The sequence below is a fragment of the Xenopus laevis genome, chromosome 5S (assembly GCF_017654675.1).
Source record: "Xenopus laevis strain J_2021 chromosome 5S, Xenopus_laevis_v10.1, whole genome shotgun sequence".
In the NCBI taxonomy this organism is placed as follows: domain Eukaryota; kingdom Metazoa; phylum Chordata; class Amphibia; order Anura; family Pipidae; genus Xenopus; species Xenopus laevis.
In genome coordinates this window covers 52,092,817-52,312,586 of record NC_054380.1, presented here as the reverse complement: position 1 = coordinate 52,312,586, position 219,770 = coordinate 52,092,817, and the positions used below count along the sequence as shown (strand labels likewise).

The 219,770-nt window shown below is 39.7% G+C and overlaps 1 protein-coding gene and 2 long non-coding RNA genes across 11 annotated transcripts; 1 reads left to right on the top strand and 2 right to left on the bottom strand.

Annotated features, from left to right (window-relative positions):
- Positions 1 to 11,345: 11,345 nt before the first annotated feature.
- On the bottom strand, positions 11,346 to 125,376 carry LOC108717901 (centromere protein J). Of its 5 annotated transcripts, XM_041564546.1 has the most exons (21): positions 113,724 to 114,173; positions 111,850 to 111,977; positions 106,279 to 106,375; positions 103,455 to 103,685; positions 100,187 to 100,301; positions 99,033 to 99,135; positions 96,318 to 97,599; positions 95,162 to 95,219; positions 94,076 to 94,241; positions 92,515 to 92,703; positions 91,794 to 91,895; positions 90,390 to 90,539; positions 68,309 to 68,458; positions 63,522 to 63,618; positions 40,067 to 40,170; positions 39,833 to 39,979; positions 23,173 to 23,280; positions 22,090 to 22,230; positions 18,748 to 18,832; positions 17,083 to 17,203; positions 11,346 to 12,325 (listed from the first exon to the last, which is right to left on the bottom strand). In XM_041564546.1, exons 2-21 carry the CDS (start codon positions 111,958 to 111,960, stop codon positions 12,136 to 12,138), a joined length of 3,747 nt encoding a protein of 1,248 aa, XP_041420480.1. In that variant the 5' UTR covers positions 111,961 to 111,977; positions 113,724 to 114,173; the 3' UTR covers positions 11,346 to 12,135. The 5 variants fall into 5 exon arrangements, with proteins under 5 accessions (XP_041420480.1, XP_041420481.1, XP_018120835.1 ...); XM_041564547.1 differs by lacking the exons at positions 111,850 to 111,977; positions 113,724 to 114,173 and adding an exon at positions 124,594 to 125,376; XM_018265346.2 differs by lacking the exon at positions 113,724 to 114,173 and having other exon boundaries at positions 111,850 to 112,308.
- Positions 125,377 to 139,043: 13,667 nt separating this feature from the next.
- On the bottom strand, positions 139,044 to 147,106 carry LOC108717900. The gene is made up of 3 exons (XR_001935923.2): positions 147,063 to 147,106; positions 140,324 to 140,447; positions 139,044 to 139,117 (listed from the first exon to the last, which is right to left on the bottom strand). It is a non-coding gene; the product is annotated as an uncharacterized LOC108717900 (long non-coding RNA).
- A 25,499-nt stretch (positions 147,107 to 172,605) lies between these two features.
- Positions 172,606 to 217,976, top strand: LOC108717899. 5 transcript variants are annotated; one of them, XR_001935920.2, is made up of 5 exons: positions 172,606 to 172,827; positions 193,304 to 193,565; positions 196,848 to 197,268; positions 214,007 to 214,359; positions 215,372 to 217,976. It is a non-coding gene; the product is annotated as an uncharacterized LOC108717899 (long non-coding RNA). The 5 variants fall into 5 exon arrangements; XR_001935919.2 differs by having other exon boundaries at positions 172,610 to 172,827; positions 214,007 to 214,208; XR_005961559.1 differs by having other exon boundaries at positions 172,614 to 172,827; positions 196,848 to 196,943; positions 214,007 to 214,208.
- Positions 217,977 to 219,770: the final 1,794 nt, after the last annotated feature.

The following is a 219,770-nucleotide window of genomic DNA, read 5'->3' as shown; positions in this document are numbered from 1 at the left end:
CGTTCTGTGGCATGGAGGTCTCCCATGTCCTTTGCTTCTTACAGTGCTTTCTGCCACCACATCAGTACCTTAAATGCCACCTCTTTTGGTGGTCTGCTAAATGGGCAGCTGCATCCGGCTCCTCCTCCCAGTCCCCGTTACCCTATGCATATCCCAGGGGCCTCCGCACCTTGCGTGTGGTCATCATCCTTTGCCTCTGTCCACCTGGACTACCCCCATGGCGACATTAATAAACATAATTATGCTTGTTGTAATCAAGGCTTTACAAAGAAGGAGACTTAGGCCTGCTGCTGTTCATCGTCCCCTGGACGAAAGATTTGCTTATTAAATTGAATCAACAAACAACCGTAAATCCTGGGACGCTATTATGTAGCATTGATATCCAAAGCCTATTCACTTCTATCCCTCAAGATGAGGGGATTAAGTGTATTGAAGAGGCTTTGTTAGATACAAATATTCCCAATGCATTAATATATTTTATTCTTGATTGCCTTGAAATAGTGCTCAAAAAGAACTATTTCAAACATGAGGATACCTTCTACTGGCAAATACAGGGGACCTCAATGGGTTCGGCGGTCGCGCCGTCGTTTGCAAATCTTTTTGTTTTTGAACTTGAGAAGAAACTTTTTCTTAGAGAACCCTATTTGGGCTACATTAAACATTACTATCGCTATGTGGATGATATTTTGATCTTTTAGGAAGGGCCTTTATGTAAATTTGAGGAAATGGTGAAAACCGCAAATGAATTACACCAAACAGTTAAATTCACTTCAAAATCTTCTGATACCCAAATTAATTTCCTGGACATCAACATACGATTGGAGAATAACAAAATATGTACCAACTTATATCGTAAGTTGATGGACAGGAATAATCTTTTACACAAAAAAAGCTTCCATAATCCACTAACGATAGAAGCAATCCCTAAAGGCCAGTACATGAGAGCTAGAAAGATAGCCTCAACAGATTTGGCGTATGAGGAAGCTGCCAAAGATTTAACAGAAAGATTTATGGATAGAGGGTATCCCAGAGGGAAATTAATTGCAGTGCAGAACGAAGTTCAGAAATTAATTTGTCAAGATCTTTTGAATCCCAAACAGAAAATAAGAGAGAACGAGAGACTTACCTCCATTAGTAAATATGACCAACGGAGTAAAAACATAGAGAAAATAGTTAAAAAATATTGGCCAATTTTACAGCTTGATAACACGTATGGCTCAATTTTTGTAAAAGCACCACGCTTTGCCTATAAAAGAGGCAAGACTATACGTGATATACTCTGCCCTATTAACAACCAGGGCGATAAGAGGGGACCGTTCCATGGTACACCAAAACTAGGCACCTTCCCATGCCTGAGTTGTAATTGCTGCAATTCAATCATAAAAGGGGATAACATAAATCACCCCATAACAGGTAAAGAAATTAAACTTAATTGTTTTGCCACATGTACTACTACCTACGTGGTATACGTTTTGAGATGCCCATGTGGGATGCTCTACGTGGGCAAAACGATAAGACCTGTTAATGTTAGAATTAAGGAGCATAAAAACGCCATTAGGAACTTCAAGGTTGACACCTATAGTGACAATCCCGTGTCCAGACATTTTGATGCTGCAAAACATAACGTTTGCCAAATGAAGTGGAAGATACTTGAGGTTACACCTAAGCAAGATAGGGGGGGGGGGTGATAGAAACACCTTACTCCTACAGAGAGAAGCTAGTTGGATTAGACGTTTAGAGAGCACCTACCCCAAAGGGATGAACGAACAGTTAAATTTAACATGCTTCCTCTAATTTATACTGCGCAATTATAATTTAATGTGTTTCCTTTTCAGGAGGTATTAATAGCCAAATAGTCTCAGTTTACGATGTCCGTAAGACTATCGCCGGTGGTGAGTCTAATAAATATAGAATTTATAGTACGTCTTATAGTCTAAGTTCAAATATTTAAGTAAGAAATTATTGTTAACTCCCCTAGAAGTGAGAATGTAAAGGGGATATATGAAGTTGATAAAATGGTAACATTGTATAAATTATGTTAAAATTGTTACGATAACTATGTTAGGAACATGTATCAAGTTGTAGTTGGATAGGCTTAACGAGCAGTTTCCTTTTTGTTCAGGCTAGGTTAATGTATGCAGTGTCGTTTTATTTGGACTTAACACGGAGCACAATGATTCACAGACAAGATTGAGGACTATTCTTGTAATGCATTTTATTCACATAAGAAATATTTTAAGGCATGGACACTTTTTATAGGGAGTTGAAGAATGTATGTATTTATTGATCACATATGGAATGTATAACATATCTTGTTTAAGTAATTTAATATTTATTCTTGTATAAAGTAATTTGTATTTATGCTATTAATGGAAACAACAATTTAAAAGCATTTGTCGATGTATGTACCCAGAATGCACTTCAGAGGTGAAAGGTTAATGAAAGTTTAAATACTTCCCTTGTGTTTGGTTTTGCACACTTGATAAAGGGCCAATGCCCGAAACATGTTTTGGAGCATTTTTCCCCAATAAAAGCACTTTGCAGTCATAGCTACTGCCTTGGATTTGTCCTGCTTTCTATTATAATACTGACTGTATCAATTTGGGTGTGGACACAGGACACCTTGCCGGAGAATCCACCTACATACAGTATACTAAAGGTGAGCTACAGCCTATTTATAATTGATTCATTGTCCCCTCCCCTTCCTTTGTGTACATAGTGGATTAAATAGTGGATAACAGATGACATCATTATGTTCTACAGAGCTTATCTGCTGTGACCTGAGCCTTTTCTCCTTTGAATGACTGCCCCCATGGCTACACAGCATCTTATATATGATCAATAGTAGTGTTTCTGAAGCAAACACAGCAGTTTTACCAGTGTATGGCAACACTGCATTATATTTTTTTTACTTTGAAACACTTTAATTTTTTGATGTCACTGTTCCTTTAATTCATAGGAGCATCTATCCAATATAGCACACCATTTATTGCAGAAGTCCACGTTATTCCTGCCAATGGTCGGTATATTATTCACACAAAATCCTTGTGGGATTCTCTTTACCCTATGATATTCAGAGAGTGAGACCCCATGCAGGTGTAAATCGGTTTCCTTCTTGCGTAACTGTAATAATTCATGAAATACCTCCTTTGCTCTCAACTCACCAAATTTATCCTGGATGGTTTCAGTAAATAAGATTGTGTCCACTTCATCTGTTGTGTACGGTTTATACATTATGCCATCCTGTGACATGTTCCTTTTATAATTGATGTAATCAGCCATAAAAACTATTTATCAAAAAAGGCAGGTGCTCACCAAAGTATCATAAATAAAATCTGATGACTTCACATTGAGATACAATTATAAACAATTATATTATAAATTAAATTAACAATAGTTAGTTTGGAACTTTTTTCAAGATCATCAAATCCTGTAAATAAAAGAACCAAACTGAGGCAAAATGTGTTCTTGTTCAAAAAAAGACATGAACAGATACGCAAAAGATGGAGCTTTAATGTGATAAAAAATTACATTATTTTTTCAACATATATTTTTTTCAGTAGCTAAGCATTTTTACAAAAATCTTTTTTCATTCCTGTAGCATGGATCCACACCATTCCCTTGTTTTTGGGACTTACAATTAGAGTCCAACTGAGATATATGTATTTCCTGTAATATACGATTTGACGCCTGATAACGATTAGACATCTACATTATATGCACCTTTTGTACCGGTATTTGTTGTGATGTATGTAACTCCATATGTTCTATGTATGTAATTAATGTGATTTCGTTGTATAAACACATTAACTTTACAGTGATGTGAAATATGCTATATAAATAAATGTTAATAATAATAATAATAATAATAAATGAGAACGTACTCCCTGCTCTCAAAACACACCACACTCCTCTATGATGTAGTTTTGACCTCTACACGAAGTTGCATACTATATACTTGTTTCTTTTGAAAAGCTTGACATTTCGTTATAATGTTTTTTCTTTGATACATTCTGCCTGTTTCTTTAATTGAGTCTTTATACTAATACTGATTGACACATCTGCTTTATGTATTTGTGTTACGAATGTAACAGTTTGTCCTCTCAATTGATTGATGATACAGCTACATATTGGTGTATCCAGTCTACACATATGTAGTACAACTACATGGGCTGTACATATACCAAATAGATTAAACACACATATTGATATTGTGACAGTAGCGCATTTTGCTTTTATTCAAGGTTTATTGGCTATAATGACACACACACACGATCGAAAATTCTGGAAAATATTTTTAAAGTGGTTGTGCACCTTTGACTTAACATTTAGTTTGATATCGAGAGTGATATTCTGAGACAATTTGCAGTTGTTTTTCATGTTTTATTATTTATTGTTTTTGAGTTATTTAGCTTTTTATTCAGCGGCTCTCCAGTTTGCAGTTTCAGCAGTCTGCTTGTCAGGGTCTTTGAATTTACCTTTGTAGCCTGACAGAGCATTTGCTTTTTAGATGACCCCCATTTGAAATCTGGAAAGAATCAGAAGTAAAAGGCTAATAATTAAAAAATTATGAAAAAAATAATGAACATCAATTAAAAATTTTATTTTATAATTGGCCATTCTATAACATACTAAAAGTGATCTTGAAGGTTATCGACTACTTGACATGCACTGTGATACCTCAATTTTAGATCTCCTTATTATAAGTTTGTTCAGCATTTTCTTGTGGCCCCAATAAATTATAATGACATTAATCTATAATCTATAGTGTAACATTAATGCTACAGTTTCTACTGTATCTCCAATCATCCTACACTTATTCTGCTTGACTCTTCTCCTTTCAGTGGAAGCAACCCTGTCACATCTTAACTTATCTGTTATTCAGAGGGTTTTTTAACAGTGCAAGATTCTGTAACTTAGAAGGATTCTGTCATTTTTATTTCTTTTTTTTTTTAATTTTTCTGTCATTTTTATTTCTAAATTACAGTTTATACTGCAAATAATTCACCTATAATATACATTTCCATTCCTGGACCAACAAGTGTATTTTTTTTCAGTTCTAATATTGGTGTGTAGGTGCATCTCAAGTCATTTTGCCTGGTCAGTAGAATAATTATTGTTTATATATTTTATATCTTTTATATATCTGGAATGGTCTATTTCCTATGACGGACGAATGCTTAGTGTCAGAGGGTTGATATCTATTACCCCCGCCCTCTATGACGCCATAACGATATAGGGCAAAAGGCAGGATGGACTATAAGGGCTAACGGTCAACTGTGGACAATGGTCACTCATATAACTTATACTAGGCCATACAAATAAATGATGGCCTAGTATAAGTTAGAGTGTCAGCATAGTGTCAGCATGTCTCCTATGCCCTTTTGCAGAAGTGTTGCTCAATAGCTGGCTGTACCACAATGGCTATGTTTAGCCAACAGATGTTTACGAGGCCGTGGACAGTTGGAACCAGAAAACTCTTATGATGCAAAACTGCACATCTTACAGGAATGTATAAATATATATGTCAGTAAGTCTCCTCGCCAGACCATGTGTGGTATTTCCTTGTACCCCTTGTCACAATTACTGTAAATGCCTTCTGAAAGCTATATAACGCTTGGACCAAGAGGTGTGTCTTTGGTAAATCCTTGGGTGACATTCTGTGTGGGTCATAACTGTTGAGCTGCATGCTAAGGATCAATTGCAAACTCACTGAACAGTTATGTCCCATGTGGCCCCTCTTAAAGTTACTGACTAACTAAGAGTTAGACAGATGAAAAGCAGGAAGTTGGGTTCTGTTCTGTTATACAACCATTCACTCCAGCATTTATAGATTACATTTTTGGATAACTATATTATAAACATTTTTTATTTTTGTACATACTAAATATTTAACCAGTATTTATTTTCATACTGAACTGTTTCTTTAAGGCCTTGGCTGGTGGACTATTGATATATGATCAGGCTTGGTGTTCTTGGTGACACTGCACCTGCATTTCATAGAAGCTCTCTCTGCATATAATTTAATTTTGGGTGCTTAAACCCTTATTATATAATGTATATGGAGGTGCCAGTAGCCACTGCATCTCACTGCATATACAGGTATGGGACTTATATTATACAGAATGATTGGAACCTGGGGGTTTCCAGATAAGGGGTCTTTACGTTATTTGAATCTTGATACCTTAAGTCGGCTAAAGAATCAAAATCAAAATCAGACACCTGACTCCTGCATAAAGACAGAATGAAGAAAGACAAATTCTAAGGGGGGAGAGTGATGAATAACTTGACACTCTACAAAATTTTGAATTTATTATATATAGAAAATGTCTTATTTCAGTCAGATAAAGCTATTTTTTATTAGTTTGCAATAGTTCCTCTTTAATTTAAGCTTAAACAACTGATTACTGATTACTGATTAAAGAGCAGAAGCAAATGAATTGTTCTTGAACGGGACACTTTGAGATTGAGATATGTTATTATTGTGTGTCTGAGTTTACTGGATAACTAGCGTCTGCAAGTTTGATTGCATACCTATATAAAAATTATTATAAATATGTATTTGTTAAGAGTTATAAAAATAACTAGACACAAAGGCATAAATACTTATGTTCCACATATTTATATAATATATACACCTGGAACACAAATTAGTTGGTAATGCATTATAACATCACCTAGAAACTCTGTATGAAATACAAATGATATCAAAATATAGGTTTATATAATATATTTATCCATCATATAATAATATTCGCTAAGCAAAACCATCCACTAAAAAAACAAGATGAAAAAAACATATAATAGATAAAAAAAATCAAAACAAATGGTTCAATATTAAAGGACAAGGAAATCATAAACAAGACAATTGCTTATGCTTTTGGACCCATTTTAAATAGCCCAGATGCACTAACCAAACACTCAAAAAAATAGTACATTCTTCCAGTAGCACTGCGGCAGGTGCACAATTCCCCAAGACTTGGCTGAAGTTACACTTGCCCACTGAGTGCTTCTGGAGCAAGACCAAGACTGCATTGCATGTGCAAAAAAGATGCAAAGATTCTGGAATCTCCTGCTCGCTCCTGCAGACATGCGCAGGCAGAATAAGTTGACGCATTAGATGTTGTCAGTGGTAGCGACTCAGGAGTCCAAGCTTTGAAGACAGAGTGAACCTTGGAGGATTGCTGCAGGTAAAGTTAGGGGTTTTGGACAAAATCAATAAATGTAAAAACCATGTATTTAAAAGTATTTCTTAATTAAAATGAAACTGGCAAAAAACAATTCCATCTTTAATTATTCAGTTTCATTGTTTTCTTCCCATACAAGTCTTAACGGGGTAGTTCATCTTTAAATTAACTTTTAGTATGATGTAGAGTAGTAGAGTAATATTGTGAGACAATCTGCAATTGGTCTTCATTTTTACATTTTCATGGTTTTCAGTTATTTAGAATTTTGTTTAGCAGCTGGTTTTCCAGTTTGGGCTTCCAGCAGCTGTCTGGTTGCTAGGGTCTTATTTTCCCTCACAACCAGCGAGGCTAAAATAAGTATAGGAGGGGGGCTGAATTGAAAGATAAGCAAAAAAGTAACAAAAATATTAAAATTGTAGCCTCAGACAGCAGTCATTTTTTTGGCTGCCAGGGTCTGTGGCCCCACATAGGAGCTGAAACAAAATAGACATGGAAGGCAAATAATTCAAAAACCATAGAATATAACCAAAAATAAATAATGAATACCAACTGCAAAGTTGCTAGGAACAGACCACTCCATAACACATCAATAGTGAACTTAAAGTTGAACCGCCCCTTTAAATGTCAACTATGTACATTTGTATCTACCACCCAATGTAAATATACTGTACAAATATGTATCAATAATATCCTCAGCTCCATCTGCATCTTACAGGTTTGGCAAACCCCAATATGGTAATGTCAGTGCTCAAACACCAAAACACAAGCAAAATAAGATGAAAAAGAAAAGAGAATAAATAATCAAATTCCCATCATTGTTGAAGGCTAGGATTACAGTGCTACTGGTGCGTATTTAACTCCTGTTTTAATTCCAAGTTGTCACTTTATATTGTTAATGTTATTGTGCACATAATGAAATACATTTGTATTTAGCATTTTTCTTTTTAGGTACAAGCCCAGTGTGTCACAAATTGCCTCTTTTTTAATCTACCATATAGCTACTACTTTTTGAAAATACAAATATGCTTACCACCAATTATTCTGCAGTTTATTCCCTAGATGCTGTAGGTAGTATAGATTTACTGTGTAGCAGTATCAGTGCTGAGATGAACCTATACCATATGCCAGAGTTGCCCAGGCATAAATGATTTTGGGGTCTACTTTTAGTGAAATTCTCACATCTGTGATTACCTCCTTGAGTGTTACATGTTTGTGTTTGTTTCATTACACTAAAAAGCACATATTGTATTTAAACAAACCAACGCTAAGTTATTTTATTTAAAAATTGAATAAGGTAAGCAGGACCGCTTTAATAAGCGGGCAAAAGGGGCATCTGCCCAGGGCCCACTTATTTTGGGGGCCCACACTGACTTGCAAAGGTTTTCTTTTTTTACAATTTTTTTTATTGCTGATAAAGTAAGGTACCTGGTATCAGTGCCGGCCAACCAATTGCACCGATAGGGCCCAATTGTGCCCCGCGCTACAGGGGGTCCGGCACAGTCGCGCTACTTTAAAACTACTCTATCACCCCACAGTCCCACCCAAGCCTTCTGCCTATGCTCATTGGTGGGCTACAGCTGCTAATCAACTCAGGTAGCTCACTGATAGGCTGAGGTCTCTGTCATTTAACTGTGGTGATTGCCTAAACTGACAGCCAACCATTAACTGCAGACTGTGGGTGGGAGCAAATTCAATAGGCTCCCCAGCAGGTCCCGCCCCTGTTCTTCCTTATCATAGAGTCTGCGTAGTGGAAGTCGGCACATCTGTGAGAGAGGGAGTGGTTGCTGAGGACTGAGACCTTTCCATCCAGGCAAGCAGTAGGGCAGGACAGAGCATGATGCACCAAAGGACAGAAGTGGAGAGGACAGGAGGCACCTAGCATTAAAACCAATTGCCTGCATTGCACAAGCCTGCCCTGATCTGGGTCCCTGGTCGGAGGAGCTGAGCCCAGAGATAGAACTAGACTCTGTTATACACAGTATTCACTGGTTGCCCTGGAGCTGGGGACTGGAAGAACAGACAAAGGCCACTACCCTGATGGGCAGCAAGTGGTGAAGAGTCCAGGAAAGGCAAAGCAAAACAGATTAGGGAGCTTCCAGCCACCTTGCCAGAGCCTGCCTGGCTACTGGGACCCAGGCCCTCCTGTCTAAGTAAACCTAAATTATCCTATACAGCTTGTAATAATGCCTTCAGAATGTATAAATGTATAATGTGTCTAGCGTGACTGCATATCATCAGTTATTGTGTCTGTGTCTGTACTGTTATAATTGTGATTAATTTTTGAGGTTATCAGTTTGTTTTCATGGTACCTGGCCTGTTTCAACAAGGCTGCTGTTTTTTTTGTTTATTTTATTCACCATATAAATATGTTTTTAGCCAAATGGAGGGTTACTGTAATGCTTACCCATCCTACAGTTATCTTACTGGTATGCCAAGGGTTATGATTTGCTCAAAATTAATTTTTACAGTGAATTTACTGGCCTATTAAAGGAGTTGATCAATGAATGGACACGCACTTCTGCAGCCAGATGGTGAGGTAAAATTGAAGCTTTATTCCATGTTGCTAAAAGTTAAACATCCTAACGCTTTTCGTATACAACTATACGTAATCATAGGTACTACCAACTACCGGACTTGGTGAGTGCGTTATCGGCTGACTTCATGTTAAAATTGCCCGTTCGAATTGATAAATTCAAAGGTGTCGGCCTGGGGTTTCACTTCTCTTATCAGGTGAGCTGTAGTTCCACATTGACTTTTGTCGCTAATTTTAGAGTACAGAAATTTATGGCTCTATGCTTTTAATCAGTTTAATGAGTTTTATGAGTGATTAGAGCTGGCTATACTTCTTTTTATTGTTCATATTAAAGGAGTTGTCCACCTTTTGAGTTAACTTTTAGTATGATGTAGAGAGGGATAATCGGAGACAATTTGCAATTGGTATTTATTTTTTATTATTTGTGGCCTTTGAGTTTTTTTTCAGCAGCTCTCCAGATTTGAATATGAGACTGGAATATGTATAGGAGAAGCCTAAGTAGAAAGAGGAGTAATTAAAAGTAGCAATAACAATACATTTGTAGCCTTACAGAGCATTTGTTTTTTTAGATTGGTTCAGTGACACCCATTTGAAAGCAGCAAAGAGTCAGAAGAAAAACGCAAATAATTATATATAATATATAATAAAAAACTATAAATAAAATAAATAATGAAGACCAATAGGAAAGTTGCTTAGAATTAACAATTCTATAATGTACTAAAAGTTTACTTAAGCCTTCTGCTTTGGTGCTATGTTGGACTTTTTTGGTCTATTTTCTGGTTATTCATATTCCTCATCTGTTGTTTTTGGTTAAACTACAGTATAAATCTAAGATGAGTGAATCAATAGACTTGTATTTTGGTGGGTTTAGTTCAGCAGCTATGCTAATACAGATTGGTCATTACTGCTAAATCATTATCATGCCAGCTTCACTTTATTATGTACACTCCTAAAAGGCAGTAGTACACTTCCAGCTTTTATTAAATATTAATCATTTATACTTTACTACCCATGATTTGGTTACTGCAGTACTGATTATGAGGCCTGTATGATTCTAGCAAATGCTAGATGGGCTGCTGTAAGATGCCATAGACATTCACTCTTTATTGGGTCTGTGGGGGGCTGTCTGGGCCTCTGTGTACCTGAGGGATCATTGCCTGCTGATTATCCATTCTATGATTTTACTGGCAAGTCTGATGTAGTTTCTATTAGCCATTTTTAAAGTGATTTTATAAGCCTCATAGTCTCATTTTAAAATTAATTTACTGCCATGTGTGAGGGTTATTCCAATGCTAGTTCATTCTTTATTGATCTTACTGGCATGTCAAGGGCTATGCAGTGTTCATAATTCATTTGTTCCAATTATTTGCTTGTAGAGTAAAGGGGTGGTTCACCTGCAAGTTAACTTCTAATATAATATCTTATAGAATGGCCTATTCTAAGCAAATTTTTAATTGGTCTTCGTTTATTTTTTTATATCTTTTAAATGATTTGCTTTTACCTTCTGACTCTTTCCAGGTTTCAAATGTGGGTCACTGACCGCCATCTAAGAACAAATGCTTTGCAAGGCTACACATTTATTGTTATTGCTACTTTTTATTACTCATTTTTCTATTCAGGTCCTCTCCTATTCATATTCCAGTCTCTTATTCAAAGCAATGCATTGTTGCTAGGGTAATGTGGACCCTAGCAACCAGATAGGTGTTAAAATTTCAAACTGGAGAGCTGCTGAATAAAAAGCCATGTTTTAGTGATCTTACTTGCTTGGCCCGGATCAGTGAAGTGCTCATTGCCCATTTCTACATTGATTATACTGGCAAAGCTAGGGTTAATATGCTAATTATCCATTTTTTAAAGTAGAAGTAGTATACTGTCAGATCTGTGGTTAATATTCTGATTATCCATTACTGGCATGACTGAATAAAGTTTTGTTAAAATGGTTGTGGTATTTAGGAGGTGTGGCCAAACAGTGGGTGTGGCTACACAAAAAATTTTGACACGCTGCACGCGTCAGGGTCCTGGGGTCCCACCGCTTACCTCTTTGCCCCTGGCCCATCAAGGCCTTAAAACGACCCTGAAGGTAAGGACCCAGAATTGTGATCCAATTGAATAATTAGAGATAATGCTGGTCTTCTGATCTACTGATAAATTGGATTCTACATATTTGACTCCCAAGGCTTTTACTGTGTAGGAAGGAATAGTGTGATTTTAAACAAAACATATGATGCCCCTTTCTTTTATTCTGTTTATACATGATCAGGGCCTGTCACTGAAGAATTGCAGAAGTAAACTAAATATGGTAACGACTTGCATTCTACAGATGAGAATGCAATGTATATACACTATATTTATAATTTTAGGGGAAATGTTTAAAAGATACCCCACATGTTTTGGTTTACCCAACTACAATAAACATTATTTCTTATCAAGAATAATATTTCCTTGTTGGTCTTTTATCCGAATGCGTCCTGAGGAATATTTTGTCTCTTGGCGACCATTTGAATACACAGTTTTAACAGTCCCATCTAGATATTCTCTTCTTTTAAACTGAGCAGTGTGAATCTCTTTCTGTCCATTTTGAAATATGACAGTTTTCATTCCATTCCTGCATTAAAACAAACAGATCATGCATAAAATTATTGGACTTAAAAGATACTTTAAAAGTCAAGATAAAGAAATAAGTATAGAAAGACATACCTCCCAACATTTAGGAAATAGAAAGAGGGACACATTTTTTGGCCATGCCCATTTTTTTGGATAGACCTCCTAATTACCATGTCCATTTTACCCTGATGGGCAGCAAGTGGTGAAGAGTCCAGGAACAGCAAAGCTGAACAGATTAGGGAGCTTCCAGCCACCTTGCCAGAGCCTGCCTGACTACTGGGACCCAGGCCCTCCTGTCTAAGTAAACCTTAATTATGCTATACAACTTGTAATAATGCCTTCTGTATAAATGTATAATGTGTCTAGTGTGACTGCAGATCATGTTTTTAGCCAAATGGAGGGTTACTGTAATGCTTACCCATTCTACACTGGTATGCCAAGGGTTATTTTTACAGTGAATTTACTGGTCTATTAAAGGAGTTGATCAATGAATGGACATACACTCCTGCAGCCAGCCGGTGAGGTAAAATTGAAGCTTTATTCCATATTACTAAAAATTACACGTCCTAACGCTTTTCGTAAACAACGATACGTAATCATAGGTACTACCAACTACCGGACTTGGTGAGTGCGTTATCGGCTGACTTCATGTAAAAATTGCCCGTTCGAATTGATAAATCCAAAGGTGTCGGGCCTGGGGTTACCAATGATACGTAATCATAGGTACATATGATTGCGTATTGTTGGATACGAAACGCGTTAGGAGATAGTCTATCTCCTTCGATAGCGAAGTTACGCCCGTGTTAGTCACTTCGCACTTTAGTAAATTTGCCCCCTAGAGTCTCTGTGCACAAACGCGCACTTCCGGTATCCAGGCCCCTCTGACACTGGCGTTTGGAGGTAAGGTATTCTGTCGTTATTCCTGTGGCCGCTTCATATCTGTTTTCAGCATCTAATCCTCTTCTTCCTGATGTTTACAAAGAATTTGCAGATGTGTTTGAAAAGAAAAATGCAGAAGGGTTACCACCACATCGTCCCTACGATTGTCCAATTGATTTAGTCCCTGGTTCCATCCCACCTAGGGGGAAGAACATATCCGTTATCCGTACCGAAGACCCGAGCCGTGAAAGCCATGAAAGAATATGTTCTGGAGAATCTGTCTAAACGCCTTATCAGGAAATCTACGTCTCCAGCCAGGGCTGGTTTCTTTTTTGTCCAGAAGAAAGATGGAACTCTTAGACCACACTTAGACTACAGAGCCTTGAACAAGATTACGTTAAAGAACCGATACCCTTTGCCTTTGATACCTGAATTATTTAACCGATTAAGGGGAGCCTTAGTCTTCACCAAGTTGAACTTTTGAGGTGCGTATAACCTCATTCGTATTTGTCAGGGGGATGAGTGGAAGATGGCCTTCAACATCCGGGATGGCCATTATGAATATTTGGTCATGCACTTCGGCTTGTGCAACACCCCCTCTGTTTTCCAAGACTTCATAAACGATGTTCTTCATGATTTTCTGCAGTCATGTGTCATTGTCTATTTGAATGATATCTTAGTTTTCTCCTCCTCAATGTCTGATCATCTTCTCCAAGTGAAACAAGTTCCACTCAAGTTAAGGGAGAACTGTCTTTATGCCAAGCTTGAGAAATGCGAATTTCATAAGATCACAATTTCATTTCTCCTTCTGGGTATGAGATTGATCCTGCAAAGGTCTCAGCTGTCCTAGACTAGCCAATTCCTATGGGTTTGAAAGCCATTCAGCTCTTCCTAGGATTTGCCAATTTCTATCGTAAATTCATAAAGAAATTTTCTCAGATTTTGGCCCCCATTATGGCTCTCACGAAAAAAAACCTTTAAGGGCTTCCTGGACTAATCAAGCACAAGAGGCTTTCTCTACACTCAAGGAGCTTTTTAGCTCGGCACCCACTTTACTGATTTTTTCAGATTCTTCCAATTTTTAATGCCCTCCTGAATGTCCTTCTGGGAGGATTTTTGTACCTCAGCAAAGGATTGCCCAAGTTCTTGAATGGGCTCATTCTTCGAAGATTTCTGGTCATCCAGGCATCAAGAAGACCCACGAGTTTGTTTTCAAGGTATTGTTGGTGGCCTTCACTTGCTAAAAATGTTAAGCTCTTTGTCTCGGCCTGCACTGTCTGTGCACAACAGAAGACTCCTCGCTCTTTATCATGTGGTCTTCTCTAACCCTTACCCATTCCCACTCAACCCTGGCAAGATATTGCTATGGACTTTATTGTGGATCTGCCTAGATCTTTGGATATGACTACCATTCTAGTGGTAGTAGACAGATTTTTCAAAATGGCTCATTTTGTTCCCTCAAAGAAGCTTCCTCTGCTGCTGCCGGCCTAGCCCAAATTTTCATTAAAGAGATCGCATGGTGTTCCTCAATCTATTGTGTTCGATCGTGGGGTGCAGTTTGTATCCAGATTCTGGCAGGCTTTCTCGAGACATTTGGGCATCAAATTGAACTTTTCTTCAGCCTATCATCCTCAGAGTAATGATCAGACTGAGAGGACCAATCAGATCCTGGAGCATTTCCTATGATGTTTTATTTCCCAAACCCAAGACAATTGGGTTGAACCTCTTCCTTGGGCTTAGTTTGCTCACAATAACTTACAACACAACTCGCTGGGATCTTCTCCGTTTTTTATTGTATTCGGCTACAATCCTTCTGCCTTTCTGTCTGAGGTCTACAAGACTGGAATTCAAGCAGCAGATGCTATTGTCCGTGATTTCAAAGCTATTTGGTCCAAAGCCCACCAATCTCTACTAAAAGCTTCCTCGTCTCAGAAGATTGCGGCAGATAAATACCGTCGCACTAATCCTCCCTACCAAGTTGGAGATTTTGTCTGGCTTTCCATAAAGCACATCAAACTTCCTCTACCCTCTCCCAAGTTTGGACCTTGGTATGTGGGACTTCCAAGATTAAGGAGGTGATTGATCCTGTGTCTTTTCGTCTAAAACTTCGTTCCACCTTGAATATCTCCAATTCTTTTCATGTTTCCTTACTCAAGCCTTTTGTTAGAAACAAGTTTTCAGTCGATCAACCTCCCCCTGCTCCCATCATTCTTCATGATCACCAAGAGTTTGAAGTGCAAGAGATTCTGGATTCCAGGAAGGTGAGAGGCAAGATCCAATATTTGGTCCATTGGAGGTGTTTTGGACCTGAAGAGAGATCTTGGGTAAGAGCGGCTGACACTCATGCCCCTCTTCTGATCCGGGTCTTTCACAAGACAAGTTTTGGGAGTCCCCGGAGAATACTCCTGAAGGGGGGTACTGTAAGATGCGCAGGGAGATTGCAGCGATCTCTTACCTTCCGGTGCGCTGGTGTGCACTTCCGGCATCCAGGCCCCACAGACGCTGCCGTTTGGCTGGCGAGTGTCTTGATGCCTGCATCGTGACGCCCAGCATCATGACATCATCAGCTGGCATGGAATTTGAATTTTGACGCCAAGAAACTCCTTAAAGGCCCAGTCTCCATTTTGGAAGTTGCCAAGCTGGTTCCAGTTTTTGCTGTTCCTGCCAAAGTGTTTTGTTTGTGTTTTCAATTCCTGGTTTTGACTACTGCCCGACCCTTGACTACAATTCCTGCTGCCTGCATTGAACGCTTCGCCTGACTCCAACTACGACTTGTCTGAATCCTTGCCGGTACCTCGCTTTCAGACTTGTTATGCATTTCCTAGTTGGCTTCCGCAGCAGAAAACCCGGGGCCCCTAAAGGGCGTCAGTGAACACTGGAAACCCCAGGGTCCGCCTGTGCATCCACATGGAACTATCGCTGAACAAGGTTCTTGGTAACGTGGTATATATGCCCATTCGTCATGTATTATTATATAAGTTATCTATTGGCTAAGTATTAATTTATTCATTAAATGTGTACAATTGGCAGTATTCTGAAACACTGCAGTAGCAATATGTATTTTGTCTTTATTGCTTTGCACTTTTAAAGTTCTGGAGCTCTGCTGTTTTTAGACTGTCATCTTGTTGTTAACTTCCTACTAACTAGTGATTTGAATGACAGACTGGAGAGTGAACAGAAAAGATCATTGGCAAAAATAATAAATATGCATGTGCACATGTGAAATCATTAACAAATGTCATCTGTTACTGTGTCATTAAAAAACTTAGCAGTAACCTAGAAGCGAGGCCTATGTGGATGTAGCCTAGGGGCCCACATTAGTCCACCACTGCATTTATAGACATGATAAAAAAACAGGCTGATTAGTAATTAATTCAGATTATAATTACATGGTAGCTCAGAAACCAGTGCAATTAGAATCGGAATTTAGAAATCAGCGGTTTAGTATTAGATAATTAAATCATAAGAATTAAATAGGACAGGCAATCCTTATTTATGATTTGTGAAAACCCCTAACCTTTTCTTCTCAACAGCTGCACTGAGCATGAGAGTGTTAAAGACACTCTTAAGAAAATCCAAGATTGTAACCCCTGTTGTACAACTTCAAAAACCTGAATCATTATCATGTCACAGAAATGATGAATCTTAGGCTGGTGCAGTAGGCTCAATATATAAAACCCTGTATTCCTTTCCTTCCCATATTAGTTTTTATGGTTTAGTTCTCCTTTAAATCTGGTTCCTATTCCATCATGTTAACAATTTAATAATTCATCTGAATAAAAATATAAAAAAATTATGTTTTAATAATTAAGTACGGTAAGTATCACTTAATATAAGCAATTAATGATGCAAATTCATATTTTAAAATAAGTAACTAACGTGTCTAATTTTACTATTGTTCCATCCGGAAAAGTTGTTTCCTCACGTCCATCCTTGTGAAGAAGTTTTATAGTTCGATCTGGAAATATTATTTCTTTCACACCTTCAGGATGGTGTTTTTCTTTATAAAATAGAAAACAGAAAAATTATTAAATCTGAAAGTGGATTTTTTTATTGAATATTATTTTATTTTTTTTGCTAATCTGACCTGTTCTTCATGTAAAATAATAAATAAATAATAATAAATAAACCCCTTAGTTTAACCCCTTAGCAAGATTTTTAATTTTTTTAAGTGAAGATGCCTCATTGCTTGGTGAAAATATCTGTCTTGCTTATCATTAGCAGGCATTGGTAGAAAGTGGACCCCAGAGTCCTACCACATACGGTATATACTATAGAATAGATGCAAAAAATAATGCAAAAGGCCCCAAAAAGAGATACTTGCCAAGCAACAGCTGGCTAGTTTCTATAGAAGTCAATGAGAATTGTCTCAAGAAACTTTATTTTTTTTCAGCCTCATTAAAAAAGGAATGGCGCAATTAGATTTTTGCTAGCACATGAGTTTTTTCTGTGACAAAATACAAATATTCATTTCTTAATTTTAAAAGCCTGTTTGGGAAAAATTATGTTTTTGAGGTTAGTGTTGTAACTAGATGTTACTGGGCTCCACAGCAAATTATTTTTAGAGCCCCCAATATAGCCAGAGGTTGGCCATTTTTACCAATATATCTTGAAATTGCTCATTAAAGGAACAGTTCAGTGTAAAAATAACAACTGGGTAAATATGCTGTGCAAAATAAAAAATGTTTTTAATATAGTTAGTTAGCCAAAAACTTAATTTATAAAGGCTGGAGTGAGCAGATGTCTAACATAACAGAACAGAACACAACTTCCTGCTTTTCAGCTCTCTAACTCTGAATTAGTCAGGAACTTTAAGGGGGGCCAGTTGGGACATAACTGTTCAGTGAGTTTGCAATTGATCCTTAGCCTCAGCACAGATTCAAAAGCAACAGTTATGACCCATGTATCCCCCCAAGTCACTGATTGGTTACTTTCCTTAAAGATTGATTGTGCTGAAAAGAACAATGGCATGCTGTTGATTGATGTGTGGTGTAGCAAGACCTTCATGTTTAGTCAGGTTATCCTATCAGGAAATGTTACATAAAGTGTATGTGTTTGTGCATTAGCGACCAACATAGATGGAGAACAGCTATTGCAATGTAACTCTGCACTACCAAGCATATAACAGGTTAAATACTGCTGCTAATTCAATGACTCCTGTGTATTCATACAGGTTTGGGATCCATTATCCAGAAACCCATTATCCAGGAAGCTCTGAATTACGGAATGGCCATCTCCTATAGACTCCGTTTTATCCAAATAATCCAAATTTTTAAAAATGATTTCCTTTTACTCTGTAATAATAAAACAGTACCTCATGCTTAATCCAAACCAAGATATAATGAATCCTTATTGGAAGCAAAACCAGTCTATTGGGTTAATTTTATGTTTAAATGATTTTCTATTAGACTTAAGGTAGGAAGATCCAAATTATGGAAAGATTAATTATCCAGAAAAACCCTAGGTCCCGCATAAGGTCCTGGATAACAGATCCCATACCTGTAGTTCCCTAGTACACAAATTTAAGTAATACAGTAAACATACCTATTTGTTTATTAGGGAATTGCAGTACTTCCAAGCCGTTTGGGTACGATGAATGAGTTGTCTTTGCCTCTGCATAATAATACATCTAAATATATAAATATAGTTAAATTCATTTGTTTATATTAAGTGATGCCTAAAAGTTAATGTCATCAATAAATAATCATGTAAAACATCTGGTCCTCAAAGCACATCAAACTGCACGGACCTGATCCTGATTGGTTAGTGCACTGAAAACATCAGCAGACAAGAAAATCTTAAAAACACATTAACAATATTCACAGCGCCACCTTGTGACCATTTCAGTATAGCATACAAAGTTTAAGCATGAAAGCTGTTGCATATATTCCAACACATATATATAAGGGGGGATGGACCAAATTCATAGGTTTTGTATTCAGCCAAGTACCATATCTCCACAAAACAGGCGCTCTGCAACCCAGCTTGAGAGGGCAGCGAACACAGACTAGGAGTAAGCAGAAGAAACTTAATAGGTAACTGCCAAGCGCCCCATTATCTTAGAGCCCTAGGCAGGTGCCTCTTCTGCCTACCCTAGTTCTGGCTGCCTAGGGTGCAAAGATGGGGGCACTGGGCAGGTACCTGTTAAAGGGTCTTCCGCCTACTCTGCATACTAGTTCGAGTTTGCTGGCCTCTGTCGCTCTCCCCTCCACTGTCCGCTCCTTTCCCCCCCTTTCGCTCTCCCCTCCCTGTCACTCTCCCCTCAGCTACTGCACATGTTTGTGAACTTTGCGGCTGGCTGTCCATGTTGACTAGAGCGTCCGATCGGCTTGGCCCAGCCGTGCGAGCAAATACTGAAATGAATCTGAGCCCAGAATGGTATATTGATATCTAGCGAACCTTGGATTTTCTAAATATGTAATAACACCAATCTACCCAAACAGTAACATTGCTCCACTCATATACAAAAAATATTTGCATGTAACTTAAAAAACTCTTGGAGTCATGGTTAAACAAAATACTGTGTTTAGCACCAAAATAAAAGTGAGTCAGTGCAATAACAATTATCCCTGCAGAGTATCTGCAAATGTTTCACAGAACTGCTGCTTGTAATTTCGGAAAGATGAAGAGTCATTTGTGAATGCAAATAGCATATTTTAATTGACAATTGGCAGTGTTTATTTCATAGCATAATAATGGCTGTGGTCCAAGTTTCTCCTTGCAAAATTGTGTCCAGAGGATCAAAACAACGCATCTGTGCGAGTAAATTGAGAGCTAATTGTGCCTAAAAATGTCATAGTGTGGATGGTGGACTTACAGAGTATGTTGTTAAAACAAAAGTAGTTTTGGTACAAGTTTGGTGGTCTATTGAAGCAGCCCACTGAGGGGACCCTGGAATTACCAGTTACCACTGAAAAATGTTGGCAAAACAATATGCGAAAAGGTGAAAAATGTGTGAAACACATTGAAGTCAATAGACGTCAACATTTTTTTTCCACACAACAATTTTTTATGTGTGCAACATTTTCTCACTCTAAATGCATTCAAGTTAATGGGCATTTTTCTTGTGGCAAATTTTTTGTCTCTGCAACAATTTTGTTTTTGCAACAAGGGGTAGTCAAAAAAACTAAATCATAAAAATAAAGTTAAAACCAATATAAAAAATGCCTTCTAACTAAGCAGCACATCTGGAGGCTGTCAAAAGATTATATGAACAGCTCTCAGGGCATAGGGGAAGTAAATGATGTTTTATTTAGTATAAATTCCCTTTAATAAACGTCATCAATATGTGCAACAATTGGTCATAGTTTAGCTCAGGTGCAGTTGCACTTTCATAAATAATCTCTATTTATTATGGAGCACATTGCAGTGACCCCAATATTGCAGTTTCTCTGTTTTCCATGATATAAAAGGTTTTATGGATTTATTTTGGTTTTTTTTGGATTATTTTTAATAAATTGCACAGGGTCAGTTCGCTGCCCCTGACCCCATGTCAAGTGCAAAATACTGGACTCTTTTATATAGTCCAGTAGACCCAAAGGTTAAAACAGAGCTTGTCACAGTTTGATGGACTGAAATTCCAAAGTGGTTTACTGTGGAATTTTTAGAGGCATATTTATCAATAGCTGAACTCACACTTTTACACATTGATAAACACCCCTTAAAATCTCTGTTTTACCTCAGTGTCTCATCTTCCATCACACTTCATACTGTATCCCAAAAAGAAGGATTTGTGTTCAATGTACAAAAAAGCAGCAGTTTGCACCTTGCCACTCCCCTGTATATACTTTTTTACACAGATTATTTTAAGGCTAGTGCCACAAGGGAACACAGTATAAATGCAGGAGCTGCAGCCATTCTGCTCCATAGGGCACATTTACTAAAGGGCGAATTGAGGCTTTTTAGCAAAAAATATACCAAAATGACAATTCACAACACCATGTTTACTAAAAAGCGAGTTAGAAAATCCAATAGCGAAAAAGCTTAGCACAAAAGAAGTTTCGCAATGTTACACCAGGCAAATTTCCACCAAGGCGAACGATCATTAATCCGCAAATTTATCAAAGCGTGAACTTTCACTAGTAAAAGTACTCGAAAGTAAGCCTGACAAAGTTGTCACAAAATAAAGTCTGACATAGTTGCACAAAGTATGGCAAAGATTTTCCAAGCTTAAACTCAGATGTAAGTAAATATACCCCCATGTGGTATTGGCTGATTCTCAGCCTACATTTAAATCCAAATATGTATTTTCCTTCACTGTTAAAGGAAAACTATACCCCCAAAATGAACACTTAAGCAACAGATAGTTCATATCATATTAAGTGGCATATTAAAGAATCTTACCAAACTGGAATATATATTTAAGTAAATATTGCCCTTTTACATCTCTTGCCTTGAGCCACCATTTTGTGATGGTCTGTGTGCTGCCTCAGAGATCACCTGACCAGAAATACTTCAACTCTAACTACAACAGTAAGAAGTGTGGAAGCAAAAGACACAACTCTGTCGGTTAATTGGCTCATGTGATCTAACATGTATGGTTTGTTGGTATGTTTGTGAGTACAGTGAATCCTACGATCCAAGGGGGCGGCCCTTATTTTTTTAAATGGCAATTTTCTATTTATGATTACCCAATGGCACATACTACTAGAAAAATATATTATTATGAAAATGGTTTATTTACATGAAGCAGGATTTTACATATGAGCTGTTTTATGCGATATCTTTTTATAGAGACCTACATTGTTTGGGGGGTATAGTTTTCCTTTAACTATTTTAGGAGTAAATAACTTCACTGTATTAAAGAGAACCACAGTGACCAACATTAACATCCCAGGAAAAGATCCCCACTTTAAGTAGCACCAAAACAATTAATAAATTACGTACTACACTTTGATCTGGCATCATTTTCTTAATATCGCCATTAAAGAACATCACTGTTATAGATTTTCCATCAGCACTAATTTCCTTTTTAGTTCCATTGGAAAAACTGATGATTGTGCGTCCATCTGATAGCAACTGCTCCACCTAGAAGTACAAGTTGAACTACAAATTTAGTACAAGTTGAAAACAAAGTAAATGTAAAACTGAAATTCACTATACAGGAAAGTATAGTAAACAAATAAAAACACATCCTCACCTGTGGTGGAATGATGCAAAAGAAAAGCATATTAATTAAATATTTGTAATCTGATATTCATGTGTACAATGCAACTACGTATTACACAGTTACAAACAGTTACATATATACACAGTTACAAACTGGAGCAACAAGGGACCTCGAGAGTACTTGATATCAAAGCCCCACCAATCACTAGCAAATCCTGAAATATTTTCTTCTTTCTGAGAAACAGTGTTTTAATTTCTGCTCACATTTTACTGCTTAATATAGGGAAGTAGGCCTCAAAACAACTTGCCTGCTAGACTAGACAAGGATTCAGCAAAATTGACTGAAACTGCTTTTACTTGCAAATATACTATAGGGTTGCCATATTACCCCTTTAAAAGTAGGACACTCGGGCAGATTTATCAAGGAAAAATTAAAATATTTGAATTTCGAGTTTATTAGGAGTCGTTTAATGGACTTTTGAAAAACAAATTATTAGATTCAGGACTAAAGCTACGTGGCAAACTATGTTTTTTCTTGTGTTCTGTTTGTTGCATTGTGTTGCATTGCTAGTACAAGCTGAGTGAGGGCACAGAGAAATGCAGTGGATTATATGGCTGCCACCTTTTTCTGAAAAAAAACGTCCTAATAAATATATATTATTATTTACATTAAAGCCTGGCAATAACTGTATCCCTCTAGCTGTCATAGGTAGTAGAATATACAGAGGTGGAAGTACCTAATTGCCAATTGTTTCTAGGTTCTCTAATGTTCTATATTCACTATTCAAATAGTGGCTACCATGGCTGGTGGTCAAAAGTTCAACAATAAATAAGGATTATTTACATTTACAAGGTCCTCACCTTCCCATCAGGATACTGGGTTTCTTCCTGGATACTCTCATCTTCGCTACTTTTGATTTCCATGTGTATGGATGACTTTCTGGATAATATGGACCGTGGTACTGAGCTCTATACAAACATCAGAATGTAAATAAAATATCATGAAATAAATTTTAGCACAATGCAGAACTAGGTATAATTGGCTGTACAAATTAAACAGAACAAGGCTCAAATTATGCTTTTTCTCCACAGGCATAAAAATGCTAGCATAGAGTACAAATCCTGCCTGATGACATTGCAGGGTTTGCAGTAAAATGACTTGTGTATTTATATAGGGGTCCATAGGGTTCATTTCCCCTGTGTTTTGGGAATCCCCTACTGTGGTTAGCTAGTGGAGATGTGCCTGATTTAGAAATGTGCGCTCCCTCTTTTGCCTTCCACTTCAGACGAGAGCTTATGCAACTGGGATTTTGGAGGCAAGGGCCCAGTAAAGGAAAGGCCCCAAGGGTGACGAGGCCCTTGATGAACTCAGGATACAGGAACTCTAAGCTTGTGGAGTTCAACTGCCCACATGAAGCAGAGAAAGTAAGAGAGCAGCAGAGAACGTAAGAGGGCTGCCTGGTATTGCCAACAGAAGGTAAAAGGGGCTGCTATGTGCTCATGCTTCAGATAAGCATTGGAGCTTCAGCCGTAAAGAAAGAGCCTTTGCATGCTCAGCTTGGATGCATGGAGCTTGGCTGGATCATGAGAGATTTCTGCGGACTGAGGACAGGTCTTGTCTGTGTGCTTGCCACGTTGGAGCAACTGTCTTGTACAAAGGGAGAGGTACTTTGGGGCAGGGAACATTACCTGGAAAACTTAAAGAGCTCTTCAGGAAGGGACTGTTATGTGGCTGTATTTGTCCACCAGGAGTGGAGTGTGGGACTGTGTCCTGGTAACAACTGTGTCAGGGTTGGCTTTACCATAACAGGTTCCCCAGGGCAGGGGTAAATTGTTTTAATTACATTTTGCCTTTTTCCAAATATATAAAATGTTTCCTGTTATTGCACTTGTGTGGTTTATTTGTCCTAGCAGGAATTCCCCTGAGGTGTAATTCCACTAGGTGGAGGCACTGCATAAAAAAATCCCAGTTCCCAGTAACTTTCACATAGCAAAGGGAATTCAGGCCCTGGATGATCAAAAGTATTTGGCAATGTAAGAGTGTTTACATCCTATTCTAGAGGGTGGTTGAGAAAAGGATTACATGTATGTTGTAACTGATTGATTGGCTGTACGCACAGTGCAGTTTTTGTGCACAGTGACAGGTGGTTACCCTTAAATAACACCTATCATAGAACAACCATTGCCCTCACCTGCGGTGTGGACTACCATGTTGGGGTGAATGCATATGCATAATGAATGAGTTCCCCCGCTTGCTTATTGTACACATGCATGTGACAAATAATTGGGGGACGTGTTGACTGATTCCACATCATGATAAGGTTGCCTTTATTATAATCACATATATCATATCTAATATACTGTTGTGTAGTATTACTTTAAGTAAAATATTTCTATCCAACAGAAACCATATTACATGTCATCATGACATGATCTTTGGAAAGTACCATACATTCCATATCTACTTGAACAAACATTGCTTGTTTAATTAAGCCTCTGCTCAAGGATGGTCTTATTATACAGGACTAGGTGAACGCTCAATCCATACCTACTGTTATTGAAACTGAATATTTTACAACTCCGATCTCCTTTATAAACAAGCTCTCCATCTGGAGCACCCCCTCCCTCCCAGAAACTAAAGGTGGACTCAGTTAGGGCAAGGCCAGACGTGGCGTTTTTACACTGCGTTTTTAAAAAAGCTCCCACACTGGATGGGAAGGGGAGTTACAGAACAAGAGACCAAATGACCAAGGCTGAAAACAGGAGGGTGGGGTTCACTCAGTAGGTGGGGGTTCGCTCAATCCAGCAGGCAGCATTGGACTAGTACCCCCATCCCCAGCCACAAAGCACCCTCTGGCCCCCCCAGATGCAACCCCCCTCCCATCCAAGTTACTACCCTCCCTTGATCCGCTGCGCTTACCTATATTCTTCAATGCAGTGAACAGGCCAGGGAGAGGTTGGGCAGTAATGGTGGCCCATGCCCCACCAGTCTAGTCCAGCCCTGAGCTACCAATGCTTGATGGGGGTACGGGACGACAGGAAAGAACAGGACTTTAGTCCATAGGTCTGTCAGGGAGCCCAGAATACAGCATTTGGGAGGGGCAGGCCCGGGCCTAGGGCAGCAAGTAGGGTTGCCACCTGGCCTGTATTTTAGTGGCCTGACCAGTAAAAATTATGGTTGATTCCAAATTTATTAGGGATAAAAGATAAATAAAAAAGATAAATATATAGGAAGGCCAATATTTTTTTCCAGAAAAGGTGGCAACCCTAGCAGCAAAAAATTAGGGACAGCATGCCACCCAGCCATTTTCTGGGGCTCCCCATCGCTCTGGTGCAGGCACTTGTGGGGAGGGGGTATGTGGCTGGGCACTAGGACCGTGTGGCTTAGGGGCGCCCGCCCACGAAATCCGGACTTGGGGGATGGACAGGAGTTGTGTACATGGGTGTGAGAAGGAAGCTTAGGAAGCCACTGAACTAGTTATAGCTGCCTTTGCCAGTGATAATAATGCAGTACAACGGAATAGCAGAAAGAAAATAGGATTTGAGTAGAGAATGAGTGAGAGGAAAAAGGTGAAGACTAGTAGATACAAGAAAATGAATGTAGGCACAGGAGACGATGAGTGAAACAAAATGCAATACCAAGGACTAAGAATAGTGAGAATAAGCAAATGAAAGAATAGTGGAGATGGGTAGAAAAAGGGAAAGGTTTACAAAATAAAATAGAACTGCGACACTGGCCAGAACCCCAAACAGCAGAAATGTCATGATGGGGCGTCTCCTACTGCCCCCCACTGCTGTCTCCACTCTCCCTGCTGCAAGGACGTACGTGCTGGCAGGCAAATGCTCAGGCTGCCAAGAATGTACCATGTACTAAATACTCAGAAGGGGTTTTTACAGGTAGAGCTGTGAAGATGTGGAATTCTCTCCCTGAATCAGTGGTATAGGCTGATACATTAGATAACTTTAAGAAGGGTTGGATGGCTTTTTAGCAAGTGAGGGAACTGGAACAATTGGTCAGCACTCACCCAAACCACAAATTTGTCAAGCAGGTGCACGTGCAAGGTAGTCCACTCCAACCGGATAAGCAATTGCTTAAACTACAAAAATTTAAACATATTCCATCGCATGCGATCTTGGTCACGTTCGATGTGGAGAGCCTCTACACCTCCATCCCTTATGATGGGGGTCTGGAGGCTGTCCGCATCGGACTGACGGAGGATCCTACCATGGATGGATCACAAAAAAAGTTTATCATGCAATGTCTGGAATTGGTCCTTTATAATAATTATTTTATGTTCCAGAACAGTTTCTACATACAGAAAAGGGGTACAGCAATGGGTTCAAATGTGGCCCCGTCATATGCGAACATTTTCATGAATGAATTTGAACAAAAATTTATATATTCTAATATATTATTCAAGCCACATTGTGTTGCGTGGTTTCGTTTCATCGATGACGTGTTCGCTATATGGACGGGGCCACCATGGACCCTTAATTCTTTCCATCAAGAGATCAATGCTGCTTTACCCTTCATAAAGTTCACCTTGCATTCTGATAGTGAACAGATTGCGTTTTTGGATACTTCTATTATCAAGAAGGGTGGTATTTTGATTACATATCTGTTTCGCAAATCCTCAGATAGAAACACTCTGCTCCATTATAATTCATTCCATCCTATCCAAACCAAAAAATCGTTACCCAAATCACAATTTGTCCGTGTCAAGCGGATTGTGACAGAGGGTAGTTTGCAACAGGAAAGATTGGATGAAATGGAAAATAATTTTTTGCAGAGAGGTTATCCCCCAGGTCTCCTTAAAAAGCAACGTGAAGGGATGGAGGACTTACACGCAAGTCTCCAATCCCCTTTGTTTCTAAATTTAATACAGTGAGTCAGGAAGTCGCTAAGATCATACAAAAACATTGGGGTATATTAAGAGATGGGGTCCCTGAGGTAGAATTTTCCAAAACATGCCACTCATGTCATACAAAAGGAACAACACCATTGGATCCACACTGGTCAAATCAGATTTGGGAGGAAATTTAAGGGAAGAACGGGTCTTACGCCCTAGAAACAATGGCACTTTCCCTTGCCTGTCGTGCAATTTTTGCTCTAATGTTCTTAAAGGCGATGTTGTATATCATCCACGGAAGGGCACTCCGATAAAAATAAATGGTTTCTATACATGCAATACTACATTCGTAGTCTATGTGATCAAATGCCCATGTGGCCGACTATATGTGGGGCAGACAACCCGTGCCATCAAAGATAGAATACGTGAGCACAAATCTGCAGTGAAACTTAAAAAATTAGATCAGGCGGTATCTAGTCATTTTGCTGAAAAGGGTCATGGGGTCCAGCAATTAAAGTTTCAAGTAATTGAAAATATTCCAAAACTTCATCGCGGTGGTGACTGTGTCAAAATGTAATCAAAAAAGGAAGCTAAATGGATACGTCGCTTAAAAACACTGGAGCCCCATGGCCTTAACCGCGAATATGACTTGCATCCCATATACCGATAGAATTTTAATGGTTGTTTTTAATATTATTATGATCAGACAATTTTTTACAAACATTGGTCATTTTTATTGTTTTGCAGATACTGTACCATGAGATTCAAACCTTTACCTTGATGAATACAATTACCAGGAAATAAGTGGATACTTTACTTATATATTACAATGTATCTGCCAATGTTGCCTTTATGTATTTTCTTTGTATCAATTAATTCTTATTGCTCACCTATAGATGGCGATCTAATGAGTGAGTATAAAACTTTGTAACCAGCAGTAGTTCATTAACTTGACAAATGGCCCTATAGGCCTGAAACGTTGTTCGTTTGAGATCCAAGACAGAAAATCCAATAAAGGCTTTTTAAGATTATACACAATTTGGATGGTGCTGTGATTTCGTTTAGCAAGTGAGGGAATACAGGGTTATGGAAGATGGCTCATAGTACAAGTTGATCCAGGGACTAGTCCAATTTTGGAGTCAGGAAGGAATTTTTTCTCCCTATGAGGCAAATTGGAGAGGTTTCAGTTGTTTTTTTTTTTTTTTGCCTTCCTCTGGATCAACTGGCAGTTACACGGATTAAAAAAAGTTAAAAGGTTGAACTTGATGGACATGTGTCTTTTTTCAACCTAACTTACTATGTTACTATGTTACGTTCCTGTGCAGCCAAGCTGTTCTCTCTGCATCAGCGGCTTTTGTCGCCTCCACAGAGAGTGTGGAGGAATTTTACATTTTGGGCCCTCTATATGTCACATGCTTAGGTAGGCCTATACATATTGGGTGTTAAACTGTTTAGTGTACTCCTGCCACTCATATTTAGGGCGTTTTACATTGGTACCTAATGATGTATGGGAGATATGATGCTTAAGATTGGAAATTATGAGGTAATTTTTCAAAAAAATTCACCAAGTTCTATAAAAAACTATAACTTTAGGAAGGAATTGTAACTTGGTAGTTTGGTGTAAATAGATATATTTATCCATTTTTGATTCTCCAGAATCTGCTCTTTCTAATAATGGCTAGTTTTCTAGGATAAACCTACTATTAGTGGAATGTTTGGCCATGAAATCAGAAGTATGTCGTTTTGTGGAGTGGTGCTTTGAAATTAGGTAGTGTACTGCCTTGAGATATTGACCTATACAAGTTAAAAATCTCCATAAAACTATATATATTTGGCATTGCAATGTTCAGGAGACATAGAACTTTCCAAATTTGCTGTGTTCTCATACATAATCTTTCTGATCTATGTGATTGTACTATGTGAAACATGATTTTTTTTCATTTTATAAGACACCTTAAAGCCTATATCTTTAACAGAAAAAATACACAAAAATTCGAACATATTTTGAAAGCTCAGGTTGTACAATATATTGTCTTCCTGGGTAAACTAAAAGACCCCCCCAGGAAAGGCCCTTAAAGTGAAAAAGTTCAAAATATCTAAAAACTACTTAGCAGTAGATGTTCGCATTTAGGACAAAATAGCTGGCAGGGTGTGATAAAAATACCTTGTCCTGGTGGTCTAGTGGGGAGACGGCAGGGACGCCTGCAGCCCCCTCGACGGGGACGCCCGTCACGCCGCGCTGCTCCTGTGCCGGCTCCTTAGTGCGAGCGCGCATGCGCACTTCTGATTTAAAGGCGCATGCGCACTGACGTAATGACGTCAGCGCGAGAGGCGCCAAATTCAAAAAGTAATTAAAGGGCATTCCTACAGTTTGTCATTGCCCATGATAGTATTTTGTTCCTGGTGCTTCTGAGCTTTGTGCTATATTCTGAACCTGTTTGATTCCTGTTTTGACCCCTGCCTGGCTATTTGACTATTCTGACTTCTGGATTCTGACCCTTGCCTGATTACTGACTACCGCTTCTGATTAACCCTCTGATTGACTCCCTGGTTTGACCTTTGCCTGTTTGATAACGTTTACTCTCTGCCTGCCTCGACCCGGCCTGATCTGACTACTCCTTTGCCTAAACGCCTTGTACTGTCCAAAGACTTTGCTTTACTGTCGTGCCCCTCTGCCTATCCAGAACCCTCATCTTGCACCTCTCGTTTAAGTCCAGGTGGCATCCAAGTAAGCCAAGGGCTCCTCCCGAGGCCCAAAGGCGGTCACACTACTCGTGAAGCACGAGCCGAGACCAGGGTGCCTGGTGTTTGTTCTGGTGTTGGGTGCCGACCGTGACACAGGGAAGTGGGTAATCGTGCTGTCAGATCAGTTAATTTGATTTGCACACTTTTATTTGATTTTCGTAATTTTATCACACTTTTAGACCAGAATTGTTGTTCACTGCATGCTTCTTGGCACACTTTGCAGTTTGGAGTAGTAAGACATGTATTTCTGTTGGATTCTTCTGAATGTGCACTTACCAAAAAGCCCTTTCTTTCTGGGTTAGGGGATTTTACAATATATAATGCTCATATACAGTAGAAGGCTTTGTTCACATGAGGTGAGCTGACAACTATGAAAATTTATGTTTACTGGGCATCAAACCACTGGTGTACATATTTAGGATGTTTTGTCTTTGTATGTAAGAAATAATTGCAATCATTTTAGGCAATTTTGGAAAGTGTAATAAAAACGGCTAAATTTAGCAAAGCTTTTCAGTTTGGTCATTTGGAGTAGAAAAATATCGCTTCATTTTCCGAAGTTGCCTCACGAGGAAACTTTGGGTGACTTCGGAAAACGGAGCACCACAAATTGCCATGCCACAGGCAATTTTTCATTCTAGCAGGTGGAAGACAGGAGGAAGCAGTTCGGGGAGATTAGTCGCCCCCAAAGAACAGGCGATTAGTCACCGGGTGACTAAATCTCCCCGAATCTCCAAGTGTGACCTTACCCTTAGGAGAACTGTGAGTTTCCATCTAACAGTACACTACTTTGATAGATAGAAAGTTATTATCCTTCTGTCCTCTTTCTTATCTCTAACTGTGGTAACAATTACTATATGTTTAGAATAAGATTGTTTGTGGAACGTGAGAAATTGAGAGTACAATGTACAGATGTATAGAGGAATTTGCTGTTGCCCAGGAAAACACGACCTAGCACCGTTCCAAGAGGGGACAATGTTCCAGCAAAGGCATTGGGAATGTTGAGTAAATTGGTTGGCCAACCACGTGCAGCAATAGAGTGGATGGAGCAGAATCATGGGAATTGGGTAATGGTGCCCTTTAAAGACATCTGTAAGAAAGCAGGATTACCAGAGACAGGCAGATTAGATAGGGACCTTTGGGAGACTCTAATCAGGCATATTAGATAGGGACCTTTGGGAAACTCTAATCAGCACCCATGATCAGTGGCTCAAGAAAAGGGGTTTATAAAGACATGGTTAACTGAGACTTGAAAGAAACCTAACAGAATTGTAGAATGCTTTTATAACATCACATATAGATATGCAAGTAAAGGGAAGCTTCCTGCCTCCTGGCCAGATGAAAGCATACTAGATGATCCAGATGATCCTGATAACGGGATTGCTCTGCCCACTTTGTTTTCTACCTTAGAAGGAGATAAACAACAGATGACCACCCTAAGAGGTGACGAGCAACCAAAACCTCAAGAAGAGATCCAAATAGATATGATAAGACATGAGATTAAGGGGTATTTAGAAAAATATGATAGTCTAAAGAGATATTTTACAAGGTGGACAGCAAAATACGATGCAGCCAATAGAAAAGTGAAGAATCTATGACTGGGAAAATTATGACTAGTACAAGGGGGTCAAAAGAATTTCAGAAATTGTATTACATTTATAAAAAGATGTTAAAACAAGTAAAATGATTTGAGGAGGAAGCAGAAGCCACTCTGCCCGCACCAACACAAGCACATATAATATCTCTTTTTCCCTCAATAATAATATAGGAAAAGGGATACTGCCTTCTACTCCTCCCATGGACATTGTAAGAGCTTATCCATTACGAATACAAGTTGCATTTGAAGGAGAAAACACAACACCTAAATATAGTGTAGTGGGAGAGCCATTAATTCAAGCCTTAGAACAACATTGGTTGGTGGACAAATTAAAGGGGATCTATCGTGAAAATCAAATTCTCCTAATGGATAGTGGAGATGGAAATATTAAAATCTTCAAATATATTTCTTTATCAGAAATGCTTACTTTTTTTGTAAAATGAAATATTATTACATGCAATGAGGGCTCTTTCTCCGACAGACAGTTCAAGCTACTGCTGAATGGGAGTGGCTTCTCACTAGCTATGATGTCACTTAGCAACTAGCAAAGTCCCACCCTCCTCCATGCTGAATAGCATCCACACACCAACTGTTACTCTGGAATCTCCTTGTGAGAAAAGTAAGGCTGTCAGGTCTGCACATTCTCCCAGTCAAGTACAGACAGAGAGACTGGTAAATATTGTACTGAGAAAAATATATAAAAATATAGTGCTGTATTGGCAGGAGAGCAGGAAAAATTGGGCAGGAGGGAATAGAAAATTGGGCAAGTGTACAGTGAAAATTGGGCAGGAGGGCAAAAAATGCAGCCGTATCAAGGACCACATCTGTTTGTTGATTCAGTCTTCGCACTGATCTCCTGCATTGTTGGGCCCTAGGGCACATGAAGGGATCAGCCCTATATTGCCCACTCAAGGTGGGCATATCAGGGCAAGATCCGCTTGCTTGGCAACCTCTCCAAACAAGCACAGCTGCATATGTATGACCACTTTTACTCTAATGGTGTTGCTTGCTCCTTTGAAGACCCATACCCCAAGTGTGCATCTAGGTCTATGCAATAAAATTAGCAGTAGTATGTGCTACCTGAAGTTCTGGTAAACACTACTTAACACTGACTTAACTTGTGTGTAATGGGTGTGTGTAATGTGTGTAACCTGCAGTTTTGGATTGCCCTACAACTACTGGGAATATCTTCCTTTCACAGAGACTGTTATCCCACTGTTACTATAGGCACCATCTCTCCCTACTATACCTGCTATCTCACAGTCACACTCCCTTCCCAGAGACTATTATCCCACTGTTACTATAGGCACCATCTCTCCCTACTATACCTGCTATTCCACAGTCACACTCCCTTCCCTGAGGCTATTATCCCATTGTTACTACAGTCACACTCCATTCCCAGAGACTATTATCCCACTGTTACTATAGGCACCATCTCTCCCTACTATACCTGCTATCCCACAGTCACACACCCTTCCCAGAGACTATTATCCCACTGTTACTATAGGCACCATCTCTCCCTACTATACCTGCTATTCCACAGTCACACTCCCTTCCCTGAGGCTAATATCCCACTGTTACTATAGGCACCATCTCTCCCTACTATACCTGCTATCCCATAGTCACACTCCCTTCCCAGAGACTATTATCCCACTGTTAATATAGGCACCATCTCACCCTACTATACCTGCTATCCCACAGTCACACTCTGTTCCCAGACACTATTATCCCACTGTTACTATAGGCACCATCTCTCCCTACTATACCTGCTATCCCACAGTCACACACCCTTCCCAGAGACTATTATCCCACTGTTACTATAGGCACCATCTCTCCCTACTATACCTGCTATTCCACAGTCACACTCCCTTCCCTGAGGCTAATATCCCACTGTTACTATAGGCACCATCTCTCCCTACTATACCTGCTATCCCATAGTCACACTCCCTTCCCAGAGACTATTATCCAACTGTTACTATAGGCACTATCTCTTCCTACTATACCCGCTATCCCACAGTCACACTCCCTTCCCTGAGGCTATTATCCCACTGCAAATATAGGCACCATCTCTCCCTACTATACCTATACGTGGCATGATAATGCCAGCCCACCCAGGGTCTCCGCAAAGCTAGAATTTTGCTCCCAGTTAAGTGGGTTTCCTGAAATAGAGCTATGTCAATATTCTTGCGTTTAACCAGATCCATAACCAGCCTTCGTTTGATAGGGTGGTTAAGGCCCCTGACATTCCAACTCATAATTTTCAGCATCATGGAGGTCTGTGGTTCAATGGTGACCGTACATGCATATACCAATAGCCAACAATATTACCTGTTGTAAGCATTCTGAACCTAATACTTAGCATCCTAGCAACAAACAGTTTAAACTTCCCCTGACCCTGCCCTCCCCTTCTACCTATCTCCCAAACATTAGGCAGAACTGTACCCATAACACAAAAATTGGTTACACTGGGGTGACCAGTGCAGTAACTCCTGAGGAGCTGTAAACAATAGCACAAGTTGCTGAGCACCACGTGGCACCCTCCTTCCGTAGCCCATGTCAAAGTCCTGAGTGAAAAAAATAAACTAGGGTGGAGCCCCCACACAAACCAGGTCACACAGGTAGAGTTAAGGTAATATCCATAGCCGGTTCCAAAAGCAGAATGTCAGTATAAGCTTAAAAAAAAAAAATAAAAAAATAAAAAAAATAAACAGAGAAAAACCGTCCTTCCCCAGGGGAATCAACATTGGCAGCATATAACAACAGTACTCACGGGGAGGGATGCAGAAAGACCCGGTGCGGCAGGGAAAGAAAATCGGTAACTGCTAAAGTTAATGGGCAGCTTACTGGGGAGCTGGTTGCACGCTGTCATCCCGTTGCCGTCTGCCATCCAGCCAAGAGGATAGCTCTGCAGGTGAAACAAAAAAGAGTGTAGCGCCGTCGGCAATAACCCGCATCCTCGCAGGGTAAAGCATGGCGTATTGGAGGCCTAGCGCCCTCATGCGCTTCTTGCAATCCAGGAATTGGGCCCGATGCTTCTGCACTTCTGCGGAGAAGTCCGCATAGATGGATATTCGGCCAGCTTGGAATGGGATTTCGCCTTTCTGCCTTGCGAGCACCAAAATCTTGTCACGATCCCGTGCGTTCAAAAGCCTGGCAATCAGCGGCCTCGGGGGGGCCCCTGGCGGCCCGCGCCTCGTGGGGACCCTATGGGCCCTTTCGATGGCAAAAGGTAGTGGAGAGTGATTGCCTGCCGAACAGCTCCGTCAACCAGGCCTCAAGAAATTGCTCCGTGTTGTCCCCTTCTGCGTTTTCAGGGAAACCTACGAATCTGAGGTTGTTCCGACGGAGCCTATTTTCCAGGTCGTCGGCCTTTTGGTGAGCCTGCTGCATCGCATGTTGCAGTTGTTGCATACGATCAGGTAAGGGAAGGCAGGCGTCCTCCAACTCACTAATCCTATGTTCAGCAGCCGTCGCCCGCTCTCTGATCTTCTGCATATCATGCTTGATTATAGACAAGTCCACCTTTATTTCCTCTGTTTTCGAGGTAATAAGTGCCGCGCAGGTATCTTTGGTGGATCGAATCTCCATCAGAAGATCAGCAAGGGTAGGCTCCGGTACTTCAGAGTGCGAAGCTGGATCATCAGCGCGTGGAGAGCTGGGCCCTGAGGATGAGGCGCCATCTTGGGTTGCCTTTCCTTCCCGGGCAAATTTTCCCAGCTTGGCAGCGGCCTCCGAGGCACGCTTTTGCGCCCGATTTTGCCCCATCAGCTGTCTAGGTGGTAACTGCTCCCAGTCGTTCTCCACTGTACCAGCAAAGATACCCTCCACACAGTAAAATCAGGATGATGTAGGACTTCAGGCTACGGAGCTCAGTGCAAGTGCGTCTGTTCACATCTAGCTGGTAGCCACGCCCCCTGATTAATAGTAGAATTAACTTGGCTGGGTTTTGTTGGAAGTTGAAATGTCTGTTCAGTAGCAGAATTGCTGTGTCCTTGTTTTGTTAAATGATGTGACCCTAGAGGCCCAGTGTTGGAGCTTGTAGAGGACCAATTCTCAACTATTTTTGAAAGGTTCAAAATGCTGTCAGCTAATAGCTTCACATTAATACCCCTAGGATCCATTCTGGAGAGCATGTGCTAGAAAATGTCCCTCCCTACTATACCTGCTATTCCACAGTCACACTCCCGTCCCAGAGACTAATATCCACTGTTACTATAGGCACCATCTATCCCAACTATACCTGCTATTCCACAGTAACACTCCCTTCCCAGAGACTATTATCCACTGTTACTATAGGCACTATTTCTTCTTACTAACAATCAGATTGCCGAAATTGCAAACTGGAGAACTGCTGAATAAAAAACTAAATAACTCAAAACCCACAATTAATAAAAAAAAATTAAAACTAGTTGCAAATTGTCTCAAAATATCACTCTCTATATCATACTAAAAGTTAACCCAAAGGAAACAACCCCTTTAATCCTTATTAGAGGAAAAACAATCCTATTGGATGTATTCAATGTTTAAAATAATTTTGAGTTGATTTAATGTATGGAGATCTAAATTACGGAAAGATCCCTTATCCGGAAAACCCCAGGTCCAAAGTATTCTGGAACCTCAGACGGCAGCGCTAGAGAGGATTCCAGGGGTGGAAAAAAGCCGCTCCTGCACCTTTCTGTTTTTTAAACCAAAAATTCGGCTGTACTATTGCGAGAGAGCGCAATAGTGTTCCTGCCTCTCCTCCCGACAGGTAAGTCGGCGAGGGGGGGGGCGGCATTGCAGGAGCCACCTCAGGCGGCTCCTTCGTCAGAAACGGCGCTGCTTAAGTCTACTAGAAGATCATGTAACATAAACTCAACAGGCTGGTTTTGCTTCCAATAAGGATTAATTATATCTTAGTTTGGATCTAGTACAAGATACTGTTTTGTTTATACAGAGCAATAGCAAAAAAAATTGAGTCTAAAAGAGTCTATGGGAGACTTCCTTTCTGCAATTCGGAGGTTTTTTTTTAATAACAGGATCCCATACCTGTACTATCTCAATGTATACTGGTCCCTTTGGCAGCAAAATGGCATTTGTGTGTTTTGTTGTGCTGATTCATTTGTTTTGCATATTGTATTTTAGAGGATACATCACTCTTGCATTGGGCTTTTACAACACAGAAACTGAAATCTGGGACACCCATTGTCATTAAGTTTATTTAGTAAATTTAAGCCTCCACTTGCTCCCTTTTAGATGCCACATAGTACTATTCCCACTGATCTCTTTATACTAAGTGCCTCAGAGGTCTCTGTCCTAGTTAAATAACAATTCTAATTACAGATTTATGTGCAAAGAGATGGACTGCTCTGGGAAAAGCCAGACATGTGGGTGCCATACTCTTAGGGACCAAATTATTAACCCTTTGTAGTTTTTAGAACAATTTGAATGATTGGAATAATTTGTTCCAGCGCTGAACATATTTGTAACTTTCCTTACAATTTTTCTCCCCTGCTGCATATTAGTTTGTATGTGAGTAGTGAGACATGTGGGTATTAGATAAGCAACAAAATCAAACTGGCACAGCACATTCACGTGTCTCACTACTCACATACAAACTAATATGCAGCAGGGGAGAAAAATTGTAAGGAAAGTTACCAGTCCACCTGTATTTCCACATGCTTAGTGAGGGGGAGCTGTAGAGGAAGAGCAGCTTTCTGTGAACGAGAACGGAGCTTTTAAACTTATCAAACTACGGATGCTGCTTTCAGATGGGGGTGCTGGCTGCAGGGGGGGACTGGCTCAGGGGGGGGGGGAGAGAAGGAGTTTCTTCATTAATCTATAAGGGAACGGAACGAAGGAGCCTTTGAAGAAACTGAGCTATGGATCTTTACACAGCACTGACTGACAGCAGGAACAGCCAATGAGAGAGAGGACAGAGCTGTTAGGCAAATAAACCCGACCCAACCTCAGAGCTAGCCAGAGGCAGGTAGGATAGAAGCAGCTAGAGATAGATTCACTATAATGACTATACATTTTTTAATACATTATATTTAGACATTTTAATAACTTGATGCAATGATTCTTTTTACAAATTTTTAATTTTGCGATAGTTCCCCTTTAAATAAAACTTGGGCACGTGCCACCAGCCTCAAACAGACGGGTGATGAAGGGTCTGAAAAAAAAAATAAAGGGTGAACAATCTTCCTGCCAAAAAAAACACCATGGATTCTGTGGCAGGGGAAGAGTCAACCTAGGAAACAAGTCAACCTGTGTCCACTTAGTGGTGGCTAACCTGTGTAGCAACCAACCAAGCCCCCCCCCCCCCGAGGCAATTGTCTCTCTCTGGCTTCTAGAGGCACCATATGCTACTTTGAAATGTCTAGGGGATATAGGGGTGACCTAGATTGTAGTAAAAGCTGATCAAGTGTCAACCCAATTATTGAATAACAAAAAGGTAATTTGGGGGGGGCTAGGTTTTCCTTTACAAAAAAATGAAGGAAACTAAACCAATATCTGTAAGAGTGGGTGGGAAATTAGAACTTGTAACATCATTGTTGGTTTCTGATACTGTACATGTAAATCTATTGGGGGCAGATATATTATCACAAATACATGCATGTATAGAATTCACTGAAGATGAAGTTAACCTCACAAGCCCCCTAGCTTATAATGTTCTTAATGCTGTTGCTGCTGTTTTGTTAATGATAGTTTCCAAGCAGACAACTGAGGATATTGAAAATGAACTAAAAGAGGTGCCTGAGTCCCTGTGGGCAAAAGGTAAATATGATGAAGGAATATTGTCTGTTCCTCCGGTGCACATAAAACAAAAGGAGGAAATCATATTGCCCAAATTACCCCAATACCCTCTAAGTGCACAGCAAATTGAAGGAATAAAAGTACAAAGTGAGGAATATGAAAAAGTTTGGGTGCTCATAAAAAATAGGGTCACCAGTTAATTGTCAATTGGTCCCTCATTCTATAATAGAAATCTTAAATTGCGTACAGACTAAACATCTTTTAGCAGCAAGACTAACAAAGTATGAAGTAGCTTTACTAACAGCATCAAATCTAATGATCAAAAGATGTAATGTCCTCAACTCTGCCTGAAAATACCTAAAAATGGGGGGGATGATGTTGATGTACATTTGAAATGATGCAAAGTGAGGTATAAGGATTTGATAATGTAAAGGATGAACTTTTGTTAAATCCTGATCTTGAATTGTTTGTTGATGGATCTCGCTAATCAGTATTGAGCAGTTACATTCATTCACATTAGCAAAAAAACAAGGGTACCCAAAATTTTGCACAGCCAGTTTTTCACATTTGATTTAATTTCATGCAACTGAATACTGCTTCACTTAAAATCTTTGTTCAGAAAACACCCCAGTATTTTGATGTTCCTGGTAAATAAAACACCTACCACTGTTATCTTTTTTGTTGAAAGTGGAGTAAATATTATGCAAGCTGAGAGGAGTTCCCAAACTTTTTCGTATGACTGTAGTTCAGCAGAGTCTACCTCCACACATGTCAGCTCAAGAATCTGAGCTACACGCACTCATCACAGCATGCATTACCACATGTTTGTGTGATTATGATGATGATGATTTTAAAGGAACACTATTTATTGATAATTCAAAATCTGTGATAGATGTGAACCATTCCTATTTCACACTTCAATTTAATGGGGTTTTTTTTGTTATGGGTGTGACCAAAAGGGGGAATGATAGGTTGCCTTTATTATAAACACATATATCATATCTATTATACTGTTGTGTAGTATTACTTTGGATAAAATCTTTCTATCCAGCAGAAACCACATTACATGGCATCATGACATGATCTTAGGAAAGTACCATCCATTCTAAATCTACTTGAACAAACAATGCTTGTTTAATAAAACATCTGCTCAGGGATGGTCTTTTTATACAGGACTAGGTCAATCCATACCTACTGTTATTGAAACTGAATATTCTCTTCTAATTGGTTCTTGTGGGAAACCACCCTAACCCATCTTAAAGTGTAATCATTAACTAGTTATGTAAGTTTTTGGTCCATAAATAAAGGATCTGTTCATTTATATGGTAGAACAGAATAAAGAGATACTCTAGTGTTTGCATCTGTTCTCTTGCATGCAATGCTTATCTTTCTGCAGCTGACAATCCCTTTGTACTCAAAGATTTGACCCTAACAATCACACACATGTGAGGTCCCAGGGTCTGTCCATTCTATAATTATGTTATAGAAGGGACAGACCCTGGAGACAACTTCAGCTGGGATTCATTAGGAATCATTTTAGCAAAATTAAATTATGCTCAACTACAATGATATAATGAGAACAATCATAGCATACCTTTACTTCTGAGCACAGGGTATAGTCCACAGGAGTTTTCCTTCCATTAGGGGTCACGCTGTGCTTTTGTGTTTTGTTTGTGTTAACCCCTTCTTTTTCCCAAGACTGCTGCACTTGCATCTTTCTTATTTCTGAAGTTTTACTTTCCTATGGGACATGTTTATGAAATGTAATGATGCATAAAATACTTGCAATGTAGGTACCAGTGGGAAGACAATACTAAGCTACAAATACCTGGTTTTCCAAGTCTCTGTTTTGTGATGAGTGCAGTAACTCTTGATTATTTACAGAAATAACTGGATTGTCATCTGAGCTACCAGAATAAGATGATGATCTTCCTAAAATAAATGAATAAAATAATCACATTAATGGAGTTGACAGTTAACATATTAAATGTCAAGTATTTTGTAAAAACTTGAGCTTTAATTAGTAAATATTTATAACAGATAATTTAAGAATAAATCTGAAGTGCAGCTATAGCAGGACTAGCCCTTCAATGACAATTATTCGGTGGGGCTGGACATGACCCAACTGTCTTAGTGCATTCGGTACAAATGACAAAATAAATGGTAGTTAGAAGACCTTAAAGAGTGATTTCAGGGATCTCGGTTCTAAGATCAAGGCAAGGTCTTTCAATGTAATTTTTTCTGAAATTTAATAAAATGTTAGGAAGACATCAGAAGCTTAGGGAGTTAAATGCATGGATCAAGTCTTGGTCTAAGAAGGAAGGGGTTGGGTTCCTAGAGCACTGGGCTGAATTTTCCTTGGGGTACAACCTATACAGTCATGTCAGTTTGCACCTCAATGGAAGGGGGTCCATTGTGCTAGGGGAAAGAATGGCTAAGTGGTTGGAGGAGTGTTTAAACTAGGCAAGGGGGGTGGGTGAGATAAAGAATTATGGGGAAGCTGGGGTAGATGGGGCAGTGGGATTAGTAAGGGGTCATGGGGGAGGAGTGAGGGGGTCATACAGTTTACCAGCTAAGCAGGCCCCTCTGTTACAAAGAAAACAGAATAATACTAACTTAACATATAATTCTACACTAAGTAATGCAAATTTCAAAGTAAAAGTAGTAACTGTATGCTGGCAAATGCACAGAGTTTGTCAGGTAAAATGGGAGACCTAGAATTAATTGCATGCTCTAAAAATGATGATATAATTGGTATCACTGAGACCTGTGGGATGAAACATGTTACTGGACTGTGAATTTAAATGGTTACACCATTTTTAGGAGGGACAGAGGGATTAAAAAGTGTGGAGGAGTGTGTTTGTATGTTAATCCTGAATTAAAGCCATGCACTGAAGAAATAACCATTGCTGGCACTGGTTAGGGAGTGGAATCTCTGGGTAGTGATTTTGACTGGGCAAAAGGTTAGAAAGTGAATTATCATTGGTGTATGCTATAAACCACCTCGAATAAGTGACTAGTATGAAGCCCATCTACTCTTGCAGATAAACGCGGCTTCACAGCTGGGTCCAGTTGTTGCTATGGGTGACTTCAATTATCCAGACATTGACTGGGGTAATGGGGTTGCCAAGACAGAAAAATCTAGTAGGTTTGTAAATATGCTGAATGACAACTTTTTATTCCAGCTCATTGAAGAACCTACTAGGAATAACTCTCTTTTGGACCTTGTACTAAATAATAATACTGAACTCTAGCATTTGTGTGGGGGAGCATTTAGGGAATAGTGATCATAACATGGTCTCCTTTGAGATTCTGTTGCAGAAGCAATTCTATAAGGGAGTAACTAAAACACTAAGTTTAAGACATGCAAACTTTGACAGTATAAGGGCATCTCTGCAACATATTAAAGGGAATCTGTCGTCATTTTAAACGTTTTGCATTTTTATAAAAAACACACATCCATAAACACTGTCTGGCAAATAAAATGTTAATCCACAAATCCATGCATAAGTTATTTTAGTTTGTATTTTGTCATGGAGGCTTCCATTTCTTTACACATTAATCCTGGGCTGCTCTAACAGCAGGCACAGCATTACCTGTGTGCTTGGAGGCAGCCACTCTGTAATGAAAAGCCAGGTCGCACTACGACATGAGAATCTAGCTGTACACTCCCCCTCCCCTCTCTGCCCATGTGTGTGATGTTTGGAGGAGAGAGGTCACATGGTTTGCAGGGAAGCAATTACTTTCGCTCTACAGCTGCACTAGCAGCCCCTCCTCCCACAGACACTATAAAAGCTCCTGCTGTTCTGTAAGTTTGTTCTCTGCTTTCCTTTGGAGGGGGGAACTTTCTCTCCTTGCTGCCTTCTTAGTTTGTTTTACTGGATACTAGATGAGGTATAGAGAATTTTACTTACCTACTTGACGTAAATTCCTTTTCTTCTAGTCCCGACATGTCAGTACACATGGGGCATTGCCCCTCCCAGACCTGGAGGTAGGACCTATAACATAGCCAATCAAAATGAATCATGACCTATAAGACCACATGACTTCCTCCTCACCACAGTTATACTTTTGCCATAGCAGTACAGTAACCAAAATAAATAATTGGGATGGGAAACCCTGTACTGACATGTCGGGACTAGAAGAAAAGGAATTTACGTCAAGTAGGTAAGTAAAATTCTCTATTTCTTCTACGTCCCTCCATGTCAGTACACATGGGATCTACCAAGCCATGCACCGAAAACAAGGGGTGGGAATAACCAACATAATGCAAAAACCAAACTGATGCTAAGGAGGCCCTGAGAAAAGGCCAGCATCACATCCATCCAACAGGGGAGCTGATAAAATGTATATCTCCTGAAAAGGGTAGATAAAAGGCACAAGAACAACATGTCCTAGGACATGGTAAACGATTAACAAGAGCTACAAAATCAACCACAAAATTACAGAGACCGGTACTTGAGGATCAAGCATTGCAGATTAAGAATAAACATATTCTGTTTAAAAAGGTTCCCTCAGTGACTAGAGGGATACCTGCAATATGGTTATCTGACAAAACCCCACCTGGGGAAGAACAAAAATCCTGCAACTGTTAAAACAAAAAAGGTGCCTTAGGACAAAACCAGAATGATGGCAATAGCCATCTCAGAACTAAAACACCCTAGAAACCACCAGGAAATCAATCAGATCAGAAACTAAACACAACTTGAATGCATCTATCACCAGTGCTGGAGAAATACACGATCCTCAGCAATAGCAAGTGGCCCTAAAAAGACTTGGCCCACATTAGCCTGGTCCTGCATCTTAATGGAAGCAGCTCAAACCAGTGCTGACCGGAGTCACCTCTACACCAGAGATCAGTCCAAGATCCACTAACTCCATGCTAATAATACCTAATGAAGACTTAACTAAATGAACACCCAACTCTGGGTTATCATAAATCATGCTGGTACAGCCCAGTAGCTCCACCAACCACCAAATCTAAACTGGGTATACAACAGCACAAGGATAAGCTGCTGAACCAACCAATGTGACTTAAGCCATCTACCAGTAAGCTATGCTGTTGCCCCAGCCAACTGCTACACAAGCAAGCAATGGGACCCAAGCCAATTACAGTTCTAGAAAACACCCACAAAAGCCGAGGCCACTACAGCTCAAGCTGCACAATGCTACTGAACCAAACCTGTGACCATACATAGAAGCTACTGAACCAGCCAACAGCTGGGATCACAATCCAAAATCAGGCATGCCAGAACCTTATAGCCTACAAAAACTGGTACCAACCAGCAATGATGCACAATCCACTGGCAGAGAGCCAGCCACCATACATGCAACCAGTGGTGGACCAGCCAGCTATTATGTATTCCAACATAGATGTGCAAGGCCATTGTCACACTAGCAGGCCAAGATGCCCGTCAGCTGAAGTGTTTGCAAAAAACCAGAGTGGAATTCGAATACACAAGCAATAGTAAATAAGACAGCTATTGTGAATGCCACCCTTAGGGACAAGGTAACCAACTGCACTGGCACCTGACACAAAAGTCAATTTCCAAACATGCAACAACGGAGCACGTCAGTTGTTGAACTTGCAAAACCCTGGTCCACAAGCCAGCCTTATTGATAATAAGCAGTGGCATACAAGACCAAAAACAATGCATGTAAGGCAGAAGAAAAGGTTAGCTGTAAGCCAACATATGACCAACATCAGCTGCTGAATACTAATCAGCAACAAAATTAGCTATGGGCTGTGAAACTCAGAGCAAACACCAGCTGATGGTACAACCCATGCTAGATCCAACCAAATAGTCAATTATGCCTACTGCTGGTGTAACCAGAACCATACCTGCCAGGATTGCAGACAAGACAATACCAATGGCTGTTGTCCTGCCAAAGATTTCCGCAAGGCAAACAGACATGCCCACCAAGAGCCACAGCAAGAATAGTAACCATGCCTATCAGCCGCCACAGCCTGGCTGGTGACCTATGCACCATAGGTCACAGCCAAGACTGGCAGCCACAAGCCCACAAGGACTATAATAAAAACTAGTGGCCACCTTAGCCAGGGGCCATGAAGTTAAGGGCCATGAAAACAGGCCCGCAGCCATAATAACCCAGGTAAAAGGACAACCAAACAAATGTGCCAAGGGTAAAAGACCACATGAGCCAAAGGCTCATGCAACAGGCCAGCAGAACAAGGGCCCTTGTAAAAGGCCAGCAGACCCAGGAGCCGAGGACCATGGTAAAAAGCCATGGACCAAAACAAGGACTCTAACCCAAGCCAAGGGCCATATTGAAAGCCAGAGGCCACACAAACCCAGCTCCCTGGCGAGATGCCCGAGGCCACACAAAGTGCCATAGACTACAAGCTGGCTTCAAGCATGTTAAGGTGCCAATAGACATAACAGTAAGTGCCCTTTAATCTACCAACAATTAAAGAAAGGAAACCTACAGTCACAAAAACTCAGTAGATGTAGTATAACTACAAAAAGACACCATATAACTCGGAACACTGCCTGTTAAGTGTGGAAACATCATAGGAAAAAATGGGGCACAATGCTGCTAGAGCAGAACAAACCCCTAGCCAGTCCTGGAAATACCAGGTGTAATAAGAGCACACTTGCCTACCGTGTCTGCGCAGAGAACTCGGGCTCACAAACCTAAGACCTCAGATGACAACTATACAAGAAGTCAGAGGAATACAGGCACCTAACCAGATAATATGCGCTAGACAGTAGGAATAATCCAGACAGATCCTTGGTGGCAGACTGCTTCTAAGGAGCAGACTCAGGGGCGTAACTAAAGAGGAAGCAGACCCTGCGGCTGCAGGTGGGCCCAAAAGGTATAGGGACCCATGAGGCCCAAATAAAGAGCAATTTCAATACCTATTGGTAAAAAAGCACAACCTCTGGATATGTTAGGGGCCCTAAAATGAATTTGCTGTGGGGCCCAATGACATCAGGTTACAGCACTGAGCAGACTCAATGTAAGGAAGGAAGGGGCTACCATACTGCTTCAGCAGTGCAAGCCTCCAGCCAACCCTGCAAGCACCCAGTGTAATAAAAGGCAAATATAACCTCTGTGTCTGCACAGAGGACAATAGAAACAACAGTAGCAAACTGAGGAGTATCTGCACATTACCTGACAGCATTGAAAAGTCAGCAGGTTGGAAACTTCAGCTAGAATTTGGATAGGTTTCAGCGGAGGGACATAATTAGCTTATTAAAATGCAGACTTAGTACCTTGTGTAACTGCATTTTGCACAGAGGACTCCAGCTCACAACATACGACTTCATATAATAAAAGAAGGAACACAGGCAGCTTACCAGATAGCTCAGACTTGTCAGCAGGAATATCCAGTCCAGTGGAACACTGCTTATTAAGAGCAGACTCATAAGAAAGGAAGGAGGTGCCATACTGCTTGAGCACATGAGCCAATATAACCACTGTGTCAGCCAAGAGGATGCAGGTTCACCCATACAAAACTTAAAATATTAAACAGCAATAGCAAAGGGGCCAAAGGAACACCTGCACCTTACCAGATAGTGACTAGTTAGCTTGATGGAAACTCCAGCCAAAGCCCTGATAGCTTTCAGCTGAGGGACATATTAAGCATATTAACATGCAGACTTCCCAGTGAAATTAATGTTTCAAATACACAATGGATACTGAAAAATCAAAATCTCTGGATTCAGGTACCACACTGCTTAGGCAGAGGGATTCACCAGCCAGTACTTAAAGTGTAGCAAGAGCCAATACTGTATTTTGCACAGAGGACGCCAGCTCACAACATAAGACTTCAGATAATACAAGAAGTCAGGGGAACACAGGCACCTTACCAGATAGCTCAGGCTTGTCAGCAGGAATATCCAGGTGGAACACTGCTTGTTAAGAGCAGACTCATAAGAAGGAAGGAGGTGCCATATTGCTTGATCAGTGCAACCTCTAGCCCTTCCTGGAGGTGCCTTAGTAACATGAGCCAATATAATTTCTGTGTCTGCACAGAGGATGCAGGTTCACTCATACAAGGCTTAAAATATTAAACAGCAATAGCAACGGGGCGAAGGCACACCTGCACCTTATCAGAGTGGCTAATTAGCTGGATGGAAACTACAGCCAAAGCCCCAATAGCTCTCAGCTGAGGGACATAATTAGCTAATTAGCATGCAGACTTCCCAGTGCACTACACACAGTAGATAATGAAGAATCATACTCACCAGCTTCAGGCTGTTATAACTAGCCCATATGCATACCCACGGCCCTTTTGCAGAAGTTCTGTAGAGTTCTGTAAAGTCTCACATAACTCAAAAGAAAAGGGGAGTCCAAAAAGCTCACAGGTAACAATGTGGGAAGCCCACACCTGTGTCTGTTCCCAAAAAAACACTAGATTGAATCTTGTGCCTCGCTGGGCATATAGGGGGGCTGTTTTAGCACAGGGCTAGGACCATGGGTATGCCCACACCTGCACTTCTTCCCAATAAGCGATAATTTACAGATTATGCGTCTTGAGGCATCAGGTAAATTCTTCTCCATTACCTGGGAATCATCCCTCTGTGTCCACACAGAGGTAAAAAAATAAGCAAAAATAAATAAATAAATAAAAATACAGAAGAAAAAACAAAAGGCTCACAGGTAATAATGTCGGAAGCCCACAACTGTGTCTCTTCCCAAAAAGCACTAGATTGAATCTTGTGCCTCGCTGGGCATATAGCAGGGGGGCTATTTTAGCACAGGGCTAGGACCATGGATATGCCCACACCTGCATTTCTTCCCAATAAGCGATAATTTACAGATTATGCGTCTTGAGGCATCAGGTAAAATCTTCTCCATTACCTGGGAATCATCCCTCTGTGTCTACACAGAAGTAAAAAATAAATAAATAAATAAATAAATAAATAAACAAAAGAAAATACAAAAGAAAAACAAAAACTGTGTTTGATTTCTCTCAAAATTCAAAAAAAATAAAAAGTGAGGAGGGAGATCCTACCTCCCTGTCCAGTAGGACAAAAAATAACTGTGGTGAGGAGGAAGTCATGTGGTCTTATAGGTCATGATTCATTTTGATTGGCTATGTTATAGGTCCTACCTCCAGGTCTGGGAGGGGCAATGCCCCATGTGTACTGACATGGAGGGACGTAGAAGAAAAAGGAGCTGTGAGTTCCCTCTGCTATCCACCACACACAGACCTTGCTCCTTTCCTGCCTGCAATACTTTCATTAACTACTTACTGCCTCCTTTCTCCTGAGCTATTTTAACCCTTCCTCGACTTCCTCCTAAGTTTTCCTGGTTTTCAAGTATGTCCTCCTTATTTTATCCTTTTTTTCTATTCCCTGTCATCAGTCCTGGGAGTGTACTCCTGTGTTTCTGCCATTCATTTTTGTATTAACAAATATAATAAACTATCTATATAAAATATTTTTTACAGTGCCCAAATATGGGATGACTTTGACGTAGTTGGCCAGCTTAAATATATTGCAATATATGGACAAACAATCCCTGTTTTGTTTAAAGGGTAAGGCATTTTTCAGTAGCAGTATGCACAAAATGTCGCTGTCTTAAATATATTGATAATGGGTTGAGTGCAGAGGACTCTTGTATTTGACTATATGTATTTTGTGGTCACAGCCTCATTGCACCCCCACCTAATGGTTTTAAAAAATAGTGGTGAGCACAACTTTCCCTTGTTTGTTATAGTTATACAGGAGCAGTGACCAGCTCCATGTTGTAGCTCCCACCCTTCCCAGCTATAGTCAGGTGATCCCACTGGTGTCTAATAAAAGGGCAGCCAAGTATGGGGGTTTACTTTGAAAGCAGCAAGTAAGTTGCAGGTAAAACCTAGTCCCTTTGTAAAATGTATAATGAAGCAATAGAATTCTTAATGAATCAGATAAAATTGACCATAGTACTGACCAGATATGGGATGACTTTGACGTAGTTGGCCAGCTTAAATATATTGCAATATATGGACAAACAATCCCTGTTTTGTTTAAAGGGTAAGGCATTTTTCAGTAGCAGTATGCACAAAATGTCGCTGTCTTAAATATATTGATAATGGGTTGAGTGCAGAGGACTCTTGTATTTGACTATATGTATTTTGTGGTCACAGCCTCATTGCACCCCCACCTAATGGTTTTAAAAAATAGTGGTGAGCACAACTTTCCCTTGTTTGTTATAGTTATACAGGAGCAGTGACCAGCTCCATGTTGTAGCTCCCACCCTTCCCAGCTATAGTCAGGTGATCCCACTGGTGTCTAATAAAAGGGCAGCCAAGTATGGGGGTTTACTTTGAAAGCAGCAAGTAAGTTGCAGGTAAAACCTAGTCCCTTTGTAAAATGTATAATGAAGCAATAGAGTTCTTAATGAATCAGATAAAATTGAGCATAGGACTGGCCAGATATGGGATGACTTTGACGTAGTTGGCCAGCTTAAATATATTGCAATATATGGACAAACAATCCCTGTTTTGTTTAAGGGGTAAGGCATTTTTCAGTAGCAGTATGCACAAAATGTCGCTGTCTTAAATATATTGATAATGGGTTGAGTGCAGAGGACTCTTGTATATATATATATTAATATATATATATATCTATTTATCTATTTTTGAAACGTAAGTGGGGGCAGTGATCACAGGACTATCTTATTTCAGTCCTTCTGAAGTGGTGTCAGTGGGACTTTATCTTGATACCTGCCTATTGTTCAATTGACAGGCTCAGCAGACAAGGCTCTATTTACATTACAGCAGCTTGTAGGAGGGAGGGGTAATGACATCACTTCAACTTGCAGTGCAGCAGTAAAGTGTGACTGAAGTTTATCAGAGCACAAGTCACATGACCTGAGGGCAGCTGGGAAATGTCAAAATGTCTAGCCCCATAGCAAATTTTAAATCCATTTCTTGTTTTGAAAAACGGATTTCAATGCAGGATTCTGCTGTAGTAGCACTATTAACTGATACATTTTGTAAAAAACATGTTTTTCCATGACAGTATCCCTTTAAGTAGGAAATGCTTTTCACAGGATTAAATACAGAACAAAAATGGGAAGTCTTTAAAATGCTGCTTAATAAATATACATGTCAGTATATTCCCCTTGTAAGCAAGGAACGTCGTTGCAAAGCAAAACCTTTTAGATAATAGAATAGAAGTGTTGGTGTTGAGGTGGGTAAGAAAAGGCGTGCTTTTAAGGCGTTCAAGTTAGCTGGGACAGCTGAATCATTTATAAGTTGCCAGGAGGTCAATAAATCGTGCAAGCAAGCTAAAATTGATATGAAAAAGGAAATTGCAGCAAGCAGTAAAAATAATCCAAAATTATTTTTTAAATATGTTAATAGTAAAAAAGATTAAGCAGGAAGGGGTGGGACCCTTACTATCAGAGGGGGGTCAGCTGGTTGATGAAAACAAAATAAAGGAAAGATTCTGAACATATATTTTTTGTCTGTCTACACAAATGAGGAACCAGTTAATGAAGGTTTCCTTCATAATAGTCCCAATTCTAGTAATACAACTAATGATGCATGGTTCACACATGAGGAAATTCAAAAGATACAGATGGTATTCATCCCATGGTACCAAGCGAGCTTAGCTCTGTGATAGCCAAACCTCTTTACTTAATTTTTCAGGATTCTTTGAGGTCTGGCCTAGTACCGAGAGACTGGCGAATTGCTAATGTGGTGCCGCTATTGAAAAAGGGATCCCATTCTCAGCCACAAAGCTATAGGGTTAAATGCATAATAGATCTTGCCAGACTAACTTAATTTCTCTGAGAAAGTAAGTAGGGACCTCAATTTTGGGATGGCAGTGGATGTGATTTACCCAGAGTATACTAAAGCATTTGATACAGTGCCACACAGAAGGTTACTGGTTAAATTAAGGAATGTTGGCCTGGAACATAGGGGTATATTTATCAAAGAGTGAAGTTAATAGTGAAGTTCCGCCACTAGAGTGAAATTCCGCCACTTTCCATTAATTTCTATGGGATTTTTAAAGGTGTATTTATCAAAGGGTGAACTTTCACTTTCACCCATTGATAAATATGCCTTTCAAAATCCCATAAAAATGAATTGTGAGCTGCGGAATTTCACTCTTTGATAAATTTACCCCATAGTATTTGTACCTGGATACAAAACTGGCTAAAAGATAGACTACAAAGAGTGGTGGTAAATGGAACATTTTCTAATTGGACCAGTGTTGTAAGTGGAGTACCACAGGGCTCTGTACTAGGTCCCTTGCTTTTCAATTTGTGTATTAATGACCTAGAGATGCGCATTGAAAGTAATGTTTCTATTTTTGCAGATGATACTAAATTGTGCAGAACTATAGGTTTCATGCAGGATGCTGCCACTTGCAGAGTGGTTTGTCAAAGTTGGAAAACTAGGCAGCAAACTGGAAAATGAGGTTCAATGTTGATGAATACAAGGTTACAGTGTAGGACTGGGGCACCTGGGGCCCACCAGAGAACCTGATCTGAAGGGCCCCCCAATTTACATACAAAAGCCCACAAGGGAAAATAAAGGCAATGCATACCAAGTAAACATTTTCATTTGTATACTATTAAATAACATTAAGTTGCAATAACTATTAAATAAGCTTAATAACAAAAAAGCAACAATATTAGAAAGATGTTAAATCATGGCACATACAGTATAATTGTTAATCACTTAACTTTTACTCATCTATAAAAAAAAACACAAATTAAATTAAATATTTGCAGTGTCCCTTTCAATGTTATTAATATGTATGTATTTACTGTAGATAATTTGTAAGATCACTAGGGCAGGGACTGATGGGAATGTGAAGGGGTAAGGAAAGCAGACGGGGTAAGGAAAGCAGTAGGTAAACATTATCTTAGCTATATGTCTAAATATATAGCTATATACACAATTACACACAGTTTATAAAAACCAGTACTTCATTCCATTTAGTCAACTTGTTATTTATTAATAAACTAAAAATTCAGTGAACATTTAATTTGTTTAATCAATTTTTAATTCATTGTAAGCACACCAGTCACAGTAAAATAACTTATAACTCAACCAGGGGCAGAGAGATTGAGAGATGCAGCAACTACAAAGGAGCATGGAAACAGGCAGTAAAAGTAGAGCAGCAAACTTAAAGGGGCAAACAGTCTAAGAGTCCTCAGGGGTAAAATTACATTTTGGTGCTGGATTGTTTGCCTTCCCCCAGGATCACTTGCTCTGACAGCAGCACCCCTCCGGATCCTTTGCACAGACAGCACATCCCCAATTCCTCCCCCTCCCCTAGGATAATTTGCTCACCAGCAGTGTAGCAGAGGAGCCGGGCAGATCGAATGTATATGCTTAGAAGGAACACAGTGCGAGCATGCAGCCCCAACCGGCCCAGAAGATCAATCAGCACAGGCAGCCACTCTCTGTAAGCCGCAGACACTCCCTTCTCAACTCTTTGGCAAAACTAATATAAATGTAAGTTATACACTAAATGGCAGTATGTTGGGAGTTTCCTTAAATGAGAAGGATCTTGGGTTTTTGTAGATAAGTTGTCTAATTCTGGGCAGTGTCATTCTGTGGCTACTAAAGCAAATAAAGTTCTGTCTTGCATAAAAAAGTGCATTAACTCAAGGGATGAAAACATAATTATGCCTCTTTATAGGTCCCTGGTGAGGCCTCATCTGGAGTATGCAGTGCAGTTTTGGACTCCAGTCCTTAAAGGGATACTGTCGTGGGAAAACATGTTTTTTACAAAATGCATCAGTTAATAGTGCTACTCCAGCAGAATCCTGCATTGAAATCCGTTTTTCAAAAGAGCAAACTGATTTTTTTATATTTAATTTTGAAATTTGCTATGGGGCTAGACATTTTGACATTTTCCCAGCAGCCCCCAGTCATGTGACTTGTGCTCTGATAAACTTCAGGCACACTTTACTGCTGCACTGCAAGTTGGAGTGATATCACCCCCTCCCTCCTACCAGCTGATGTAATGTAAACAGAGCCTTGTTTGCTTAGCCTGTCAATTGAACAATAGGCAGGTATCAAGATAACAGCTTTCACTGACAGCTCTTCAGAAGGATTCTGCTGATTGGACTGAGAGGAGCTCTGTAGCTGCCTGCTGTTACCAGTGCTTTGCTTTGACTAAAACAAGGCTGCAGACTGAGTTATACAGGGAACTCTGAGTATCACTCGTGTTTTATAAGGGATAATGTACCCCTTCTGTAAATGATAAGGATATTAGAAGTCACTGAGGGGTTGTTCTGTGACCATATAAAGGCACAAGGCTGCAGACTGAGTTATACAGGGAACTCTGAGTATCACTCGTGTTTTATAAGGGATAATGTACCCCCTACTGTAAATGATAAGGATATTAGAAGTCACTGAGGGGTTGTTCTGTGACCATATAAAGGCACAAGGCTGCAGGCTGAGTTATACAGGGAACTCTGAGTATCACTCATGTATTATAAGGGATAATGTACCCCCTACTGTAAATGATAAGGATATTAGAAGTCACTGAGGGGTTGTTCTGTGACCTTATAAAGACTGATGATAGGGAACAGAACAATGAAAAAATAAGGACATACTTGAGAAGCAGGGGGGAAACGATAAAGTCTAGGAAGGGTTAAATAGTTCAGGGCTACTTTGTATAGTTCATAAATGGAGAGGGATGGCAGTAGGTAATTAATCAAAACATAAACATTGCAGGCACAGTGAGGTCTGTGTGGGGGTGGGAAAGCAGAGGGAACACGGTCACAGCTCTATCACCTTATCTTGTAACCAGCCTCAAATAAACAAATGAAGGCAGCAATGAGTAAAAGTTCCCCCCTCCCAACTCTGCAAACGTTACTTCAATGGAATGCAGAGCTGTAAATTTACCGGAGGACAGGAGCTGTTATAGCCACTTGTGTGAGAAGGGCTGCTCGTGGACGCTGGAGAGCAGACAGGAAGTGTGAAAGTAAAAGCAGTAGCTGCTCTGCAGACCATGTGACCGCTCTCCTGGTGACATAACACGAATGAGCAGAGAGGGGAGGGGAGTACACAGAAGGGGAGGGGGAGTACACAGAAGGATCTCATGTCGTAGCGCGACTTGGCTTTTCAACAGAGGCTGGCTGCCTCCAAGCACACAGGTAATGCCGTGCCTGCTGTAAGTGCAGCGCTTGATGAATGTATAATGAGCAAATATGGAAGCCCCCATGACACAATAAAAACTGTAATAACTTGTGTATGAATTTGTGAATTAACATTTTAGTTGCCAGACAGTGTTTAGTGAGGTGTACTTTTTATAAAAAGGCAAAAAAAAAAAAAAGTTTAAAATGATGACAGATTCCCTTTAAGAGGGATATAAATGAGCTGGAGAGAGTGCAGAGACGTGCAGCTAAACTAGTTAGAGGGATGGAAGACTTAAATTATGAGGGTAGACTGTCAAGGTTGGGCTTGTTTTCTCTGGAAAAAAGCGAGGGGAAATTATTACGCTTTACAAGTACATTATAGACAAATAGCAGGGGACCTTTTACCCCATCACCGTACCAGAGGCCACCCCTTCAGATTAGAAGAAAAGAACTTTCCTTTGAAGCAACGTAGGTGGTTCTTTACAGTGAGGTCAGTGAGGTTGTGGAATGCACTGCCAGGTGATGTTGTGATGGCTGATTCTGTTAATGTCTTTAAGAGTGGCTTGGATGATTTCTTGGAAAGACATAATATCAAAGGCTATTGTGATACTAAATTATATAGTTAGTATAGATATGGGTAAATATAATTTATGTGAAAGTAGGGAGGGGTGTGTGTATGGATGCTGGGTTTTCATTTGGAGGGGTTGAACTTGATGGACTTTGTCTTTTTTCAACCCGATTTAACTATGTGACTATGTACAGGTAACTATGTTTCTGCCAACTTCCCCACCTGTGGCTACTGCAAAGTCCAGAACCTGCATTGCAGTATTATTGGCAGGTTTAAGCTTTTAATTTACATGAAGGTAATTTTTTTGGTTCTATTCAGATAGGCACTGTAATCAATATAGAACATTTGTATTTGTGTCTGAAAATAATAGATATTGTTTGAAGTAGAGAACTGTCCCAGTTTAATTTGTTTTATATACACCAAATAAAAATGCATATGGTTTTAATGTTACTTATATATATGATTGCCTAATATTTAAATACAATGGCAATGGCAAAAGCTCCTTGGAAAAACATTTGCTCAGGCATACCAGGTAAAGAGTGGGGACTAGGGCGGACAATAATTTTACATTTGGATAGGTTTAGTTTGGCTTTGCCTTTTCAAAAAGAGTCCAACCACCATTTTAAAGTATAAGATTATTGTCCTTTCAGCTGGGAATTAGTGGCCTCCCTAAATCTAACCGTCCTACCCTGAACACTATTATACTGTATTCTAAAGCAAATATTGTTACAAATGTAAGAATCTTCCTACAAAGGATCACACATTGAGTATACAGCAGAACTTCCAAATAAAATTAACAAATTAAACAAGGATCTCAACCCAAAAAATGTTTTTTTACTTTCTATAATGAAAGAACATGTTCTTCTCAGCAACTTTTAATATACATTATTTAAAGGAGAACTAAAGTTAAAATACAAATAAAACTCAAAGTATTGGTCAATATGTTCTCTGCTTACCAGAAACTTTTCATTGTGAAATAGTTTAGAAATCAAATTCCAAATTATTGCCAAGTACAAGTAGATTGAAAGTATATAACATCCGCCTTTTAATAAAAATCCCCATCTCAGGGCGTACACATGCGCACAACCATTCCAAGAGCCCTGGGCATGCGCAATTAAATTGAATGCATTCCCTGCGCAATGAAGACATTAAAGTCACATGACACCCAAACGTCATCACTTTAAGTGCCAGCAGAAATAAAAATTTTGATTATGCAAAATGCCAGACATTTTTTAAACATTTTGTGCTCTCTCCACCAGCTCTAGTGGAGAGAGGAAATGATCAATCCCTTAGCCAGGAAGAACTCATGTATGAGGGGAACATCAAAGAGGAGGTTGACATAGGAGTGGCAAATCCTTCTACCCCAATCATCCCTGCTGAGGAACTCAAAAAGTTTCTTCAGTGCACCCTTGGTGTTAAATTAGAGAAGAAGCTGCATATGGCGCTGGAGAGGTGGCATGATTTGCCTTTAGTTATCAAATCTGTTAGACAATACATTAAGGTCATAAAAGAGGCCACGAACTATGGAACAGCGGAATATCTCAGTATAATGAAGTTTCACAAAAATGTTTGTTTACCTTGATGAGGGCTAAAGCACTTCCTAAAACTCAGTAAATGGCTGTCTGAACCCTTTCCGAATGTTTCAGGTACTCTCCTTTCTTTGTCAAGGAGGGTACTCTGTGAGTTTCCTCCAAGAGACCCATACCTCTCCAGAGCTTGAAGCAACCTGGCATCTGGAGTGGAAGGACAGGGTCTCTTTTAATCACCGTCACTTGGACGTCATGTTGGGTGGTGACCCTTTTCTCATAATCCTTCCAGCCAGAGGTGCTGAGTGTCAACTCTGTCGTCTCTGGCTGTCTATTACATATTCGGGTCCAGGAGTCAAGTAGAACATGTTATCAAATAAATGTGTATGCCCCTACTACTGGACCAGAGAGGGCACTCTTCTTTGAAAGTTTGTCAGCCTATATGGAGACCATTGACAAGAAAAGGGACTCCTCTGAGTCAGTTTTGTGAGAACTAACTAACTAACTTTGCTCATTTCTCCTTGGTTGACATCTTGAGAGAACAGAACCCAGAGATGGATGCATTCACCTATGTCAGGGCGAGAGATGGTCATGTTTCTCAATCCCGGATTTATAAGATATATATGTCTAACCATCTCATGTCACAAGCCCAGTCAAGCACCATTAGATTGGCACCATTCTCAGACCACAATTGTGTATTCCTGAGAATGTCAGTATTCTGACCGTAGAGTTCTTCTGGGATACTCTGGGCCTGATTTTCATAGGGTCCTAACTGAAGCCCTAAGAAGGGGGATCTCCTCCTTATTAAGAACTGGAGACCAGTCTCACTGCTCAGCACAGACTATAAAATAGTGCCAAAGTTATCTCACTCAGGCTCAAATCTGTGCTGGCAAAGGTGATTCATCCTGAACAGTCCTATACAGTTCCCAGTCGTACAATTTTTGATACTGTTTTTCTGATCCGAGACTTACTACATTTTGCGAGAAGGACTGGTCTATCTCTTGCTTTTCTTTCTTTCTGGATCAAGAGAAGGTATTTGATAGGGTGGATAACCAATATCGTATAGGCATTCTGTAGGCCTATAGCTTTGGCCCACAGTTTGTGGTCTACCTGAAAACAATGTATGCATCTGCAGAGTGTTTAGTTGAAATCAACTGGTCTCTGACTGCACCTCTGGCCTTTGGATGAGGAGTTCGGCAAGGATGCCCCTTGTCAGGACAACTGTATGCGCTGGCCATTGAGCCCTTCCTGTATTTCCTAAGGAAAAGGCTCACGGGACTGGTACTCAAAGAACCCGACATGAGGGTGGTTCTCTCAGCCTATGCTGATGATGTAATTCTTTTGGCCCAGTACCTATTTGATCTTGAGCGGGCACAAGAGTGTCAAGAGGTCTATGCTTCCTCATCTGCCCAGATCAACTGGTCCAAGAGCTCAGGCCTACTGGAGGGTTCTCTACAGGTAGATATCCTGCCTCCTGCTTTTCTTGATATCTCATGGGAGAGTAACATCATTAAATATTTCGGGGTCTACCTATCAGCTGAGGAGAATCCTGTCTCTCAGAATTTCATTGAACTTGTTCTAACCCACCTGGGAATGTGGAAGGGTTTTGATAAAGTACTTTCTATGAGGGGGAGGGCTTTGGTGATCAATCAGCTGGTGGCCTCTCAGCTCTGGTACCGGCTGATTTGTCTTAGCCCAACCCAAGAATTCATTGCTAAGATCCAGAGAAGGTTACTGGAGTTTCTCTGGATAGGAAAGCACTGGGTTTCTGCAGGTGTTTCAAGCCTCCCGTTGAGAGAGGGAGGGCAGGGACTCGTGTGCATACGTTCTCAAGTGCACACCTTCCGTCTCCAGCAAATACAGATACTTGTATGCAGATCCTTCTCCACGGTGGTGTACCCTAGCATCAATTTTTTATCGGCAGGTACGCAATATGGGGTATGACCGGCAATTGTTTATCATTGGACCTGAAGGTTTCCTAAGAAGCCTTTCAACCCTGCCGGCTTACTACCAAGACACTCTAAAGACCTGGAGCATGGTCTCCGTGTTAAGGCAAGGAGCCATTCAAGGGGAAGACATTCTAAATGAGCCCATACTTTACAATCCATCTTTTAAGACTAGGATGTTAAAATCCATCAGCATCCGCCATCGCCTTTGCCAGGCTCGGTTAACCAGAGTTGGGGATCTCCTGGATTTTGAGAAATCCAATTGGGTGGACTCTAAGGCAGTTATGCAACGCATGGGATTCCTCACCACTAGGGTTCCACATCATCTGCTCAAGGAAATCAAGGACACAATCTCTGCTGAGTCTCACACCTTCATTGATGGGGTTTTACATGCAGGAGAGCCATGTCCTCCTTGGAACTCCTCACCTCCAAACATAATAATAGCAACCAAAACCAGTCAATCCCCTCAAGCACCTCCTTCCCCCAACTTGAGCCAGTGGTAGAATTTTCCATTGACACACTTTCATGATATAACAAGAAAGCTGTACTCTCTAATGCTTCACACTGTACACTTCCTTGCCCTTCCTTGTGCTTAATGAGTGTGAAAGACCTCAGTGGCGAGCTCTTTATTAGAGATTGGTGCCTAGACCCACTGGAGACTTGAGTTGGAAAGTGCTTCATGGTGCCTTGAGCCCAGGAGAGTATTTAGGTAATTTTACAGACTCCCCAGCTGCTTGTTCATTCTGTGGCAAAGGAGAGTATTGTGTTTCATGCTTATTTTACATGTGCCAGACTGCAACCTCTATTGGCTCTTTTGAGGAAGCTTTACCTGCAGTTCTGGTTACACTTTTCCCCTCATATTTATATTTTTGGATGCCCAGCATCCCAGGATAATCAAGAGAAAGACTTTCTCTCCAACTTGCTCCTGGCTTTAGCCAAATTAGCCATTCATAAATCTAGAAAGCAATGTTTGGAAGGTAGGAATCCTCTGCCAGTGGAGTCTTGTTCCGGGTGCGTTCCCACATTCGAACAGAGTACACCCAAGCAGTGCTTACTGGTCAGTTGAAAGAATTTGCTGACCAATGGGCAATTTCACAAAATTGTCGGTTTTGGTGAAATATCCGAAAATTGCTTCAACTTTCCAGCATCATATCGCCCATGTATCATTATGTACCAAGAAAAAGTACCCTAAATATGATTGCCAGGGGTCCTCCAAACAGTTTGGTGCCCATTGTTCATCGGTTTACCAAAGTACCTGGCATTTAGAGGCCCCAAAATGAAGTTAGCACATACAAATACTCCTGTGGGTAACTTCAGCTAATGAAAAATCAACACATTAACTGCATTTTTGTGTGTTAAAAACACAGATTCACCCCCCAAAACCATATATTTTTGGAAAGTACACATTCTACCAAATCTGAAATGGTTACCCATGCCTTTCTGCTCCAAACTACTGAGTCACAAGGCTTTCCAAAATTTGGCGGTTTTGGTGAAATACCTGAAAATTGCCTCAAAGCTTCAACTTTCCAGCATCGTATTGTCCAGGTATCATTACCAGCATAAAGCATCCTAAATATGAACACTCTACTTAACAGTTTGATGCCCAATATGCATAGATTTACCAAACTAGGTGGCATACAGAGAGCGCCAAGTTCAAATCGTGCATATGAATTTTCACGTATGACACTCTGGCTACAACAATATAAGCACCTGGTATGCGTTTTATGTGCCATGAGACCCCCTAATAGTAAGGAGACCCCAGAAAACCATATGTTTTCTGAAAGTACATTCAGATCAATCTAAAGCAGGTAATTACATCTTTCTACTGCAAACTACCAAACCACAAAGCTATGCTAAACATAACACTTTTTTTTTTTTTCAAATTTCTGAAAAGAGTCACAAAGCTTGCATTTTACCCCATTATATAACCCACATTTTGTAATGTACCAGGAAAAGGCATACTAATTATGAACACCAGTTTAAAGCCTGATAAGAAAAGATTTACCAAACTAGGTGTCATACAGAGACCCTGAAATGAAAATAATACATATGAATTTTCGCATTCACACTCTGACTGCTACAATACAAGCACCCGTATGTGTATTATGCACCATAAGACCCCCTTACAGTATGGAGACCCTAGTAAATCATATATTTTTCGAAATTACACATTCTTACAAATCCAATACAAATATTATAGGATCCCTTATCCAGAAACCCGATATCGAGAATGCTCCGAATTATGGAATGGCTATCTCCCATAGACTACATTTTATCCAAATAATCCAAATTTTTAAAAATGATTTCCTTTTTCTCTGTAATAATAAAACAGTAGCTTGTACTTGATCCCAACTAAGATATAATTAATCCTTATTAGAAGCAAAACCAGCCTATTGGGTTTATTTAATGTTTAAATTAATTTCTAGTAGACTTAAGGCATGAAGACCCAAATTACGGAAAACCCCAGATCCCGAGCATTCTGGATAACAGGTCCCATACCTGTATGGGTAAATATGTGTTTCTACTGCAAACTGCTAAACTGTAAAGCAATGCTGAACATAATGGTTTTTATCACATTTCTGAAAATCGTCACAAAGCTTTAATTTTACCCCATTGTATGGCCCACATTTCATAATGTATCGGCATAAAACATCCTAAATATAAAAGCCAGGGGTCTACTGAACACTTTGATGCCCAATATGCATAGATATAACAAACTATGTGGCGCACAGAGACACCTAAATGGATATATATTAGATAAAATTTACAAGGCAAAACAAAATAAGAGAGAAAAGTGTGAAATGCAAATAAATAAAATCCAATAAAAAAATCCAATAAAACCACAAAAATCAATCCTTTTTTTTTCCAGACTAGTGTAATAAGCCATCAGAATCACAGTTTGAATCTTGGCAAAATAGGTTTTACAGACAGAAAAAAGCAAGCAACACCTATGCAGAGCTGAAAATGCAATAAAATGGCTAAAAATGCACCAAAATCCCCAAAATTGCAATATAATCACCGAAATTAACATAACAAAAACAGTATTGTGCAGTACGGATAGCGAATACGCTATTCGCAATGGCAATAAAACATTTTTTTCAGCCAAAAATACAACAATGAGAAAAAACCCATAAAACAGCATATGTGTGTGTTTGCAATTGGTAAATTGCGTGTTATGTGTGTGTATGTGCATGACCAAGTGTGTGTGTGATCCCCCCAATCCCCAAAAATGTATATGTAAGTGTGTGTAAGTATTTGTGTGCAATAATGTAATAAGTGTGTGTTTTTGTGTGTGTTAGTGTTACACTAACCTGGGAAAAGGCTGTAGATCGCTGAAAAATGGTACCACGAAGAGATCAGCCGACTTTCAGCTGAATCCTGCGCAAGCGGGGGGGGGCGGCGCTGTGAGGAGGAGAAGCACATGCAGCAGCAGGACACGTAGGATTCACGTGCCTACTGCTGCCTTAGGGCCCCGGGGTGATTGCGCCTCAGGGGCCACTCGAACCACCATTCTGCTCATTGCCTAGGGGCAGGGGATTTGAAGAGGAGTGGAGCCTCCGCTCCTAAGGGCTATTCCACACGGGGAGATAGCCACGCATTTGCGGTCGCGGCGACAAAGCGCCGCGCCAGTCGCCGCGACCGGCGCAGGCGACAGTTTTGTATGGGCGCCTATGTAAAAACGCCTGTGCTAACCACACGAGGCGATGCGCTTTTCAACAGTCGCCTGAAAAAGCCTGGCGAGGCATTTTCAGGCGACTGTTGAAAAGCGCATCGCCTCGTGTGGTTAGCACAGGCGTTTTTACATAGGCGCCCATACAAAACTGTCGCCTGCGCCGGTCGGCGCGACTGGCGCGACTGGCGCGGCGCTTTGTCGCCGCGACCGCAAACGCGTGGCTATCTCCCCGTGTGGACTAGCCCTAAACCTAAAAGTGCTGCAAAACGTAGCATATACATTCTGTGGCATTTAAAGTGATTTTTCCACAGAGTAGATAACTTTGTGCTTGTAATACCGTTGGTTAAACACACAAATAAATGCGATACTGATTACAGACCCCAGTTAGATAAAACATGCAGCCTTTCCTCCCCTGTTCGCAACACTATCTAGTAAGCAGAGCGATAAAGCTTCTGTTACCATAGAGACGCAATGCTGTACTAAACTCCCGCTCCACTAACAAGTTATAAGTGTTGTGAACCGGGGAGTAAGGGGGAAGAAAGGCTGTGTGTTTTGTCTGACTGAGGTCTGTAATCAGTATTGCATGTATTCATGTGTTTAACCAATGATTTTTCAAGCACAAGGAAGTCAGTGGGGATCTAAGTTTAATGGGGAAATGACGTAGAGACTTAAGAACATGGCGTCTGCTAAGTTATTGAAATGTAGATAAGTTTGGAACGCAGAGCTTTTAAAAGGCACGGAGAAAAAAATCTAACCCAGTGTTTCAGGACAGGGGGTAATTGCCAACATTTCGGGATAGTTTTGTAATTTTGCCTTTCCTTATCCTTTAAAATGCTTTTATCGGTTCTAAAGTATTTTGAAAAAATATAATTGTATTCAAAGCAATATTCATTTACCTCATTCTGTTCTCTGATTTTGACTTTTAATCCAATGCAGCAGAATTCAGCTCACCTCCAAGCCTGCTCATCAGCTGTTTTTACTTATTTTTAAGTAGTAACATACTGATTCAGAAAATATTTTGCATGTCAACAGGTAAACACAATAAATGTTCTCCTCTTGTACTAATGAAAAGAGCTATAGGGTTTTTTTCTGAAAGTTATACTTAGGGATCAACAATGCTGAGTATTACTTTTAATATCATGGAAAGTGTATTTGTATAACTAAATCAATTAAATAACTATGACTGTCCCTCCAGTTCTTACATTTTAAATGGCAAGTAGAGCACACAATAAAAACAGAAAACATAATTCTAAACACCTTTCTAATATACATTCATTAAAATTGCTCAGTGCCTTTAAAACACTTGCTATTGAAAGCAACAAGTTTTAGTTCCCCAGCAAAGACAGGTCTATTAATCAGCTGCCTTGTCTTACATTGTTTCTACAGTCTGTGCCATCAGGGCAGAGAATTGAAAGGGGCAGACAAGCACTGCTTTCAATAGCAGTACATATACAAATAACTTAAAAAAACATACAACATTTGTAATTAATGTATATAGCAAGGTTGCTTAGAATTATTTTTGGGTTTACATTCTCTTTAAGGTATGCTATCAGCTCAATGGCTTTCGGTACCCCAGATTAAATAGAAAATATCAATGTGAAGCTATTAGTTATCAAAATGGTTATTGCCTATTGCAAGACAAAGTACATTGTGGAAAAAAAAAACCTTTATCCAAGTTAAGTAATAAAAGAAACCTTTGGATGGAAACCCACTTCTTTATATGTCCAAAATGGACAACCCACTAAACTATATCCATATTTAAATGGGACAGTTATAAATGCATCTTCTGTCTCTTCACATAAAAAAATTGATCCTAGAGGGGAAACCATATTGATTGGTAGAATTAACTGTTGGTGCATATTTTTATATCATATATATGGCCCTATTTTAAACACAATTTTGTTTAACAATGAGAGCAGTGCACTTAGATACTGCTGCTTATACATTTATTTTATCAAACAAAAATCAACATTCAAACATCAATATTCAAAACGTAGTTTCATCCTTATTAGATGTCAATAGACATAAACAAACAATGTGTTATGTATTTAAACTTGTAATGAAAACTAATGCTCATTTAGACCTTGTACTTATTACAGGTATGGGATCTGTTATCCGGAAAGCTCCGAATTACAGAAAGGCCTTCTCCCATAGACTCCATTTTATCAAATAATTTCATTTTAGTCTGTAATAATAAAACAGTATCTTGTACTTGATCCAAAATGAGATATAATTTGGTGATCCCCAACCAGTGGCTCGTGAGCAATTTGTTGCTCACCAATTCCTTGGATGTTGCTCCAGTGGCCTCCTTATTGGAAGCAAAACCAGCATTTTGGGTTTATTTAATGTTTAAATGATTTTCTAGTAGACTCAAGGTATGAATATCCAAATTATGGAAAGATCCATTATCTGGAAAAACCCCAGGTCCTGAGAATTCTGGATAACAGGTCCTATACCTAAACTAAATCACAATGTAAGAATTGCAGATAGGAATTTTCTCTTACCTTTAATATGAGAAGGTGTTTTGGATTCCTTAAATACAGTGAGATGTGAGACAGGAATTGGTGATTTCCTATGTGCAACAGCAGACAATGCTGTAACCTGGAGCAAAGGGAAGTATAAATTTAGCCGAATATGGGCTATGCATTCTTAGGCCTGTGGAGCACACACTATTCTTAGCAAACCATTACAAATTATCTAGCTATGGCAGAGAATGCTTTGGGTAACCCAGACAATGCTAAGAAACATATGAAGTGCACATTTCTAAGTGATGTCCCATTGTCACTTGCTGTTATTTACCATAGGAAGAGTCTATACTTTACTATGGAAAGTGGTGACAGATGACATTGCAGTTCTCTGCATATCTCTAACAAATCAGGATTTAGGGCACAAGCCATTTCTGCAGAATTAATTAACGTGATGCACTGGCTCCATTTTTGTAGGACAAATAAGGGCTCATGTTTTTAATGTCCCCTCATTCTCAATAAATACATGAGCATGGCACTCTATATTTACACCAATACCTGCAGTCATAACATTGTTGTTGTTTCTTGCAGAATTAAAAGTGGTTCCACACCTTTCCTTTTTGCAGTCCTCAAAACTTTTAATTTCCCTCCGTCCTTTTCACAAGTCATCTCTGCGCTTTACTGCCGTCCTAGAGCAAGAGTCAACTACATGGGTTTCAGTTCCACGGAGTTCCCTATACTGAGAGGTACTAGACAGGGATGTCCCCTGTCTCCCCTGCTGTTCGCCTTAGCGATCGAGCCGCTGGCACAAGCCATTAGAGCTAATACTAAAATTTCGGGGGTGTCAGTGGGGGAGACTGAATATAAATGTGCCCTATATGCCGATGATATTATTTTGACCCTGACCAAGCCCATGACTTCCCTACCTTTTCTGTATGACACGCTCTCCACATATGCTAAATTGTCCGGCCTAGTGGTGAACTCCTCTAAGTCGGAGGCACTGAACATTTGCCTTCCAGAACATCACAGGAAGCTTCTGGAAATAAACTTTGAATTCCACTGGAGGCCGAAAACCATTAAATATTTAGGGACACTGATATCTTCCCATTATTCTACTCTGGCCTCAGACAATTATACTAAACTTGGTCATAAAGTCTTAGCCATGATAACATCCTGGGGTAAACTTAACCTGTCCTGGTTGGGGAGGGTTACGGCCTTGAAAATGTCTGCTCTTCCACTTTTGTTGTATGCTTTCCGCACTCTGCCTACCTACCCTCCAAGGGGTTTGCTGGACACTCTACAGAAGGCTTTTACTAGGTTTGTTTGGAACGGTAGGAGGGCCAGATTGAACTTCTCTACAGCTTGCCGCAGTCGTTACAAAGGGGGCCTTGGTATCCCGAACTTGAAATGTTACTTTTTTGCTGCTCAATTGTCTCAAATAGTCTCCTGGCATCAGCCTTGCGATGCCCCGTTGTGGGTTAACATTGAACAACATTCTCTCCAGGACGTTTCCCTTCGGAATATACTGTGGATTACAAATTTTCCTACTAAAGCCATGAATAACCCTATAGTGGCGCATTCTCTGACAGTGTGGGCCCGCACAAAAGACACCTTTGGCCTATTCTCTCCTCATAAACCGGCTACCTCTTTCCTCAACAATGTTGACTTCCCCCCCGGTAAGTCATCTAAGGCTTTCGCCTGGTGGGAACAGTCTCTCCTGTCGACTATCTACTCCCTCACACGCTCTAACAAGATACTATCGTTTTCCCAGCTCCAGGAACAATACAAGGCCCCCCAGGGGGAATGGTTAAGATACCAGCAGATCGTGCACTTTATAAAATCTCACAAAGGGGGTACTACTTTCCCCCCTCCGACTGCTTTTGAAAATCTTTGCCTGCATCTCGTCTCCACCAAAGGAGCGTTGTCATATATATATGGTCATCTGATCCATATCACCCCTATCAAGTCATTGAAGTTCGTCCAATATTGGGAGAGGGATCTCAGGCAATGTCTTGATGAAGATACTTGGTCTGACATTTTTACAAATACCATTAAGTGCTCTGTCAACGTTCTCATACAGGAGACCTCCCAGAAAGTGCTGCACCAATGGTACCTGGTTCCAGAGAAGGTTGCCAGATGGTATCCTGCTTCCTCCACTCTTTGCTTCAGAGCTTGTAACCAGTCCGGCTCTTTCCTTCACACGTGGTGGAACTGCCCTGTGGCAGTCCGCTTTTGGATTCGGGTCTATACTCTTATTACTAGTGTCACGGGACTCACTCTCCCTAAAAACCCGGCTGAAGCCCTGCTAAACAAACATGTCCCTGGTGGCAATAAATACTCCAGGCGCATGATCACATATATCTTTTCTGCAGCTAAGCAGACAATAGCGAAAGCCTGGAAAACCAACACCTTGGACATACGTGAGGTCAAAAAGCGGCTCGACAATTTGCTGATAATGGAACGGCTTACGAGCATTGAGTCTGGCCAATCCAAGGCCTTTAACAAAACCTGGTCCCTCTGGCTCTCCTACCGACAAATTTCTCAGGGGTTGTTAACCTAGTCAAACTGTTGCTGGGAGTGCGGTTACGCTGAACAATCCTAACCTACAGCTCTTCTGCTATACTTGTTATAACTTGCATTCATGTTCCCCCTTTTTTTCCCTTTATTTTTATTCCCTTCCCCCTTTTGGTTGACAATTTGCTGGATATGTTTTCTTGTTTGCCATATGTATGCATCCGTACTATCTATGCCAATGATAACTGTGTCCCGGGGTGTTCCCGGTTTGCACACGTGTATGATGTCAACTTTTCATTTGAAAATAAAAATACATAAATATAAAAAGTGGTTCCACAGTGTTATTACTGTTCAAAATTATTGATCAAACAATGATACAAATGGAAAATAACTGTTTTACAGACAAAAAACAGTAATGGACAGCAATAAAAAAATTGCTCTTGATGTCACACAAATCAATAAAATGAAAAAAAAAAGGTGTGATTAAAGACCAACATATCTAATGAACTAGTTGCACCTTGCAAATACAATTTTTAGGGTGAAAACAAGATGCCGAGCTGTTTGTATAAAAGCCATTTCACTGCAATATATTTTGCAAACTTAAAGGAGAATTCAACCCGAACCCTCCGATGCCTGAATCTACACCGAGGGGTAAGTAAAATGTTAGGGGCATTTGTCTGGGGCAACACTTAGGCTGGGGGGGGAGAGGGAGGTCTATGTAGGGTAGGGGTTTTTTAAAGTTACAGTTGAATTCTCCTTTAAAATACATAGCTTTATGTACAACTTTTTCTCAACCTTGAAAGAGTTTCCAAAGGCAACCACAGTACGATATTGGTTGTGCATATGGCTATGGGTTAACAATTTTGTAAAAATATATCCGTGTTGGTAGCTGAAACATTTTACATTTAGGGTTACAGCTATCTGTCTTCACATTCTGAAAATATTAACCTGACTCATCTGATATAAAACTGTTACTTTTTTTATACTTTAGATGTTATTCTAAAGTAATACTGTTTGAAAATGATATGGTCACTGTCATATTGTACTTATGTATAGCAAAAACAAAATCATATTTCTCTGCCCCGTGGAGCTTGCTTAGATTGTAGGCTCCACAGGTCAAGGATCTCCTTCTTCTTGTTTCTGACACGTAACGCTTAACATTTAGGGGCAGATTTATCAAGGGTCGAATTTCAAATTTGAAAAACTTCAAAATTCGAATTTAAAAAGACCAACCAAAATCAAAGGTTTTTTTGGGTGAATAGGTCTGTTTTCGATCAAATAGGTCTATTTTCGATCGAATGGGAATTGTACAAATTGAATTAATAGCGCATTTGAATCGTACAATTCGATGTTTTTGCTCAAAAAAAACTTAGATTTTTCAAAGTCCACCAATTGGAGGTCCCCCATAGGCTAAAACAGCAATTCGGCAGGTTTTAGATGGCGAATGGTTGAACTGAAATTTTTAAAGAGAGAATACATGATAAATTTTGAAATTCGAATTTCTGAATCTTTTTGAAATTCAAATTGAATTTGGACTATTCCCTAGTCAAAGTACACAAAAATTAGCTTGAAATTCGAATGTTTTTCATTCGAGTTTGTACTTCGACCTTTGATGGGGCAGATTTATCAAGGGTCGAAGTGAAAATTCGAATGTTGAATTCGAATTCTTGTATTTTTTTGTGAAATTTGACTAGGGAATAGTTAAAATTTGATTTGAATTCAAATTAGATTTTTGAAATTTATCATGTACTTTTTGACTATTCCCCACCTTAAACCTTGCTGTTTTAGCCTATGGGGGACGTCCTGTGATCGATTTGGAGTTATTTGCAGCTTTCCTAACAATCAAGGTTTTTTTGGAGAAAAACTCGAATCAAATTCTATTCAAATTCTATTCGAAATCGATTAAAGATTGCGGGTCAATACCATTCACCCGAATTAGAAAAATTTGATTTTTTTAAAAAAAATTCTGATTGGTAGTTTTTTCTGAATTTCGAGTTTATGGGTGTTTTTACAAACTCCCATGAACTCAAAATTTGACCCTTGATAAATCTGGCCCTTAATATTTAACATAACTGTACTTTGTATTTATTATTGTAATTACCCCTGTTTGTTCTATTCATTTATTGTTCCGCTGTACAGTACTACGTACATAAGTGGCACCATACTAATAAAATGATTCATACATACATACATATTTTGGTTTAAAGTTGAATAGAATATCTGTAAATGTTCAATGTTACATAGTGTATATCTTGTATATTAGCAAAAGCTAATTAATTATGCACAGTTAAAAAGACAAGAATATTTCTAACCTTATTGGGTTCAAATGGAGTTATTCTGCCACGAATTGGTGTCTTCCTGCCTGTAGCTGTTCCACTTCTGCTTTGTAAACTGCCAGATGATGCATCTCCATTTGTTCCTGTTTGTTTTATTAAATCATGTCTCTCTATGAGGTTGTTAATCTAGGGCAATACATTATCATCATAATTATTATTTACTTGAATAGCAACAACATATTATTAAATACTTAGGGGCACATTTACCAACAATCATACTGTGATTTTTTTCCACAAATCTCCTATTTTTCTAAAAAGTTCTAAAAATTGGAGATTTATCAAGTCATAAACCACAAAAGCCTTTCATGCGTGAATGTTAAGAGGTTTTCAGATTTTTGTTGATATGAATAGTCTGAAAAACTCAAATTTTTAGAGCCATTCATAGTAGTCAGGTTTTTTTTTGGATCGATAAGCACTTTTTTTCATTTGTACTTTTTTAAATTGGAACTTATAATAAATTCAGTAACAGTAGTGGTTTTAAAGTTTGTGAGTTTAGTCGTGGTTTAATAAGAAGCATTTTAAAAAAATAACTTTCTGAAAATCACAACCTGTGTTTTTGTTGCTGTAAGACCCCCTAACCGTAATATGACACCAGAACATCATTTACCTTTCTAAGTAACTTTCTACCACAAGGGTCAAAATTACTAACAATCAATTTGCAATGTTTTCCAAAACTTCACCAATTAAAAGTTGTTGAGATCCTATAGAAGTCAATGGAGCTGCTCTGATCTTATTGGACTGCTTTTAATTAATTCTGACTTTTAGAGGTTTTCTGATTTTATTTTTGCTAGGAATACAGGTTTTCGAAGCATTCATATTTTTTAGTGCATTGTTCAGCTCTTTTTATATTCAGATCTTTTGAAAACTCCAATGACATTCATGGTTTTCGAATTTGTTCGTATTGTTGTGGTTTCAATAGCCTCTAAACCCTATAAAATTCGACTTTCAATAAGTAAGCCTCCACGTTTCACAGGTGTTGTAATATACACACTTACACCTAAATACAATTAATACATACTGTATTATTTGAACAGGATAATATCTAATGTGCCTATGTATTGCAAATACACCAATAGCTAAAAGATGTACTGCTCACAAAACACTGAACCACCCAAAAATTCATTACATTCTTAGTGTTTAGAACCTTTTCTGGTTAGCAGGTAACTTATGTTTTTAATATGTTCCCTCATACTCAATGAATGCATGGGCATGGTACTCTTTATTTACAACAATACCGGCAGTTATAACATTGTGTTTCTCACATTATATTTTACAATGCAGAATTAAAAGTGATTCCACAGTGCTATTACTGTTCAAAATAATTGATCAAACAGCGATACTGCAAAATTTAATTTTTAAAGACAGTAATGAACAGCAACAAGAGATTGCTATTAATGTCACACAAATCAATAAAATGAAAAAAGGTGTGATCAAATTTACTAGTTGCACCATGCAAATACAGTTTTTAGGGTATAAACAAGATGCTGTTGTAAGAAATGTACCTGTCCCTGGTGGTCTAGCGGGGCAGTGGGGATGCCAGCAGCCAGATCCGGACTGGCAATCTGTGGGTTCTGGCAAATGCCAGAGGGGCTGCTATAAGGTGCCATAGAAATTCAGTATTTAGTGGGCTAGTGGGAGCTGTTTGGGCCTCAGTGTGGGATGATTGGGCCTCTGTACCTGAAATGCCAGGGCCTATTTTAATTCTCAGTCCAGACCTGCCAGCAGCCTTGAATCTGGCATGCTGATGTGGGGTTTCACAGCTGTGATGTGTGTGTGTGTGTATAAAAACCGCAGCACTGCAATATATTTTGCAAACTTAAAATTCATAGCTTTATGTACAACTTTTTCTTAAAGAGTTCCCAAAGGTGACCAAAACGTGATATTGGTTGTGCATACAGCTATTGGTTAACAATTTTGTAAAATGTATCCCTGTATTGATGGCTGAATCATTTTACATTTAGAGGCAGATTTATCAAGGGTCGAATTTCGAGGGTTAAAAAAAACCTCGAATTCGACCTTCGAAGTAAAAAATCCTCCGAATTCGAATATCGAATTCAAAGGATTTTAGCGCAAAAGGTTCGACAGAATGATTTAATAAAAAACGTTCGATCAAACGATGGAATAGTTCGAATCGAACGATTTTAAGCGATCGATCGAATGATTTTTATTCGATCATAAAAAGTTCCCAAAACCTATCTACAATGCCCCCATAGGTTAACATTCAATTTGGTAGCTTTTATTTGGCAAAGTATTGAGTCGAAGAATTTTTTAAAGAGACAGTACTTTGATTATCGAATGGTCGAACGATTTTTACTTTCAAATTGTTTCGAATCATTCGATTCAATGGAATTCGATCGAATTTGACCAATTCGATGGTTGAAGTTCCCAAAAAATTACTTCGAAATTCGAATATTTTTGGATTCAAACTATTCACTCGAGCTTAGTAAATCTGCTCCTTAGGGTTATAGCTATATGTCTTCACAGTCTGAAAATATGAATCTGACTTATCTGATATTAAACTCTTACTTTTTTATACTTTAGATATTATTCAGTAACACTGTTTGACAAAGACATGTTCAAATTGGTCGCTGTCATATTTATTGTACTAAAAAAATACAAAGCTATACAATGTAATGCAGTGTTATGAGAAAATTCCAACCTGGAGGCACGGGGTGGCTATCCATGGTCTGCAAGGCTCACAGCACCAAGTACTGCCAGGAAACAGGGATATACTCTGCATAGTATAAGCACTAGTGGAAGGTACATGGTCATTTCTACACCCAAATCACACAGATGTCCTGCTATGACCTGATTGATCATCCTAGAATCTTTTCAAAAGTGAGGTTCTGTTATTTGCCATTTCACTAATAAATAGCAATTTATTTTAAGTTTGTAAGAATGCAGCCTGTAAGAATTAAGCCTTAATGTATTCACAATAAATGTAATCTACAAAAATAAAAGTAATCAACAAAAGTAGAACATTTTGTAACATCAGTTTTGACTAGATGCTTATTAAGTTGGTTGCCTAGATGTGGAAATACGTAGCAGGAACAGGGGGTTATCTTGGAAAGGGAAAATACTGTTGCCAACAACACAAGCAATGGGACCTTACTACATTTTCGTGTGAAAGCTGTATTTAAACTTTATGGTGTAAGAATATTTTATTTGAACTTTGCCATTACTTATGGGGTGCCGTTTGTCCCAAATACATTCTGTATACAAAACTATCCCTAATACACAGAATGAATGTCTCTCATGTTATATAAGTATTTGTGACCAAACACAGATAAAAAAATATACAAAAGACTTATTTCTATTAAAGAATGAAAACAAAATCTGGTTAGTGCACAAAGGATGTCATTATATCACAAACTCCATTCTGTACAGTTTAACAAGCAATCTGTCTCACAAATGTATAACCTCCATGTAACGGACACACTTATGTGCAGAGTTACTTACTGAATGAATTATGTAAAAACAAAGTTGGACATAATATATAATAGTGTAACTAACTAGTGCTTGTCAAGCTAGATTTGACTGACAAAATATATATCTGTGACAGAAAGCAAGATTTTATAGTACAGGATTCATTCTTTCCATAAAATGACAGTTTTGTTTCACAAAACAGATAAAATAACCATTCTGTGAAGCAACACTGTCAGTCACATTCCTGAACCAATAAGAACAAAGCTTATTGCCATATACAAACAAGATGAGAAGTGGCCAGCTCTGCTCCACATGGCTAAGGCAAAGTATCTGACCTGCTATAGAGGGCGCCCTCAGGGGTGCTTCGCCAATGAGGCGAGTTGAGGCTGTCGCCTCAGACGGCAGTGCCCCACTAGGTACCAGGGGCAGCAAAAATGCTGCTCCTGGTAATTTAAGAGCGAATTTCTGGGGGAGGGGGGGCAGCAGCAACTGCTGCTGCCTCAGGCTGCGGAGGGGCCAGGATCGCCCCTGGGCGCCCTCTAATGTTCCCTGTGCTGCATAGTAATAAATATGAACAAACCTTTCCTAAAAGAGCTGCTGTTAAACACTACAGGTTCATAAATGGAAGTTTTTACAAATGGCTGAGAAATATAATGCTGCACTTACTGTATAATGATTGTAGAAAAAGAAAAGTATGCAAAACATAAATATGATCATTTTAGGTGATATGGCTATTCTTATTGTAGTAATCTGCTTGTGTGGCCATTTTGGTTAAGGGCATTCCTGCTGTTTGCCATTATCTTATGATTTACTCCTATTCCTCTTCCTGTCTAAGCTGAGAGCAATAATGGGACAGGCCACACCCACCTGCCATCTTCTATTAAATGTACCAGAAGTTACTGTGCTTGTCTGGCTGCTATGCCTGACTCTCAGAGTCAGTTATAAGTTTTGTATATGATAGTTAGACTCCAATGTCTCCTCCTAGCTGTAATCTTGCACCAATTAGCTTGTAGTAGTCTCTTAATAATGTGCTTAGCTATAGTTCAACTACTACATAATAGATTTAGGCAGAGACTTGGGACTGATCATGTGCATCACACATTGTGTATAGTATGATGTGTAGGTTATATGAGCAGCCACTCCTGAGTACTGTGTGTAAACAAAAGACTTCAGGACTTCAACTTCACCCGGCTCTTTGAAAAATGCAGCACTTCTGGGCCCCCCTTCAGGGCCGGAACACTTTTCCCCCCCTGCTGGCGGCCCTGGACATGCATGTGACATGGGCGCAGTTGTGCTCTCTGCTCTAGTGTTGTGCCCCCCTCGACCCACTCTGATGTGAAAGGGTTAAGCACTGGGCAGGTAAGGGGACGGCATCATTAGAGTCTTTTGTTATAAATAAATATAAAGCATTGTATAGCTTGTTGCTTCTATATAAATAGATTATGATCCCCTAAAATTGCCCCTGCCTAAATGACCCCCTTTTGTTTACACACAGTACTCAGGAGTGGCTGCTCATATAACCTACACGTCATACTATACAGAATGCGTGGTCATACCTCCCAACATTTTGGAAGTAAAAAGAGGGACAAAAAATTTTTTGTCATGTAGCGCGGTGATTTTTTTGACCACACCCATTTTTGTGGCCACACCCCGTAATTACCATGTTCATTTTACAAAGTTTGGCAGGTTATAAAAGTTTGAAAATATTTCTCCTTATCTAAACTGTTAAAATTACTTATTTTCTTATCTCAAAATTGTTACAAAGTATCTTAGTTGCACCTGTTAGAAGTACTGGCCTCTCCGCCAAAAGCCAATTAAATTAGAAATTTTGGACACAATAAAGATCTTTACACTTTGAATTGGTGCCTGCTGGAAGTCTGCGTTCATTGAGTGCCTGCTCCTTTTTACATTTCGGTTTGTCCGCCCCCTATGCTGAGGGCTCAGGGCAGTGCACCTGGGCCACTTCCCTTACGTGGTGAGTAATTTACCACATTGAAGTACCCATACTACAGATGACTTCTTGTAAGTTAGAAATTTTGTTTCTTTTTCTGGCTGTTCAGTGCAGAGAAAAGAGGGACATTACAGTACAAATGAGGGACTGCAGGCTGTGCTGTTAAAAGAGGGGCTGTCCCTCCAAAAAAAGGGACAGTTGGGAGGTATGCACTGTGCACATGATCAGTCCCAAGTCTCTGGCTAAAGATATTATGTAGTAGTTGAACCATACCTACTAACATTTTGGAAATAAAAAAAAGAGAGACAAAAAATTTTTTTGCATGTAGTGCAGCAATTTTTTTGACCACACCCATTTTGTGGCCACACCCCCTAATTACCATGTTAATTTTACAAAGTTTGGCAGGTTATAAAAATTTGAAAATATTTCTCCTTATCTAAACTGTTAAAATTACTTATTTTCTTATCTCAAAATTGTTATAAAGCATCTTAGTTGCACCTGTTAGCTGTACTGGCCTCTCTGCCAAAAGCCAATTAAGTTAGAAACTTTTTTTCTTTTTCTGGCTGTTCAATGCAGAGAAAAGAGGGACTTTCCAGTACAAATGAGGGACCTCAAGTTGAGCTTTCAAAAGAGGGACTTTCCCTCTGAAAAAGGAACAGTTGGGAGGTATGTGTGCACATGATCAGTCCCACGTCTCTGGCTAAAGCTATTATGTAGTAGTTGAACTATAGCTAAGCACATTATTAAGAGACTACTACAAGCTAATTGGTGCAAGATTACAGCTAGGAGGAGACATTGGAGTCTACCTATCATATACAAAACTTATAGCTGTCTCTGAGAGTCAGGCAAAGCAGCCAGACAAGCACAGTAACTTCTGGTACATTTAATAGAAGATTGCAGGTGGGTGTGGCCTGTCCCATTATTGCTCTCAGCTTAGACAGGAAGAGGAACAGGAGTGAGTCATTAGATAATGGCTAAACAGCAGGAATGCCCTTAACCAAAATGGCCACACAAGCAGGTTACTACAATAAGAATAGCCATATCACCTAAAATGATCATATTTATGTTTTGCATACTTTTCTTTTTTTACAATCATTATGAGTGCAGCATTATATTTCTCAGCCATTTGTAAGAACTTCCATTTATGAACCTGTAGTGTTTAACAGCAGCTCTTTTAGGAAAGGTTTGTTCATGTTTATTACTATGCAGCACAGGGGACATTAGAGGGCGCCCTCTATAGCAGGTCAGATACTTTGCCTTAGCCTTGTGGAGCAGAGCTGGCCACTTCTCATCTTGTTTGTATATGGCAATAAGCTTTGTTCTTATTGGTTCAGGAATGTGACTGACAGTGTTGCTTCACAGAATGGTTATTTTATCTGTTTTGTGAAACAAAACTGTCATTTTATGGAAAGAATGAATCCTGTACTTTAAAATCTTGCTTTCTGTCACAGATATCTATTTTGTCTGTCAAATCTAGCTTGACAAGCACTAGTTAGTTACACTATTATATATTATGTCCAACTTTATTTTTACATAATTCATTCTGTAAGTAACTCTGCACATAAGTGTGTCCGTTACATGGAGGTTATACATTTGTGAGACAGATTGCTTGTTAAACTGTACAGAATGGAGTTTGTGATATAATGACATCCTTTTGTGCACTAACCAGATTTTGTTTTCATTCTTTAATAGAAATAAGTCTTTTGTATATTTTTTTATCTGTGTATAGTCACAAATACTTATATAACATGAGAGACATTCATTCTGTGTATTAGGGATAGTTTTGTATACAGAATGTATTTGGGACAAACGGCACCCCATAATTACTTTGCATTTTGTTGTGGAGTTTTTTCCATACTAATGTTTTTTTTCGATCTTAAATTTTGATGGCCATACCAAATTTCTACAGCCAGCTCATGCATAGCAAAAACAAAATCATATTTCTCTGCCCCATGGAGCTTGCTTAGATTGTAAGCTCCACAGGTCTAGGATTTACTTCTTCTTGTTTCTGTCACTTAGGGGCATATTTATCAAGGCTCGAATTTAGAATTTGAAAAACTTTGTATTTAAAAAGACCAACCGAAATTAAGTCGAAGTTTTTTTGGCAGAATAGGTCCATTTTTGATCGAATAGGTCCGTCTTTGGCCGAATTTGAATCGTACTAAACAAATTAATAGCGCAAATGACTCCAGATAGGTTCTAGGAGGTCCCCCATAGGCTAAAACAGCAATTCAGCAGGTTTTAGATGGCGAATGGTCAGAGTCTAATTTTTAAAGAGACAGTACATGATCAATTTCGATATTCTAATTTTAGAATCTTCCATCAGTGTTGCCACTCTTTGAATGGTGGAGGGGATACTTTCTTCCAATGTCTTGGAATAAGGGATCTGGCTATGTTTAATAAGTGCAAGGTAAGTGTATCCACCATTGCCCTGTTTTATACTCAACACAATTAATGGTATATCATTCTCCTTAATTACAGTGTGTGTAATTTCAGCAATTGCTTGTGTTATCTTACTCCAGTATTCCTTCAAAATATCACATTTGTACCATATGTGTGCTTGTGTACCTATATCTTCATTGCATCTCCAACATCTATCTGAACTATTTGGAAATATTTTTTTTAGTTTAGCTGGAGTGTGATGCCATCTGGTAGCTAATTTATAGTTCATCTCTCTTATTCTCGCTGCTCTAGATGATTTATGGGTTGTAATTAGAATTTTGTCCCATATTAAGGGTGTAATAGTAATGTTGAGATCTCTTTTCCATTTCTTATGTGCTACATTATTGGGGAGAGAAATATTAGACACTAATATGTTATATATTGTTGAAGTTGCTTTATTTACATTATCCTTTTGATCTGATAACTTTTCCCATTCTGTAAGTAATCTATTCCAATCTGTTGCTTTATCTTTATGGATAAAGTGATGTAACTGGCGATACTTCCACATATCCCTAGGCCTAGGATGACATCCCCAATTCTTTTGTATCTTCTAAGGAGATTACTTTGTTGTTAATAATACAATCACTAATTCTTGTAGGCCTTCCATCTAGTTCTTGCCACTTGGTAACTGCACCAGATTCTAAACAAAGGGTTGTTCAAAAGTGGTTGTAGTATAAACTAGTATACATTTCTCTATTAGTATAATAGTATAAATTTCTCTATTACTGTACCACATTTTATTGGTAGGTCCTATTAAAGGATGTTCTCTAATTTAATTTTTGTTCTCTTTTAGCCAAATACATTAATGATATAATTTTATATATATTATCTTTGCCTTCTCTTTTAGGTACAAAGCCTGTTTGGTCCTCATTAATTAGATCTGGTAAATATTTTTTTAATCTGCTACCATTTTGGCATATATTTTTTGGCATAAAATATTTTTTTAATCTGCTACCATTTTGGCATATATTTTTATATGTTTATTAGAGAAATTGGCCTATAACTTGCACATAATTGAGGATCTTTACAGGGTTTTGGTATGATAGTAATGTGTGCTTCTTTTGCTTGCTTGTGAAAACCACATATTTGATCTATAGAATTAAAGTAGGAGCTTAGTAAAGAAACTAATAATTTATATGCTTTATAGTATAGGGCACTTTACCCATCAGGTCTATGAATTTTTCATGCCCCTAATGAATCTATAGTATTCCCTATTTCTTGTATTGTAAATGATGAATCCAGGATATCCCTTTCATTTACTGATAGGGGAGTCAACTGTGCCTGTGTTATAAACTGTTCGATTTCATCTAACTTTTCCTTTTGCGGTTTAGTTGTAAAAGTTGGTAATATTGTTGAAATATTTATACTATATTGTGTGTATCGTAAAGTGTCCCCTGATCACTGTCTTTTATCAAAGTTATATGAGTGGCCTGATTCATTTTTTTTTAATCTTTTAGCAATATGTTTATTGCATTTGTCACCAAGTTTGTAGAACTTTTGTTTACTATTCATATATGCCTTACATGTGCATTGATCCAATATAGCTTTCAGCTGCAATCTTTTGTTTTCTAATTGTATTGTTTTATCTTCGGTTATGTTTACTTTATGGGGCAGATTTATCAAGGGTCGAATTTCGAGGGTTAATAAACCCTCGAATTTGACCCTCGAAGTTAAATCCTTTGAATTTGAATATCGAATTTGAAGGATTTAGCGCAAATGCTTCGACCGAACAATCAAATAGAACGATAAAATCCTTTGAATCTAACGATTCGAACAATTTTAACCCTTTCACTGCCAGCCAATTTGGCCAAGTTGGAACTTCTATTGCCAGACCGTTTTTGAACATTTTTTGCTCTTTCAATTTAGGGGACTTTCCTGGGGGAGTCTTTTAGTTTACCCATGAAAACAAGATATTGTTTTTTTCAGGACAACCTAAGCTTTCAAAATATGCTAGAATTTAGTTGTCATTCCAGTCCTGTAAAAAGATATGGGCTTCTAAGTGTATAAAAAACAAAAAACAAAAACAGTTTCACATGATAAAAACGCATATATCAGAAGCATAATTTATTTTATGCATGAGAACATGGCAGATTTGGAAAGTTCTGTGTCTCCCGAACAAGTCAATACCAAATATATATAATTTTATGGAGATTTCTCACTTCGATAGATCAAAAACTCCGAAGCAGTAAACTACCAAATTTCCAAAGCACCGCTCCACAAAACTGCATACATCTGATTTCAAGGCCAAACATTCCACTAACAGTAGGTTTACCCTAAAAAACGACCCCTTATTGGAAAGAACAGATTCTAACGAGTTCAAAATGGGTAAATATATATTTGTACTCCAAACTACCAAGTTGCAATTCTTTCCTAAAGTAAGCAGTTTTTATAAAAATGTGTTACATTTTTTAAAAATTACCTCAAAGTGTCCAGTCTACAGCATGGTATCTCCCACATATCATTATATACCAAGATACAACACCCCAAATGTATGTTCACCCCAGAAAACCATATACTTTTGGAAAGTACACATTCTGACGAATCTAAAATGGGTATGCATGTCTTTCTACTCAAAAGTACCAAACCGCAAAGCTTTCCTACATTTCGCAATTTTTATTACATTACCGAAAATCACCTCAATATTGCAACTCTGAAGCATCGTTTATCCCACATATCATATACCAAGATAAAACACCCCAAATATGAAAGCCCAGGGTCCGCTGAACAGTTTGATGCCCAATATGCATAGTTTCACCTAAATATGTGGCGTATAGGGGCCCCAGAACGAAGACACCCCATACGAGTTATCAGTTCTGGAATTCCAAATACTGCAAAATGTTTGTTCACCCCAGAAAACCATATGTTTTTGGAAAGTACACATTCTGACAAATCTAATATGGGTATGCACATCTTTCTACTCCAAAGTACCAAACCGTAAAGCTTTCCTACATTTTGCAGTTTTTATGACATTACAGAAAATCAACTCGATATTGCAACTCTGAAGCATCGTATCTCCCACATATCATTATATACCAAGATAAAATATCCTAAATATGAAAGCCCAGGGTCCACTGAACAGTTTGATGCCCAATATGGATAGGTATACCTAAGTATGTGGCGTATAGGGGGCCCAGAACGAAGACACCCCATATGAGTTATAAGTTCTGGAATTCCAAATAGTGCAAAATCAGCACATTTACATCATTTTTGAAGGGGCAAAAGTACAAAAATGTATGTTCACCCCAGAAAACCATATGTTTTTGGAAAGTACACATTCTGACAAATCTAATATGGTTATGCACATCTGTCTACTCCAAAGTACCAAGCCGCAAAGCTTTCCTACATTTTGCAATTTTTATGACATTGCCGAAAATCAACTCGATATTGCAAATCTGAAGCGTCGTATCTCACACATATCATTATATACCAAGATAAAATACCCTAAATATGAAAGTCCGGGGTCCGCTGAACAGTTTGATGCCCAATATGCATAGGTGCACCTAAATATATGGAGTATAGGGGCCCCAGAACGAAGACACCCCATACGAGTTATCAGTTCTGGAATTCCAAATACTGCAGAAGCCACAAAAAAGAAAGCTCTCTGTTTGATTTCAAATTAAGTAGAGAAATCCCTGTCTAAGGCAGGATTTTTTGTTCTCATTTGGTGTGTGAAGGTGTTAGCCACTTGGTGTGTGAATTTTGGGGAGTTTTGAGTTGATTTACTTTATTTAAAATCGAATTCTATTTTGACCCAGAAGGTGAGTGATTGCTAGCCCAGTTCCCTTCACTTCCTGTGGGCTACAAACTCACTGACAGATCCCCTACCCCTCCCCCACACCCAGGGCCGCTTCTGCCATGAGGCAAGGTAAGCCCTTGCCTCAGGCGGCAGCGAGCGGCCGATTACAAGGGGCGGCAAAAAGCCGCCTCTTGTAACTTTAAGAGCCGGACTTTCCTGGTTTTAACCCGGAAATTCGGCTCCGCTAGTGCAAAGAGCGCTCTAGCGCTCAATGCACTAGTGATACTGCCCCCTGAAACCTGCTCCGACGCTAATTTTTAAGCGCGGAGCGGGAGAGGAGGGGGACGGCATCTGGGCTGCTGCCTCAGACGGCAGCAGCCCCAGAATCGGCGCTGCCCACACCTGGGTGTCAGTTTCACTTGTTTTTTGTATTTAGTTTCAGCTGAAATGTATCACTATTTGCACAGATTGTGTGTGTGCTTTTATTTTTATCCTTGTTTTGTAAGGAGAGAAAGCAGGCACCTGCTCACATTAACCCTCTCCCTGCTAAAGCTTCTCATTGTTGCATTTACTTTTGTTTTTTTTGTTTTTGCCAAAAACCAACTTAACCCTGTTATGAGCAATCCTAAGGGTATGGGGGTGCTGGTGGTTGTAACACCTCTCATGGTGGAAGCAGAGAGTAGTATTTCCTCTTCAAATGAAAAGAAAAAGAAGAGGAAATTAAAATCCAACAGGCTGATACCTGAGGAATGGGTTTCAGTGGTCAATGATGGAGCACCCCCATCCAAGGGCAAAAAGGGCAGCAAAATATCTGCTCCTCATGTGGTGATATTGTCTAGTCCAACTGTTGGATGCAATCAACTGGTGCCAGACCATGCACCTATAGACTCAGTTGGGGAAGAGGAGATAAATGGTCTGGAGAAATTTGAACAGGGGATTATGGGTATCCCCACAGAGTCAGGGGTGATGCATCTGTCTCCAACAGGGGATCTTCCCCTGGAGTATAAAGGGACAGCTAATGAAACCCCTGCAGAGTGGGCCGTAAGTTTTCCTGAGGTGCTGAGCTTTGGGAACTACAACCAACCTCAGTGTTTAGTGCCTCAGGGTATTTCACTCCAAGAAATGGAGAATATTGGGACAACCCCCATACAGGACCCTGCAGACAATGCTGTGAGGGAGGATAATGAGGCCGGAGTTGTAAATATGGACGATAGCCAGACAGACTCGGTAAGGTCTACTGTGCATGTTAAGATCTCTTCTCCATTCTCTTCCACTGATCCCAATTTTATTGCTATTCAGGAGGCACAGGAGGCAGAGGTTGCCCATCGAGCCTCTAAAGCTCCTGTTGATAAGGAGCCAATTCCATCTGCTACCCCTGAGCCAAACACCTCCAAAGGTGTTCCAAATAAAATCCAAGTATTATCTGAGCCGTTGCAGGGTCTCCAGATAGCAGGTGCTTCTGATCCTTCTCCTGCAACTTCTTGTGTAGATATTATCAAAGCTCCAGTGGAGAGGGGGAATTATCAATCCCTTAGCCAAGAAGAGTTCATGGATGAGGGGGACATCGAAGAGGAGGTTGACACAGTTGTGACAAATCCTTCTACCCCAATGATCCCAGCTGAGGAACTCAAGATGTTTCTTGAGAGCACCCTTGGTGTTAAATTGGAGAAGAAGCTACATATGGCTCTAGAGAAGTGGCATGATTTGACTTTGGTGATCAGTTCTGTGAGACAATACATCAAGGTCATAGAAGAGGCCAAAAACTATGGAACTACAGAATATCTCCGTAGTGTTAAGTTCCACAAAAAGTGTTTGTCTCACCAGACCTCTAAAGCATTTACTTACACACAATAATGGCTCTAAGTATAAGCACTCTTAATACAAATGGCTGTCAGGAGCCTTTTAGAATGTTTCAAGTACTCTCCTTTCTACGCAAAGGAGGGTACTCCTTCAAGAGACCCATATCACTCAGGAGCTTGAAGTGACCTGGCATCTGGAATGGAAGGGCAGAGTCTTTTTTAATCACCTCACATGGACGTCATGTGGGGTGGTGACCTTGTTCTCAGAATCCTTCCAGCCAGAGGTACTGAGTGTTAATTCTTTCATCCCAGGCCGTCTGTTACATCTCCGGGTCCGGGAGTCTAGTGGAACATAGAATCTGATAAACTTGTGTGCCCCAACTACTGGACCAGAGAGAAAGTGTTTTTTTGAAAATTTATCAGCCTATATGGAGACAATCGACTCAGATGAAGCCGTGATTATAGGGGGTGATTTCAATTACACCCTTGAGGCTCGGGACCGAAATGTTCCCCAGAAAAGGGATTCATCTGAGTCAGCTTTGCGGGAACTCATTGCCCGTTTCTCCTTGGTAGACATCTGGAGAGAACAACACCCAGAAACCGATGCTTTCACCTATGTTAGGGTGAGGGATGGCCGTGTGTCTCAGTCCCGGATTGATAGGCTTTATATATCAAGCCATATTATGCCACGAGTTTGGTCCAGTAATATTAGCTTGGCACCTTTCTCGGACCACAATTGTGCTTCTTTGATAGTGGCAGTTGCACCATCTCTGCCCAAAGCAGCCTATTGGCACTTTAATAACAGCTTATTAAAGGATGAAGGGTTTGCAAAGGCAGTTCGGGAAATGTGGACAGACTGGAAGGGTTATCAGGATGAATTTGCCACACTGAGTCAATGGTGGGATGTAGGCAAGGTTCACCTAAAGCTCTTGTGTCAAGAGTATACAAAATGTTTGTGCAGACAGAAAAACGCAGAGATTGAGGCTCTGAATAGGGAGGTGCTTGATCTTGAGCAAAGGCTGTCAGGCTCTGAAGACCAAGCCATACAGTGTGAATATGTAGAAAAGAAAGAGACTCTGCGTAACATGGAACAGCGACAGGCTCGTGGTGCTTATGTGCGAAGCCGCATGCAGTTACTCTGTGATATGGATCGTGGCTCGCGTTTCTTCTATGCTCTGGAGAAGAAGAAGGGGAACCGAAAACAAATCACATGTCTTCTTGCAGAGGATTGCACCCCCCTTGAAGATGCGGAGGCTATCCGGGACAGAGCCCGGTCCTTCTATCAGAACCTTTTTTCTCCGGATCCCATCTCTCCGGATGCCTGCAGGGAGTTATGGAATGGGCTTCCGGTGGTCAGCGAGGGTAGAAGAGAGAGGTTGGAAAAACCAATCACTCTGAATGAACTCTCTCAAGCACTCCACTTAATGCCCCATAGTAAATCTCCAAGGCTGGATGGATTGACTGTAGAGTTCTTCCAGTTCTTCTGGGATACTCTGGGAAATGATTTCCATAGGGTTCTAAATGAGGCCCTCAAGACCGGTGAGATGCCACTTTCGTGTCGTCGAGCAGTGTTATCACTGCTACCTAAGAATGGGGATCTCCGCCTTATTAAGAATTGGCGACCGGTCTCATTGCTCAGCACAGACTATAAAATTATAGCCAAAGCTATATCACTCAGGCTCAAGTCTGTGCTGGCAGAGGTGGTTCATCCTGACCAGTCCTATACAGTCTCCGGCCGGACAATTTTTGACAATGTCTTTCTGGTTCGGGATTTACTACATTTTGCCCGGAAGGCTGGTCTATCTCTCGCTTTTCTCTCCCTGGATCAAGAGAAGGCATTTGACAGAGTAGATCACCAATATCTTTTAGGCACTCTGCAAGCCTATAGCTTTCTCCCACAGTTCGTGAACTATCTGAAAACACTGTACACCTCTGCAGAGTGTCTAGTTAAAATCAACTGGTCTCTGACTGCACCTCTTGCCTTCAAACGAGGAGTTCGACAAGGATGCCCTTTGTCGGGACAGCTGTATGCACTGGCCATTGAGCCTTTCCTATGTCTACTAAGGAAGAGGCTTACAGGACTGGTGCTCAGGGAACCTGACATGAGGGTAGTTCTATCAGCATATGCTGATGATGTCATCCTTTTGGCCCAGGACCTAGTTGATCTTGAGCAAGCACAAGAATGCCAAGAGGTTTACGCTGCTGCCTCATCAGCTCGGATCAACTGGACCAAGAGCTCAGGCCTTCTGGAAGGTCCTTTACATGTAGATTCTTTGCCTTCTGCTTTTCGCGACATCTCGTGGGAGACTAAAGTCATCAAATATTTAGGTGTCTATCTGTCAGCTGAAGAGCGTCCTGCTACACAAAATTTCATTGAACTTGAGGAGCATGTTCTTACCCGCCTGGGAAAGTGGAAGGGTCTTGCTAAAATGCTTTCTATGATGGGGAGGGCTTTGGTGATTAACCAGCTGGTGGCCTCTCAACTCTGGTATAGGCTGACATGTCTTAGCCCAACCCAAGAATTCATTGCTAAAATCCAGAGAAGGTTGCTGGACTTTCTCTGGATGGGAAAGCACTGGGTCTCTGCAGGTGTTTCAAGCCTACCCTTGAGAGAGGGAGGTCAGGGAGTTGTATGCATACGCTCTCAAGTACATACTTTCCGTCTCCAACAGATACAGAGATACTTGTATGCAGATCCTTCTCCATAGCATACAGCTTTTATCATCAGGTACGCAACATGGGGTATGACCAGAGTTGGGGATTTCCTGGATTTTGAGAGGTCAGATTGGGTGGAAGCTCGGGCAGTTATGCCACGCATGGGGTACCTTACCACATCGTCTGCTCCAGGAGATCAAGAATAACCTCTCTCCTGAATCTCACACATTTATTGATGGGGTTTTACGTGGTGGAAAACCACATCCACCTTGGAACTCTCCACCTCCAGCCATAAAAATAGCACCCAAGACCCGTCAATCCCCTGATACACCTCCTTCCCCCAACTTGAGCCAGTTGGAGAATTTTACCTCGACGTGCTTTTTTGACATGACAAACGCTATTGTACTCCCTCATGCTCCACACTGTACACTTTCTTGCTCTTGTCTCCCGCTATGATACCATCTGGAGGCGGGTGTTTAATGAGGGTGAGAAACCCCAGTGGTGAGCCCTTTATTCCAGCCTGGTGCCCAGACCCACTGGAGACTTGAGTTGGAGAGTGCTCCATGGTGCTTTGAGCACAGGAGAGTACCTGGTCCATTTTACAGACTCCACAGCTGCTTGCCCATTCTGTGGCAAAAGGGAGTCTGTGTTTCATGCTTATTTTTCGTGTGCCAGACTGCAACCTCTTTTGGCTCTTTTGAGGAAACCTGCAGTTCTGGTTACATTTTTCCCCTCACGTTTTTATTTTTGGACGCCCAGTATCCCGGGACAATCGAGAGAAAGACCTTCTCTTCAACTTGCTCCTAGCTTTAGCCAAACTAGCCATTCATAAGTCTAGAATGCAATGTTTGGAGGGTGGGAATCCTCTACCGGTAGAGGCTTTGTTCCGGGTGCTGGTGCGTTCCCGCATCCGAGCAGAGTACACCCAGGCAGTGTTTACTGGCCGGTTGAGTGAATTTGCTGACCAGTGGGCAATAGATGGGTTGCTTTGCTCAGTATCCCCAGATTTGGTTTCTGTTAAGACAACTCTCACACTTCATATTTAAGTGCACTTTAATTTAAGTGACAGATCTATTATATTCAACATCTCCTTTGAGGTGTAATTCATTTTGGTGAGCAATCACTCACCTGTAATTTGAATAATATTCCAAATACTGCAAAATCACCACATATACAGCATTTTGCGACAGGCAAAGGTACAAAAAACTAGGTTCACCCCAGAAAACCATATATTTTTGGAAAGTACACCTTCTGCCGAATAAAAATTTGCTAAAACTGTCTTTCTACTCCAAACGTACATACTGCAAAGCAACGCTAAAGGCAGTGGTTTTTATGATATTTCAAAAAAATATTGCAGTTGGTCGCATTTACCTCACCCAATTTCTTGCATACAATTGGAAAACACCCTAAATATTGACGCCAAGGGTCTACTGAACAATTTGATGCCCAATATGCATAAATATACCAAAGCAGGTGGGCATGTGCGGACCCCAAATGAAAACAGTGCATAAGAATTTTCTCAGTTGTCAATTCGCCTTCTGTGAACATAGCACCCTGACTGCATATAATGTGCCGTAAGACCCCCTAACAGTACAAAGACCCTCCAAAACCATATATTTTTGGAAAGTATACATTCTGCTGAATAAAAATTTGCTACAACTGTCTTTCTACTCCAAATGTACATACTGCAAAGCAACGCCAAAGGCAGCGGTTTTTATGACATTTCTGAAAATCGCCTAAAAATATTGCAGTTGGTCGCATATATCTCACCCAATTTCTTACATACAATTAGAAAACACCATAAATATTGACACTAAGGGTCTACTGAACAGTTTGATGCCCAATATGCATAGATAAACCAAAGCAGGTGGGCACGTGCGGACCCCAAATAAAAACAGTGCATAAGAATTTTCTCGGCTGTCAATTCGCCTCCTGTGAACATAGCACTCTGACTGAATATAATGTGCCGTAAGACCCCCTAACAGTACAAAGACCCCCCCCAAAACCATATATTTTTGGAAAGTATACCTTGCGCCGAATAAAAATTTGCTAAAACTATATTTCTGCTCCAAATGTACATACTGCAAAGCAACGCTAAAGGCAGTGGTTTTTATGATATTTCTGAAAATCGCCTAAAAATATTGCAGTTGGTCGCATTTATCTCACCCAATTTCTTACATACAATTAGAAAACACCCTAAATATTGATGCCAAGGGTCTACTGAACTGTTTGATGCCCAATATGCATAAATATATAGCACTCTGACTGCCGTAAGACCACCTAACAGTACAAAGACCCCCCCAAAACCATCTATTTTTGGAAAGTACACATTCTGATGAACACAGAATTGCTAAAAATGTGTTTCTACCCCAAATTATCAAAGTGTAAATGATGCTAAAAAATTACATAAGGAAAAACAATGCAAGCATAAAACTGCAATAAAAATCACAAAAAAGCAAATACAATTAGGAAAATCAACGAAATAACGAAATAACTGATCTGACAGTGTGGTTAGAGGTCAGAAAGCTTGATCCAGTAGTCATGCTGTGAAATCTAAAGTTTTTAGGGAAATAACATAAGGGAAACTTAGAAAATGAACTAAAAAAAAAAAAAGTGAAAAAAACCCCCTATAAGTGTGTGTTTGTGTATGCATGGATGTACAGCTCTAAAAAGTGTATAAATATGTGCATATATGTATTTGAGTATGTAAATATGTGCAAAAGTTTGAAAAATCCAAAAAATCAGAAAATCGAAAAAAAAAAAACCTACTTTTACTAGTATGTGTACTGTGTATATGTAAATGCCTGTAAATACCTGTAAATAAGTAAAAAAAAAAAAGGGGCACTTACCAGCTCTAGATGAAGAGGGGTCCTTTTCAGTGCTGTAGGGTTGAGAAACTGAGTCACTGTACCAGGAAGTGCGTGGGCGGAGCTGGCGCATGTGAGCTGCTGGTGCTGCGACAAGGAAGCTGTTGAAGCTGTTGCTGCGTCTCTCTGCGACCCTGGAGTGGAGGATCGCTGATCTTTTTGAGGTAAGCTTGTTGCCTAGGGGGTTCTGCTGCTAGCTGCTCCTCTCTGCACGATGATTTTGCAGTGTGTGCAGAGAGAGGTCTGTTTTAGTAAAGAACGTAGCTCCTACGTTCTTGGCACTTAAAGCCTTTTTTTCAAAAGAACGTAGGAGCTATGTTCTTGGCAGTTAAAAGGTTAAGCAATCGATCAAAGGATTTTTATTCGATCAAAAAAAGCTTAGAAAAGTGCTGGGGAAGGTCCCCATAGGCTAACATTACACCTCGGTAGGTGATCTTTTGTTTTGTTTTGTTTTTATGAAGTAATAAATTGTTAAATCTCCATGTGAATTCTCTCTCAATTATTTGAGGCAGATCTATCTTGAGGGTAAGAGGAGAGTGGTCCAAAAGCAATCCCTTACCTATATTAGCTTTGGTTGCCAAATGCAGGACTACACTTGATGAGTTTTTGAGAAGCGAGTATAGTCCTTCTCCTTAGGGTATAAGACTCTACAAGTATCCACCAAGTGCATCTCTGCCAATTTTTGTTTTATCTTTTTTAGTCCTTTAAAGGAAATATGGCTTTTACTCTTAGAATAATAAATCGATGGATTTAATATCAGATTAAGTTCTCCTCCCAAAATAACTAGGCCTTCCTTAAAATTACCCAATTCATCTAGAAACGTAGATAGATATTTCACTTGTGCTTGGTTTGGCACATAAACATTAGGGGGCCCATTTACTTAGCTCGAGTGAAGGATTAGAAGAAAAAATACTTTGAATTTCGAATCGTCAAATATGGCTACTTCGACCATCGAATAGGCAACTTCGACTATGACTTCGAATTGAACGATTGAAAGTAAAAATCGTTCGACCATTCGATAGTCGAAGTACTGTCTCTTTAAAAAATACTTTGACCCCCTAGTTCGCCACCAAAAACCTACCGAGGCCAATGTTAGCCTACGGGGAAGGTCCCCATAGGCTTCCTAACAATTTTCTGATCGAAGGAAAAACCTTCGATCGATGGATTAAAATCCTTTGAATCGTTCGATCGTAGGAATAGCGCTTAATCCTTCGACTTCGATATTCGAAGTCGAAGGATTTCAATTCGGCAGTCGAATATCGAGGGTTAATTTTTTTTTTAAGCCCCTATATTTCCCTTTATTATAACATATCTACCTTCCTTGTCTATTTTATTGTACCTCAAGAGGTAGATCTTTATGAATCAATGTCATTACTCCTGTTGCTTTCTTCTGTGGGTTATTGCTATAGGTATAGTATGTCTGGGAATATTGTTTGTCCACGTTTTTTGGACTATGGCCTTCTTTAAAATGTGTTTCTTGCAGCAAAACTATACTAGCCTGCAACTTCTTACAGGTATGTAAAATTTGACTCCTTTTTACAGGTTTAATAAAGGTTTTATCAGGTTTAATAAGTTCTGAAAAATTCATGATTTTTTAAAAGTCTGATTTTATATAAAAAAGATCACGAATTTTCCGTGATTTTTGCATTCGGAGTTTAGTAAATAACCCCCTTAGTGTCTAGACTGCATCACCCCCTCATTCGCTCTAAATCCCTTTCTTTAGTTATGTTTAAATCTAAATGAAATTGTAAGTATAACTGGAGTTAAATATATGAGAGAGTGAAAATGTCTAATTGAGTTAATTTATACCTATATATAAGAGTAAACATATTTTTACATATGTATTTTAATTACTATTAAGTGAAAATATATGTGTTGGTGAGTGAGATTACATGTATTAGTGTAGATTTATAAATTAAGTGAATGAGTGCGTGGATTAATTAGTAAAAATTATTATGTTTGTGTGATTTTATATAAGTGAATAGGGTGATAAATATCTATGTGCTTGTACTTATAGGTGATTAGGTATACATATAAGTGTATTATATTAAACATGTACATACACAAATTACTTCTGTTGGTGAAATTATGTATATAAGTGAGTGTGATTGTATTTATAAATAAGGTTGTGCATATTCTTAAATAGATTTGTGCAAAAAAGTGATTCGGTTGTGAATACAAATAAGTGAGGTTATTCATATGTGAATTGGCATTATATGCATATGTGTATACTATTACAGATGTCTGTGGAATTAATTACTTCTTTAAGTAAGAGAGGTACCATGTCTAAATGGATAAGATTTTCAGTGGGAGACTGTCACTAGCTTTTGTTGGACATTACTTTCATCGATTGCTGCCAGGGACAGAACATCGGCTGATCTGTTCGATGATTCGTACAATTGGATCTTTGCGTCTATGGCCAGCTTAACACCATTTAATAATAAATGTTTACAAAAAATGAATTTCTTGTGTTTTTGTGGTGGTAAGACCCCCTAACAGTAATATGACACCAGAAAACCATATACCTTTCTAAGTAACTTTTTCTAAGAGTTCTTAACACTAGTGATGGGCGAATTTATTCGCCAGGCGCGAATTCGCGGCGAATTTGCGCGATTCACGCCGAGCGAATAAATTCGCAAAACGCCCGCGAAAATTCGCGGTAAAAATTCGCCGGCGTCAAAAAATTTTTTTTCGAAAAACGGACGCCGGCGCCAAAAACGGCGCCGGCGCCAAAAACGGGCGCCGGCGCCGGAAAAACGGGCGCCGGCGTCAAAAACGGGCGCCGGCGTCGAAAACGAGACGCCGGCGCCGTTTCGCGAATTTTTCGCCGTTTCGCGAATTTCGCGCGAAATTCGCGAATTTTTCGGCGAAGCGAAACGGCGCAAATTCGCCCATCACTACTTAACACTTAATCTTTAACATTACTGTACTTTGTATTTATTTGTATTTATTATTGTAATTACCCCATTTGTTTGATTAATTTATTGTTCTACAGTACAGTACTGTGTACATAAGTAGCCCCATATAAATAAAATTATTCATATATACATGCATACATATTTTGGTTTAAAGTTGAATAGAATATCTGTAAATGTTCCATAATACACAGTGTATATCCTGTATATTAGCAAAAGCTAATTAATTATGCACAGTTGAAAAAAACAACAAGAACATTTCCAACCTTATTGGGTTCAAATGGAGTTATTCGGCCTCGAACTGGTGTCTTCTTGCTTGTAGGAGTTCCACTTCTGCTTTGGAAACTGCCAGATGATGCATCTCCATTTGTTCCTGTTTGTTTTATTAGATCAGGTCTCTCTATGAGGTTGTTAACCTAGGTCAATACATTATCATCATAATCATTATTTACTTGAATAACAACAACATATTATTAAATAGTTAGGGGCACATTTACAGAATGTTAGAGGTTTGCAGATTTCTTTTGCTATGTATAGTCTGAAAAACTTGAATTTATGGAACATTTCAAGGTATTCACATTTTTTTGGATCGTTCAGCACTTATAATGATAATGATGGTCATGGTTTCAAAAACCTCCGAAACCATTGGTCTCAAGAGCCCAAAACAGCAGTTTAAATCTGTTTTTGTTTGCTTTTAAGGTTTTCACCAGAGTACACACAGAAGTGATTTGCCACCCCTGCCCCCCTGAGGTGGACAGCTTTTTGCCACCCCTGGTAACTTGTGGGCTGCTGTTGACTGAAGGTATATTTGATAGTTTCACTCCAGCTCTGCTAATCTGTTGTTTCATTTGTCAGGCCCAACAGATGCTGCTTTCTGTAGCAATTAAACTTACAAATAACTTTAAATAGATTCAAATTATTTAATTTAATTTATATTGGAAAGTTGTTTAAAAACACCAGTTTTTGGATGGTATAAATTAGACTAAAGCTGGCCATAGACACAAAGAGTTTCGAGTTTGTTAGCTTGTTGTGGTTTCAAAAGCCTCTAAAATTACTAAAATTCGACTTTCAATAAGTAAGCATCCACATGTCACAGGTTTTGTTGATATACACACTTACTCCCAAATGCAAATAATACATACAGTATTATTTGAGCAGGAAAATATCTAATGTACCTATGTATGGTAAATACACCAATGGCTAAAAAAAGTACTGCTGACAAAACACTGAACCACCCAAAAAACGTATTAAATTCTTAGTACTTAGAACATGCTTGCGAGGCAAAGTATTAAAAGAACTGATTTATAAGCTTTTCAAGGAAGGATATGCAACAATATTATCGCAACATCGGCACAAACATTAAAGATGAAAATAAGAATGAAAAACAAGGTTTAACAAAAATTAGGACAATAGAAAAAAGTAGTAGATGGCTTTTGCATATTTGGATCAGTTATTAAGAATAACAAATATAGCAGCCAGTAAGTACCATGAAGAATGGCACGTAATAGAATAAGGATGAAAAACCTACAAAATATCTTCAGATGTTAATGTGTAAATATAATAAAAAATTAATTCATAAACAGAATTTACAGTTCAAATATTTTGTAAAAATTTCAGTATGCTTTAGCAGTGTTTTCAGATTGCCTCCCGTAAGATGTGTCATACAGCACCTTTCTCTCTACTGGAGTACTGCTTCGACTTTTATGTTCATTTTGTCCCAATCTCTGGTCAGTCATGGAAGACAATGTGCCTCTCATAATAGCTTGTGAAACCTACGAATATGGAAGACAGTGAGTAAAAAAATTGTACAGCACTACAAAAATTATATTTGAATATTGTGAGATTAAACATGATGTATAATATAATAATATATAATTTTGAAAGAGAACAAGCCACAGTAAACTTAATTAATAAACTAAACTAAAGGAAACGTGGAGGCTTATTTATTAGAGGCGGTTACAGGGGTTTTTGAAACCATGACTAAACTCACAAATTCTAAAACCACTACTGTCATTATTAAATGTATTAAAAGTTCTGATTAAAAAAGTACAAACAAAAAAAAAAAGAGCTGAACAATGCTGTAAAAAATATGAATACTTAGAAAAATTTGAGTTTTTTGGACAATTTCTAGCAGAGAAAAATTTGTGGCACAAATATATATGAAAGTAAGCTTATAATAGAGACGGTGCAACTCAATTTATTATTGAGTTTATTATAGTGCTGCATTATCATGGTGCTTTTTTATCAAGTGATTGTCAACTGTGGCATGTACTTGAGGGCTACAGCTGACAATTGCATGTGCTACTATTATATATTGCTTATCAGTGCAGCAATTTCTATGAAACAATATAAAGTAAGTACAAATAACTGACACAACTAAAACTTTCTTACCAAAGATTCAGATTTGTAGTTCTGCATCTCCCCAAACTGATTATCAGCAGCTCTGAGTTCTTTGCGCAATTCCTGGTTCTCCCTTGTCAATGCTTCCATCTGAGTTTTTAGTTGGTTTTGTGCAGCAGACCAATGGGATTCATTCCTATGAAATTCTCCTTGTAGCTCTGAAATCTGCCGCTTTAGCATCTGCTTGCAAACAACATAACAAAGCATAAAGGTAAAGCTTCCGCACTTTGAATTAAAGCAAGGGTTTCCCTGCAAATTAAGTCTTGTGTGCCAGTATCTTTGTTCTTTTGTCCAATCCGGAGGTTGCGGTATCCTCCATTACCGAGCAACAAGCTGCTATCTCAAGGGGTTGCCGTGGGTGTGCGTCTGCTTTATCCTCTTCCAGATATTAAAGAATCTTACCAAACTGGAATATATATTTAAGTAAATATTGTCCTTTTACATTAAGCCTCCATTTTGTGATGGTCTGTGTGCTCTCTCAGATATCACCTGACCAGAAATACTGCAGCTCTAACTGTAACAGGAAGTGTTGAAGCAAAAGATAGAACTTTGTCCTATACTTGGGTCATGTGACATAACATGTATGGTTTGTTTGTGTGCATTGAGAATTGTAGGATCCCAAATGTCAGTTTTTCTATTTAGGATTACTAAATGGCACATACTACTAAAAAGGTGTGTTATTATGAAAATGGTTTTACATATGGGCTGTTTTATGCAATATATTTTTATAGAGAAAAACACTGTTCGAGGGAATAGTTTTCCTTTAATTTCACCCCAAAACAAGTTTATGACTAAAAATTAAATGAAACATATTTTTAACATTGTAAAATACAGTATACTAGTGTACACTAAGGGGCAGATTTATCAAGGGTCGAAGTGAATTCAAGGGAATTTTCGAAGTAAAAATAATTTTTTGGATCGACCATCGAATAGGATACTACGACTTTGAATTTACTTCGAATTGATTCAAAGTAAAATCGTTCGAATATTCGACCATTCATAATCGAAGTACTGTCTCTTTAAAAAAACTTTGACTTCAATACTTCACCAAATTAAACCTGCTGAAGTGCTATGTTAGCTTATGGGGACCTTCATACAGCATTTTTTTACAGCAAAGTTTTTTGAAGTCGAAGTAAAATCGTTCGATCGTACGTTAAAATTGTTCGAACCATTTGATTCGAAGTATTTAATGGTTCGATCAAACGATTTTACTTTGACCGCAGAATACACAAATTCGCTGAAAAAAGTTTGAATTCGATATTCAAATTCAAAGTATTTTAATTCGATGGTCGAATTTTGAAGTATTTTTTACTTCGAAATTCGACCCTTGATAAATCTGCCCCTAATTGAAACAAAGATGTGTGCACCATTTAGTTCTTTCCCAGATGAAAGCATTTGTTTCACAATTGCTCATTTTGGAGTGCAACAATAGTACACTGCTTGAGGGGAAAACAGCTGTTAGGATAAGCTTGATGTTGGAAAAATGTAATCGGTTAGACCCCATCACCATAATCATTTTGTCTCATAGAATACTTTCATATTACCACAGTACCTGAATTTCTTCATTTTGTTCACTTTCCTTAATAGACTTTGCTAGAGAAGCTTGTTTTTCTAAGTCTTCTTTCTCTTGTTGGAGTTTTTTCATTTCTTCCATTTTAAGGTCCTCTAACCTTTTCAGTTCTTCAGCCTTCACTTTCTCAAAGTGTTCAATTTGTTGTCTGTAAGATTTTTTTAAAAATTGTTATTAGCATTTAAATGATGACATTTGGAAAACAAGTAGCCAGTGCAACAATTGCAAATCCTCTCTTGCAGGCCACTTTCCACTGGTAAACCATGAAGGTTAGTTGGAATAGCACCACAGGTTAATTTCATTTAAAATGCCTATTGCACACTTAGGACATTACAACTTTAATACCCTAAGGGGCAGATTTATTAAGGGTCAAATTGAAAATCAAATTCAAATTCGAATTTTCAAATATTTTTATGGTCAAAACTGTTGAATTCAACTTGGGAGTTATTCAAATTTGATTTGATTCATATTTGATTCGAGTTTAAAAAAATCTAATTTGATTTTTGAGACTTATCATACTTTGGCCCTTTATGATCTCTAATTCAACTATTCGCCAAATTGCTGTTTAAGTCAATGTGAGATGTCCATGGAGTTGTTTGCATTCAAGTTTTTTTCAGACAGAAAACTCGAATTGAGTTTTTAACATTGAATTCAATTCGAATTTGATTCGAGTTTAAATCTAATAACCTAGAATCTAGACAAAGCAGCATATAACAAATGGCACATATACTGTATGAAGGGGGCATATACATATGCAAACCATTATTTTGTGGGTTTTTTCATTCTAGCCCTATGCAGAGATTTGCACAATTTTGACAATTGTCTGTTGACCAAAATGAAATCCACTGGAATTCCTTTTACTATGACAGTAAAACATTAACATGTGTAAACAATTGCTTGTGAGTGTGCAGAATATAACTTTGAACAGCTACAATGTGTTTTGGAAGATGAACTTACTCTGGATGCTTAAAATAATATATAGTGGTGTTTTGTTTCAAAAGGACAGCTTCTCAATACATTTTTCATTTTACTATACAATTACAAAATGTATTTGAGATACAAATTTACCTTAGAAAAGCCATTGCTTTTTCTTGTTCTTCTTTCATCTTTGTTAGAAGAGGGTTATCTGCAAATAAAAACACCAGGCTGGCTTATTCCTTCTAAGCAAATACTTGCTTTAGAGTATACTTGCTTTTAGAGTAATTAAGAAAATAATGAAGAAAAGCACTAGCAATGTGTCGCCATACAATTTAGTGAGCTGAATTCTCCTTTAATTACTTTTGATCAGGCAAGTGCACTGGTACAGTTTAGCATCTATTTAAGTAAATAAGCCACACTACTGTGAAGTTCAGGAAAATATGCTCACTGAATACTGCACGATAACTAAAAGAACTGAACCTTAAAGGGGATATCAACCCAAAAGTGAGAATTTGCCATAAGAAAGAGTATTCAAATTAAAACAACTTTTCAATATAACCCATAAGGCAACTGCATACCATTAAGAGTATAATAGTAATTTTAAACATTACCTTGATCCCAGGCTCAATCTATCTGTGACACTCTAACAATGCATCTAAAATAATTTTTTAACCTTTCGCATGCAGCCAGATTTAATATCCCATAATCCTGTTTTCCATATAATATATATGGAATATATATATATATATATATATATAATTTATGGTAGAGAATGCCTCTTTTGCAGCCATGTGGGTATGCTTTTCTTGCAGATGATGATTTTACTGTATGCAAAGCAAACACATATAGCACTGACTGTGTGAATAGTGAATGTAGTACAATATAATTAGCCCTACTCACAGGAAGTGGGATTGTGCTGGTCACTTGTGCCTTGTTCCCAATCTGCCAAAAACCTGCCCCTTTGGTGGGAGGGCACATCCTACCCATTTCATTGCTTCCAGAGCCCTCTCATGCCTGTAACCCCATGATGACAGTCCTGTCTGTAACTGTGGAATGGCACTAATAAAATCTCAGTTTATGAACGTCATCTCTCTTGGATAAAATATTCCTTACCATCTCACTAGCCAGATTTCTCCCAGACTTGTGGTCAAACAAAAAAATAAGCCTTAAAGACTAGCCGAGCAAAGGCAAAATAGTGGATAACTGCAAAATAAATTTGAATTTTTTTCAAATACAATGCTATTCATTTAAAAAAAATCATCCATATGCTTGCTGATTTTTTTTTGGACAAAAAATTGGTGCTTACCTATAAGCAATTCACTTGTTTTTTTAAATGGACCCACATATTCTGGTATTTCAGCCTTCATTTTAAATGCAGGAAAAAGATTTGTTACAAGATCATATGTAGATGGCTTGAATGTTTGTTCTGATTGCTTTGTGCTAGCATCACATTCTTCTTTTTTATTCAATTCCTTGTCTTGCTTTATCATTCGTGACTGACGAAAATAAGCTTTTCGAAATGATAAGAAAGCTTTGTTCCCCCTTCTTCTAAAAGTTTCATTATAGTGCTCACTACCACTTGAGCTTTCTGATGGATTCTGATGGGTTAAAAAGTTCATTTGTGGCAAATGTAATTTCTTATCTTCTTCACCACTGGGTTCATCACTGGCATAATCAGGATCAGATAAATCTAAATGGCAGTCACCCTGGTTTACTTTCTGGGGTATATCATGAGTCAGGAGTTTGTAACAATGTGATTTTGGGTCATCATCGCTATTTGATTCCACACTGTCTGTTTCACTAAGTGGTTTGATATGTTTTAGCTGTACTGTACCAACAGAACATTTATGTCCATGCATTATGCCTCCAAGTGGATCTGCTGGCACAATTTTATCATTCACTTTTTTGAACCCAGTTTTACCAGAAGAATCTCTTGTATTAGCAGAGCAAGTGTTGTATTCGGTTATGGTACCAAGAACAGAATCCTTTAAAAGTTCTGCAGATGATTCATTTTGTAGAGTAGAATTTGGTTTACTATTCCATCTTTGATTTTCTTCTTGTTCTTTTTCTGCTTTGATAACCTCATCCTTTGCAACAGATGTGGGAACCACATGTTGTACAGCTATGGAATTTTTGTAAGCATTACTTGGTTCAAGCAGTGATAATGCAGTCTCTGTTTTGCTAAGCATGGATTTGCAGTAGCTAGAAAATTGTAACTCCATTTCACTGGAGACTCTAGAAGTTTGATGCAAAATATCAGGTGAAAATTCTTGCTCTTCTGTCAAACATTTGTCTTTTTTTTGCAAGCAGTGCATTATATCAGAAGTAACAGGTTCAGAAAATGATTTAGCAGTAATTTCCTCAGTTGCCTGCTTATTTTTGCTAGGATTTCTGTTATTGAGTTCACCATGGATACCTGGCAGAGAATTAAGGTGTTTACTGTCAAAGCTTTCTCTTCTTGATATATTTGGTAATGAGTTTTTCCTTTGTTCTTTGGCCATATTGATGGGGTTTTTTTCAAATCTGTTTATTCCTTCTCCACGCTTTAGAAAGGATTTCCTGGATGAAGTTTTGCTTTCAAGTGTATTCTAGAATTAAATATAACTCTGAGAAAGTTTGTTTTGAAGAATTAAGAGATGCAAATTGTAAGTAAAGTAAGTAAAGTTTGAAATTAAAATTAATACAATTTTAAATGATTTAAGCAAACAAGTATTGCCTGTTTACAAAGCATGCAAAATGCTGATAATCTATCTATATTGTAAAGGAAATTGCCTATATTATCTGTAATGAATTATCAGTACTTTACCATGTATTTCTGGTATGTTTATTTGACTCATTTGGCCAAAAGAAAATTCTATGGCTAATAATGGTAACCTGCTCTGGATTGTAAAACAAATGTACATTTTAATTTTCATTTTAAAACTCTGGTAAAATAGTCTTGATTGATTGAGAAGTGCTTCCTGAATGAGCACTAAGGGGGCGATTTTACTATTATAAAAATTCAGACAGTTGCATTAATAATATTTATTAAAACTAGGACTGATTTAGTAATATATCTTAAATTGCACCAGTGTGCTTAACAAATGCAACCAATCAGCAAGTAGTTTCCATTAGTCTACTGAATGTTTTTAAACCAATGACTCAATGGATTGCTATGGAAATCTGCACTGATTTAGTGCCTCTGTTAATATAGTAGCTATACAGGTATAGGATCCCTTATCTGGAAACCCGATATCCAGAATGCTCCGAATTACGGAATGGCTGTCTCCCATAGACTCCATTTTATCCAAATAATCCAAATTTTTAAAAATGATTTCCTTTTTCTCTGTAGTAATAAAACAGTAGCTTGTACTTGATCCCAACTAAGATATAATCAATCCTTATTGGAGGCAAAACCAGCCTACTGGGTTTATTTAATGTTTAGATTAATTTCTAGTAGACTTAAGGCATGAAGACCCAAATTACGGAAAGATCCGTTATCCAGAAAACCCCAGGTCCCGAGCATTCTGGATAACGGGTCCCATACCTGTACTGTCTTTTAAAGCAATTACAGGCATTTGTAAACTTAAACAAGGAGAGAGAGGTTAAATAAAAACATCTCACTAAACTAGTATTAAGTATAAAGAAAATATAAAGTATATACAGTATGGGATCTGTATTCTGGATCCCCGTTATCTAGAAAGCTCTGAATTATGGTTCTCTCCCATTTTATCCAAATGATACAAATTTCTTATTTCTCTGTAAAAACAAAACTTAACTTTGTATGTACCTAGCTAAGAAATATTTAATCCTTATTGGAGGCAAAACCAGACTATTGGGTTTATTAAAAGTTTAAATGATTTTTTAGTAGATTTTTAAGTATGGAGATCCAAATTACATAAAGATCTTTTAAAAAAAACCCAGGTTTCAAGCATTCTGGGTAACATGTATGGATTTTGTGAATCTTTATCAATTGCAAAATTAAAGTAAATATAAGAACTTGACATCTCTTTTAAAAGTAGAAGAAATTTGGATTTTGTACCTCTGTATTTTGTTTCTTGTGGGAAAATTCAGAATCAACTTTTAGCTGCTCTTCGATGAATTCTTCAAAGGTTTTTTGTTTAACAATTGCAGGTCTAAGGGGTCTTAAATAATAAATTAAAAAAAAATGTTTCTTCTATAATTTAAATTCAAATATATATAAAAGATCATATTCGAAAAGATTGAATACTAATCCAATTCAGCCATCTTACCACCCCGCAATCTAGTATGTCCAAATGTTTCTCACAAAACACAATGTTATGTCTCTGAATATATAGATCAATTAAATGTTGTCATCAGAAATTTAAAAATCACCTTATTTGCACAAATTGAAACTTAAAATGTACTTTGACTATGGATACCTCTCTAACACTGCAAGTTTACACTGAGACTGTCATCCACTAGCATCTTGTACAACACATTACATATTTAAGATCACATAGATTAGCTTAACTGTATAGATGAAGAAATATAAATAAATAATGCTAAAACATATGAAAGGGGAAGGAGCAAAGAATATGAAATGGAATGTGTACAGAAAGAGGCACACAAAGAGAAAAGGAAAGAGTGCAAAGAAAAGGGTGAGTTGAACATTACTATGATTAACAGAATGGAAGACGATGGTGCTACTTGAAACAGGAAATGAACCAAAGAAAAAGTCAATGGAACAAAGATATATAAAATATTAATGAACTAAACATAAAATAGAAAAACAAAGAAATGTAAAAATAAAAGCCAATTTGCTTGAAAATATGAATAAAAACACCCAGTATTGATTTCTTATGAATTTCTCCATATAAAAATTATCCATTCAAATTTGTTTTACACAAATTTCGCACAATAGTAATTCCTCCCACTACCCCTTTTTTTACACCCTTTTCCAGTACCAACAAAATATTGTTCTAACAATGTTTACTAATTTCTGTGGTTGAGGGAGGAAAATGTGATTGCAGAAAAAAGTACACAATTTTTTCCCGCTATCCTGTTTTTTTTCCATCGAGCACTAATGATGTTCTAATTTGTGAAGGGATGTCAATTTTAAGTGCTTTACAGGCCAATTGTGATTTTTTGTTGCCATGGGTTAAGATTTAAATCTGTGCACTCATTGGAGAGATGATATTTTAGCTTTATTGTTTCAAACAAAAATAAACTTACCTCTCTTCATGATTTTTAGTTTTCAGCCTAATTCCAAAAGGGGAAAGAGGTGTCTGTGTAGAAGGTTCTTCATTCTTTTCTTCTTTAACTGGATAAAGGGTTTTAGAAACTTTATCTATCCAGTAAATAAATAAAAAAACATAAATAATTTAAGTCAATAATACTTTTCCGCTTCAGATTCTGGGCAAGTATTTCTCCGAAGGGCAGGTCTACCAGATTTGTAAACACCAGTATTATAACTAGAAATAAATACAAAGCATTGTTACATTGAACAAATGTAGGAATACTGTGTAGCCATTAGTTATGCCATTTGAAACCAAAACATGTAAACTGCTTTACTTACAAGTAAAAAGAGGTAATCCTATGGTTTACAGTAGAGTTAGCACACCTCAATGGGCATATTTATTAAAAATCACGTTTTGCTTGATTCAGTGCATGTTCAAATCCTCCCCATCTCTCTGTATGCGTGGCTGTTATTTATTTATACCTTCTGAATATAGTCAACCAAAATCTGTCTCTTTCTATACAGTATCTAGTAGAATTAAGTCTAAAGCAACTAGGCTTCTGAGGTTTTTTTTAATCTGATCCAGGTTCATTAACCCTGTCAATTCTAGTGTAATTATTTAACTTTTTCCTTTACTGATCATGTGCAAAACTGCCAAAACCAGTTTCTTTCTTTCACAAGCAACAGCTGTAACATTCATCTATGCCCTTATGCTATACCGGCTAGACTACTGCAACTTGCTAGTAACTGGCCACCCTAATTCTTACCTCTATCCACTTATCTTAAATTCTGCTGCCAGGTTTGTCTCACCTAATCTTAAATTCTGCTGCCAGGAATAGGCCTCACCACTTGAAATTGTGAAGGCTATGGAAAGCCTTTCAAATTAAACTTAAAGAAAAATGTTCATTTGTTTTGACATTTCCATTTGAAGATTTAACATTTATGGGATGAAGCTGAAAAAAAGGTACTGGAATTTTTTTAAAGAAAGTGTTGTATAATATTTTTAGTGGAAGCAAGAAATAAAGATTTGGGAAAGTGTGCTTATTTTTTTGATGTTACGTCTAGGAATGCATGATTATTACAAGGTAACTGAAACTACTGCCGTCTACGAAAGAGGCAGTAGTTGAAGGCTTCACACACCTGCCTGCGTCACCCACCGCAGTTGCTGCAAATTAATTCAGTCAGACACAACACCCATTGAAAATTGCAATTATACTGGAATCATGCATTTCAAAGACGATTTTTTCCTTTTCCCTAAGGGTTTGGGTTCTTGCTCCTTACACTCTTTGCATTGGCTTTTCATAAGGGACATTTCCAAATGGCAGTGCTACTATGGACTCCAGATTTTTTAACTTCACTATGTACATTTTTGTGGAAATGAAAAGAGTTGCAAACGCCATTTTGTGGGCCTGTGGGACTACAGTTTTGTGAAGAATAAGGCTAGGGTCACACGGGACTGAAATCAGATAGTTGAAATACTCTGACTGATTTTAGCCCCTACTGCAGGCAGTAGCCCTCGTTCAGAAGTGTTGAATCAACTTTTGCTCTAAATGCGTTGGGCTCACTTTTCATTTTTGTAATTTTTGTTTTTCTTTTTTGCTCTTCTGTAATAAATATATGATTTCATTTTTCTAAATTGAGTTGAAATACTCTGACTGATTTTAGCCCCTACTGCAGGCAGTAGCCCTCGTTCAGAAGTGTTGAATCAACTTTTGGTCTAAATGCGTTGGGCTCACTTTTCATTTTTGTAATTTTTGTTTTTCTTTTTTGCTCTTCTGTAATAAATATATGATTTAATTTTTCTAAATTGAGTGTGCAATCCTTCCCAGATTTTCTATGTGTGCGTTTTGGAGACCAACATAGGTAGTCTCCCTTTGGATTAGCACCTCCTATATTATATATTTTTAAGGGTGTGCACGCTCTTCTCTAATTTTTAGCTATTTTATACTGTCAATGACACTTCTTAGAACCAGGGGGCCACTACAGCGTTTTAGGGGTCACTGGTTGTTGCATTCAGAGAAGGCACCTAGGAGGAAGACTGGGACACAACAGGACAAACAGGTTTGAGAACAGGAACATTTTACTGAAGCACACACGCAAGCAAGACATGCAAGTCTGAAGCTAGACACTGTTATACATTTGGTATACAGGCAGATAAAGGATGATCAAGCTCAAATCCAAGTCCAGAGTCAGAAACAGGCCATCAAATAGAGGTCAAATACAATATAAAACAAGCACCTACCACAAGCTCAGATAAGCGCAGGAAAAGAGTAGTACAGTTGGACACCATCACTTTGTACTAGGGACACCTTTAAAACGAATGTACTGTATGATTGTGGCACTATGCATTTTTTCCAAAAAGTTAGCAATTCAATTCACATGGGGGGGTCGTAACCTATTTCTTGTGCTTTAAAAGACAAGGAAAGTCTCAGATACTGGGATGGTAATTTGTTAGGCAACTCCCAGTGACTTTAATAAATTACCTAATAAACTGGCCATACAATTGAAGATCCACTCGTTTGGCAAGGTCACCAAATGAGCAGATCTTTCCCTAATATTCCCACCTTGAGGTAGATGATTTTGGGCCCAATGATCAGATCACAAGGACAGGAATACAGGAGGTTGGTCTATTGATGCAGCCCTCACTCTAGCTGGATTTTTAAACTTTTCTGATCAATATCTGTCTGATTTTTGGGCAGATATTGTTCAGAAAAGCCCTGCAGAGGGACCCATACAGGGGCTAGTAAACTCCAGACTATTGGCAGCTTTTATCAGCCCATATATGGCCACCTTTATATCACGCTTCATCTTGTGTAGTGAGTGATTAAATTCACTCAAATGTGCCTTTACTTGTTCTTTATTAGCACAATATGCAATTTGGATGTTCAGCATTTCTACATAAAACCTAACTGTTATCCGGAAACCCATTATCCAGAAAGCTCAGAATTAAAGAAAGGCCGTCTTCCATAGACTCCATTTGATCCAAAATTTAAAAAATTATTACCTTTTTCTATGTAATGATAAAAAAGTACTTTGTACATGAGCCAAACTTTGCCAGTGCAGGGCCACACTACATTATATTGTCTTTGCTTTCAAACACTTTCATTTTTCATTGTTACTGTTCCTTTAATGATTACTTGATTTTCTAGTAGACTTAAGGTATGAAGATCCGAATCTGCAAAACTCCAGGCCCTGAGCATTCTGAATAACAGGTCCTATATGTATAAGATATCATGATTTTATTTTTACTGAATTTATACTCACCAGAATTCAATGTTTGTGTATAACTGCTTGCCAAGTCAGTAACTGTGGATGCAAAATCAGTATTTTTCTCCTCAATAAGTTTTTCTAATACAGGGCCAGTTTGGGAACATTCTTGATTCAGAAACTTTACAGAATTTTTTGCAGATATTTCTTCACCAACTGGATGCTTTGGCACATTGTTTGACATCAGCGTAAGTAGTGGGGAGGTCGATTGAGGTAGAAAATTTAAACCTGAAAAAAATTTTTAAAAAAAATATTTGCCAATGTTTACAGGATTCCAAATGTGAGTGTATCCATTACGTTAATACTTACTAGTCTATTAAAGCCGGTGGTCGTTTTTCTACCACTGCCCTCTAGTGTTGAATTATTTAATTTATTTTTCAAATGCACACATTTACCATGCTTATAGTTATTTTGGCACTTTTTAAAATGTTCATCAGTCAAACAACTAGAATAGGATATGTCACCTTTTCAACTCTGGTCTTCACTGCTATAGGGCTGTAGTGGTATTGAACTGGTACAGAATCCAAAAACATTAATAAGGTTATATAATAAAACACAAACTTTGTCCTGGTGCTGTAATCATAGCAACCATTAGCAGGTAGCATTTACATCTGATTAAAAGCAAATATCTTATTGGTTGCTATTGCTCCTGGACAAAGCTAATGTATTTTATTACATATGGGGTATGGGGCCTCATTTATTAATGCCCTTAATGCAAGTGCTAGAGATCAAATATTTTTTCAGAATCTCAGTTGATTACATCCACTGCCACCCCAATGTCTATGCTTCTCCTCAAACTAACTGGCCTATTGTCTTCAGGCTGAAAACTGAATTCCTTGATCAATTATGACACCACCACTAAGGTTTTTGCCAATATGTTAGCACCATGCAAGACTTCAATATGCAAAATTAAGTATAGCAATCACAAAGTTAAGCTCTTAAAATCCATGTATGAATAGCATCTGGTCCTGGATCTTTGTTAACCTTTGCATGTTCTGGTCAAAGTAGTTATATTATTAGAATTGAACATGCATATGTGTGTATCCAGTTGTTTGGTCCATTTTTGTACAATGTAATTCATGGGCAAAAACCACCCATTTGCTTTGAAAAATAAAGGGAATTTGTAATAATCAAGACTAATGAAATATTTGCAAGTTTGGATGGATATCTAGATTTCTTCTTTTATTAATGCCTTTTGGTGGTTTCTACCTGGTTGCACCCTGAACCACATATGTAGGTGTTATGTGGACTAAAAGCAATTTTACTACAGTAGTAAATCAGATGGATGATACAATGATGTATGATATAGGTTAATAGTTAAAAGTTAATAAAGGTTGGCTAGCAGTTGTACATTGATAAGTGAGGCATATACCTTTTTAATTCATAAATTTTACTTTATAATTATTAGATGTAGTCATTCACAATGTTATGATTTAAGTTACAGCTCCTGAACACAATTTTTCTATTTTCCTAAATTCGTGTATTCCAAAAACATATATAAAATAAAAGAAAAACTTTTTAAAAACTGCACATTTTATTCTGCTGTTTACTTTGTGGTTTTGTATTTTCTTGTATGAGTAATGTATGCTTAGTAAAAATGCAGATGTCTAGGAAGCTTACATTCCACGTCACACCAAAAGGCAAAATATTGACATCAAAGTGATCTCTTTAACTGGCAGTTCAACTGTTTGTGTGCTAGAGCAACCAAAAATCTCATTACTTAATGTGAGAATCCTTCTCAACAAAATCTGAACAAAGGGCTAGGTGGGTCTATTATTAGTTATCTGATCAGTTGGGAGGTTAGCTGTGGGGACAGTTGATGAAAACTTGCATACAAAAAAAGTGGCTACTGGATTCTAGTGTGTGGGGCATATTCACTTTAAGACAACATTAGCTGGACAAACTGGTGTGAAGCTGGGAGAGGGAGCCATCAAATGACCCTGATAGAAGTGACAATGGGCCTGCTAGAAAGAGAGAGCCAATTGCTAATACTCTCTCTCTCTCTCTCTCTTACTCTGATGGTAACAATAATGTAAACTATATAAATAATCTGCTAATGTATATACTGTAAAAATTGTATAAGTTTCATCATTTTGTATTGTAACAATTTATTCAACATTTATTTACTTATGAGTGTGTATTCTTTTGCAGTCATTCAAGCAAAGTATATACAGTAGAGTAGGGCTGTCCAACTGGCGGTCTGCGGCCCATGACCACCCCCCTTGTGTGGCCCTCACATGAAAGTCTGCCTGCTGTGTCTGCTTACCATATGTAAACTTTAAAAGGTTTCACTACAGAGATTAACTGGCCCCTGCATTGTTTAAACCTCAAATTCAAATGTAAACCCCTCTATTGTTCACACATGTGGCTGCCCCCAAGACTATGCAGCAGTTTATTTATATAAAGTACTCTTTCTGAAGCATACATGCCAGTTTTAGCTGTGCAGGGCAACAATGCATCATATTTTAATCACTTAAAAACACCTTTATTTGTTGGTGTTACTGTCCCTTTAATGATAGTCCCTTTAGTGGTTTTTAACTGACTGTGGGAAAATTTGGGGACCATAACTGCACTTTCAACAGAGTGCTGTACATAAGCCATATTCAAATGTATATTTATAAAAATAAGATGGATGTCATCATAGATGGCAGGCCAAAAGACTTGTTCTTTATTTCATCTTTGTTAAACAGAGGTTGTGGCTGACAAAGGCACATTTTTCACATTTTAGATTTGAAAACAAATAACTTGCTAAGACTTCCATGTTAAATAGAAAATGCTTGCTCAATTCAATTAACAGCAAAACAAGTGACATGTTTAGTACCTGGATGTATAAGTTTTATAAATTTTTGTTGCTCTTTTACTAAAATTTGCAGCTGTTCCATCTGTTGCATCATCAGCTGATCTTGCTGGGCCATGCTCTGAAATAAATACATAGAGTCATGATTTTATTCTACTGTATTAAATACATTCTGTTCCTAAAAATATATTTTTATATCTTGTATGCCTCTGCCAGAAGATATAGGGGCCAATGTAAGATTGCTTATGCCTTTCAGCACATCTTAAAGGAAATCCAGTGTGAGTATACTACATGTGGGGTTTTGTGCCGAAAAAAAACCTCCTTAGTCATTTTTCCCAAAAGGGCTTTTAGAAATATGAAAAGATTTGGCACCTAAAAGCTTACATTTTAATCATGCTTTTTCCAGTAAATGTACTGTATAATTTATAATGAAACATATTCTATTATCAACATAATTTGGATATCACAATCATTACCCACAGCATTTTACAGAGTAATGGATACAAAAATAAGACAATGGGGCCGATTCCCAAAATGTCGAAAAAGCAAGTGTTATTTTTAACATGCCTCAAAAATGGCATCACTATTTTTAGAATTAACAATCAATTCACTAAACATTCACTTAAGAAGCAATTGTTTTTTTGTTTATTTTCAGTGAATTGCATGCAGTATTTTATAGCATGCATTATTTTGTATGTTATTTTAAGCCATTTGATATTGTCACACTTTATTAGTGCAATCTATAGCACCTACGACATTCTGGATGCCATTGACAGAGTAGAAGTCTCTTTTTACAGTATTCTAGCTCCTCATAAAGGCCTTTAATTGCTGCACTATAGCTCCTCACTATATCGTCCTGCATTAATCGATCTGATGTTGTTTAATAACGCCTACTTCCGGGAGGTGTTAAATTTCACAGTAATTATCACACTATTTTATGCTTTTATCACTTAAAAGATGTTTGTGAATTATGCTTTAGGATTAATTCAATTCAATAAATATCGCAATGCAATATTTATACCGCTTTGCAGTAATGCAGAATTAAGCTTGCGATATGTCTATTAGCACATAATAAAAAAAAATACTTTGATGAAATGTTTTTTAAGGCGCAAAACTGTGTGTTACGGAATAACGACCTTTTGTGAATCGGCCCCATAATTGTTTACATATACAAACAAAGTAGATGCACAATTGCAATTGCATTTGCATATTACAATTATGGTCAACAACAGACCATACAACAGGAGACTGCAATGATTGTGCATTTTTCTGTCAAGCATCTGTACATATGTGATTCAGTCTCTGGCTGATGGCAGGTTTATGCATGTGTTGTATTTTGCTTGCATCATTATTCTCACTATATTTTCCCCATAGTCACCACTGAAGACCACATATTTTTGGAAAGCATACATTCTGACAAATCCAAAATGGACAAATATGTCTTTCTACTACAAACTACCACACTGCAAAGCTATTCTAGTTTTAATTACATTTCTGGTGTGCATATGTGCAGAACATTTCAGTGATGTAAGTGGATCGAAGTGAGTATGTGAGCATTATTTCTGTTGCTACAGGCTAATGACACACATGGAGATTCGGGGAGATTAGTCGCCCAGCGACAAATCGCCTCTTCTTCGGGCGACTAATCTCCCCGAAAAGCCTTACCGCTGGCTAGAATGTAAAACGCCTGCTGGATTGCACTCGGAGCTCTTCGTTTTCCAAAGTCGTCTGAAGTTTCCTTCTGAAAATGAAGCTTGAGTGGCAGTGAGTGGCCAGTTACTAGGGGCCTTATGTTGCCTCATGGCACAAGCGGCCCTGGATATACCACATGTTCTGGCTGTATGGACTTCATAATGAATATGAAGTTTATATTGATGGTGGTATGGTAAAATTTATAGTTACATAATTAAGTTGGGTTGAAAAAAGTCCATCAAGTTTAACCCCTCCAAATGAAACCCAGTTTCCATGCATACTCACACTCACATTGGCACCTCCATACCCTCACATAAACTGCACTTACCAATATCTATACTAATTTTAAATTTTAGTATTACAATAGTTTATAATATTTTTCTTGTCGAAGAAATTATCCAAGAAACTGTTAGATCAGTCAGCCATCACCACATCATCAGGCAGACTGAATCCCAAAACTGTACTCCATACTCGAGGTGATGCCTTACTGAGGACCTATAAATTATGTTTCCATCCCTTGCAAAAATACCCTTTTTTATCCAAGATAGTACTTTATTAGCTTTATTAGCCACAGAATGACACTGCCTGGAATTAGATAACATATTATCTTCAAAAAAAACCCTAGATCCTTCTCAATTAAGAAAACCCTCAGCACATTGCCATTTATTGTATAACTGGCATTTATATTTCTTCTGCATAACCTGGCATTTATCACCATTGAACCAAATTTTCCATTTCGCTGCCTAGTTTTCCAATTTAGTCAATTCACTCTGCAAAGTGGCAGCATCCTGCATGGGATTTCTGCACAATTTAGTATCATCAGAAAAACTAGGAACAGTACTTTCAATACCCACCTCCAGGACATTAATAAACAAATTGAAACTCAAAGGACCAAGTACTGACCCCTGTGGTACTCCACTCACAACACTGTCTGATAATAAAATGTTCCATTTACCACCAATCTATCATTGAGCCAGTTCTCTATCCAAATACAAATACTATGGGGCAAATTTACTAAAGCGCGAAGTGGCTAACGCTAGCGCAAATTCGCCAGTGAGACATAATTTCATTACTTCGCCTATTTACTAACAGGTGCTGGCATAAATTTGCTAGCGAAGTAGACCTACTCTAGCGCTATTTCGCACCCTTACGCCAGGCGAAGTTGCGCTATGGCGAAGGGACGTAACTACGCTAATTTGCACATTTTACTGAACGTTACCTCTTGCGCCATACCTGCCTTCCCCACCTCAGACCAGTCGAAGTGCAATAGAGTAGATAGGAATTGCTTTAAAAAAAAGTTGACCCAAAAAATGCTGCCGTCTTTTCCTTTTTTAAGGGTGATAGGCTGAAAAAGATCCCCCTACATTTCTTCTAACATATGGCACCTAAACTATACAGTGGGCACATGTATAGGGCAAAATAACAACTCTATTTTATTATATGAAGCTTTCCCAGGCTTGTGTAGTGTAATGTATTTGCTGCTACATATACTTCCATAGTACTTTAACTTGGCGCCATATGCAAATTAGGCATCGCTAGAGTAACTTTGCTTTGTTTGATGAATTAACGCTAGCGCAACTTCGCTACCTTTCTATCCAGAAAGCTCTGAATTACAGAAAGGCCATCTCCCATAGACTCCATTTCATCCAAAGAATCCACATTTTTAAAAATGATTTCCTTTTTCTCTGTAGTAATAAAACATTATATTGTACTTGATCCAAACTAAAATATAATTAATCCTTATTGGAAGCAGAACCAGCCTATTGGGGGTATTCAATGTTTACATGATTTTCTAGTAGAATTAAGAAATGAAGATCCAAATTACAGAAAGATCTGTTATACAGAAAGTCCCAGGTCCCGAGAATTCTGGATAACAGGTCCCATGCCTGTACTAGAATTGGGACTATTAAGAAGGAAACCTTGATTAGCTGGTTCCTGTAAGGAACACTTACCCTGGTGGTCTAGTGGCTGGCAGGTATGCCCTCCCCGCCTCCAGCGGGGACTCCCGCCCTTTCCTCAAGCGCCGGTTCCTCTATGGTGCACGTGGCCGCTCGCTTCTGGTTTTATAGCATCACATCATTGCGCTTGGCGCAAAATTCTAATTTATTTAAACGGGCTTTAGGCTAGAATTCGTTGCCTATTGTAGGTCTAACTTGATTAGTTCTTGGGTGCTTATTCTTTGTGAATCCTATTGTGTATTCTGGTATTGACCCTTGCCTTACTATCCTGAGAACTCTGCCAGTACCGACCCGGCCTGTCTGACCTCTATCCAACCGCACCGGTTTTGTTTGGCGACAACGTTCTTTGCTTACAAGGAGAATATACAGACGTATATTTATAAAGCAGCATTTCAAAGACATCCCTAGATCCCATAGATTTTTGAAAGAGCTGAAATAAAAATTCAGCATATTAACAAACCTAGTGCTAGCTTTTTCTGACTTGGCAACCCCATTACCCCAGTCAATGTTTAAATAACTGAAGTCATCCATGATAATAACTTGGCCTAGTTGTCAAGTTGTGTCTATTTGTAAAAGTAGTTGGGCTTTATTCTCATCAATTATACAATGTGGTTTGTAGCATACACCACAGTCTTCTGCCCATTGTAATCCCGCTGTCCCTCCTAAAAAGGGTGTAACCATTTAAATTCACAGCCCAGTCACATGTTTCATCCCAGCAGGTCTCAGTGTTACCTATTATATCATAATTTTTAGAGCATGCCATTAACTCTAGCCCAATGCTTTAGGAACTCAAATCCTTCCTTCCAACACCAAGACTTAAGCCAAGCATTTAGTTGCATAAACTCCTGCTGTCTTCCTAAACTTGGGCACAAGCAAACTTTCAAAAAAGTTGACATTGGTAGACCTTTCCTTTACTGTATCTTAGAACCTAGATCCTTAAACTCATTCTTTAAGGTCTTCCATCTATCATTAATTTTGTTGTTAGTACTGATATGTACTAAGACAGCTGGGTCATGCCCAGCCCCACCCAATATTTTGTCTACCACATGCTTAACCCTAGCACCAGGGAGACAGCAAACTTTTTGGTTGTAGCAATCTGTACAACAGATTACCCTATCCACTTTTCTAATAATTGAATCACCTATAACCAAAATCTTTTTACAGGGTCGGACTCCGGCCCCCTACTAAGACGCGTCGGCTCAGTGAGTGAGCTGTTCAGCGTGCATGCGCAACATCGCAAAATATCAAAATATCTGGAGAAGGGTTCTGGCCCGGCGTGGGCCCACGAGGGTCGGGGCCTACCGGGTTTTTTCCCGGTGTCCCGCCAGGCCAGTCCGACACTGTCTTTTTAGGCCTGGCTCGGCTCTGCTCTCCTCCCCTCCCCACCACTACTGGGGAAACTGGTCTCCTGGCTGTTTGAGAAATCAGCCACATCTAGAACTGCCAATCCAGAGTTCCCACTTCCATCTTCTTTACACAATCTGGCAAATCTGTTGGGCTGCATGAACCCAGGAGCAGCCTACCTTTTTCTTATGCCCACACTAGATATTTTAACTATTACCCAACTAACCGCCTCATCCTCCTGCTGCTGTTCTCCTCCCTCCAAGTTATCTAACCCCACTACATCTTGCTTAGTGGGTAAGAGACCCCTTTCAAGATCGTCAACCAAAATTTTTTGCTCTAGGGCAATTTGCCACAGTTTGGAACTCTTGCTCCAAATCTGCAAACATATGACCAGAAGATTCTTATTTAGGATTTTTAGGCTGGTAAGTTAGGATATGTGGGTCATATAATGGCATAAAATGAAAAAATTGAGTAAAACATTTTTAGTTTTAGAATTTTTTTACCCATTTTGGAGAAAATTAAATGATTTACCATTATTAAACAATAAAAAAAAATAAAAGTTGCAAAGATATAATATACACTGTTATTCTATATTACTCACTTGCTGCTTTGGCATGTAGAAAAGATTGTCTTGACTCTGTGTTAAAAGGGGCAACGTATTGACATTCTCTTTGGTGTCTATAGGTGGCGGACTTCCAAACTGTTTTCCCATTTTGTTTGACAGAATTGCTGAAAGGTTTGAAAAATTATTTTCCATCGGGTCATTATTTCTCCCATCATTCTTCTCTAATGAATAAAAATATGGTCTATTCTCATGTACAGTGCTCTGGTTGTTATTATATAACAAGAGATTTTCTGGATGAGTCTGAATGTTTTGTGTTTGCAGCTCTGGAAAATCAGCAGCAGCCATATTCAGTACTTTAATGCTTTTAGATTCTTTATCCATGCTTTGAGTCTAAGGCTTCATATTGATATCATGAAGGGTGATATCATTGGAGCTTTTACTGTGGTGTCTTGTCAAAGATATTTAAAAACTCATCATTCAGTGCCTACCAAGGAACAAAAACAAAATGTGAAACATCACCAAAATAATCATTCTGGAAGCACTTGCTTGCTACTACTGCTTGTGCTAGGTGACAGCCTGCTTGGATTTCCTATCATCAAGACAGTGCAGATTCAGGACCCACCAGCAGGGCTATTGAACGTCTCTCATGGTGGGAGGTGCAGGCCCGGCTGGTAGCAGATTTCTATACTGCTTCTCTGTAGGTAGAGACAGTATAATATTCAGTGGTGGCTATAATGACATAGTGCTGATCTCCAGTCTTCACTGAGAAACGGCAGAGCATAGTGGCAATCTCTTATGGAATTCTGACTTTAAATATTGCCTTGGGGTTAAGCTGGCAATGTCCTACTTATTTAATGTGAATAAATGCTGTGGTAATTTTAGCACATTTCTGGCTTCCAGACTTTCAGGTACTAAGGTACATAAGTTACTAAGGTATATAACAATGAGATTTACTGGGATGGTAGTTCCCTTGTTATGACACACGGTCACTAATACAGCGCTGACTAACGAAGTGTACGAGATTGTGCACGTCGGAACTTAATCCAGGATAATACATTTTTGCAAGTGCTCAGTACAGTGGTTGTCATCAGATTACCCTATTTTTATTATGTCCTGTCCTGTGGAACTAGAAGCATGAAAAAGCTGTTAAAGTGATAAAGTTCTGATAAAGTAAACTTATTAATTGAAGGGCTTAGAATGGATTTTCTTATTCTGTCCCTTATAGGACTTAACCCTATTGCATTTCATGACTGCAATAAAATAAACTATGAGGACTCACAGGAGTCTCATGCACTTCCATGCATTCATACTGTAGTTTTGCATTAAAAATTGTACTGAGTACACCCACACAGAGGCTGCAGTAAGGGCTCGTCCAGACAAGCACTTAAACCTGCACCCCCACCCCGCGTTCCGTTTTAAAGTGTTCTGCTGCAGGGGAGCACCAGAAGGAATGCAGAATATTATTTTAAAGGGGTTCATACTCACACAGGTAAGGTGTAAGCGTTTCACCTGTGTTTGTTGCTTACATGTGCCTGTGACAGTATGTGCCTATTACAGGGGTAGTTCACCTTTAAGACATTCTTTTTGCAGTCAGTACTACAGTGGGGTACATCCAATTATGTAGACATATACAAAGATTCTAGGTAAAGTTAATTTTTTCTGAAAATATGCATCTGTACAATTGCCAATATAAAAAATAAATCTGTTCTAAATATCAACCAATCTATTGCTTGCAATTCATATCACACATTCACATTGTATATGTTTTCTCTTTTTAATGCAACCTGTTTCCATATGCATACTTATACTATGAAGATTGGACCCTCAAAGAGACATTAAAATCAGATATTAACAGTCACTGCAATATAACATAACTTAAATCAAAAACTTGTATACATCTTTGTAGTTACCTGTATTATGAAATACTGTCCGTTTGTGCAGCCAGCTCCCAGCAGTTAGAGCCGTTGTGTAGCTACAGTAACTGTAAACAGAGCAAGGAGCTACACGGGGCAAGGCCGGCTCAGGGATTGTCACAAAGTGTATAATTAACTATACTGAAACCTGATCACAGATTTCATTTCTAACCAATACAACTGTGTTAACTGCCCTGCCACCAAACTGCTCATTCCCAAATCAGTTCTGGGGGAGTAGGAGGATTTGAATTATAATTGTTATTTGTAATGAATTCAAATGACAATGCAACACGTGGGGTGAAATTCAAAGTGAATCTTGATACAATCACATACAATACAGTTATTTGTTTTAGTCAACACTGTCAGTCAGTTGTCACCGCAGTTTCATTCGGTTGCGGGGAACCAAGGCAATTCATCACAAATTTGTGTCTGGCGAATTTATTCGCCCATCACTAATGTACAGTACGAATCCCTGTCTGTGCCAGGTTTCTTAATCACTGGATCATTGACTGAATGTAAAATTGTAAATGTTTAACATTAATTGGTCCCATTCAGACATTCCTGCATTCTCAGGATTGTACAGTGGCGTAAATACCGGGGGAGCAGGGGGTGCGATTGGGCCAGGGCCCGCACCCCCTCAGGGCCCCCCGGCAGCTCGAGCGGCACTGCACACACGCAGAAAACAGAGTACGGGGGTGGCAGCACGTCCTGCGCCAGGGCCCGCCCCCCTCTAGTTACGTTACTGGGATTGTACTCTGGGCCAAAAAGGTAAAATGCTATAATCACATTATCATTGTGACTATAAAAATGTTTTTAATCTTTAAAGGGGTGTTTCACCTTTAAGTTAATTCAGCTTTTTTTTTGTATTTAATTATTTGCCTTCCTCTTCTGCAGCTTACCAGACTTACCAAAAATTGTTGTTATTACTACTACTTTCTATTCCTTAATTTTCTATTCAGTCCCTCTCTTATTCATATTCTAATTTCTCATGCAAACCATTGTCTGGCTGCAAAGGTAAACAAGATCCTAGCAACCGGATAGCTGTCCGAAATTCCAAACTGGAGAGCTTCTGAACACAAAACAAAATAACGGTATAACCACAAAAAATAAAACATTAAAACCAATTAAAAATTGTCTCTTGTCTCATACCTATGCCATACTAAAAGTTAATTTAAAGGTGAAAAGGCTTTTAACTTCTAGAAGAGCATATTTAGCCATATATATTTATTCTGCTAGTTTAATGATGTTTTCAATGCTAGACTACATTCCCCAGAGTCCTTTGTTAAAAATTCAACATCTATCACTGGTGTTTCAAATGTATTTTTACTTTTTAACCTCTAGACTCTAGAGGGTATTTAGCCAAATATATATTTTTTGCTATTTTAATGATGTATTCACTGCTAAACTACATTTCCCAGAATCCTTTGTTGTAAATTAACATCTATCACTGGTGTGATGTTGTCTACATCCATAAAAATATTGTTAGCATTCTGTTTCATGGCAAATATTACATAAATATTGATTTATGAGAAATTGTATATTGCTATATTTAAGAAACAACTATTTCTTATTTAACCCTAACATAAATATCGGAGTCAAAACATGAAATAGGAGGGTGATTTAGACAAGCTGTTTGTTGACTGTGAGATCTACTGATCTGCTGCTAAAGGTCTTCTGGTAGATCCTGATTTACTTTTTGGATGCCCCTTCTCTAGAGGGTATTTAGGTCAATATATTTTTTTTCTACTAGTTTAATGTTCTATTTAAAGCTAAACTACATTTCCCAGCATCTATCTCTGTTTTTCAAATGTGTTTTTACTCTGTAATCTCTAGAGGGTATTTAGGCAAAAATATTTTTTGCCTGCTGGTGTAATGCTGAAGCTATCACTAAACTATATTTTACAGCATCCTTTCTTGTAAATTAACCTCTATCACTGGTGTTTCAAATGTATTTTTACTTATTAAAGGAGAACTGAACCATAAAAATGAATGTCTGAAAATGCTAAATTGTATATACTTAACTTATTGCAGCAGCCTTACATTGCAGCTTTTCAATAACAGCAATGATCCAGGAGTTCAAACTTGTCACAGGGGGTCACCATCTTGGAAAGTGTCTGTGACTCTGAGCAGCTGTTGAGAAGCTGAGCTTAGGGGTTGTTACAAATTATCAAGCAGAAAATTTGTGTTGTCTGTAATAAGGTTTTAAGTTTAGTTCTCAGTTACAGCAATGAGTTTAGTTTAGTCTAGTTTGGTTCTCTATTAACCTTTAGAGGTTATTTAGCTAAATATATATATTTTTTGCTACTTTCATAATGTATTCACTGCTAAACTACATTTCCCAGCATCTTCCTTTGTAAATTAACTCCCGCTCTGCTGGCTGTGGAGGGAGGTAGGATTTATATACTATGGGGCAAATTCATTAAGCAGCGAAAATGCGCTAGCGATGCCTTCGCCGCACTTCGCCATTCGTAGTTTCGCCAGTGCTACGCAAATTCACAAAAATGCGAAGTTGCGCTCAGAAAGGCGAACGGTAGCGAAGTTGCGCTAGCGTTAATTCGTCAAGCAAAGCGAAGTTACGATACCGATGCCTAATTTGCATACGGTGCCAAGTTAAAGTACAATGGACCTATGTGTAGCACCAAATACATTACACTACACAAGCTGGGAAAGCTTCATAAAATAAAATAGAGTTGTTATTTTGCCCTATGCATGTGCCCACTGTATAGTTTAGGTGCCATATGTTAGTTAATGTAGGGGGGAAGGAGGGTACCCCCAAAAAAATGTACGATCTTTTTAAGCCTATCACCCTTAAAAAAGGAGAAGACGCCAGCGTTTTTTGGGACTTAGAAAAAATGTAAACTTTTTTTGAAGCAATCTCTATCTACTTTATTGCACTTCGCCTGGTCTGAGGTGGCGAAGGCAAGTCTGGCGCAAGAGGTAATGTTCAGTAAAATCCGCAAGTTAGTGAATTAGCGTAGTTACGTCCCTTCGCCATATCGCAACTTCACCTGGCTTAAGGATGGAAGTAGCGCTAGAGTAGGTCCACTTCGCTAGCGAATTTACGCCAGTGCCCGTAAGTAAATCGGCTAAGTAACAAAATGACGTCACGCTGGCGAATTTGCGCTAGCGTTAGCCACTTTGCGCTTTAGTGAATTTGCCCCTGAATAGGAAGTCAACCTGCTTCCTCTATAGTTACACCACTGTTGCTAAACTCCAATTCCCAGCCTCCAGAGCAGGGGTCCCCAACCTTTAACCATGAGCCACATGCAAACATGAAAAGAGTTGTGGAGCTTCACATGCATGAAAAAAGTCCCTGGGGATGTCAAATAAGGGCTGTGGCTATTTGGTGGCTCCTATGTAAGTTTGCCAGTACACCTGTTTTTATGCAACCAAACTTTATGCCTCCAACCCTGGAATTCAAAAATAAGCATCTGCTTTGAGGCCACTCGAAGCAACATCCACGGGGTTGGTGCGGGCATTTTTTTCACAGCTCCTACATATCCTACAGAGCAGGGATTTCCAACTTTAGGTCCAAGTGTTTTTTCAAGAATTGTTTTATGACACCCAGCATTCTCAGGATTTAATGCTTATTTTGGAGAGTGGTAGACATAATTATTATACTGTATATTTACAATGTTGTAAATGATATGATGGTTTTAATGCTTTTTGATTGACCTATGACAAATAATGAGACAGCTGTCTTATAATTATATTTATTTTATGTGTTTAATTCACTTGTTTTCACATGGAGTGTTATTATTTGTTCACTATAATTGATGTTGTCACTTTCGTTCATTCCCGTCATCAGGGGTTAAAAAGGTCACAGATTGTCTGTAGATTCACTTTGAAAAAGTTCAGATTGCTGGCCAAAATGTCAGGTCTTCCCTCAATTTAAAAAAAAAACCCATTTAATTGACGTTTAAGTGTGAGTGCAAGACTTCTTGTCTTGGGGTTGGTAGGACGTACAGACATCCAAACAATGTAAGTAAAAGCACACAGACACAATAGGTGAGGTGGTGTAAAGGCCGCAGCTTGCTTTATTTGAAATTAAAGTCCCAATTGAAGCTTGGTACAAACCATTTTGAAATATTCACAAAATAATACCTGGCCAGCCTCTGCTAACCTTAGCGGGCTGCCTTACCAAATGTATCAAAATAAGCTCTGCCGTGTACCAGGCCAGATATACTGAAAATACATTTAACTTGAATTTTCTCTCTTAAGCTGTCATTTTTTTATTATATATTAACATATATATAGTTAAACAATTAAATAACTGAAAGGGTGGGACAATCGTGCAGCAATACTCATCCTGGCTCGCTGACAGGAAAAAATGGGTAAGCCTGCTGCGAAGCCAGCATTTAACCCGTCGGATGCCGCGCTACTGCTGACCCACCAATGGGAACGGCTCCCTGACCCCCACACCTGTGCTTAATCTCCCTAATTGCCGCTCTAAATACACTCCCTGCTCCTTACTTGGGGTTGGTAGGACGTACAGACATCCAAACAATGTAAGTAAAAGCACACAAAAAACATACATTTAACTTGAATTTTCTCCACGCCGAGCCCCCTAAAAGTAAATAAAAGGCCCTTTTAGTGGGGCATGGCCTCCTCCCACCTGAATAATGCTCTCTCCAAAGAGAGCCAATGCAAGCCAATGTAAGCCAATGTTAAATATATCAAGTCCAATTTCGGACAAATGTATACCATTGTAATAGTACAGGCCTGCACCAACTCCCTCAAGGTCAGTGTGTCTATAACTCAACATATTCACTGACTTGGTGAATTTTGCTATGGAAAAACTTTCTTTTTGCACTTCTCCAAGCATTTCAACCCCCAGTTGGCCGTCCATATCCACCTGGAAACAACTTCGGACCAGATGAATACGACTTCTGGCCATAAAACATGAAAGTATGATAAATCCCTTCTGATCATTCTAATAATAGTAATACAAAAAGAAAAAGAAATTAACCCTTAAGTTTGCACCACCCCATCATGGAATCCGATGACTCAAAGAACAAAATTAAATAAAACTTAACTTTTAATAATGAATAAAGTAAAAACGTAGGTCCAGAAGTGCATTTAAAATGAAGTTAGGGACAGGGAGACAAAGAACCCAAATTGAATCAGGCAACAAATGCACAGCGTGGGGTAAACATTGGGCTATCAATGGGTAACTAGCCAACATGCCAGACTTGGCATACGGATGTAAGTGAGTCTCAATTGGTCTCAATTAATTAGCCATATACTAGGTTAAACCTTCCACGATAGCTTTCAGGCCTTGGTATTTCTACCACCCCTTCACCCTCAGGCGCACCCTCCCATTTCCATAGAGGGAAAAAAAATATATACCAAAAAACCCCGAATTGAATCGGGCAATAAATGCAAAACCTGCCAACCTTGGCGTACGGGTGCTAGTAAGTAGCAGATCTCAAATGGTTAGTCGTGGACTAAGCTATAAACTCTCAACGGTCGCTTTCAAGCCTAGATATTTCCACCACCCCTTCACCCTCAGGCGCACCCTCCCATTGCCGTAGTGAGCAACCTGAATTCTTGTATTTTAAATGGGTTTCGCATAGGAGTTTAAATTCTATCCCAACCAAAAGAGGCTCCATCGATTGCCCACCCCTTCACCCACAGAGCTTCCCACCCGTTTCTGCTGTGAAGCAATAGCCTTAAATAATTTTTGATTCGGTCCCCCTGCCTAACAAATCTAAAATGCGCCTGACGCGCGTTTCACCCGCATATCGCAGGCTTTGTCAAAGGCATCCCGTTGCCGAAGGCTCACTCCTATAAGTAGACAAGTGAAGAGCCGTTACCATTTGAAACGGCCAATCCTGGAGTGATACATCATAAAGGGGCGGATTCAAGGTGTCCATGATTCAATCCAGACGGATTGACACATTATGCAGCTGTCAGAGTCTGCCTGTCATCGGCACAGCTATGCGGCTACTCTCGCACTGTACGAACAATCAAGCTGCCGCATCCCCTATCATTGCGCAATCAATGTGAATTAATGAGCAGTATTGTTACAGTTGCTAGTACTAACTAATGTAGGACACATGAAACCACCCCTATTCATAAATATGTGCTGCTCGTTAGCGTATCCAGCACTTGTATGGTAAACCTTCATGCAGTGACAAACTAGACATGTGTGTAAATAAAACCCTTTACAGTGTTAAAGATTGAACAATTTGGAGCAATATTGGACACTAAATAGGACACAAGGTATCAATTTTAATTATCTGCATGGCAGATGTTAGCATTTCTAGTGGATACTGTAACATTATATTTGTACCAGATAGAGCTAATTGATACAGGTAAAGTAGTGGATACTTCCTATCGCCTTATCTATAGGGAAATGATGGAATTGTCACAAATAGAACAGAATTATAAAGAAGGGGAAGTGATGGATATTTCCTATCCCCTTACCCTAGGGGGAATGACAGATCAGATGAATATATTCATTGTAATGCTCTCATTAAGTCCCATTGGACCCAATGCATTCATTCTAAAGATCCATTCACTTTCCCTAGATAGCAGTGCTGTCTCAATATCACCACCTCTAATCCCAAGGGAAACTTTATGGTTGGGATAGAATTTAAACTCCTATGCGAAACCCATTTAAAATACAAGAATTCAGGTTGCTCACTACGGCAATGGGAGGGTGCGCCTGAGGGTGAAGGGGTGGTGGAAATATCTAGGCTTGAAAGCGACCGTTGAGAGTTTATAGCTTAGTCCACGACTAACCATTTGAGATCTGCTACTTACTAGCACCCGTACGCCAAGGTTGGCAGGTTTTGTATATAATGCCCGATTCAATTCGGGGTTTTTTAGTATATATTTTTTTTCCCTCTACGGAAATGAGAGGGTGCGTCTGAGGGTGAAGGGGTGGTAGAAATACCAAGGCCTGAAAGCTATCGTGGAAGGTTTAACCTAGTATATGGCTAATTAATTAAGACCAATTGAGACTCACTAGCATCCGTATGCCAAGTCTGGCAGGTCGGGTGGTTACCCATTGATAGCCCAATATTTACCCCACGCTGTGCATTTGTTGCCTGATTCCATTTGGGTTCTCCCTGTCCCTAACTTTATTTTAAATGCACTTCTGGACCTACGTTTTTACTTTATTCATTATTAAAAGTTAAGTTTTATTTAATTTTGTTCTTTGAGTCATCGGATTCCATGATGGGGTGGTGCAACCTTAAGGGTTAATTTCTTTTTCTTTTTGTATTACTATTTATCCCCATAACCCTGCACACCATCTATCTGCTTCTCTCAAATTTAGGGGTGGTGCTCTCTTACTCAGGCCTGCTTATATTACAATCATTCTAATAATATCAATTGAAGTACTTTTTCCTATATCATTACCCCCAACATGAAGCAACACAATATTGGGCAAACCCCACTCCCAATGCATCTGGGCTATGAATTCCTTAAACCACCTCATGCCTGAAATTCCCTTTCATATAATCCTGACTTTGTCTTTATTAAAATCTAAGTTGAGTCCGTATGGTCTAACTCTGGCTCTCTTCTCCGCCCATAAGATATAGGAGTCTACTATAATCAAAATGGTCTTCAAGACAGGATCTGTGTAGAAAAAGATTAATTAGTTTAATTAATTGACATAAGCCAGTCGAACATAAGACCGGAAACGGTGCAAATGCCAGCGAGCCAATTTCTTTATCTGCTCATAACTAAAACCCAATAATGACGCATGGGTTGCTGCTCCTATCCTAAAGGAGTGGGAGCTGAAATGGCCATCCTGGATTCCCAATAGCTCAACACATTTTCCAAACACTCTATTAAATTTAAATCTTGTTACAGGGGTGCCATTTGTGTGAACGAAAAAACTGTGACTCAAATTTTGGTCTAATCTCTTAAAAATTATGATAGTTCTGTACTGGACACAAACTTGTGTTCTGTATGGGGCCCAACCAAAATATATTTCCTTTTGCTGCTTGGTCAGTCTTGGATTTCCTGAGGATAATTTTTAGCCTATGCTTGAAAAGTGTAACGTCATTATTGTGAAGGCCGTCATTTGCTGACTTGTTTGTAGCGACAACCTCACTAATCCTGAATGCACCAAAATATGTAAATGAGATTAAACATCGGAACAATTTTACTTCATAGTCGTTAAAACAGACCAATTGCAAGCAATCTAGTAACTTTTTGAGGATGTTTAGTGTTATGGGTTTCCTTTGATCTCTGGATAATTTTTTCCTTGCCATCCCCTTCAGTCATTGTTTAATCAACTGTGCTTTAGTAATATCTTCCTGGTTATTTATTTCAGGAAAAATGCAATACCCATCAGTTTTCTTTAAATGTTAGACACTGTTTGACCTGCATTGAATAGTTTTAACACAAACTGTGTCAATCCTGACAATGCCTCTGTCCCCGATAGCAGGATAGCCTGAAATTGCTCCCACTCTCTCCATGCAGCATTATAAGACGCCCATGTTTTTTCAGCTACTGAATTGCGCACCAAGTCCATCACTCCGTCTAGATGATGTCCCAGATGTGTTTCGGGCAGGGTGTATTCATTGGGTCTGCTTGCTCCTCTAACTCCCAAAATAACTCTATCTGGAATCTGGAGAGAGCATCGGCAGTCCTGTATATATAACCAGGCAAATTCTTTGCCGTGAACCAAATATTCAGTTTTAGGGTTTTTAAAACAAAATGTTTTAACAGCTTCCATACGGGAGGAGAATTAGAAGTGAGATTATTAATTACATAGACTACACCTTCATTGTTGCAATTAAAGATGATTCTTTTGTTCGCTAATTTATTCCCCCATAATTCTAACGAAACCAATATAGGGAAAAATTCCAAAAAAACTAAATTTTTTAGTAAGTCTGTTCCTTGCCACTGTTGAGTCCACTTCTCCGCACTCCAATTAATCTGGAGAAAAGCTCCATAACCGCATGAAGCGGCTACATCAGTGAATAACGAATGGTTTCGTTATCTGTGAATTCTGATTGCCAAATGGACCTCCCATTATAAGTAAGTAAGAAATCATACCAAATAGCTAAGTCCTGCTTTATTGACTTAGGAATTCTTAAATGCCATTTAGGGTTTTTAACTCCTGAAGTTAAGGCGGCTACAATTCGACTAAAAACCCAACCTGCTGGGATCACTTTTGTGGCAAAATTTAAATGGCCAACTAAAGTTTGGAGTTGTCTCAGATTTTCTTGCAGTGTAATCCAAACTGAACCAGCTCCTTGAGTTTTTTGAGTTTTTCTTCCAGTAATCTGAATTCCATCTTTAAGGTGTCAATTTCGATGCCTAAAAATTTAATTATATTACAGGGAGAGAAAGTTTTCCCCTCTGCTAATGGAATGTCAAATTTTTTCTAAATGAAATGTTCCAGGTTAGAAGTACAAATATTTGAATTGGCCAGGCCTACAAATAAGAAATCATCTAGGTAGTGGAGAAATAGTTTAGAGCCCAATTCAGCCATGACTACCCATTCTAAAAAGGTTGAAAACAATTCAAAATAGAAACAGGAGAGGGCACAACCCATAGGGAGGCATTTATCAAAGTAAAATTGGCCATCAAAATGAAAACCTAATAATTTGAAGCAGTTTGGATGAATGGGTAATAATCTGAATGCTGACTGTATGTCGCTTTTTGCCAACAAAGCCCCTCTTCCACATTGGTTCAGTAATGTCGGCGCCCAGTCAAAAGATGCTTATTTCACTGAACATAAGTCTGGGTCAATTCCATCATTTATAGAATCCTCCCTTGGAAAAGAAAGATGGTGGATTAGTCTAAATTGCCCTATTTCTATTTTAGGGACTAGCCCCAAAGGTGACACCCTAAAGCCCTCCATGGGTAAGGTTTCAAATGTGCCTTCTACTCTCCCTAGGCAAATTTCCTTCTGTATTTTTTCCCTCACCGTATTGGGATCAGAATTGACTGACTTAAAATTATCAAAAATAGGCTGAGTATTTACATTGGGTGAATGTGGGATCCAAAATCCCTCTGAAAATCCAAAATTAATTAATGCTGCCATCTCCTGGTTTCGGTACAGCTTTAAATAGGGCTGCATGTTTTGCAGGTTCACTGAGGTACTCGCCCTTTGCCATTTGCTCTTTTCCAGGTCCTCGAGCTTGGGAATTAGGAATACATTTTTTGAGGCAACAAAAAGCAGGGTGGTTGCCTCCACAACCAGAGCACTCATGCTTGTAACAGCAATTTGCTTGCCACTTACAGACTGACCCATTCAATGCCCACCATGTATTGGGCTTTGTAGGCAGTTGCTTTTGCGTATTAACGAGACTGGGATTTTGCACTCTGTAATCCATCATTCCTAGCCACAAATTAATGTCTTTTGTACCCCACTCTAAATCCCTGTGCAATGACATCTTTTGCCTGAATTTTTCCTCATAAATAAACCAACCTATTGCGCCAAAGCTTTTATGCTTCAAGCACTATATCAATATGTTTAAATAATTGCGGAGCTAGATCAGGCTGTTTTGATGATAACAAGTTACCAAAAATGCAGAAGGCCTGTAGCCAGTTTGAAAATGTTCTGGCTACTGGTCTTCTCCTCCTCTGAGTCACCTTTTTGCTTAGTAAATTCTTTAGCTGCTGGCAGGAGGGATAACATATCCACATATTCACCCCTATATTTTTTTTCATTTACAGCCACAGGTAAGTGAAGACCTAGTGCTGTTCCTTGACAAGTAATTATGTCCTTATGGCATGCTTTTGGTATTCCTGCAGTTAAATGACATTTTTGTGTGCCAGGGGTTGTACCTAACATAGCCTTTATCACATAGCCTTTATCACATTCCTAGGTCAGCATGAATGTCCTCCTGAACATTGTGACTAGGATTAGTAACATATGAATAAAATAAATCATTACCCGCAGTGGATGTGCTTGGACCAGCTATCTCAATGGAATCCGTATTTGAAGCAGCCAGGGAAGCTGGTGGTTACATTGCTGTCAATTGAAGAGTATTAGCAGGTCTCTCAGACTCTAACTTCCTTTCCTTAGCCTTTTTCACTGCTTGCTTTGCTTTAACTGAAGTAACTGAACGCTTAGCCACTTTCTTCACTTTCCTCCCCCTGTTAGGTGCTGGGCCAGCAGCCTCCTCAGAAGGCGTGTCCGAAATTGGAGCCATTAGCTGTGATAGTTGTTTAAGCTCTTTCTGACCCGCCTCCCTCTGCAGCCATTCGCTCACTTCTCTCAGTGAGAATTTTCCTCTTGCCATGCTGACGCAGCTCATAAACAGGACAGTCGTGCAGCACTACTCACCCTGGCTCGCTGACAGGAAAAAAGGGGTAAGCCTGCTGCAAAGCCAGCATTTAACCCCTCGTTTGCCACGCTGCTGCTGACCCACTAATGGGAACGGCTCCCTAACCCCCCACACCTGTGCTTAATCCCCCTAATTGCCGCTAACATTACCCCCATTAAGTCGCATGGGAAGGATACACTCCCTGCTCCTTACTTTTTTGTTTTTTTGTTCTTGCACTCCAGCATTGATAACCTATACTAGATGTGAGTGCTGGTTTCCTTACGGTGTATATATGTATATATATATTATTCGTCGAGCTGGAGCACTCATGTAAAGGAAGACAGCTGCCTGGGTTCAGGTTAATGATATTATGTAAATCAAACTACTGGAAAAACCGCACTCACAGGACTTGTAAGGTGCAAAACAAAAAGAGTAATAATCTTTTTGTTTTGCACCTTACAAGTCCTGTGAGTGCGGTTTGACATGTGTATGTGTATATATATATATATATATATATATATACCTCCCAAGTAGAAGCCGCAAGGTCTTATAAATGTATAGTTGAAATACACTAACGTTTCGACTCCTAACTACCCCTAAATACACAGTAAATTGCGCGAAATTCAAAATCCCCGTCCCCCAATGACGTGTCTCACAACCAACCCATTAATTGGATGCTCACACTGTCGTATATTGTATACAGTTCGTTACATTGATCAACTAACTGATCTCTTTTCAACTAAAAGCATTTTTTGTTCCTAATTCAAATCCATATTAATCTTTTTGACCCACCTATCAGGGCTTCACCTTACAGGGCAAAGCGGCACTGCCTCAATCGTGGATACACACACTGCCCCTGAATCAAAAACCCTTCCATCCCTGTCGGCACCGCGGTCACCCTGCCAAAAGGAAGCTGACCTTTGTGCAATATAGAAAAAATTAAATACCGTAGTGAATCAGTCTAGTGGGTAGTATAGGGGTAGTTTGGAATGGTGTATGTAACTTTGACAAAAGCTGGGATACAGCCGAAAAGTTAGTGTATTTCTAATATAGCGACTATACATTTATAAGACCTGTGAGTGCGGCTTCTACTTGGGAGGATTGTACACATTATCGATGACACGCACCCAGGCAACTAAAGACCTTTAAACGTGAGTGCTGTGAATTTTGGGATTTTTATATATATACATCTGTACAAAAGTAGAGTGGAGCACTTAATCCGTCCGCGACTTAGTCCACTTACATGGACAATATATATATATATATATATATATATATATATATATAGATATATATATATATATATATATATTCCACGAAAAAGCCAGCACGATAAAATGGTATAAATTGCCTGGGTGCAGGATCCAAATTATTTTGATATACAACCAACAGAAGAGATCCGCATTCACAGGTCTTAGATAAAAAGTAAAAAGTTTTATTGCAAAGATGTAAGCCTAACGTTTCGGCCTCCGACGAGGCCTTTCTCAAAGTAACAAAATGTTTGTGAGAATGCTTTAAATACAAGAATTGGCGGGAAACCAGACAAATAGGATATGACGTATTGACAACATCACCCAAACCCAACTGTTAATTAAGTATCGTTAATAACATACAGAAAAATGTTTTAAAAATGCATAGCACGTATGTAGCTTCTGTTAATTATCTCTAAATATAAACAATGTAATTCTTGCTAAAATCACAGTCTTCGATAACAAAGTTTTAAGGTATCACTTTGTTGACACTTATCACATCCTTATCACAGTGTTAAACTTTGTTGCAAAGACATATATCAATTGAGCTTAGTTGACAAGCCTGCTCTGGAGATCTATCCTTCGTATATGTAAATTAGTACTTGACTACTACCCACCAATGTGTAACTACAAACCCCTGCAAATGTTCATAAGATAACTACATCAACACCATCCAAATATATGTGGGGTCGCCAAACCCCCTTATAAACCCTACTGTAGTGTGTCTGTTATACACTCTTCAAGTTTTAACCCCATGTGGCAGTAACAGTCTATTAAGGCCATTTCTCTAACCGGACAAACACCGTCACCTTCCTGCTTGTACAGGTGTCTGTAACTGCACAGCTGATGTGTGTGTGTGTGAATTAAATGTGTATCATGTATGTGTAGCGAACCCCTTTAGCAGTGCAACAAATTCATATCATGAATTACTTATATCGTTATATCACCAATTTGGTGATTTGACAATTATAGTGTCAAAAAAATCTTTAATTACTCTTCTATGAAATTCAACCCGATAAAACCATGTGAATTTAAGTAATAAATGCTGGCGTGATACTCATATGCCCCTAGTGGTAAAAATTACTTTGCACATTAATATAAGCGTGTAGATCAACCCCTCAAATTTATACCACATAAATAAAAAACGAAAACCAAAAAATAACATTAAAATATGTAAAAAAAAAAATTTTTAAATGTCTACTAAGTCCCAATATCATACATGGTGTGCAGTTCAAGTCGCTATCCGGGAGTGGTGGCATCCGCCCATCTACTTCCATCCACCACGAGTGTTAGTTAGCGGTGTAGGAAAAGAAACATCCATAGATTTGAACCGCTGCAAACTACGGTCAGCAAAGTAGTTGGAGAGGGTGCATTTGAATCCCTGCAGTTTTCTTAGATGTTGGTAACACAATTGTATGGTGCTCCCCTCCACCGGAATCAGATGCTGCAAAGAGACATATCCACCGTCCAAAGGCCAACACGGCGCACAGAATCATGCCGCGAGACACAGGAGTGTGCCGTATAGGAACGTGCACCACATCGGTCCAACCTCTCCCCATGGGTGCGCGGAGCAATGCAGGAGTGAGTATGCACGGTATACATAGATCATCGGCAAAAGGCAGATACATAGTGGCTAAACACCCCCGACTCACATGGGTTCAGTATCGTATCTCTGGCCACCGGATAATATCACATCTTGTCGAGACATTGACAAGCACCCATACACAGACACCCGTCCATTCGGGTCAAATGTGCCTTTCCATCTTTATCGGGTTTTTTGGTGGGCCGCTCCGTCCGTCTATTCCTTATCATTGGGGGTACTTTATAGATGGAATCCAATCCAATCGCCAGACTTTCGGGCATTTTACTAGATTATGGATTGGTAGTCTCCACTCCAGGCTATTACACGCCCCTGGGGGATGTGTCGACAACGTCAGCCAGTATCTTGTTTGCCAATGGCAATCTTGAATTAAGCATCCTATAAATTACGGAGTTTGTTGTGTTTACATATTTTAATGTTATTTTTTGGTTTTCTTTTTTTTATTTATGTGGTATAAATTTGAGGGGTTGATCTACACGCTTATATTAATGTGCAAAGTAATTTTTACCACTAGGGGCATATGAGTATCACGCCAGCATTTATTACTTAAATTCACATGGTTTTATGGGGTCGAATTTCATAGAAGAGTAATTAAAGATTTTTTTGACACTATAATTAGGGTGATATAACGATATAAGTAATTCATCATATGAATTTGTTGCACTGCTAAAGGGGTTCGCTCATGGCCGCCATCAGGGGGGCACAGGGGGTACTACTGTACCGGGCCCGGACCTGAAGGGGGGCCCGCAGAATCGTCCACTGAAAAATTTTCAGGGGGGGAGAACAGACGCTCCAGCTGCGTGCGCTCTCTCTCCTAAGGAAGAAATGCAGACTCGCCTCTACTCACTGATTTACGAGGCTGCAGTGACAGCTCTGTCCGTGCTTCAAATACTTGTTGAGTTGCAAACTCCCTCCTCGCTCGATCCTCCCTCCTCAGCTCAGCCCCTCCCCTCTTAGCCCTCCTCCGTGCTCAAGGCTGACACGAAAACCCGAGCTCACAAGCTGAACACAGAGCACGGAGGAGGGTTAAGAGGGGAGGGGCTGAGCTGAGGAGGGAGGGGCTGAGGGCTAAGGAGGAAGGATCGAGCGAGGGGGTTGTTTGCAACGCAACAAATTTTTGCAGCATGGACGGAGCTGTCACTGCAGCCTCTTAAATCAGTGAGAAGAGGCGAGTCTGTATTTCTTCCTTAGGAGAGAGTGCAGCAGCCGGGGCGTCTGTTCTCCCAATGTCCCAAAATGGATCCCAGGGTCTCCCCCACTCATCCCTCCTCCTTCCTCTCTCTGCCTCACACACTCAAGGCGCATCCAGGGGGAGAAAGTGCCCCCCTTTTGCCCCTATGTACAGGGCCGGACTGGGGGGACCACCGGGACTGCCATCCAGGGCCCCCCCGCCGGCCGTCCAGGCCCCCCCCTCTCCACCCTTCCTCCCCATCTAACCTATTGCAGTGCCCAGGGTTGGACTGCTGGGCCTGGGGCCCAACAGGACTGCCGTCCAGGGCCCCCCCCACCCCTCCTCACCTATTGCAGGGCCATCGGGCACACAAACGCTGACATCGCTGCCCAGCACACCGCGCATCACTGTGCATGCGCGCACGTTGCCGCACGTCAGGAAATTTTTATTTTCAAACTGGGATTGGGAGAAGGGGATCTGGCCCGACGGGGGCCCATGAGGGTTGGGGCCCACCAGGTTTTTTTCATGGTGTCCCGCCGGGCCAGTCTGACCCTGCCTATGTGTGGATGCCCACTGGAGCCCAGCTATGCTGCCCTTTTTGAAATAGCAAGGCCCCCCTTGACCACAGTGAAGCCGCGCCACCTCTTCCATCTGAAAAGCCGAATAGCTGAAGTCCTGAAATTGGCGAAAAGACCCAAAGTCCTGAAGCGGCGAAAAGACCCGAAGTCACGAAAGAAGGTGTAGTTGAAGTCCTGAAGCCACGAGTTCAAATCCCCTGCCCGCCAATGTATTATTGTAATACTCTATAGGCCCCTGCCACCAATGGTTTTTTTTTAAATTTTCTCTGGGGCCCCAATTTTTTTTACTTGTAAGGAGAGGCCCTGGCGCCAATGTTTTTTTAAAAATATTCTCTGGAGCACCAATTTTTTTTTTTTACTTTTATGGGGGCCCAATGTTTTTTTTAAAAAAAACTTTTATGGGGGCCCTGGCACCAATTTATTTAACTTATAGGGGGGCCCTGGTCACCAATTATTTATTTTAACTTGTAGGGGGGCCCTGACCACCAATTTTTTTTTTTTAAAAAAAAACTTTTTTGGGGGCCCTGGTGCCACAGTTTTTTTAACTTATAAAAAGGGGCCCTGACCATCAATAGCTTTTTATAACTTGTGTGTGTGGGGGGGGGTCACCTTTTTTAGTGCTGATGTCTGGGTGGTGAAGTGGGCGGGATCTGGGGTGGGCGGGGTCCAGGGGGCCCCGAAAATTTTGTTGTACGGGGCCCCGTGATTTCTAATGGCGGCCCTGGGTTCGCTACACATACATGATACACATTTAATTCGCACACACACATCAGCTGTGCAGTTACAGACACCCGTACCAGCAGGAAGGTGTCGGTGTTTGTCCGGTTAGAGAAATGGCCTTAACAGACTGTTACTGCCACATGGGGTTAAAACTTGAAGAGTGTATAACAGACACACTACAGTAGGGTTTATAAGGGGGTTTGGCGACCCCTCATATATTTGGATGGTGTTGATGTAGTTATCTTATGAACATTTGCGGGGGTTTGTAGATACACATTGGTGTATTGATATATGTCTTTGCAACAAAGTTTAACACTGTGATAAGGATGTGATAAGTGTCAACAAAGTGATACATTGAAACATTGTTATCGAAGACTGATTTTAGCAAGAATTACATTGTTTATATTTAGAGATAATTAACAGAAGCTACATATGTGCTATGCATTTTTTAAACATTTTCTGTATGTTATTAACGATACTTAATTAACAGTTGGGTTTGGGTGATGTTGTCAATAGGTCATATCCTATTTGTCTGGTTTCCCGCCAATTCTTGTATTTAAGGCATTCTCACAAACATTTTGTTACTTTGAGAAAGGCCTTGAGGAGGCCGAAACGTTAGGCTTACATCTTTGCAATAAAACTTTTTATTTTTTATCTAAGACCTGTGAGTGCGGATCTCTTCTGTTGGTTGTATATCAAAATAATTTGGCAATTTTATACCATTTATCGTGAGTGCTGGCTTTTTCGCGGACTGTTATTGGAATAATTGCAGCCGTGCACCCGTGACTCGTTGAACACAACAAACTCCGTAACTTATAGAATGCTTAATTCAAGATTGGCATTGGCAAACAAGATACTGGCTGACGTTGTTGACACATCCCCCAGGGGCCTGTAATAGCCTGGTGTGGAGACTACCAATCCATAATCTAGTGAGATGGCCAAAAGTCTGGCGATTGGATTGGATTCAATCTATAAACTACCCCCAATGATGAGGAATAGACGGACGGAGCGGCCCACCAAAAAACCCGATAAAGATGGAACGGCACATTTGACCCGAATGGACGGGTGTCTGTGTATGGGTGCTTGTGATGTCTCGACAAGATGTGATATTATCCGGTGGCCAGAGATTTGATACTGAACCCATGTGAATCGGGGGTGTTTAGCCACTATGTATCTGCCTTTTGCCGATGATCTATGTATACTGTGCATACTCACTCCTGCATTGCTCTGCGCACCCATGTGGAGCGGTTGGACCGATGCGGTGCACGTTCCTATACGGCACACTCCTGTGTCTCGCGGCATGATTCTGTGCACCGTGGTGGCCTTTGGACGGTGGATATGTCTCTTTGCAGAATCTGATTCCTGTGGAGGTGAGCACCATACAGTTGTGTTACCAACATCTAAGAAAACTACAGGGATTCAAATGCACCCTCTCCAACTACTTTGCTGACCGTAGTTTGCACGTTCTATACGGTACACTCCACTACACTGCACGTTCCTATACGGCACTTTCCAGGAGAAACGATACAACCGATCAGAGATAGAATAAGTCAATTTAAATCTACCATCAGAAAGGAAGTGGTTAAATTACCAGTCCCTGCTCATTTCAAATTGGCAAGACATACTGCTGCATCCCTCAGATTTCTGGTGTTGGAGTCTGTTGCCCCCCCCCCCCATGACAGGGGGGCAACAGACTCCTACAACTCCAAAAGAAGGAGGAATTTTGGATACATACTCTACAGACGCTGCATCCGAAAGGACTCAATAGAGAATATGATCTTTATGCTTTTATTTAATGATTTTGGAGTAAGACTGAACTAATGTATTAGAGTAGACACAAGTTACGAAATTACTAATATTATGTGATACCTATATAGTATGATAATACGATAGGAGTGAAACTATGGAACTAATACTAATACTAATGTATGAATAAAAATTGATACCTTGTAAGGAATAGGTGTGTCTATGTTATGGGACATGTTAAATAGGATGTGATGTCATTGTGAGAATCAATGCTTGACAAAGGGGCGGGAGCTCCGAAACGTTGCATGTTTGCATGATTACCTGAATTCTGGTAAAATTTAATTTTTCTTCACCTTGAATTGGTCTGGACTTTTTTGTTGTATATATATATATATATATATATATATATATATATATATATATATATATATATATATATATATATATATATATATATATATAGCACGATGGATCAGCAAAAAGGTCCGCAGGTGGGACTTGAAATAAACACTATTACTTCACATTCAAAACAGTGAGTGCTGATCCATCGTGCTACATACATGCTTTTTTTTGATCGTGCACTGCTGGACACATCTGTTCGAGTGCTGGTACTGTGGGATTATATATATATATATATATATATATATATATATATATATATATATATATATATATATATATATATATATATATTGTAACCGTTTGAGGTAACAGGGTCGTCGTCTCCTGGGGGTAGAGGTGTGCATAGCAGTATTGGAGTCCACGCAAAACAACACAAAACTGGCTGGTAATGTGCAACTGTCCGCAACCAGTTTTATTTGTCTGGTTGGCAGGAAGACATGAATCAAAACAAACAAAAACGAAAATAAAACCTTGCCTGTCTGGCACTAACTAAACAATTAGCTCCTAACTAACTAGATGAGGATCTAACATCCAGCACCTAACAGAAAACAGTATTTGTGGCACAGCACGTACTCACATGAATCTGGCCTGCACTGCCTGCTCTTTTTCCCAGGATTGAGAGAGACACACAATCCCTTCCCTACTTAAGGAGAGAAAACACCTGTTCCTCTCTCAGGTGTTGGGCAAACCCGGACAGTCCATCTGGAATCGGTATCCAGCCCGACACTCAACACAATAAACCTGGTCCTTTTTCCGGCTATTACAGCTAGCCACAGAGCCGTGAAAAAATGCACATTTACCTGGTTGCTTAAAAACAGTATGACAGAAATCTGGATGATACATACACCCCTTCAACCAATTTCCCAGCATTTCTGTTACAATATATATATATATTATATATACAATATCAATAATCACAAACCGCACTCCAAGGACTTCAAATAAACACAAAAAAAAGTTTATTTCAACGTTTCAGCTCCTCTACTCGAGCCGTCTTCAGGAAGTGCAAACTCCATTACAGTGATGCCTTTTTAAAGTGAAAAAATGGCTCCATCATCAGTGTGAGACCATCACAGGTGAGTGTGACATCATTAGTGTAAGACCATCACAGGTGAGTGTGACATCATCAGTGTGAGACCATCACCCCTACTATACTATGAACCTTGGAATGCTATTCTATCCAGTGTGTTTAAATAAAGAAAATCTAGTAACCACTGTTACTCCAAACTGTGCCTGTGTGCTCTCAGTAAGTGGCTCTCCCATCCCGTGCATATCACTGTGAGGTTAAAAGCCAAAGTATAATTGGCGCTGTCACCCCAGTCGCTACCAGAGTGACATTAAAAGATCACTTACCCCAGGAGGTCGGAGTGTAGGGCTTTACATCTTATTGTCATCCCCTTTGCCAGTGGCCCAACACAGTGTAGATCACTGGTATCCCCTTCTTTCACTCGCAACTCCCCCGCAAACCCCGCTCATCAGTCATCAGTAGCGTAGGTTCTTGTATTACGTGTGATGACTTTTTTTGAATAACATTTTGCAGAAGAAAATTCCATGTACAGCGACCAACAACCTGAATTGACAATATCCTCTGATGATGGAAGACACACAACTCAGCTTTGAAGTAGAAACCACAGGGGAACATACGTTTACCACTGAAGACGCTGAAAGGATCCTGTCTGCAGACCTCCCCACTACCTCTACGACTGGTAGGACCCCTCGGGACCTTTATCATAACTTGCTGAACTTAAAAAAAAGGGAGATAGACTTATTACTGCATGGTACATATCTATCCAATTACCATAGGAATAAAATCATTCCCAGAGGTTTTAGGGCAAGGAATGTCCCCACTTTAGGGAGGTCGAACCCCGAATTTTGTAGTAAGTGGTGTAAAATACTCAATACATGTTCATATGACCTATTACTATTAGTAGTAGAACATGTGGGTAAAGACCTAAAACAGACCCAGGGGGAGATTAATGAATTTGAGGCAACACATTTAACCCAACTGACACAGGATAAGACTGTTGATTGGATTAGAAATATAGAATCTAACGTGAACAAACATGAATTAACTTTTTAAGGAGAGGAAATTACAAACGGTGAAAGAGGATTACAAAGAAAAAAGAGTGTACAGGTGGCTACTAGGCCTTTCTGATAGGAAAACAAGAAGAACGAGCCATAGATACAAACCTCTGTCCCTAACTACGGTGGATAGCTCAGGTGAGTCCACAGATTCAGATTCAGGTAACCAGGCACATGCTTTTTTAGGGAACACCCCCCCCATTCCGGAAGCCCCTTTAGCGGGTGGAGAAAGAACACTAGGAGGGCAGGGAAGAAAAATCACAGAGAAACCCCCAAGGAGGGGGAGGAGCAGGACATAGTGGTGAACCTGTCTAACCATACACTGACCATGGGGGAGTTAAGAGTATTGAATAGAGGGTTAAAATTTGTCCCCACAAACCACTTCGTACCATTTGATGCATACAAAGATATACATAGATTCAAACGACAACTAAAGTTGAACGATCATTTTAAGGACAAAGCCTCGATGGTGCCAATTCCCTTCAAGGCCAAAAGTACATTTGAACCACAGAACACGGCCCCCTCTATCTCCACCTTCACTCTATTATTGGGTAAAGATATATCTAAGATGAAGGACAACGCTAAGAAAACCTTCCCTAACTTGACGGCATTAGAACGTGAAGGGATCTCTACCCTAAAAACAGACAGGGACATCATAATCAGGCAGGCAGATAAAGGGGGGGCCATAGTGATATTGAATAAGCGATACTATATAGAAGAAATAGAGGGACAACTGGCAGACACCAATACTTACAGGAGACTAAGAGGCAACCCCACAAAGGATTACAAAGGATTACTTGACACACAGTTGAGAGCGGCCCTAATGGCAGGTTGGATCGACGAAAATACGAACCATTTTCTCACCACTGACTATCCCAAAACTCAGTTTCTATACACATTACCAAAAATCCATAAGTCCCTGACTGCATCCCCTGGACGTCATATCATCTCAGCCATAGATTCCCTATTCCAACTGGTGGCAATATACACTGATTCGTTCCTGCAACCCATAGTAAAGAATATGGAGTCATATGTTAAAGACACTAAACACTTGCTTTTACTATTGAAAGATCTGGTGGTTCCTACTGACAGTTTACTAGTCACTTTGGATGTGGCAAGTCTGTACACGGTTATCCCACACGAGATGGGCCTACAGGTTTACAAGGATGCATTGATTAAAACACACAAGGGACACCCACCCATAGAATTTTTGATATCTTTGCTTGACTTGATTCTCTCCCATAACTACTTTACCTTTAAAGATGAGTTCTTCTTACAAGTGGCAGGGACAGCTATGGGGTTGAATTTGGCACCTTCGTTCGCCAATTTGTTCATGCAGCACTATGAATTGAGCCACCTACCACCCAGGGGCTCTGATAAGATAATTTTCTATAAAAGATATATCGATGATTTACTGGTCGTCTGGGGAGGAACAGAAAGTGAGTTGATTGATTTTCATCATGAGTTAAACCTGCTAGAATCTCCCATTAGACTAACTATGTCCTATGACAGGCTAAAGATCAATTATCTGGATCTAACAATTTTCAAAAATGGGGACAAATTAGGTACCACTCTTTACAAAAAACCTACTGATAAAAACAGCGTGATACATGCGCATTCACACCATCCAACACATATGTCCCGGGGGGTCCTTTAACTCAGAAAGAACGAGGGCTGAACTGCAACTTTCCAACCTGGCAGAACAATTCGCCAGAAGGGGGTATCCAAAAGATCTAATTACAGATCAACTACAGAGAGCGAAGCGGATGACCCAAGATTTGTTACTGAAGGAAGATTCCTGCGATCAGAGGGCCCCTCCTAGGTCAGATTAGGTCAATCTTTGTAAGATTAGGTCAATTGTTGTAACAGAGTGGACCAATAACAGTATTGACCTAAAGAAGGCACTTAAAAATCGATGGGAGATCATTACTGCAGATCAGAACTTACCTTTCCGGGATAAAAAAAACCCTTGTGGCATTCAGAAGAGGACAGAACCTGAGTGACATGCTAGTGGTAAAGAACCTGACAGACTCAAAAAACGACGTGGCTGGAAAGGCCCTTAAAGAAAGGGTGCTTCAAATGTATGGGATGTATGACTTGCAGTCATGCCCGGATTTGTGGAATGGCCGACTAGGCCCGGGCCTAGGGTGGCAGGATTTTAGGGGGAGGCATGCTGCCCAACCACACCCACATTGGTTCAAAAACACTGGGAATGCGCTGGAGATACAATAATTTTTTAAATTTCCCATGCGCCAATCCCCATTGATGAAAATTTCCTTGAATAAAGGAGAGGGGACAGGGGCGATGAACAGCAGTGGGCCTAGGGGCACCCATTATGTAAATCCGGCCCTGCTTGCAGTGGGATGTCTCAAGGTACCTTCTTCACACACAGACAGGGAGAAAATTCGAGATTGGCCATAGAGTCACTTGCACAAGTGAATATGTTGTCTATATGGCATGGTGCCCCTGTGGTTTACATTATGTGGGAAAAGCAACTACCATGTATAGGGAGAGAATGAATAACAACAGGAGCGCCATCAGGAGTGCCCTATCCACGGGGAAAACAGACCAACCAGTGGTGAGGCACTGGTTACAGCATAAGCACACCTTACCCCAGTTTCGACACATGATAATAGACCATATACCCACTCTGAAAAGAGGGGGCGACAGGGGTCTAGCACTGCTACAAAGAGAATCCTGCTGGATCTATAAACTGGAGATTGACACCGAAAGGTTTGAATGAGACATTACCGATGTCTCCCTTCTATTGAGGAATGGGAGGGGGTTGGACTGCACTATGACAGATATCTATATGAGAGAGTGGATTATTGACCCCTGTGCCTATAGTCTATAAGCCCAATATGGTCTTTTTCTCTTTTTTGCATTTTTGTATTTCTTTCAGTCTTTCATTTTTCCAATGTGCTTTTCTTATTATTTTTTCAAATTTTTTTATGGTTTTTCTTTATTTGTTCATTCATTACGTTTGATCGTTGGACCTTCTGACAGTGAAACTGCTTTTGACTTTTCGTTTTTTTGGCGACTACATTTTTTTCGACTTCTTTTGTATATTTTTTATACATTTATAATCTTGCTCTATATGCTCCCCTTTGGGTGATACGAGATGGACTTAACACGGATTGGGACTGTATGGGGCTCAAGATACCCATCTACTTCAAGACAAGACTGAGTTGATATGTTTTTTCACAAAGGACGCTAGTTATTTATCCAGTTGCTATGAATGCATATGCTAGCAACACTGTAACACTGCTGTACTTTCTTTTTGGCTTGTTTCCAGGACCGATCAGTATCCCAGGGGTGAGTAGAAGGGCTTGTGAAGGTATGGGTCCCAAGACAGGAGAGCACTCCGGTGTGCTGTTTAACCCGATATGAGGAAGCGGTATCCCTTGAGAAGCCCCCACTAATGCCAACCAAAGCTCATACAGTCTGGTAAGTGTGACAATGAAGGCAAATGAATGTGGGAGAGCGAACCAGTACAACACTATGCCCCGTGAATATGTTCATAAGCAAAACTCCCTAAGACGTAAGGGATGGCCACCGGAACAATCACCCGATGGGCACCCTATGGTCAGGAGAAGAGATTATGGCGACAAGGGGAAGGTGTATAGAGTACTGTCTCACCGCTCACTGCAAGGAGGTGGGCGTGATCCTCCCACAGCAAGCTTCGCAGGTTACCATGACAACAGTAGGCGTGTTCTCCTACGCTACTGATGACTGATGAGTGGGGTTTGCGGGGGGAGTTGCGAGTGAAAGAAGGGGATACCAGTGATCTACACCATGTTGGGCCACTGGCAAAGGGGATGACAAAAAGATGTAAAGCCCTACACTCCGACCTCCTGGGGTAAGTGATCTTTTAATTTCAGTGGTTACTAGATTTTCTTCATTTAAACACACTGGATAGAATAGCATTCCAAGGTTCATTAGTATAGTAGGGGTGATGGTCTCACACTGATGATGTCACACTCACCTGTGATGGTCTCACACTAATGATGTCACACTCACCTGTGATGGTCTCACACTGATGATGTCACACTCACCTGTTTGGAGCCATTTTTTCACTTTAAAAAGGCATCACTGTAATGGAGTTTACACTTCCTGAAGACGGCTCGAGTAGAGGAGCTGAAACGTTGAAATAAACTTTTTTTTGTGTTTATTTGAAGTCCTTGGAGTGCGGTTTGTGATTATTGATATTGTATGACATTTTTGAACCTGCACCTAGGCATTGATGTTTTTGTGGTTTGAGTGCACTCATTTTGGAGAAACTATATATTTATACACATACATACAAATAACAAACAAGGAAAAGTTGTGCTCACCACTCATTTTTAAAAACATTAAGTGGGGGTACAATGAGGTTGTAACCACAAAATTCACATAGACAAATACAAGAGGTCCTCTGCATTCAACCCATTATCATATTAAAGGAGAATTCAACCCTTTAAGAAAAAAACCCATACCCCCCACCCCACGGAGACCCCCCAGCCTACCTTTCCCCTCCCCCCCGGGAAATGCCCCTACTTTATACTTACCCCTTGGTGCAGATTCTGGCATCGGAGTTCCACGCAGCTCGTGCGCACATTTGGACTATGGGGAAGCAGAACACAGTCAGAGATATGGGCCCAGATAAGGGAAGGTGACCGATAGGTACATGCCTGGTGCCCTCCCAGCTTTGCCATAGGCACGTGCCTCTTCTGCTTATCCCTAGTTCCGGCCTTGGTGTGTGTCATCCAGCAGATAGACACGGAATAACTTGATTTACTGTATAATGCAGGGGTCCCCAACCTTTTGTACCATGAGCCACATTCAAGTGTTGGGGAGCAACACAAGCATGAAAAAGTACCTGGGGTGCCAAATAAGAACTGTGGTTGGCTGTTTGGTAGCCTCTATGTGGAGTGGCAGCTTACGGAAGGCTCTACTTGGCAGTATACTTAAGATTTTATGCAATTAAAACTTGCTTCCAAGTCTGGAATTCAAACATAAGCATCTGTATTGAGGCCACTGAGAGCAACATGTTGCTCACAAGCCACTGGTTGAGAATCACTGGTATAATGATTTTCAGGTTGGCATGATGTACCCAATACACTAATTCAAACAGGGCACTATTTACCAGTTCTTTTTTAAATAAAAATCATAACTCGGGTTCATATTTTTAGAACACATCTAAAGCCAAACTAGTGGATCTATGCTGATATAGCTACCCAGGTTTTGGGCTAAATCAGGTTGATAAGAGGACTGGATCATAACAAGGGCCTATGCAGACCTGTCTGGAAAGTACTGCATTGATGATCCTTGCTCAATGGAATTTCTAAACCTGGCTGATAAGATACCTAAACAAGGTACCAATGCACTGGGTTTTTCCAGGTGGTAAAATATCTTTGTTTACAGGTTATTTTATGAGTGCAGTGGGGCAGTATACAAAAGATTTAGATCTGTATGTCTATGCTCCCAATTTTGTTTATTCAGAAAGACTGTGGTTGCAGTGTATGGAAGACCAATTAATCTAATCTTGAGTTGGACAGCAATATGAAAATACAGGTGTTAATATTAACAAGTAATATTGCAAATTGTGTAAAACTTCATCTGCATGAAGCAATATCAATAAAATTATCTATGGACTCCAAGCCTGTTCTAGTCCTGTTTGAAACCCCTAGCAGTCTTGTTAAAATTGACTTAATTTGTAATTATCTGTATCTCTATACTAAACAGGGCTGGAACTAGGGAAAGGCAAAAGCATGTGCTTAGGGCACAATAATGATGGGGTGCTAGGCACATACCTCTTCTTTTGCCTACCTGTTCCAGGCACTTGTTCCGTCCACTGCCACTGGTCACCACTGCTCATCTGTGCACGCTCCTACACCCCTGCGTCCTCACCTCTGTGCGTCCTTGGAGTTTGTTCATGCTTCCCCCTAGCATTCTAGGGGAGTGCAGACAGCTTGTCAGATGACTCCAAACACTGGATTCAAGCCACGGTATACTTGCAAGCATCATGATATGGGGAATGTTTCTCATATTATGGTGTTGGGCCTATTTATTGCATACCAGGGATCCAGGGATCAGTTTCTTTACATTAAAATACTTGAAAAGATCAAGTTGCCTTATGCGGAAGAGGAAATGCCTTTGAAATGGATGTTTCAACAAGACAACAACCCCAAACAAGCAAGGTTTCATACCAACAATGTATGCTATCATGCAGCAAAAAAATAGAAGCTGAACCCTAACGATAACTTTCAAAGCATGTTTCAGCTCTGCTCAACCCCATATTGTTACATTTATTGCAAAATATTCAACAGGCCTCTCAAAAGAATTCAGTAACATTTTAATACTTTAAATTTTATTTTTTTCCAACATGGAGAACTATTAAATTTCACCTACAATTTTTTGGCTCTTTATAAACAAAAGACCAGGAAAATATGTGCATCAAAGTAGAAAGTGCTAATTTAATTTCTTAATCTATTAAGTCTATTATATCCTGTTTTGGTTCAAAAGTATCTTTGTAAGATGCACCGAATCCAGGATTCGGTTCGGGATTCGGCCAGGATTCAGCCTTTTTCAGCAGGATTCGGATTCGGTCGAATCCTTCTGTCTGGCCGAACCGAATCCTAATCCTAATTTGTATATGCAAATTAGGGTCGGAGAGGGAAATCACGTGACTTTTTGTCACAAAACAAGGAAGTAAACATTTTTTCCCCTTCCCACCCCTAATTTGCATATGCAAATTAGGATTCGGATTTGGCTCAGTATTCGGCCGAATCCTTCGTGAAGGATTCGTGGGTTCGGCCGAATCTAAAATAGTGGATTTGGTGCATCCCTAGTAGAAAGTCCATCATGAGAGGAGCTGTTTGAAATCAATGATGCAAACATTTGTGAATGCATCTTGACAAATATCTACAGTATACCTGATAAAGAGGGTGCAATTTTTTTAGCATACTGTATGTTTTTTTTTATTTAAAAAGAAAATACTAAATAAATTACAATCTGAGTTATAGTACCTCCTATAATTATGTGAATCTTATGGAAGGTTAACATGATCAGTGCCATGAGCTTAACTCAAAACATTCATACAAAGTTCTGGAAATATGTCCAATACAGATAACCAAAATAAACATTTCAAAATGTCATGTATCTCTTCTATGAAACATCTTCCAAATAGTCTGCCACATCACTGGTTTGTGAAATGGTGCGATCCAATGTAAGGTCTTTAAAGGGGACGTATAGCATAAATTTTCACAATGCATCAAACCATTTCAAATAATGTAAAATAGAAGAGAGTGTTTTTATTTTAATACCTTTTTCATCAAAAAACATCTGTATTTGCTTGAAAACTGTTCTCAGCCCTTCCTGTCTCAGACTCTTCAGTATCTGAGCTGCAGCCCACGGCTCTTTCTGTATAAGCTATAGAGCAACAGCCAATGAGGAAGGAGTGGGTGTGTCTGTGATGTCTCTCTCAGTCCTTCTCTGCAGACTTCTGTTAACCCTTACTGCTGGTTTTCCCTTCCCTGCTCCTTTCTCTCCCTCTGTCCTATTTATTTAACACCCTCTCTGCCCTGTTTGTTTTCCTCCCCCTCCCTTCACTGCTTGTTCCTTTGTCTTGCCCTGCAATAATTGTGGAAAAGAAAGAAAAACAAACTTCTGTATAAATAATACTAATCTGCTGCTAAAAGTATTTTATTCTTTTCTGGGGACAATGTGTATGAGCAGTTAGTGTAAGTACCATAGTCATTTTCTACCCAGTATTTTGTTGTATACAAACAGCAATCAACATCTTATGGGTTTTCCTTTGTAACTCCCTGCATCTGTTATTATATGTCAGCTGGTTGATGAAAACAAAATAAAAGCGCAGATTCTGAACTCATATTTTTCATCTGTCTACACAAATGAGGAACCAGTAAGTGAAGGTTTCCTTCTTAACAGTCCCAATTCTAGTAATACAACTAATGATGCATGGTTCACACATAAAGAAATTCAAAAGAGGCTTGAACATGTTAAGATTAACAAAGGTCCAGGGCCAGATGGTATTCATCCCAGGGTAATTAGCGAGCTTAGCTCTGTGATTGCCAAACCTCTTTACTTAATTTTTCAGGATTCATTGAGATCTGGCATAGTGCCGAGAGACTGGCGAATTGCTAATATGGTGCCTCTATTCAAAAAAGGATCCCGTTCTCAGCCTCAAAACTATAGGCCAGTTAGTCTGACGTCAGTGGTAGGAAAGCTTTTTGAAGGGTTAATAAAGGATAAGATACTGGACTTCATAGCAAATCATAATAATATGAGTTTGTGCCAGCATGGTTTTATGCGTAATAGATCTTGCCAGACTAACTTAATTTCTTTTTATGAGAATGTAAGTAGAGACCTCGATTCTGGGATGGCAGTGGATGTGATTTATTAGACTTTGCTAAAGCATTTGATACAGTGCCACACAAAAGGTTACTGGTTAAATTAAGGAATGTTGGCCTGAAACATAGTATTTGTACCTGGATAGAGAACTGGCTAAAAGATAGACTACAAAGAGTGGTGGTAAATGGAACATTTTCTAATTGGACCAGTGTTGTTAGTGGAGTACCGCAGGGCTCTGTACTAGGTCCCTTGCTTTTCAACTTGTTTATTAATGACCTGGAGGTGGGCATTGAAAGTACTGTTTCTATTTTTGCAGATGATACTAAATTGTGCAGAACTATAGGTTCCATGCAGGATGCTGCCACTTTGCAAAGTGATTTGTCTAAACTGGAAAACTGGGCAGCAAACTGGAAAATGAGGTTCAATGTTGATAAATGCAAGGTTATGCACTTTGGCAAAAATAATATAAATGCAAGTTATACACTAAATGGCAGTGTGTTGGGAGTTTCCTTAAATGAAAAGGATCTAGGGGTCTTTGTAGATAACACGTTGTCTAATTCTGGGCAGTGTCATTCTGTGGCTACTAAAGCAAATAAAGTTCTGTCTTGCATAAAAAAGGGCATTAACTCATGGGATGAAAACATAATTATGCCTCTTTATAGGTCCCTGGTAAGGCCTCATCTGGAGTATGCAGTTCAGTTTTGGACTCCAGTCCTTAAGAGGGATATAAATGAGCTGGAGAGAGTGCAGAGACGTGCAACTAAATTGGTTAGAGGGACGGAAGACTTAAATTATGAGGGTAGACTGTCAAAGTTGGGGTTGTTTTCTCTGGAAAAAAGGCGCTTGCGAGGGGACATGATTACACTTTACAAGTACATTAGAGGACATTATAGACAAACGGCAGGGGACCTTTTTACCCATAAAGAGGATCACCATACCAGAGGCCACCCCTTTAGACTAGAAGAAAAGAACTTTCATTTGAAGCAACGTAGAGGGGTCTTCACAGTCAGGACAGTGAGGTTGTGATGGCTGATTTAGTTAATGCCTTTAAGAATGGCTTGGATGATTTTTTGGACAGACATAATATCAAAGGCTATTGTGATACTAAACTCTATAGTTAGTATAGGTATGGGTATATAGAATTTAAATTAAAAGTAGGGAGGGGTGTGTGTATGGATGCTGGGTTTTCATTTGGAGGGGTTGAACTTGATGGACTTTGTCTTTTTTCAACCCAATTTAACTATTTAACTATGTAACTATGTTATACAATTCCATCAGCTGCATTTATTCCCTTGCAACTCCCTGCACCTCCCTATAAATTGTTCCATAACAGCTGCATTTCCCAATGCAACTCCCTGCACCTGATTATAAACTGTTCCACAACAGCTGCATTTTACCCTGCAACTCCCTGCACCTGATTATAAATTGTTCCACAACAGCTGCATTTCCCCTTGCAACTCCCTGCACCTGGTCGTAAATTGTTCCAGAACAGCTGCATTTTACCTTGCAACTCCCTGCACCTGGTCATAAATTGTTCCAATACAGCTGCATTTTACCTTGCAACTCCCTGCACCAGATTAGAAATTGTTCCAGAAAAGCTGCACTTCCCCTTGCAACTCCCTGCACCTGGTCATAAATTGTTCCAGAACAGCTGCATTTCCCCTTGCAACTCCCTGCACCTGGTCATAAATTGTTCCACAAAAGCTGCATTCCCCTTGCAACTCCCTGCACCTGGTCATAATTTGTTCCAGAACAGCTGTATTTTACCTTGCAACTCCCTGCACCTGGTCATAAATTGTTCCAATACAGCTGCATTTTACCTTGCAACTCCCTGCACCTGGTTATAAATTGTTCCACAACAGCTGCATTCCCCTTGCAGCTCCCTGCACCTGGTCATAATTTGTTCCAGAACAGCTGCATTTTACCTTGCAACTCCCTGCACCTGGTCATAAATTGTTACAATACAGCTGCATTTTACCGTGCAACTCCCTGCACCTGATTATAAACTGTTCCACAACAGCTGCATTTCCCCTTGCAACACCCTGCACCTGGTCATAAATTGTTCCAGAACAGCTGCATTTTACCCTGCAACTCCCTGCACCTGATTATAAACTGTTCCACAACAGCTGCATTCCCCTTGCAGCTCCCTGCACCTGGTCATAATTTGTTCCAGAACAGCTGCATTTTACCTTGCAACTCCCTGCACCTGGTCATAAATTGTTACAATACAGCTGCATTTTACCGTGCAACTCCCTGCACCTGATTATAAACTGTTCCACAACAGCTGCATTTTCCCTTGCAACACCCTGCACCTGGTCATAAATTGTTCCAGAACAGCTGCATTTTACCCTGCAACTCCCTGCACCTGATTATAAACTGTTCCACAACAGCTGCATTTCCCCTTGCAACTCCGTGCACCTGGTCATAAATTGTTCCAGAACAGCTGCATTTCCCCTTGCAACTCCCTGCACCTGGTTATAAATTGTTCCACAACAGCTGCATTCCCCTTGCAGCTCCCTGCACCTGGTCATAATTTGTTCCAGAACAGCTGCATTTTACCTTGCAACTCCCTGCACCTGGTCATAAATTGTTCCAATACAGCTGTATTTTACCCTGCAACTCCCTGCACCTGATTATAAACTGTTCCAGAACAGCTGCATTTCCCCTTGCAACTCCCTGCACCCGGTCATAAATTGTTCCAGAACAGCTGCATCTCCCCTTGCAACTCCCTGCACCTGGTCATAAACTGTTCCACAACAGCTGCATTCCCCTTGCAACTCCCTGCACCTGATCATAAACTGTTCCACAACAGCTGCATTCCCATTGCAACTCCCTGCACCTGGTTATAAATTGTTCCACAACAGCTGCATTCCCCTTGCAGCTCCCTGCACCTGGTCATAATTTGTTCCACAACAGCTGCATTTCCTCTTGCAACTCCCTGCACCTGGTCATAAATTGTTCCAATACAGCTGCATTTTACCCTGCAACTCCCTGCACCTGATTATAAACTGTTCCACAACAGCTGCATTTCCCCTTGCAACTCCCTGCACCTGGTCATAAATTGTTCCAGAACAGCTGCATTTTACCCTGCAACTCCCTGCACCTGATTATAAATTGTTGATGTACACTGTTTGTATAAGTTTTATAATGTAATAAATGTAAAGTCAGGGAGTTGCACAGTGTATAACAATATATTATGGACTATAGATTATGTTGATGCCTATTTGCTGTGGAACATAGGACAATACTGTTGTACTTTAAATAAAAGAAAATACTATTACTATTACATTACTATTACAGTTTGTATTAACCTTCACATCTATTGATTAATGTTGAGCATTTCAGGGATGTTGTTATAAGTGAATGATCAGGCAGCAGCATAAGACAGTTATGTGCAGGCTGGGACACACAGGACAGAGGGTGGGAGGGGAGGGGTTTGGCTGCTATAGCTCAGGAGTTCAGCCTGTCAGTCTGTGCTGTGACCACTTCCTGTGAGAGAAGTTTCAGCCTAGCTTCTGACCTGAGAGGTTCTCTCTGCAGCTCTGATATAATGACAGTTCTAGGAGGTAAAATGCTTTCAAAACGTTTTTCTTTCTGCATCATTACATGTTCTGAGGAAGGATGTGTAATATATCTGAATATGAAGGTTATATGAAATGTCCCCTTTAAGCTAAAAACATAAATTACCAAATTAGTCTTGTATTGCTTGGTAATAAACAAAGAAAAACAGGTGATGTGAGATTAAATAGTTTTTAACGCATGATTGTTTTGTAGTGACCCATTAATCTGAGACCACAGTTTGCCAAATTGAGGTGCAGTGCAGCGTATATTCATTCTATAAAAAATAGTAGGAAGTGAGGAAGAAACTACTTTTTATTTTTTATGTGCTCTAAGAACCAAAAGTAGAATTTGATTTCTATTCTGATTTCTGTTTTAATATGGTCATGAAACTCCTCGGTAACTTCTAATATCCTTATATTTTACAAGAGGGGGACCTTTATTCAATATATATATATATATATAAAATTCACTGACAAAGGTGCACACCGGGATTTTTTCGGTTTAAAACTCCATATTTATTAAATAAGTTTAAAACAGGAACTGGCCAACGTTTCAGTCTTTTTCTAAGACCTTTATCAAGACCCTGTTCACATTAAAACATCAGTGTTTAAATACCTAAAAATATGACACTCACCCCTTTGTGCACGCCCACATAATCATGTGAAAAAGGAAACACCTGCACCAAAAGAGCAGAAAAAATAAGAACATTGTGGCAAGTATGTACAGATTATATAGACACTCCAGTATATGCAGAGAATAGATACATTAAGGATATAAAATTTGCAACATTGTATTCAAACAGTTAGCGTTGCTCAAGGAAACATAGATAAGAGCAATACTCATTTAAGCCTAAAGGAGCTAAAGTGTTCAATTTACGTATCCAAAAAGCTTCCCGTTGAATTAATATTTTGGACCTTTCACCCCCATGTTTCAGGGGCAGGATATGGTCTATAGCTATGTACTTAAAAGTGTTTTTTTCCAAAAAATGTTTTGCAACAGGTTTATTAGTTGCCCCATCTCTAAACGCTGTACTGATGGCAGACCGATGCCCATCCATCCGTAATCGTAGGGTCTGGTCTGTCTTCCCCACATAAGCAAGACCACAGGGACAGGTGATTAAATAAACCACATGCGTGGTAGTGCAAGTAATATGATGTCTAATGGAAAGGCGCTTGCCTGTTTGAGGATGAAGAAAAGATGTGCCTGGAGACATATATCTGCAGAAGTACAGCACTGACAGCGAAAGCAGCCGAGCTTTAATTCACGTAGCCAGCCACTAGGGTTCTTTGTATAGCAATCAATTGGTTCACTCTTAACAAGCAGATCCCTAAGGTTCATGCCTCTTTTATAGCACATCATTGGGGGGCCAGAGGTCAACTTACATAGGTCAGAATCTGCCTCTATAATTTTCCAATGGTCCCTCACCCCCCAAGTTTCCTAGCATAACTATCCAGAGCTTTGACTAATATGTTGGCGCTATATAAATACATGTTAATAATAATAATAATAATAATAATATGGCTTTCTTTAAAAGAAAAAAAAAGTTTCCTCAATTAAAGCTATTGATGAAATCAAATGTGTCCAAGATAAGGAATGTACTTGTGTCTCACATTCTGCAGGTTGCCCTTGAACAGATTCTTTACAGTTACTAATAGTTTTCTACCTTTAAAGACTATGGGTTGTTAAGTGGCAGTAAAGCATCCATGTTAGAGGAGATTGATTGCAAAAATGAAAAAAATAAATATGAAGATTAGGAAATAAGGAACTTTTTAACCAAGATAATCTTTAGTATCCCCTCTCAGTAATGTCTCTCTTCATTCTCTCTTCATGCGGGAGTCTGAGTTTGATTAAAAGCTCCAATACACAATTGATGTGTGCTTTCTTTGCCTAGATAATGTATTAGATGGAGTTACATATCTTTCAGTTAGTTGTTAATCAAGATCTGACTCTGATATCTGCATGAAGAGAGAATGAAGATTTTTTAATTAATGAAATTCTTAATTGTGGTAATGTCAGGTGGTCCATCTTTGATCACCATGGTTGTCTGGCTTTATTGCATGTACCATAGACATTGTGTCTTCTTGGTGGTTTATTATACGGAGATACACAAAAAGATGTACTCATTTGCTGAGATTAAACTAGGATTCAGTTAGTCGAATCTCACTGATTTAATAATGAGGCCTTAGTTCAATGCTTAGATAATATCAAGGGTTTACAGTTATGTACATAAATATTCAGACAGAGACAACTTTTTCTAATTTTGGTTCTGTACATTACCCCAATGAATTTTAAATTAAACAACTCAGATGCGGTTGAACTTTTTGTGTTAAAAAAGGCTTTAGTTCCTCACATTTTTATGCAAACTTTTTGTTCAACCCACTGAATTAAAGTTGAAAGTCTGCTGTTCAACTGCATTTGAGTTGTTTCAATTAAAATTCATTGTGGTAATATAGAGAACCAAAATCAGAAAACAGTTGTCTCTGTCCAAATATTTATGTACCTAACTGTATGTAGACCTGTGGTGAGAGGACAGCAGCAGCTGCTGTCTAGGTCTGTGAGAATTTTTTTTTTTTTTTATAAAAATCCTATTTGTTGTCCTCATGAGTAAATATACAGGTGCAAATTGCCTCTTTAAAAATGTAAGTACAGTTCATAATTGTACCCCACTAATGATATTTAGAATGTTAGAATATAGTTAGATTCTCTCATAATGCAGGTAAGAAAGTAGATAAGTAGAAATTAAACTTACTGTCAGATTCTTTGGTATTAAATGCTCCAAAGCGGGAACCTGTTTCCATTTTTAATGGAGGCAAGGATGCAAGAGCAGGAATACTTACATCATGTTTTGGTGGCTTATTTTTACTAATAAATATCATCAAAAAGCAGGAAATGATTATGATAAATGGGCACAAATTGCTCTGTAAGCAACATAAAAGCAGCTTATGGACACCAGATAAAACACTGGTATGGTGACAGGGATACCGATGGCAAGCTAAGAGATAAAAGTCTCTCACCTTTCCATTGAATTTGACTTGACTCCTGTTTTTAATGAAACATCTGCTCCTTCAGCACTTTGTCCCACGTCAATGGATCAGCATTAGAGGAAAGAGGATAAAAATGACAGTTTCACCAGTAAAAAGAAGAAAACAAATGTTTTGGTTTACTTTTTACTAATGCTATTTTTTGCTCTTAAAGGACAAGGAAAGGCAAAAAAATAAAATCCCATTTTTACTTTCTTTAATGAAAAAGAAACCTATCTCCAATATACTTTAATTAAAAAATGTGTACCATTTTTATAAGAAACCTGACTGTATGCAGTGAAATTCTACCTTCATTTACTGCTATGGATAGGAATTGTCAGATGGTCCCTAACTGCTAAGCAGGGAAACAATCATACTTATGAACAGCAGGGGGAGCCCCCACCTTACTTCCCAGCCATGCAGAACTCAAGCAGCTTTGTTTATGACGATCCCTAAGCAACCCAGATCACACTGAGCATGTGCAGGGTCAGGGTCAGGCAAAGATGTTTAACAAAGTTACAAGATGACAGCCCCCTGTGGCCAACTTTGAAAGCATAAATCATTTGTTTGATTAGGCTTTGTGGTGCAGTAAGTTCATGCTTATGTTTAGTATACAAAATACAGCATTTCTAGCCTTATTCTATTTTAGACTTTCCTTGTCCTTTAAAGGGGTTGTTCACCATCCAAATACTTTTTTTAGTTCAGTTGTTTTCAGATTGTTCATAATAAAGATTGTTTTAAATTACTTTCCATTTTTTGAAGTGTACAGTAATGGAAGGAACAGTAATGTTCCTGTTCCTGTTGTTTCGGGCTGGCAGCTCAGTGATCTACGAGCTCTGAATTTATACAATTTGCAACATTTAATGGACACATTTCTGCATCTGTGGAATATTAGCAACTACCGAATCTGCAGTTTATTGGCCCGTGTAAGAGACCCTCAGACGGGCTTTCCCGATCGATATCTGGCTGTCAATTGGGCAGGGTTAAAAATCCCGCCGGATCAGGGCCGCATCTGTTTGTAGATGCTTTCCCATGATTTGACTGCCCGTTATGATCCAATCGTTGGGCCCACGATTGGATCAGCCCGATATCACCCACCTCAATGTGGGCATATCGGGGAGAGATCCGCTCGTTTGGCGTTGTATGGCCACCTTTAATGAAACTCAGGGATTCCAAAGATAACAAATGTATCAGTTAAATTTATCAATTTAGAACACGTTACAGAGCCGGTACACTCCCAAACCCCCCCCCCCCCTCCAAACAGCTTTAGAAAGGCAAAAGAAGATGAGCTTTGAACTTAATAACAGAAAAAAGAAAATAACTGGAAAAAAAGTTGAAAGGTGACAAACCCCTTTTAAGGTTAACAGAGGTGGCTTTTTGGAGCCCCTGGTAACATGATGCACATTGTTGCATGTGTCAAGGTTCTCCCTTTGCATCTTGGTGATCTCTACCAAGCACCTTGCTGAAAAACTACATGGAGCACAAAACAGATATTGAAGATATGTGACCATAAAGTCTATATAATTCAGCTAGACTCAGCAAGTCATTATTATGGAGGCCTGAGTCACTGAATTTCACATGTAGAAGGGCAGCCAGATAAAATTACTATTGCAGCCATCACAGCTGTTATAGATTATTAAAGAGGATGTTTACCTTCAAACACTTTTTTCAGTTGTTGTTTTCAGATAGTTCACCAGAAATAATGACTTTTTCTAATTACTTGCTATTTTCCATTTGTGACCATTTTTCTAATACTGATGTGCAAAGTTTCATTTTTCGCCTTCTAAATCAGCTCTGGGAGGGGGGGTCGCCGACTCTTAAACTGTTTTAAATTGATTCATTTAGTTGACATTTGTTATCTTTAGCCATGTTGAGCAGAATCCCTGAGTTTCATTAAAGGGGTTGTTCACCTTTTTTTTTTTTTTAACTCAGGCAATTTTATTAAAAAGTCAGCACATATAAGTCACAGCAATTAACGCACGCAGCATGTTACAATGAATAAACAACGATTTACAAAAAGTAGAGGCAGAGTGTACATACAGTATACAGAGATCATATCCATTCATAATTGACATAAAGTGCAATACCATTTGGCTTATTTATCCAGTACAGAAAAAGATTTGACCTTTCCCATAATAAAACAATGTTACATGTGTATACAAACTGACTAATCCGACCATTGGCCCCAAATTTTTTGGAATTTTTATTAGAACCTCTAGACTTATATATTAGATTTTCTAATGCATTTAAATGATTGACCTCAGAAAGCCATTGCGCATAGGTGGGAGGTAACTGATCCTTCCATTTCTTGGTTATTAACTTTTTCCCCAATAAATAAACATTCACTAGCCAACATGCATTGGTATTGAGTTTAGTGCTCTTTTAATCCGATATACAGCAAGCAAGCTCGGAACGTACAAGGAATTTCTCCCTCCAAAACTGAGTCTAATTTATGATTTTGGTCCAGTACAGAGTTAAAGCAGAACACTCCCAAACCATGTGAAGCAAGGTGGCATTCTCAACGTGTCACCTGTGGCATTCAGATGAGGTCCCTGGGAAAATTTTATGTAATTTAGCAGGTGTATAATATGCCATATGCACAAAAAATATTTGTAACATCCTGTCTCTATAGTTAAGAGAGGGGGATTCCAGAAGCTCATCCCATTCATCATCATCTATGGGCCCCAACTCCCCTTCCCATTTTTCTCTCAGTTTTTCCAGCGGCTTGTTAAATAGTCTGTCGTGTAAAGCAGCATACAAACTTGTAATTAAGCCCTTGGAGGAGCCTACCATAATACTATCCAACATCGAATGCTGCGATAATTGGATAGCCGCCCTACTGTTCTGTGCTGACAGAGATCTTTGTACTTGTCTATATTGGAGCTATTGATTGTTGGGGAGAGAAAAATCTTGCCTAAGATTGGCGAAGCTAACCATTTCACCCTGCTTCCAGACATCTCCAATTGTGCAAATATTAAAATTTTCCCACTTCAGATTTTTCCTTAATCGCACAATACCATGAAACCAGCGATTGCACCAAAGTGGGGTTTGAGGAGGATAATAAATTGAAAAATCTGAACTGCTTTAAGCCAAATTTTGCGGGCATGTTGAATAACAATGTTGTGATATGCCAATTTAGTGTTTTTTTTTTAACAAGTAACCAATGCAAAGGGGTAAGGGGAGTGCCTATTAATTGCTGCTGTAGTAAAAACAGCGCTTGGTGGTTCGAATCTTTCACACGGAGTTTAAGTGGCTCAATTGTGCCGCAACATAATACAAATATATATTTGGGAGGGCAACTCCACCTTTTTCTTTATCCCCAGTTAGGTTTGAGAGACCAATTCTACGTCTGGAGGTAGCCCAGATCAATTGCCTGATAAGGGATTCAGTTTTATTAAAGAAGCTTTTAGGTATTATATATGAAGCAATATATATAATAATTTGGGAAGAAGGATCATCTTCAGTAGTTGAATACGTCCCATAGGGCGCCCAGTACCAGTGATTCCCATGCTTTAATCTTGTTTAGTATAGTCTCACACAGTGGAAACATGTTTGTTATATAGTAATCAGTCAATGGTAACTTAATCACCACCCCTAAGTATGTAAACTGTTGAACCACTGGGAAAGGGAGGGCACTTGGACAGTCCTGACTTGGGAACAGGTCAACTGGGAAAATAACTGATTTAGTTGGAATTGTAACCAAGCCTGAGATGTGGGCAAAAGTAGTTGTCAAGACAAACATGGCCTGTGGGGAACGGTCCCAGTCACCCAAATATATTAGGGTGACTGGTCTGCGTATAATTGTATGCGTTCTTCCTGCTGCCCAATCTGCCACCCGCGGATTGTAGGGCGCAATCTAATTCAATGGGCAAAGGGGTCCATAGCCAATGCAAAAAGGAGCGGCGAAAGAGGGCAGTCCTGGCTTGTGCCGCGCTTCAAGAAAAAGGGAGTGGATTGGGTTCCATTTACTATTATGGATGCCTTGGGTGAAAGATATAGGAGCTTAATCCAGTTTGTGTACAATGCACCAAAATTAAATTGTTTAAGTACAGCCCAGAGATATGGCCACTCCACTGTGTCAAACGCTTTAGTTATATCAAGTGCCGCAACTGATCTCTGTCCCTTGTTATCGTGAGAAATAGCTAAGTTTAGATACAGCCGCCTAAGGTTCAAAACAGTCGATTTGCCAGGCATAAAGCCAGATTGATCATCTGCAATAATTACATTTAAGGTTTTGTTCATTTTAGTAGAGAGAATCTTAGCCAAAAATTTTATATCAGCCGAAAGCAGTGAAATAGAGAAATAAGCATCCATCTGCACTGGATTTTTTCCAGGTTTATGGAGCAGTACTATAGATGCTTCATACATAGAAGCTGGGAGAGTACCTTCTTTCTGTGCTTGCTGTATAGTCTTAAGGAAATGAGGAGCTATCACTTTTATAACGTTTATAAAAATCGATTGGAAGACCAGGTCCTGGTGTTTTTTTTAGTAGGAAATGAATCTATGGCTTCTAGTACCTCTGATAAGGTGATATCAGTGTCTAACTGCGCCTTGTAGTCCTGCGGAAATCCAGGCAATTCCAGAGCCCCTATATATTCAGCTATTTCCTCATCTGTAACCATTTTTTGGATTGGTAAAGCTGAGTGTAGTAGTCAGTTAAACTAGCCGCAATACATTCAGGACTTGTGTGCCGCAGGCCTGAGGAGTCAATAATTTCAGTAATCACAGGGGGGGGGATGATTCTTAGCTATATATGCCAAAAGTTTCCCAGCATGTTCCCCACGCTCATAATAAGCTGCTTTAGAGAAAAGTATTTTCCTACTAGCTTTAGTGTGTTGGTATTTAGCATAGTTTTGCTGTGCCGTCTGGAAACTACATAAATTTGGAGGGCATGGATCTTGTATGGCCATAGAATCGGCTTCCTGTACCATCTTTGCCAAGGCAACTTCCTCCCTAGCAGAATTACGTTTTACTGCTATAATTTCTGAGTTAAAAGTACCCCAAATATAAGCCTTGAAGGCATCCCAAACCAAGAGGGGACTGGCAGTGCCATTATTATCTGAAAAAAATTCCGTTATTTTAGTTGCTATCGGTTCATCCATGTCTAAGATATCGAGCCACACTGGGTTTAAAGACCAGTGCCTATGATTTTGGGTTCTTGGTTGGTCCCATTTGGTCACTAAGGGAGCATGGTCGGAAATTCCCTTTGGTAAGTATTCTGAGGAGCTAAGGCCGACCAGGAGAGTATTGGACACAAACATCAAATCAATATGGGAAAGGGAAAGATGGGAAGTAGAGAAACATGGATACTGTAAATCCTGAGGATGCAAATATCTCCAAGCTTCTGTAAGGCCCATTACAGTTGTTAAAGCCAACAAGTTTGTAAGGGGGGGAACTGAACTGTGTTGACCTCTACTGACCCTATCTAAATATGGATTACCTCCTGCAGGGTTTCCACAATTTAACCCGACAGCTGGAGAATACGCAAGCTTCACAGCAGCGACCTGTTCCTGTTTCCACTCCCTTTCCTCCTCCTGTGGGTTCAACTAGACCCCATGAACCCAAAATTGTGTTCCCCGAAAGGTTCAGTGGGGATCGCACTAAATTTTTTGTCTTTAAAGAGGCATGTAAGCTGTACCTTAGTTTCTTTCCTCATTCTTTTCAATCTGATGAGGAAAAAGTAAGGTTCATAATGACCCTGCTTTTGGATGACCCCCAAATTTGGGCCCTCAGGCTGCCTTCCTCAGACCCTGCTCGTTATTCCCTAGACTCTTTCTTTAACAGCATGGCCATTCTTTACGATGACCCGGATCGTGCATCATCTGCCGATACCGCGGTTCGTAAGTTGCTCCAAGGGAAAAGGGATGCGGAGGTGTACTGCACCGAATTCCGCCGGTGGGCAGTCGAAACTGGGTGGAATGATTTGACTCTAAGGAGTCAATTCCGTTTGGGGTTATCTGATTCTGTAAAAGATAGTTTGGTTAATTATCCCCTACCTTCTAACCTGGACGATCTCATGTCCCTCGCCATCCAGGTAGATAGAAGGCAAAGGGAGAGAAGGGGTGAGAGGAGTACAAACTTCTCTGGGGTTACTAATATAAGATTTAATGCGGTGACCAATGTAAAATCTCCTAACCCCTCTGTGCCTCTACCTCAGGAGGAGCCTATGCAGTTAGGCATGTCACATCTAACTCCTGAGGAAAAGGCACGCAGGCGTACCCTGGGTCTTTGCATGTACTGTGGTGAAAAGGGGCATTTTCTGAACCAATGTTCTAAGAGGCCGGGAATCTCCGAAGCCTAAATGGAGAAGGGGAGCTCCATTTGGGTGCAGGAGTTTCCTCTTCCCAGTCTGCCTCCAAGATTTTGATTCCGGTTAAATTAACCTGGCCTACGGGCTCTGTCAAGGTGTCTGCATTTGTGGATTCTGGGGCGGAGGGAAACTTTCTGGATGCTGCTTTTGCAGCCAAATACAAAATTCCCTTGGTTTCTCTAACTACCCCCATGAGAATATGGGCAGTGGATAAAAGACCTTTAGGGTCAGGTGTGGTTTCAAAACAAACTGTTTTTCTTTCTATGTGTACTGACAATCTGCACTGTGAGGAGATAGCTTTATATCTCATTGAGGGTGCTTCCTCTGCCCTAATTTTAGGATTACCATGGCTCCAGAGGCATAACCCTCTGATTGACTGGGTCTCAAAGGGGGTTGTTCAATGGGGTCCCAAGTGTGGTGGGGTTTGCTTTCCTTCAGTAGTGGCAACTACTTCTCTTGAAGGGTTACCTGCCGCATACGCAGAGTATGCTGATGTATTTTAAAAAAAAGCTGCTGAAACTCTACCCCCACACCGGCAGTATGACTGCCCAATTGACCTTATTCCTGGTTCCACTCCTCCTCGTGGTAGAACCTACCCTCTTTCTTTGCCCGAAGCCCAGGCAATGAAGGAGTATATAAGGGAAAACCTAGAAAGGGGTTTCATCAGACCTTCTAGTTCCCCTGCGGGGGCAGGCTTCTTTTTCGTTGGGAAAAAAGATGGTGGTCTTCGCCCCTTATTGATTATAGGGGGCTCAATAAGATTACCATAAAAATCGCTATCCTCTCCCTCTAATTTCTGAACTTTTTGATCAGGTTAAAAATGCAAAAGTCTTTACCAAGCTTGATCTTAGGGGGGCTTATAACTTGATTCTAATCAGGGAGGGTGATGAGTGGAAGACTGCATTTAACACCAGGGATGGCCACTACGAGTATTTTGTTATGCCTTTTGGTCTCTGTAATGCCCCCGCAGTGTTTCAGGTGTTTGTCAATGACATCTTCCGGGATCTGCTGGGGATCTTCGTAGTGGTCTACCTAGACGATATTCTTATTTTTTCCTCCAACATGAAGGAACATCAAAATCATGTTTGTGAAGTCTTACTAAGGCTAAGGGGAAATAATCTTTATGCGAAACTAGAGAAATGTACTTTTGGGGTTTCTTCTGTTCAGTTTTTGGGGTTTAACATTTCCAGCAAGGGTCTAGAAATGGATCCAGGCAAGGTGAGAGCAGTCCTGGATTGGACCCAACCCCTTTCGTTACGTGCAACCCAAAGATTTCTTGGTTTTGCTAATTATTATCGGCAGTTTATCAAAAAATGTTCCCTCTTTGTGGCCCCCATCACTAATCTGACTAAAAAGGGCGCTGACCCCAGCATGTGGCCTCCTGAGGCCGTTCAAGCGTTTGATTTCCTAAAAAAGGAATTCAGTTCAGCCCCCATTCTCAGATACCCCGATATTGCACTACCTTTTATTGTGGAGGTTGATGCCTCTGAGGCGGGAGCTGGGGCAGTCCTTTCTCAAAGGCATCCGACTACCAACAAGTTGCATCCCTGTGCTTTCTTCTCCTGGATTTTTTCCAGGTTTATGGAGCAGTACTATAGATGCTTCATACATAGAAGCTGGGAGAGTACCTTCTTTCTGTGCTTTCTGTATGGTCTTAAGGAAATGAGGAGCTATCACTTTTATAACGTTTATTAAATCGATTGGAAGACCATCAGGTCCTGGTGTTTTTTTTAGTAGGAAATGAATCTATGGCTTCTAGTACTTCTGATAAGGTGATATCAGTGTCTAACTGCGCCTTGTAGTCCTGCGGAAATCCAGGCAAGTCCAGAGCCCCTATACATTCAGCTATTTCCTCATCTGTAACCGTTGTTTTGGATTGGTAAAGCTGAGTGTAGTAGTCAGTTAAACTAGCCGCAATACATTCAGGACTTGTGTGCCGCAGGCCTGAGGAGTCAATAATTTCAGTAATCACAGGGGGGGGAATGATTCTTAGCTATATATGCCAAAAGTTTCCCAGCATGTTCCCCATGCTCATAATAAGCTGCTTTAGAGAAAAGTAATTTCCTACTAGCTTTAGTGTGTTGGTATTTAGCATAGTTTTGCTGTGCCGTCTGGAGACTACTTAAATTTGGAGGGCATGGATCTTGTATGGCCATAGAATCGGCTTCCTGTACCATCTTTGCCAAGGCAACTTCCTCCCTAGCAGAATTACGTTTTACTGCTATAATTTCTGAGTTAAAAGTACCCCGAATATAAGCCTTGAAAGCATCCCAAACCACCAGGGGACTGGCAGTGCCATTATTATCTGAAAATAATTCCGTTATTTTAGTTGCTATAGGTTCATCCATGTCTAAGATATCGAGCCACACTGGGTTTAAAGACCAGTGCCTATGATTTTGGGTTCTTGGTTGGTCCCATTTGGTCACTAAGGGAGCATGGTCGGAAATTCCCTTTGGTAAGTATTCTGAGGAGCTAAGGCCGACCAGGAGAGTATTGGACACAAACATCAAATCAATATGGGAAAGGGAAAGATGGGGAGTAGAGAAACATGTATACTGTAAATCCTGAGGATGCAAATATCTCCAACCTTCTGTAAGGCCCATTACAGTTGTTAAAGCCAACAAGTTAGTAAGGGGGGGAACTGAACTGTGTTGACCTCTACTGACCCTATCTAAATATGGATTAAGTGTTGAGTTGAAATCACCAGCACATATAACTTGTGCCTGGGGGTGAAGTACAATAAATTCTAACAGTTTTTTAATACAGTTATCTGAATATGGGGGGGGGGGGATATAGACATTGGCCAAAATTGTCTCAAAAAGTTGCATTAAGTAAGCAATGAACAGATACAAATTTGCCATTAGGATCTGTTTTACTCGCTAGAGGTTGGAAAGTTACAATTTTCCTGACTAGTATTGAGGTGCCTGCAGTATAGGTAGAGAAGGCTGAGCGAAAACTCCAACCCACCCATGGCTTACACAGAGTTAGTAATTTACCCCCTACTAAATGCGTTTCTTGAATAAACCCTACATCAGTGTGTTGTTTTTGACATAATCCAGAACCAACCTTCTTTTGATAGTATTCTTCATTCCCCTTACATTCCAACTTAGAATAGAGAATCCCATGGCTTGTATTTAACCTTAACAGCAATAGCACTATGCAATAAGTAAATCGCCTTTAGAGCATGACTTGAGTTTTCCATATGCCTGAAAAAATTCAACAGTGAATAAACAAAAACATTTTACCCACCAGATAAGCACATCTTCACACTTTATGAATACAGAAGGACATATATTATTAGATTGCCATCTTTCCTTTCCCTCCTGTTCCAACTTCCCAAAAATCTGGAAGCAGAATTAGCCCAAACTTCAAACCAATAAACTAAGTTGTGCTCTTGTGTCAGCAAGGTGGGGTGCGGGTAATTAGAGTTCCAACTTGGCCCAGAGGGCCTTTGTTGAGAGATGTTCAAAGTAATTAAAATAAAAAATTCAGAGTTACTCCGGGGCTGCGGACCACTTGAAGCAATGGTGTAAGCATAATGTATTGAGTAGATAGAAGAATCCCGCCAGCTACAGTTTCAAGATGAGCATGACTAATTGTGGGGCTGCACACTGAGTTGACTGACCCGCTCTGGAATCTGGAGCCATTGTGACAACACAGCAACTTGACACAGAGCCCTTGGCTTCCCACTATAGTCTGTCACAAAACAGGGCAGCACACCAATACAGCAAAACCAAGCACAGTTATGAAACATTGTAGAATCCAGAGCAGAGAAATAAGATTAGTGTGGTTGTAACAGTGCCAGTAGACTACCATCCACAGTAGAGAACAACAAAATATATAACTTATCCTAACAATTTGTAATCCAACTGGAATAGCGCCGTCACAAGGTTTAAGTGTTGGGACTTGTATGCGCTGAGTGAAATGACTGTAAAATGAGGAGAATCAAGGGATGAACGTAGTGTAGACATAACTGTGAATGTTAACTGCCATCCACATAAGAAGCCAGCATTGAACGTGAAACAGTTTAACATAGCAAAATCCAGCATGAGTCGCACCATCATGGGGTTAATTACATTGAGCCTTGTAGGCTTTAAGCCAAGTGTCAGCTTCTTGAGGAGAAGGGGCAGTGGAGGCTAATGAGGGAGGAAGGTTTGTGACAGTCAAGAGGGGAAGTAGGGGACATAAGAGTAGGGGGGCTGGTCCACAGTTTGTCCAAAACAGCAAATTCGCCGTTTTGGCTGAAAATGCTGGGGAGGAAAACTCTGAACTGGCGTGTATGGAGCAGGCTGACTCTCGGAGCACCCCGGTAGGCAGTGGCTCTAATACGGGTGGTGGGGGGAGTGCAAGGAAGGAAAGGCAGGTTCTAGTTATAGGGGATTCAATTATTAGAAAGGTGGATAGGGTAATCTGTCGCAAGGCCCCTACATGTCGAACAGTCTGCTGCTTGCCTGGTGCTAGGGTTCGGCATGTGGTGGAACGAGTGGACAGATTACTGGGTGGGGCTGGGGAAGACCCAGCGGCCTTGGTACACATAGGTACCAATGACAAAGTTAGAGGAGGTGGTGAAGTCCTCAAAAATGATTTTAAAAAACTAGGTGCAAAGCTGAGGGCGAGGACTTCCAAGGTAATTTTCTCAGAGATATTACCTGAGCCACGAACAACACTAAGGAGACAGCGGGAGCGTAGGGAGATTAATGTGTGGCTGAAAGATTGGTGTAGGGAGGAGGGTTTTGGGTTTTTGGAGAACTGGGCTAATTTTTCAGTCGGCTACAGGCTCTTTGCTAGGGATGGGCTGCACCTCAATGATGATGGGGCAGCTGTTTTGGGAGAGAAGATGGCTAGAGGGCTGGAGGAGATTTTAAACTAGGTGTGGGGGGGAGGGTTCAGTAAAAGATTCAGTGGAAGACAGGTTAGATGAGATAGTGGGCAAAGAAAGGGAAAATGGGGGAGGAGATTTGGCTGGGGATACTGCTAAGGATAGGGAGGACCACATGTCATATGTTCAATATGGTACCAGTATTAAATGTATGTTTACAAATGCAAGAAGTCTGACTGGTAAAATGGGAGAGCTGGAGCTGCTGGTGTTGGAAGGAAAATATGATGTGATTGGTGTGTCCGAAACATGGCTGAATGAGTCGCATGACTGGGCAGTAAATATCAGTGGCTATACTTTGTTTCGGAGGGATAGAGGCAATAGAAAAGGAGGAGGGGTATGTCTGTATGTTAGGCAGGATTTAAAAGCTCATATAAAGGAGGAGGTTATGTTAGAAAATGAGGGGGCAGAAGTCGTATGGGTGGAGTTCTTCACCAATTGTAAAGAATCCAGCAAATTAATCGTAGGAGTATGCTATAGACCCCCTAATGTAAGTGAGGAGGAAGAGACAAAGCTCCTAATGCAAATAGAAAAGGCTGCTAGTTTAGGTAAAGTAATGATAATGGGGGATTTTAATTACCCAGATATTGACTGGAGCAACGGTACTGCTAGATCAGTTAATGGGAACAAGTTTATAAACTTATTGCACGACAATTTTTTAGCACAGGTTGTTGAGGAGCCTACCAGAAAAAATGCTATTCTTGATTTAGTGATCTCAAATGACCCAGAACTTATAGCAAATGTGCAAGTCATTGAACCCCTGGGAAATAGTGACCATAATGTTATATCTTTTAATGTCTGGTGCAAAAAACAAAAATATACTGGGGCAACAAAAACCATGAATTTTGGAAAAGCTAATTTTAGTGCCTTGAGGGCTGCCCTACAGAGTATTGATTGGGGCATTAGGTTTTCAGCTAAAAACACAGAACAGAAATGGTTATCCTTTAAAATGATATTACATCATTACTGTTCTCAATTTATTCCCTTAAAGGCTAAACGTAGAAGCTCTAAGAATCATCCTGTGTGGCTTAATACAGATCTGTAGGGACAGAAGCTTCATTTAATGAATATAAACACTTTAATAAATGTTGTAAATCAGCAATCCGGAAGGCTAAGAAAAGAAATGAAGAGTTAATTGTGGTGGAGGTGAAAACTAACTCTAAAAAGTTTTTTAAATATATTAATAGTAAAAAGATGCAGGTTGAGAGTGTTGCTCCATTAAATAATGGTACCAGTATGGTTGTAACAGATACAGATAAGGCAAATGTGTTAAATCAGTTCTTTTCTTCAGTGTATACAATAGAGGAGTCTGGGTTCACAGGCTCACTTAATAACTGCACGAATGGTTCAGCTCAATCTAGTCAGTGGCTGACTCAGGATATGATTCAAAAAGCTTTAATACAAATTAATGTAAACAAGGCTCCAGGGCCTGATGGCATACACCCCCGGGTTCTAAGAGAGCTTAGTTCCGTTTTAGACCAGCCCTTATTTCTGATTTTCTCAGATTCACTGTCATCTGGTATGGTGCCTATGGATTGGAGAAAAGCTGATGTTATTCCAATATTTAAAAAGGGATTACGATCTCAGCCTGGCAATTATAGGCCAGTAAGCTTGACATCTGTGGTGGGCAAATTATTTGAAGGCCTGTTAAGGGATCACATTCAAAATTTTGTCCTAATGAATGGCATTATGAGCAACAATCAGCATGGCTTTATGAAGGATAGGTCATGTCAGACGAATTTGATTGCATTTTATGATGTGGTAAGTAAGATTCTGGACAGTGGGGGGGCAGTAGATGTGATCTATTTGGATTTTGCCAAAGCGTTTGATACTGTGCCCCACAAACGACTGCTTTCTAAACTAAGGTCTGTTGGGCTTAATGAAGTCGTTTACACGTGGATAGGAAACTGGCTACAGGATCGGGTACAGAGGGTGGTTGTTAATGGGACATTCTCTACTTGGAGTAAGGTCCTTAGTGGGGTCCCCCAGGGCTCAGTATTGGTTCCACTTTTATTTAACTTGTTCATTAATGACTTAGGGGAGGGTGTTGTAAGTAATGTATCAGTGTTTGCAGATGACACAAAATTATCCAGCCCAATTAATTCCATCCAGGATATGGCATCCTTGCAACATGATCTTGACAAACTGGCAATCTGGGCAGCTAAGTGGCAAATGAGATTCAATGTTGATAAATGTAAAGTCATGCACCTGGAATGTAAAAATATCCAAGCCACTTTTACCCTTAATGTGACTGCACTAGGCAAATCCATTATGGAAAAGGACCTTGGAGTCCTTGTAGATGATAAACTTGGCTGTAGCATGCAATGCCAGTCGGCAGCATCAAGGGCAAATAAGGTATTGAGCTGTATTAAAAGGGGCATAGAGTCACGGGAGGAGGGGGTCATTCTTCCACTGTATAGAGCACTTGTAAGGCCCCATCTGGAATATGCCGTACAGTTTTGGTCTCCATCACTCAAACAGGACATTATTGTATTAGAGAGGGTACAGAGAAGGGCAACTAAGCTGGTAAAAGGTATTGAAAATCTTAGCTATGAGGAAAGACTGGCCAAATTGGGGATGTTCACGCTGAAGAAGAGGCGCTTAAGGGGTGATATGATAACTATGTATTATATATATATATATAAATACATAAGGGGATCATATAATAATCTCTCTCATGCTTTATTTACCAGTAGGTCTTTCCAGCTGACACGAGGTCACACATTCCGATTAGAAGAAAAGAGGTTCCGCCTAAATATTCGGAAGGGGTTTTTTACAGTGAGAGCTGTGAAGATGTGGAATTCTCTCCCTGAATCAGTTGTACACGCTGATACATTAGATAGCTTTAAGAAGGGGTTGGATAGCTTTTTAGCAAGTAAGGGAATACAGGGTTATGGGTAATAGCTCATAGTCCAAGTTGATCCAGGGACTAGTCCAATTGCCATTTTGAAATCAGGAAGGAATTTTTCCCCCTCTAAGGCAAATTGGAGAGGCTTCAGATGGGTTTTTTTGCCTTCCTCTGGATCAACTGGCAGATAGGTAGTAAAAAAAAAAAAAAAAAGTTGAACTCGATGGACATGTATCTTTTTTCAACCTTACTTACTATGTTACTATGTTACATTCAGGAGGATGTTCCAAGTTGTAGAATTCAGACAACTAGAGGGAATTGCGAGTTTAACAGCCAATAGTTCACGGTTGCCCACATCATCATTTTTTTCAGCTGGAGAAAGTCTATGAGAAAAATATGCACACAGATGGAGGTTGCATTGGAACTTCGCCCGTTGAGACAGAACAGCACCAAACACCACCTTGGAAGCATCAACCTCCAGGATTGAGCAGGATCTGGATGAAAAAGAATTGGAGCAAAACTAAATAACTGTTTGAGTGTAGAGAAAGCCTCCTGTGCTTGAGGGGTCCATGAAGATTTAAAAGATTTCTTTGTGAGAGCTGTAATGGGAGCCATGGTCTGGGAAAAGTTTTTTATGAACTTAAGATAGAAATGGGCAAATCCCAAGAAGCGTTATATGGCTTTCAGACCTGTAGGAATTGGCCAGTCTAGTACAGCAGAGACTTTAGCAGGATCCATCTCAAAACCAGAGGGAGAAATAATGTAACCCAAAAACAAAATCATAGTCGTGTGGATCTCACATTTCTCAAGCTTGGCAAGAGAGACAATTCTCTCTTAACTTGAGTAAAACTTGCGTTACTTGGGAAAGATGATCAGACAGTGAGGATGAGTAAACCAGGATGTCGTCCAAATATACAATAACACAATTCTGTAGAAACTCACGAAGGACATCATTGATGAAGTCTTGAAAAACTGCGGTGGCATTGCATAAGCCGAAAGGCATGACCAAATATTCATAATGGCCATCCCAGGTATTGAAGACCCCTGATAGATATGAATAAGGTTGTAAGCCTCTCATAGGTCTAACTTGGTAAAAACTGTGGCTCCCCTTAATCTATTGAAGAATTCTGCGATTAGTGGTAGAGAATAACAGTTCTTTATCGTTATCTTGTTGAAAGCACGATAATCAATGCATGGTCTAAGACTGCCATCTTTTTTCTAAACAAAAAAGAAACCAGCTCCGGATGGAGAAGTAGATTTTCTTATGAAGCCTTTGGACAGATTCTCCAGAATATATTCTTTCATGGCTTGGGTCTCAGGCATGGATAAAGGATGTTCTTACCGTACGAAGAATAGAGCCGGAAATTAACTCAATGGGACAGTGTGGAGGTAGGATTTCGGAATTTCTTTTCTTAAAAACATCAGATAATTCCTTGTAAACATCAGGAAGGAGAGAAGTGGATGCTGAGAGCAAAGAGGAAGCATACAATGGAATAACAGAGAAAAAAATACAGTTTGAACGGCAGAACAGACTCCAAGCCGTGAGTTCCCCAGTAGACCAATCAATATATGGATTATGTAGTCTGAGCCAGGGGAAGCCCAAAATTATGGGGGTTTGGGGAAATTGAATAATAAGGAAGGAGATCTCCTCTTTGTGAAGACTGCCAATACGAGTTAGAAATGGCGAAGTAGCAGAGGTAAGGACTCCTGGAGAAATTGGCCTGCCATCCACTGCACGGGCAGAAAGAGGAATCTCAAGAAGAACTGCACTCAAGCCAAAAGACTTGGCAAAGGACTTTGTCAATAAAATTTCCTGCCGCTCCAGAATATACAAAAGCTTGAAAGGAAAACGTTCCAGACAGGGTAGAGAGGGAAGCAGGGAGAAACATGTGAGAGCTGAAGTTGACTGGGAGTGCAGAAATCTTGCCTAGGGGAGACTCCCCCCTCACACCTAGGATGGGCGTTTCCCTGATGCTGAGGTCTGGTTGGACAGAATCTAATGAGGTGCCCGGCAAGGCCACAATACATACGGAGTCTAGCAGTTCTCCTACGCGTTCTCTCCTCAGCTGTTAAATGTGTAGCTCCAATCTGCATAAGTCTGTCCTGTACCAGCAGAGAAGGAGTAACAGGAGCGGGGAATTCAGTCCCAAGAAGAGTTGAGGTAGCAGGCTTGCAGGTTGGAAACTTAAGGGAGGATTTTTCCCTCATTCTGGAATCTATCTTGATAATGAAGATAACTAGTTCTTCAAATGCAGTAGGAAGATCTCGAGTAATCAGCTAATCCACTCCAGAAATCTGATACAATGGTCTCGTTATTCCAGGACACTTCAGAAGCCAGAGTCCGGAAGTTAAAGGGCATGAAAGGGAAAAAAAATAAAATCCCATTTTTACTTTCTTTAATGAAAAAGAAACCTATCTCCAAAATACTTTAATTAAAAAATGTGTACCATTTTTATAAGAAACCTGACAGTATGCAGTTAAAATCTCTCTTCATTTACTGCTGTGGATAGGAATTGTCAGACAGTTCCTAACTGCTCTGCAGGGAAACAATCAGACTTATGAACAGCAGGGGGAGCCCCTGCCTTACTTCCCAGCCATGCAGAACTCAAGCAGCTTTGTTTGTTTCCCTGTAGAGCAGTCAGCAATTGTGTAGAAATTTGTATTGGATTTTATTTTTACCTTTACAACCCTTTACTGTTTCCAACTCCAGCTGCAGGGACAAAGTTCATGGAGCCAGATTAAAACAGATAAACTGGGATTCTATTTGGAGGATTATTTTGCTGCAGCCACTGGTTCTGCCGAGTTGCAGAATGTTTGTATTAAACAATACAAAAACTATAAAATCCACATTAGATTACATGACAACACAGGACCCAGTGCAGTCTTGCTGTATCAGCTTCTGGCAGATATTACTTGACTTGTGCTGTTTTGATCATTCATCACGATCCCTAAGCGGCCCAGACTACACTGAGCATGTGTCTTGGTCTTGCAAAGATGTTTAACAAAGTTGCAAGATGGTGAGCCCTTGTGGCCAACTTTGAAAACATACATCATTTGTTTTATTAGGCTTGTGTTGCAGTTCATGTTTATGTTTAGTATACAAAATACAGCATTTCTAGACTTATTCTATTTTATACTTTACTTCCCCTTTAATGGCATATTCGGAGCCTGAACTGGATCCTTGACATATTCTCATGAGCCTATAAGAGACATTCAATTTATGACCAGGAGCTTCAAAAATCTGGCGAAACGTGGACAGAAAGGCAGTAATTCATGCACCAAGGGGTCATCTCTTTCCAGTAAAGGAGAAGCCCAAGCAAGAGCTTTTCCCTGAAGAAGGACAATAATATATGCAACTTTAGCTCTTTCTGTTGCAAAATGTTCAGGAGCCACTTCAAACTGGATTTTGCATTGTGTCAAAAACCCACGGCAGGCATCCAGATCACCACCATAACAAACTGGGGCTGGAATCTTGGGAACTGTAGGATGTGCAGCCTGTGAGGACTGTACAGAGGAGGATTGATGACCAGTGGTCCCAGAAATTTGAAGGGCCTCCAGGCAAGCCATAATATGCTGTAAAGCTTGAGAAAGATGAGCTTGCTTAGCCTCTTGTCTATCAAGGCGTTTCATCATCACATCGCAGTAGCCTTCCAAAGAAGAGGATGCAGCAGCATGGGAAGGTTCCATTATGGCCCAAGCTAACTGTAATGTACTCGTCAATCTGGAACCTTGAAGGCAGCTGGTACTCTCAGATGCACAAGAGACCTCTGTGGATTCAGGTGTCCACCGACGCCCTTTAGAGGCCCTGGGCTTTCTGCTGCTGAACCAACAAGGAATTTTTTGGTAGCAAGAGAGTCATCATCATCATCATCATTTATTTATATAGCGCTGTCAAGATACGCAGTGCTTTCAGAGAGTCCATAAAAAGGTACCGGCAAGGTTCAGACAAATCGTAGTCACAAAACAGACAAATGGGTTGAGGCAGGCGGCAGGAATCGAAGTCAAACAGGCAGAAGTAAAAAAAACCAAGTCAAATAGTATATAATGCTTCAGCAGGATCTATGAACAGAAGCCAGCTTGGGCATTGTTAAAATGGAGAAGGGCATTTTTAAAGGAGAATTGGTGCCAAAGTTCGAATCTCGCGCTGAAAAATGACGTCACGACACTCAGCATCAAAACGCGAGTGTCACGATGCATTGCGGCAAACAGGCCGACTTGCGCACGGCCGATGCGCGTTACATCACCAGGAGCACACGCCTGCACCCCAGTTTTTTGAGGAGAGATGTGTCGGCAGGTAAGGGAAAGGGGCAATGTCCCGATGCATCTTACAGAACCACTGAACCACTGATGACACCAAAACTGCCTACTCTACCATGGAGTTAATAAGAAACGGACCTCTTTTCCTTACCAGGGCAAGATTACTTAGTAATAGTCGATTACTATTCAGACTTTTGCAAGATAGATGCAATATCTGATACCACCTCCAAAACAATCATTGAATCCTGTAAAGTGCACGTTAGTCGACTTGAATACCTGACACTGTTATCACAGACAACAGACCACAATTTCTCAGCTCAGAATTCACAAATTTTTCTGGAAATTGGGAATTTGAACACCATCATCGCCCTATCACAGTCAGCTCAATGGCAAATCTGCTGTGTGAATAGATGATACCAGCAGAAGTCCTGTACAAAGAATTATGTCACGAAGAACAAGAACTCTCCTTCCTACTGCTCAGAAGCTGCTGTTTCCAAAGGTGATAGAAGGGATAGTTGATCAGCTTGCAGAGAAGTGCCGGAAGGCAAAAGCATATTATGATAGAGGAGCCAAAGAACTCCCAGAACTAGACATTGGCCAAACAATGCATATATAACCTTGTCCTACATCAGTAGATGGAAGGTGGCGCAAAGGTATTTGTTTGGAGAAAGTTGCTTCACATTCATATATAGTGGAGGCTGATGGTCACTTGTACAGGAGAAATAGGAAATTTCTCAGGAGCACCAATGAAACAAGTGAGGCTAACACCAGTAAGGAGACAGCAACCGAGTACTTGGAGGGCATTCCAAATAAGACATCACCTATTAACCCAGAGGTGGAAGCAAATGTAGAGAATAATGATACTACAGCTTTGCACTCAAGTAATCAGAACACCTGCAAGATACAAACACTATGGGGCTCATTTATAAACACTGGGCAAATTTGCACCTGGGCAGTAACCCATAGCAACCAATCAGTGATTAGCTTTTTTCAGCCAGCTGTAGGTTGAACACTGGAAGCAATCATATGGTTGCTATGGGTTACTGCCCAGGTGCAAATTTGCCCAGTGTTTATAAATAACCCCCTTTGTTCTTAAAAAAATGGACAATGCTCCAATGTTTAAATAATGCATACTGAATATTGCTTAACATGTACTGCCATCTACTGTTGTGATGAGCACTACAGTCACTAAGGTTTGTAACATTGTCAGTGTGTGTGTGTTAATAGAGTTCGTTGTTACAAGATACAAGGCCTCATGAAACATGTAATGATACAGAAAAGAAAACATTTTAAAGCATTTTACCTTCTCAAAATGTCATTATATCAGAGATGCAGACAGATCCACCAAGATACAAACACTGCTGGACAATGCTCCAATGTTTAAATAATGCATACTGAATTTTGTTTGTTATTATAAAAAAAAGAAAGGGAGATGTTTATACATAATGTTTTGAAATCCTATACATAAAAACATCTATGATTAGTAAAACTGGAACAGCTAGGGTTGATGATTTTTTTTTTGCGAACTGTGAATGTGATTATGGATGTTAGTGGACATCAATGTTGCCACTGATCTGGGTAGGTAGCCAATAACAAGAGGGGGCAGATGGCGATTAGCACAGGAGGGCAAGCAGTGACATGAACGAGTGGGTGGGTCAAGTGGTGATATGGGTGGGTAGGTGGGGCAACAGCAGGTGGGCAGGGCAAGCAGCGACACGGTTGGGTGGGCAGTGCGAGAGGTCACTTTCATCACTAGCAGTGCCTCCCACGTCTGCCTGCCCCTCCTAACTTAGATGACGCGCCATGGTGTCTAAATGGGAAACTGCCAACGGCTCCGTGGAGGGGTCCAGAAGAGATTGAGACCCTGAGATTGAGATAAGCAGAAGGGGCAGAAAAAGACAGTTTGGAGGGTTTTTTAGACATTTTGTACTCTTTCACTTTAAAGGCCTTTCCTGGGGAGGGGGGTCTTTTAGTTTACCCAGGAAAACAATATATTGTTTTTTTCAGGACAACCTGAGCTTTCAAAATATGCAAGAATTGTGGTGTAATTCTACTTCTGTAAAAATATATAGGCTTCTAAGTGACTAATAAATTGAAAATCATGTTTTACAAAGAACAATCACATATATCAGAAACATAATTTATTTTATTTAGGAGAACACAGCCAATTTGGAAAGGTCTATGTCTCCTGAACGTGGCAATACCAAATATATACTGTATATTTTTATGGAGATTTTACCAAATTTTACCAAATTTCCAAAGCACCACTCCACAAAACAGCATACTTCTCATTTCAAGGCCAAAGATTCCACTAATAGTGGGTTTACCCTAGAAAACTACCCATTATTAGAAAGAACAGATTCTGGAGAATCAACAATGGGTAAATATATCTATGTACTTCAAACTTTTATAGAAACTGGTGAATTTTTTGGAAAATTACCTCAAAGCCTCCAATCTACAGCATCATATCACACATACCACACATCATTAGTGACACCCTAAATATGATTAGAAAGGAGACCACTGAACAGTTTGATGCCCAATATGTATAGGTTCACCAAAGTATGTGGAATATAGGGCCCCCAAAATGTAGACACCCCATTTGAGCTAACAGTTGTGTAATTCCAGATACTGCAAAATCAACACATTTACATAGTTTGGGGGGGGCAAAGGTAGAAAAAAGTACGTTCATCCCAGAAAACCATATTTTTTCAGAAAGTACACATTCCCGCCAATCCAAATTGGGTAGGCATGTCTTTCTACTTCAAAGCACCAAGCCACAAACCCTTTTTTGGTGACATTTCCAAAATCACCTCAAAATTTACAACCTGCAGCATTGTATTTCCTATATACTTTTAGTATCAAGACAAATCACCCCAAATATGAAAGCCTGGGGTCCTCTAAACAGTTTTATGTCTAATATGTATAGGTTTACCAAAGCACATGGCATATAGAGGCCCCAAAATGAAGACCCCCCATATGGTCTGTCATTTCAGGATCTACAAATCCAACACATTCACATAGTTTGGGGGGGCAAAAGTAGAAAAAGTATGTTTACCCCAGAAAACCATATATTTTTAGAAAGTACACATTCCCCCTGAATTCAAATTAGGTATGCATGTCTTTCTACTCCAAAGCACCAAGCCACAAACCTTTCCTAAATTTGGGATAAAGGCAGCAGTTTTTACATTTCTGAAAATCTCCTAAAAATATTGCAATTGGCCACATTTATCTCAGCCAATTTCTAACATAAAATTGGAAAACACCCTAAATATTGATGCCAAGGGTCTACTGAACAGTTTCATGCCCAATATGTATACGTATAAAGAAAAATCACCCTAAATATGGACGTCAGAGGTCTACTGAATAGTTTGCTGTACACATTCTGATGAATCATAAATAGGTAATTATGTCTTTCTACTCCAAACTACCATACTGCAAAGCTACGCTAAATGCAGCGTTTTTATGATATTTCTGAAAATCCCCTAAAAATATTGCAATTGGCCGCTTTTATCTCAACTAATTTTTTACATACATTTGTAAAACACCATAAATATTGATGCTAAGGGTCTACTGAACAGTTTGATAAATATACTGTAATGTGTATGTAAGTATATGTAAGTGTGTAAAAAAATGTGCACTTACTGTTTTTGGAGCAGGAGGATCGCTGCCATCACTGGAGGGGTCCTGGACATCCATCAAGCAGAGTTGTTGCACAGCAGGAAGTGAGTGGGCGGCTGTGCAGGGAGGAGGAGGTAAGGTAAGTAGCAGAAGCACCATTTATGGTGTGTCTGCTACTTTGAAGTCAGACCTGCGATGATCGCATTGCAGATCTGACTTGACAGCCCCCCAGCCTCGTTGCCCAGGGGGCTGTCATCCCTCCTGACTCTCTACGGAGGCAGCAAAAGCCACTGATGCAGAGAAAAGGGCTCAGTTGCAGAAAACATACGGTGTACATGCTTTGCAGTCTGAGCCCTGAACCGCCAGCATGTTCACGGCAATATATATAAATAAGTGTGCAAAAGGGAGCAAGTGTGCAAAATAAAAAATTAAAAAATACCAATCTTTATTAAAATGTGTGTGTAAGTATATAAATATACTGTTAGTGTATGTAAGTGTGTAAAAAAAGTGCACTTACTGTTTTTGGAGCAGGAGGATTGCTGCCCTCACTGGGGGCTCAGCTGCATTATTTTTTTGTTCTTTTTCTATGTTCTTTTAGCAGTTCCATAGTTAACAATTGTTCTCAAGGTGGAGGAAATTTTCTACACACAGGGGCAGATTTATCAAGGGTCTAATTTCGAAGTGTAAAATACTTCAAAATTCGACCATCGAACTGAAATACTTCGACTTCGAATATCGAAGTCGAAGTATTTTTCACCGAATTTGGACATCCTGCGATCGAAGAAAAATCGTTCGATCGAACGCTTAAATTGTTCAAATCTAACGATTCGAATGATTTTAGAGTACGATCGAACAATTTTACTTCGATGTGTAAAGACTTAGAAAATGGTTGTAGAAGGTCCCCATAGGCTAACATAGCACTTCGGCAGGTTTAATTTGGCGAAGTATTTAAGTTGAAGTTTTTTTAAAGAGACAGTACTTCGATTATCGAATGGTCGAATATTCAAACTATTTTTACTTAGAATCTAATTCAAAGTAAATTCAAAGTGGTAGTATCCTATTGTAAGAAATTGCCATCTTGATTTTGTTACTTAATATGAAAGCTGTTGTTCAGGGAACTTACATGAAGCCCTGATTATCATAACAAAGGTTTTCCTGTGACTACTAAGGCCTATGTCTGCTGTGGGACGATAAAACTGATTTTGTATGCGAGTAAACTTGCTCAACAGGATGTAGGCAAGTTGGGGGTTTATCACATCATCTTGGCAGTTTGGAGGGTTTCTGTGGGGGCAGGTAAGAAACCAGGATAAAAGAACGCTGGACAAATGTGAAGGGAGCTGGGCAGCTGAGAGGAGGCAGCTAGAGAGCGGGAGAAGCCAGAGGAGCCTGGGACAAGAGAACATGTGAGGAATGAAGACCAGAGGGGAAGACAGAGATGAAGCTGAACTCTATTCCCCTGCCTTTTTGGTAACAACTATGTAGACTTGTGTAATGTGTAACTGTAAATATTTTAATTTTTGTTTAGTCTAAGTGTAATCATTTATGTAGAACAATCAATTGTTTTATTTTACAGTATATCACTTTATTATACTCTCACTGGTGTGGATTCATGGGGGTTATTTATAAACACTGGGCAAATTTGCACCTGGGCAGTAACCCATAGCAACCAATCAGTGATTAGCTTTTTTTAGCCAGCTGTAGGGTGAACACTGAAAGCAATAATCTGATTGGTTGCTATGGGTTACTGCCCAGGTGCAAATTTGCCCAGTGTTTATAAATAACCCCCTTGTCTGCTTGCTCAAAAGAACCAGAAACCCTAGTAAGTCAGTTGAGGTATATTATTAATAATGCTATAATATAATATATAAACTTACACTATTCGATAGTCGAAGTATCCAAAAAATTACTCTGAATTTTGATTTTTTTTTACTTCGAAAATTCCCTCTAATTCACTTCGACCCTTGATAAATCTGCCCCACAATGTTGGCCGGACCCTCCATTTGATAATGGCCAAACCACCCTTGTTTTTGGGGAATTGCAGGGTTATGAGAGGTAATTCTCCTTTCCAGAGCATGTGCTTGGCCATTTTACAGTATGTTATGGGCAAAAGTATTGCCTACATTTCCTTTAAAGGAGCAGTTCAGTGTAAAAATAAAAACTGTGTAAATAGATAACGTATGCGTTTTGCACCCTTTCAGGGCATTTAGTCATGGGTTCTTGACTAAGTGCCCTGAAAGGGTGTGAAATGCGTAGGGTGGATGGAAATGCAGATACATATTTTTAACTTTCTATAAATTAATTTTTAATTGAACGTCGTCCCTGTCTTTTCTACACACAAATTAAGCAGCAGGTGACAGAAATGTATTATTATATATTAATGACATTATCCAATTTGTTTGTGTTGTCTTGAAGATATAAGGACATTTTATATAAAGATCCTTCCATCCTTTCTGATTAAAAAAAAAAAATCTTAAAAATGTATTTCACACCATATATACCACAATGGAATATATCATAAACATGCTGAAGGTAACTACTCTGTAGGGGCCATTTGCAAGAACAAAAGGAAAAACAATTTTAATAGATCATCAGTTGTGGTAAAATAACATCTAGTGCTCTGTAATAAAATTAAATTATCACATGAAAAGATAAAAACAATTTTTAAATAAAATGGAAGAAATCAAATTGCTATCATGTTATGGCAGAAAAAAACTGACAATGTACTGATTCACCTACAACCCTGCACATTTCTTCAACTACTGACACTCTTAGCTCCACTCCAAACATCCTAAAGCTACATTTGACTTCTGAGAGGGTGCCCGGAGTTTCCAGGAGTGCAAGGAGGGAATAACAACAAGATGAAATTATAATAGAAAGTATAACTCTTCTCATTTTTTGTTGGAATACAATTTTAAATTATGAACCACTATATTTAATGTAGGTATGGGAACTGGGGTTTTCCAGATACTGAATCTTTCTGTAATTTGGACCGTCATGCCTTAAGACTACTTGATAATAATGTAAACATTAAATAAACTCACTAGTCCTGTTTTGCTTCCAATGAGGATTGATGATATCTTAGTTTGGATCAACTGCAAGGGACTTACCACAGGTATAGAATCCGTTATCCGGAAACCCATTATCCAGAAAGCTCCGAATAACGGAAAGGCCATCTCCCTTAGGGGCAAATTCACTAAATGTGAAGCGCCTAACGCTAGCGTTAATTCGCCAGTGTATCGCATTTTCGTTTATTCGCCGATTCACTGGGGCAAATTCATTAAAGGACGAAGCGCCTTACGCTAGCGTTAATTCACTAGCGTAGTGCATTTTCGTTAATTCGCCGATTCACTAACGGACGCTGGTGTAAATTTGCTAGTGTTACTCCGCACCCTTACGCCTGGCGAATTTGCGCAACGGACGTAACTACGCAAATTCACTGACACGCAAATTTTTCTGAATGCTACCTTTTACGCCAGACTTCCTTCGCCACCTCAGACCAGGCGAAGTGCAATCCAGTAGATAGGGATTGCTTCAAAAAAAGTTAAAAATTTTTCTAAGTCCCAAAAAACGCTGGCGTTTTTTCTTTTTTTATGGGTGATAGGCTGAGATAGATCAAAAAAATTTTTGGGGCTACCCTCCTTCCCCCCTACATTTCCTAACTCATGGCACCCTAACTATAAAGTGGGCACATGTATAGGGCAAAATAAAAAATGCATTTGCTGCTTTGAAGGTTTCCCAGGCTTGTGTAGTGCTGCTACATATACCTCCATTGTAACTTCAATTTGGCGCCGTATGCAAATAAGCGTCGCTAGCATAATTTCGCTTTGCTTGTTGAATTAACGCTAGCGCAACTTCGCAACCTTATGCTTCCCCTGAGCGCAACTTTGGATTTTAGTGAATTTGCGTAGCGCTGGCGAAAATACGCCTGGTGAAGTGTGGCGAAGCGGACGCTGGGGCAACTACGAAGCTTAGTGAATTTGCCCCTTAGACTCCATTTTATCCAAAAAATCTATAAAAATTATTTCCTTTTTCTCTGTAATAATAAAACAGTTATTAATAATAAAACAAAAAATGAAAAAAGGGGTTCCCATTATACAAACACATATATCAGAAACATATTTTATGTTTATGATAACACAGCAGATTTGGAAAGTTCTATGTCTCCTGAATGCACCAATAACAAATATATATAGTTTTATGGAGATTTCTCACTTGCATAGATCAAAAACTCCAAGCAGTACACTACCAAATTTCCAAAGCACTGCTCCACAAAAAAGCATACTTCTGATTTCAAACCCAAACATTCCACTAACAGTAGTTTTACCCTAGAAATCGACACATTATTAGAAAGAACAGATTCTGGTGATTCCAAAATGGGTAAATATGGCTATGTACTCTAAACTACAAAGTTGCAATTCTTTGCTAACATTATCATTTTTATAAAAAATCGAGAATCTTTTTCAAAAGGACCTCAAAGCTTCCATGTCTACAGAATCTTATCTCCCACATAACATTACCTACCAAGGTAAAACACCATGAATATAAATGCCAGGAGTCCACTGAACAGTTTGATGCACAATGTGTATTGGTTTACCTAAGTATGTGGAATAAAGACACCCCATACAAGCTATCAGTTCTGTAACTCCCCATACTGCAAAATCAACACATTTACAGCATTTTATGAGGGACAAAGCTACGAAAAGTACGTTCACCCCAGTAAACCATGGGGCATATTTACTAAAGGGTGAAGTGACTAATGCTATGGCATCCTTTCAGTACCTCGCCAATTTACTAACGAGCGCAGGCATAACTTCGCTAGTGAAAGAGACTGCCGCTGGCGCTCATCCGCACTCAAACGCCAGGCGAAGTTGTGCCCTGGCGAAGGGATGTAACTGCGCAAATTCACATTCAAGATGCGGATTTTACTGAACGTTACCTCTTAGAGTAAATAGGACTTCCTAAAAATTTAGTTGAAAATTTTTCTAAGTCCCAAAAAACGCTAGCGTCTTTTCCTTTTTTCAGGGTTATAGGGTGCAAAAGAGTGTAATTTTTTTGGGGGGGTAACCGGCTTCCCCCCTACATTTCCTAACATATGGCACATAAACTATACACTGGGCTCATGTGTAGGGCATTATAACAACTCTATAACAACAGCTTCCCTGGGCTTTTGTGATGTAATGTATTTGCTGCAACATCTACGTCCATTCAACTTTACCTTCCCGCCGTATGCAAATTAGCCAACGCTAGCTCAACTTCGCTCTGCTTGCCGAATTAATGCTAGCGCAACTTCAGCAGCGTTCGGCGCCCTGGACGCAACCTTGCATCTTAGTGAATTAGCGTTGTCTGAGTGAATTTTCGCCTGGTGAAGTGTTGCGCTGCCTGCAAAGCTGTCGCTGGAGAATTTTCGCCGCTTAGTAAATTTGCCCCCATATAGTTTTGGAAAGTACACATTCCCTCAAATCCAAATTGATTATGCATGTCTTTCTGCTCCAAAGTACCAAATCACAAAGCTTTCCTAAATTTGGCAATTGTGGTGATAATTCAGAAAAACATTAGGTACCAATGTAAAACATCCTAAATATGAACGCCAGGAGTCCACTGAACAGTTTGATGTCAAATATGTATTGGTTTACCTAAGCATTGCTACAACAAGCAGAGAAACTTTACCCACCAGTGTGTGAGATGTGCTGGATCGATCGACAGAGACTAGAGAGAGTGTGAAAATGGCCCTACCAGTGTTGAGGAGAAAACAGCAACCGCAAATGCCACCGATGTTTCAGTGCCGCACGACAGAGGGTTCACGGCTCTGCTAGTTCACAAAGTGCAGTACACGCTTCTGCGCTAGCGATGCAGCCCCTGTTGACCCGCTCCGACGCTAAACTTTTAAGCGTGGAGCGGGAGAGGGGGGCGGCATCACTCCTTAGGCCGTCCACAAGATCACAACTCCCCAAGAGACATTATATTAAAGCTGCACTATATTGAAACTTGAGATATAGCCCTGCAAGCGGGTCGTACTATGAGGGATAAGCTCCCTCATCAAATGCAATTATATGCAGATCTAGCACCAGCTACCCTCCAAAAACGGAGGATGATGAAACCAGCTTATAAACCAGAGGGTGAAATATAAATGGGGATTTCCATTTTCACTGCAATTTTCATGTATGCACTCCTAATGCGGGCCTTGCCCTTTTGGGAACACTTCAATTTGTGAGAAAAACCTTAAGACCCCATCGCGACCAGACCCAGATTGGATACAAGCCAACTCCCCCAAGCAGTAAAGAGGACTAGCTATCCAGGCTTAGGAATTGGCACGGTTTCAAGATTGTGATTCACCATTGTGCTTTGTAAATTTCCTGGATGAAATTCAGCATATTGGGACAGTAATTATATATATATATATATATAATACACAAAAGCCATGAATATCTTGTAAATTATATTCTTATAAACGGTGAGTTCTGATGTCATCAGTTATAAACGGTGAGTTCTGATGTCATTTCTGTCACATGACTCACTGAAACGTGTGTATTATAATAAATAAAGTACCCCCAGTTGCAAAATATGAGGATGTTATAAGTTACCTCGGAGTTCCATGACCTTTATAAAAACACTCGGCGTTCGGCCATCGTTTTTATATGGTCATGGAACTCCTTGGTAACTTATAATATCCTTATATTTTACAAGAGGGGGTACTTTATTCACTATATATATATCATATATAATTTTTTTTTTTTTTCATTTTAGAGGTTAGCCTTTACCTTCAGGAAACAGTTTTAAAAGCAATATATATTGTGATTAAAATATAAACCATTCCCAAGTATAATTTCCTATTGGACTAGCTTCAATTGCATTTTTTTTGAAAATGAAGAGTTTGACATGCAGTATATTTAACTGTTTGAATGTCTATTAAGGTTATCTCTCACAATGTGAGAGACGCAGGATAGCATTTCAGTTGTATGATCGACTATCCCCTGATATAATCTGTCTTCAGAAAACACATTTTATAAAAAATTGGTACCCTCGATTTTTTCATAAAAAGTACTCTATCCATTTTCTGTCTTCTGCAGTAAGTAAACATAAGGGGTGTGACGATATTCTTTAATAACAATTTTCCGTTTGTAGTTACCAAAACCACCATTGATGATAATGGTCATTATATTATGATACAACTTTATATGACCAGACATATACTATAATGTCAACGTATGTACCAGTTGATTCACTTTTATTGCTTTTTGAATGATTAAACACTTACCTTATCCCTCTCCCGATTGAGTGATTTGGGCGGGTGACTTTAATCTTTTAATTATGCACTTGATAGGTCAACACTCACTGCACCCTCTCAGTATAAAAAAATAACACAGAGACTTAACCAAGGTCTTCAAAATTATAATTTATTGGACACATGGAGAGAAATAAATGGAAATAAAAGCAACTATACTTTTTATTCTCACCCCACAATAGTTATTCTAGCATTTACTATATTTTAGTTAACTCTATTAATACTAGTGCACTTAGAGAATCAAAACATATACAATGTGCCTGGTCTGATCACGACTTAGTGATGTCGGTATTAGAGCTACAATCTCTTTCAACAATACGTCCACCTTGGAGGTTGAATGAGAGTCTGCTAGCTGACCCCAAATGTACTAATTTAATTACACAAGAATCTGAAGTATTTTTCAGTGAAAATTGTAAATCTGACACATGCATGTATATGGGTAACATACAAGGCTTTTATTAGGGGGTGTTTAATTACATATGCCTCTAGAAAGAAAAAAGAAAGATTACAGACACAGTTAAAGATAGAGGCAGAACTCTTATCCTTGGAACAGATAAACAGACTCCATCCGTCAGTACACAATAGAAAACTTATCGAGGAAACAAGACAAAAGCTGAAGGCATGTCAAATTGAAAAGTCTGAAAAAGCAAATCGAGGAACTAAGTTTACATTTTATCGTTATGCTAATAAACCAGATAAAATGTTGGCAAATCTGTTAAAAGCAGGCCAGGGTAGAAAACTAGTTTATAAGATTCGTCTGGCAGATGGGCAAATGTCATCTAATCCTGACAAAATTGCTAAAATATTTACAGATTATTATCAGCAAATCAATTCTACAAAAGGGAAAGGAAAACTCAGATGATCGATAAATACCTAAAGAAATATGCTCCAGCCCCACTTACCCAGGATATGAAGCATATTTTAAATTCAGAGATTACGGGTTTAGAAATAAAAAATGCTATTAAAATCCTGAAGAAAGGGAAGGCATCTGGACCCATTGGTTTTTCTTCATTCGATTTTAGGAAATTTCAAGAACAAATAATTCCACATTTATGTAAACTTTATCAACATATATGCGAGGGGAAAGCCATCCCGGCAGAAATGAATGAAGCTAGGATATCAGTCATACGGAAATCTCGTTTGATACAATGGACCGGCAGTACCTATTCGGGATTTTAGAATCGCTAGATTGCGGCCCTAAGGTTATAAATACACTATAACACACCAATAGCTCGGTTGAATCTACCTTCTACTACTACTTTGAACCCTATTACTATTCAACGAGGGACTAGGCAGGGGTGTCCACTTTCAGCTTTGTTTGCTCTTGCAATGGAGCCCCTGGCAAGAGCTATTAGAAGTAATGTAGATATTAAAGGCATTATTATCAAGGAGAAAGAATATAAACTTTCCCTATTTGCGGACGATTTGTTAGTATACTTAACTAACCCTCTCATATCATTGTCAAATTTGCTAAACATGCGTACAACTTTTGCAAAAATATCTGGGTTAAAGAATAACCAGATAAATCTGAAATGCTACCATGCAATATTCCTAGACATGTAACTAAACGGATAGAACTTAATTTTGGATTTAAAATACAAACTGAATGTCTACGATACTTGGGTGTGAATGTTTCAACTAATCTTTCCCTATATATATGGCCAACTTTCCTCCGATGTTTAAATCTTTAATACAGAATCTGTTGCAATGGGGTTTGTCCCAAATACATTCTGCACATTCTATAATACACAGAATGAATGTCTCTCATGGTATATAAATATTTGTGACCATACACAGATAAAAAAAATATACAAAATACGTATTTCTATTAAAGAATGAGAACAAAATCTGGTTAGTGCACAAAAGGATGTCATTATATTACAAACTCCATTCTGTACATTTTAACAAGCAATCTGTCGCTCAAATGTATAACCTCCATGTAATGGACGCACTTATGTGCAAAGTTACTTACAGAATGAATTATGTAAAAAAAAAACTCAGACATAATATATAATAGTGTAACTAACTAGTGCATGTCAAGCTAGATTTGAATGACAAAATATATATTTGTGACAGAAAGCAAAATTGTATAGTACAGGATTCATTCTTTCCACAAAATGAAAATTTTGTTTCACAAAACAGATAAAATAACCATTCTGTAAATCAATACTGTCAGTCACATTCCTGAACCAATAAGAACAAAGCTTATTGCCATATAACAAACACGATGAGAAGTTGCCAGCTCTACTCCACATGGCTGCATCATCCCTAAGGCATAGTATCTGGCCTGTTATAGAGGGCGCCCTCTAATGTCCCCTGTGCTGCATAGTAATAATTGGAAGTTCTTACAAATGGCTGAGAAATATAATGCTGCACTTAAAATGATTGTAGTGAAAGAAAAGTATGCAAAACATAAATATGATCATTTTAGGTGATATATATTCTTATTGTAGTAACCTGCTTGTGTGGCCATTTTGGTTAAGGGCATTCCTGCTGTTTTGCCATTGTCTTATGATTCACTCCTGTTCCTGTTTTCCTCTTCCTGTCTAAGCTGAGAGTAATATTGGGACAGGCCACACCTACCTGCCATGTTGTAATAAATGTACCAGAAGTTCCTGTGCTTGTCTGGCTGCTGTGCCTGAACTAACACAGCAGAATCATTTAATCCACTACCAGCCAGTTTATCACAATTATATCTTGCAGCCTAACCCATCACAGGCCTAATATCCCGCCAATAACATCTGACAAACTCTCAGGGGCATATTTATCAAGGGTCGAATTTTGAATTTGAAAAACTTCGAAATTCAAATTCAAAAAGACCAACTGAAATTAAGTCTTTTTTTTGGACAAATAGGTCAGTTTTCAATCAAATAGGTCCGTATTTGAGAGAATTCGAGTTGTATGAATCAAATCAATAAGGCATTCGATCTAATTCGATTCAAAGTTTTTCCTAAAATAAAAGATTTTTCAAAGTCCACTGATTGACTCCAAATAGGTTCTACGAGGTCCCCCATAGGCTGAAACAGCAATTCGGCAGATTTTAGATGGGCGAATGGTCAAAGTCGAATTTTTAAAGAGACAGTACATGATAAATTGCGATAATCGAATTTTCACATTTTTTTCAAATTCAAATCGAATTCGGACTATTCCCTAGCCGAAGTACACAAAAATAGTTCGAAACTCAAATTTTTTTCATTCGAAAATTCACCTCGACCCTTGATAAATCTGCCCCTCAGAGTCAGTAATAAGCTTTGTATATGATTGTTAGACTCCAATGTCTCCTCCTAGCTGTAATATTGCACCTGTTAGGTTTTAGCAGTCTCTTTATAATGTGCTTAGCTATAGTTCAATTACTACATAATAGGTTTAGCCAGAGATGTGGGACTGATCTATGGTTGCCACCTGTCCAGAGTTCACCCGGACAGCCCGGTTTTTGGAAGGGCTGCCCGGGTTTCCAAATTAGGAAATCCAAACAGGACATTGAAGTATAATGACAATCGCTGATTGCTATATAATCAGTCCCACCCCTGATCTCACCTGCACTGCCCCCTACATCACTAGCCCACCCCATGTCCATTTTTGCTGAAAAAAAAGTGGCAACTGTAGACTGGAAATATGCACACATATTCTGTATAGTATAATGAGTGGGTCTTATGAGATGTCTCTAGTTAGCTGTAGTTCTTCATAATAGTTTTAGACACAGATGTGGGACTGATCATGTGCACACATATTCTGTATAGTATGATGTGTAGGTCTTATAAGCAGCCACTCATAATACATATATAATATTTTCCTTAGTGTGAGTTCACATTTTTGCAACAAAACTGTGCTGCTGAACTCCATCCGCCAGTGGGTCACTCAGCTGCTTTACTGAGCCACATATGCCAGATTAATCCAATGGGAAACATTCACACATGGGTAGTCTCTGCTCACTCACAAACTGTTACATTGCTTTTGACAAAGCTGCCATAGTGATGAAATTGAAGTTATGTCAATGGGGACACACACAGTCTGTATAGTATGAGTAGGATTATAAGCAGTTTCTTGGCAGTTTCCACTTCATCACTATGGCAGCTTTGTCAAAAGCAGTGTAACAGTTTGTGAGTGAGCAGAGACTACTCATGAGTGAAGTTTTCCCATATGGATTAATCTAGTAAAACAGCTGAATGACCGACTGGCGGATGGAGTTCAGCAGCACAGTCTTGTTGAAAAATTCTGAAATTCTGAAGTAAAATACTGTTTTTCTAATTATATTATTGTATGACATGCACCTGGATTGCTGCTGGGCAAGGAACTCCACAGTTCAGATTTGACAGTATTAATTATACAATATCCCTAAATAGTGATGGACAAATCTGTGCCTTGAAATTCTCAAAACAGCAAAAATTTGCAAAATGCAATGGGCGTCAAAATAATTCTGACCCGTGTCAATTTTGACGCGAGCTACTACGTACAACTATTTGGTCCAAATGCATTAAAGTCAATGGGCGTCTGAATAATTTTAATGTGTGTGTCAATTTTACTAGTGCCAATTTTTCATTTTGATGCAGCGGAATTTTTGAAGGCAGATTTTTTGCAGGCAAATTAATTCGCTTGCAATGAAATGTGCTAGAATTTGTGTCTGGCGAACTTATTGGCCCATCACTAACCCTAATCACCAAGGCTACACATTGTACTACATAGACTTTAGGGGTCATTTATGACTACAGTTGCCAGTGGCGTAACTACCGAGGAAGCAGACCCCGCAGTCGCGGGGGGGCCCAGGGGTACAGGGGGCCCGGCGGGGCCTGCTTCCTCAGTAGTATGTGCAGCCAGTTCCGACCGTGGATGGTGCTGGCCATTAATTATACGGACCGCTGGGCATTCAACCTTATATAACCCACTCTGCACCCCACATCCTTCTATGACCCAGTCAGCATCCCGGACGCTGAAACGAACCAGACTCAGGCAGCATAATACAAACACTCCATTCATACCAGGTTAAATAGAGAACGCCGTCAAACAGACCAATCGCGCCACGTGACGTCACCGAACGCTCCGATTGGATGGGCGCGCAGCCGCACACACAGGTTGCTATGAAACGGCGTATGGAAATTAGAGTTAAAATTACATATACAGACGGTGTTCAATAGAAGATTGTGGTCGTTAGCTATATTGTATATGGAATGGAACTATATTACATCAAGATTACTTGAGGTAGGAAGAAAGTTCTTCAACCCTAAAAGATTGTTTTTATGTTTTTTTCTTTTTATCCTACTCATGATAAAAGTTGGGATTCCCTGTCTAATGTTAATTCCCCAGTGGTGCTCTACCATTGCCTTAGAAGATAACTTGGGCTTAAAAACCCTACAGATAGAAAAGCAGAGGCTATATTAAAGGAGAACTAAACCCTAAAACCAAAAAACCGAAGCCACATTTTATATACAGAATGTACTTCATCGGCATCTCTAAACAAGTAAAGATCCAGGCCTTCAAAGTTATGCACTGGGGGTCACTATCTTGGATTTTGTTAGAAGTGTCAGTGGCCCAGCACATGCTCCCTGTGCTTTGGGCAACTGTAGGGAAGGCTGTTGTACATAAAAAAAAGTGTTCAGTGGGTATCATTTATGAATCTGCCACTATGCCATTCTACTATTATTTCTGGGGGATATTATACATGGAATTGCCTTTGTGCCATTCGACTATGAATTCTGGGGAGTATTATACATGGAATTGCCTCTTTGTCATTCTAATATGAATTCTGGAGAGTATTGTACATGGAATTGCCTCTTTGCCATTCTAATATGAATTCTGGGGAGTATTATACATGGAATTGCCAGTGTGCCATTCTAAAATGAATTCTGGGGGGTATTATAAATGGAATTGCTTCCCTATTGTATGCTTGTCTATGTTTTTCTTTTGTGTTCTCATAACTTTTCTTTGTTTTAGCTGTTCCATTTCTCTCCGTTCCCTTCTGCCCCCTCCCTTTTCCCTCTGGCAGTGATTCTCTTTTATTATGTTAAATAGAACTGCACATGGGTAGGATACGTTTCATACTTTTCCATATATTCCATATATGTTATTATTACTTCAAAAAGAAAAAGTGTATATTTATTATTGGCATTTCCACTAATTAATATAAATGGAGAGGGCACCAAAAGTTGTTCGCCAGGGGGGCCCCTGAAAGTTCCTCTGCAGGGGGGCCCCACAAACTCTAGTTACGCCACTGACAGTTGCCATGTTTTTTACCATAATGCAGACAGAGATGTCTTTCAGGCCCCTAAAATGTCTAGTGGTTGACTTGTTTTACCAATATTTATTGAAATTGTATATGAATTAGGGCCTTATGGGGCCCCTATACCTCCTGGTCCACCCTGCACCCGCAGGGTCTGCTTCCTCTGTAGTTCGACCCCTGCTTCTGGTACATTTATTACAACATGGCAGGTAGGTGTGGCCTGCCCCATTATTGCTCTCAGCTTAGACAGGAAAAGTGAAACAGGAACAGGAGTGAATTATAAGACAATGGTAAAACAGCAGGAATGCCCTTAACCATAATGGCCACACAAGCAGGTTACTACAATAAGAATAGCTATTTCACCTAAAATGATCATATTTATGTTTTGCATACTTTTCTTTCACTACAATCATTTTAAGTGCAGCATTATATTTCTCAGCCATTTGTAAGAACTTCCAATCATGAACCTGTAGTGTTTAACAGCAACCCTTTTAGGAAATGTTTGTTCATGTTTATTACTATGCAGAGGGGACTTTAGAGGGCGCCCTCTATAACAGGCCACATACTATGCATTAGGGATGATGCAGCCATGTGGAGCAGAGCTGGCAACTTCTCATCTTGTTTGTTATATGGCAATAAGCTTTGTTCTTATTGGTTCAGGGATGTGACTGACAGTATTGCTTCACAGAATGGTTATTTTATCTGTTTTGTGAAACAAAACTTTCATTTTGTGGAAAGAATGAATCCTGTACTATAAAATGTTGCTTTCTGTCACAAATATCTATTTTGTCATTCAAATCTAGCTTGACATGCACTAGTTATATATTATGTCCAAGTTTTTTTTTTACATAATTCATTCTGTAAGTAACTTTGCACATAAGTGTGTCCATTACATGGAGGTTATACATTTGTACGACAGATTGCTTGTTAAAATGTACAGAATGGAGTTTGTGATATAATGACATCCTTTTGTTCACTAACCAGATTTTGTTCTCATTCTTTAACAGAAATAAGTCTTTTGTATATTTTTTTATCTGTGTATGGTCACAAATACTTATATACCATGAGAGACATTCATTCTGTGTATTAGGGATAGTTTTGTATACAGAATGTGCTTGGGACAAACGGCACCCCATAATATCCTGGATAGGGAGGATACATTGTGTAAAAATAAAAAGCTTAATCGATTGATCCCTAATAATAAAAAGCATTCCTATATGCTTGAGTGGGAAAAAGATTTTAGTGAACAACTCTCTACCCAACAATGGTTGAATTGTAGTTTAATGGCGAATATCGGAAGTAACTGTGTAACTATCATGGAGACTTCTTTAAAATTTTTACATAGAGTATATTTGGTCCCAGCCAGGTTACATAGGATTTATCCTTCATGTGACCCATGTAGCTTTCGGGGTTGTACTAAAAGAGGAACCATGGCCCATATTTGGGGGCATGTAAGGTGGTATCTAAGTATTGGGATAAGGTAGCCAAGCTTATATCAAAAGTGCTACGCTTTAGATTTTGCAAGGACCCCTTTGTTATGCTACTAGGAATGAGAAAAAATGCCTAGAGCAACATACAGGTTGTGTCAATATATTTTTATGGCAGCTAGTATAAATATCTCTAGCAAATGTAAAAAACTAAATGTACCTATGACATCTCTTAAAACCAGAATAATCCAGATAGCAGCTAATGAAAAGCTTGGCCATATCCTGCTAAATGATATGGAAAAACGATAAAATCTGGCTCCCACGGTTAATATACAAAAATGACACACTACTTAGTTCAGTATTGCATGTTTGAGGAGATCTATTGGGAACATGAGACTAGAAAGACGAGGACTACCGCTTCAGCGGACAATAGCTGTAAAGTAAAATATAACAACCCTGGTTGCCAAGGGGATGGGGGTTTCTTTTGGGGGTTTTTTTCCTTTCGGTTTTTTCATTTTATTAGAGGTGGTTTGTTATATATGGGAAATATTGTAAATGCTGTTTTTTTATGTATTTCTTTTTTTCTTTTTGTGTCTTTGTATGATAAAATATTTATTAAGAAAAAAAAAAACCACAGATCGTAATAGTTTATTATATGCCATGAGTTTGCACCCCAGTAGTTCCGCCACTGACTGTGGCCTATTGTCTACTACCGCTCACTAAATCTCAATTGCCAGTAATGGGACAGCATACATATATACTGTTGTGCTTAAAAGTTTGTGAACATTTTTTATATTTTTATAAGAATATGATGTAAAACATCATCTGATTTTTATACCCTAACAGTAGAAAACCTATTTAAACAAATGAAACAAAAATTATTATATTTGGTCATGTATTTATTGGAAATAAATACGTGTGTAACGACGTCAGCTTACCCTGGTGGTCTAGTGATGCGGCAGGGACACCCGCCGCTCTTCTTCTTGCGCCATGATTATTCCTTAGGGCGCGCACGTCCGTGTCTCATCCCCTTTATGGACGCGGGCGCGAAATTCAAAGTGTATTTAGAGGGGCTTCATTCATTTTTGCATTGCCTGTTATAGGAGTTTGCTCCTGGTGCTATTTGAGCTTTGTGCTATTCTGTTTGAACCTGTTTGATTCCTGTTGTGACCCCTGCCTGGCTATTTGACAATCCTGACTTCTGAATCCTGACACTTGCCTGATTACTGACTTTGATTCTGCTTAACCCCTCTGATTGACTTCCTGGTTTGACCCTTGCCTGCCTGACTACGTTTATTCTCTGCCTGCTCCGACCCGGCCTGATCTGACTACTCTATTGCCTAACGCCTTGTACTACGACCTTCTGCCCAAAGACTTTGCTTTATAGTTGTGCCCCTCTGCCTGTCTAGAACCCCTCGCCTTGCACCTCTTGTTTTAAGACCTGGCGGCATCTGAGTAGCTGAGGGCTCCTCCTGAGGCCAAAGGCGGCTGCTACAGGCAGAAGCACGAGCGGAGACCAGGGTGCTTGGCATCGGTTCTAGATTTAGGGTGCCAACCGTTACAAAGTGTGTGGATAAAAGTTAGCGAATCATTTGTTGTAACCCGCTTTTGCAGCAATAACTGCAACTAAATTTTGCCGTAACTGTGATCAGCCCTGCACATTGACTCATTGACTCAACTCACTTTAGCGGGGAAATTTACTAAAGGGCAAAGTGGCTAACGCTGGCAAAAATACGCCAGCGTGATGTCATTTCGTCACTTCACCGATTTACTGGCGTAAATTTGCTGGCATAATTTCGCCAAGGAGATAGATCTGGCGCAACTTAGCCCTCTAATGCCAGGCAAATTTTTGGTAGTGTTACTACGCAAATTCACACGTTTTTGAGATTTCTGAACGTTACCTCTATCGCCAGACTTGCCTTCGCCACCAGACGAAGTGCAATAGAGTAAATAGGACTTCCTCAAAAAATAGTTGAAAATTTTTCTAAGTCCCACAAACCGCTTTTTTTTTTTCCTATTTAAAGGGTGATAGATGGAAAAAAATCATACATTTTTTTGGGGGTACCCTCCTTCCCCCTACATTTGCTAACATATGGCACCTAAACTATACTGGGGGCACATGTGTAGGGCATTATAACAACTTTATATAATTCTATTAAGGTTCTCTGGCCTTGTGTAGTGTAAGGTATTTGCTGCAGCATATACGTCCATTGTACTTTAACTGTACGCCGTATGCTAATTAGCCATTGCTAGCGTAACTTCAAACTGCTGAGCGTAATTTCGCCAGCGTTCACTACTCTGTGTGCAACTTGGGATCTTCGTGAATTAGCGTTGTCCAGGCGAATTTACGCCTGGCGAAGTGTTGCGATGTGCGCAAAGCCAGCGCTGGCAAATTTGCGCCTGTTAGTGAATTTGCCCCTAGGCCTTTCCACAACATTTCAATTGGATGAAGGTCAGGGCATTGACTTGGCGATTCCAGAACATTCACTTTATTCTTCTTTGGTAGAATGGCTTGTGTGTTTAGCATTGTTGTCTTGCTGCATAACCCACAGTCTCTTGAGATTCAGTTCACAGACAGATGTCTTGACATTTTCCTTTAGAATTCTCTGGTATAGTTCAGAATTCATTGTTCCATCAATGATGGCAAGCTGTCCAGGCCCAGATGCAGCAAAACAGGCTCAGATCAAAACACTGCCACAACCTTGTTTCACAGATGGAATAAGGTTCTTATGCTGGGATGTATTGTTTTTTTTCCTCCAAATGTTACGCTCCTCATTTAAGCCAAAAAGTTCTATTTTGGCTTCATCTGACCACAAAACATTATTCCAGTATCCTTCTGTTTTGATCCAATATACAAATCAAAACCAGTGCCTGTGGCAGCAGAAAAAAAGCTAATACGGTGTAGTATGTTTTAATTGGAATGGCGCCACCCAGTGTTTGATTCCACTTGTTTTTAAAGGTGCCTATTTTCCACTCCACACCCAGATCTGGATTAAAGTTAACAACTCATAATAATGAGCTTCCTGTGTGCCTCGTCTCATTAATCGTAAAGTAACCATCACCAGATGGCCAAATTGCCTACTTACAAACCAATGGTTTGGTCTAGCTTCTAATATGGACTCCTGCACAGGTCTCTCTTTGGCTGTACACGTGTCTCCTGATTCCAAAGGTGGGGATAAAGATAAAACCCAAAAGAGTATAATACTATTTTATTAAAATATAACTCTTAAAAGCAATTTCACTCATGTTTTCAATGTTAAAATAATCACATATACATAGTAACATAGTAACATAGTAACATAGTAAGTAAGGTTGAAAAAAGACACATGTCCATCGAGTTCAACCTTTTTTTTTTTTTTGTTTATTAACTACCTATCTGCCAGTTGATCCAGAGGAAGGCAAAAAACCCATCTGAAGCCTCTCCAATTTGCCTTAGAGGGGGAAAAATTCCTTCCTGACTCCAAAATGGCAATCGGACTAGTCCCTGGATCAACTTGGACTATGAGCTATTTCCCATAACCCTGTATTCCCTTACTTGCTAAAAAGCCATCCAACCCCTTCTTAAAGCTATCTAATGTATCAGCCTGTACAACTGATTCAGGGAGAGAATTCCACATCTTCACAGCTCTCACTGTAAAAAACCCCTTCCGAATATTTAGGCGGAACCTCTTTTCTTCTAATCGGAATGGGTGACCTCGTGTCAGCTGGAAAGACCTACTGGTAAATAAAGCATTAGAGAGATTGTTATATGATCCCCTTATATATTTATACATAGTCATCATATCACCCCTTAAGCGCCTCTTCTCCAGCGTGAACATCCCCAATTTGGCCAGTCTTTCCTCATAGCTAAGATTTTCAATACCTTTTACCAGCTTAGTTGCCCTTCTCTGTACCCTCTCTAATACAATAATGTCCTGTTTGAGTGATGGAGACCAAAACTGTACGGCATATTCCAGATGGGGCCTTACAAGTGCTCTATACAGTGGAAGAATGACCCCCTCCTCCCGTGACTCTATGCCCCTTTTAATACAGCTCAAGACCTTATTTGCCCTTGATGCTGCTGACTGGCATTGCTTGCTACAGCCAAGTTTATCAGCTACAAGGACTCCAAGGTCCTTTTCCATAATGGATTTGCCTAGTGCAGTCCCATTAAGGGTATATGTGGCTTGGATATTTTTACATCCCAGGTGCATGACTTTACATTTATCAACATTGAATCTCATTTGCCACTTAGCTGCCCAGATTGCCAGTTTGTCAAGATCCTGTTGCAAGGATGCCACATCCTGGATGGAATTAATTGGGCTGGATAATTTTGTGTCATCTGCAAACACTGATACATTACTTACAACACCCTCCCCTAAGTCATTAATGAACAAGTTAAATAAAAGTGGACCCAATACTGAGCCCTGGGGGACCCCACTAAGAACCTTACTCCAAGTAGAGAATGTCCCATTAACAACCACCCTCTGTACCCGATCCTGTAGCCAGTTTCCTATCCATGTGCAAACGACTTCATTAAGCCCAACAGACCTTAGTTTAGAAAGCAGTCGTTTGTGGGGCACAGTATCAAACGCTTTGGCAAAATCCAAATAGATCACATCTACTGCCCCCCCACTATCCAGAATCTTACTTACCACATCATAAAATGCAATCAAATTCGTCTGACATGACCTATCCTTCATAAAGCCATGCTGATTGTTGCTCATAATGCCATTCATTAGGACAAAATTTTGAATGTGATCCCTTAACAAGCCTTCAAATGGCTCTGCCGGCTTTACTGCTGTCCAAAAAGAATCAGAAGAATCAAAAGTATGACACTGGTCCAGATAGAAATGGAGAAGATTGCAGTTAAGTAATAGGATGACTCCAAACTTTCCTCCATTCTTTCTAATATAAGTAAATGCAGGGGACAATACAATCTTTTTGGTTTTATCTTTATCCCCACCTTTGGAACCGGGAGACACATGTACAGCCAAAAAGAGACCTGTGTGGGAGTCCATATTAGATGCAACACCAAACCATTGGTTTGTAAGTAGGCAATTTGACCATCTGGTGAAGGTTACTTTATACCCCGGAAATAGGAGTGCCTAGGGTGCAAAAGTGGAGGGGCGCCAGGCAGGTACCTCTTCTTGCTTCTTTCCCCCAGGCAGGTACCTCTTTCCCCCAGGCAGGTACCTCTTCTTGCTTCTTTCCCCCAGCTCAGACCCATGTCTATCATCCTCACAGCCTTGTGTCTCTTCAGCATATGCCTGTGATTTTTCAAGCATATGCATGCGCACCCGAGCATCTGCTCGCACTTCCTGGCAGCAAGTACTATATCATCGGTGCGCGTGCACCTCCAAGCATGCACGCACACCTCCATACATGAGCGCCTGAAAAGGGGGAGACGTAGCCGGCTTGGTTGCCCCAGCTTGACCCAGCACTGAGTGTGCCCACCGTATAGGGTCAACCCAGCTTTTGGCTACTGATGCTTCAAACAAGGGGATGGGTGGGGATGTCATAGGAGCAGAGCAATTTCAATTATATTGCAGGCTGATATAAATAAACTTGCTGAGCAACTAAAACGGCCAACTCACAGAGTTAGAAGAGAGAATCTTTATTAAGGATAACTTGTCCACAGTCAATTAAAAAATATTTTCCCTGCAAAAAAAGTTGCTAAATTAGAAAAAAAAGCAGATCTAGAAAATAGATCTAGGAGGAATAATCTATGCTTCATTGGAATACCCAAAAGACATAAACAAGACTTTCTTATTCAGTTAATATCTCTATGGCTTCCTAATACTCTGGTTATTTAAAATGGCATTCCTGTCACCCACACATAAAAAGCTTTGCAAATTAAACACGAAACCCAAATTTTCTTTTTCATTAAAGGGATTCTGTCATGATTTTTTAGTTTTTCTTTCTGAATTACACAGCAGCCATCTCAGGTCATTTTGCTTGGTCAGTCTCTCAAGATCTCTAAGGGCTGAACTCCGCGATGCGATCATGACCGATTTGTCGCCAGGCGATTATACGCATATGACGTAGAATATAATGTGCAGAATATAATGGACATATAGGATAGAAATTGTAGGTACAAATGAAATGTATCCAACTGTCGGATGAAGACGTAGTGTGCAGCGTTCACATCTGACAGTCGGATACATGTCGTTTGTAACTGCAATTTCTCGAGCAGTCCATTATATTCTGTACTTCCGACATGTCGCAGGAAGGTTTGTAATTCTGCTGTTTTGTTGTTGTTATTGAACTGATACTGCTGCTGAAAGCTATTTTTGCTGTTTGGAAAGAAAAACTGTCTTTATTTTGTACCTGTTTGCTGCAGGCTGAAATAAAAGCCATTTTTTCTGTAAGCCTGCCAAAAATAAAGATCTCCTCAAACTATAAGGAGCAATTCATCTAAACAACCAGCAATGGACACGTAAAGGGGTTGTTCACCTTCAAACACTTTTTTCAGTTCAGTTGGTTCAGATAGTTCTCAAGAAATAAAGGCTTTTTCCAAATACTTTCTATTTTCTATGTGACTGTTTTTCTAATACTGAAGTATAAAGTTTCATTTTTCACTCTCTACAGCACCTCTGAGAGGGGGGTTGCCGACTCTTTAACTATTCTTAATGGATACATTTAATTGATACATTTGTTATCTTTGTCCCTGCAGAGCAGAATCCCTGAGTTTTATTAAAAGCAGCTGTTAGAATTGATACAATAGTTGCTAATATTCCAAAAGATACCTCTGAGAAATGTTTCAGCTAATTGTATCAACTAAATGTAGCAAATTGTAACAGTGTTCCTGTATCACTCAGACTGCGTCACGAGACAATTTTAAATTTCAAATTTAAATTTTGGGAAACGATAAAAAGTAAAAGATTGAAAGCAATTGGAATAAGTTATTGATAGTGAACAATCTGAAAACAACTCAACTGAGTTTTGTAAGGTGAACAACCCCTTTAATTATACCTATATACAGTAAAAACCCCAAAGCCACTACTGCCACTCACTGGCTTTCTTTTCCATCTGCTTCAGATCACAGGGAACACATGTGCTGAGTGAACATGGACGAAACAGCTGAGTGAGGGAAAGTTTCGAGAGCCTTAAATCTCAACTCCAAGCGCGTCTTTCATTAGATCATCTTGCGGCGACAAAACAAAGGTGACAAGTTGGATGTAGTGGCAGGTATCAAAATATAATGGAACTAAACAAAAGTCTCAGGTAAAAACCACTACACGATAAGCAAGACCCGGAGGAGGGCTGCCCGGAACTGCGATCCCTGAATCTGCACTGAGGGGTAAGTAAAAGGTTAGGGGCATTTCCCCAGGGGGGTAGCTAGGCTGGGGGTAGGAGGGAGGGGGTCTACGTAGGTAGAGAGGTAGGGTTTTTTTTAGTTAAGCATTTAATATGTGTATATTCTTGCATATTACTATTAGTAAATATGTTGTACTCATTTGTAAACGAGGTTTTTAATTCTCACTTATGGTTTATATCTCAATGGATTATTTTATGGTCTTTATATCATTTCATACCACCATAAATGTCTAAAATTAACATCATGTCATGGACCATAAATGGCTTAAACTCTCCAATAAAAAGAAAATATTCTACATGGAACTAAGAAAAATGTATTCAGACTTTGCCCTCTTACAAGAGACTCATTTACCACTGAATAGAATAAAAAAATAATAATAAATATAATAATAAACTAAATATGTATTCTTCTGAAGTAAACAAAAAGGTGGGGTATGTATCCTAATCAATAAAAATGTATGTTATCATAAATTAAATACTTCCAAACACCACTTTGGTAGATTTGTTAAAGTGGAGATCTTGATTTAAAATCAGTCTTGGTCATTTTGCTCCATATACAGTATGCCCCGAACAACCAAAAAATCTGAATTTTATCAGGCCTTAACTCAAAGAATATGTTCCCTAAATTATTTTAATTTAATTGCAGGTTGCAATTTTTTTTCAAAATACATCAGTTAATAGTGCTGCTCCAGCATACGTCTGCACTGAAATCTGTTTTTCAAAAGAGCAAACTGATTTTTTTTATATTTTATTTTGAAATTTGACATGGGTCTAGACAGTTTCCCAGGTGCCTCCCAGTCATGTGACTTGTGCTCTGGTAAACTTCAGTCACTCTTCACTGCTACACTGCATATTGGAGTGATATCACCCTCCTCCCTTCCCCCCCAGTAGCCCATCAGCTGAATAATGGAAAGGTAACTGTAAGGTGGGCCGGGAGACCCCCTCTCTGGGTTTTCGTCCTCGCCATGAGGTGTGCATGTGTGGGTGACTCGCACTCCTGCGTTTGTCGCATGCAACACGTTATATTCAATTTTGAAATCTGACATGGGGCTAGACATTTTGTCAATTTCCCAGCTGCCCCTGGTCATGTGACTTGTGCCTGCACTTTAGGAGAGAAATGCTTTTTGGCAGGCTGCTGTTTTTCCTTCTCAATGTAACTGAATGTGTCTCAGTGGGACATGGGCTTTTACTATTGAGTGCTGTTCTTAGATCTACCAGGCAGCTGTTATCTTGTGTTAGGGAGCTGCTATCTGGTTACCTTCCCATTGTTCTTTTGTTTGGCTGCTGGGGGGGAAAAGGGTTGGGGGTGAGATCACTCCAACTTGCAGTACAGCAGTAAAGAGTGATTGAAGTTTATCAGAGCACTAGTCACATGACTTGGGGCAGCTGGGAAATTGACAATATGTCTAGCCCCATGTCAGATTTCAAAATTGAATATAAAAAAAATCTGTTTGCTCTTTTGAGAAATGGATTTCAGTGCAGAATTCTGCTGGAGCAGCACTATTAACTGATTCACTTTGAAAAAAATTTTTTTCCCATGACAGTATCCCTTTAAGAGGGATATAAATGAACTGGAGAGAGTGCAGAGACGTGCAACTAAATTGGTTAGAGTGATGGAAGACTTAAATTATGAGGGTAGACTGTCAAGGTTGGGGTTGTTTTCTCTGGAAAAAAGGCGCTTGCGAGGGGACATGATTACACTTTACAAGTACATTAGAGGACATTATAGACAAATAGCAGGGGACCATTTTACCCATAAAGTGGATCACTGTACCAGAGGCCACCCCTTTAGACTAGAAGAAAATAATTTTCATTTGAAGCAACGTAGGGGGTTCTTCACAGTCAGGACAGTGAGGTTGTGGAATGCACTGCCGGGTGATGTTGTGATTCAATTAATGCCTTTAAGAATGGCTTGGATGATTTTTTGGACAGACATAATATCAAAGGCTATTGTGATACTAAACTCTATAGTTAGTATAGGTATGTGTATATATAATTTATGTGGAAGTATGGAGGGGTGTGTGTATGGATGCTGGGTTTTCATTTGGAGGGGTTGAACTTGATGGACTTTTTTCAACCCAATTTAATTATGTAACTATGTAACTACAGACCAATAGCATTAATAAATTAAGATGTTAAAATTCTTACAAAAATTATTGACTTTGATTAACTTTACCTGAGCAACCTGGTCGGACAGGCAATAAGAACATAAGAACACTCACCAATGTAATTCACACATTCCAAAACAAATAAGGTTCCAGTATCAATGGTAGTAATTAACTTTAAAGAGGGTTTCAGCAAAATAATCTGGGATAATTGTTTTAAGTTTTCACATATACTGACCCATTTGTAGACTTTATTATTCCTCCCCCAAAGACACAAGTTAGCAAAGCTGGAAAAAATTCTTGATCTATCACTTTAGGGGACAAACAGAATCTTTTTTTCCATGATTCAAATGTGGTATTTATTAAGTAAAAAAACCTAGACATTTTTAATGCAAAAATTCACTTTTCCTAGGCAAAGCTCAAGTTTTTTGTTGATTTGAGGGTTTTTTGAACCCGAAAACTTGATCAATCCAAGTTTTTGGGACATAAACCAGATCAATTTGATTGATTTGAGTTTTTTTCGGGACATGAACTCTATCAGTTTTTTTCCCAGTCGTTTTTTCATATGAGTTTTTGACATTAGTGTATTAAGTGTATAAACAACGGTTCTTACAGAATCCGAAATGCGGAACTTTTCCCTGCCTTAATTGCACTCAATGTAACTCAGTGATTAAAGGTAACTATTTCCACCACCCTCACACTGGTAAGAAATTCCCGATCAAAAATTACTTCACATGTGACTCTACTTATGTGATATATCTATTAAAATGTCCATGCAGTTTAATTTACGTGGGGGAGACTACCCAAAAGATCAAGGATTGGATCTCGAAACACAAATCAACCATATGTAGGGAGATTACAACTTTGCCAGTCCCCCAACACTTCCACCAGGCTAAACATGCCATTAGCCAATTAAAATTTCAAATAATTGATACTGTGGAGATACCAAGAAGGGGTGGAGACAGATTACTACAACTAAAATATTGTGAAATGTATTGGATACATGCACTAGACACGATTTGGCCACGAGGGTTGAATAGAGATTACACACCTGCAATGTTCATCTTTAAGTAATAGGGAAATTTGAACAAGATGATTACAATGTTTGATTACTTTGTATTTTTCATACTCATGATTTAATTATTCGTTTTTCTGTTAAGGTTACTAACTGATCTGCAAAGAATACTGAGTGCTGACTGCATAATGTGCACAAAGGTATGAGACCCAGTGCAATGTAAATCGTGACAGCGTCTCAGGTAATATAAGATCAGAATATGTTTACATAATTATATAATATTTGATTGTTCTAAGAAGACTGTTATGGACCAGGCCCGGACTGACAATCTGTGTGTTCGGGCATTCTCCCGACGGGCCGCTCTATATTTTATTTAAGTGGGCCGCTCCTCACCTTCAACACAGCACTGATTGCCTCAGGAGCTCTTTGAATGCATCCGATGGGCACTAGGACCGCTCCTCCGTCCTATCTCCCACGTGGCTCTGCCCCTCCCACTCCTCTCACGCTGCTGCTGCTGCCGTGCTGTGTGAGTGTCCCTGCAGCCCATCTATGGAGTACTCTGTGCTGTAAGTAAGGCCCTGCAATGGGAGAGTGTACTGAGGGCTGTCCACCTTTCATTCTCATTATATTTAGGATTGTTTAGTCTTCATGGGCTGGTCTTATCCTACCCCATAATAAAATGATTTATGCTGGCTTAATTAAGATCTATTTCTGTCTTGTTATTACAGAAAAAATGAGGTATTTTTTGTTTAAATAGGATGCTGTGAAAAATGGTTCTGGATAAAGTTTTTTTCTGGAAAATATCAGGAAAGGTTTATGCAAAAAACGAAGGAAGGACAGATCTTTAGGAATGGCAGCTATTATTGTTTGTGCCCTGGTGAACATTGCTTGCTTATATGTGATTCAGTGTGCTGCTCATTAATATAAAGAAAATAACACCCTCCTAATCCTTACTAATTCCTTTCTATACATCTTCAACTGTGATGCTTGGGGTGGGGACTGAATGGATGAACCTGAGGGACAGGTGTATTTCTCCTGCAAATGTTATATGAAGGGACTGTGGCTGTGGGATATCAGGTATAGTAGGGAGAGATGGTGCCTATAGTAACAGTGGAGAATAGTCTCTGGGAAGGGAGTGTGACTGTGGGATAGCAGGTATAGTAGGGAGAGATGGTGCCTATAGTAACAGTGGAGAATAGTCTCTGGGAAGGGAGTGTGACTTTGGGATAGCAGGTATAGTAGGGAGAGATGGTGCCTATAGTAACAGTGGGATAATAGTCTCTGGGAAGGGAGTGTGACTGTGGGATAGCAGGTATAGTAGGGAGAGATGGTGCCTATAGTAACAGTGGATAATAGTCTCTGGGAAGGGAGTGTGACTTTGGGATAGCAGGTATAGTAGGGAGAGATGGTGTCTATAGTAACAGTGGATAATAGTCTCTGGGAAGGGAGTGTGACTGTGGGATAGCAGGTATAGTTGGGAGAGATGGTGCCTATAGTAACAGTGGATAATAGTCTCTGGGAAGGGAGTGTGACTGTGGGATAGCAGGTATAGTAGGGAGAGATGGTGTCTATAGTAACCCTATACCCTACTGTAAATGATAAGGATATTAGAAGTCACTGAGGGGTTGTTCTGTGACCATATAAAGGCACAAGGCTGCAGGCTGAGTTATACAGGGAACAATGAGTATCACTCATGTATTATAAGGAATAATGTACCCCCTACTGTAAATGATAAGGATATTAGAAATCACTGAGGGGTTGTTCTGTGACCATATAAAGGCACAAGGCTGCATGCTGAGTTATACAGGGAACTGAGTATCACTCATGTATTATAAGGAATAATGTACCCCCTACTGTAAATGATAAGGATATTAGAAGTCACTGAGGGGTTGTTCTGGGACCATATAAAGGCACAAGGCTGCAGGCTGAGTTATACAGGGAACTCTGAGTATCACTCATGTATTATAAGGGATAATGTACCCCTACTGTAAATGATAAGGATATTAGAAGTCGCTGAGGGCTTCTGTGACCATATAAAGGCACAAGGCTGCAGGCTGAGTTATACAGGGAACACTGAGTATCACTCATGTATTATAAGGGATAATGTACCCCCTACTGTAAATGATAAGGATATTAGAAGTCGCTGAGGGGTTCTGTGACCATATAAAGGCACAAGGCTGCAGAATCTTTAACATATTTTTACATGAATTACACTTAAGAAAGAAAGGCAGCTCATTTTGCACATAATTTTTTGCAGTTTTACCCCAATATATGAGTGGATGTGTACAAGATCATCACATGTATACATGTGGGCTGCTTTGATTTTTTTTTGCCCCGGCTGCTTTTTACCCCCAGTCCGGCCCTGTTATGGACTCAACATACGGACTACTAATCACGAATGGTTAATTTGTGAATACACAATATAGCAAGTCAATTAATGATGTCACTGAGGAAGAGGAGGAGAATGTGACCACACCCCCCATGATGTTGTATATAAGTGTTTGGTGCACATTAGGCTTGATAAAGGGTCCAGTAGGGCCCGAAACGTCGCCCCCTTTTTCTGTTCATATATGGGCTAATAAAACACTACAGATTGTTGCATCAATTTGAGTGTGCTGCTGGATTTCTTGTTCTGGATGCTAAGTTGACCCGAAAAGCGGGTGAGGGTCTTCCAGTTCAGCACCTGAGACCCACACTGGTTTAATGAAGGTAGAGCACTCCTAATTACTATTAATGAGTTTTTGACATTGTGATTTTTTCATAAATACCCAAATATTTGAAGTTTGAGTTTATCCTAAGTAAAGGTTCTAGAATAGGAGCTGATTTTAACCCTTACTTTTTAACCTAGCTTTTGAACCTTTAATCAGAACTTTAAAAAAAACTCTATGAGCTTGCCAGAAGTTGTGATTAACCATGTTTTAACTAATTTAACAGCTTTTTCTGATGACATCCTTTTCATAATTAAGAACCCCATTGAAAATATTCAAGATATCATTGCCATTTTTGCCGAGTATGGTTTAATTTCAGGATACACAATTAACATACAAAAAAACATATATAGCTGTACCTCCTCTAAATTACTACACCTTCTTGGTATAGAAAATACTAATTGTTTTTTCAAAACATCTCAGAATAAATCTACTAGCTGATCTTCACAGATCATACTCTATGAATTAATCATTCAAATCCTACTGTTAGACCAAATCCAATGATGGAAACAGCACAGAAGTGGTCCTCTTACTGTATCTTCTATCAACTATTTTAACAAATTAATATACAGTATACAAAAAGTTGGAGAGATCAAAATCTCTGGTTAATCCACTTTGCCTTTAAAGGTTTCAACTATGTTTTAAAAAACAACTTATTAAAGGAAAACTATACTATAAAAACTTATTGCATAAAACAGCTCACATGAATACCCTTCTTAATGTAAATAACCCATTTTCATAATAATATACTGTTTTAGTAGTATGTGCCATTGGGTAATCATAAATAGAGAATTGCTATTTTATATAATAATCCTAGGATTCATGGTGCACACAAACAAACCAAACCAACCATACATGTTAGGTTACAAGAGCCAATAACAGACAGAGTTCTGTCTTCCACACTTCTTCCTTTTACAGTTAGGGGCCCATTTACTAAGGGTCGAAGTGAATTTTCGAATTCAAAAACTTCGAATTTCAAAGTAATTTTTGGGTGCTTCGACCATCGAAAAGGCCAAAATTCATTTCGAATTCAAAAAACTTCGAATATTCGACCATTCGAGAATCAAAGTACTTTCTCTTTAAAAAACTTCAACCTCAACACTTCGCCACCTTAAACCTGCCGAATTGCTATGTTAGCCTATGGGGACCTCCTAGAACCCATAGCCAGTATTTGGCTAAGTTTTTAGAAGTCAAAGTATTTTTTTTTTTTTAAATCGTTCGAAACGTTCGAATCGAACAATTTAATTGATCGACCGATTTTTACCTCGATCGAAAATGCCCGTTTTCGATTGAAAAAATACTTCGACTATCGAAGTATCAAATTCGAGTTTTTTAACTTCGAAATTCGACCCTTAGTAAATGTGCCCCTAAAAGTCTAAGTATTTCTGGTCAGGTGATCTCTGAGGCAGCACATCACAAAATGGTGGGTCAAGGCAAGAGATGTAAAATGGCAATATTTACTTAAATACATATACCAGTTTGGTAAGATTCTTTAATATACCGCTTAAGTTAACTATCTGTTGCTTAAGTATTCATTTTGTGGATATAGTTTTTCTTTAACAAACTGCCCTGTATTTGGCCTCAGGCAACCCAAGTTGGTTCACAACAGTAACACCAAAAATGAAAGTGTCCTAAAGTAATGAAAATATAATAACTGGTGTGTTTGCTTCAGAAACACGACTATAGTTTATATAAACAATCTTTTATGCCGCTATGGGTGCAGCCATTGCTAAAGGAGAAAAGGCACAGGATACATGACAGATAACGGATAAGCTTTTTAGCATACAGTTTATTCGCCAGGTGCAAATTTGCCTGCGATTCGCCACCGGCGTCAAAAACGACATGCCGGTGGCGTTTCGTGAAATTTTTCTCAGAAGCGAAATGGGACAAATTCGCCCATCACTAGTTATCTACTATATGTCCTATGCTTGAATAGCTGACCCCATGGCTTTACAGCAGCTTGTTTATTTAAACTATAGTTGTTTTTCTCAAGCAAAAAAAACAGTTTTGCCAGTGCAGGGCAACACTACATTATATTGTCTTCCCTTTTAACACTTCAATTTTTTTGGTGTTACTGTTCCTGTTGGACACTCCATCCAATATCTCTAATCAGTTAAACAACTCTTATAACCTAAAATTCTTACGTTTAGAGGCACATTTATTAAGGGGCAAGTTTTGAATTCATGTGAGTTTTTTTAAACTCACATGAATTTGATTTTACTCGAAATTCAAATATTCAATTATTTATTAAAGAATCGAATATGTAAAACTCAGACTAATTTTACCAACTCGAAAACACGAATTTGATCAAAACTTGAATGGCCAGAGTATGATAAATTTCAAAAATTGAATTTGAATCTTTAAAAAAACTTGAATCGAGTTTGGATAAATCCCTAGTCAAATGTTACAGTATTGACCCCCCCCCCCACTTAAAGCGAAGCCATTTTGCTATTTCCTTGTTTATTAACAACAACCGGTCATATATACATATTAATATGAACCTGGAAAATATTCCATGATAAGGTTGGTATAAATGTGACATGTTAATTGCTGGTGGATTCTCTTTGATTTGCTAGTTCAGCAACAGCAGTACCATTTGCGCCTCAAATACCGAAACATTTTGCTTAGTAGTAACTGTAGAAAATGAATAATATGCATTAACCCCAGAAATTCTAGTAACCACAATTAATAAAGGATGTCATTATCCCAGGCGAGTTTCAGGGGCTGCTGCCGCCCTCCTGCTCCGAGCTTCTAACGTGTAGCGTCGGAGCGAGTCGAGAAGGGGCCGTATCGCTAGTGCAGTGAGCTATATTGCGCTCGCTGCACTAGAAGAGCTGAATTTCCTTTGTAAAAAAATTAGAATTTGGCTCTTAAAGTTACCAGAGGCGGCTTTTTGTTGCCCCTGGTAACTGGCCGCTCCGTGCCACCTGAGGCAAGATTCTCACCTTGCCTCATGGCTGGAGGTGCCCTGCATTAACCGCAGAAATCACAGATTAGACTGCACATATGTTTTCCTCCCGACTTTAGTAGTTGGGTGCACGTCTTGTAGCCTGTTCACAAGGGCCACATCAGTGGGTATACATTTGTAGATCAATATAATTTACTGAGCAGTAAAATCTCAAGGATCATAAAGGAGGAGTGGGGTATTTTAACTAGGAGTTTTCCAGAGAAAAGTATATTTAGGTCTCAACCAGTGATGTCATATACTAGAGCAGAGACTATTGGAGCAAAGTTGGTGAGGGCAGGTTCGGGTTCATCCCGGAAACAGGTACAAAACCTTTCTAACTGCGAAAAAACTGAACCTTTCCGTGCTGTGGATGCAGCCATTGTAATAATGTACTAAAAGTGGAATGGATATATCACCCTTTGAAAGGTACCCGTATTCCCATCATATTTTTTACTTGTGCATCCACCTATGAGGTGTACAGCATCAAATGCCCCTGTGGGAAAACTTATGTTGGCAAAACAATTCAATGTATACGGGATAAGCTGACTGAACATAAATCGGCAATCAGAAATAGACTAAATCAGCCAGTTGCAAAACATTTCAATGAAAGTGGTCACACTATAAGTCAATTACGTTTTCAAATCCTAGACACGGTGCCAAGAAGGAGACATGGGGGAAACTGTGATAATGAATTATTACGTAAAGAGGCGCAGTGGATAAGAAAATTGGGCACTTTGGCCCCTCACGGTCTAAACCATGACTATGATTTGAATCCATTTGTTGTAAAATAACTTTTAATTATAAGTTGATTTTATTTTTTATAGGTGGTTACATGGACATTTTAATTTCCTTTCTTGGGATCTGAGCTTGTACTGGACACATTTCAGATAAATTGACCTTTTTGATACTATATGGATACAGTTAAATTTGATAACTACGGCATGTAAAATGTAAATGGATACTTATGTAACAATAATTGGACACTTACACATGTTGTTTCCATGTACTTTGTTATAATGTGTGATGACACCAGGGGGCACTGTGCTCCATGTTATTTAAGATCAGGTGATTTTGGAATTTTTAATGCTTGACAAAGAGTGGAGTGCCACTCGAAACGTTGCATAGTGCTGCTGTCCTAAAAGCAATAAAGACGGTTTTAAACTAATAGTAGTGCTGTCTATTGGATGAAAAATGAACCCCAGAAATGCCATTAATCACCTTATAAAATAGTTAATCAGCGGCAACTACAATAGAGGCAACAACTCTAGACATGATAGATCTGCCAGTGATATGGGTAATGCCATCACCATCATATTATTCAAAAAATTGTAGTAAGTGCTGCCTCAAGACACTGTACAGCAGTTGGTACGGACACCTCAAACAGAAAATACAGTGAAAAACAATATGATTGTAAGAATGAGCTGGTATCCAAAGTTCCAAGAGCAGTGGATACTTGGTCCGCAAACACAAGACACAAAGGGGCAAATTTACTATCCTTCGAAAATTCGCCAGTGACGGCTTCGCTCACATCGCCTGACCTTCACAAGAGCCCAGTGTATAGTTTATGTGCCATATGTTATGAAATGTAAGGGGGAAGCTGGATACCCCAGAAAAAATGTACAAACTTTTGCAGCCTATCACCCTGAAAAATTAAAAGTCGTCAGCACTTTGCCTGGTCTGAGGTGGCGAAGGCAAGTCTGGCGCAAGGGATAACGTTCAGTATAAACCGCATCTCAGTGAATTTGCGTAGTTATGTCTATTTGCCAGAGCACAATTTCACCAGGAGTAAGGGAGCGAAGTACCACTAGAGTCTATCTCTTTCGCTAGCGACGATTAGTAAATAGGCGAAGTAACAAAATGACGTCACGCTGCCAAATTGTTTAAATGTCGGGTCTAGTTGCTTGAATTTTATTTTGAATGGTAGTATAGGCAGTGTCATGGCAGAAGGAGAGACATTTTGTGAACACTGTTATTAAGGCAGGCTTTGCATCATCCCAAAAAATCATCCCAAAAAAAATTTTATGTGACAGAATATGGGTAGTGATGGGCGAATCTGTGGCATTTCGATTCACTGAAAAATTCGTGAAACAAGACGCGCGCTACAATTTCGTCGCATGCTGAAAATAATTTGACACAAATGCGTATTTTTTGACGCGCAACATTATTTTTTGGACGCGCAATGCAATTTTATGAACCTGTTTGTGTTACCTTTTTTCAGCTTTGGGGCTACGAATAAAACATTTTCCCTTACTTTCAAGCTTTGTAGACTGTGATGATAAATGAATATGGCATTTTTTTGCTTTGTGTCTGAATGTGCTGAATTGCATTGGAATCAATGAGAAGACCAATTCACACTCATGTTTCGCTTAGTATACTGCTACACACATGCTCTACATTGTTAGAGGACTCTTAGTCCTATCTTTTTCTTTAAAAAAAAAAAATTAGGGCTCCCATTTTGCCAGTTTCTTAAAAACGTCTGGTCGACTGTTAACGCTATCTACTACTTCTCTATATTGCTGTTTAACCAAATAGTACCATCTGTACTTTACTAATAGAAGATTACTAACACAATTACAACTAATAAATCTGAACAGATAGAATCTGTATGCTTTGTATCCCAGATAAAAATGAATAAACCATATAGTTATGTGAATTAACTTTATATTTACATGTAATTATAATGATTCTGAAATACTATGTAATTAAATGTCAATCACGCTGATTGACAATAGTCATAGTTGTGTTATCGAATTCATACAACTTCAAGTACCATCTGAGTATTAGTTAAATGAAAAATAAACTACAAATATGAAGAACTAATGGTGGTGGTGCCGGACAGGTGGTGGTGGTGCTGCCTGGTCAGGTGGTGGTGGTGCCTGGACAGGTGACGGTGCTGGCGCTGCATGGTCAGGTGGGGGTGCTGCCGCAGCTTCAGGATCATTGTCCTGGATCCTCAATTAACATCTATAAGGATGGCATTGGCAGGTATGGGGCGGACAACACAATTAATACAGTATTTTTACAGCAGATAATCTCCATTTGATTTACTTGTTCTCTGCAGTTATATGACAGTTAACTGTTACTGATGTTACACTATTCACCTAAACACACTTTTTGCCCAAAAATAGCAAAATAAATAGGACTCAAGTGGCTTTATTGTAGTTAAGAATGGAAACCTATTTATTGTTTAAATAAATCTACCTTTATGCAAAGTAAAATTATTATTAGCCTTGCCACAGGCCTAAACAAACACACTTTTGCTCCAAAATAGCAAAATAAATAGGAATCAAGTGGCTTTATTGTAGTTAAGAAGGGAAACCTATTTATTCTGTTTAAATAAATCTACCTTTATGCATTTATGCATAAATTATTATTATGCAAAACTTCTTATACACCAATTAGACCGCTCCCAGTTTACCCCCCATGCGCTGCTCCGTGTGCTCCTTGTTGGGTGCTCTGTCCGCAGCATCCCCACCGCTTATCACACACCAAACCAAAAGAAGATGGCACTCCATTGAAGGAAAAGGCAGGTTTATTACAGATCCCACAGGGATCTCAAGCCCTACGCATTTTGGGACTCAATCCTTTAATCATAGGCATTGCCGTCTTCTTTTGGTTTGGTGTAAATTATTATTATTAGCCCTAAACAAACACACATTAGAAGAGAAATCTATTTATTCTGTTTAAATAAATCTACCTTCGACTTCACCTCTCAGCTCCTCAGCTAGGTCTGCGTGCCAGAGGGGCTGCTATAAGGTCCCATAGACAGACAGTATTTAGTGGGCTGTGGGAGCTGTTTGGGCCTCTATGTGGGCTGATTGGGCCTCTGTGTACCTGAAATGCCAGGGCCTATTTTAATTCTCAGTCCAGACCTGAGGCAGGGCATTGGATATTTATATTGTTGATGACCATTTTTGACACACGTACAAAGTGCATGTCATGTGATGCACGCACATCCATTGTGAATTAGCTATATAATTTACTACTCAAATACATTATGGTTATTTTAGTAATAGTGTGACTACATTAGCCAACCATGCTGCAGTATTATAAGTAACATTATTAGAATTAGAATTAAAAGAGGTAGGCCTCAACCAGAAGAAATTAGACTACAATGCAGCAGTACTGAAAGCAAAATTATTTTTAGGAGCCTTGACAGACCCCCAACCAGAAGAAATTAGAGTACAATGCAGCAGTACTGGAAGCAAAATTATTTTTAGGAGCCTTGACAGACCCCAACCAGAAGAAATTAGACTACAAAGAAGTAATATTAGAGTTTAAATTATTTTTAGGAGCCTTGACAGACAGACCCTTGACAGACCCAAGTAGAACATAGAATTAAAATTATAGATTTAGAAGATGTAGGCAGACTCCAACCAGAAAAAATACCAGAAAATACGGCATTATTGGAAGCCACATCATTTTTAGGAGCTTTGGCAGACCCCAACCAGAAGAAATTAGACAACTATGCTGTCACCTAATTTGATGAAATGCTATTAAATTGAGTGTCCCTAAAATCCATCATATATTTTTTAAGTTGCACGTTTCACATAATGCAAACTTTCAATACATGTATAATAACACAACCCTAGCATTGAAGAGATTGTTAATTTGTTATTTGTATGATGACTGAAGCAGCAGGAATTTTGGCAGCAGTCGTTTCAGAGACCTCATTTGTGTACTTGCAGACATCTGGGCAGGACTTTGGGTAATAATAGTTTGACTACATTTGCGAACCATGCAGCAGCATTGGAATGAACTTTATTAGAACCAGAGGAATTAAATGAGGCAGGCCTCAAACAGAAGACATTTGCCTAATAATAAGGCAATAGTAGCATCTAGCAACAGCAGCAACAGTAGTAGTATTGGAATGAACTTTATTAGAACCAGAAGAATTAAATGAGACAGGCCTCAAACAGAAGACATTTACCCACTAAGGGGCAATATTTGAAGAAACATTTTTAGAAGCCATGGTAGGCCTCAACCAGAACTAGCCATGGAACCAGAAATTAGCCAATTAAGCAGTAATATTTGAAGTAACATTTTTAGTAGGCCTCAACCAGAACAAATGGTAGGCCTCAACCAGAACAAATTAGCCGACTAAAGCTGGCCATAGACGCAAAGATCTGATCGTACGAATCGAGGATTCGTACGATTTTCGAACCGTGTGTGGAGAGTTCCGACATTTTTCGTCCGGCGGAGATCGGTCGTTTGGTCGATCGGACAGGGTAGAAAATTTCTGTCGGCTGCCGATAATATCTCTGCATGTATTGCCGATCGTACGATTTTCAGTGGGAGACTGTCACTAGCTTTGGTTGGACATAGATATCGTACGATTGCTGTCAGGGGCAGAACATTGCTGATCTGTTCTTTAACTAATCTGACTGGTAAGACTTTGATCTGAATGGTTAGTGGCGGGTCGGGAGATGGGAAAGTCCGATCGTACGATGATTCGTACGATCGGATCTTTGCATCTATGGCCAGCTTAAGCAGCAATATTTGAAGAAACATTTAAAGTAGGCCTCAACCAGAACACATTAGCCGACTAAGCAGCAATATTTAAAGAAACATTTTTAGAACCCATGGTAGACCTCAACCAGAACAAATACGCAGACTAAGTAGCAATATTTGAAGAAACATTTTTAGAAGCCATGTAGGCCTCAACCAGAAAAAATTAGACGACTAAGCGGCAATATTTGAAGAAACATTTTTAGAAGCCATGGTAGGCCCCACCACAAAAAAATTTGCAGACAATGCAGCAGAACAGCAGTTGGAGCATTGATAGGCCCCCACCACAAAAAATTTTGAAGCAATGCTGAAGTAGTACTAGGGGTAGCAGGCTGCAGTAGCAGGAGCAGACATATCAGCCAGATGGGGAATAGGCAAAACTATGGAGGAGGAGTCTATGGGGTAAATTCACTAAAGGACGAATCGCCTAATGCTAATGTTAATTCGCTAGCGTATTGCATTTTTGTTAATTCGCCGATTCACTAATGGATGCTGGTGTAAATTCGCTAGTTACTTCGCACCATTACGCCTGGCGAATTTGAGCAACAGACGTAACTACGCAAATTCACTGACGCTCGCATTTTTCTGAACGCTACCTTTTACGCCAGACTTCCTTCGCCACCTCAGACCAAGCCAAGTGCAATAGTAGATAGGGATTGCTTCAAAAAAAGTAAAAAATCTTCTAAGTCCCAAAAAACGCTGGCATTTTTTCTTTTTTTATGGGCGATAGGCTGAAAAAGATCGAATTTTTTTTTGGGGCTACCCTCCTTCCCCCCTACATTTCCTAACTCATGGCACCTTAACTATACAGTGGGCACATGTGTAGGGCAAAATAAAAATTTTATTTGCTGTTTTGAAGGTTTCCCAGGCTTGTGTAGTGATGCTACATATACCTCCATTGTAACTTCATTTTTGCGCCGTATGCAAATTAATCATCGCTAGCATAACTTCGCTTTGCTTGGCGAATTAACGCTAGCGCAACTTCGCAACCTTACGCTTCCCCTGAGCGCAACTTTGGATTTTAGTGAATTTGCGTAGCGCTGGCGAAAATACGCGTGGCGAAGTGCGGCTAAGTGGACGCTGGCGCAACTACGAATCTTAGTGAATGAGGGATGAGAGAAGAGTATAGGCAGCAATGGAGAGAGGAGCTATGAGAAAGAGGAGAGGAGGCTAGTCTCTAATGTCTGCAATAAGCACTTGGATATACCTGCTTAACCATGCCTCATTCATTTCGATGAATGTCAGCATATCCACGCTGCCAGTTGATAGCCGTGTCTGCTTTTCAGTGACCACCCCACCTGCAGCATTGAAGATACGCTCTGAAAGGACACTGGCAGGGGGGCAAGCCAGCACCTCCAGAGCGAACTGTGCCAGTACTGGCCACTGATCGAGCCTGGACACCCAAAAATACATGGAGTCATCATCAGGGCGAATGGCGTCCTGCAAGCTGACTGACACTGTGTAGTCAGCCACCATATGCTCCAGCTGCTGCTGGTGGTGGCTTTGGGTGCTGACTGGGCCTATTGCTGCTCGTTGAGGCTCTTGCTGGGTGTGTGGAGTAGTGGAGGCCTAAGAAGTGTCAGTCAGACTGGGGGAAGGCCTCCACTAGTTTTGAGCACAGAGCCCTCCTCAATTGACCCACCCTCCTCTCTCTCTGGCTGGGTATAAGGAACTCCCCCAACTTTCCTTTGTACTGGGGGTTGAGCAAAGTGGCCAACCAGTAATCATCCCGGTCTTTTATAGTACAGACCCTGGGATTGCTCCGGAGACAAGTCTGCATATGGGTAGCCATGTAAAAGGGGTGCCCCTGAAAAAACCTCTTCTTGACTGCCCTCCAGAAGCAGCAGGTCATCTGGTTCTACCTGCCCCTGCTCTGTACCCTTCCAACAAAATAAAAGGTGTCCACTCCCTGACTGCATAAACTCGAGTGTGTGCGAATCCGTTTCTATATGTGTAAGTTGCTAGGGAACCTGGCCGGTTCAACGGAAGAACGCACCTTTGCAGGACTGGTGAACTACAGGTGTGCGGTAGGAAAATTACATTGTACCCTGAGTAGCCCTGGCACTGTGCTCCAGTAGGTAATAGCTGACCACCCAGCGCTGCTCTACGAGGCGCTCCACCATGTGCAGGGTGGAATTCCAGTGCTTCGGGCAGGTCACAGATCAGCGGGTAGGGTGGTAGATGATGCTGCTGCTGCATCCATGCCGAAGACGCGATGGTGGTGGGGGACCTGCGAAAATGGCCACATACCCTACGTACCTTTTCCAGCAAGTCACCCAACCCTTGGTAGCTCATGAGGAAGCGCTGCACCACAAGGTTGAGGCACGTGGGTCAGGCAAAGCAAGGCACGTGGGTCAGGTGGCCTAGGATGGCGGCCAGCAGGTTGCGACCGTTGTCACAAACAATTTTACCTGCTTGGAGCTGGCAGGGAGTGAACCACCGCTGCACCTGAGTCTGGAAGGTGGCCATGAGCTCACGTGCATTATGACTCCTCTCACCCAGAGAGAGGAGTTGCAGCACAGCCTGACAGCGCTTGTGCTGCACTGAAGTGTTACTGCAAGGACGCTTCAGGGGTGGCTCATCCATAGCGGAGGAGGAGGAAGTGGGCGTGTGGGGTTTGCCCTGTACCCCACAGAGAGGCACCTGTAGCCTGAGGGGAGCGCCCCTGCTTGCACCCTCCCCAGCACTCATCAGTGCAGTGCACCCAGCACCAACAGCATGATCCAGCGACAGGGACACATTCTCCACCACCTGCTGGTGGAGGGCAGGGACGGCCTATCTGGCAAAATAGTGGCAGTTGGGGATCTGCCAGTTAGGGGCAGCGTAAGCCATCAGCTGTCGGAAGGGGGCTGCGTCAACTAGCTGATAGGATGTTGCCAGGCAGGCATTGAGCCTCTGCACTTGGGGGTGGCTGGGGGGGCGAAAGGTGCCTTGCGGCCAAGGAACTTGGGGAGGGAAACCTGTCAGGACAGGGGCTGCACTGATGATGGCAGTGAGGAGGAGGCAGAAGGGGCTGCAGAAGAGGCAGAGCTACACAGTGGCCGCCTCCAACTATGAGCCTCAGAATCCTCTTCCCTTGCTACAGGGGATGGGGAGCTAGCAACTTTTCCCTGAGGAATGGGAGGAGGTGGACCGGAACACCACTGCCCCCCAATGCCCGGGCACTTTGGTGTTACTCCCACGTCATCCTGTGATGACGTTTCATATGGGAACTTAAATCCGACGTTCATAAATGTGGCCCTGTCTGCCCCCTTCTAACTTTCTGCCGGTAGAGCTGGCACACCGCTACCGACTGGTCCTCAGTCTGGCAGGTAAAAAATGCCCACACTGCTGACGTGCAGGCCACCGCCTTGCCTGCTGTGGATGGTCCCCACCCATACGCCCAGAGGCTCTGGACCCTGGTGCAGTGCTGTCCTGTTGCCTGCCCCCCTAGCAAAGGTTGGTGAGGTTTTCTGCCTCTGTGGGGCCAGCTCATCATCCTCATCATCAATAACACACAATTCCCCCCGCCCCTGAACTGCTGCTGCTATCCTCCTGAGCTGGCTCCCAGGGTCTGTCTCTGTCATCATCCTCCCCCAGACCAGACCCTGCATCATATATGGCATCAACAACCACATCCAGCATGCTTGTGTCTGAACCCACACCAGCAGCCTCCTGCCCTGCCATTAGGGGACCTGCTAATATCCCCTACTGATGTGGGCTGTGCCATGACCTCCTCATCAGACATGAATACTGCCTGATCATCATGAAAAAGATCATGGGTGTCTGGGCCCAAGTCCACCTCAGGATCAAACATTAAGGGGGATGGGGTGTCCCCCAGCACTGAGCTGGCAGGTGACGCCACCTCCTGCCTCTCACTGGTGAGTGCTGGAGAGGAGGTAGCCTGGGTCAGCCAGTCTACCACCGCCTCTGCCTGCTGCGAGCATATGGGTCATGAAGCAGTGGCAAAAAAATCTGGCACAATCCTACGTGTGGCAGTTGCCCCCACTGCGACCCAATGCCACCTGCTGCTGTGACGCTTGCTGCTGCTGTTGCTATGATGGGAGAAAAAAATAAAACCCTAAACTATAACCCCTCAGCAGAAGTGTGTACCCACAAGGAATATATACACACACACAGACAAAGACAGTTAGTCCTAACAAGGGCTATTGAGTTGTGAGCAGGCAAGCAGAAGAGGGAAAACAGTAAACTGAAATCTACAACTTCCATTAACTCCACTAACTGCTCTAGCTAATAAAACACAAATTCTCTCTATCTCCTGCTCTCTCTAACCTACCAAAAAGACACTGAGTAATGGCTGCCTCTACACTTCCTTATATAGACAGTGGGAGGGCTCAAATCTAATTGGTTGCTGTGACTGATGTTCCATTTGTCGTGCGTTGTTTTTTTTGATGCACGTGCCTTCAGCATCAAGATTCCGTGCGCGTCAAATAATTCAATGTGTGGCAAAAAAAGCCGAGAATTTCACTAAGGCAAATTTATTCGCCCATCACTAAATATGGGCCCTCATGTCCATGCACAGGCACACAATTAGACAATAAGGAGGAATGGGGAATGTGAGGAGGTCACTAACATCTAGGAAGTGCTAAATGGAAAGTGGAAGTAATTATAACTATTATAACTTTTATAACAGGTACAGGCACTTTATTAAAAATGAATTTGGGTTTCATGTTTAATTTGAAAAGGACTTTTATTATACAGAGTTTTATGTCTGCGTGGTGGGTGCCCTTTAAAAGGTGGTTCACCTTTGCCCTTTTGTTCTGTCTGTGTTTTTTCCTTGAAGATGTTTGACTAGTCTTCCAACTGGCTTTCTCAATTCAGAATAACTTGTACATAGGATCTTTCTTTGGTATATTTCCTTTGGAATGTTGCTCCAATCAGCATAATATGTTTATCTTAATCCACAATGATGTAATTAAATTAGGTCCCTTCCTGTGAGAGGTGCCAAACCAGCATTGTATGTGGCAGACAATAGATGTCACATCCCCCCTCCCCCGCCTCTATTCAAGCTTGGTTTCTCAGTTTTTACATATATGGCTTCTTTAACACATCTTTTGAACCAGTCGCAGTCTTTAAACATGTGCCCTGGCTCTTCTGTGCTGTGCCATACGCTGGTGTAACTCGTTTGGTTTCCCCCACATACAAATCAGAGCACTCCTCACTGCAGTGCACTGCATGCACACTGTTACTCTTCTTGAGCTTTGGGGTTGGGTCTTTTGGGTGAACTAGTTGCTGCCTCAGTGTGTTGCTGGGTTTAAAGCAGATAGGGATGTGGTGTTTTTCTGACACCCCAGTTCCCATATGTATGGGAGGACCAAGTTCTTTCTCCTGTCCTGTTTTCCACCTTCACCAGTAGTCTTAATCTTTTTCTACTGGTTTTCACAAAATTACACTCTGGATACCCACAGGTCTTCAGGGCCCCTCTGAGATGTTTAATTTAGTAACTTTTTCACAGAGCACCAGGCAGTATAGGGTCTATACCCTCTCTATACTCCAGATCTATATGGGGATAATTAAGGCCAGTGAAGGAAAAAAGAGTACATATATAATGAACTGTACAGAATTCTAAATATAGACAATAAATAAATATATATTATAATTTAAGTAAAAAGATAAGTAATACTACATTATCAGAAGAATCCAAAATTTATGTTATGAGTATACAAAATCTATAAAATTGTCAAAATCAATTAGTTAGATCACACTTACAGAAATCTAATCAAAACTGGAGCACACTAGTTACAAAAGCATGGAATCTCCCACTATTTATTTAAACCTCCATAGTTTTCAGTGGTTTTCAATTGGTATATTCAGAATGATTGCAACCTGCAGAGTTTTTTCTCAAAGTCTCCCCCTCTAGTATCTCTTGGTGGTTTATCTATAATCTGAAAGGTTACATTTGCACTTCCTTGATGTTTTTCTACTAGGTGTTTTGCTACCGCAGACTTAAAATCCTTCCTATACACTGCGGACGGACATGTGCTCCCAAAACCATGTGCTAGCCATACGGATGGTCTTACTAACATATTGGGCATTGCAGTCATATGTAATCAGATAAACAATCCCCTTAGAAGTAAAATTAAAATATTGATAAATATTATTCAACATGCCTGTAACAGAACTTCGGAAATTTTTTGATAGTTTAATATTGGAACAAGTTTTACATCTACGTAACGGCATAGCTGGCAGACGTCACATCCAAGCGTCCAGAAAGAAACCATGCAGCAAGCTGATCGTGGAGGAAACGCTGGTCGGGACCCCAACAGCATTTGCTGGAAAAGACTTGTAGCAGTACGGATTTGCACGGATAAGTGACTATATGCCTGGTTTTAACTACTAAAATGTGAGTGTAACCAATTGGTTTTTTAGATATTTAATAAAAAGGGTTTTACACTATTTTTGCGCATTTTTAACCTCTTCCAGCCTAGAAGAAATATCTTGCAACTTTACATTCTCCAACAAACGTGATGTGCACTTGTTAAATTTAAACGTTCGTAAGTACCCATCCAATAGCCACCTGTGGTGAATTTTAAAGGGTAACTGCACCAAATAGATTTTTTTGGTTGTGGAACTACAACTCCCAGTAAAATACTACACTATAAAAAATTCATCTTTTTCCTTTTTCCATCATACTCTTTCCCTTGAGCTTTTAGTTAGCGCTGACCTTTAAAGAAAATTTTGGACTGTAGTTTCCACTGTGTTGATGTGTTCAGTGAAAGTCTGTAACTCCTGTGTGTGTATTTTAACCCATGTGTCATCCACATATTGGAACCAATGACTGGGAGTGATTCATTTGAAGCTATCCAGGGCTTTTCTTTCCACTTCCTCCATCTACAGGTTTGCCACAATGGGCAAAACTGGTGATCCCATGGCGCAGCCATACTTCTGCCTGTAGAACTTATCCTTGTACTTGAAATAGGTGGTACTTAGGCATAGGTCCAGTAAGAAACATACTTGCTCTGGGTTTAACTTCATTCTGTTGTCAAGGGTGTTATCTTTTAGCAACCATTTTCTAACTGTTTTAACTGCCTCTTCGATGGGAATGCACGTAAAAAGATTAAAAAAAAAAAGTAACATCATAGGATACCATTGTTTCTTCTGTGCCCAGTACCAGCCCTTGGATTTTGTTAGTAAAATCCTGGCAGTTCTGTATGTGATGCTTTGTATTTCCAACCATAGGGGCTAGGATGTTGGCTAGGTATTTTGTCATATTGTAGGTCACAGAGTTAATGCTGCTGACAATAGGTCTGAGAGGGGCCCCTTCCTTGTGTATCTTAGGGAGTCCATAAACATGGAGGGGTTTCCCCAGGGTAGAGGCAATTATATGTGTGGCCCGATCAATAGCTTTGTCTTCCTTCAGCTGTTTAAAGAGGTCTATGAAATTTTTCCTGTAACTGTTGGTTGGGTCCCTTCTTAGGGCTTCATACATGTTGCTTAGAAGTGTGGTCACCTTTGCATGGTAGTCTGATGTATTAAGTACAACTGTGAATCTTCCTTTATCCGTAGGCAGAATGGTGATATTCGAGTCCGTTTTGAGGGATGTCGGTGCTTCCCTTTCCTGTGATGTTTGGATTGATGGAGGTGGTTTAGCACTGACTAGGGCTGCAGACACTTTCATGTGAAGATGTTCAGCCTCATTTCCTCGTACTTTGTTGTTATTGATTGAGGCTTCATTAGCTGCGATAATATCTACCACAGGGGTGGTTTTTGGAGATATTGCAAAGTTTAACCCTTTGGCTATGACCTCCAACATTCCAGAGGCTATATACTGAAGAAAGATCCTATGTACAAGTTATTTCTGATTTGAGAAAGCCAGTTGGATAACTAGTGAAACATCTTCAAGGAAACAGTGAGTCCAGTTGATTTGACTTATTTCTACAGATATACCATGACCTGGATGGTCACAAACATATTGCAACTCATTTTGGGGGAGAAAACAGCAAGAAAACTGGCAGACTATAGAAACCACCTGCGCTTAAACCTCCGATGCTGACAACATGGGCTAATACCATGCGGTATATGTCTAGATTCCACGGTAGAGGGCCACAGCAGATTCTACAGAAGGAAACCAAGCAGATTCTACAGAAGACCCATAAATTACTGCTGAACAAATGTTTAAGACAGACCCATTTTACAGTTGATGCCTTACAACACAACATCACTCAGGTAGAACAAAGCTTGGTTACCTACCGCAATCTGGGAAAGAGCGAGGGGGTTCACAAAACAAGCACAGCTTTGTCAGCAAGGAAAGGAGCAAGGAAAAGGCAACAGAACAAGTTCTCCATCTTGGTATCCCGTTCTGGGAATAACCAAAAAGGAGAAATTAACCTGGAGGAGAAAAGAAGGAACTGGGACACAGGAAAATAAAGAAAAGTGGGTAAAGAATCTGTATATTCCAGTGGATATATACTGAGGAAAGATCCTATGTACAAGTTATTCTGAATTGAGAAGGAAAAAACACAGCGAGTCCAGTTGATTTGACTTATTTCTACAGATACACCATGGCCTGGATGAATGAGAATCTTCACAAACATTTTGTTCTGTCTCTTTACAGCTTTTAAATGGTGTTTATGGACCCTGACAGCCAAAAAGCTATTACTAATGTTTCTGTTCAGGTATTCATATTCCATGCTTTCATTCACACCACTGCCTAGTTTATCAGTATGAGAAATAAACCAGATTATTGTCAGCATATAAATGGTATTTAAACCATATAAACTGATTAGTTGACTAAGAGAGGTTTGCAGCAAATAGTAAGTAGCCAAGGCATTAAGTAAAAATCATAAACCATTGTAGGAGACACTGAAACAGTAATTTGAAAGGTATGTGGAAAAACCAGGACAGGGCAGAGTTCCAAAGGTCAAAAGAATATAGAACAGGCAGGGAGGGTGATCCACTCATAGAATGCAAGTGCAAAGTTCTAAGATTGATGCAAAATTGAGCACACATTGATGACATTCAGAAAGGTACTTGCACCCACATGTACTTCTGATAACTTGTGACAATGCCAATGCATCATCCAGCCTGTTCCGATGAACAATGCGCAAGTGCATGTATTACACTTTAATGTAATGCATTCTCATATATTGTTATAATATGATGTTATGTTGACACCCATTGTGCAATGATGTGTCTTTTAAATGGGTAAATTGTATATTTCATCAGTAGTATTTTCATGTTCTCTTTCAGCTTCCACATTGCGTCATTGTTATGCCTTTTAAAATATGCAGTAATCCCCAATTGCCTGTTTACACCATATAATCTCATAAATTAGTAGTAGCTCACGTTTTACCTGTCTATTGCCAAAACAACCATTGTGATTCTGTGTGGATGAAATGCTGTCAATCTCTGTGTAAAGTTAATTGAGCAGACAGTTGGCAAGCCCTCCTACAGTAGGACATGCAAACCAATTTCTTTTAGGGCTGCTATCAGAGGAAAAACAGGCAGGGCCCAGACAGGGCCGGAACTAGAGGTAGGCAGAAGAGTCGCCTGCCAAGAGAGAAAGGATGGGGGGCACTGGGCAGGTGCTTGTTAAAGCATCCTCTGTCTACCTCTAGTCTGTGTTCACTCACCCCTCCGCTTCTCACCCGTGTCCCTGCGGCCCTGCGAGATATCATTGTGCTGGGTTTTCATTTTGAGGGGTTGAACTTGATGGACTTTTACTTTTTTCAACCCGATTTAACTATGTAACTATGTATACACAAGGTGAAGGGGGGTGGGCGGAGCGAGGTAGCCGGCCCAGTTGCCTAGAACGCCCGGTTGGCCTGGCCTAGACTATCATGTAACGGTCAAGATTTTCTGATAAGGGGGCAGGGTTTTGATCCAGAGTTGGATGTATGAAGATCAGGGCAAGACAGAAGCATGAACAGGCAGTTATGAGGCCTCACTATTCCTCATGCAAACACTGACCACAGTCTTTAGAGCGTGGTTTACCTTTACATAAAATTTTAGTATGATACAGAAAGTGATAGTTTGCAAACGTTTTCAATTTGTTTTGTGTTTTTCAAGTATCTTTACGGTTGTATGGTCTTTTGCACAGGGCTCTCTTTTATCGGTTTTGTTTTTCATGTAATATGTACAGTATGCACCCATTAAACATTGTTTTTTTTAATTATTGCCTTCCTTTCCTCCCTCTTTCAAGCTTTCCAATTGTGGTCACTGACCCTGACAGCTAAAAAACTATTGCTCTGTGAAGATGCAGTTTTATTGTTACTGGTATTTTCTATTCTGACTGTTTATTCTTCATCTTCTAGGCTTTTGTTTAAATTATGCAGAATACTCTCCCTTTGCTGATGCAGGATTGAACTTTAATTTACACAGTAGAAAGATGGTAGTGCCGATTTTAGATTCATGTTGGCCTTAACACCTGACAAAAGAGGCCAGCCCCCAAAATGTTGTTTTTTAAAGTAACAAATTGCAGCAACTATCCCTGCTTTCACCTTCTCTTGCATAAGATTTGCCACTGTTTTGTTCTGTACTAGGGCCAATTTTATTGAATTTGCACATTAATTGACTTGGAGGGCAGCATTAAAGAAGAACTAAGCCCTAAAAATTAATATGGCTAAAATCACCATATTTTATATACTGAACTTATTACACCAGCCTAAAGTTTCATCTTCTTAATAGCAGCGATGATCCAGGACTTCATACTTGTCACAGGGTTACACCATCTTAGAAAGTGTCTGCAACACTCACATACTCACTGGGCTCTGAGCAGCTGTTGAGAAGCTAAGCTTTGGAGTTGTTGCAAATTATCAAGCAGAAAATGAGGCTAACGTAATATAAGATGATGCTACAAGGGTGTTTATTAAATTCTGATGCTAGTTGCACTGGTTTCCGTGCTTTTATTTAGTAATTATCTGTATTAATTACTAATCAGACTTATATTTTTACTCTGTCCCTAAGCTCAGTAAGTGACAGCAGCACAGAGCATGCTCCAGAAAAAAAGATGGAGAGCTACTGGGACATCTTTGGAGGCACAGATCTTCACTGCCAAAGGGCTGCTGTTGCCTTTTGCTGGTACAGAAGCCCAAAAACATAATGTACAACATTTCTAGCCTACTTTAGTTAAGCTTTAGTTCTCCTTTAAGCACAGTTTGCTGATAAAACAAAACTATGCAGACTTGATTATGCAGGGTATCAAGGATCATCCGTGATGGAAGATCATTACAAATCTGAGCAGATACATTTAACAGACATAAATGTAAAGGTTAGGGCTATGCAGGGTTAAAGATATGCAGGCTTTGTATACGAAAAAGCCAAGACTAATAGAGGTGCATCCTCGATGAAGGATGGCGGAGTAGTATAAATTTTGCTGTAGTAAGCCATGGTCGGCTGTCAGAATGAGGGCCAGCAGGATATTAGTAAAAATAATAGTAAAAATCCATGTCCCACTGTGATACCTTCAGTTACATCGAGTATGAGAAACAATAGCCTGCCTGAAAGCATACTACACCATAAAAATCATCACAGAATCCCTTTAAGTCTTCACTAGGGACCCCTGGGAAAGGCAAGATGGCAACAGGATGCTTTCCCCCCAGAATGGTACTTTTTTCACTAAAAGGAGCACCAAACTATGGGGAAAACAGTGTCTAAATTTACTGGTGGGCACCTTATTTTTGGCATCCCCAATTATTTAATCTTTTATTCAAGTTATAAAAAGTGAAGTAGCGAAGGGTAACTAAGCTAATAAAATAAAAAATGTGGATCTGAGTTATGAAGTTATGTTAGTCAAGTTGTTTTTTTTTCCGTTGGGATAAGAAGCTTCAATTCAAATTAAAATGGTATAATAGTGATCTAAGTGTGTATTAATCACACTAACCACAGTTCATCATTCAAAAACTGATATTCCAAAGGACACAAGTAGAGCCCTTACAATCAGAGGAATTGCTGTTTCAGCTTGAAA

What these genes read in the sequence shown, in the direction of transcription:
- LOC108717901 (XM_018265346.2), bottom strand. Translation starts at nt 112,194, where the DNA reads ATGGATAAAGAATCTAAAAGCATTAAAGTACTGAATATGGCTGCTGCT. An exon ending in TGATGCCAGATCAAAGTGTA is followed by an intron (nt 18,833 to 22,089) that starts GTACGTAATTTA and finishes TTATATATTTAG; the next exon opens with ATGTATTATTATGCAGAGGC. An exon ending in ATTCCCTAATAAACAAATAG is followed by an intron (nt 17,204 to 18,747) that starts GTATGTTTACTG and finishes TATTTTATAAAG; the next exon opens with AAAAACACCATCCTGAAGGT.